This window comes from Ambystoma mexicanum, chromosome 2p, assembly GCF_040938575.1.
Source record: "Ambystoma mexicanum isolate Mex_15411 chromosome 2p, UKY_AmexF1_1, whole genome shotgun sequence".
NCBI classification, from domain to species: domain Eukaryota; kingdom Metazoa; phylum Chordata; class Amphibia; order Caudata; family Ambystomatidae; genus Ambystoma; species Ambystoma mexicanum.
The window spans coordinates 716,085,605-716,373,962 of NC_090923.1; the positions used below are offsets into that span (position 1 = coordinate 716,085,605).

A 288,358-nucleotide genomic window follows, 5' to 3' on the forward strand; every position below is an offset into this window, starting at 1 on the left:
CAAGAATGTCTAACGCCTTCACCCTGCTGGTGCCTAGATATAAAAAAAAGCACAGCTGGCGGCGCCAGCTTTCCAGTGACAGCGGCCCAAACCTGGAACAAACTCCCCTTAGAACTCAGAAAGGACCAACCTTAGCCAAGTTTCAGATGTAAGGTACTCTCAACGATACGATCTAAGGACATCTAATGTGATCCCCCTCTTTAACAGAACCACTCGTCCTTAGAGACAACCTCCTGACTATGCCCTGCTAACCTGTCTCCTAGAGACCCCGACCTCCACTGCTAGTATCCAGCTACAAAATGTGGTTGACTGCCGCTCAGCTCTTTCTTGCTTCCGACACCTGACAATCAACTGCACAAGTTCATTCAAACTGTAAACCTCATTGAACTGTACCACCCTCTATTTCTTTCTGCTTCCAACACCTGGCATTAACTGTATAACCACATGCAATCTATAATGTTGTTGAACTGTTCCTACCGCTTACTTTTGTGTGTGTCACTGTAACCAAGTTCTCAAGTATTCTTGTAATGTTTGCGCCCGGCTACCTGCGGGTTTGGTTTTGCGCTATATCAAACAAACACCACGTTGAAATATGGATATACTATGAACTCTTATAAACAATATATTTAGGTGTATACATAAAATTGCTGGTCTCATTAATGATTGTATAATCCATAGAGGCGCCTACACTTTGGGACTTCATAACGGTAGTTTATGCTCGACAGTGTATGACGTGGCAGCATTGTAGTGCTTGGTGAAGTGCACCATCATGACACTGGAGAGTCAATACATGACATATTGCATGATAAACTCTGAATGTCAAAATATGACTTAGTTGCGTTGAAAGACAACACCCGTCAGAAAATAACACAGTAAATTAGAGTTAAAACGTTAGCGCGTACACTTCAGTAAATTAGGAATTTCATAAGTGAAACTCATCAACACCTCCCGATTTTGTGTGGAGCAATTTACCTCCACATAAAAAGTATTAATTGGGGCATGTGGCATTTGGCCACTGTAGAGATCTGCTGTAGAGATATGTATGCGATATTGTGCATTCTATGCAATAATATCGCATTTCCCCAATCGAGGCCACTGTAATCCAAAACAGGCAAAAAGTGAAGGGTCTGCGTCATTCTGAATCATGCACCCCCGTCTTGCTAGTGCATGCTTCCCGCATGTAGTAATGGGAAAAAACGTTTGGCGGTATTACCGCGACCCATACTGTTAAATGCCATTGTTTTAATCTTTAACCTTCCACATGTCCCCAGGTACTGCATGCCAATGGCTGACAGTGTTAAATATTGTTAACGTGTACATGTTAACGTGTCACTAGAAGACATAAAGGGCATGTTGTTATATAACAGCCATTAATAATTCACGTCAATAAATGACAGGGCATTAAAAGTAAATGCACAAACCGTATGTCGATAAAAGGACATAACGCTAAGTGTGAATATTGAAATCACAATTAATAACGTGTCAGTAAAGCACACGTTATTAATTGTCAATGCGATAAAGTCAGAATGTCTTTAAATGACAGTGGTGTGTGTTAAATTGTAAGAGACAACACCAGATTGACATTCGAAATGAGGCGGGGGGAAAAGGTTAACGCCCGTGTTGACACTCAGACTTTATGAGCACAGCGTCAACTGGAAAAAGAGATAGGGCCTCATTACACGGAAGGCGGTGAGCCATGGCGCTATTAGCGCCATGGCTCATGCCGGTAAAATACAGGCACCGCCTTGGCGGAAAGGGGATTTACCGCCCCATTCCAAGGTTGGTGGGGCGGTAAATCCCCCTTCCGCCATTGCCCTTCCCCATTCCCATTTGTGCCCCATAGGGCTCTATGGGAATGGGGAAGGCGCTAATTACGGCACCGCAATTTTGCGGTGCCGTAATTAGCTCCGAGGTCCCTTAGCGGGTTGGTTTTTAACGCCTGCAAAAAGCAGGCGTTAAAGCACCAACCCGCTAAGGGACCTCGTAGTAAGGCGGTACTGGTTAACGGTCACCGTTACCATTAACGGTGGCCGTTAACCATTACCACCTTCCGTGTAATGAGGCCCATAGTAACAGAATTACTAAAACTGTTATCATTCCACCCAATTCCAAGTCTCCTAAATGTGGTCGAAATTCCTCCAGCGCCAATTCCAAAGGAGGAATTAGCGCCCGAGGAACCACCAGCAACAAATTTTGGTAATTCCTCCCGTGGAATTATCCCCCCAAAAAAAGCAAATTGCATTTCCAGAGTATTACAAGGTGAAATACTACAGAAATACTCCTAAAAAGATTGGAATATCCTCTAACAGTTCCCTGCACCAAAAAGGGGGAGGTAAACGCACCCATGTGCAGAAAATGAATGCACAGGTGCTGCCAATTGGTTCCCATGATGAGTTCGAGACTCTCAAACACATTTTCCAGCAAAAAGCAGCCCATACTAGATGTGGACTACCCCTTCGCCACGTGCTCCTGAGCATAGTCCTGCAGCAAAGGATCCCAGCGGAGGAAAGAGGAGACTCGTTGTGAGAAGGCTGGCCATTGCTTGCATCTGAACAACCCCCTCAAGCCCCCCCCCCCCCTGTCATTCACCGACGGGAAGTTGATTACCATCACCGGAACCGTGACAACATATCAGAACCACTGACCCAGATTCAGGCACACATACAGAGTGGGAGCAACATCAGGACAGCAACCCCTCCTCTCCTGAACATGTTGTCGGTTTTGCACGTCTGTGAAATGGGCATATTTCTGCATACTGTCAGCCTGCTGCATGGCAGGTCACCGCCAACAATCTCTGAAGTACTGCGTCAGGTGCCTGACACACTCAAAATGCATGCACACCATCGCTTTCCCTTGCCGTCCAGACGAGGTGAGGTGTACGAGACAAGAGTCGAATGGGCTCTCAGACTGCCAGGCAACGGTCGGTTTGCCAACCGATGACAGTGCATGATGCAGCCGGAGAGCCATCTGGAAATGGAAGCCTTCGAGAGAGCCTTCCCTTGGTTCACAGGTCCAAAGTTCAAACAGCTGTGATGTCGTCCGCAAACTCTTTGTTCGGTCCACGTAGGACTTCAGCGCTCTAGCTACATCCAGCGAGTGCAAAGTCCTCTCGGCCGGCGACGAAGGCGACGGGAAAAAGACTGGTAACACCAAGGGCTCGTTGAGATGGAAGTCCGACGGCACCATGGGCATGAAGGAGGGGTGCGTCCTCAGCACTACCTTCATATCGTAAACGGTCAGGTATGGGGGCTTGCAGGATAGTGCCTGGATCTCTCCCACACGTCCTGCAGAGGTGATGGCCACCAGGAACGCTGTTTTCCACGACAGAAACTTCAACGGGGCCGAATGCAATGGCTCGAATGGCAGACCCATGAGCCTGGTCCGCACCACATTGAGCTCCCACGCCGGGGTTGGCGCCTTCACCGGCGGGAATGATCGAAACAGTCCCTTCATAAATTCCTTTACCAGGCGATGAAACCACAGGGATGACTGCCCTGGAGTCCTGGTGTATCGGGAAATCGCTGCCAGGTGTATCTTGATTGAAGCATGAGATAGTCCAGCTTTGGCTAGCGACAGAAGGTACGGCAATACTTGAGGGGCCGTAATCCGCAGAGGGTTATTCTTCTGTGCACGGCACCAGATCGAGAACCTCTTCCACTTATGTCCGTAGCACTTGAGAGTTGAGGACGCCTTGGCCTTCACAAGAACCTCTCTGCAGTCGGCCGGGATATCGCATCCTCCAAACTCTAGTGCTGAAGGAGCCAGGCCTGCAAGTTCAGCGACTCTGGGTCGTGATGAAGGATTGCGCCTCCTTCTCTGGGGAGAAGATTTGCGTCCGTCCACAGCTTGACTGGTGGGGGCGCTGACAAGCCCAGAAGGTCCGGGAACCAGATCTGTCTCGGCCACGCCAGTGCAACGAGGATCATTCTGCACCGGGACCTCTTGAGCTGGTTGATGAGTCGGAGCAGCAACGGCAACGGAGGAAACGTATATAGGAACAGGCCATCCTAGGGGAATGAGAAAGCATCGCCCATGCTCCTCAGTTGGGGAAACCTGCTGGCGAACCTCTGGCACTTGGAGTTCGTCGCCGTCGCGAACAGGTCGATCTGGCGTTTGCCCCATCGCTGAAAGAGTCGGTTCACTTGATCCTGGCGTAGTTCCCACTCGTGGCACGAGCGCAGTTCTCTGCTGAGTGAGTCGGTGATAGTGTTTTTTATCCCTGCCAGATGAAACGGCACCAGAAACATCCCTTGAGCAACAGCCCAAATGCCACAGGTCCTGGGCTTCCTTGGATAGGGCCGGGGATCTGGTTCCGCCCTGCTTCCGGATGTACAACATCGTGGTGGTGTGGTCGGTGAAGATCCTCACCACCTTGCCCTTGAGGGACGGGTGAAAGGACCCGAGGGCCCAGAACACTGCCCGGAGCTCCAGGATGTTGATGTGGAGCGGCTTCTCCTCCGGGAGCCAAAGGCCTCTCACGTAAAGATCTCTGGTGTGCGCTCCCCACCCCTCCAGGGAGGCATCCGTCATCACCGTCGCCTGGTGGGCCGGGATCTGAAAGTCTGTCCCCACCGCTAGATGAGCGCAGGTGCCCCACCACCGGATCGCTTGTCGGAAGGTCTCGTTGAGAGGGATCCTGTCCTCGAAGCTGCCCGTCGCTTGAATCCAGCGGGCGTCGAGGAACTCCTGTAGAGGGCGCATATGAAGCCTGCACAGGCACACGAGATAAATGCAAGAGGACATCATCCCGAGAAGGGACTTGATGGACCTCACTCTGGCCATGTCCGTGGCCAGCAGACGCTGCACCTTGCCTAGGATGGCCTTTGTCCTTTGATCCGACGGCGAGGCCATACGCACCACTGTGTCGAGCTTGGCTCCCAAAAACAGTGCGACTTGAGAGGGGACCAGGTGGGACTTGGGGAAGTTGATTGAGAACCCCAGTTCCGTGAGCAGCTGGACGGTTTTCGCTGTGTGTTCTACAGCGAGCTCCCTTGTCCTTGCGTGGATGAGCCAATCGTCCAGGTAGGGGTAGACATGGATCCCCTGCAGGCGCAGCCGTGCCGCCACTGGAGCGAGGCACTTGGTGAAAACCCTGGGTGCCGACTTCAATCCGAACGGGAGGGCCTTGAACTGGTAGTGCTGCCCTTGGACCACGAACCTGAGGAACTTCCGGTGTCCTTTAAGAATGGGAATGTGAAAGTATGCATCCTCCAAATCCAATGACGACAGGAAATCGCCCTCCTCCAGCTGTCCCAGCACGTGCTGGAGGGCGACCATCCGAAACTTCTGTGCCTTGATGTACTTGTTCAGTCGTCGCAGGTCTAGGATCGTTCACCACCCTCCGGTCTTCTTTTTCACAAGGAAGTACCTTGAGTATACTCCGGAGCCCCGGAGCCTCTTTGGGACGAGCTTGATGGCACCTTTGAGCATCGCCCTTACCTCCAACAGTAGTTGAGGGACGTGGTTTTCTTTCCTGGCCACAGGAGGAATGCGGGGGCACTTTTTTGGAAATCGAGGGCATGTGCCTGGGCCAGGGCCTCCAACACCCAACTGTCGGTGGAGATGGACTCCCAAAACTTCACCAGCCAGCCTCCCACCGGGGTGCTTTGGTGGGGGCCCGACGCCACGGTCGGTTCAATCTTGCTTGGAGGATACCTTGCCGCCTTGGCCCCCCCTGGCGACAACAGCGGGATCCGCCCGACTTGCCTCGTCTTCTATAGGCTTCCTGCGACGAGGAGCGGGCCGCTTGGTGGTACATAGCGGAGCCACCGCCGAATCCCTTGGAGGCACCCTGCTGCCTCCGGAGCTCCGAAAGGACGGCCTTCGTTTCTGGCAAACTCCTAGGGCCTTAGCTGTCTCTGTGTCCGCCTTGATGGCTTGGAGGGACTCATCCACTGTTTTCCCAAACAGGTTGTTCCCGTCGAACGGCATGTCCAAAGCCTTGGCTTGTACGTCCTGGCGGAAATCCGTCGCTTTGAGCCACCATCGTCGTCTGAGGCAAACGCCGTTGGCTAGCTGGCAGAAACCGGTGTCGGCAATGTCTGTTGCCACCGTTATGGCGTGGTCCGATGCCACCTCACCTTCCTGCAAGATCTCCAGGGCCTCAGCCCTCTTGTCGTCCGGTAGGAAGTCCAACAGGGGGGCGATCTTGTACCATAACTCCTTGTCCGCCTTAATCGTTGTTGCCACCGACGAGATAACTCATCGTCCCATTGCATCCAGCTTCTTTCCTTCGCTGTCCGGCGGGGAAGTTGACGTTGAGGCCGATGCCCCACCCCCCCGCTTTCTTCTTGGCTGCCACTGAGACGACCGAGTCAGGGGTGGGTTGCGCCCTAAGGCACAAAGGTGCGGCATCGGGGACCCGGTACTACTTCTCGTACCGATTCCTCTTGGCCGGTGTCGTAGACGGGTTCTTGAGAAGGGTGAGACGCTCGTCCCAGATGTCATCCAGCAGAGGCACGGCGAGGACCGTCTTCCTCTTGGCCTCGCGCCGTTGATAAAGGAAACCTTCCTTCTTCTCTTCGGGGCCGAGCTGAAAAACCTCAGATGCCCTGGCGATCATGCGTGGAAAGACCCAATCTCGTCGGGTGGGGAGGCCCGGGCTGGAGGCAATGGGAGCTCCGTCCTGTCGTCACCGCCGTCATCATCCGTACCCGTCGTGGCCGTGTCCGTTCCCGTGTCATCCTCAGGTACGGGGGACGTGGGCAAAAAGCTGAGCAGCCCTTGAGGGCTGAAAAGGCGGGGCTGGATGGGTCTGTCTTCTCTTGTTTGGGGGACTTCCCGACGGGCCTGGCTCTGGCTCCTCCGTCGGGCCTGGTTCCAGCTCCTCTGTCGGTGGTAGGGGCAATCTCGTCCTTATCTCCAAACATAATGATTGTATTGCCTACAAAATGGCCACCGATTTGTCCTGCGGCTCCGGAAGCGACAGGCGCGACGGTTGACTAGGAACGTCACCGGCGCAACCGTCGCTTTCATCATCACCTTCGTCGGGATCCCTCCAGTGGGGCCGGTCCTCTTCGACGCCCTCGTCGAGGCCCTCCAAGACTTCTACCAGTTCCTCCTCGGAGGCTGTGTCCGTGTCCACAATGGCCACCGGCTCCCCTCCCTCTTTTTCCGCCCGGGTCTTCACGGGGGTCTTCTCTTTGGGCTGAAAGAGGCTTCCCTCCGTGGTGGCAGGGAAACTCTGGGCCCTGAGGTTGCCTCCACTGGTGTAGCCTCCTCACGCTGCGCCAGGGCCGCCGCGACTTCCTCGATAGAGGCCTTGGCCGGGTGAATCAAGGCCTTCACCACCTTCTGCGGGCCTGTGGCCTTCACCTTGGGGGGAGATCACCGCCTCGGTCCCCCTCAGCTGGATCCTTCAAGATCGACCGGGGCCTCTCCAGAAACTACACCGGATTCTCGGCCTTCCTCTTTCCTGAGCTAGAGCGTTGGCTCGTGGTTGATGGCGCTGGAGAGGATGCGCCCTGCCTCGCAGCCGAGGAGCCTGACCGTTCAGCGCTCCCGGTGCCCGCGGACTCGCAGTGCTTTGTCTTCTGTTGGGCCCCCGTCGCCGGGGCACCCTCACAGGACTTAGAAGACCGCTCTGACTTCTTTCTTCTTCTGCTCACCTGACGGGCTCTTTCCTTCCAGCCAGTTGGAGAGATGAAGGTGTCGGTCCTTGATGGTCCGTTCCGACATGTTCCCGCAAAATGCACAGTCCGTCTCCACGTGCGTTTTGTCCTTATGAAGGCAGTAGAGACATTGAGTGCTCGTCCTCCTTGAACACATTCTGCAGCTGGCATCCAGGGCAATCCCTGAACAGCTTTCCGGGCGTCGAGCTTCCTTTCTCCTGGGCCATGTCTGGGTAGGCCGCAGAAACTTCTGGACTCCTCCAAGAAGCGTAACTCGACGAAACATCACCCTTGAGGGGCGTAGAAAATCAGAAACGGGTTCCCATTGATCGGATGTAGACACGGTGGAGCTTGAGGCTATATTTGACTGAAAAATGAGAAAATCTTTGAAAAAGCGCGTAAACGCAGCAAAAAGCTCAAGAGTTTAACACGAGGACTCCCAACACTTGAGCATGCGGTACAAATCTGAGGATGGCTGTCAGAGCCGGGGTTTAGGGAGAGGAAAGTCATTGGCTGGGGGCAGTATGACCCAGAGACCAGTGATTGGTTACTACTAAGAAAGACAGATCAGAAATGAAACTGATACTGATTTTGTCTTTACCGAGGATTCCCGGCCTGACGGGGAATAATCATGAGCATGTGAATCCATGCCAGACCCCATGCTGGAGAAGCAATATAATGTGGTCAACATCCAGATGGCCTGCAATCTAGACCTGACTGAGCCACTGCTGTGCTCGATCCCCTGGGTCAACTCACGATGCCATGGCACTTCAAACCAGCACCTTGGCCTTGTTTCTTAGATTAAATAAAGATGCAGGCAGAACATCTAGTATTTTATACGCAATGAGTTCCCATTGACTCTGCCAGATGATAGCCTGCGCAAATAGGTACCATAAGCCATAGAACAATGTATGAAAATACATGCTGCCGATAAAAACCAGAAAGAACCAGAAAATGGAGGAATAATGAGGAAACATGCCTCGTCTGTGTCGTGCAGGTACGGGGACACCGAATTGCACAAATATTTTGCAGTGAAAGAACAGAACGCCTCGAGTGTTTAGCCACACCCCTCTCCCCCAAGGAAAGGAACAGAGGAATACATTTGGCACATGTATCGGCAGCAGAGACTGGGACAATAGATACAGAGGAGTTTATGATATCTCGATTCTCATCACCTGAATGCACTAGGGATACATTCCCGGTTATCCATCCTCTCTGACTTATTCCAGCCCCAGAATTTATGCTAGCCCTTATTTGATGTCAACAGCTTGCAAGCACTTTGAAACAACTCCAGTGTTGGTCCCCCTGTGAGAACAGCATGGGGTGGAGAGGATACATGCCACATTTAGGCTGTAGACGCACCGTGGTGCATGCATCAATAACAGGAACTTCAATTTGGTAACCAGTAGAACTAGAATTCAGCATCTAGGACAGACTATACCAGATTAGGTCTGGATGAGGCCTTCGAAAATCTGTTTTAGGTCGAGAGGATTCGCCAGATTGTTGGGATGAAATTGTCCAGGAAATACTAATTGCCTGGTTGTGGGAATTGTACAAATGATCATGCATGCATCACAGGCTTCGATTTCCTACCGATGTCTGGGCTAGGCATGCCTAAAGATTCTGCAAACCTGTGATTCCAAAAATGGAGGATCACCATGGGAACCAGTTGGGAGACTAGAAAGAAAGCAAATGGTGTTCAAAGAGTGGGTGGTTCGAGACCTAGCACTCAAGTCATTTATACTGCATCAGCTACCAGTGTCGTGGTCGCCCAGCACTAGGCTTGCCCAGAGTGCATATCAGGCTTATGATCCAGAACTGGGTATATGGGCATGATAACAAAAGCAAATGGAAGAGGGTTCAGGTAGTGCCAAGTGAGTATATTGGAAAAGATAAGGGAGGTGGTGCAAAGTGTGGTTCTGCTTGAAAGTGCGGGCTCTTGTAGATTAATGACAAAGTGAGGTCAGCTCTCAAGAACTGAGATGGGCACAAGCATACTGTATGAAGTGGATTGTGAAGAGCACAAACAGGAGCCGGGGCAGAACCGAGAAGCCAGTGGACGGAGGCAGAGAAACAAAGATTAAGGAAATAATACATTGGTTTAAAAGATGTCAAGTGCCCAACCCCTACCACCCAAATGACATGAGTGATGTTTTCAGTCAATCCCAGTATTGCACATTGCATGGTGGGACTTATTTGTTTTGTCATTTATGCAACACACAGACCCGGGGGTATCACAGCATTATTGAGTACAGGCATGAAGAGGTAGCATACCAAGTCACAGTCATACAATACAGGAAACATCGTGGTGTACTGAGTGGACAAAGTAGTAGGATGCGTGGCAGAGTTAAGTGTACAAAATTACTGATTTATCGGACAGCCAGTTCTTCACAAGTTCTTTGAAAATGGGTAGTGGGTGCTCATTTCTGATGTGGGTATGAAGGGCATTCCAAAGCGAGGGTCCCATGACGCAGAAGCCAATTCCGGCGGCTCGAATGCTCTTAAAGCGGGGGTGAACAATGAGGTGTAGGAGCTCGGTATTTGAGCCCGTACTGGGACAATGGGTGAGATACTGTTGTTAAGATAGAGGGTGGGCATCCATGTGAATGCAGCAGTGAGGAATGGTTAGAGTTGTGAACTCTACATGAGCTTTGATGGGGAGCCAATGGGCTTCCTGTCTTGTGGTAGAAATATAGTCAGAGCGGTTAAGTCCAAGGGCAGCACATAGATCTTTGTTCTGGAGCAGTTGGGAGTTTAGCCCTGTTCGTGTTCGAGGTGCCCATCAGTAGGGCATTACAATAGTCCAGTTTAGACAGGATTAGGGCACGTGCAAGTGTGAGGCAGTTGGTGGGTGAAAGGAACTGCCTACTCCGTAAAATCAACCTTGCTGTATATGCGGTGGATGAGGCTAAAGCATTTATATGCCTGGTCATGGATTTTGAATGATGCTGTAAATTGCATCGATTGAGAGTGTGTCGCTGGTGTGGCCACCTGATATAGGGATGAGAATGTGCATGTCATCAGCAAAGTTAGTCTAAATGACCTCACAGAAATCGAGATCGAAGATGGGTTTATCATATGTATTCTACAGGTTGGGGTAGAGGCAGGACCCTTGTGGTACAACAAAATGGAATCAGCTGCATGGTCACCATTAAAGGCTCGGGCGGTACGACCACTGAGAAAGGAATTAATCCACTCAGTGGCTTCCCAAGAGAAGTGGAGTGCAGGGTAAGGCTGTTGTGGTCGAACGCCGCCGAGAGGTCCAACAGGAGTAGGATAGTAAGTTTGCCAGAATCCATTTGAATTTTGAGGTCCAAGAGAGCAGTTTCTGTGCTGTGCTTGAGACGAAAGCTATATTGCCTTATGCCAAGGTGTTTGAGCTTCAGGAATGATTGAACTTGGGAGTAGGCAAGGCGATCCAGGATTTTGAGGAGGAAGGGGACTGTGGTGATGGGTCGATAGTGGAAATGTTTTTTTCTTGGTTTTTTTGGAGGGGTGTGATCCCCGCTGCATTGATATTGAGGGGTACTATATTAGTGGAGAAAGAAGCATCCACGAGTTCCGTGATAGGTGTGAGCAAAGCAGCACAGAGTTTTACAATGTGGGCAGGACAAGCGTCTCCTTACAGTTGGATGGTTTGAGGGCTCTAATGGCGGTTGCTACTTGCTCAGGATTGACGGGACTAAATAAGAAAGTGGGAAATGCGTGGTGTGGGCTCGGTCAGTGTGAGCCTCAGGGGCCGGTATGGACATTTTGTTCGCAAGCACAGACTTTAGTGCTGATTTTGTTTGTTTATTATTTATAATGCGCGCCTCACCCAGAGGTATCTGGGCGCATTACAAGAATATTCATATTCATGGTTACAGACATTGAGAAGGGTTTCAATTTTTTGGGAGAGGGCATATTGAATCGCGGTACACCAGACTTTGTCAGCACTTATGCTTGAGATGGTAGCGGAATGGACGGAGTTTCCAACTCTGCCTAGCGCAATTAGCACTCTGGAATTGGCGCTGGCGATTCTGTCATAACTGTTGGATCTGCTGGTGATGACCACTTTTTTGTAGGAGCAGGCCACTGGTGAACACCAGACAGATATTAGCAGTGGAATGTTTTTAGCAGAGATGTTCAAGGGCTTTTTTTCTCTGTTATTGGAAGACTTCTTCTGAGAACAAGGGTTTCTTGGGCTTGGGAATTTTTTTAATGGAAGCATGCAAATCGAGGCTCTGGAGCAGGCAGTCATGGAATTGGTTGGCAAGGTCCTGGACTGAGCCGACTTGATCTCGGGCAGAAGTATTGAGCGACAAAAGAAATGAGGGCATAAGAGCCTCATGAGTCAGGTTGCGTGTATTGTGGACCTGTATAGGACTTAGGGTACTGCTGGGGCTTTGTGGAGTTTCGACAAGGAGATTTTGAAGGAGCATGAGAAAGTGGTTGGACCACGGAACTGGGTTAATGAAAGATGTTGACAGTAACGTAAGTTGTGAGTAACCAATCAAGAGTGCGCCCTTTGGAATGGGAAGGGGCAGTGATAAGTTGCAAGAAGTTCCTATCTGTGAGGTTGGAGGTTAATGCAGAGGCTTTGCCATCAGAGGTGTCGTTAAAGCCCACATTGAGATCTCCTAGGATGTGATGTTATGTTAGGATGATGCATTTAGTTGAGGGTTTCATGATAGGTGTAAGGAGGAGTGGGAGGTCAATATCGAGACAACCAAGACCATTGGGTTGCCTCTAGAGATAAGTTAAGTGTGGTTTGTGGGTCGTTGGTCAGTTTAAGTAACAGGATTTCATAGCCTAGGTTGGAGGGGAGAAGTCAAGCACAGATTTGCAAGGTGGATTTAGCAATGAGGGCTACTCCACATCCTGCTGCATCTATACGGTCGATTCTAAAGATGGAGTAGTCCGGAGGATGGCCAAGGAGAGCTGGGGGCCAGATGCAGTATGAAGCCAGGATTCTCTGGTTGCTAGGATGTGTAGTTGATGATCCGGGATGAGATCATGGATGTCAATAGCATGCACCCCTAATGATCAAACATTGATAAAAGCACCATTCAGGGGTTCAGTAAGTTGTGCGGGCATGGGAGGCTTGCAGGGGATTCATGAGTCTCCAGATATTTGGGCATACATGCTCTAGTGTACAATGTGTAAAACCTGGACTGTGTGGGGGTGTCACGCATGGCACAGCAGCTCTGGGTGACTGGAAGCTAATCAAGGGACATCAAACCGAAATCGGCAGATCTATGAAGGGAGCCAATTTATTGAATGAATACATGCCTGCGCAAAGAAACCTCTGGTACAGTGTCCTGCCGCTAGAACATTTCATGTGGTAAGATGAAGGGGGGGCTCATTGCTTAAATACATATCACTTTCGTACATTGCTAATTAATTTTGCCGGATTCAGTCAGGGCTGTATCAGTGGTTGTGATTAGTGCTCTCCCAATAATACAATTGAGCAACTCAGACGTTCGCCTTCTCGCCTACTGCCTAAAACTGGACAGCATTCTAAGCAATGTCTTGTGAATGGACTGCCAGATACAGTAATTTCTTTTATTTTATTTTTTCAGAAACCAGGGAGAGGGCAACTTCAGTCAGAAGGAAAGGCATTCTGCACATGAAGATTCTGCTACTAACCTTCATTAATCCAGGTCAGTGGGCCTCAATACATTCAACTCTCTCTTCCTAAATATCTTCTTTCTCGAGCTCTTCGCTCATCCGCCTCCAACTCCCTCAGGGTCAGTCGCTTCTCCAAGCAACAAGTTGGTGGCATATTTCTTTCTTCGGCTGGGGCCTCCCTCTGGAACAGCCTCCCTAAAACTTGAGGAGAACCATCTCTGGGTCCGGAAGCACCTTAAAACCTTCCTCTTTGCTTCTGCTTTCTCTCCCCCTCTCCCCTGCTGAATTCCTGGCTGAAACTGAAATTGCCCTGGTTACCTGGCCACCCTTCTGATCTCGGGCCCATACCCCGCCAGTTGCTGGCTGTATTTTTTTTTATGTATCTTATTTATTTTATTATCCCCATGTACTGCACTGTCCCCTCCCCCTATGCACTTTCCCCCTTGGCCCTTCCATGCACTTGCGATCTGTATGACACCTTGCCTAGTAAGATCGCTGTCTGTCTTCCCTCTGTTCCCCCTACCTTGCCTAGTTGCGCCTTGAAACACTCGAGTATAGGCGCGTTATAAATGTCATATCATATCAGTGAGATGATACGCTAACATAAATTAGGCCCTGGGGAAAAGAAGGTCTTGGAACACGAATGCAGTTTTTGAAAGACAGTTTAGCAAGGAGACTGAGAATGACAAAGGTGTTTGAATGTCTACTTTTATTATAATTATAACATTTCCAACAGGCTTTAGAAAACAAATAAGTGTCCGAGGCTGCAAACCAGTCCATAGATCTACAAAGGCACGTCTCAGCCTTGTGAGAAACAGCCGTAGGAAGTGGTGTGTAAACACGGAAGGATGGGAGGTCAGGCGTATCACTCTCTCCTGTCCACTCCGCACATGAGTTAATTTAAAAAGTAGGCGTTTGGCTTCTCCGCTAAACACACCAGCTACTGATGTCTCAAGTGACACTGGTGAAGCAGGGAAGAGGACCGGCAAGATTCCTCCAGTTGGTACTTCCATCCGACACCCCTTTGCTCCAGGTCACAGGTTGGGGGTGGTGTTTGCTATACTGAGTCCAAAGAAAGGAGACCATCCATGTTTTCTTGAACCAAGATATGGAGGTTGGCACCTAAACGAATACAATGTTTGTATAAATCAATATGAAGACCTCCTGGTCCATATTGAGCCTACACTATGTGATTGGAAAATCCATTAAAAAAGAAAAGTTACTTAGTGGAAAAATGGGGTGCGCAGAAGCGCAGATACATAGCCCGCCAAAAGTGAAGATGCAAAGCAGTAGTTGCAAGTGGCTTCTTTCAGGGTAAGAACTAGTCAGGACTCGACAGCAAAGGCAGCTCCCTTCCTTTGGGTCCTCTCCTTAGGAGTACATGGTCAGCTGCAGCCACTGCAAAGACAGAGATCGAGTTTAAGGATACAAACAAGGCCTGACACGAAATAATATGATTGCAAGAGTTGATGTATACAGAAGGCAACAGGAAACCCAAAATGATAAAATACATTCAAGACAATTACGATTCCCTTAGGTCTTGCTCTCCCCTTGACAGCCTTGTTGGGAATTACCTGCATGGCAGTAAGCAACTCTAAAATGACAGCTGTCCCTTTAAGAGTTTTTGCAATGTGGTGACATGTAAAACGGATCATTGCCAGGTATGACAACTTCTTCCATAAGCGATTTGTCCTTTACCAATAAGGTTGCAGCATAGTATATGCTCAGGGATGGTTGGGGTTGACTTTTCTGCTTTCCTGCCTGGTGAAAGACCATTACGAACAGTGCTCCAGATAAGTATTTTAAGTGGGAGTATTTTACTCCCTATTGTTCAAAGTTTAGAGTAAAAGTGATTTTTTTAGGGAGTAAAAATGTAAGTCCCATTATTAATGCGAGTATTTTCTAAGCAAGTAAAATTCTGTTTTAACTGTAAAAAAGAAATATTTCTTTGCACGTTCAAAGATACATTTTCAGATCAGGAAGTAATAAACAAAAAGTAGTTTCTTCCTGTGGTACAGCGTGTACTACTATTCCAAACATATCCACGGTGCTCTGTGGGTGAAAGCAAGGGCACAGGCACATTTTTTGTGTTTGCTATTTTTTGGGGGAATATTTATACTCCCAATTTTTCTTTTGTGGGAGAATTTGCCTATTTTTAGGGAGTAAAAAATGGGTTATATAACCCTTATATGTAGGGCTGACTGCGAATGACAAAAAGGGTACCCGTAGCTCCAAAAAGGTGGAATCCTTTCGAGGTTGAATGTCAATGCTGTAAATCCATCACAACTATGAAAAGTTCTCAGCTAACGAATCCTGAGGTCTAGGCTGAAAGACTGGAAGGACTAGCTTGTGCTCGAGATTCAAGTTGGAAAGGATTTTATGGATACAGGATGGCAGTATCGCTTTGTCCCTGGGAAGTAAAGTAAGGCTGTGGTTCACCAATTCTTCTCATCAATGTTAGAGATCACAGGAAGCTAATGCTTGAATGATTTGCCATTACGGGAAGATGGCACTGAACTCAAATCTCATCGTAAAGGCCGCTCACTAAAACAGAGGATAACAACGAAGGCCACATTAGGTACCCCCAGTAGTGACACTTTAAGGAAACACGTGGGAGGATTTCAACTCTCATTTGGGGCAGTCCTGAAGAATGTACGGTTTCAGAAACGTAGCTACCCCAAAGCTCCCTTACCCATCCCACCAATGCCACTTTCCTAAATGACTTGGTGCCAACGCTGTGGCCCCCTTCTGCTGTACTTTTGTACCACTACCAGTGGGTTCCTAGTCTGAGAACATTCCCTTTAACTATTACCCTGCTAGGGTGGCTGAAAGTTCCAAAATGCATGTGTTGATATTCACATCAAGAACAAAAAAAAGACACTACAGGCTTCAGTACTGTGTCCGGCCGTGAACATCCCGCTCCGCCCCCCCCAGCTCCCCATTCCAACCTCTCTCAGCCCCCCTCCAATGTCCGACAACTTTCAGTAATCAACAAGATTCGGCTCTCGTCCAGTTTGGGGACCTGTGCACATCAGCTGGAGTCACGCTCTTAAGGACCTCAGCGTTTCCAGTTGGTAAAACATGCAAGTAATCCCCCAGAAGGAAGGCCCCGAGACACCTTGTGCAGGCCCGGTGTGGGTAAGCATGACAAATGTTTGCAACAACCAATGTGTTCAAGCTTGTCGTATGGTTTATAGCAAGGGAGTTGATGGATAAACGGACACTCTTTTTTTTATAACCAACTGAAAAAGAAAAAAAGCCACTCTCCTAGACAGATCAAATGAAGGCAGAACAAATAGGGAAGGCAGTGACAAAAATAGCTGCGTTGACACACACATGGGCTTAACAAAAAAACAGTTATCAGGATGTGGCTGCATTTATACAGTATTCGAAGGGCCACAGCACACTCGGCCTCAATCCAAGTCTTTGAAATGCAGCCATCTTTTCATAAATGCTTCCTGGGCCTGCCTTCTATGCTGGAAATTCACATTCAGGTTCAGGAGGGGGGAGAGAGCAGAATGACAAAGGCAAAACAGGCTTCTTGCGCTGCAAGGTCACCATATCTAGTGCTATCCGCTCTGAGGGTGTATGGACCTTGAAGCATTCTCGCTCTTGTTGAAAAGGTAAGAAAGCCAGAAAGAAGAGAAAGCAGTAGACATCCAGTTCCATCACCTACCTCTTGCAAGGTGACTTTCACTTTACCATCACCGTCTTTATCCAGGGCTTTGAAGGAACCTGCAGAGAGGGAGACAAACGACAGGGGATCATCAGGAGAGACGCTGGTTATCTGCATGATGGACATGAACTAAGGAATAGTTCCCAGAACTACGAGTCTGCAACGATCACTCAAATATATAATCAGACTGACGTGGTGGCTTAGCGGATGGTGAGCAGACCCATATGTTCCGCCTCCAAGTAACTGTGGACCAATGATCACTTTGGAGGGGAGACTGAGGCAACTGAGGTACTGCTGCACAGTCAAGCTTATTGCTTCTTTAGTTAAAAGCAACAACGTTGCCCTTTATCGTGGAATGACCAAAATACAAAATTGCAAAAGCCAAGGAAGTGCATGTGTTACTTAAGCATAAGAGGGTGGAGGGGAGGGTCTGTCTGAACAAAACTTGCTTACAAATCAAATGGCTATAAAAAAAAAAAAGGAAAAAAAAAGAAAAGTAATACGCACGGAACATAGAGTCAAGTCGCACAAGGCAACCAATATAGTTGTCGAAGTCCATGTTTCCGTTTTCATCGGAATATCTCCTAATGATCATTTTGTAGAGCTGCTCATTCAAGCGAAACCCTGAAACAGAAAGCGGCACCAGAATGAGACAGGAAGGAATACAAAGAGGTGTTTTGCGAAAATAATGGAAAGAAAGGGCAGACCAGGAGAAAAAAAGCAAAGAAGAAAGTACAACATGAAGGCTCAAATTCCCATTTCTAAAATGGTCGTGGATGAAGACTATACCCAATTCCAAAAACTTGGCATTTTCTTATCACAGCTTCGTAACCATTTCAACCCCAATAATGGTTTCACCAACACAGATTTTCCCCACTCACATACAAGGAATGGAATGCACTGCAAAGAAAACTAGGAAGGCGGTTACTGTACAATGTGCTCAAGTGCCATGACCCCTGCACCCCCCTCCCCATCTCAAGAACGCCTTACATCCAAATCCCAAACAGCCTCCAGCACAACCCATTTTTTTTTCTTTAGCAAAAAAATAAACGATAATTCCAGCAAAATACTTGGCCCACACCGGGTTTATCGTTGTACATTCCTTTCAAGCTTCGTCAAGTGTATGCAGTGTGAAATGTCCGTCTATTTGGGATGCGTATTATTGTAACTGACCTGCAGCTTCAAAGGCACCTGGTAGCTCATTCGGCCCAATGGTTCCAGATCGATCAGCATCGAATCGTTTGTAAGTGCACTGGAAATAGAAACGAACATTGGAAACCAACATATAGTCATGGCTAAATTAGATTTCCCCTATGGCAATCTGTGCTCCTACAGCACCAGGAATCTGGGGGTTTGCTCTTGGATACTTGTTAAACACTGTGCCAAACTACACACTGGCACTACTACAGGGTGGAGAGTGACTACAGTCTTTCCAAGCATGAAACTACTACTTTGGATGAAAAAGGAAACCGATTGAATCCTATCCCCTGCAGCTTCTTAAAATCAGCTGTGCAAGTGGGCCTGGGCAAAGTAAGCCATCCTTGGATTGAATCCTCCTGTCAAAATGTAGATTGTTGCAAGTCGGTTAAGACATCAGGAGGTTGTTCAATGAACCTTAGAATAATACAATAATTAACAGAATGCGTGTTTTAAAACGTTTGCTCTTTTCATTTTTCCTAAAAAAAAATATTAGGGTAGCCAGGGGTGGGCAGGGAACCAAAAGAGGCTCTGGAAATAATTTTCAGAGTGGCCCAATATTATACATTTGCAGCAAGCCCAACCCTTTTCCTGTGGGAAATTTGGGAATACCACACAACAGAGGCCCAGGGTGAAGAGGCCCAGGGTGAAGAGGCCCAGGGTGAAGAGGCCCGCCGGGAGTTGCCTGTAGGCCAGTCCACCCCTGAGGTAGCACACATGTCGTTCCATCACATTGAAAGGTTCATTCGTTTGGCTAGATGAAGCCGTTTTAAAGGTATCCGATGACGCCGGAGCTTTCAACTCTGCTGAGTCGCTCATCTGACCATGCTCTGCATGCATCAATTGAAATAAAAGTAGGGGGAAGTCGCCATCTGGGGCGATGAGAACGTACAAGCGTCGTAGAGAAACTACTGGAAGAGATGAAACTCTTGACTTGCAAAGTTTGCATTATATAAATCTTCAAATACAGGCTCAGGAAAACAAAGTATTATCAGTTGCATTAAGCCTAGCATAACGTGGTATCTGTTATGCTCCCTGGTGCCTTCATGATCATTCATCAATTAAGGGTGTGCACAACGCCTGTCCTCTAGGGGGCGCACACGGGTCTGATTAGGATATTATTCAACATGAACATTATAAGGTAAATCTGCATCCACCAATCCAGTTTATTTAGAGTTTACATACACAGCAATTGTGCTAAAAACAATAAATCGGTACTTAGGTCTGAGGCCAAAGTTGTGCGTCACCGCAATGCGTGATGAACAGCAAGAACGCGCTTCCACTGTTCTGTCCTGTTCTAATTTACAAAATTGGGAAAAATTGGATACAGACCTACTATTCTGAGGTTTAACAGAGGTATTTGCCTTTTGACCTTCGTAAAGGAGAACCTTTCATGCATGGTTTGCAAATACACAAAGATCTGACAACTGTGGAAATTGGTAGGATTGCCTGGCTGCACAGTAACAAAAAAAAAAATAATCCTGGGTAGTGTTCTGGACCTCGTCTCTGATGGCAAGACACTTTCTGCTCATTCAACAGATGCACATGAGCAAGGTCCCAAGGCAGGAAAAACCATTGGAATTAGCACAGACCTACATTTTTTATTTTTTTTTATAACGCGCCTAATACCAGAGTTTGGTTTCCAAGCACTGATCCGGGATTCGATCCTCTGTTGCTCCGTGTGGTCTTGCTTCCCAAGACCAGCGCGTTGCCCCTGTGCTATCCTCCATTCACGAGGGCATGTCTGCTCCTCATTTCATCAAGGAACTTTCAGTCATGTTAAGCAGCACTGGTTCGCCACATCACAAGACCTCCAGTTGGAGGCTCCTCCGGTGGCTACAGGACTAAAGCTTGAGCAGCTTTTCCTGTGACAATACGGATTGGCCTGGAAGAAGGCAATCCTTCATGGGTGTAAGCCATGCCTGCAGGCCCCATAAGGTGGGGGCAGATGTAAAAGCATAGACCATGTTACAGTGGCTCCACTGGATGGCTTGGGCGTACCTTAGGCAAAGTGCCCACGGGGCATAGTCACGGGGCATAGTCACAGACCGTGCCCGGTATGATAACAGATAGCATTAAAGACATGAAAGGGATGTCTTGTTTTATTTACAGTGATTTAAGAGGCTGGGGCTTTGCGAATGGACTTACCAGACCAGATTTCTTCCCAGTAGTGATTAAAATAAAAAGATGAGTAACACTACGGATCTCCACCAGTAGCCGTCACCATCACCCATGTTTAGAATCACATCGACATTGGGAAATCAAACAAGTTTGATTTATGCAATACATTCTATTGTCATTACATTGATTTTAATTCATTAGTATCACAGATTTTTTTCCAAAGGAACTGTGGGATTCCATGGTGACCAGACCTATTTTTATTTGATGTTCCAGATTTGAATATATTAATTTTGGTCAATATGCTTAAAAGACATTAAATAAATTAAATGTGCTCTAAAGTGGAATGTACTCCCTTTATTTGCATGCATGGAAACTCGATTGGGTCTTTGAGGCCAATCCTTTAATTACATAGGTCCTACCTCTTTTAACGCATTAAAAGACATGGGGTTGGAGGCTGCACTGGACCCTTTTTAAGTCCGACCCCAAAATTATTGCATCACGACAGAGCCTTAACCCTGATTTCATATCCCACGTAAAGCACAACATTTAGCTTACAAAAACCTTCGAAATTCAGTGAAAGAAAAAAGGTTTGGTTGAAGGGATATCAAGGTTGCAGTTCAGAACAACGAAAAGACACAACTTCTCCAGTTAAGGTTCGTAAAATAACCATAACTCCATGACCGCCAGGCATGTTTCATGATATAATTAATCTTTCATAACACACTTAATGCCAGAGAACAGTCTGGGACCGGTATTCGAACCTGTGTTGCTCAGTGATGGCTTACTTCCAAGACAAACTTGTTGTCCCCGAGCTGTACTCCCGGCCCGATACATGCCATGCACCTAACAATTCCTACAGGGGATGACAAACCAAGAACGCCAAGAAAAAAACAGTAGTACCTAGACTGCTTGTTTATTTCGAATCTGAATTGTGAGAACGCAAAAAGTCGAAATTGACCAAGGGTTATAATCTAGAGCGTGTTGTGAATTCGCACATCATGAGACATGAGCGGCACCAAGGGAAGTCGGAGTTCAAGTTGCTTTAGGAACAATAACGTGAGAATGTGTGGCCTTTTCTGTTTCGTCGTTGAACATATTGTACATCTAGATGCACACCCCCACGAGAAAGAGAAAAGGATCATTCTGTCAGCATGCCAATGCTCTGATGTTTATGACCGTGGTCTGCGTACCTGCCATTTCTTGATGTTGTCCCACAAATATTTGAATTCAGAAAATCCCAGTTTACCCGTGCTGTCACTCTGATCACTTGATTAAGGAGCATCAAAAGGCAGATTTAGCAAAATATTCAGCAATCAGGCAAACTACACCCACTTCTTAAAACCCCGCCATACCAACCCTCTAGTCACTTCATGACTCGTTCCGTCCAACCATCTGCAGAGTACAGCTTGGACATTTTCCACATTTGAAATTTTCTGATGCCCATTAGAAGGTTGAGTGGTAATCGTATTGCAATGATATGCTAAAAAGCAAAAATGGTATCCTGTTGCTCTTTTACGCTGCTTCATACTGTTGAGTTCTTCAAATACCTTCCAATTGGGGACGAACTACACAGATGGGTCTGCATGAAGGCCAGGCTGTTTTGCATGCTCAGAAACCCTTGAACGTTCCAATTATCAAAGAATCGAGCTGAATCCCTAACGTACCATAATTTTAAAAAAGCTAGCGAATCCAAGAGCAGCGCAGTTTAAAACGAGAGCAACTTTCAAGGGCACTGCATTCTCCACAAGCCATGCACTGATCTCCTCCAAGGCAAGCCTACACACTACCAACCCATCAGAAACCTTAGATCTGGCTCTGCACTCCTTGTGACCCCCCCCCCTTTTCAATTCCAACAGATTTGGAAGATCCTCCTTCTCTGTCCAAGCTACCACACTCTAGAACTCCCTTCCACTCAACATCCGTCGCAACGAGGACTTACTCTCCTTCAGGAAGCCCCTCAAAAACTGGTTATTCCCTCCAGCAACCTACCAAACCTTTCCCATTTCACGCTTACCTTCATGATATATGATTCATTTATAGACCTCCTGGCCCAATCACAACTTTTGTTGAAGACATATCAGCCCTTCTCACAACCAACACCAAACCCAACTCCCAAATCATTCTACTTGGCAACCAAAATTTAGGCTATCAAGATCCCAATGACTCAGGAGCCCATGATCTAGCCAACTCGTTAACAGATTCAGGATTCACCCAACATATTCAGGTTCCTATGCCCACCAAAGGAAGAACACTGGATTGGCTCCTTGACCTAAATTGCTCCTAAATTGCTCCATCAATCTTGGTTCTGTCACACCATGCACTTGGACTGACCACTATAAAATAACCTTTACCATTAAAGCGAACCCCAATAGCCCTAAACCCAACTCTGCACCCTCGGTTCACACCAGAAATAAGAAGGACATCTCTAAGGAGAAACTCCTCCCTCTAATCTTGCCCCTTCGCCATAAAGCCTCAGTGTCCGACTCTAATCCCACTGCATTAGTTGAGACGTATAACCAAACTATTCTGAAGGCAATAGATGCCATTGCCCCTCTCAAATTGAGGAAATCCAAACTCCGAGCCCATCTCAACTCCTGGTTCACCCCACAGCCAATAGACCCACGCAAAGCCAAGCGAAACGCTGAAACACGTTGGAAAGGCCATCCTACAGACTACCAAAATCACCCTAAATATGGCTTCAACTACTTACAAAGATGCTGTATTCTTAGCCAAAAAAGAAACCTACAATAAGCACATTCTTCAGGCTGAATCTAACACCAAAGAGCTATTCAAGATCTTCAAAGAACTTGAATCGTCAATAGCCCCGATAGACAACTGTATTACTGATAACACATGGTGTTCCAAACATCCAAAACGCGCTCCTTGAGAGAATCTCTACATTAAAAACTAAAATCAACACCAAAAAAAAGACAGCCTTCCCACAGACCACCTTCTCAACCCCCTCCTCAACAACCCCCCCCCTCTCATTCACACACGACCAAACCCTTCAACTTCTGCCCACCTTCTACCTGGGAAGTGGAAAATATCATCAGAAAAATCAAACCCACTAACTGATGATTGGGGCTGGGCAGACATCGCCTTGGCAAAGAGGCCGCACACGAACTAGCCCCCTTCATCACCTCATTTATTAATGCCTCCTTCAAATCAGGGTCGGTCCCTGATAACCTCAAGGACGCCTGGGTTATCCCCCTAATCAAAAAACCCTCCCTTGACTCCAACAACCCCGCTAATTACAGACCTATCACAATGGTACCTTTCTTTTTGAAAATCCTGGACCTTGCAGCCGAACTTCAAATACAGGCTTACCTAGAAGCCAATAATCTCCAAGGTCTCCGCCAATCTGGTTTCCGACCTAGACATGGAACAGAAACCACTAATTGATTTAAAAACACAAATCGAGGACTTAAAAGATAACGGCAAACTGGCTCTAATACTCTTACTCGACCTATCAGCAGCTTTTGATTTGGTGGACCACCAAATACTATGCCACCATCTCAAAACTGCTGCCCATTTCTCACATGCAGCTACCTCTTGGATTGAATCCTTCCTGGCTAACAGAACCATGAGGGTCTTCTCACCTACCGCATCGGCAGAACCATTACCTGTACTCTGTGGGGTTCCGCAAGGATGCTGCGTTTCACCCACTCTGTACAACGTATTTACTAAGCCACTCTTCGATACCCTTGACTATCTGGGTGTCACATATACAAATTAAGCGGGTGACATCCAATACTCATCCCTATCACAGTTGACTATGTAGCTGACTCAAAAGCTCTCAACAAAATCTATGCGATCATTCAAGCCTAGATGGCCCACAATGGGCTTTGCTTGAATGACGAAGAGAGCTCCTCATTCTAGGCTCCCGCGTCAGACTGAACAAACTAAAACCAACCTTCAAGGCATTTAAGATCAATGGGAACACGATTAACGTATCCAACGACACTAAAACCTTTGGCATATACCTTGATTCCACCTTGTCATTCAACGGACAAACCAATGCCGTGGCCTCAGCAGCAGCCTACACCTGCAAGCTTATAACAGCCAGTAGGCCTTTTCTCTCTACCTCCAACTGCATCACCCTTGCCAGAACCCTCAATGTCGAAGATAGAGCGCTTTGCAATAGTCTATCTTGGTACTAGCGCTAGGAACATCAATAAACTACTGATAACCCAAAATAACGCCATCGGGGCTGCCCTCAACATACCTAGGAAATCTCACATCTCAGACACCAGACGCAACCTTCGCTGGCTACCCATCAAACAATAGCGCTGAAAACACTCACCCTAACACACAAGTGGCAAACTAATTGTGCACCCGATTACTTATCAAATCGCTTCCTTGCGCACACCTTCTCTATACGACCTATACGGTCTTCTCAAACACATTCTCTGCGCATACCTAGATTTAAGCTACAAAAAGCTGGGGGGGCAGTTTCCCAGTCCTGGCAGCCAAATTATGGAACACCATACCCTCCCTAACACACTAAGAACTGTCCCTGCCTTTAACTCATTCAAGCACAAAGTCAAGAAAGCTCTTTGACACGGACAATTCCCGGTTTTAATGCTAACACCAACATAATGTCCCCTGAATGCATTAGCATACTAGTAACTTTGTATAGTACTCTACACTTCTGTTACTGAATAAACTTCTCTTGTATATACTATATACTACAACCTGCTATAACCTGTATATATGCCCTGTTAAGATTACTTGTACTGTATGTAACCATTATATCTGCTTTATGTGCCCAGTTGCCCTCAGGCCCGGATGCACTTTATAAATAAAATAAATATATACATACATGATATCTAGGCATTGACAGTCAGTGCCTCCCCAGTATATTCGCCAGAGCAAGGGAAGATATAATTTCAGAGCAGACCACCCGCACGTATTCGCCTCCATGCACCAGACTAAAACACAAAGCACAACATCTCTGCCATCATAATGCAACTACGTCCTATGACAAAACTGGTCTAGCTGGACACAAGTCTCTCATACTAGAGGCACTCTCCTGACGACCGCTCTGCACCCAAACACATGCCAGACAATCTTGGGTAGTTTACTGAGGTTCGGCCATCCCACTCAACTCTCTATTTTAGCCAAATGCACACATGCATTCTAATCCTTCAGACAATTGTCCCATACTTTGGACTTCAGTCCCCAAGGTGAGCTCCCCCACAAGCGTGTGGAGGCCATACTAATGATAAGTTATTTATATAGTGCCTTTATCCAATACTAATGGGATAAAGGCGCTATATAAATGACAAACTACTACTTGTTAAACTGACCTATATTGGCACAGCCAGTCTGGATGTACTTTCTTTGGCATGGCATTTGTTAACTGGCTTGAAGTGCTTATATGGCAAGTCTGATTATATATATATTGGTGCAGTCTGCATACACATGTATAGCCAATATTCATCTATTGATTTTCTTCATGTGCTACCATACAAAGAGAAAAAAGCCCTCTTCCCAAACGCCACCCCCTTCCCCAACTGTTTGAGCGCACTTGCTGCGCTCGGTCACTCCGGCATATGAAGTCCAAACATTTATGCCCCTCGCCAGCCACCACCGCCTGTCAAGGCTTTAAAATGGCAAACGCTGTCGGAATTTGTGGGAAACCCCCTTCAGCAGGTCTGCAGACTTGACACCTCCAAGTGCCATGAGCACAACATCAAGGGAGTGATGTGCAGGCCAGAACCTGAATACCTCTGTGAAAGGCTTGGCCAAAAGCCAGCCAGCCAATCACAAAAAGGTTTTGGGCAGAGAGTCAGATGGATAACTATATTGGTTGGTCAATGGGACTGCATCACTGCCAAAGCCACCAGTTAGGACCAGTAGGGAGGCTGCCATGATTGACTCCCGAAGAAACCACATGGTTAGGACAGCCATTTATTTTGACCAGACCTCATGGTCACATAGACCAAGGGAAGCCCTAGAAAACAAAATGGTGGGAGCAGGATTAAAAAAAAAAAACAACATTGGGGTACCAATGGCTACCAAAAAGGTGCATTGGACTACCAATGTGGTAAAATCAAACTGAATTACTAACCGTCATTCTAGAGCAGAACTGTAGTGCCTGAAAGGGACCTCTGGGACTGGGACACCTTAGGGGTGGCCCAATACCATATACTAGGTAAAAAGGTGACAATGGCAGGGTGACTTCGGAAGAAGTCCCCTCTGGCCAAGAAAAAATCAATAAATAAAAGAACAGGAAAAAGCAAAACGTGGAGGGGCCCCAGGCAGTGGCCCTAGATGCGCCAAAATAGGAACTCTGACTTAACACAGTATGGCATCCTGTAGGAATGCATCTATAATAGGGGCATAGAGTATATCTCAGATCATCCATTTCCAGTCAATATCCACAATTTGTCATTTTGCTCTACTTTAGCAACTTCTATGACACTGGACTAGATGGCAGGGGAATATGATCAGACAATTGCTCCCCTGGAATTCCAATTGAAATACATTTCTATCGGTGTCCGGTCAAATGTTCGAATGCATTTGATCGCATGACAAAATGCTCGAGTCAATTTGACCGAAAACAAAAAGGTCGAATATTTTTTTTAAAGTATATATATTCTAGTGTAGGTAAAAAAAAGTGTTTTAACACCGAAAACGGAACACTAAGGAGCACTACAATGTGTAAATGCATAGGAAAGAAGAGCCTTGAGGAAAATGGGGTTTGAAATTTGTGGGAGCTGGGAGCTAATTAACACCTGCTTATAGCCTAGAGGATATTTCTTAGCTTCGTATCAACAGCATCCTAGCGTCCAAACTGCGTGTCTAAGTAGCATAAGGACACACAGAAGAGATATGAAGCATAATGGGTCATATTTAACAAATATCAATGTATATAAAGTCAGATTTGTGTAAAACGACTAGTTTCTAGCTACTGCTTGCTTGGACATGCCCAATACCCAAGATCTGATTTTAGCCTCTGCTATAAACTATTCCCATCCATGGTAAAAATATGTAACACCCAGAAAATAGTCGCAAGAGGTCCAGAATCATTAAACAGCAAAGGCCAAGTAGCGAGAGCTCGGCTGCAAGGAGGGTTACAGAACTGGCAAGAAGAGGGTGATGAAATCTGAACTCTTACATATAATCCAAACTCCGGAGTGTACATTGACAAGGTTCTGATTGGCCACCTCTTAGCCAGTAATATACCTCCATCGCACCCCTCCATTTGACTGTGCACTTTGCATTCAAGAAAAGGATACATCCATTACTGCCACCATACTACGACACGAGTCAATGCTGAATCCGTCCGTCTTGAGGTCCTGATCTATAAGGATGAGAAAATTAAGAATTAGAAAACCTGCAGGGGAAGCGCCAGCCAACTAGGAATGTGGGCTTGATTAGCCGGTAAATGCCTGCATTCTATGCCTGCTGCCGGCGCCCCCACCTTCTCAATAGTCTGCCCGGTTGGCGGCAACAAGAATCCCAGACCATCCCCTCCCCCATCACTGAAATCTCTCGTCTGCAATGCTTCGGACATCACCAAACCCTTCACTGGATGCAACACCATGGAAACACGGAGCTCGGACTCTGCACACTCATTATACCAATCACATGCATGGTGGCCATGTTTTTGTAGTTTTCTGGACACGAAAGTAATTGCTCGCTCTGCACTTGCCTTTCTTTCGACAAAACAGATCCCTTTTTCTCGTCACATCTGGGATGCTAATTGTGTTAAACGCCTTTTGCTTTGGGACTAGAATAACTTAACTTGGGGAAGTGGGCCACTGCCACCATGGTGAGCCCCTACCATACCCCTCATGGGACATTAATGCCTCATTAATACTAAGTGAAAGGAAACACCTGCCAAATTACAAGGCATAATGGAAAAATGTCCAAATGATGAGGGTTCAGTGCATCATGGTAAAAAGCACTTCATATGCATTTGGTCATAGGCAAGCGTGAAAGCGTGCAACACTCTGAAAAGACCGCAATTCAGAGATTAAGGCATCCAAGAAGGGACAACCCTTTCCAATTATAGCACGTTTTCTGCTGGCAGCACTGCAACACAACATGGAAAAAGAAATCCCTCTTCCTACTTACGTCTGGTGACAACCTTGTTTAGGATTCCCATCAGCTCGGAGGGACTCACTTCCATATCCTGCAAAACACAAGAGGGGAGAAATGTGATATGCAATACTGTGTAAAACGGGCCTGGGTCAGGACAAGGTTTTTAGGCCTTCAACGGCAAGCATGTCAATTATGGGGCAGAAAGCGGAAGGTGAATATACAGTTACCAGGGATGTGAACTGCTGCGGCGATTTGGCTTTTAGGTGTAGCCTAGAAGAACCTGGTTAGCATGACGCCATTAGGTGCCACAAGCTACCTTTGACTCCCTAGGTCAAGTGGTGCCATAGAAGCATATCCATGCAATGGATTTTTAGCTCCCTTTCATCACAGCCTTATTTTGATTCCTGTGGATTTTTAGCTCCCTTTCATCACAGCCTTATTTTGATTCCTGTGGTTGCATGAAGTGCTTCATTTTTAGTGTAAAAGACAGGGGAAGCGCTATGCTGGGGTGCAAGATGCAGACCAAGAATCCCATCAGCAGAGCAAAAGCTGGGCCCAAAGGAGGAGGTTGAAGGGGGCAACAGTGATGACTGCTATTCCAGTGTGTGGAAAAGAGGGAGGGGACCTAAACTAAACCCGTACCACTCGCCCCTTGTAAATAAATGTTTTTTAAAAAAAAAGATAATCTCATTTTGGGAAGAATGCTCTCTTTGGATAAGCATTCAGTTTGTGACAACAGCAAAAGGTTTGGAAGTATACTGGAGGGCAGTCAGAAAATGACCAAGTTTGCATTAAGTGACAAAAGAATAGAAGGGAAAAAGAAAAACCAAAAACGCTCCTTTGTGGACATTCTTGGAAAAGTTGTTATTTTGGGGCTAGCTTCCCCAACTAATACCGAAATCAACCATAAATCTCAAACAAATCATTACAAAAATAAAACGTTGAAAACAGATCTAAACCAGTTTTTCTGTTCCAATGCCAGTCCCCCTCTATACGCTGTGGCGAACCAGAAGAAGTCAGACTAGAGATGAACATTTCAAGGGTGTTTATTTGAAAAGATAAAATGCCTTCCTGACCCTATTACTGCCTAACAACTAAACTAAGGGTGCCAACCAACTGTTCAATTCAAACCAGCCCACTGTCCGAAACCTAACCTCTGTCTGGCCCTACCACTTTTAGAAAAACTTCACATAAAAAGTAGCCAGAGTAGTAGGCCTTTCCACTCAGGTTTCTTCTGGCCAAATCTACTTGGGTTGCTCCAAAGTACTGTCCATCAGTCTAACATAGTTTTTTCCACATGTTATCAAAGTAAAGTTTTCTGTCCTCTCTAAGGTTGCTTACAACAAGCTAAAGCCAATCCAATGGTTAAATGATTCTCGTAGTACAATTCTACCAACTTGGACATGTCCTTCAAATTGTTCTCGATTTAGAATGGAGTAATTGAAACCTTCAGGTTCCCTGTTTTCAAAGTGTTGAAAAAGGTTCCTCATTACTCTGGGGCTCCCCAATGTCTTCTGGCCCTCAGATTGGTTCAACTCACCAATGTCTCTTGAGCATTTGCCCATGTCCAGAAATCTGGTTTCTCTGGCTCCCGTAACCCTTTCGGCTTCTCCAGCTTCTTGTTTCACTCTCTTTAAGTTAAGCCTCTTTTGCTTTTGGATTTCCTGATCAACTCAAGGACGTAACATTCGGTCCCGCTCCCTGGCTTTACCTTCCCGGGAGTACTTGCTTCCCTCTGCCGGCCCGGCTCAGCAGTCGTTACACTTCTCGCAGAGAGACTAGGGATTTGGTTTCCCCATTGTAGTCTGTCTCTGCGTACCTTAACGGGTCCCAGGCCCACCATGGCTGCTGTGTGGTCATGCCACCAGGCGGGACGGTCACTCTCTCGTCCCAAGCTGTCTCTGTTTTGGCATGGTTGCCCTTCAGAATGCTAGCCTTTCAGCATCTTTCTCTTGTTCTGCTCTCCCTCCAGCTTCCTGGTCCCTTTATTCTCGTCAGCGTATTCCCACGGGGAGTCAGCTGTTAACTTCATGAGGATCCCAGCACTGCCTTCAGCCAACTATCTGGAAGTGATGTTACTATATTGGGTATGCCAAACCACAGCAATAATATCAGTCTTTTCTATTCTCAAAGGCAGATACAGTTCCCTTTGTAGGGCATTCTGGGTAGGAATGGGAGTTCTTGTCCCCTAGAGGCCAGTGAGGTCCCACTTTCCCAGACCCCTAGGGAGGGTTTTGCTTAGGGGGCTCACATCCATTAAACTGAGAGGGTGTGGTTCCTCTCCTGGGAAGAAGGGACGAATTGCGCAGATTAGTCACAAAGTCCAGTGATAGGCAAGTGCTTCCACTGCCGATCACTCCCCTCAGACTTGCCTCTTACAAGTATTGCCCTATGGATTCCAGATTTGCAACGACCTGTTAAAGTGCCTCTTCTCCATGCATGGTTACTTTCTCGCTGCATATCTACCGATCACCACCTCTTCCAGAAAATGCCTAGTCGCATAACTTCCTTCCGAAAGGAGTCTGATACCTTATCCCAAACAGGATAACAACGATTTATCCTTTGAAGAACTCTTACATCCCATCCCCTGTCTTCTAAACCACTGGGATGTCGTCCCCACAACAGGGATTGCCCTGGAGCACTCTTCCCCCACTCGGCTACCAGTCACCTTCTCCACATGGTCAGGTAAGGAGCACACTCTTTCAGCTGCCCCCTCTTGACTACAAACATTTTTTGTATCAGTCTCCTGCCACTTAGGTATTTTATTGTGCTAGTCTGCCTCTATGCTCAGTTCTTGGGGCCTTACTACCTACCACAATTTCGACAAGGTTTTTTTTTTTCGATGGCAGGCGCAACACCGCACGTCTGCCCTCTTCAGACCCACAGTAGGCGCGCCCTCTTTGCAACACATGCTCTCTCAGGCCACTCATGTCCAGACTTCTGCTGGGAGGAACTTTTCCAGCAGCCAGTCCCACAATGATTTCAAGACTTTGTACGAGGTGAGACACAGATGCTTTACAACCACGCACCCTCCACCATGGCTAGCCTGGAAGACAGGCTCCAATGACTATGCAGGATTGCACATTGTCCACTACCAGCTAAGTTAAAGGATCTTCGGTGACTATGTTGGCTCGGTCAGTTACTAGACCTAAAGTTCCCAGGGCCTCAAGAGCCACCGCCCTAGCCAAACCCAGTTGAGTGCTGTTGTGCCTCCAGGAGGGACCTACAAAGCAGAGTTGGTACACCTCATGCAGGGGATTACCATATCAAACTCATGCACGCTGGTAGTTCCAAAAAAGGTGATGAAAAGTTCATCCACGGAGGATCCTTCTTTGCAGCTGAAGCAGTTGGATGCCTTGGGGAGTATGCCAAGTACACACTAACATGGACATGTATGCACACTCTGCAGAGAACTTTGCAGAGGGGACTCAACTGAGGAAGTGCCTGCATCAAATTTTTCTTCACAGACTGCTGCAGGAGAAGCAGGCCGAGCTTTCCGATCCAGGACTGGCTGGCTTAGACTGCACTGGTAGAGTGGTCAGCACAGATGCTACCACATATGGGGTTTTACCCCACAGCTTATAGGACCATAAAGTACAGGCTCCCTGAAACCATCTGAATACCTCTGATGTAGTGCTTACCCCCCGTGACCTATCCCCTCTACCCCTTGAGCTGCAAATTGTTTCTTTGATTTATTGAAAGCCTGAATATTGTTCCACTTCCTTGTGCAGTGCTAGAGTGTTGGAGGATTTATAAACTCCAACACTGGAAACTAGCCTTCACGTGGTTTTGACATTTTTTTGTAGCCTTCCCAGCTCGTTGCATTCTGCTTCAGTGGGAAGCCTTATTGAGACTTCATCTGCCAGTGACCTACCTTCCGCTCACGGCATGCTCCAGCTGCTATATTGCAACTACCGGACTGCTGGTGAACTAAATCTCCCAGCAGCCCGGCAACCGCATATAGAGAAACGTCAGGCACTTCAGCGCTGGCACTTATGCGGGAAACCGGTCTGCGCCGGATAACGGCGTTCGGTGCAGAACTCTGTTCACAGTGACCACCAGCACTCTGACTCTGCAGGTAACCAGGCATGGAATATCTGGAAACATGCAAACATCTGGCTCAAACAAAGCAGCTGCATCAAATAGCATTGGTAAAAAAAATATTGAAGCCAAATATGATTCCATGCAGACATCAAATCCAGGTCTCACGCTGCACACCTATGACACAGGTCACACCCGCAACCCCTCCCCCCACCCAATGAAACTCTTTGTGCCATTCCATTCACCCTCCCCACCCCACAACCTGATACAACTATCAATCCGGCCCACACACCATCAGCAATTACACCTGCACCTAACGCTGCAAAACTCCAGGACATCAAAATAGGACTCCTAAACACAAGGTCCATGTACAATAATGCACAAGACATCCATGATTACATCACTCACGATTAACTTGATATACTATGCATGACGGAAACCTGGCTACAAGAGCCGGCAGTACCCACAATTGATGTTGCAGTCCCAAAAGGATATAACATTGACCACAAAAATAGGGAAGTTGGCAGAGGAGGGGGGAGGGAACAAGTTACTTACCTGTAACTGTTGTTCTCAAGCATGGGTCTGGCATGGATTCACATGCTCATGAATATTCCCCGTCGTCAGGCCAGGAATCCTCGGTAAAGAAAAAAAAAATCAGTATCAGTTTTTTATTTCTGATCTGTCTTTCTCAGTAACCAATCACTGGTCTCTGGGTCATACTACCCCCAGCCAATGACTGCCCTCTCCCTAAACCCCGCCTCTGGCAGCCATCTTCAGATTTGGCAGCAGGCAAAGTGGCAGTAGGACCAAGTGAAGAGCCGCAGAGGGGTAGGAGGGAGGGTTCACGTGTGAATCTATGCAAGACCCATGCTGGAGAACAACAGTTACAGGTAAGTAACTTGTTCCTTCTCCAGCATGGGGTCTGGCATGGATTCACATGCTCATGAATATAAGAATACATAGCAGTACACACATGCACAACCAATGGGAGGTGGCAAAGGCTCAACATTTAGCATTACATCAAAAACTCAACATTAAGCAATTCTTACCTCCTCACCAGGCTCACCTTAGGCGAACAGGTTGCGCAGCACTGCTTGGCCAACCCAGGACTCCTCCCTGGAATCCCGGTCGACGCAGTAGAATCTCGTGAAGGTGCGCGTCAACCTCCACGTAGCAGCCCTGCAGATGTCCAGCAGGGGCACACCAGACAAGAACGCCGTGGTAGCAGCGATAGCTCTGGTCGAATGGGCTCTCGGACGGCCAGGCAACGGTCGGTTTGCCAACCGGTGACAGTGCATGATGCAGCCGGAGAGCCATCTGGAAATGGAAGCCTTCGAGAGAGCCTTCCCTTGGTTCACAGGTCCAAGTTCAAAAATAGCTGTGATGTCTTCCGAAAACTCTTCGTGCGCTCCATGTAGAACTTCAGCGCTCTAGCCACATCCAGCGAGTGTAAAGTCCTCTCGGCCGGTGATTAAGGCGACGGGAAGAAAACAGGTAGACACCAAGAGCTCGTTGAGGTGGAAGTCCGACGGCACCTTGGGCATAAAGGAGGGGTGCGTCCTTAGCACCACCCTCGTGTCGTGAAAAGTCAAGTATGGAGGCTCGTAGGATAGGGCCTGGATCTCTCCCACTCGTCGTGCAGAGGTGATGGCCACAAGAAACGCAGTCTTCAACGACAGGAACTTCAACAGTGCCGAATGCAGGGGCTCGAATGGCACCCCCATGAGCCTGGTCAGCACCACGTTGAGCTCCCACGCGGGGGCAGGGGCCTTCACCGGCGGGAACGATCGGAGTCCCTTTATAAATTCCTTCACCAGGCGATGGGACCACAAGGACGCCCGTCCTGTGGTTCTGGTGTATTGGGAGATCGCAGCCAGATGTATCTTGATGGAGGCGTGAGCCAGTCCAGCCTTGGCCAGCGACAGTAGGTCCGGCAGCACTTGAGGGGCCGTAATCCGTAGAGGGTTAATCTTCTGTGCACGGCACCAGACAGAGAACCTCTTCTACTTATGTCCGTAGCACTTGAGAGTTGAGGGCGCCCTGGCCTTTGCAAGGACCTCTCTGCAGTCAGCCGGGATATCGTACCCTCCAAACTCTAGTGCTGCAGGAGCCAGGCCTGCAAGTTCAGCGACCCCGGGTCGTGATGAAGTATGGCATCTCCTTCACTGGAGAGAAGATCCGCGTCCGTCGGCAGCTTGACTGGTGGGGACGCTGACAGGTCGAGAAGGTCCGGGAACCAGATCTGCCTCGGCCACACCGGTGCGACGAGGATCATCCTGCACCGGGACCTCTTGAGCTGGTTGAGCAGCAACGTAGGGAACGCATATAGGAACAGGCCGTCCGAGGGGAACGGGAAAGCATCGCCCATGCTCCTCGGCTGGGGAAACCTGCTGGCGAACCTCTGGCACTTAGAGTTCGTCGCCGTTGCGAACAGTTCGATCTGCGGTTTTCCCCCCATCGTCGGAAGAGTCGATCCACTTGATCCTGACGTAGTTCCTACTCGTGGCACGAGCGCAGCTCCCTGCTGAGTGAGTCGGCGATGGTGTTCTTTATCCCTGCCAGATGAAAGGGCACCAGAAACATCCCTTGGGCGACGGCCCAATGCAACAGATCCTAGGCTTCCTTGGAGAGGGCTGGGGATCTGGTTCCTCCCTGCTTCCGGATGTAGAACATCGTGGTGGTGTTGTCGGTGAAGATTCTCACCACCTTGCCCTTGAGGGACGGGAGAAAGGACCCGAGGGCCCAGAACACTGCACAGAGCTCCAGGATGTTGATGTGGAGCGTCTTCTCCTCTGGGAGCCAAAGGCCTCGCGCGTGAAGTTCTTCAGTGTGCGCTCCCCACCCTTCCAGGGAGGCATCTGTTGTCATCGTTATCTGGTGGGATGGGGTCTGAAAGTCTGTGCCCGCCGTCAGATGAGCGCGGGTGCCCCACCACCGGATCGCTCGTCGGAGGTTCTCATTGAGCGGAATCCTGTCCTCGAAACTGCCCGTTGCTTGGATCCAGCGGGCGTCGAGGAACTCTTGCAGAAGGCGCATCCGAAGCCTGAACAGGCGCACGAGATATATGCAGGAGGACATCATCCCGATGAGGGACTTGATGGACATCCCCCTGGCCACGTCTGTGGCCAGCAGACGCTGCACCTTGACCAGGATGGCCTTCGTCCTTTCCTCCGACGGCGAGGCCAGACGCGCCACTGTGTCGAGCTTGGCTCCCAGAAACGGTGCGACTTGCGTCGGGACCAGGTGGGATTTGGGAAAGTTGATGGAGAATCCCAGGTCCATGAGCAGCTGGACGGTCTTCGCTGTGTGATCTACGGCGAGCTCCCTTGTCCTTGCTCGGATGAGCCAGTCGTCCAGGTAGGGGTAGACGTGGATCCCCTGCAGGCGCAGCCGCGCCGCCACCGGTGCGAGGCACTTAGTGAACACCCTGGGTGCCGACTTCAATCCGAACGGGAGGGCCTTGAACTGGTAGTGCCGTCCTTGGAACACGAACCTGAGGAACTTTCGGTGTCCTTTTAGAATGGGGATGTGGAAGTATGCATCCTCCAAATCCAACGACGACAGGAAATCACCCTCCTCCAGCTGTCCCAGCACGTGCTGGAGGAGGACCATCCGGAACTTCTGTGCCTTGATGTAATTGTTCAGTCATCGCAGGTCCAGGATGGGGCGCCATCCTCCTGTCTTCCTTTTCACGAGGAAGTACCTTGAGTATACTCCGGAGCCTCTTCGGGACGAGCATGATGGCACCTTTTTTGAGCATCGCCCTTACCTCCAGTAGCAGTTGAGGGACGCGATTTTCCTTCCTGGCCACGGGTGGAATGCGGAGGCACTTTTTTAGAAATTCAACGGTGTGCCCCTGGGCCAGGGCGTCCAGCACCCAACCGTCAGTGGAGATGGACTCCCACACGCTGACGAACTTCGCCAGCCGGCCTCCCACCGGTGTGCTTCAGTGGGGGCCCGACACCACTGTCGGTTCAATCTTGCTTGGAGGACCCCTTGCCGCCTTGGCCTCCCTGGCGACGACAGCGGGGTCCACCCGACTTGCCTCGTTCTCTATAGGTTTCCTGCAACGAGGAGCAGGCCGCTTGGCAGTACGTAGAGGAGCCACCGCCGAATCCCTTGGAGGCACCCTGCTTGCCTCCGGTGCTCCGAAAGGACAGCCTTCGTTGCCGGAGAATGCCTAGGACCTTAGCTGTCTCTGTGTCCGCCTTGATTGCTTGGAGGGATTCATTCACTGTTTTACCAAAACAGATTGTTCCCGTCGAACGGCATGTCCACAACCTTGGCTTGTACGTCTTGGCGGAATTCCGTCGCCTTGAGCCACCCTCGTCGTCTAAGGCAAACGCTGTTGCCTAGCTGGCGGAAACCAGTGTTGGCAATGTCCGTTGCCACCGTAATGGCGTGGTCCAACACCACTTCGCCTTCTTGCAAGATCTCCAGGGCCTTGGCCCTCTTGTCATCTGGTAGGAAGTCCAACAGGGGGGCGATCTTGTACCATAACTACCTGTCGTAGCGGACCACGATTGCGAGGGCGTTGGCCGCCTTAATCGTTCTTCCCGCCGACGAGATAATTCGTCATCCCATTGCGTCCAGCTTCTTTCCTTCGCTGTCCGGCGGGAAGTTGAGGCCGAAGCCCCCCCCTCCTGCTTTCTTCTTGGCCGCCACTGAGACGACCGAGTCAGGGGTCGGTTGTGCACTAAGGCACAAAGGGGCCACGTTGCGGACCCGGTACTTCTTCTCGTACTGATCCCTCTTGGCAAGCGTCGTAGACTGGTTCTTGAGAAGGGTGAGACCCTCGTCCCAGATGTCATCCAGCAGAGGAACGGCTAGGACCGTCTTCCTCTTGGCCTTGCGCCGTTGGTAAAGGAAACCTTCCTTCTTCTCTTCGGGGCAGAGCTGAAAAAGCTCAGATGCCCTGGCGATCATTGCATGGAAAGATCCGATCTCGTCGGGCAGGTAAGCCCGGGCTGGGGGCGATGGGAGCTCCGTCCCGTCGCCACCGCTGTCATCGTCGGAAACCGCCGTGTCCGTTCCCGTGTAATCCCCAGGGACGGGGGACGTGGGTTAAGGCTGAGCAGGCCGTGAGGGCTGAAAAGGCGGGGCTGGATGGATCAGTCTTCTCTTGTTTGGGGGAGGGCTTCCCGCCGGGCCTGGCTCTGGCTCCTCCGTCGAGCCTGGTTCCGGATCCTCCGTCGGTGGGAAGGGCAATCTCATCCTTATCACCGAACATAAGGATTGTATCGCCAACAAAATGGCCGCCGAGTTATCCTGCCACTCCGGAAGCGATGGGTGACTAGGACCCTCGCCGGTGCCGCCGTCACTCTCGTCATCACCTTCGTCGGGATCCCTCCCGTGGGGATGGGCCTCTTCGACACCCTCGTCGAGGCCCTCTAAGACTTCTACCAGCTCCTCCTCAGATGCTGTGTCTGTGTCCACAATGGCCACCGCCCCCCCTCTTTTTCCGCCGGGGTCTTCACAGAGGTCTTTTCGATGGGTCTGAAAGAGGCTTCCCTCCGCAGAGGGAGGGAGACTCTGGGCCCGAGGTCGCCTCCACTGGTGTAGCCTCCACAGGCTGCGCCAGGGCCGCCGCCACTTCCTCGATAGAGGCCTTGGCCGGGTGAATCAAGGCCTTTTCCACCTTGTGTGGGCCTGTGGCCTTCACCTTGGGGGGGGAGGGTCACCGCCTCGCTCCCTCTCGCCCGGATCCTTCGAGTTTGACTGGGGCCTCTCCAGAAGCTTCGCCGGGTTCTCGGCCTTCCTCTTCCCTGAGCCAGAGCGTTGGCTCGTGGTTGATGGCGCTGGAGAGGGTGCGCCATGCCTGGCAGCTGAGGAGCTGACCGTTCGGCGCTCCCGGTGCCCGCAGACTCACAGTGCTTTGCCTTCTGTTGGGCCCCCGTCGCCGGGGCGCCCTCACAGGACTTAGAAGACCGCTCTGACTTCTTCTCACCGGACGGGCTCTTTCCTTCCAGCCAGTTGGAGAGACAAAGGTGTCGGTTCCTGATGGTCCGTTCCGACATGTTCCTGCAAAACGCACAGTCCTTCTCCATGTGCGTTTTGTCCTCATGAAGGCAGTAGAGACATTTCGAGTGTTCGTCCTCCTTGAACACATTCTGCAGCTGGCATCCAGGGCAAACACTGAACAGCTTTCCGGGCGTCGAGCTTCCTTTCTCCTGGGCCATGTTCGGGTAGGCCGCAGAAACTTCTGGAATCCTCCAAGAAGCATAACTCGACAAAATCTTCACCCTTGAGGGGCATAAAAAAATCCGACACGGATCCCCGTTAATCGGATGTAGAGACGGTGGAGCTTGAGGCTCTATTTGACTGAAAAATGAGAAATTCTCCTTTAAAAAGTGGGAAAACGCAGCAAAAGCTTGAGAGCTAAACACGAAGACTCCCAACACATGAGCGTGCGATAAAAATCTGAAGATGGCTGCCAGAGGCGGGGCTTAGGGAGAGGGCAGTCATTGGCTGGGGGGCAGTATGACCCAGAGACCAGTGATTGGTTACTACTGAGAAAGACAGATCAGAAACGAAACCGATACTGATTTTTTCTTTACCGAGGATTCCCGGCCTGACGACGGGGAATATTCATGAGCATGTGAATCCATGCCAGACCTCAAGCCGGAGAATGGCTATTACAGGCAATCAGAACTTGAACCTTTTTCCCCCCCTCACCCACACACTGTAATGGATGTGAGATCATTATGTTGAAAATAGCAACCTCGAAAAATAGCAGTAGTAACCTCATAGTTCACTACAGACCACCGTCCTTAATGTCAGATTTTAACGACAAGCTAGTCCACATACTGAACATCCTTAAGGGACCCAACACAGGCACACTGTTATTGGGAGACCTCAATAGGTGGAAAGGAAATCCCCAAGATAAAGACGCAATTTCTCTTGAAAAGGAGCCAATTACTATTGACTATCATGTTCTGAACTCCAAACCCACCTGTATTAGCGGAAACCAACTCAATTGGATCATTTGACAATATCAATACCACTAAACTTGACACATCCCTGTATATGGTCCGACCACCACAAAATCAAACCTTTTTTTAAAAAGATTACCCCCAGTCCACCTTGAGCAAGGTATCACTTATATACTAAATTCCACAAAGGAAGATGATTCATGTGAAAAAATAGCCACCTACAATGACCATTTCACAAAAATTCTCAACCAATACGCCCCCCCTAAAACAAAAACTAGTAAGGCCCAACAAAAATCAGCAGCATTGGTTTAATACTGAAACCAATTGCCTTAAAACAGCGAAGAGAAAAGCCGAAAGGAAATGGTCTAAAGACCCCTCGGTTAGTAAAAAAGAAAATTGCAAATTGCTATCATCAGGCATTCAGAGAAAAACTGACGTTAGCAAAAAAAAAAAAGCTACTATAATGACCAAATCAACTCAGCAGCCAACTCAACAGGCAAACTTTTCCAAATCCTCTAATCAGTTGACAAACCTTCTACCCTGTCTCCTCCATTTCAGCTGTCTCAAGGAGACTGTGAAATGGTACAAACAGCGTTTCATAACAAAGTCATGAATGCCAGGGAGAAAATCCAAACATGTACCACATCAAATCAATCCTTAATTCAACCCAACCACAAAACAAACCAAGACTATCCACTCAAAATTGATCTTGCATCCACTAAGTGCACCTCCTGTACTGAAAACATAATTCCCGATTCTCGACAACATCAGGTTTTTTGCCCCATTTCTGTGCAGAATGGTTAAATCTTCCTTTAGAGACCGCAAGGTACCCACATCCATCAAACCGCAAAAGTGACACCACTTGTGAAAAAACCCGGCCTAGACCAACGTGACCCAGTCAATCTTCAACCCATCACGAATTGCAGCTTTCTCCTTAACATTCTAGATAAGGTTACAACAGGCCAGCTGCAAAAATATATCGACCAGAATAATCTATTACATCCTCAACAGTCAGGATTCAGAGAGGCCCATGGCACGGAATCGGCCCTACTGAACCTTCAGACCAAAATGCTGGGTATAATGGATAGGGGCTAATCAGGACTACTAATCCTGCTGGACCTCTCAGCAGCTTTTGATCTGCTAGATCACCAGAAGCACCGAGAGGCCCTAGAGAAGTCAGGCAACTGTTCTCCGGATGCCATTGAATGGATAACTTCTTTCCTGGGAAATAGGAGCTCCAGAATCCAATGGGGCAACCACACATTGGCCTCTAAGCAGCTAGATTGTGGAGTCCCTCAAGGAGACAGTTTTTCACCGCTTCTATTTAACATCTATATGCTTTGTCTCTGCACCCTTCTGACCAACTTGGGCATTTTCTTCACAAACTTCGCAGATGATACGCAATTGGTATTATAACAGGCTGCCACACCACAGACAATGATCGGCTCAATTCGGTCTACAACTTCAATGAGGCCTGGAGGAAATCCAACTGATGTGCCTCAATGGAGGGAAAACTGAACTCCTGGTATTCGGATCCCCTCAAGCAAGAGCAAAACTAGATCCAGCGTATGCAACCTTTAACATTAAAGACTCACCAGCGAGGGTCTCAGAAAAAGTGAAGACTCGGTGTATACCTGTAGGCTTCTCTGGTAGCAGAAGCACAGGTGGCATACCTTAAAAGGACATGTCAATACCACCAAAGACTGTTAAAACAAATAAATCCCCACCTGAGTCAACAAATTAGCTCCAATATCGCTACAGCCATTATATTATCCAAACTAGATCATGGAAACTCCCTAATGCTAGGTGCCAAAAGTGCCTTAAGCAATGCCAGGTCATCTAAAAGAATGCTAGAGCAACAATCACTGGCAAATCTAAAAGAGACCACATCACTGAAGAAAGAAAAGCTCTCCACTGGCTCTCCATCGAGGACCGAATCCCTTTCAAGTCCATGTCCATGTCTCTTTACCACCATTGTCTCTATGGCTCCGCCCCGGACTATCTCAAAACACAAATCAAACCTTAAGTACCCAACCGGACGTTAAGATCAGGAAATAAATGGTTGATCAAAACTGGACAAGTAAATAAAACCAATGGCTTGGGCAGAGCCTTCCCCAGCCTAGCCACGATTAAATGGAACAGACCCCCACTTGATCTCAGACTCAAGCCCAAATATCTGATATTCAGAAAAAACCTGAAAACGGCACGGTTTAAGTAAACACCCCTACCTAGCTCCGTCCCACTATCTGACCAATCTGTTGCGCATGTCCTGTCGTCCTATGTTGTCCTGCATCTCCTTGTTAGCGCCCTGATGCCCACGGGCTGCAGGGCGTTATAAATACATAAATAAGCAAGCCACACGAGCCACAGAAATGAAGTTCTTTTTCTAGAAATTCATGCCTATTACAAACATGAATAAAGTGTTTTACTCGGACATTGTGAAAGACATGCTCCCACAAACACCTCCAGTCATACCCCAGTCTCCACTGGCTGCGCCACCAGCTTTCACAACACGTTTGGGCCCTTCAACTCCTCAAGGACCTCCGGTCACTATTCTACCTTCGTATCTATGTCATACTTCTCGATCCTTTGGGGAAAAGAGAAGGCACTGGAGAATAATGGCAAGGAGTATGCACCCTCCCACCCCACAAAAGCTACTCCATCTTCACCAGGCAAAGGCGGAATTCTTTTCAGGCATTGCAGAGGCCAAGGGCGCGACAGACCTGTTGGAAGCTGATGCAAACCACATGCCCATGAATCCAAAAGGTATGTGCATTACAACCGACATGAAAAGACAGACATGGTTGAAGAGCAAGCTCTTCAAAGATGCTTAGGAGAAGGTACGCAGCCCCCCCCCCTTCTCCTTAGCGGTTCCATGCCATAACAGATGAGGTTTTGACCAAAAAGAAAGCAGACCTGCTTACAGTCAACACCTTAACCACATTTTCAAAACGAGAATGGAAACCTCTGCCTCCTCAGTTAGAAATTCAGGGCTTTAGGTGGTCCCAGGAGAGCATGGTGGGACTGGTCTTCTGGGGATCCAGTCAATAGGAATTCCAGGACAAAGGGGGTTACCCCTGCCCTATGGCAACATACCCCAAAGCTAAGAAACTCAAAGCTATTGCAAATAACTCCTCTCACTCACAAAGGTCAGGAGACTCGCACCAGGATCAATGGAGGCCGTCAACCTGGGAATCATTAATTCACTCACTCTGTAATTGCTGGGCAGGAGGGAGACCTCCCCCTTCCACTCCACCAATCTAACTTTGGTGTCAAATTCAAGCTACTGTATATAGGGCTGCAGAACGGGGTGGGTGGGGGACAGAGGAGGGATCTCCAGCTCAGAGAAAGGCATTGGATTCTATTCCCAAATCTCTGTATTGACAAAGACCAGGATAGATGCAGGCTATCTGCCTCCCAGCCTGCTTCCCCCACCCGATTGGTCACACTTTCCCATTCCCTCATACCCCCTGCCCCATAATATTCAAGATGATCACCCCCATGCAGACTCTGGATTCCCTACAGAAGGGGGAACTGGCTCTGTGTAGTGGACATTCAGGAAGCCTACATGCATAGCACCAATTGGCCTCATCACACAATTTTAGAGGTTTTCCATGAAGTCCCCTCACCTAACTAAATCAAGAGTTTTTCTTTTTTGCCTCAGCACAGCCTTCGGATTTTTCAAAGTTGGTGGATTCTATTACAGACAATACGGAAGGAAAGCAAACACAAATGACCTTGCTTGGATGACGGACTGGTGAGAACTCCCTCCCAGGAATCAAGGGCTATGGCGAGGTTTGCCAATTAATTGGAGAATGTCCAGTATTAAGGTCTGGGATTTCTCAGATGCACAACAGATTCAGGAATGCTCATTCCTCATGGTGCTAGTGTGCCAGAGACTCCCGAGCCTCATCTCATGCGTTCTAGTGGTGTCCCAATGCCAGACTAAACTTCCCAATCACTGGAAGCAGGATGTCTTGCCGCAGTCCATCTTCGTACCAGTCTCACTGGAAATGCAGGAGAACCTCAACTGAGGTTTAAGGAATCATATCTTTTAGTGGGAACCTTTTGTACATCCTGGTCCCCTCTATCAGTCATATTGGATGCATCTTGGGGTTGGGGTACCAACTTGGGGCATCTGCAAATCCACAGCCATCAGAACAAAGGCCCCATATTATGCTCAAACCGAAGGAGATATGGCATGCTCTTCTAGCTTTCCTAGAGGGACAATGTTTTGGTCCTGAGAGAACATGAAAACAATGCACTACTTGAACAAGCAGGTGGGTTTGGTGGGGGCTGGGGGGGGGGAGAAGAAGGGGGGATTTCGCTCCTCCATGCAAACTAGCAATCTGGCCTTGGTACTTGGTCATCCGACATTACATTACCCCCCCAAACATGCCAGCCACCTGGATGGATCTCTCAATGTGCAAGTGATGCCCTTATGCACCTATAGGACTGGCGTTAACAGAGACATGTTGTCCCAGATCTTTCAATCACATGGTTCTATTCATATGGACCTTTTATTGGTGGCACAGAAAGCAAAACCTCTGCAATAGTCATCTCTATGACGCTGCAGCCCCTCGAACACTTCAAGACAGCTTTCTTCTTACAATAGATTTACCACCAATCCCCTCTTGGGCAAAGTAATTCACAAAATCAGGAAAGCCCAGAAATGCAGGATGCTATTAGTAGCCCTTTAATGGCCCAAGAGATGCTGGTTTTCAGAGCTACTGTAATTGGCAGTGTATCCTCCTCAGATTCTTCATCTCATCAGCAGGAGGGTCAGGTTTTCTAGCTCTCCATTCAATCAATTTACCTTATCTCTCTGGTACCCAATGACCTAGTCTACTGGCACATGGGACTCTCAGAAGAGAACATGTTCATTCTTCAGGCTGCATGCAAGACTCCAAGAGAAGGCAATATTACAGTAGGTGAACAAGGTTTTACCGTGGCTTGCCTGGTAGGGTTGCCTCAAATACACTGCAGGTGTATCAGTTCGACATCCCGGCATGTATCTCAAGGCTGGCCACATCAGTGCTGAAGCTGGACTCTTGATGTACCTAGTTAAACCACTGTTGGCGCTTATCCCCAAATAGCTATGTGTGGGTTTCACCAGAATCTATCCACCAGTTAGACGGCCTATACCCCAGTGGAACCTTAACCTGATCCTTGTTGCCCTCATGCATAAGCTGCTTGAACCTATGGTTTCCACAGACTTAATATTGGTCAAGTAGAAGACAGCTTTTTTAGTGGTCCTCCCATATGCATCAGGGAGCTGCAAGCTCTATCTTCAAAGCACCCTTTATTCAGTTTTACAAGCAGGTGATGCTGCACACCTAGCCTTCATCTGTTCCTAAGGTAGTGAGTGACTGAATTCCACCTTAACCAGGAAATATTTCCATATTTTTTCTCAAGAGTCAGAAAGAGCTTTCCAGAATGGTGACTTTGCAAGTTCGCACAAATATTACTTTGAACATAAACAGTCCATCAGAACTTTTGGTGGATTTTGTAACACTTATGTCGAGCTTCCACTGGTACCCTAGCACCAAAAGCATCTACTACTAGGTGGGTGGCGTTGTGCATTCTGGAAGAATAAAAGGATTAGTGGCACCCATCTACCTGCACCAACACAGAGTGCCTTTGCATGCATTTAGTGAGAGCCAAAGCAGTGTAAATATTCTAAAGAGGTACAGGCCTCTGGAATGCCATCTGCAGGGCTGTCACCTGGTCCACGCCTTAAGTGTTTTGTAAGCACTAAGCCCTCGATACAAGCTCTCTAGCAAACGCACGCTTCGGCCAGGTGGTTTATGGGACCTTTTTGGTTGGCAGTCTTCCATTTGTGAAAAAAAATGGTTATATATCTGCAGTCTTCAGTAGTCATCCATCCGAGGGTTGAGTTTTTAAATTGGGTAACACCACCACTTATTTTTACAGCAGGAGGGATCCAGCATGAATAGTTATGTCGAACAGGACTGGCAATCTGGGACAACAAATGTTTCTCATCCTCCTTGCATATTTGTACTATCTAGGTCAGTTTGTGTGGTTTTTAAAGTTTAAAAATAAAGCACCAGAAGGCCTTAGTGTCTCGTGCGAACACCATCAAGTATTCTTCAACTCTGGTGTATAGACTGCAGCAGACTCCAATAGAGGCAGTGCTGACCAAGCCTTTTATTTTTCCCAACTCGATAAGAGTACCACTGTTAAATTCAGTAATCGTCTCATCCATTAATGGAGGGAGCAAGCGGTAGATCAAATAAGTTCTAAAAAACGATGTTCAACAGCAACAGACATCTGCACCCATAAAGTGACTGCATATTGTGGTTAGACTTCAAAAAAAGAATATTGCTGTCAATACAGAAGTTGCAAGGCCATCCTAGAAAGTGCTTGGGGCAGATATTCTTGCATCATCAGGAAGCATGATACTGATATTACAGGAGAGATTAGAGTTACAGATTAACCAGACTGCAGAGTAAATGGAGATTAGCAGAATTTGACATTCAAGGAGAGCGGAGACAGCAATCTATACTGGACGCAAGGGTCTGCTTTTTCAGGAAAAGAGAGCAAGAAATCCCTTCGACATTAGAGAGGACTTAACATACTAGTCAGAAGTCAGAGATAGTGGAGATAAAGATCAAAGACAGATATTGGAAAAGGGTCTAATTCACCAGGTAAGAAGATTGAAACACTATATTAACATGACCCCACACTGGGGGCAGGATTGGGGGGGTAAGGGGCTCAAGCATGAACTGTCAAAGCATTCAAAAGGATTCTTCAAAATCATACAAGGCTGAAGATACTTTAATAAAGGGGATGCTTTTCAAATACTCACATCACCAGCAAGTTGTGCGAAAAGACGCCGAAACTGCCGGGTCTCTTCACTTTCACTGGCCTCAACAACAGAAGCATGGCTACGAGGTGGCTGGAAAAAGCAAAATGGTATATAATAACTACAGGCTCACAAAATAATCAATAGTTCTGAATATGGTAAATAGAGAGGTTTATAAACCCCATTCTGGGGAGGGGATACATGGTGCCCAATTCTATCCATACCAAATAAAGGAACGTACACATAAAGCATACTGCAATCTGTTCTGCTTCGAATGTCCACAAACACAAATAAGTGAGAGAAATGCAATCAATGGCTGCTAACTCCTGCCCCTCGACCGCATGCCCTCACTGTGTTGTGTAGGGCATAAGCACGGCACAACTATAGTCTAGCAGCCCCAATGCTGGGAAGCCTTGTTAACAAGCCCAGGACTTTAAAAGAAGAAAAAAGAAAAACACACCACCAAACATCTACTTCGAAAGGGAGCTAACGCATTTAGAAATTACTGAAGATGCGGAACACTTACTGTTGGCTCTGGGTTATACTGGGCAGCAGCCTCGCTGGAACAGAAAAAAAAATACATATAAATACAAAAACAGAAAAAAGGTGCCGAATTATCAGGTGGCATTTTTTGATTATATTTAATGTAGCACCCTTCTCAATTAGCATTGCTACGATAAACAGTTTGAAACGGTTCAAATACAACAACAGGTAAGAGAAAACTTCATCTAGCACACACCAAGCTGACCGCCACTGAAATACTTCAGATTTAGTGAGCAGTGAGTTATGCAAGGCGCTTTAAGCATCTCAGTCCATGCACAGCCAATTGTTAACTCCATTAAAAAAAAAATAGAATTTTCTTGTTTGGTTATATTTCCACTGCGTAACTTCACAGTTGTAGTCCATCTTTACAAGACTTCATCCTTTAGGTCAAACCCTTGCTTGTTCAAAGCAAATGGAGACTGGTCTGCAATATGAACTTGGAGAAAAAAAAAGGTCTAAAATGTTGCTTTAGGTGGAGAAAACCACTCCCTTCAAATAACAGACCATTGACTTGAGGACACGGATGACAGAAGTTATGTAAATAGTGGATTTCCTGTGGGTTGGGCGTTTTATGGGTCATAGATGACAGTATCCCCGTAAGGTTTAGCAAGAAAGGTGGCCTAGATCCCGAAAGGCGAGTCAACTGGTTAAGTCTCCTGGAGTGAGATGTTTTGCACACGAGGCGACGCAGCGGGTACAGTTTGATTACAAGAGAATATTGGTATACTCTGCCTGGAGGCGGGAAGAGAGCTGTGGGGTTTGTGTTGGGGTTTTGTGCATTTTGGGATTAACAGGTTGTAGCATTGTTCACGCAGTATTGGATTATGTGGTATTTGATTTCTCACCACTACACAGTTAATAACTTTGTGACGTCACTCATATGTTTGTGCATAGGACACAAGAGCACGAGACGGTGAGGAGCTAGCATTGGAAACTTGGATTGGCAGAGTAGGTGAACGAAGGCGCACACGCAAGATTCTGAGTGTGCCTGAGGAGGCAGCGATTGTGGAGAGTCCAGTCCGGAGTACGCCAGGTAAGGTGTGGGGCCAGAGAAGTTTGTAGTAAAGTAATAACATCGTGATTGCATTGTTTTCGAAACCTCGATTTGAGGTCAGGTAAACCTAAGAACAATGCATCATAGGAAGTGTGGAGCGGACACACCCCTCCAGCACCTTTGTAAAACACTCCCCCCCCCAACCCCCCTTATCGGGAGAAAATATGCAAATATAGCATAGAATGGCCTAAAGCTAATGAGGGGAATCGCAGAGAAAGGAAGAGCGAGAAACGAGATCAGCGGTACAGAAGCATAAGGGAAGTAGAAGAGATTGAGCGACAGAGGGCGATAGAGCAGGAAAAGCACTTGAGGGACCAAAGGAAGTTGCAGGTGGACAGATTGGTAGGGGAACGCGCATGCAAGGAGGCAGACGAGCAAGCAATAAGGGTGGTAAGGACACAAGGGACAGCGGAGAGGGGACGCGACAGCCTTCAGTCAGGGGGCAGACGAGCAGAGCCAGACAGCACAAACTCACAGGACAGGAATACAATGGACCGGGACAGAACAGGCGTAAGGGCCTGGTGGGGAGGCAGCAGATACGACTTGCGAGAAGTAGAGATTGACTTGAAACCTAGCACAGACACGACTACTATGAGACTGAGCTTCATAGAAGCTTTTGTAGTAACATGGACTCAGGGTCTGATAATGAAGGACGAAACAGTAGGGATTAGAGGGGGACGAAACAGTAGGGATTCGAGGGTGGAGCAGAGTAAGCCTCAATCAACGGGGACTAGCACAGACAAGCGAGTGACATGGGAAACAGACAGATGGAGAGGGGGGGGAAAAGGAGGGGGCAAGGACAAGCACACTCCACGATCAGTGGACGAGCTATGTAACATCAATGACCTTGGACCAAAAGTAGACAGGCTTAGGGACCTCCCAGTATGAAGGAAGGGGGTGAAAGCTATGGTGTGCTCAAGGGAAAGGATCCCGGAAGGACACAGATGACATCAGACTACCCATAACGGAAACCAAACCACGTGTACACTGACATTAGGAACGCGGACATAGACGTTAGACTGACCAGAAGTGTGAATGGGGAGGTAGGGTTCACACAGATGCCCGTTAGAAAAGGGAGTGGGGCTACCACAGTATATACCATGGAAACATGGACAAGGAAAATGTGAGGTGCAGGCTACCGTCGCTGAGCATGGGAGCGGGAAAGTGGATTTACGAGATGGAAAAAATGACAGCAGGACAGAGGTTAGCAGTGGGAGACGTAAAGGGACTGCTAGTGGCGATGCTCGGAGATGCTGCTGATGACGTATGGAAGAGGGCAGGGTTCCCAGGAGTGACAACCCAAAACATGGCGCATGATGGTTTAGCCGTTTGCAAACTGCAGAGCAGCCATATGGCGAGCACTGAGGACAATACCCAGAGTCATCTGACATTAGGCGATTATGTCCCGGAATATGAAGTGGGACGAAGACCCAGTAGAGTACGTTCAGGTGATCCAAGAGCTTTGGTACCTTGAAACTCGTAAACCGTGGGATTAAACAGTAGCAGTGTTCTACCATATACTATGACAACGACTGGCAGAAGTTAATCAGCATGGAAGCAAAAGCTTAGCCAGAAATATAGCTTACAATCGTTCACCGCTGTAGGCTGTTGCAAGAAAGTCTTAAGAAAAAGGAGGACCGAAAGATAGACGAGACGAAGTTAGTGCAAAAAAGATCCAAGTATGCAATAGAAGGGGCAGTACCGACGAGCGCAAGCAGCAACACACAGAGCCGCCCATTGGGGGCGGAGGGTTCATGGGGTGGGGTCACATACAGCAAGGATTTAGAGGAACAGTGGGGCCCCCCCATCGAGAGGCCGTGGGTACGGACCGCAGACCCATCGCAACCAACAGGGTTTTCCAAAAGGGTTTCGAGGGTATGCACTGCAGGGCCCATGGGATTACGGGGGTGGTTTCCAAAGCCAAGGGATGGAACCACCAAAGTGTTGGTCATGTGGGCAGCTGGGACACATTTCAAAGGGTTGCAGGAACAGGGAGATGCAGCAAAATTGTGGAGGACCATATCAGCAGATGCATCGGGGGGGGTGATCAGGGTGATTACTATTTGCAGGACCAGCCACTGATACAGCAAGGGCAGACACAGAGGGTGCCCCAGCAGGCACACCAACCTATGACACGGACACAAGCACCCGTACCACAGTATTTCAAGCACCACAGATTTGAGGAGGCACACAGCAGATGCCACAAATACAGGACAGCATACAGCAAAACGACGGCACGGGCCCACTCGTGAACCTCATGGGCACTGTACCCATTAGGAAACTGGAAGGGGTCACCAGGATAGGGAACAACCCATTTACGGGAAACAAGCTGTCCATGTATCCTCAAACGGAAACCCACAGACAGACTTGATGTGCTCCATCCTGTCCATCACACCCAACCCTGCAGAGGAACCTTGCATAGGAGTGGTGATTAGTAACAACACTTTTTCCTTTCTTTGTGACACAGGAGCAACTAGGTCCTGCATTCAAGAGGGGACATTTAAATTGTCAGGCGATGCCATGTGTTATGTACCTCTTTCATACCTTGAATAATACCCAAGACGGTTTACACATCGGTCCTTCTTTATTGATCCATATTAACTGCCTGCCTTTCTCTCCTTTTCCTTCCATTCCCATTCCAGTACTATTCTCACTGCATTCCACATTCTATAAGACACAACATCCCCCCCTTGCTTTTCATGTAAGTTCACCCTCCATATGTCCAGCAGGATCACCTCTACATCTGCTCAATCAGACGAAGGTTTACGAATAGTTCTTTGAGGCCGAACATTGGCTGCCCCTCGAACTCCCTCACCAATCAAACAAGGTGGAGAATGTCCACAGTCTTTGAGTGACATGAGATCAACAGGTTCTCCAATTCCACACTCCTTGTGCAATTCTTCATTCCGTCTCTCCTCATATACTTCTCCCCCAATTGAATCATCTTGCAACATTGAATGAAAGAACGAGGAATCCCCAGTCACTTCACTACCATCCCTCTTGGCATGGACCATAGGCTTTTTAGTGTCCATCCCAATTAGGGGCTCTGACTCATCACTAGGGTCCATCTTCCTTCACTGCCTCTGCCCCACTAGCAAACTCATCTCCTGGCATCTGATGTTCTTTATGTTCAACTCTCCTCTTGCGAGTTGTCCAAACTTTGTCCCTCTTTCTCACTTCCCTTTTATTTTCACCACTCCCTTCTCCATTTATGCAGTTATAACCTTTATGCCCTGGGCTGTGATCCTTCAGCTGATATTTGACCATTCTTTGAAAAGCAGCACATACTGAAACGTTATGGGGAATCTCTCGATGACTTATTAGGATTTGTGAGTTGTCCTGCAGCTCTTCCCAAGACAGCCACCTTCTCCTAATCATTAGTCCTTGATCCGGTGTGGCCACATTATTCTGTTCATTTTGACTTCTCACCAGACTCTTTACATTCGGCTCACCTCCCCTTGCTCAGAATGTCTCACCACTATGCATGGTCTCCCATTCATTATTGACTGGGCATTAGATCCACAGGTTGACAATAAAGTTGCTCTCTCTTTGCACATGAGCCAAAAGTGACCTCTCCGACCACATGCCACACATATTCTACCAATAGCTGGACACCAACCTTTGTGCGGAAATCTAGATCCACATCTATAACACGATCTTCTCAATCTACTTTTGTCGATACCATTCCATGTGCCTTGACAGAGTAGCATGTTTGAGTGTTGGAACTGTTTCTGTACATTACTTCTGATGCCATCTAGTGTCTCTTGCTCCCCTCTGTTTTCCATGTTATCCACTCGTTTATCAATTCTCTCATACATTGTTGCTAGTTCCAGAATATCTTTAAATGGGAGGGGCGCTCTTAGAAGATGTCTCTGAAACTCCACTGATGTGCAGCTCTCAATTATTCTCAACCTTATTGCTTCTTCATCATCAAATTTTGCAACCTCACAATACATTTCCTTCTCCTGAAGCCGCAACACAAATTGTGCAATTGTCTCCTGTGGCCCCTGTATGGACTGGTTAAATGCATACCTTTCATAGTCTCTGTTCGGAGCCACTATTAACCGTTCACTTATAGCAGCAATAAGGGCTTGATATGATGTTCTCTCTTCAGTCGTCGTTAATGCCCTTATGACACTTCATTTCTCGCCCTACCAGATTCATAAATATGCCCAACTTATTTGGAAGGCTCTCATTTCCTACTGCTCTTAGAAATGTTTCAAATTCATTGACCCATTCTTGCCAGCGCCTTCCTCGATTATCATGCGGCTCAAGATCAAATGATGCTGGACGGTGCAGATAATTCACTAAATTCGTGGATATAGGGATTCCTGCCATGTCTTGAGCTGGGTTAAGATCTCCTCTTATGTTGTCGGACAACATTTTGAATTGTCAACTTCTTTTCACCTTGGTGTTTTGCGGTTTTGTGTATACACAGTTAACTGTTCCCCTGCACTGAAACAGCTGTGTTGTGCAAATACTGGTGCAGCAACTTTTCTGCATCACTCTTCTATGATGCACCTGCTGCACTTGCATGTTTCTTTTCCATTATACTATGTAGGAAAAAAAAATAAAGTCTATTTTCTACTGCTGTCACATTGGCTGATGCAAAGCCCTTATCTTTCCTCTTTATGTACTTTTCATTCCGTGAAGCTTGCTTGTAACCTGTGAAGTCTCTCTTTGATGATTAACTTTCTTTATCCTTCATGGGTTTCGTAAGTCATACAGATGTCGAGCTGTCAAATCACTGCCACCTTTCACCATTAGTATAATGTGCACTTTTGGAACGTTACGCCGCAATACTGAAAGTTACTTTTGATTGTGGGCGTTCATTTGTTGTTTCAAAAGCAGTTATTTTACTCTTAAGGTTGTATTACTCATATCATAGAAGCATGATTATTCATTTGTATTTCTTGTCTAAACTTTGTTTATTTATACCTTTGCCAGCTTTGGATGCACTCGCAGCCGTATCCGCAACATTTCATTTTCTCACTGTCACATTGTAGCTATGGCAATGATTCATTGTATGTAACATTGTCACTTAAGCCAAAATGGCCGCACGTTTTACACGCACGAGGGGCCCTTTCTTTAATGTTTTCTTTCTTGCGCGCTACATCACACGCTCCCGTTCCGGCAACGTCAATCCTAGAATTTCCAGGCTCAGCACTCTGGTAAATGGTGCACGCGTGCATGCATTTTTTTTTAAAAAAAATCTTTGTAGATGGCAGCTATTTAAAAAATGCTTTCCACTTATCACTGTCAATCCTTACTCACAATTACCATAAAACTGTTATAAAATGTTCTGCGCACCTTACCACTTTTGTCAATTGCCACTTGCACCTCCTCCTCAGATCATTTACATATTTGTTTTCCAGTTTTGTGCTTTTAACTTCTTTCTTCAGTTATGCTACAGAAGCAGCTTTGTCTGGTTTTCCAAAAGATTCACTTGTTGCTTTTCTAATGTTCCACTCTTGATATGAGACTTGCTACACTCTTCTTACTGTCTTAGCTGGTTCCTTTGGTATCCTCTGTATATTGTCTTTTTTTGTATTAGCCACCTCCACAGGCTGTGTTTCATCAGTCTTCTTCCCAGGCCGCCAATGTTCCTTTATCCTTCGAGTTAATTTTCGCAGGTTACTTCTTCTCGTCGCCAAAGGTTATGTACCTCTTTCATACCTTGAATAATACCCAAGACGGTTTACATATCGGTCCTTTATTGATACATATTAACTGCCTGCCTTTCTCACCTTTTCCTTCCATTCCCATTCCAGTTCTATTCTCACTGCATTCCACATTCTACAAGCCACAACACCATGTATAGTCAAAGATTCTCTGGGGCTCGGGAAGTGGTTCCTTTTACAGACAAGGTCTCCCTCCCTTTCTATAGCGGAGTATGATTCGTCTCTGCCATTACTTTACTCTCAGACATCCGTAAAAATACTGGGACGAGACATTATGAGCAGACTGAACATGACGATCTCATTCGCGGACAAGGGGATAGTGTGTTCCACACCAGGAATACACATTCTAAATGTAAGAGATAGTTCAAGTCATATGTGGACGGATGGTACAAAGGGACGAATGGTACAAAGGGGGGCACCAGTGGACAAGGAGCTGTTACAGTATGGAACGGACATGGCAATTACATGGCTCCCAGAAATTGCAGGAAAGATGTGGCGGATGCCAAATGAGTACTTGTTCAGACCACAGATCCCTATGGATGAGAAGGAAGGGACAATTGTGCCAATAGAAATCGAAGCAGTAATTCTGAGGGACAAGTGGATAGCAAAACATGGGATGGATGATACAGGTCAGTCATGGCGAGCAGTGATCGAGGTGGCAGAAGGGTGCAGGTTAACCACAGTGACAGACTAAGAATTATTTAGAGACGAACGATCAGAACACCAGATGGTGTTTGAGATGAGTGTGACATACTGGCTGAGGATACACTACAGGTAGGTACCACATAGGATGGCAATGGCGCTGGAGGCACCCTCATCCTTCTGCGAGGAGGATCTCCCCAAGGTACCCAGCATCCTATGGACCACAAGTCTCTATGATGTGGGGCTTCCGAAAGGAATAGGGGGAGTGAAGCTAAAGTTGAAACCAGGAGCAATTCTACACAGAGTAAAACAATATCCCTTACAAAGGAGGCAGATGAGGGAATCTAGAGGACGATTGCAGCACTAGTAGAGCAGGGCATCCTAGTACTATCAGAGTCCCCATGCAACACGGCTGTGTACCCTGTCAAGAAAGCAAGGGGGTGGGGGTTCGGGTCACAGCATTTCATCCAGGACTACGCCCCCTAAACCACAGGGTCAGAGTATCCTTTGGTCCCAAACCCAGCAACAATTTTGTACAGCATTCTAGCGGAAGCCACCTGCTTCATCGTCAGACTTGAAAAATGTATTTTTCTCAGTGCCATTAAACCCAGACTCACAAGACTTGACTTCCTTCACATATAGAAACCAGAAGTGGAAACACACAAGGCTCCTACAGGGGTACTGCGAGTCACGCTCTATATTCAACATAGTCCTCCGGCTGGACATAGGCAATGTGCAGATGGAAAGCACGGTCTTGCAGTACGTAGATGATATTTTGATTTGCTGCACGATAGAAGACATGTAGAAATTACTCAGTGCTCATGCTGACAGTGTTAGTACACAAGGGGTACAAGGTAGACAAGGCCAAACTACAGTACTGTCAGAAATAATACTATACATTGGACAGACAATTTCCCAAAATGGCCGACAGATCATGCCGGAGAGGGCGGAGACAATATGCAGGACAGCCAAACCCACGATTTAAGAGAAAGGCAGCAGTTCTTAGGGTTGTGCATTTACTGCAGAGCATGAGTATTCGACTGCAGTACATACACACAGCCATTACTGGGTGCTCTGAAAGAAGCACAGAAGGGACACAAGACAATGAAATGGACGGATGAGATGACTGAGGCATTCAATACACTAAAAAGCAACACACCCAGCTCCAGTGTTAGGGATCCCAGACTACAAAAAGGGATTTTTTTCTGTTCGCACACATTGATGGGATAGTGATGAAGGCAGTACTGACACAGAGGGCAAGTTTGGGGCACAAGCCCATAGTTTACGACAGTGGGAAACTTGACAATAATGAGAGGACACTATCAGTGCGAACAAGCTTTGGCTGCTGCCGCGTTTGCAGTGGAGACATCAACAGGGACTACCATGGGGTGCACTACCATGCTTTACATAGAGCATGCACTTTTCGCGATACTGCAGAAGTAAAAGAGCACCCTGACGTTAGAGCATCAATATACGAGGTGATACTATCAAACACCTCACTTAAGATGGTGAGGTGCAGACTTGTCAATCTAGCAACTTTTCTCGCAGACGTGTACAGCAAACATACAGATGTTCAGCGACACCTGTAAAGTTCATGAGGACGCACTTGAGGGGGGGGGAGGGGTTGGGGTGGAGAGGAGGTTGTACATGGATGGGTCTTCAACAATTGACCAAACAGATGGGTTCAGACATAGGGACAGCAGTGGTGAGATCGAGGGAGTGTGGAACAAGTGAGGCAGCAGCAAGTGCCGCGATTACCACCACATTATTCAGCACAAGCTGCAGGATTAATGGCATTAATACTAGCATTAGAAAACTGCAGGGGAACCGAAGCGACAGTAAACTCTAACTCCATGTACGTGATGTCAACAGTACATTCAAGACTGTCAGGATGGATCAGGAGAGGATTCAGGGGGGCAGATTGGACACCAGTAAAGCATGCACTTTTATTGGGCAAACTGATCAAAGTGATTGATTATCTTGCACAGTTGGCAATAGCGAAGTGCCAGGCACACACACGATGGGAAGACACGACTTCAAGAGGAAATGAAGCAGCAGACTCAGAAGCAAAGCATGCAGCATATTGTGGAGAGTTGCTAGCATTGGCGGCAGCATCAAATGTCCGTAATACAAGGACAATGATACTAAAGGAAGGGGACAGTGTGGTACATGGGATAAAAGACAATAAGTAAAAGTATGGCCAGAAGGTGGCAAGTGCAGACATCAGGTGTGCTGGTAGTGGGACTGTAGGCAAACAGAAACCCCAAGTGCGTGGGTTGCCAGGAAGGCAGTGCAGGTGTGCGACTGGTGGGGGAGGGGACCTGGGCCCGAACTCAGAGGGTGGCCAGGTAACCAGTGCAATATCAGCCAGGAAGTCAGCAGGGGAGAAGAGGGGAAAAAGCAGAAGGGGAGAGGAGGGGGGGGGGAGCAGAAGCAAAGAGAAAGGTTTTGAGGTGCTTCCAGAACCGGAGAGGATTCTCCTCAAGTTTCAGGGAGGCAGGGAGGCTGTTCCAGAGGGAGGTCCCAGCCAAAGAAAGATCTACCACCAACTCGTTGCTTGGAGAAGCGACTGACCCTGAGGGATTTGGAGGCGGATGAGCGAAGAGCTTGAGAAGGAAGATATTTAGGCAGAGAGAGTTGAAGGTATTGAGGCCCCCGGGCCCCAGAAGGCCTTGTGGACAATGCATAGGGTTTTGAACTTAATCCTCACAACCACTGGGAGCCAGTGCAGAGGTTTCCGTCCTAGAGAGATACGATCCCTGGGCTTGAGGCCAAGGACAAGTCTCACAGTACTGTTCTGGATGAGTTGCAGAGGGAGCAGAGTAGAAGCAGGCAGATTTAGAAAGAGGCTGTTGCAATAGTCCAGCCTACAGAGAACCAGAGCTGTGGAGACACTGAGCTTCTGGGGGAAGAAGAGGAAAGAAAGAATACCTCTGAGGTGGTGCAGCTGATAGTGTGACTTCACAGAGACGTCAGAAATGTGAGGCGAGAAGGAGAGTGTGGAGTCGAAGATGACCCCAAGGTTTTTAGCCACACAGGTGGGAGCAGGAAGAGGGCCAAGAGAGGCCGGCCAAAGAGTGACAGGAAAGGAGGGAGCGGGTGAGCCGATGAGGAGAATTCCGGTCTTACTGGCATTAAGGCACAGATCATTGGCAGAACACCACTTCTGGATGGCGGACAGACAGAGATGAGAGAGGGAGAAGAGGTGGCTGACGGTAGTCCGAAAACGAGCTGAGTGTCATCCGCATAGCACTGGAAGTTGGGGCAGAGCGCAGCAATGCGGTGGGCAAGAAGGGCCAGATATTGGTTTAACAGCCAAGGAGAGAGATTAGACACCTGGGAACACCACAGTTAGAGATAGAGGAGAGAAAGGACCCAAGTTGAACCTGGGAGGGTCGATCAGAGAGTAAAGAAGTTAGCCACGCCAGGGCCGGACTGGTGATCCCCCAGGAGTTGCAGGGAGCTCCAACCAGGGAAGAAAAGGACATACGGACGAAATGAGGATGTACAGTATTTCCAACAGACACCCTATGGTGGCAAAATAACACAGGGAAGGTGGCGATGCCTCTGGCACTATTGAATATAGCATTGACATATTTGCACTATCCCACGCACACAGGGAAAGGGGTCCTTGTCGCCCATATTGGAGAAACATGGTTCTGTCCTAATTTGGCAGACCACATGGCTGAGTTTGTGAACAAGTGTCTAGTATGCAAACAGTACACTGCAGGACATACATTGAGAGGTTAGAGGAGCCATGCCATGTCCAGCAGGTCCATTCCAGCATCTACATGTTGACTACGTTGACATGATCCAAGTGTGCCAAGGGTATGATAGTGGTTGTATGCTCATTCTCTCGATGGATTGAGGCAGGCCCCTTGTCTCATGCTGATGCCCTCAGGGAAGCCAAGTTTCTGATCAGGGAAGAATTCCCGCAATGGGGTGCCTGTGGTCTGCTAACGGCCCTCACTTCCCCAATGAGATGTTCAAGCACATCACCACGTTGCTGGGCATTCAACACAAGTTGTCCTGTGCTTATCACCCGCAAGCAAACTGGGTGTGTGAACGCTTGAACAGCCTCCTGAAAGAGTCAATAGCTAAGGCAGAGCACAGAGAAGTATTGGCTGCACTGCCTACCACTCGCATTGTTTGCATTGCCCAGCAAGCCTTGGTCCGAACACCATTTCACACTCCATGAGGTGGTGACAGGATGGCGCATGCAACTCCCACTGGCTCCGCCCAGTAGTTCTTTGAAAGTTGCTGATAGTAGCGCAGATGTGTTAGGTCAGGCGATGTACAATTATATTGCTTCCTTGATTGTTGGTGCCTCTGATCTCTCACCAGATATAGCGGTACCGGACAGGACCAGAAGACAGAGAAAGCAACTGAGACTGAACAAAAAGACAGGTTAACATTGGATACTCAGTGCTGCTACGCAATTTTATCAGAAAGTGGGATGCACCAAGATTTACAGGCCCCCACACCATTGCACCAGTAGCAGATAAGGCTGTCTGACTGGAAAGAAAGACAGTCTGGCACCACTTGTCTGCCATCAAGCCCTACAAAGCAGCAGCCTCGCCTGGCAACAAGTTCAACAGGGCCAACGGCCAGCAGCAAGACAACTCTGAACTTGCAATGCCGAGTGGAGGACACCCAGTGGTTACTCGCTCAAGGGCAGTAGAGATAGGAAATGGACTGCTCATTGACTTAGAGTGAGGATACACTGTTATTTTATTCTCTACATACATTTGTCGAGAAAGCAGACTGAAATAATTGATGTTTCTTCATTTTACCCGCTGTATCACACAGATACTTTTTCAGACCAGTTTGTCCAAGGTATGAGAAGATCCTGCAGATTTCAGGCCAACTCCCCCAGAGTCCATTTTCTTGCATTTGTGGAATATTTGGATGAGGAATACCCACATCTGGAACAAGGTAACACTTCAGTTATCAGAACTCTGAGAACCTGTAATCAGAGAGGTGTGGCAGCATACATTCCTTTTTGCTGTTAACGATCATTTGATCTACAGGGCTTGAAAACTAAAAAGACACTAACCCAATAACGTCTACTCTTGCGCATTTCAAGCTTACAACTATATCTTCAAGCTGCACGGATCAGGCAGCACAGATAAAGATTGGTGAAATAACAAAGAAGTGATTATATTGCTGTGTCTCTATTACAAGTGGAGTTTTTGCTTTTATATTTGGCGGCTTTCGCTTGTTGCTAGTGCTACAGCTGTATCCTCTACTAACATTCCCCCGGACCTCAGCAGGTTGAACGACCATGTCCGGTGGACAGGAGAGCACTGCAAGCACAGTAAGGAAAATTAAGTGTAGTGCTGACACAGGCATGAAAGGGGTAAACCTCTCTCACTGACAATGCTAGAGTACAACATGTGGTACAAACGCATGACAAAAGTAGGTAAGGAAACCCCGGGGGAAATCAGTTATGTCTGCTCATTAATGCCCTATGCCACGAGTGCCTCCAGAACGTTTATAGCAACTGAAATACCAGCTGCAAGAGCTCAATGCCTGATGTACCTGTCAATGGTAACAACTCGAAGATTTCAGGGGAAAACAGCAACACTGAGATGGATGTCTCGAGGAACATTCCCATACAAAGACAATTATACATGAAAAATGACTGGCAGTTAGATGAAGCAATACAATACATGACTGATGGGCCTGAGAAAGGAGACATAAAGACAGTAACACGTGATGGAACTAACATGGACAGGAGTGAAAGAGACAGGAGGAGAACCTGGGTGCTGGGAGTGATCACACATACTTGCATATGGTCAAGTGTACACAGAAGACAGATGGAAGGATGGGGTGGTGGGAAGCAAGGCACTGACACTAGCGCAATCCCCGGTGAAAAAAGTATGAGAAGAAAATGACAAGTGACTGAAGGAATAAGACGCAAGTGGGAAGTTGCTCACATGGGTGGAAAATGAAGCTGGGCCAATGGCAATAATACCCTTGAAGACACCTGCACTATGTTACCAAAATGATGGTGAAGTTGAAGTGGGAGAAAACATAGGCTGTCCAAGCATAGAAAATCATACAACGATGAAGAAAGGCACTGCAGTTCTAATGGATCACTACTGGGAGTGCGGCTCAAAAGCATATGGGAAGCTGCCACCCAAATGAGGAGGAGTTTGCTCATTGGTGCCTATCAACATGCCATCATTGGTTGTGCCGCGAAAGGATGTGAAGCTCGATGAGTTTCCAAAAATGGACACTAACAGAAGGAAGAAGAGGTCTATAGAAGAGGAACAGATATGCAAGAGTGAAAAACCAGCAGAATTGGAAAGTAAAGAGATGAAGTAATTACTTCTCAGAAGCTTCAGAAACAGCACTGGATGAAGTACCGGCCGAACACCGGCTGTTCAGACCACCGCCGATATTCTTCGCATCATTTATCCCATCTGTAGCGACTCATACGAATGCGAAAGGGCTGCAGATTACCCGTTGGGAGCTGGTGGTGACTATCAACTCCACAGTGAATGGGTTCAACGCAATAAAGGAAGAGCTCCGAGCAGTATGGTTGGTGGCGCTCCAGAACCGATATGTTATGGATATTTACTAACAGCAATGGAAGTAACCACTTCCTCCAGCACTATCTGAAATGTCGCCAAGCCTAGTATGTTAAGTCGGTTGTTTTGTTCCTCCCCTCCCTTTCTGCACCCCTCTCCGGCTCTACAAGAAATGTTGTCAGGCCTAGTACAGTAGTCGCCTGTCTATTTCCATTTCCTTCCCACTCTCCCCCTCCCTTCCTTATCTATGTTTTAGCTCTTGCACTATCTGAAATGTCGTCAGGCCGAGTACGATAGTTAATTTCACATCCTTACTGTTCATGGCCTGTAAGAATGTGGTTGTATTTTCCCTTGTTCCCTCCCTTGCACATTGTGTATAGGCGCTATATAAATAAATCATATCAAGGAGGAGTTTGCGCAAAAATTGGGAGTTTCTCTTGCACATTCGTACTTGCCAATGACGAAGATAACCGCACATTGACGGAAGCGGTAAATCAGCTATCACAGATGCATGCATAACCGCAGGAAGCAGCCAAGGGGACTGGAAAGGATCAGAGTTGGATAGCATGCATACGGTCATGGATGCCGTCATAGCCATCAGATGGACTGAAGGTGATTTTGGGAGAGCTAATATTGGGGAGGAGTGACGTGTGTGGTGAAGATTTTCCTCACTCAATGCCGAAAGAGAGTAGAAGAAACTATTGACTCAAATGTGGAAGAAAGACAGGCTAAGAGAGCGTATAGTGAACTGTCAGACCCACATGAGGCAATGAAGCTAGACAACCCGCTCGATGTGAAGTACAATGCATAAAAATGGGTGTGGAGCAGCCCGGAAGGAGTGGGCAGTTATATCGACGATCATGTGAATTACAATGGACACCTTGGAGGGATTACGAAGATATGGCAACCAAGAGCAAAAGGATTAATTTATAAAGATGTGGTCGACAGGTCAACCAGAGGGGGGACTGAAGAGGGAGTACCAAGGCCACCCCTACGTACATTTAAGTTCTTGTTAGGACGAAGAGCTAGAAACACTTAAGTTGAACGAATCCAGAGTGCACCAATGATCGACAAGTACACTGAAAGATATCCTCTCAGCCAGCCATGCAGACCGAATACAAAGCAAGTCTTCCTGTGTGTGGGAGAAGAGCCAGTGATCATGGACAGAGACACCTATATATGGACAGCCTCGACTAAGCACCAAGAAGCCATGGTACTGACGTCATTAGTGACACCACGACATAGCAGCGTTCGACATGAAGCACATGTGCAGTCTGCACTGGACCACATAAATGCACCCTTGCAAACATGAAGACCATGAGCGCACAGTTCCATAGCTAGAGCCAGATACATATACATACTGTCGAGGCTTTTATTATTGGGTCATTAGCCAAATGCATTAACTCAGAACCACAAAGCACAAGAGATCCTGAGCAAGCTTGCTGATGCATAAAGCCAATAGTCATGTGGACATACAGGAGTGTATATATAGAACCTGATCGAACCACGTATAGCTAACCCATATGGAACGTAGTATAACATGGACAATGTAGAAACCGCACTATAAGGTTTAGGAAAATTAGTGCAGGCTGCAAGCCACTGAGCAGGAGACAAGCAGAGCGGACTGGACTAAGGGCTGCACAGAGAGTCAGACGTTTGAGACAGGCCCACAGCCAAGTTCAGAGATTTGAAGACACATTCCAATAGCCAAAAGACAAAAGGGACCAGCTGCAGAGAAACAGAATATAGCCTCATAATTGTGAGCTGCAGAGCTCAAATGTGTGGTCTCTAAACATCTACAGCCACATATTCGCCCTTAAAGAGGTGCACAGCAAGCCGAGAACTCGATCAAGTCCCAGGCCTGGGGGCATCAGCTCGAACCAATCACAGTTTGGTATTCCAGGGGTGGATGGCAAAACGCAGGAGCCAATGGTAAACCCAATACTCTGCACAATGTAATAGATTGTGCCTTGGGGATGGGACAGGCCAGCCACCTGACATGCGAGGACTGGTGGAATAACACCTATAGGGTCCACTATAGGTGGTAGAGACCACTCAGTGATCGTTTTTTACGGGAAGGGCCAGAATGATGACATAATTGTGCTAGAAAACCAGCCTGCACGTGTGGAGCCTCGAGCTATACCTGACCCTTGCTGTGTTTGTGTACGGATCCCCGGTTGGTTTTATTTGCAATAAACTGCAGTTTTTACTTGCCGTCTGACTGAGTCCTCAGTTTATTCTGGAGAGGGTGTTGGGCCCCCAGCATAGCTCTGGCATACCTGGGAGTCCTACCTAACAAAGACTGATAGCAGGACTATTGTGAAGCCCAAAATAGAGAAATGACCAACAAAAGCAACATACCCTAGAGCGCACCAAGCCCTGCAGCGTCACCCACGAAGAGTGAAGGTACCAGGGTGAACTGGAGAAGGGGAGGCCATGGGGGAAACCGTTTATAAACAAAGGAAGCTGTGAAAACCATTACGTTGATATTGGGACAGTGAATCAGCATAAGTATGCATCTCACAAACTACTAAGGAATGTCAAGTACAAGATTGATAATGAGACTGAGAAAGTTGGAATGTCCTGGAAAGGATGAAGAAAGCCACAAGAGATAATTATTGAAGAGTGGGGAGACCACCTAATGAGACTGTGAAAAGTGTTGCGAGTTAAGATTTCAGAGCAACCCAAGTAACCAGAGTATGAGCCCAGTAGAGAGGCACCAGAAGTGGTGTGTCCCACCCCTGAAGTTATAACAAACTCCAGAAGGGGTGGAAAGAATGTAAAAGATGCAAAGTTAAAGGAAGGAATATCTCGAGGAGAACAGTGACAAGTGCCACACCGTCTAGAATAGAAGACCCATGAACAATTGGGAGGAGCAGCAAAAACGCATGAATAAAACCCTGTGAACCAAAAGAGATCTTCACATTAAGGATAGATGTGAATTAAGAACACCTCGACACAAAGCCTCAAGATAGATGGCCAAAGGGAAGCACCCAGTAGAGAGACATTTGTTTGGCAAACCTCAGTTAGTATTAGTGGTAGGGTCAGAGAGATGATTTGGACATACAGGGATGATCAACACCTCTAGTTCATTTAGTAGGGTAGGTAACACCTGTATAGCAATAGGACAAGGTAGGCCTTTTCTTTATTGTTTTACTAAAAGATCAAAGAAATGTCCTAAACGTGCCTGGCTCCTTGCGACCCCCCACAAGACGCATCCATTTTTTTGTAATCTATGGTAAACAATGGGGAGATTTATGATGCCAGCAACAGAAAACCCTCTCTCCCATTCCAACTTTGTGAGCACTTGGTTTTTGCTGTTGTGCAGATTTTAAATGTATGGGGTGGTGTAGTGAATGAACCCAGGAATACAGAACTGAGGTCTAACCCTCAATAAAGTGGCAATACATCCATACTACAGCACCAAACACACATCCGAGATGCTTATGAAACAACCCTTGGGCCATTTTGATTGCAATGGAGTGAGTGCCTGGCTTCAAACTTCAATACCAGCCAATGCGGTTAGCACTGAAGACTAGAAGGAAAATATCATGTATACAACGATGCCTCCCAAGTGATGGCAGTATCTAGGCATGAAGGCGCAAACAGGCCATAAGGTGGCAACAGCTTGAAAATACTGTGATTACACGGCTGTATGCTGGCAGTTTCTTGTATGTGACCACTGAATGCTTATGCAAATGTGATACTGTGGACTTTGCCAAAGCCATTTTCTATGATCATCCCGCTGCCCATTTACTGGCCCACTTATTACTGGTACATATGGTAAACACATATATAGAACAAGGTTTTCAAATGCCAGTTGCTTAAAATGCTGCATTTGCATTGTGTCAATTATGTTAAGTTCTTAAGTGGTCCTGGTTTCAGCCCAATGCCATGGCAACTTTAGCAAGATGTTTTGTTTCAGCTTTGACTCAGCCTAGACCTTCCTCCACTTCACTTTTATGTTCTGCTTTAATTTTCCATCCCTCCTCCCCCCCTCCCCCCCGGCACTCACATGACTAAGTGCGCAAGAAGGTCATATGCACCCGACGATTTACAGATTGTGTCGCTTCCCTTTGAGCGCATATAGCAGTAGGGCTGTGGGTACATGTTATCGACTGCGCCCACGTCATGGTGGTCTAAATAGTTTAGTGGAATGTTAGCCACATGACTCAGCCCAGCAAAAATATTCCAGCAACTGTTGGGCTGAGTGTGGGGATGTGTAGTGTAAGACCTCCCAAGTTCACATTAATCCCCCCAATATATTGAGAGTGTAAGCCTCATTATTTGAAGTGGGGGAAAATATATATATCCCACTGCCAGAGTGGACATGGAGACCATTTTATAAAAGGAGTGGGGGGGGGGGAAGCTCCTTTATTATGTATAAGTAGCTGAGGCAGGTCTGTAGCAGTCAGGTGGCCTATAGAGGGGCCAAGGGAAATTGCCTAGAGTAGATCTTTAAATCACCCGACATGGCACAAACAACTTTTTTGGTGCATCCAGCCCTACGGAGTGTATCAGCCACTTTTACTCCATAAAAACAGGCAAATACTGCCAAAAAATACAAATAGTTAGTAAACTTAGTAAAAATAGGAAACGGACACGTGGGGCCTTGTGCCCCTGCTTAAACCCACTCAGCTCCATGTCTATGTTTGGAACAGTAGTGCACATAGTACCAAAAGGAAGAAACTTCCATTATTACTGCCCGATCAAAAGAAGTAAACCTGTAACCTTTAATTTGTATGAATAAGTATGTGCAAAGGCATCATTATTACAAAAACATTTTGGATCTCCAGTTAAAACATGTTTTCTCGCTTATAAAATACTCCCATTGGGAATTGGACTTGCATGTTTACACCGTAAAAAAAACATTTTACGCCCAACTTTATAAAATAGGCATTAAAATACTCCCACCATATATGGAGCACTGGGTGCATCGGATTCCTGCTACACAGGTAAAACTGCATTGGTGGCAAAAGCAGACTCTGCTGGTCGTTTGCCCAAAGCTCTGGGTCTCTTTCGTCTGTAGTTTTACTATCGCTGGTTAATCACCTTCTGGTGATCCACTAAGCAGAATGAAAGTATGAGATGTGTAGGACGTCTGAGGCTGCGAAGGGGGACCTCCTCCTCTTCTCAGTGAGCATGATGGGGTCTAGGTCACAAAGGAGCATACAAGAGATAATCTAGGGACTATAACTCACATCAGCCCTAAGCAGCATAGTCAATGACAAGGGATCATGGGAGCTGTAGTCCAAAACACCTGGAGAGCCACAGGTTGCAGACCCCTGAATTCTAGACGATAAACGGGAAGCAGTGACCATCATATTGGGGAGCGTTTGAGGGGCATAATGACCAAGATCGAGAAGTGGTATTTGAACAGATACCAGGATCAATACAGTGAACAAATTTAGGACAAGTAAGGGTCACCATTTGAATGCAAGGAGGCAGTCGAGCCATCCGAGCATGAGCTGCGGCCTCAAAACATTAAGTGCTAGTGTGGTGGGGAAAAGAGGGAAGAGTCTGGTTAGCGGTGAAGGAATTTGCTAGTAGCAAGGCTGGAGGGGAGTCAAGAGGAACGCTCCGAAGCGAGGAGGCGAGCTTTCAATTAGCTTTTGAATACATCGGAGTGGACTGTTTCAAAATGCAGAGGGGAGGGAGTTCCATGTAAGCGGTGCAAGAAGAGTGAAAGGGCGCAAGTGACCAATCACACAGAGGGAAGCCCATACTTGGAGCTCAGGCTGCACTATGTGGTGGAATGAACCCATGTGGTTTTCCCCACAGCCATGCCCGCAGATGTATTATTTATTTGCCTCAACTGCCCCTGTATCGGAAGAGCCAGGGAGAGGGAGTAGGATTGCCCCACATACACCATATATTGTACTCCCATTTCCATCTGCATATACCTCTGCTCCCAGTTTCTGCCTTTTTTCTTCCTGAGCGAGATGCCCTTTTGGATTTTAAGTACTTTTTTTCACATTTTCTAGAACGGGTTTTGAGAAAGACCCGCAAAATCACCTGTTCTGTACGAATGGTACAAAGTAGTGGCAGGTACAAACTGAGCACACCTTACTGCTTGCACTCAAATATGTAAATGGCTCAGTTACTACATAGCTAAACCTGCTGGCATTGGCTCACAACACAACCACAGCGGAGGGCGAATAGTGAGGAAGCCAGCATGAAGTGGCAGTACCGATTGATAAGGCACACTCTTTGGGGAAAGACATCGTCATTTTTTTATTTGCCCGAATGGCAGTGGGGCACCGATTTGGCAGCTGCCGTCGGGTATATGCAGAGGGCGGAAGTGATCACCAAGTGCAGCATTCCATGATGTGTGCATCTATCTGTATGCAAAGTGATGAAGTGGAAATTGATAAAAAGATCATGGAATGTTGTGAAGGTACCAGATCATTTTACCACAGTTGATATATTCTTGCCACTTAGTGGCACAGCATTCTCAATGCAGCCACAGAGCCAAGAGGATGAGCCACAAAATGAGTGCAGAGAAAAGCAAAGGCAAAGAGTTTAGCCCCTCTAACACCATGGTGCTGATTGTTTTCTACATTGCCAGTGGAGTCATGGCATTTACAATCTCCAGTCATCAAGTGGTGATAGTTTGAATTCCGCAGCCAAGTGACTTTGCGTCAAGTCAAACCTATGCCTTTTAGGTCTGGCTGAAGAAAGTGCTTTGGCACGCCAAACAGCAGTCGAAGGGAGGTACATCAGTTAGAAGTGGTTGATTCAAGTGCATCCACCAGTTCTGGCCCCATAACATGGGCAACTCGTTCAACTTCAGTCCATGTGGCCAAAGCGCAAGCTTCAAATTTGAAAAAAGGCCCTCGCCCTCTCTTTGCCCACAGATCAGCCAGTCGCCGTCCTCTTGCTAGTAGTATGTGCATCTCAGACAGTGCCTTTCCATACTGCTTGTGCTAAGATCTCTGCCTCCGTGGCCCTTATTGAGTCCCACTTAGACTACTCCAATTCTCTTTATTTGGCATTCCTGCTCCCAGTCACCCTCAAACCTGCAAATCGCTCATCCTCTTTTGTGCTTCACAAATCTTCTCCTTTACTAAACTTCACTGGTTCCCTATTAAAACAGAGAAACAATTTGAAACCCTTTTTGTCCATCGCCGATTGCACAATACAAGACATTTGGCTTCATTACGAGTATGGCGGTGTGGGATATTTCGGTGATAAAACAGCAGTAATTCGTTACCACTGCATTCCCATACTAAGACTTTGGCGAGAGGTGGAGGATTTTACATATACTAGAAGCCCATGTAATTTCAGATGCAGATAATTTAGACGAAGAATCCTTCATAAACCTTGTCCTCTACAAGATAAAAATACTGCATCTCCAGCAATGCTGCAAGACCTGGACACAAATGTAGTTATCACTTCAACCCCCATAATTGAAAACCTGGATCCAGAATCCGTAATTTACAGAATTACTTCCATCACACCATGGGGGTGCACTGTAAGACCTGGAACACTATGCTTTAGTTCTACATTCACCACAGTGCTGCTTTACTTGGGAGCTTTGAAATAGGAATCTTCACTTTCCAGCATTAGAGATATTGATCCTGGATACAATGCATTTAACCTGTCGACTTTATAGCATGGAGCCTAAATGCAGGAATGGGGGAATGGGAGGAGGTACATAACCACTTAAAATAACCTTCAAATGTTTGTCTCAGGGGGCTCAACAGCAGCAAGCTAGGCTTTTAGGCACTTTGCTGCAGTTCAAAACTGTCGGGCTGGGTCAAGTAAATTTGCAACAAGGCCTCCCGAGGGGCGAGCCTGCACTCGAGACAGCGGTCAAGGCACGCAGTCAGTTGCTTCCACAGGACGGAGCCAGCCGTCGGCTTTAATGGGTCGAATCGGCATAGAGGAGGCTTGAAGACCGTGCCAAAGGCAGCACTGCACAAGTTCTTAGTGAGACTAGCCAAGTCGAGCTGGTTCAAAACGAGTCTTGAGGTGGGAAACAGGCTTTGGGCTGCTTCGGAGTTGCTGGTAGACCCTGAGAAAGGTTAAGTCGTTTCTTCTGCATGTTCCCAACTAGGATTATTTGTAGAGAGCACTTGCACGATTTGGTCACTTCTAGTGATCAGGGTCCTGAGCACCAATTGTCTCGGTCACATTGGGTCTTATCAAGCCAGCAGTCACTCCAAATATTCCCTAGGAATTGTAAGTGAGAAGAGGATGATTCTTCCTTGGCATTATTCGAGCAGCCAGTACTCCCAACCATCTTCCAGATGAATCCTTGTTCAATAGTCCGATCGGGGGTCGGGTGGGGGGGGTTGTGGGGGGATGAGTCTCCCCCCCCCTCCCACAGCTCCACTTATATAGGCAAACTGCTACAGTGGATTGTTCCCTTATATCTAGGGTCACGTCCAGGTAGCTGAGCAGTTTCATATTCTTCTGCCCAGTCATGTCGTACCAAGAGATCTTGGTGTGCAGGATGTGGGGCTGGGATACAGGAGGTTTAGGAGCCCCAAGAATCCCAAAGACTGTGGAAGATTTCTCTTACCAGGCTGTTCTTCCCTGACCTACTCTACTCCGCCATCTCTTACCATCTGCCTTCACCGAAGGGTCTCTTTTCGGTAACACCCCGGAATGACATCTTGGTTTGGCCTGGCAGAATCTGTCTTTTGAAGCACTGGAGTACTAGCTGCCACTTGGGAGGTGACCGCTCTTTACTGGGGAAGACCAAATGCTTTTGCTGTGACCCAGACAAAATGGTTTGTTTTAGGCAAAACTATGTTCGTCACTGAAGGAACTGGGGCACCAGACCAGAAAAGGCCACTAGCATAGCAAACAAGCTGATAAAAAAAAAAAAAATAAAAGTACATCAAATGCTTGTGGCTGTATAATTATGTAATACCAATACCCATAGCCACCACATTGAAACCGGACATGGCTTATACTCATCAAAAACTGCCACCCGACATCTAGGGGCACACAACTATAATATTTGGAGTCAGGGGTGCTCACGGGTAATAGACACCCATGTCAGTCGAAACGTAGGGTGTCAGCAGCTGTGTTTAGAAATGCAAAGGTGACCTTTGAACTGGTCATGTTGCGACAACAAGATAATGTCAGACAGTCCCAGCAGAGGCACATGTGTGCATTATACTTTTTGGTATAGCATTATAAAGTGAGCTTGATAACCCACAGCTCACTTTCAGAGGGAGAATTACTATCATTTTAACAGAAAAATGTTTTTTAAAAGTCCACCCTCACATATCACATTCTATCCCTGGTGGGCACTTGGGGGGTGGAGGGGAGGGGAGCAGGGGGGAAGCAACGGCGTGCAATGTGTGCAAAGGGCTGCATCACACGATGTTTTCTTGCAAGAAGTGGGTATGGAGCCAATGAATGGCCCTGTACGTGACAAAGACATTAAAACGGAATGTTGTCACATTTGAGTAATTGTCGCATAATGGGAATATCATGGATTAGTACCCGGCGAGAGTCAACCATGTAAGAAACATTCTGATTGGCTCTCACCGGGGCATTACCCGGCGGGGGCATGGCAGCCCCTCAGCCAATGAGGACTACCCCCGCTCCGAGCCTCCACACAGCTGAGAGGCTGCCATTGTCCCCCGCCGGGGATGCAGGTATGTGTTCCCCCCCCCCGCCCTCCCAACCCCACTTAACCTTCCGATTTCTCCTTTTTCAGGAGCGAACGCGCCGGGAACACTTCTGTTCCCAGCACGTCCCAAGTCCGCTCCCGAAGGCCACCATGGAAAGGGTAAACAGACTCAGTTTTCCCCTTCCCTGCAGCCATTTCCTTGTACATTTTTTTTGTTTCTTTTCTGATCCGAAGAAGAGAATGCTATTAGTACCCTGGTCTTGCAGGCCAGGGTACTAATAGCAATATGCCTCTCGCTGCGGGGGCATTACAGAGGCAGGTAATGCCCGAGGCCTATGTTAAGGCCTGAGCGAAGCACTACTGGAGCACTGCCTGGTAGTATGCTTAAATGGACAAACTGGTGTGCAATGTATTAATGAGCAGGGGAGCATCAATTTACAGGTAGATAGGCTGGGTGTTTTACAAAAGCCATACGAGTGGACAACAGCCAATCCAATTCTAGCCACGAACACCAGGGCAAAAAGCCTCGAAGATCATCACCCAGGTTTATTCCATGGTCATGGAGAATAAAGTGGAGGAGAACTCACGGAATCAGTTGAAGTCGAGGACTACGATAAGGTTGTGTGCAAGCTCCCCTCCAGGTCTGTGTTTATATCAACAAGATTGAGGAACTAGTCACACACAACCCCAACACCCCCCTCAAAGATGGGTAACGAATGGTTCCCAGCGCTGTTCTTTGCCCACAGGGAAAGTTTCCAGGCACCCCGGTCTCAAGCTTGATAACAAATTGAATACGATTTTATTGGCTGCAAACCTAACCCGGTTGCCATGACGCTGATGGACCCAAAGGAAAATTCTAACCTTAAGGCGCAAAATCCCAACTGCTCCCTTACCATCACTACCATCTGGTGCTGAAAAGCAAGGGCCCAACAACCACAAAAGACTATCAGGGGATGCATATATTATTAGTGAAATACACCAATTTCTTGGCTCTATAATTGTCCCTACAAGCCTGGACCCTTGAGCGGGCAATGAAAAGGTACTGGCCACCGGAGCCAAAAAGATGACCCAGGCACCAGCAGTAATGTTATAAATCATGAAAAAGGGAGTGTTGCTGTGCCATGGGTTTTAAAGCAAACGGGTTAATACAATTTGGTAACCTCTTCTCCCCAACCCTCCATTTAGCAGTAAATAAATTAGTGCGCGTCACATCTATTCCTTTGAAAAAGAAAAGAAAAACACCAGAGAGACAGAAAAAAAATACTAAAATGATTCTGCATTTGGCTGCACAAAAGAGTAGAATAACTATTAAATGGTGATATTCAAACAAAACATACAATACAGACAACCAGCATATAAGTAGTGTAAATAAATACAGAGAACAAAAATTATATTATTGGCAATTGGTTTGTAAATACATTTTTTTTTAAAAAAACAGCTATATATTCATGTTCAATGATCACAAAGATGTAGGTTTTAACCAAGGAACTGGAAAAGGAAAGGAAGGGGAAATAAACGGAGAGGCAATGGAAAAAGTAGCAAAGGTGTGGAAAGACACAAAGTGATAGTAGCAAAGAAGGGACAGGGTTATTCCTGTCCTAACATGATACTAAGAGCAGATCGTTGAGCTGAACGGTACTTATACAGCTCATGTTTTGAATTATCACTTTGTCAATCCCAATTTGAATCTAGAGATGAATTCAAAAGATGCAAACAAAGAAATGGTGGTACATCTCGGGAATAGCTTCGTTTTCCGAGGTTAGGTCAGCAGTAATGGTAGCGATGCAGTTACCAGCAGCACTCATCGGCTTGCAGACCACTTAGCTGAGTCTGTAGCCAGTCCTCCAAAGTCAGTTTAATAGAACCCCCCACACTCCCCCCCCCCCCATCCGAGCCAGATGGACACGGTCCAAGAATCCCCATGGATCATAGCACCGACATCTTCACGCCACCTGCTCCCTTGATCCCCAATCATTGTAGGCTGGTCAACGTCAACACTCTAGGCACCCATGAAGCACCCATGAAGTCAACGCAATCAGTGGGGGGAGAAACCTTTGAATTAAGACTGTATAGCCCCCATACACCAATGCAAAGTAGCAAACTGCAGGGTGGGGCATGGATTGGGGGATGGGGTAGTGACAAAATGGCAGATATGTTGGTGCTGATGCAGGCCGCACCAATGGGGGCCCACAGTGACTCCCCCCTCGGCCCAGTGGAATTAGTCAACCCTGTCCCGTCTGGTGTGGGAGGACACACAGGGGCTCATTCGTGTAAACGTAGCTTAGCCCGATTCGAGTTGGAGGTTATAAAGAACCTACTTCTACAGCTGATGGAAGAATACGGGAAAGAAGGGAACAAGGAGGACCTATCAAACGAACTGGAGGGCAAAAAAAAAGACCAATGTTCGGGTTATAACGGCGCCTGCTAATCCCACCACCTGTTTAAGTAATCTCAATGCTCATCAGGATAAGATGGGAGGCACTCGTGGAAACAGAGCCCTCAATCAGAAAGCACCCTATGTGAGCAACTGACCCTAGCCCCAACAGAATCATGTGGCTGCGAACATACTTCGATCTCACATAAGCCCAAACCACGTCCATCTTTGCATACCACTACATGGCAGGCAGACAGCACTCCTGGGGTTAATGTTCCCACTGTAAAGCCACGCGATGGACCCACTTGTGTGACATTCATCCCTATGGCCCAAATCAACAAGACTGCAGGGGGGTAGGGGGGGGCAGTGGTCCAGCTAGGATTTTGAAGTGATATTTTACTCCCTCTTATTTAAAGTTGGGAATAAAAGGATTTTTAGGGAGTAAAAATGTAAATCGAATTTGCATATTTTATAAGCGAGTAAAAATAGATTTTAACTGGTAAACGGAAATGTTTTAATAATGATTTATTTACACCTAGTTATTCATGCACATTAAAAGATAGGTTTACTTCTTCCAATCAGGCAGGTATAATAGTAGTTTCTTCCTATGGTACTAGGTGCACTACAGGTAAAAATATATCCATGGAGCTGCGTGGCTGAAAAAAGGGGCACATGGTTTTACATGTCTTGTTTTTTTATTTTTTGTAGGGAGTATTTTTACGGCCTTTTATTTTATTTCTTGGGAGTATTTGCCTATTTTTAGGGAGTACAAGTGGCCGAAACACCCTTTATCTATAAGGCTGACGGGGGCATCAATATTTTTGTACAAGGTTCCTAAATTGGCCCTGAAATACAGTGAAATTAGGGAAGGACTTGCGAACAAATGCACCCATTGGATTTGGGCCATACAGGGTTTCTTATTTGTGAAACGGGAGAAGATTTTAAGATGCACCAGGCTGTCCCAACAGGGCGAAAGACCCCATGACACTGTCTGTATTGACTTTAGGGAGCCACAATGGTAAAAAAGCAAACTGGGCTTTGTCAGGAGATGCTATCCCCCAGCCAACAGTGCAATTGAAGTTAGAGCCACCCCTGTGGAGAATATCAACTCTCACCTGGGAAATAGGCCCATTGGTTTGGGCGTTCGGGTGAAAATACACTCCCGCTGGGGAAAGGTACATGGTTCAACACCTCCCAGGATAAACTACAGTCCCAAGTGAAGCAAGAAGTTAGTGCCCCTGCCCACGAGAAGAAATGTTGCGGTCCTGTTAGCCACCACACCAATGGACTTAAAACACAATTTAGCTGTCTTTAGTAAGAGTTGTAAAGAGCTGTGTATTGAACTAAATGAAGAGAAAACCAAGACAATGGGCTCATAAGTTTGCCGGTCTGGTAGTAACGGAGCCGGTAGTTTACCGGCACTGTTACTACCGGACCGGCAAACTATGAGTTCTGCTCGCGGGGCCTTTTCAACTGCCAGGTTTGACCTGGCGGCCGTACAGCACCCGCGAGCAGAGCATGTCGGATGTACTAGCACCATTCACGAATGGTGCCGGTGCATCCAGCTTCCCCATTCCAATTGAGCATTGAGGAAAAGAATATTTTCCGGCACCCGCGATTTGGCAATTACCGGGTCCGGCAAGGCCGCAATGACCCAGTAATTGCCCATTTGCGGGTGCCGGCACGGCTACTGCCAGTATCATAATGAGGCCCAGTGTTTTTTTAGACATAGGTTGGCAAAGAGCACAAAACAGACCATTGATAGCGCCATTCTGGAGCAGGTGCCCAACTATGCCTATCTAGGCACCAGATTCTCAGAGAATTGCTTATGGACCCATCAAATAACTAAAGCAGCTGTAACTCTAGAAAAACACAGTGGTGGGCTAAGAATACTTCATGCAGTGCATGGGGGGGCTACAATGCCTGCACTTCACCCATATACACAGCAAGCCCGCCTCGCAGCCATATATGGTGCCGAGATATTGGGGCACACAAACACCCACGCATTAATATTTGTCGAGAACCAATTTCTTAAGCAACTACTTTTGCATTAATCTGTGCTCCCTCGGAAACCCTGCAAATGGAATGGTTCCTTTGACCAATTTTAGATTTTATGGGACCAAACCCTTTGCTTGTTTGGGCGAGAATATGGTCTTCCCCCCACCCCATCTAAATATATAGGAGTTTTAGCCCACTTAATGCCCCTCAAGGGTTCACGATCACTTCCATGGCTTAAGCCCGTGCGGCTAGAGCCATCAAAGCTGAATTTGGTTCATCTATGGGAGCGACCGGAGAGCATGACAGGGGCAGCAAAAGAATGGATTAAAAAAAAAGCCACCAGATTGTAGATGGTTGCCAAGCGTTATGAACAGACCGACAATATCTAATAACCATGACCATCTATGGCTAAGAAATATACCTAGATATCAGAAGTCCATGCTATACGCTAGCACTTAATTTTGGAACGCCACATTAAAACTGGCAACCTTCACAAGGAACTGGCATAAATGGCCGCCATCTTTGTTTGTCGATAGGTTGCTTAGCAACAACCTTGCAGCTGATTGGACCGAAGCCGATAATTTTCTGGGCCAGCCCGGCTCGAAGGCGCAAGCCAGCTCTCCCATCGAAGGCACCCATTTAAGGCACTTGCCTCTCTGTGCCTGTCCGAGCTGACCGTGCCGCCGGCCTGTTACGCTGCCTCCCTGGACCGTGACCTGTGCTCCGCTCTCCTCTTCTCCGCCCCCCACAGAACTGCGAGTAATCTCAAGCTTAACTGCAGCAGTTGACGAATATTTGCTGACATTTTACCCCCATACTGCGGTCCATGACTGTCCATTTAGGTAGTGGATCATAGTCGCTAGTGCAATATAATCTCACCTATTGGAATTAACAGCTTATGCTCCACTAATATAACATGAACGCGTGCGGAATGTAACATGTCTATTTCAATTCTACTTACTGTAATGTGTACACACCCCTACGGCGTAAGCCTCTAGCCCACTCAAGTTTTCCTATTCTGACAAGTGACCCATATATAGCTCTGTTCATTGCCCTACCGATGACACAATGCTTTGATGTTCTCACCCTATACAGCATTGTATTGTCTCCCCCTTGCCTCTCCCTTCATTGTTCACTCCGTTTGATGTTCCCCGCAATGCCCGGCCGCCTATAAAGTGATGCCACTGCTGGATTCTCGCATCTGGACGCCCTGTTCTCCCGACCACCTGGTCAGTCACCATGCTTCCTACCATTGCTGAACGTAGCTCTGTAACAGTGTTTGACTACCCATTGTTAACCTCATGCGATGTCACGGCATCCCTCGCAACACATGAGAGCGCCTCCCTCAGTTATACCTGTACTGTGCAACCAGAAACTATTCTTGCCTTGTAATTATGTAATACTCGTGCTATGTATCCAAGGAAGTATCTCGGTAATGGAGCTATGAAAGTATTCTTGTGTGGTATCTATACGTATTCTTGTCTTGTGATTAGGAAGTATTCATACATAAAAAGTGTTCTTGTGATAATGTAGCTATGAGAGTAGTCCTGTGATGAAACTAAAACTATTCATGGGATAAGGTAACTAAGAAATTATTCCAGTGATGAAACTTAAAAAATATTCTTGTGATGCAACTGAGAAAGTATTCATGCAACAGCGCCACGATGTTAAAAATAATAATAATAATAATAAAAAAACCTACTACTGGTTCAGAGTGCAGGCTCTGCGGGGCGCCAGAAGAGTCAACTACCCCTTTCCTATTATTCTATCCTGCCTCAGGTCTTTATACCCTGATGTACCTCCTGCAGTTATTCAGACTTGAGAACACTGCAAATGCACAACTGACCTAACAGTCTCTTCTGTTGCTAGATTCCTGCATGGAGCAGGACTAAGAAGGAATTGGATAGCAAGACCAAGGTTGTAAATGGTCTGGACCTATAATGCCAACAGTATGAAAACTTTTGAGTCGTGTAAAGGCGTGCGCTCTGCTTAACCTGCTTTCAATCACGTTAGGCACTTTTTTTTTATTTCCCCCTTGACCTAAAACTGTTTTTATATTCTGGTGGCCCTGGATGTCGCATGGGATTAGGCCCAATCACCAGCTAACTTTTTATTGATCATTCCTGCTCATGTTTTGAATTTTGTAGCTGCTATCATGGCTCCCAGAAGGAAATAATCCAATGGTGTTTTGCACCAGTACCTCAACTTTCTCTTATGATTGTTATACTTAGTATGATATGATAGGTTATAATGCGCTTAATACCCAGAGGTTTCTAAGCGCGGAATCGGGGATCGAACCTGTGCTGCTCTGTGTCATCTTGCTTCCAAGGCGAGCAAGTTGCCCCTGAGCTATGCTCCAGAGTACGCTTTTAAATGTTTTATCCTGGCGCTTAATGTATAATGAAATATTTATTGTGCATAATGTTTTATGAAATTGTTCTAGATGTGCTTTTATGGCTTAACACTGAATAAAGTATAAAGTTGAGGATTGTGCCATCTTTGGAGCATAGCCCAAATGAGCAGTCTCTATCTTATGGCTCCCACCAGGTTGCTCCCCCTTGGTTTTTACATCCCCACACTTACACGAGGGATATACAAACCTGTGGCTTTTTTGATTAACACACCCCTTATTGGATCAATAGTGAAATGACTATTCAGAAGGCAATATTAGAATTGCCAGGAGGGTAATGTGGGTTGTCCTTAGTAAGAAAACCATGCAAATCTGGTTTTGACGCTTGTTGTTGCCAACTATTTTGGCATTTTGAGAAGTAATTGAGGGAGAACTTCGAATATTGCCTTACATCACCCACATTTTTCTACACCCTAATTGACCATAGAACACGCGATTGTACACAAACCCAGGATGTTGGTTGGCAATAGCCCAAGTCAGGGATCCCCAAGACAAGGGCCTGCAACCTTCGGCTCACTGGATGTTTTGGACTGCAACTCCCATGATCCCTCACCACCTAGTATGCTGGCTAGGGTTGATGGGAGTGGTCATCCAAAACTTCTGGGGAGCCAAAGCTTGTAGACCCCTGGATGAAGCAGTTTCTCAGGGCTTCTTCGTATTAAATCATTCTGATGCGCTTTCCTTCTTTGGACCAGAATGATCGACCATACAGCCCCTCCAATATAGGTGTCTTAGTAAGGCCACTTAGTCCCTGCTCAAATATTGAGGTAGTTCAGGGGAAAATTAATCATAGGGACTCCCAAGAAGTTACCAAGACTCACTAGAATAGAGGTTATGTGTAGGCCAGGGAGCAAACATTCAAGTTACAAGCTACTAGCCAGCCATAAAGAAAAATCACTTGCCACCTCAATGCTATACATACACAGCACACCATTTCATGCTTGCCAAGAGTCAAATCTCACTTGGTAATGGCTATTGGTGAATGCAGATTTTCGGGTTCTATGATATATGATATGATATGGCATTTGTAACGCGCCTATACACAAGTGTTTCAAGGCGTGACGAGGCAGGAGGGGGACAAGGGGAGACAGACAACGATCCTACTAGGCCAGGTGTCATTCAGATCGCGCAAGTGCAAGGGAAGAGGGGACTGGGAAAAAGTGCAAGGAGAAGGGGAAAGTGCTGTACATGGTTAGTAGAATACAAGATAAATAATAGGGCCAGCTGGTGGCAAGTGCAAGGTAAGTGCCGGGAGAAGGGGCTGTAGGATACAGAGACAGTCCCGTAGTGCAGTCCAGGTTCAGTGTTTTTAGCAGGGGAGAGAGGGAGAGAAAGCAGAGACAAAGAGGAAGGTTTTGAGGTGCTTCCTGAACCGGAGATGGTTCTCCTCAAGTTTCAGGGAGGCAGGAAGGCTGTTCCAGAGGGAGGCCCCTGCTGCAGAGAGAGATCTACCCCCAGCTCGTTGCTTGGAGAAGCGGCTGACCCTGAGGTAGCTGGAGGTGGATGAGCGAGGAGCTCGAGAAGGAAGATATTTCGGAAGAGAGAGTTGAAGGTATTTTGGCCCAAGGCTCCAGAAGGCCTTGTGGATAATGTAGAGGGTTTTGAACTTAATCCTCGCAGCCACTGGGAGCCAGTGTAGTGATTTCAGTCCTGGAGAGATACGGTCCTTGGGCTTGAGGCCAAGGACAAGTCTTGCAGTCCTGATCTGGATAAGTTGCAAAGGGCGGAGAGTAGAGGCAGGAAGATTTAGATAGAGGCTGTTACAGTAGTCCAGCCTCGAGAGAACCATGTGAAAAGACCTCACGTTAAAGCTCTACAGAGAAAAGGACCGATTTTCTCTTGATCGCAAAACCAGCATTGTCAACAGTCTTTCACTGGAGAGCTTTAAAAGCAGTTTAATAAAAAAATAAAAAAGTATATATATTCAGGGGGTTAACACTGAGCCCCCATTGCTCTTCCCTGCCACACACCCACCCACTGTATTCCCACCAAATGGTGGGTTTTGCAGCCCAAACCCCATCCCTATCCCCCAGCCCCCGCCTTCACCCTCCCCACCCAAGACTCCCCCAAGCCGATAACTCACCACACACCACACAGTGCACTTCTGGGTCTCAGTGTGCCGGTCAGCCCCTGAGCGCACTCGCATGCGGCAGGGGTGTGACAGTTCAATTTAGTCACGAAGCAATCTTTCTAAATAGATTGTTTTTTATCTCGTTCTTTTGAAGACAAGAATTTCACTTAGGACCGATTTTCACCCTGGTGCAGCCCATTACTATTTAAATTACAGAGGGCCCATCATGAGTTTAAAAAGAAAGCAGTCCCATCAAGAATGGTTTCACCATAAGATCTAGATCCAGGAAAGGGATCCATCTGTTGGATACAATTAAGTAGAGGAATGGGGTGCAATGCCTCACCTGGAATACAGTGGGGTTGCAAAAAGAGAACGGTAGTAGATTGGGTCCGTAAAGCCTGCCTTCTGGCAAAGAGGATTGAAGAGTATTTAAAGTTTAAGAAATGTGCTTGAAGAAATCGGAGCTGACGTCCGTCAGAAGGATTGGTCACCTGGTTTACCATTCATTTGGATTGGTCGGCGATTATTATTATTTTTTTTTTTTTTTAAATCAGTTTCCTATTCTTTCTCAGTGTGAAAGGAAAGAAAAACTGCCTGGTGAGCTGTACTGGTTGGTAGTGCATTATTAAAACAAAGCAGTTCCTGCACAGATTTAAGAAGAACGAGAGAATTACATATACTTTAGGAAAATAGGGATGAAATGTAACTTGGGTTGGCCACCAGGCTTTTTCGTAATGCACCACTGCAATGCCAAGCTGAAAATAAATTCAGCCAAAGTACCTCGTTTTAGAGGATGGGGATTGGGGTATTCAGACATTATTCACGTTGGAGAAATCAGACAAGCACTTATGGGAACTACTGCCTAGCACACCATTGAGAGCAATTAGTCAATCAAAAGTGCTAATAAAGATAGGGCCCATGTCTCCCTAATAAGAGCTCAATTCCTCCTCTCGATCATTATAAACCAGAGGATTCAGTGACCATGATCCGAGTGTACGAGACCAAAAGGTATGCAGCATTTGTAGGTAGTAACCTTTACATTAACAGCTTGCTTTTTTCACTTTATATAAAAATCATATCGCACAATTAGAGGGCTAGTAACATCTGTAAGCCGCAAACTACGGGGAATGTGTTCCTTTATAGATCAGTTTGTGCGGTGAAAGAAGATTATCATGCTTTTTGGCAATACATTGTCTGTTTAATTAACAAGTTTCTTTTTTTGTACTCACTCCTCAAATACAGTTTGCCTTTTCCTTTGAATGAATGCCGATAGCCTCCTCAGCCCTGCAAGCCAGGCCCAAACCCAGCTTTTCCAGACTTCCATGCTGCTTACATGATGTTCCGATTAAAGAAAGGAGTGCACCCTTATCGCAAGAGGGGAAGGAAATGTTTCAGATGTGGTGGATGGGGGGCTGCCCGCTTGCTAAGCAGCAGGAGAAATTTGCAAACCAAGTTCACCTGTAAAGATCGCTCATTTGCTTACGAGACGGTAAGGACAAGCTTTGAATATTCACTAGGAAACAGGTACTCTGTGATAGTAGGTAATTTGACGTTTTTTGCAATGCAAATCAAACAAGAAAACAGATTATGATGGAAGCAAGGGCAATGGAGGCACAAGCAAGGGTGTAAAGACATGCGTTTGTCAGAAGAATCACACCAGCAAAATAAATAGGGCTGACCCCATACATTGATACATGTACATCAGGAGTCGCAGATGCCGAAAAGGAAGGCGGACACCACCAGTCTTTTCTGCTTTACTCTATGTGATCAGGCAAATACAATAAACTAAATGGCAAGTTTTGTCTTTTGTGTAGGCATAGACTAGGCATTTGCCAGACACTGCCCCAATGGAATGCAACCAAGAGACTGGAACACCTGTCAATTGATTCGAGTACCTAGACATATTATTGTGGTGCCTGTCAAATGGCCCAAACTATTAGGATTGTCAAAGCATGTCCTTAAAATTATTTCACTGAAAAGGAACAAATACGAGTACACCCATATTTCTTAAAAATCAAGGGGCTGGGGCAAATTTAGCGAAAACATTACTACACTAAAAGCTCATTTACAACTGCGATTAAACAATTGATTTTCAGAAGAATGCTTCGACATAGCAACAGCAGCCTCTTAAAAGCCCACAGCTTGAAGTTACTATAGGATAGAGCTAGCTCAAAGGAGACCCCATGAGGCGGTTTTTGGCGCACGTGTGCCGTTAGTGGGTGTGAATGTCCATAGGATGAATGGTCGAGGTGTCAGCCAAGACAACATTAACGAGAACTAAAACAGCTGTACACCAATTACTGCAGCCTGCAATGCTGTATTGATCAGAGGGGTCAGCACACATGGCACAGAGGATCTCGAATATTATGTTATCTGATCGAGGAGGACATACATTCAATATTTAAAAATCACACACGCCCCCAAAAGTGATGGTGGGTTTAAAAAGGTTTGGTATGTAGTAGTTGTCCTGGAAGCCTTTGAAATGTCGGTTTTGGGTTGATTAAGCCATGCATAAAGTAGCACTGCGCTCTTAGGTTTGCATTTGAGCTAATTTGCATACCCACAATGCCCTGCTGTTGTGGATCAGAACTGGAGGTGAACTTCCAGCGATGGCTACTAGGTGGTGTTGTGGAATGTGTGACTTGGCTCAAATGGATAGAAATTATATATATATATATATATATATATATATATATATATATAATATATATATATAACAAAAAGTATGTTACAACAAAAATAGCAATTTTTAAAACTAAAATCCTCACTCAACTTTCAAAAGTAAGGCAATAAAACACTTGCACCTCTCAATCTTCTTCAGAGCTCTGAGGACACGGGCATACATTTTGCAAGTGAAGACCAGACAGCAAGGGTCCACAGAGCAGGTTAGATCAGACTCACAATATGGTAAAATCGCAGTGTCAATAAGGACTGACATGGCCTTACATAGTCGGGGACTAAGGATTGGCATTGCTCTAGGCATCACGCAGTTCTTCTGCTAAACCAATGATCAAGTTATCTAGAGCTAGGACCGCAGCATTGTGGCGAAGGGCTAAAACAGTTTAACACCAGCTGAAGGTCAGCTGCTTACCGTATGAGCAGAAAGAAACAGGATATGTATTTTGAATTACGGGATGAAAAAAATTCAATTAATTTTTAAAAAAAACAAACTAAAAGAAGTGCTGAAGTTTGTCCTGGAGCTGGCTGCGGCAGATGGATGCCACCAGCTAGAACACTCTGAGCCAGACCTAAACAGGACTCCCACCCCCCTGCCCCCCATATGCAAAGGGTTGGAGAGGTAGACTTCCCGTCTTCCCCCAGCCCTCGCCCCAACCAGCTCAGGCACTACTAGAAAGAAGGCAACTATAAAAGGCAAAGACATGTGAGATAAATCCAAACGGGAATCAAAGGTTTATAGTAGATGACTTGATCCAGACTGGACTGGGGATACACCGTATTTAAAGTAAGCGAAGTGAAAAAGTCCACTACTCCAATGAAATGTTGCTATTTTATCCTAACAAAAAGGATATCATCATCTGGCTACGTGACAACTTAACATTATTCACTTGCCCCGACCCGTCTAAAAGCATGGCATTGAACAAGAACAGGGCTTATTTACAATCAGCCCTGAATTTCCTATGAAATGGAAGCGAGAAGCATGTAAGGCAGGCTGAATTATGAAACGCTCTTAAAAAAGGTGAACCAGAGCATTCAGAGGCATGAAATATTGGTCCCCATATCGCTGCTCAACGTAATCGTTGCCCTGAAGGATCCCATACCAGATTGGACATGTGTTCCACTAGGCTGAAAAGTAATTTCAGGAGATGTGGTCCCTCACTATTCAGAAATAGTCTGACCGCTTTAAGTGACCCTCTGGACCGACAGCAAATGGATACTAGGATCAGCGACAAAGAGAGCTGCCCTCCAAGAGTTACCCACCACTCAAAAGCTGAAAGACCTTAAGCAGGATGTGCAAGAACACGAAGTGTAAGGCAAAGAGCAAAAGAACTGTTTCAGAATGAACATAAAGATGAAGAACCTGCAAGGAGGACCAAAGAACACGACATCACTGCATCTATGCAGAGGCTATTCTGAGAAATCTTGGGGCCCGTATTCGCACTTCAAACTGAAAATGAAAGAGCCAACTGGGTTCAACAACCTGAGGCAGATAAGTCTACTTTGCGTGAACACAAGCATATCAGAGCTATAAAACAAGCTGTGCTCTGCATCTTGGGATCAGGAGTCCATCTATGGAGGATAGAACACCCTCTACCGAAGAGAAGGAGTCGTCAAGACATCCAAGTCACCCTTCCCGATTATCTCTCACCAACACCAGAGTAGATGTCCTACTCTGAATTTGTTCCAGGTTAATCTACTACTTCAATCCCCCACACCCATATCACCCCCAGTACACGTGCCAACTATGCACTGCTTGCCAATCCTTTGTAAGGCACCATGGGTCTGCCATGCCGAGTGTTCATCAGTATACAAGCTTTTCAGATTGGCATATTTATTAAGGAGGGCATATGCAGCAAACAAAAAGAAAACAACCAATGGGTTAGATATAAATGGCCCTTTCGTTCTGGCCTACAATTTCAACCAGTCTGTTGAAATTGCAGTATCTCCACAAGTGCTGCATCCGAGGAGTGAGCACAACTAACATAAAAGAAGAGGCAAGGACAGCAGAGAATCCAAAACCTCATTGACACTAGAAATGACCAGCCAAAGACAGACCAAGTACAGGTGTTCCAATCAGAGGAGTCAGATTGTGGTTCTAGGAACTAGCTCCTTAAGAACCGGATCCAAGTGACTAATGAGACATAGGACCTGCCACAGTGGATCAAGGGATGGGTCTTTGCTACAAAGGATAGGCAGTACGATGACCATTTGCAGTCCCTCCTTTCACCATGTGTCTGTCCGGCGAGGTCTAAATAGACTAGCAAGGAGGGAATGGAAGGAGGCAGCTAAGGGGTGGATGAGAGACATTGAAGGGAATGTGCTGGTTCAAAATAAGAAGGGAGCCTCTAACTGCAATGCTGGCAGGGAAGGGGTTTGATCGTGCGCAGTCTTTCAGGCCATGAGAAAAGGTTCTCCATTGTTCATGCCCACTAGTTGGATTCAGGGGTTTGATTTGCATAAAAGGCTGCCTCCGATTCAAAAGACGCATACTTACAAAAAGGAACCAACTTCCTTTAGATACAATGGAATATGAACCGGATGACATTTAACTTATCAACGTTAGCTGCTTATACACGCCGAATCATATGATTTATGCCAGGTAGCTATTGAGTGGATTTTACTTAAGGCATCGAAAGAAATCATTTTGCTTCACTTAGTATATATTTCCCAGAATTCGTACTTTCATTACGTAAAAAGGTTTTCTACAGCCATCAGACAAAACCATGTAAGCAACTATGGTGCCTGCATACGCAAACTGTTTTATGTACAAATTCGAAAGCGATCATGTAAGTCACCCTGAATGGCATTAAGTGCATCAAGTATTAGGGTTGATGCACCCACAAAAGAAATTCCGTTTGGCATGGTCCGTTGACACCGCTTGACTTTATACCATACATTACCACTTACAATGTGTACAATTCACTGCTGAGGTACACTTTCTAGATCTTAAAATCATGGTAGTGCAAGGTAAATTGTCCACAACCCTTTTCCAGGAACCCAACGACAGGAACAATTTGCTTCACCATTTGAACGTCCCTTCTCCTGGGACTATTCAGGGTGTGCCATTTAGTCAATTACTTCATGTAAAGAGGATTGTCAGCGATGAGTTATGCCGGGGAATTTGGATCTAGAACATCCCTCTTCTAGGACAATATAACTTCTAGGACACAACCAACCCCCTTCAGTTTATGTCTCTACATTCTCAATACACAGGCATTGTGAAAGATTTGAGAAGGATGCTAGGACTAAATGCTTATTCAACACCTCCTATTTTTGCTTGCAGGAGGGGCAACAACTTGCGTAACCTTTTGGTAAAGTCTGTCACATCAAGTATAAATGGAGACACGCAGAGGAACATATCCATGCTTACACGGCATCACTTGTAAAAATGTTGTAAAGGGTAAAATCGTGCTCCACTGCATGACAGGGGAAAAGATACAGCTTAGACACTGCAACACGTGACAGAGAATATAGTTTCTCCAGCATGGGGTCTGGCATGGATTCACATGCTCATGAATATTCCCCGTCGTCAGGCTGGGAATCCTCGGTAAAGAAAAAACCAGTATCAGTTTCGTTTCTGATCTGTCTTTCGTAGCAATAACCAATCACTGGTCTCTGCGTCATACTGACCACAGCCAATGACTGCCCTCTACCTAAGCACCGCCTCTGGCAGCCATCTTCAGATTTTTACCGCACGTTCATGTGTTGGGATCCTCGTGCTATTGCTCTCGAGCGTTAGTGCTATTTTTTCACGTTTTTTTCTCAAAAACTTCGTTTTTTCGGTCAAAAGAGCCTCAAGCTCCACCGACTCACTATCCGATCAACGGGGACCCGTGTCGGATTCGTCTGCGCCCCTCAAGGGTGAAGATTCGTCGAGCTACGCTTTTGGAGGACTCCAGAAGTTTCTCAGGCCCGGTCATGGCCCAGGAGAAGGGAAGCTCGACGCCCGGAAAGCTGTTCAGGGTCTGCCCTGGATGCCAGCTGCAGAACGTCTTCAAGGAGGACGAACACTCCTTTTGTCTCTACTGCCTACATGAGGACAAGACGCACGTGGAGAAGGACTGTGCGTTTTGCGGCAACATGTCGGAGCGGACCATGAAGGACCGCCATCAACGTCTCGCCAACTGGCTAGAAGGGAAGAGCCCGTCCGGCGAGAAGAAGAAGAAGAAATCTGAGCGGTCTTCTAAGTCCTTTGAGGACGCCCCGGCGACGGGGGTCCAACATAAGGCCAAGCACCGCGAGTCCGCTGGCACCGGGAGCGCCGAACGGTCGGGCTCTACGGTCGCCAGGCAGGGCGCACCCTCCCCGGCACCATCAACCACGAGCCAACGCTCTGGGTCGGGTAAGAGGAAGGCCGAGCACCCGGCGAAGCTCCTGGAGAGGCCCCGGTCGAGCTCGAAGGCCCCATCGGAGGGGGAGCGAGGCGGTGTCCCCCCCCTCAAGGATAAGGCGGTGAGCGCACCTAAGGTGGTGAAGGCCTTAATCCATCCGGCCAAGCCCTCTATCGAAACTGTCGCGGCGGCCCTGGCTCAGCCTGGGCAGGCTACACCAGTGGTGGCGACCTCGGGGCTCAGAGTCTCCCTGCCACCTCGGAGGGAGTCATCTTTTGTGCCCATCGATAGGACCCCCGTGAAATCCCCCGTGGGGAAGAAAAAGGGGGGGCAGGGCGTCGTCGTAGATTCGGCCTCAACCTCGGAGGAGGAGCTGGTCGAAGTCTTAAGCCACGGCCTCGGCGTGGAAGAAGACCGACCCGTCGGGATGGATCCCGACGCAGGTGACGACATCATCGAGGGTACCGACGGGGTCCCTGATCGCCCGTCGGATTCCCCTCTGCCAGCGCCGCGAGACAACTCGGCGGCCATTTTGTTGGCTATACAGTCCTTATGCTCAGAGATAAGGACGAGACTACCGTTGCCGACGGAACCTCTCCCGTCGGGGGACCCAGAACCGGGACCTTCTGGTGTTCCCCCTACCAAGAAAAGAAGGATCCACCCTCCGCCTCCTTTTCAGCCGTCGCGCCCCTTCCAGCCCTCCTCCCCGTCCACCCGAGGGGATGATACGGGGACTGACACGGCAGCGACGGGTACGGACGACGAGGTATACGACGAGGATGTACCGTCGTCGCCTCCCACCAGGGCTTCTCCGCCCGACGAGATTGGATCGTTCCACTCCATGATCTCCAGGGCATCCGAGCTTTTTCAACTCTGCCCTGAGGAGAAGAAGAAGGAAGGTTTCCTTTATCAGCGGCGCGAGGCCAAGAGGAAGACGGTCCTCTCAGTGCCTCTATTGGACGACATTTGGGATGAGGGCCTCACCCTCCTCAAGAACCCTTCCACGACACCAGCTAGAAGAGACCGGTACGAGAAGAAGTACCAGGTCCCGGACACGGCCCCCCTGTGCCTCCGGGCGCAGCCTACCCCGGACTCCGTCGTCTCCGCGGCGGCCAGGAAGAAAGCGGGGGGGGTGCGGCCTCCACATCGACTTCCCCACCGGACGGTGAGGGAAAGAAATTGGACGCTATGGGACGCAGAGTCATCTCGTCGGCAGCGACGACGATTAAAGCGGCCAACGCCTTGGCTATCGTGGCCCGCTACGACAGGGAGCTCTGGTACAAACTGGCTCCCCTGCTGGACTTCCTGCCGGACGACAAGAGGACAGAGGCCCTGGAGATCCTGCAGGAAGGTGAGGTGGCTTCGGACCACGCCATTACCGTTGCGACGGACATCGCCGACACTGGGTTCCGCCAGTTGGGCAACGGCGTTTGCCTTAGGCGGCGTGGATGGCTCAAGGCTACGGACTTCCGCCAAGACGTTCAGACCAGAGTCCTGGACATGCCCTTCGATGGGAACAACCTGTTTGGCAAAACAGTGGACGATTCCCTTCAGGCCATTAAAGCGGACACTGAGACGGCCCGGGCCCTGGGAGTTCTGCAGCAACGACGGACGCCCTTTCGGAGCAGCGGAGGCAAGGGCGCCTCCAAAGGTTCCGGCGGCGGTTTCTCCACCTACCGTCAAGCGGCCCGCTCGTCGTCTCAGGAGGCCTACAGAGGACGAGGCAAGTCTGGCGGACTCCGCCGTCGTCGCCAAGGAGGTCGAGGCGGCAAAGCCTCGTCCAAGCAGGATTGAACCGACCGTGGGGTCGGGCCCCCACCGAAGCACCCCGGTGGGAGGCCGGCTGGCGAGCTTAGTCAGCGTGTGGGAGTCCATCTCCACCGACCGTTGGGTGCTGGACGCCTTGGCCCGGGGCCACGCGCTCGAGTTTCAAAGAAGGTGTCCACGCGTCCCCCCCGTGGCCAGGAAAGAACTTCACGTCCCTCAACTTCTCCTGGAGGTAAAGGCGATGCTCAGGAAGGGCGCCATCGAACTCGTCCCAAAGAGGCTTCGGGGCTCCGGAGTGTACTCGAGATACTTCCTCGTGAAGAAGAAGACGGGGGGATGGCGCCCCATCCTGGACCTGCGACGTCTGAACAAGTTCATCAAGGCGCAAAAGTTTCGGATGGTCACCCTCCAGCACGTCCTGGGTCAGCTGGAGGAAGGAGACTTCCTGTCGTCGTTGGATTTGGAGGATGCCTACTTCCATATTCCCATCCTAAAAGGGCACCGAAAATTCCTCAGGTTTGTGGTCCAAGGGCGTCATTACCAGTTCAAAGCCCTCCCCTTCGGTCTACGGTCGGCACCCAGGGTGTTCACCAAGTGCCTCGCACCGGTGGCGGCGCAGCTGCGCCGCGAGGGGATCCACGTCTACCCCTACCTGGACGACTGGCTCATCCGAGCCAAGACGAGGGAGCTCGCCGTGGTTCACACGGCAAGGACCGTCCAACTTCTCACGGACCTGGGATTCTCCATGAACTACGCCAAATCCCACCTGGTACCCGCGCAAGACGCTCTGTTTCTGGGAGCGAGGCTCAACACAGTGTCCCTTCTGGCCTCCCCGTCGGAGGAGAGGACCAGGACCATCCTGGGCAAGGTGCAACGGATGTTGGTGGCCGACGCGGCCAAGGTGAGGTCCATCAAGTCCCTCCTCGGAATGATGTCTTCCTGCATCTACCTCATTCCCATGTGCAGGCTCCGGATGCGCCCGTTGCAGGAGTTCCTGGACGCGCGCTGGATCCAAACGACGGGCAGCTTCGAGGAAAGGATCACACTCGACGAGAGTTTCCGACGAGCGATCCGGTGGTGGGACACCCGCGCGCATCTGACGGCGGGCATGGACTTCCAGACCCCAGCCCACCAGGAGACAGTGACCACGGATGCCTCCCTGGAAGGGTGGGGAGCGCACACCGAAAATCTACACGCAAGGGGCCTTTGGCTCCCGACGGAGAAATCTTTACATATCAACGTCCTGGAGCTCCGTGCAGTGTTTTGGGCCCTCAGGTCCTTCCTTCCGTCCCTCAAGGGCAAGGTGGTGAGGATCTTCACCGACAACACCACCACCATGTTTTACATCAGAAAACAGGGCGGAACCAGGTCCCCAGCACTGTCCAAGGAGGCGCAGGACCTGTGGCATTGGGCAGTCGCCCAAGGGATGTTTCTGGTGCCGTTTCATCTGGCAGGGATAAAAAACACCATCGCCGACTCACTCAGCAGGGAGCTGCGCTCGTGCCACGAGTGGGAACTACGGCAGGATCTAGTGGATCGCCTCTTCCGACGGTGGGGCACTCCCCAGATCGACCTGTTCGCGACGGCTACGAACTCCAAGTGCCGGAGGTGCGCCAGCAGGTTTCCCCAGGCGAGGAGCATGGGCGATGCTTTCTCGTTCCCCTGGGAGGGCCTGTTCCTCTACGCGTTCCCTCCTTTGCCACTGCTAATCCGGCTCGTCAACCAGCTCAAGAGGTCACGGTGCAGGATGATCCTCGTCGCACCTGCGTGGCCGAGGCAGATATGGTTCCCGGACCTTCTGGATTTGTCAGCGTCCCCGCCAATCAAGCTGCCGGTGGACGCGGATCTGCTCTCCAGGGAAGGAGGCGCCATCCTCCACCAGGACCCGAAATCGCTGAACTTGCAGGCCTGGCTCCTGCAGCGCTAGAGTTTGGAGGATACGACATACCGGCCGACTGCAGAGAGGTTCTTGCAAAGGCCAGGGCGTCCTCGACTCTTAAATGCTACGGACACAAATGGAAGAGGTTCTCTGTCTGGTGCCACGCACAGAAGATTAACCCTCTACGGATTACGGCTCCCCAAGTTCTGCCGTACCTGCTGACGCTGGCCAAAGCTGGACTGGCACACGCGTCCATCAAGATTCATCTGGCTGCGATCTCCCGATACACCAGGACCACGGGACGGACGTCCTTGTGGTCTCATCGTCTGGTGAAAGAGTTCATGAAGGGACTGTTCAGATCGTTCCCGCCGGTGAAGGCTCCGGCCCCGGCGTGGGAGCTCAACGTGGTGCTGACCAAGCTCATGGGACCTCCGTTCGAGCCTCTGCACTCGGCCCCGTTGAAGTTTCTGTCGTGGAAGACAGCGTTTCTTGTGGCCAACACCTCCGCACGACGGGTGGGAGAGATCCAGGCCCTTTCCTGCAAGGCCCCGTACTTGACGTTTCACGACACGAGGGTGGTGCTCAGGACGCACCCCTCCTTCATGCCCAAGGTACCGTCGGACTTCCATCTCAACGAACCCTTGGTGTTGCCTGTATTCTTCCCGTCGCCTTCGTCGCCGGCTGAGAGGACTTTGCACTCGCTGGATGTGGCTAGAGCGCTGAAGTTCTACGTGGACCGCACGAAGTGTTTTCGGAAGACGTCACAACTCTTTGTGAACTTTGGACCTGTCAATCAGGGGAAGGCTCTCTCGAAGGCTTCCATTTCCAGATGGCTCTCCGGCTGTATCATGTACTGTCATCGGTTGGCAAACCGACCGCTGCCCGGCCGTCCGAGAGCCCATTCCACCAGAGCGATCGCAGCTACCACGGCGTTCCTTTCTGGTGTGCCCCTGCTGGACATATGCAGGGCTGCTACGTGGAGGTCGACGCACACCTTCACGAAGTTCTACTGCGTCGATCGGGATTCCAGGGAGGAGTCCAGGGTCGGCCAAGCAGTGCTCCGCAACCTGTTCGCCTGAGGTGAGCCTGGTGAGGAGGTAAGATGCTTAATGTTGAGTTTGATGCAATGCTTAATGTTGAGCCTTTGCCACCTCCCGTGGTTGTGCATGTGTGTACTGCTATGTATTCTTTATTCATGAGCATGTGAATCCATGCCAGACCCCATGCTGGAGAAGGAACAAGTTACTTACCTTTAACTGTTGTTCTCCAGCATGGGTCTGGCATGGATTCACATGCGAACCCTCCCGCCTACCCCTCTGCGGCTCTTCACTTGGTCATACTGCCACTTCACGTGCTTCCAAATCTGAAGATGGCTGCCAGAGGCGGTGCTTAGGTAGAGGGCAGTCATTGGCTGTGGTCAGTATGACGCAGAGACCAGTGATTGGTTATTGCTACGAAAGACAGATCAGAAACGAAACTGATACTGGTTTTTTCTTTACCCAGGATTCCCAGCCTGACGACGGGGAATATTCATGAGCATGTGAATCCATGCTGGAGAACAACAGTTACAGGTAAGTAACTTGTTCCTTATGCCTCTGTTGTGAGACTGCTCAACGAACATGAACACACCATTACACAATTGTGCTTCCAGATTCTAGAAGCAGTTAACGGACATGGCTTTTCAGGAGATATTAGGAATAAGTTTGAACAGAAGGAAGCTTTTGGATTCACAAGCCTAATTCACTTATTCCTCGTGGCATGACTAAAAAAGATGAACCTGCATTGCTTTTTGTAATTGTACATTACCACTCCATGATGGTTGACAGTACAGTAGTGCACACAATGTTGTATTTTCATGTATAGTAGGGTATGCAAGTGGTGTGTTCCACATCCCCCTCTCCCATCCGTGGTGATTTACTGGGTACATGGATTCTTTTCCTCCACTAAGGTTTTGGTAGGTTTAAAAAAAAAATGGACTTGAAAAAAGCCTTTTCACCAGACATGTGAAAGTAGAATATAGCCAATTACGCAAGGCCACCTAATAGCCATCGCTGGAAGTTCACCTCCAGTCTGAGCCACATCAGCAAGGGATTGTGGCTATGCAAATTAACCCAAATGCAAATACTCGGGTCTGTCTTGGGATGATTAAGCCATGTATAAAGTAGCAGTGCCCTCTAAGACAAAGACAATTTCCTGGACAAACAGATTTGCCTTTGGGCTAATTTGCATACCCACAATCCCTTGGTAACGTGGCTCAGAACTGGAGGTGAACTTCCAGCGATGGCTACTAGGTGCCATTGTGGAATCTGTGGTTTGGCTCAATTCTACACATGTATTGGGGGAAACGAATGACAAAATGATATTTGTTTAAGGGATTGTGGCAAGGCGGTGGTTCAAAGCCAGACAGTGTGCAAGAGAAAAAAATAAAATTAAAATAAAAATAAAAAACACTTGAACAAAATGATGGACAATTGCATCAACTACAAACTACACAGTGAATAATCCATGCTATAAGAATGGATGCCTTTTAGGATGCAACTGTACACACTTAATCGTTTCTATGAAGAAGGGATGCAACAGATTGATTTGGGATTTGTACCCTCACTTCCAGGTCCACCCCTGCTCTGTACTTTAGTGGCCGGGTGGGTTGGCTGGGGTTCTTCACAGGTTCACTATGTCACCGATCACATAAGAAAGGGTCTATAGAGCAGGGATTACAGCAAATAAGGATCCTGAAGAAATGGAGGCGAGTAAGCAATCAATCCATGCAGGGCCACTGGCTTTTACTCACATTTGAAAAAAGAATGGATAACCCTATTTTTTTTACCGCATGTTTTGTACACCTTATGTATGCCCCCGCTTACACATACACAATCCTAGTGGACTTCACTGAAGGCCAATTTTTGCTTGTAAAGGAGTGTCATTTTCATTTTATTCAAACAAGCACGTTATCATAACACACTGCGTTCGGCCATGCTAGAGTGTAGATCTTTTTTTTATATTTTATTTGAAATCTCATGTCGCTGGTGCAAGGCCAAGGGCTGTGAAGCAGACATCGCAATCCACAGCCCACCAAATAATGAAACGATATATAGGTTAGCGACACTCCGTTCAGGAAAAGGACCATATTGCCCATTGTAGACCTGTTTTCGCATTCACGCTCCTTTCTCCCTCTATTAGCTTCACGCACACTCGACCCCAAGCACAAATTTGTCCAACCAATACCTCATTCACACACTCTTCCAGCAATCCTCCTCTGCATGGTCCTTCCTCGGTTTTGTCTTTTATAGCTCTCCTCCTCCCTTGAATGTATCCAAATATTGCATACTTTCCCCGTTTCGTGTGTCCCTTTCTCCATTGGCGTTCTCCCTCACCTGGTTCACAGGCCAACAGCTGCCTCTCCTTTCTCGAGGGCACCAGTGAGCAAACTCACAATGGCGGTTTTTAACCCCTACCCCTTTCTCAAACACAGGTCTGCACGCCTTTGGTATAGGTGGCCAACTAATCTGCAACTCTTCTGAACCCAAGCTTACCCTGCGGTCCTCTATTAACAGCACGATGTAGTCCAGGTTGAGTAGGGTAGGCAAAGCTGAATCAGATGAACTCCCAGAAGAGCACAGTCTCAGGGCAGGAGGTATCCAAATTCCCACATTACCATTACTACCCCCCTACCCCCATCCGCCAGCATCCAGAATTTCCAGGCAGCACAATTCAAGGCCTTGCTTGCAGTGGACCCACAGGCCAAACTCAATCCTCAATTATGGGTGCACTTAATTCCTCCCAGTTTCCAGTCTACAGAACCCGGCCAATCGGAGGCCCAAGGAATTTAGTGTCAATAGGGTGTATTAGCCTGCTCCTTTGAACATCTTTTGAATATACCTAGCCAGGGCAGGATTTGGTCACCGCCATTAACACTCACACATTACTGATTCTAAATGCATACCGCATCATTCTAAATAATGTTTTGCAAAGATATCTTAATTCCTGGAATCCTTCTCCAGATTCTTGCTTTAACCCTTTCCACAAACCTTTTAAACATAAGCCACACATTTTGGACTAAATCATCCTTGGCAATAACTGCTCTAAAATTATAAAGGTCATGGTCTATGCCAAATAGTGACCCAGTCAATTACACTTTGGATAGGAAGAGCACTTCGAGCCCCTTATGCATCCATACAATACAACTGGATGTCATTATTACATCCTTGCTATTCACATGTTCACACACTTCCAAGCTTCCTTCCATTTCCATGTTCCTCCCTCCCCATCCGTTCTATCCCATCTTCCTCCTTTTATTTTCATTTTCCTCCAGCAAACAAAGGTCTGGTGTTCCCAGGGCGGGCACATCATATGCCCAAAAGATCAGACGTGGATAGGATTGTGCAACCACTACGGTGGTGACTCAATACATTCTAAACGCTAAATTAACTGGACTTATGATCGAGACACTGCACAAGAGAAAAGGTAATATTCTTTAAAAAAAGAACTTGAGAGAATAGGACTCATTCTCGACCACCTTTAAGGACTTTAAGGTTCGGGGAAATGCAGCACACAATAGTACAGCGTGTGTAGTACACACAATAGTACACAGTATGTAGTACACACAATAGTATACAGTATGTAGTACACATAATAGTACAGAGTGTAATGTTCAATTTTTCCGGTCGTCTCCTACTTGTGCAAGACCATTTTATAAAAGCACACTGTATTGCAACAGTGGCTAAAACAGTTCTGCTCACTAATCGCAGAATGAAACCTTGTCTCAAATAGCTGTTTGACTCGTTTTAAATAAAATATTTAAAAAAAAAAAAAACAAGGCGTCAAAGAGGAGTAAGAGCAGCGGACTGGAAACGGCATGTAGAACCAAGAACGAGATATAGATCCAAAAAACTAAATCAGAAGATTCACGAGAGAGGAATGACAAAACAAACAAATAAATAAATAAATAAATAAATAGAAATGGGAGCAAGATAACCAATAATAGAGCCAGAACACATGCCATGCTACTTTAGAGCAACCCCTCGTTCTGTCCCAACATCTCCATGTCATACCTGGTTATTGTATCTCCCCTTACATAACATTTTGAATTATAAAAGTTGTATCCACTTTCTGGGAATGTCCAGTCAGCTGTACGTGCTTCTCCCCATTCCAATAAATACAGACACCTGAAGTACCCATCCATCGACACAAGACGCCAGATGTACACAAGAAACGAGCACTTACCTGATCATGCCAAAGATGCTTCCCATGACACCAGCTGCTCCACCACCACCGCCACCGCCACCTCCGGAAAACCCGGGGATGCCCCCACCTGCAAGCTGTTTGATTAGGAACATCGTAGCAACTCAAGCAGCAAGTTTGAAGAGAAAGCTGAAAAATAAAAATATATAAAAGCTTCCATTAATGACAAATCCTTGATGAAAAAAACTGCAAGGGTGCAACTCTCCAAAAAGGAAGTGTAAACATGCATACATGCGGCCAAACCCAGATGCAGCATCCCATCTCCCACTAAAACCCATATTAGGACCTGGTCTTTATTGTTGACTTATAAAATGTGATATACGCATATGCAGTGGCTTCATAGAACCCCAACGAGATAAGGAAGGAAAGTGGGTTGGTGGGCTGGGGAGGTGTCTGATCATTCACAACCTTTGACCATTCCAGATCATTTGAGCGCTGGAGGAGTAGAAGGAAGGGGTGCGTGCCTGTGGGCAGGTAATCTTTTATAACGCACTTAATTCCAGAGTACAGTCTCTAAGCGTGGGACAAGGATTCAAACCCGTGCTGCTCTGAATGGTCTTCTTCCAAGACAAACGCGTTGCCCTCAAGCATCCTCCCGGCCTAGCAAAGGGAAATTCAGTACATGTAGAAGCATTTTGAGAGGTAAGTGCAAAAGCCAGGAGTAAGCAGTGCGCAGCAGGAATGAAGCGAACGACCTGGGATAATTAGAATGGCAACATGCATCATCAAGACATGCAGTCCCTAAATCAGGATAACCAGGTAGGATTCAGAAATCCTAAGGTGGATATCCTTCTCCTCCCCCATTCCAACCACCAAGGGATACCGGCAAGACATTCCATAACCATACCCCCGTGCTGTTCAAAGGTTTGCCTCCCAGGTTCTTTTTAAACGAAATGTTTTAAAGGTGACAAAGTGGGTGGTGTTATCCTTGAAGATCTTAGAAATCTGGTAGTTTGTTTCAGAGGCCCAAAAAGCACTGTGGGGAATACAAAGTGACTTGAACATAAAACTGGCATCAACTGGTAGCCATTGGAGGGCATCCAGCAGACAATTACCCAATTTTGCTTATGTGAGGCATGTTGCGGGAGTTGGGAGTCTGAAAGTGTTCCTCCCAATGTGAAAGTGATGTGTGGTCTGTGTAGGTTTGGCATGAGAAAGAAGCTATTGCCCCAAAGGAGGTTTTAGAGAAGTATGAAAAGGAGAAAGGATAGCGCTAAGGCGTATAACCCTCCCCATCCCTGCCCCCGCCCCGTCCCCCAACTGCAGGCCAGGTATGGCCCCCAACGTAATGCCAGGCAATTCTATCATTTGATATTCCCAGTGCAGGCTTATGTTGAAAATAGCAAACATGCCAGGCGACTCCTCTGAAGACACAGGAAGACTGCACATCAGATGGAAGAGCTCCTATTCACACCTGGGGAAGGGCCACTGGCCAATCAGGTGGCTGGAACAGCAGGCGAGAATATACACATTCTCTGCCTGCTGTTCTAGCCATCCAAGGCCCTTCCCCGGGTGAGGCAATTTTTTTTTTTTTTTATGTGGGGTGGCTCCACCACACCCTTGCTCCGTTCACACTTATCTGTGGGAATGGAGCTTTGAGCTCCAGTCAGCTGCACCTCCTGCTCTGGCCACCACCATAGAAATGGAAAAGGGACCAAGTCCGTTTTGCCTATGGTGGCGGCCATCTTTTTACCTTCCTCCCCCGTGGACTGGCTGAGCAAGCAGCAGCTCGAATCTCCCAGAGGGGGAATAATAAAAGGCCATTTGCACCCCGGATGAACCCTGGGGTGCAAATGGCTTTCACATCCTTGGAGGGGGGGGGGGGGCGAAGAGAGCTGGGCATGTCCGGCAACAGCCCACAGACGAGAAGATGCCCTTGCTTGGCTCTGGCCTTCCATGGCTCAGGCTGATGGCCAGTTACCGGCCACATCCGCCACACCCAGCCCCACAGAGCTATAATGCCATATTAAGACCACATAATGAGGCTGCTCTCCCAGTATTTATCCCTCCTGGTTCCAACCCAGATGAGGAGGCTCAGGTGAAGGAGGTAAAATAAAAAAAAAGTTCTTAAAACTGCAGCTGATTCCAGGAACTTCGTGCCACTTCCTGGTGACATCTATCAACAAGATATGGAAGAATTCCCTCCTAAAGCCCTCCCTTCATTTCTTCCCCTCTGGCACTGGCTGTTAGGAAAGATTCCCATGTATGTGTACATTTCCCTCCAGTTGTGAACCCCTCAACTTTTTGCTGATGTTTAACACCATAGTCTGACTTTACCAGGAGAGCCCAGCCTTCTGCTGCGATCCTCTGGGTTTTTCGCTCACTTCTTATGGGGAAACCAACATGCCCTTAAAACAGTCAGTACTGGGAGACTTTGTTTCCCTTAGTCCTTTCCAATGTTGCAACTTTTCTGCAACATGTAACAAGTTTACAATGTACCTTCCAGTACAGTACACTTGGGTCTATTAGCCATTTCCAAAGGCCTTAGATACTCTCGAAGGATTTTTTAGGAGAAGCGCTGATGTGCCTTGGACAGGGCTGGTGGCAGCTTATCATTTCGTATATTTTTAACCCTTTCCTGACAGGTAAACCGATTACCGCGTTTAGCACGAATAGGTGGCCTGGCTCCAAAAAGCTAAAGACTCTGGGTAAGGCTCTTGTAACCAGGACTAATGTCTGGCAGAGAGTCTCCCAGGACCCCCCTTTGTTATTTGCATATTTCAAGTAGCTTTGGGTCTCACCCTAAGTTACTAGGGGAATCCAGACGTGGACCCCTTGTTCACTATTCTTAGAGAGGCACAGCTACACCCTACCGATGAGGTTCAACCAGACCGAAACACGTGTCTGGGGTTGCTGTTGGTACTCTTGTTCAGAAAAGAATTGCCTAGCATTTCGGTGCTGGACTGCCCCAGGGCAGGACAAAGACTGATATGTTTAGGATATTTCTCCTCTGTGAAAGACAGTGAGCTAAAGACTCTGGGTAAGGCTCTTGTAACCAGGTCTCATGTCTGGCAGAGAGTCTCCCAGGACCCCGCCTTGTTATCTGGCTCCAAAATGGCCATGTCACAAGGTTCTTTGTCCTGTCCTTTGGCCATCTTGCCCCTTCACCCACTTCACCTTCCCCAGGTCGAGCCGACCCAGCTCCGTCCTTATTTGCGCATGCATTCTCCTGCGAAACGCCAAGCTTTCGCAAGCTTCTGCATGCCTTGTGTGTGCCTCCAGGATGTGGGCTGAACATCTGGTTCCAATACACATCCTGGGTGCCAGAGCATCTGGAGTGCTGTGAATGCCTGGGAACTCTGGTCTGTTATTGGTCCACATAGGTTTCCAGGCATTACATCGAATACATAGTATCGAATGCAAAAGTATCAAAAAAAATGCTATTTTTTTGTAGGTAAAGTTTTTTTATTACTATAAAGGGTTTTAAGGGGTAAAAAAACGGGATCGGGGGAGCCACCCCATTAAAAAAAAGAATGCATTCTTTGATGCATTTTTTTCCGATGGTTTTGCATTTGATGCTTTTGCATTCGATGCAATCACTAGGAACCGTCCACGTATGGTATGCCTGTATGTGAGCAGATCTCCTCCCTTTGGGTCCTCTTCGTTCTGGCGCAGAGGAGATTCTGGATAAGAGAAGGCCCCAAACACCCATACCATGTCGATCTCTGGAGTTCTCACTGAACGAAGGATAGGATCCAAGTATCCTGAAACTAAGAAGCCGAGTCGAGGAACCTCTGGTGACCCGCTGGAAGGTTTGGCACCCTGAGCCGCTGTCGTCATGTGGGACCCCTCTGCATCTCGTCATCCTACAAGGTCTGCGAAGATGCTTCGACTCATTGGAATAGTGGGACCAACTATTCTCGGCACCTTCATCAAAACCTGCAAGTAAGCCTTCTCGGAAGTGTCCCTGGGCCAACCAGTGGACTGACCAGCTTACGCAAACTCTTTGCCCCGATACCACCGCCATTTTGAGGAGGCCCTCGAAACGTGGCATATCGCTAGCTCTGTGTTCACGGCACCCTCACACCGAATTTCATACACTTGGCATTCCCAGGTCTGAAGCGAGACGAGTGTGCCAGAAGCGGAGCATACGCGGTTACCGTGTCGCCCAGCCGTTGTGACGAACTTTGCAGGTGCCCTGCATTTGTGGCCCTCTTGCCCCTGAAGCCTGCTGCAGTGAAACTGGCCTGATCCATCCACCAGGAGCAGAGAAATCGCTACTGTCCAGTTTGGGAATCATCACTGTATCTTCGCTGCTGAAAGCCGCAGAGCCGTCAAATTGCCGCACTTGAACCTGCAACCAAAGTGGACTCTACTGCCGAAGTTTGGTCCAGAGTGCGCCGGGGGTCGGTGAGTATTCACAAACCTAACCGGTGGCCCCTAGCACCTCCATCAATTTTTACACACGAGTTGCCCCTCGGGCCGCTCTCCTTTCCACTGCTAGTGCGAACTAGCAAACTATTCCCAACTCTTGGAATCAACTCTGCCCCCAAGTGGAGACCCTCCTCGAATAGTGGGAACCTATTCTTCATCGCATCACCCACCTTCCTGAGTTGCTAAAGACCCTTGAAGAGACCCCATTTTGCCCATTTGAACTATCGCGTGGCTGGCATTGCATGTACATTTGAGCATTAAGCTCCACTCTTCTTAGGGATTGGACTGCCTCTTAGGAGTGTGTTGGATGCAGAAGGGACTAAAGACTATTTGCACTGCCCATTTCCTTCCCCTTTTAGGTTGTGGACCCATTTTGTGCATTAACCCTTCAGACCCTAATGGTCTTGTATATATGTATTTAGATAGGATTGTGTTGGCTTAATAGTATTACTGTGATTTGATTTGTATGTTGAAACTCAAAGGCCTTGAAATAAATATGTTTTTTTAATATATCTACACCTGACTGGGAGCGATTTGTAAGTGTCCTTTACGTCTTTCAGTCACCCTCACACCTCATGACACCTAGTCTTGACCGACGCCAAGCTACCTTGATTGGTCTGGCTTGTCCAGAAAATGACCCTTTTCCAGGAAACGAGGCTGGTCTCCTGAACCTCTGCCCGCCAGGTCAGAGTTCAGAAATCCATCTCAACACTGCCCAGTAAAGATTGTGATGGGGCAAGCCAAGTGAGGGTGAAAGGTTGCACAAAGAAGAGCCACAAGGGGCTAGAACAATATGGAATCCATTTGAGATGGAAAGAAAAATAAAAGTAGAGTTAAAAAATTAAATATGGAAAGAAAGGATGCAGGTTAAGCAAGTAAAGGCTGGCCCCTGTTTCTGGGTCAAAGGTTCCACAGGTTTGGTCCTGATGAAGATAAATTTCTGAGAGTTTCCAACAAATCCGACGGCAATGTTAAGTCCTCAGCCCTGCATCAGCAATTCCCTCTCTTGCCTCTCTTTGGTCACATTCATTACTATCCATCAACACATTCTTTCTAGAAGTCATACTTCACCACACCCTAAACAAAACCGTGCCCCTTCTTAAAAGGTGGTGGTAAGCAAAATAGGTTGCTTGCGATTTACCTTTTAATGAAGGACCACGTTTTCTGTTTTTCCAACTACAGACGAAAATCACCCTTTCCTTTCCGTATTTATTTGTAAAAAAATACAAATGGAAATGCATTTCACTTGGTTGGGTCTTTGAGTTGTCAATCATGCATTGCAGGTAAACGGCTCTGTAAAATAAGAGCATGAAAAAGGAAAGCAAGTTGTTTAAATGGCTGCACATATACAGCCATTGACTTGTTGAGCAAGAACGCAATTCTTGGAACTTCCCACTATAGGCATCCAAGTGCTGATGTGTTTTTGACATGTGGAAAAATACAAATAAAATGAGACCAAGAAAATATGGTTAAAAGAGGGAAATGGTGCAAAAAGAAATGCCATAAAACCAAGAGCATGTATATATTATATGGTGGCAGTTGCCAGCCTATAGTTAAGGTGCATCGACTCCCATAGGAACCTTGGAACAATGAATTGCTAATATCTTTTTACTCTTTGCCAAAAATGTGTAGTCAATTAGGGATGCGCAACGGCAGCCCCAACCGCATCCCCCCCACCCCCGCCTGCAGAGTTTGGTAAAGATTGGTTAAAAAGTTGCAGCCTACTTCCCGTTCATTTCAATTTTTGCCGAACCACACAACCCAAACCGCTGGACGGATTTGAACCAGATCCGAAACAAATTGGGCACAAAGCGCTGACCAGAGGCCTTTTTGTGGTTCGGGGTTATTCCACGTTGTAGTTTTAGAAAAAAATATTTGACATAGAAGGGGGTGCACCCTTCTCCAAAATAGATAGTTATATCTCGTAAATTGGCAGAACCAGGTTGAAACAGCTGCCATCTTCGTTTTTGCTCAATGAAAGGATGGCCATGGCTATAGCCGAGAATATTGGAAAATGAAAACGCAGGGAAAAAAGCCATTTGCAGGTAAACAAACATGCAAATGCCATCAGTCTAGAGGTGAGGGCAAGAGGACGGCAAGTTAAATTTGGGAAATGGAGGGGGTTCAGGGACTGAGTTTGCAACACAAAGCTTTTCTGTAGCCTCAGCTATGTACAGAATAGCCGACATTAGAAAGAAAACGGTCACGTAAACAGTGTGTGCTCTGGGGGGAAATGGAAGAGGGCAAGGCAGGGAAGGAAGCTATCATGGGTGTATGGGAAGCAGGCAGAGTGGAGGGAGACACATGGTGAGGGGCTGGGAGGCAGCAAAGCATTTTTTGGCAGTTTTTCCGATCTTCACGGCTATAATGTGACTACAGATAGCAAGGGTATCTGTAGTTCTGTACCCGGAGCAATAGAAAACGTTTTTTTTTTTTAATAGATACACCTACAGTAACATTGGGGTTAAAACTATTTATTTTTTTAAATCACTGCCCATGTCCCGAAGGCATTGGCCAGTGACACGATAGCCATCCAGCTCTCCCATCCATGCAGACCGACCCTTCTGAACTTCAAAGCGAGGAAGGGGCCAGCCTCCTCAGGCCAGGATGTCTAATAAATGAGCCCAGGTTACAAAACCACTTAGAGCAATATGGTCCCTTCCTCGCTTTGAAGCTCAGCAGGGTCAGTCCTGGTTACTGATTGATGGGAGACAGTCCACAATCCCAGATGCCATGCATTTTCTTCGTTTTAAATATCTCATAACACACTGAGAAAACACACAGCATCTGTATTATTTTTTTAAACCGTGCTAGTGTCAGTCCTTGAAGGTTTTGCACTCAGACCATTTTTTTTCCTTTTCCTGAATGGTTCTTATAGTCTCCTAGTCAAAACGGGGGGCGGGGAGATAATGCCACAATTGTATACTTTTTGCCCAACATAGTTCTATAAGGATTTATATATTTGAGTGGCACTGTGGTATGTGTACCTTTCAAGTTATCTTTATAAAGCAGAGTATTGTTGAAAGCCAGACATGGAGGTTGGGGGGGAGGTGGGGGAGGGGGACAATGAAGAGTACAAGTATAATGAGTATTTTCCCCATGATGTGGCAAGAGTTTGCAATCCTGGACACTGGTGCAGTTATTTGGCCCCAATTGTGGCTACTTTTCAGGGCACATGTATAAGGACACATGTGGGTGCACAGCGTAACTTTATCCCCCCCCCCCAGAGGGGGGATGCAACACCTTGTTATTTATTTTTTTAGGTTGACAAGCTTGCTCAAGTGTTTGGCTACCAGAATTTTACTGAGGTTGCCATGTTCCCAGTGCAGACGCTTACCCACAAGACCACAAGTACTTTTTTGGTATTGAGATTATGTTTCACAAGGAATATTTCACAACAGATTGCAGGGTTTAAAAAGTGAGCACCTTTTATACTTTGCCAGGATATTTATTGGAACATTCCCTCTTGTGTTCTTTTTCTGGTGTTCATTTTTTTGTTTTGTTAAGTCCAATGCTATTTTGTCTTACGCACTTTCTTCTAAGGGGAAGGTCAACTGAACTACAAATGTATATGTTCACTTAGTCGGTGTATATTCATGGGTGCCAGCTTTTGATTTTCACTATGGGGTAAAAGCAACCGACATGTGTTATTCTTGCAGATGGTCATTCTTTTCCCCCCCTTTGCCGTACTGCTTAAATGCAGATAGTTCGGGTTGTGCGATGTATCACAACAGTTACAGAGAGACCGGCTATAAAACAATGGGCTTGTATCATGCTGCTTAACCAAAGTGTGTGATACTTGGCAAATAATGTTCTCACTGCACGTTGCCTAAAAACATTTTGAGTTCTCAAAACCTGTGATCTTTTATACATAACAATACCACTGTCAAAACAGGTCAATTGATGAACATCTTTGAGCAAGGGTTTTAAAATATAGAGTGGTTGTGCACACCCCCATGGCCAAACGCCATGGCTAGTGGTCTGGTAGTGTTCTACAATGGACAGTGGCCACAGCCGATGAAGGTTTTTGTGCAAGGAAGACGGTAGGGCATTATGGGGCTAGTTAGCCATTTATATATGGTTGCAATGGATGGGTTCCACACTGCCGATGACAACATCAACATTGCCATACCTGCCCCCTCTAGTATTCCACAAGCAATTGTGTGCTGAGTTTTGAACATAGGAAGTGTCTTTTTTTTGGGGCGGGGGGATTTGGGGGCAGGGTAAGCCAAGTTCAAGCAGAAGCATAATAGATGAGCGAGTAGGGCGACGCTCAGTTACCCGGTGGGCAGAGTGGGAACAAACATTCAGAAGAAGGGAGGATTTATGAGGGGGAGTGGCAAAGGGCACACACTCTCTGTAAGGCTGGGCGTATAAGCCACTTTTACTCCCAAAAAAAAGGGAAATACAATGCACAGACACGTAAAACCTCATGTTCCTGCTTTCACCCACAAAGCTCCATGGATATGTTTGGACCAGTAGTGCACATAGTACTACAGGAAGGAACTATTATTACTGCCCAATTGGAATTGAAAAACCTTTATATATCTTTTAATGTGTATGAATAACTATGTGCAAAGGAATAATTATTACAAAAACATTTCCGTTTTCCAGGTAAAACATTTTTTTTCCTCACTTAAAAATACCCCAATTGGGAAAGGGACTTCATTTTACTCGCAACTTAAAAAAAAAAAAAAAAAAGTGTAAAATACTCACACTTCCAAATCTTAATTGGAGCACTGTATTACCTGCCAGTGATTCAGGAATAATCAGACATTGTGAGTCCAGGTTACTAGGGGAGGGCAAGCTTAAACCAAGATCAGCGACGGTGAGCCGAGGGACTAATGAGAAGTTAATGAAAGTGGTTAGCAGCAGGACCTATTTTTCCACAGCTCTGCTTTCGATTATATAGTTAGTCTCTGTTATTTAGCAGTAGATACACAGAAGCTTCCCACCATTTTACTTCAGTATTTGTCCACGAGTAGATGGTTCTCAGATTAGTTTCATTCGACTTTAACATGTATATGTTTTATGAATTGGTCTTCCTTCAAGTTTTGTTGCATTTGCTAGCATCCTACGTTAAGTTAAACTGGATGCTATTGCATCATTATTCGTATATGTTTTCTGATGAAGTTCTGATTAAATCCTTATGCATATACTGATGTAAATAAAATAGCATTAGCTAAGTCTAACATCTGTTATTCCAGGATTGTTTTTCTCACTTAGTTTATAGTTAATATTGAACAATACAGGCTTGCAACCTCGTAACCTCCCTCCGGAGCTACAGGAAACAGTCTTCCATTAGTGTAGAAATACAACTTGAATAATAATTCCGAGTGGGCACATTTATTTTGTGTTTATCAGTTTTGGACTGGTACACTATTTCTCCAGCATTGGATCTTTCATGGATTCACATGCTTAGAATATTCCCCGTCGTCAGGCTGGGAATCCCCGGTACATTATATAGACCCTTTCCCGTAGGAAAACTTTTTCGACGCTATACGTCCTATCCACCTCGTTTTGTATCATGCGTGCCCGCGCCGTCAGGACGCCATGATATAAATACAGGACCCGCCCCCGCGCTCCCTCAGATTTCAACCGTCTTTCAAAGTAGTGGGATCCTCGCGGTTACTGCTAGTCGAAATTAGGTTGTATTTTCGCTTCGGCGACGTTACACTCTGGAAAAAATATGTCCGGAAAAGCTTTATTTCATCCTTGTGCGACATGTGGACTCAAAAAAGTCTATGAAGGTGATGCCCACATGGATTGTATCTACTGTCTCCACCCGCACCACACGGCGGACACATGTGAGATATGCCAGGGTTTCTCCCAAAAAACCCTTAAAGACCGAAAAAGGAGGCTGGTCGACTGGCTTAACGACGGAGCGGGTGCCTATCCGGCATCAGAAGTTGGCTCCACGGCCTCCAGGAGCAAGTCGGAACCTCCCTCGAAGAAGGTGCGGCCTGTCGAAAAACGCCCTGCGGACAAGCAGACGGAGAAGCATGCTGGGTCTTCCTCATCACACAAAAAGTCCTCCTCCTCCTCATCCTCTAAAACGGAGAGGCAAGCGGCATCAAAATCCTCCTCAGGGGACCGTCCTAGGTCTTCCGTGAGTCGAGACTCTTCAGCAGGGAAGTCGGCAACGAAATCAGCTACGAAGTCTAAAGGCTCGGTGCCGGCTACTTGCTCGTCGACCCCGGTGTCGCTGACGATGCCTATTACTATTCAGGCAGCAGCGGTGGGGATTCCTTCGTCGACGGTGACTCAATCTATGGCCTGGCAGCTAGAGGTCTGTGACCCGGCCCCCCCTGAGGTCCTACTGCAGCCAGACACGGCCTTGTCGGTGTCGTCGGTGGACGGAGAATGCATGGTTATGCAGCCGCCGGACTTGGGCTTACGGCCTTCCAATACGTCGACGATGAGTGCGAGCGGGGGTGTGGCCCCTCTATCCTCGACGTTGCTGACCCCCCAGACGGTTTGGTCTCTGGATGTGCTTAATACACTTCAGAAGCTCCTGCAGCGTCTGGATACGCAGATCCCTCAGCCTGGCACTTCATCGTTGATGTTTTCTGCACCTTCCGTCGACGAACAAGCTCAAGCAGCTCGCTCGACGACCAGAAGCCCGTCGGCCTCCCAGGCGGTGAAGGATCGTCCTCGAGCGCAGGAGGAGGGTGAGCTATCGGATTCCGATTCTATACGAGGTGACTCGGGGTCGGACATTTCCCTGTCACCGTCGAGAGACCCAACATGGAATTCGGATGTAGAGGTAGATTCTACGAGGAGCCAGGCACAACCATCTCCTCCGGATGACGTGGGAGCCTTCCATGCAATGATGGGAAAGGCGTGTTCCGAGTTCGGCCTAATTCCTGAGGAGCAAAAGAAAGACTGTTTTCTTTTTGATCACATGGGTCAAAGGAGGAAATCGGTATTTGCCATCCCAATCCTGGACCACGTGTGGCAAGAAGGCCTCAAGACGATGCGTCATCCGTTCTCGGAACCGGCTATTAAGGGGCGTACTGAGAAAAAGTTTAAAGCTCCGGAGTCCACTCCAAAATGTCTGACATCACAGCCTCTGTCAGACTCTGTGGTATCGGCGGCAGCGGCTAGGAAGGCCAGAGTACAGCAAAAATGTTCAACCCCACCAGAAAGCGAGGCCAGGAGGCAGGACGCCTTTGGAAAAAAGGTGCTCTCAGTCGGCGCCACGACGGTAAGAGCAGCCAACTCCTTGGCGATTGTATCACGATACGATGAGGAAGATGTGGCATAAAATAGCCCCTATCCTAGAACATTTGCCGGAAGAACATCGAAAAGCAGCCATGTTGCTAGTACGAGATGGTGAGGAGTCCTCGAACCACGCTATTAATATTGCGGTGGACCTAGCAGAGGCTGGTTTCAAACAAATCAATCATGGCGTAGTACTGCGTCGACAAGCGTGGCTCAAATGTACTACTTTCAGACCTGAAGTCCAGTACAAAGTCCTAGACATGCCATGCGAAGGAGAACATCTGTTTGGAGACAAGGTAGATGAAGCCTTGAAGGGGATGAAAGAAGACACGGATACCGCTAGGTCTCTCGGCGCCCTCCAGACAGGTAGAAGTTTTCGCTCTTTTCGCCCCTTCAGGGGTGCTTCCGGAAACTCCCGCTTTGGAGCCTCTAGGGACCGTGGATTTAACAGGCCCTCATACTCCTCACAAGGTTACAGACGTGCATCCCAGTCGGCACGTAGAGGCAGAGATTATCAAGCCTCCAGACGACGCGGCTCGGGTCCCTCGTCGACGAAGGGCAAGCAAACCAGCAACCAATGACGGCCTTCGGAACGTCCTGGGGGGTCGAGTCTCTCATCATATCGACCAATGGAAATACATCACCACAGATCGATGGGTTCTGGACACGATTCGCATGGGTCATGCGCTGCAATTCAAAAACAAGCCTCCAAGTCTGCCGCCGGTGTTTTCGGCCCAGCCCCACCTTCGAGTTCTAATACAAGAGGTGGCGCTTATGCTACAAAAAGGAGCGGTAGAACGGGTTCCTGTGGCACAGGAAGGACAAGGGGTTTATTCCCGGTTCTTCGTTGTCAAGAAGCCAAATGGAAAATGGAGGCCCATTCTCGACCTGAGGGTACTCAACAAATGGCTAAAGAGCTTAAAATTCAAAATGCTAAAGCTCCAGGAGGTGATCAGGTCAGTGCAACCCATGGATTATCTGTCGTCGCTAGACCTTCAGGATGCACATTTTCATATCCCAATACGTCCACGACACAGGAGATATTTAAGATTCGTCGTCGGGCGAAAGCATTTTCAGTTCAAGGTCCTCCCGTTCGGTCTCAAGTCCTCCCCCAGGACGTTCACCAAGTGTTTGGCCCCTATAGCGGCCCATTTAAGGAAGGACGGTCACCATGTCTACCCTTATCTAGACGACTGGCTGGTCAGAGGTTCGTCCATGGAACAAACACGAAACAGTCTGGGGGCCACGATGTCCCTCTTACAGGAACTGGGCTTCGCGATAAACTTCAGCAAGTCCTCCGTAGAGCCTTCGAGGACCTTGGTCTTTCTAGGAGCGGAGTTTCATACGCACACAAGCCTTGTAAGACCATCCAGCGAAAGGATACAGAAGCTACAAAGCAAGGCGTCGGAATGGAGATGCGGTACCAGGGTGTCGGTGCGCAAATACATGTCCCTGCTAGGGACCATGTCATCCTGCATTCCGTTGATAAACAACTGCCGTCTGTTTATGAGGCCTTGCCAGGAATTTCTAGCGGACCGTTGGGCGCAGAGCCAAGGTCGCTGGTCCGACAGACTGATCATCGACGAACAACTGGTACAAGCACTCTGTTGGTGGAGAGCTTCTACTCATTTAACTAAAGGAATGCCTCTGGTGGAACCGGAGTTCCAGAAGACGGTGGTGACGGATGCATCGCTGAGCGGATGGGGAGCTCATCTGGATACGTTACAGGTACAAGGCCGGTGGTCGTTACAAGAGTCCTCCCTGCATATCAACCTGCTAGAACTGAGAGTAGTGCGGTGGGCTCTAAAATCTTTTCTTCCTCAATTGAGAGACTCCGTGGTGCGTGTCATGACGGACAACACGACTACAATGTTTTACCTACGGAAACAAGGAGGAACACGTTCCAGGTCCCTGTCGATGGAGGCACAGAAAATCTGGCATTGGGCCCTGCAACACAACATGCAAATCTTGGCGTTCCACCTGCCAGGTGTGAGAAATGTGGAGGCCGATGCCCTCAGCAGGGAAATGAACGAAGTTCACGAATGGGTGCTGAACGACCAGCAACTACAACATGTATTCAAGAAGTGGGGACATCCTTCCATCGATCTGTTCGCGATGAAGGACAACAGGAAATGCCCGCAGTATGCAAGCAGGTGGCCTCAGCAGGGCTCACTGGGGGATGCGTTCTCCTTCCCATGGACGAACAAATTCCTGTACGCATTCCCTCCATTTCCTCTTATCCGCAGGACTTTGCAATGGATCCTCAAATACCCATGTCGGATGATTCTGGTGGCCCCGTATTGGGCCAGACAGGTGTGGTTTTCAGACCTGCTACACATGGCGGCGGCGGAGCCAATGAGGTTCAGGAAGATCCACAACCTTCTGTCTCGACAGGAGGGTATTGTTTGGCATCACGACCCGGACAGCCTCAAGTTGACGGCCTGGCTCCTGACTTTGCCGAATTTGGTCAGCTAACGATTCCGGAGGAGTGTCGTCGTATTCTGCAAGCGGCAAGAGCACCTTCCACAAACACTTCATACTCGTACAAATGGAGGAGTTTCTGTCAGTGGTGTGGGGGATCACCCAGGTCTGGTTCCGCAGTCGATTACGCCGGAACAGCTCCTTCCATACTTACTGTTCTTAGCTCAAAAGGGCTTATCGGTGTCGTCGATAAAAGTACACCTGGCCGCCATCTCCAGGTTTACACGTCAACGACATTCTGCACCATTATTCAGCGACCGCCTGATTAAGCACTTCCTTAAGGGTCTGTTTAGGAGTTTCCCTCCCGAGAAGAGATTTCCTCCGGTGTGGAGCCTCAATCTGGTGTTAGCGTCTCTTATGAAACCTCCTTTTGAACCAATGTCATCATCGTCTCTAAAGTTTTTGTCGTGGAAATTGGCCTTCCTGGTGGCCATCACTTCAGCCCGACGTATTTCGGAAATCCAAGCTCTAATGGTAGACCCACCATACTTAATATTTTTCAAGAACAAGGTGGTCCTTGCCACTAACCCACAGTTCATACCGAAAGCTCCTTCAGTGTTCCATAAACATTCTTCTATTGTCTTACCTACGTTTTTTCCAGAGCCATGCTCGGGAGCGGAGCGCACGTTACACACATTAGACGTGAAAAGGGCTCTCAAGTTATCTGCATCGCACGCAACCTTTCAGGACAACGAGGCAATTGTTCGTGGCCTATGGTTTGGGTGCTAAAGGCAAAGATATTTCAAAGCAAGGACTGTCGAGATGGGTATCGTCTACCATTTCGTACTGCCATTTCAAGGCTGGTAAGCCTCTTCTGCGACGCCCAAGAGCTCATTCAACTAGAGCGGCGGCATCGTCGACGGCGCTGTGGTCTGGAGTCCCTCTGGGGGACATCTGCATGGCGGCTACCTGGGCGGCTACACACACTTTTACCCGCCATTACTGCCTGCCACAACAACATGCCGAAGATACTCGGATGGGACAGGCGGTGCTTCGACACCTATTCCAATAAGGTACGCCCCGGTTGAGGGGTTAGATCTTGTTGCAATTATGATTGAATATTGTTCGTTTTTCTATGTTAACTATTGCTGATGGGTACACGACCATAGGGAACGGACATTGTGAGGAAAGTATGTGAGTTTGCATGCACGCCTCCTCTTTTCGGGGTGGTACTGCTATGTAATCTATTCTAAGCATGTGAATCCATGAAAGATCCAATGCTGGAGAAGGGAGTAGTTTCTTACCTGTAACTCCATTTCTCCAGCATTGGTATCTTTCATGGATTCACATGCGCCCGCCTGCCTCCCCTGAGCATGCAAACTGGTTCCCCCACTACTTTGGGGGCCGAAATCTGAGGGAGCGCGGGGGCAGGTCCTGTATTTATATCATGGCGTCCTGACGGCGCGGGCACGCATGATACAAAACGAGGTGGATAGGACGTATAGCGTCGAAAAAGTTTTCCTACGGGAAAGGGTCTATATAATGTACCTGGGATTCCCAGCCTGACGACGGGGAATATTCTAAGCATGTGAATCCATGAAAGATACCAATGCTGGAGAAATGGAGTTACAGGTGAGAAACTACTCCCTTCCCCGACTTGGGTTACTCCCGAAACAAGGTGGTAGGGGATTTTAGGTCGATTTCTCCAATTGGTCATGACTGTGAAGGACTACAATGGCCACAGTACAGACGATGATTTCAGGGGGTTGCAAGATGGTGGATCAGGCAGCGGTGCTGGTATGGTAGTGCACGACTGAGGGGATTCGATGGCGAAACCTAATAGAGTCCGTTTTTCGATTCCTGAACACGCACCCATGTTTGTTGGGAATGCAGTTTAAAAAGGGAAAGATCTGTGTTGACCAGTTTATACCACTAGATAGGTTTGGTTTCTATCCAGTACATACTTCAGCATTTTAACACTATTCTTCAACAGGAAGTTTGCTTCAGGAAATGGCCAGGCCAGCTATTAACTCAAATAGTTGGCTTTCTCCTTTGTGGGTAGGGGGACCGTAAGGGAGGGGAGTGTGGGGATCTTAAAGGATTCGTAATGGTGTGTTGCTGTTCGTGGATGAGAAGACTAACCCTCTTGGGGTTAAAAAAAAACATCTGGAAACCTGGCTATTTAACCAAAACTAATATCATAGCCTCAAAACAGCATGTAAATATTTCTGCTCCTAGGTATATATTTCTGTGCTGTGAACATTTGTCCTTTGTATTTTTATTATGTATTGTTTGACAATATAACTTTGCATACCTGTTAATGTATCTTCAAGCTGTCTGTAACCTCGCCGTGATACCCAAGGGTCTGGGCGAGTAACAAATGTAATTTAAAGAAATAATAATAAAGGTCTGAGCAAGCGGTTAGCTTTTTAAAGAGCTGGATTAGACCAAAAAATAAAACACAAATCTCAACGTGACTGCGGGAGAAGATGCAAATGCGTAGGGCTGCTGAATGCAGCTGCAAAGAAGATGGAGCAGAGGGACGTAAAGGTTGCTGGGCCATTTGAATTTTGCAAAGTGGTGGGAGCACCCTTTTGTAGAATGTTAGCAGAGGCAATGAACGCCACAAGATTAAGATTATAGGTTCAGTGAGAGGATTTCAAGGTATGGTTGACTTTCTTGCACAACTACAATGGGGTGCCTGGTTTGCGCTGGAAGGAATAGAATGTTATCATAAGGACGTGTGCCATAATTGGATAGTAGATGGCAGGTATGTTTCAGGGCGTCAGATAATGTGGTCTGGCAACTGGTGCGGATGCAGACAACGTGCAGTTGGCCCAATTATTCTCTCAAAAGAGCCTCTCCCCACCAAAGCGGGGAGGGGGGGGGTTGAGGTAGCTCCACCTGAAAGGGTTCCAAAAACGTCCCAGATTCCCAGGAATAAATTCGAATAGTTTAGAGTGCCAGCCTACAATATTAAGCGGAAAAGGAGCAACTTACCCTGAGCTTGTTTTTGTATACACTTCAGAAAGAAAAACATTTTAAAGTTTGGCTGCAATGCCCCCCCGAAAAACACAGACTCTCCCAGCACTAGTTATTGGGTGCCCTCAGATTAAGGGAGTCGTGCTTTGCACTGGAGTCAGTGGCAAATCACAAAAGGCCTGCCGGAATTTTGCAAGCAGTACTTCACACTGTTGCACCAGGCGATAAGGATAGAAGTACTAGAAGGACGGCATGGTAAGGTTTCTGTCGACCCTGATGGAAAAGCTTGCGGGGACTTTATTTTACAGAAACTTTTTCTGGGAGTTTGGCCCTCGGCTGGGCAGTGGGAAAGAAGGCCGGAGGGCCCCAGTGACTATACAGTTGCTCAGTAAGTGGGTGTTGCGATTGCTCAGTAAGTGGGTGTTGCGATTGCTGAGGAGGACAATATGTTCCTTGAAGTCAGAATGAGGTCTATTAGGGGCCACGTTTTATTCACTTATTTTAAAAATTGGTCGATATGGAGTGGGCCAGATACAATGAGTTACAGTAGTCTATCAGTGATAAAGCCATGGCTGCCACCAGGGGAGGGTGCAATGGGGTTGTAGTACCTTCCTTAAAATTGTCAGCTGGAAATGGCCAGCCTGACATACGGCAGTGATCTGTTGGCCCATGGACAGTGATGCAGATAACACCACACCCAGCTTTTTCACTTTCTTAACCGGGATCGGCAGAGGTCCCAGGGAAGAGGGCCAGAAGGAGGACACCTGGAGAGGAGGATTAGGGAGGATAGCCCACCACCATTACCTCAGTCTTGTCACCATTCAGTTTGAGCCAATTGTGTTTCATCCAGTCTCCAATAGCAGTCAGGCACCTCTGCAGGCTAGACGACACCTCAGACTGATCAAGATCTAGTCGGATCAGTATCTGGGTGTCGTTGGCGTATGAGTAGCAGCTGATGCCGAAGGAGCGGATGAGACACACAAGGGCCCAAATGTAGATGTTAAACAAGATAGGCGACGGGGAGGAGCCCTGCGGCACTCCATAGCTGAGGTGACAAGGAGCAGGGAGAAAAGGAGGCATTGACAGGGTCTGTGTGTGATCTGCAAGGAACAACCTGAACCAGACTAGTACCTGCTCCGATATACCAAACTGGGCAAGACGGGATAGCAGGATGGAGCGGTCGGCCGTATTGAAGACCGCTGACATCTAATAGCATAAGGGCCCCCAATCTACCTGCATCAACCAGCCTTGTCATGTCGTCCAAAACGGCGACAAGAACGCTCTCCGTGCCTCGACCAGGACGGAACCCAGACTGAACCGGGTCCAGAAGATTGGTAAATTCCAAAAAAGTAGAAAGTAAGGGAGACACGAGTGACTCTAGAAGTTTAGCCAGAAAGGGGAGGAGAGAAATAGGGTGAAAGTTAGATGGGGAAATCGCAGGATCCAAGGTAGGTTTCTTCAATAGGGGAATCACCCTGACTGACTTCCAATTCCCGTGGGGTAGATCCCATTAGAAAAGAATCATTAAAAGCACTATAGCAACTTCGGAGAAATATCTTTCATAACCCATAAAGGGATAGCATCCGAGGTGGAGCAAGAATTAATCTTTTCAATAGCCATCAGGACAGTTTCCTCAGTAAAAGTCGGAAAGGTGGACCAGGTGTTAACTGTAGTAGGAACAGCAGTAGCAACAGAAGAGACAATTTTATCTATAGGTGCAGCCCCTGTCACTATAGAGGAGATGTTTTGCCTAATAGTATCAATTTTCAAAATAAGAAAAATGGGATAGAGCATTACAGAGTTCTTGTGTAGGCAAGACAGTGGGGCGAGTCTCTCAACTGAGGCGAGATCCTTAATAGCAGAGAGCAAAGCCCTCGGCTGAGAGAAAGAGGACTCGATATTGGTGGTGAAGTATACCCTTTTAGCAGCTTTGATTTTGGCAGAGTAGGTAGCCGAATGTATTTTATATTGCGCTTTAAGAATGGGGTGATATGTTCTACGCCACTTGCGTTCCGACTGACGCAGTTTAAGGCATTCCTCTTTCAAGAGATCGGTAAACCACGGTTCAGGTGACAGTCTGCATGGTTGGATCAGTCGAAGGGGGGACAACAGTATTTGCGGCCTCGAGCAATGCCTTGGACAAGGAGGCCAATGACACTGACTCATTGCAGCATTTGGCTTGGATCGAGGTGGCCAGTCTTGAAGTATCCACAGCATGCCAGGAGGGCTGCCAGATTTTCTCTGTTGGAATTTCAGCAGGCTTGCCTACATCTTCCAGCCTACAGGAGACCAAAATGTGGTCAGACCACAGAATGGGTTCAATTGACTGTAGTGTAAGGAGTCACTCATTCAGGCGCCAACCAAAGGCAAGAGGATAGGTTTGTAGGAAGGAGATTTTAAAATATCAGAGAGCTATGAGCCTGGTTGCACACAAAGTAAATCTACATGAGATTGGAGGAAGTAGGAACAAAAAAAAGATACAGGGCACCTACCCCCTTTTATCCTCTATTTTCTGCTCATCCGTGTTTATTTTCAATTCTACAGCTGGTGCTACAATGATGGAAAAGGAAGTACGGAAAGCTGCGCACTCCATGGAGTCACACAGAGAAGGCTGGGGGGTTGGGGGGGGCACAGTCACGGAGACTGCATGCTAAGGGTAGGGGAGGGGCTGTTGGAGCAGTTTGTCAATGTTGGTGCACATGTAGGAAGGGCACCCTGCGACAGCAAAGACATCGATTTAGGAGGAAACAAATTGGCATGTGGGCCCAAATGTGGGACTTTAAAGAACGAAAATGGATTTGATGCAACGAAAGATAAATTGGCCCTACAGGTAAAATTGATCAAATTGCTGCCAATCAGGGTACATCTTGGAGCGCACATGGTGGAAGCAGATGAGCAGGCAAGGAGAATGGGGGGGTGGCCATGTCTGAGCAGGATGTCATTAATGTCTGCACGATGGGGAATCAATTCTATATTTTAAAATGGGCTGTGGTCATTATTTTGTGCAGCTGTCGCAGCAAGGAAGGGGGCAGGAAGTAACTTCGGGGATGGTTTTATCGAGTGGCAGGTGGTACAGGGATTTGGTCGAATGGTTTTATAGCAGCTTTGGTATGAAAAGGTTTGGTTATAATTAGCGACGGGTTGGTTAGATCTAGCCCGGTTTATGTAAAGGAGAGGGGGCGAGGGAAGGTTGAGTGATTGGGTCATATTGGCAGGAGCATAGTTAGTAAACCATTTCGAGTTTGGAAATGGGTTTTTAAAAAATGGACACTATGAATTGGGTTTGGGGTGGGGTTGTGCATGGGGGGGGAGAAAGAGTACAAGAAGGGTCACTGTATTCTCCGGATTCCCCCTCACATGAGGCTGCTGAGATGGTGTTTTCAAGCATCCTGATTTAGACTTTGCAAAATAGGCGGCCAGGAACATAATTTGCCAAATCCAAGTGAAATGGCACACCCCAAGTAATCTGCTATGGAGTTCATCCTTAAAGTCACCCTCTAACTGGCAAGCTGCAAGGGTGCATGCGACCAAGAAGGTTGGGTGAGGCCCAATTCTATTGCATAAACTTCCTCAAGTTGAAAGAAAGCGGTTGTCCATCTATACTAGTTTCCTACTAGTACAGATGGACAACACACCCAGTATAAAATGATTCAGGCATGGGGAGGGGGTTTGGCTGGCAGGGTGGAATTGCCACATACTCAACATACTTGAGGAGTTTTAAAACTATGGAGATTTGCAGCGTCCTTGTTCCACAATATGATGCACTTGCGTCAGAAACTCCCGAGTGTGCACCACGGAAAGGGAAGCTCCCCAGGATAGTCCTCAAATATAGGTGTGCAATGAGAAACGCAAAAAGAAATCTGGATTCCTACAAGCTTTTCTCCGAAATCCCTTGCGCAAACATCAGAATCGGTAGCGGCCAGGCCATTATACCTTGGTGGCCCCAATATGGGCCAAGAAGGTCGCCATTACTATCAAACACATCTCTTGCCTGTTACAGCTTCCTCTCCAAGCCAGATCGACAGCTCAGGGGTGGACCACAACCTACAATGTCTGCACTTCCTATCTTGGCTTCCCACATCCTCATGGAAATCTTAAGACAGGGATGCTTTCAACCAGAAAGTGCTCTGCATGAAAATGTGGGGTGGAGTGGAGGGGTCGTGGGAGGGGGGGGGGGATACTGCTCATGGTGCCAACAGCTCAGGCACAATCGTTTAACCTGACAAAAGGAGGCACTGACCCAACATCCAGCACGTCTAGCCACAGCTTGCCTGAAATATACTTATGCGGGTATAATTCAGTATTATTTCAGTAGGCAGGTCACAAGAATCCACATGACGAGCATTATTTTTCAAGGTGCAGGTTATTCACGATTTTCTGCGAGGTCTAAAAATACAGGTTCGACCAGCTAGAGCACCTCCAGCGACTTAGGAGTGGAATGTGGCATTGTTAAAGTTTGGGGAGCTGCACCTTTTAGCCTACGGCCAAATCAGACCTTGGCGTGGACAGTAGCTTTTCAGGCCGACAACACCAGAGGCAGGAGGATAAGTGAAATACAAGCACTTGCAAAGGAACACACTCTTCTTTGTGTTTTAAGTGATTTTAGTGTTTAACATTAATCATACTATTAAAAGGGGACCGTTTTCACAAAAAAATGTTTTGTGGTTTACCATTAATGTTTTACCATAGGCAAATCTACCAAACTAACAGTTCCTGGCATAACATACGCCATTCCAGCAGATCTTAAAGGTCATTATTGATCAGTAATTCATAGTATCACTTCTGTCCCCCTTATTAAATATTGGAATTGCCACGGATCACTTCCAGGAAGTGGGTGTAGGTCCCTGTGACTTATTAATGGTCATTACAAAGGCTAAACGTATCAGATGGAATGAGGGGTATGCACACTATAGGAACAATATGTACGTTCCAGCGATCATGCGGGCCTCTATGATGTGTCTTTGTAGACGCAGAAATGCCAGCCTTGTTCCATTGCAGATTCCCTGTGATGGCATAAAATTACGTAGTAGCAAAATGACAGCACCTACTTTCAGTTTTAACTTGCAAGAAGGCATTTGTCCTACAGTGTTTCGCTCTTATAGACTGAAACGATAAACCAGAAAAGAACTGTTCATTGACACTAGAACCGCTGTGCCCTGTGTGAAGAGAAGTGGGGGTGAAAAGAATGTACTTCCGAATGTTTGCGATAGTGGAAGGTGAAGGTGACCGCATAGAACCGTGATCATTCGGCTTGTTGAAAAGGTAGCTGTTGTTGAAGTGTGTGCACTTTGCCATTTGGACAGCAGAGGGCAACCCAACACTGATAAATTGCATCAGCCGAGTAGGAAACATACCCAGCCGTTTTATAGCTATATAGCTTTTTACTTTCAATATTAAGTGACCGACTCAAATCCATGGCTTTATCATCAGTATGAGGATGAGGTTTTGCTGGGGAAAACAATTCCAAGCTTAAGCTGGGATCAGGAGAGATAAGAGAAACAGTACCTTGCACCCCTTTCCCCAGCCCAGTACAGACAGCAACTAAAGAAAACTGGGATTTCTTTGTTGTGGGTGCAACTAAGTGCAGTTTGCAACTGCAGCTGGCTGCCAGGGCTTGCAGTCTGGCAATTATTTTGTTTCCGATTGAAAATAAAAGCGGTCAGGAGAAAAAATGCTGTCTGGAATTGGGCATGCCACATTTCCCCCCCCCCCCCCCAGGCTGCAACCCCTGAGCCAAAGTCAGGTAGGGGCTCCGATTGGCCATGATGATGGGCAGCAGCAAGCAATGCTATGGTATGGTACGCAGGTGCAGGATAGGTACCAGAATCCCCACGCTCAGTGGCTGCATCACCGACGGACAGACCTACCATTTCAGCTGTAAAGGCCACTGTTCTATTCATCACTCGGTCCACAGTGACCATGATGACGCCATAACAAAATCTCACAGGGTCCTCGGACTGCGTGTGGCCACAATTTTCCTCACCAAAGCACTTCCACATCAGCTAGAACCCGGCAAAGTGGAACCTTCTTGATGCTTCAAGGGTCTCGATTCGTTTTACAACTAAATGTAGTGGTATTTTCTTTACATAAACTACAGGCTTTACACATGTTGCCCAATTTATTTGTTTCCACTTTTGTGCCCTGGGCAAGAACTACATGCGTCAGAAAATAAATGAAGTTTTAGTTCCATATTTCTAAATCCCCATTATCTGTCGGAGCGAGAAAATGTGTGTGCGCACGCGCGCCCCATGTTTAGCCATGGTAGAAAATGTTTCAACTAAATTGTACTTTACTGTTTCAACTAAATTTAGATTTACTGAACAAGTTCACATATCTAGTACTTCTGCTTCGCTAGTAGCAATAATTTAGTAATACAACCAGTAATGTAAGTAAGAGTACGACTGCTAGAAGTATTATTACCAATTGTGAAAGCATTGCTACTGCCATCAGTACCATTACTGGTACTACTGTTATTTGCAGTAGGAGTTCTACTGGCGATACTGTCAGTAGCACCAAAACTACTTCTGGAACTATTACTAGCACCACAGGTGATATTACCAGCCGAGGTACTCCCCAGCTACTAGCAGCTGCTAGTAGGATTCATTAGTACAACCCGCGCTACTATTGGTAGCAATGCATCTCCAACACGTAGGTATTAAAACCAAGGCTACTGGCGGGGGGAGGGGGGAATAGCATTAAAACCAAGGCTACTGGTGGGGGAGAAAAGCATTAAAACCAAGGCTACTGGTGGGGGAGAACAGCATTAAAACCAAGGCTACTGGTGGGGGAGAATAGCATTAAAACCAAGGCTACTGGTGGGGGAGAATAGCATTAAAACCAAGGCTACTGGTGGGGGAGAATAGCATTAAAACCAGGGCTACTTGTGGGGCTAGGCTTACTAGAGAAATACCAGTTGTTGGAGTAAAGTAAAAAAAGGTTTTACTTTGCATCTTTGCTCATACACTGGATTTGCAGGCAGCATTTCCCCCAAATGTCACTTCTCGTTTCATGGATTGAACCCATTTCACAAAATAGCAGGAAAAAAAAATAAAAAAGGGGAAAAAAGTGTAAGAAACGCTTACAAACATTGTAATACTACACGAGTTTGTGCTGGAAAGGGGAAAAACATTGATCCATTTGTCCGCTTCAATCATCCTATATGGTAATTTAAAAATCAGAACTAGCCCTGAATACAATGGATGTGAAAATCATGCTAAAATGTATTACTTATACAGAAATAAATAAAAAAAAAATGTAAAAGTGTCTAGGTAGATGAAAGAACTTCTTAATATGGACAAAATATATTTGGGAAGACGGTCTACACGGGTGACTGGTGGGTTGTATCATGCATCGTAATACGCGATGAAAAGAAAGAAACTAAATCAGACCATGCCAGAGTACACCAGCCAGCCGCAGCGCAATATTCCACTAAACCAACAAGCTAGCTTTCAACATGAGAGTCCCACCCAGTATTATTACCCGATTATAATGTTGAGCAAACATCTTTAGGAAGTATTTTTGCTCGGGTCAGCCTGTGCACCCTCCTTCCGCTGGCATCATTGCTAAACACTGCATTCACAAGATTGTGAATCTTGGCGCAGTGGGAGGTCTAGGGGGCGTCGCTGGTTTCCTTGGTAAAAGTCACTCACTTGTAACAGTTCTTCAGCAAATGTACCCACCTTAAACATATAAGCATCATTCCCTTTACACGGTGATACAGAAGTCCATCTAAGTAATACAACTTTTACAGACCACCTGCACACTAGCCAGCAGCCTGGGGCCCTGAAAATATAATGCAGCAGAGTGGCTTTGTTGTCACGAAGACTACTGTATCCATTTTCCTTTTTCATTACTGCTTCTTTAAAAAGAACTTCGGTGTTGATAATATTAAGAACGTGTGTTGGGGTACAGCCAAATAGTGCAGAATAAACTACAAAATGAGTAGAGGTTAACCTCGCTGGAGAACTATTGTTACAGGTCCAACTTTTCCTTACAGAGATGACCTGAATGTCTACCACCATGGATGTCAAGCAGCCTGGCCTGTATTCGAGGGCATATTTACACCTACTTTTGTGGAGCACTGCTGCAGTGCATTTGCAGTCGCCCCGACACTATGAAGGGAGATGCAATCTTACTTCTAAGGCACCCCTTCCCATTACGAAACAAAGTAACAGTTGTGGCTTTTGAGTAGACATGGGACAGGCACTTGCCAGGTACAGCCATAGTGGCATTAGCTGACCATTGATGGTGGCAGGAGCAAAATGGTGCAAGTACCTGGACATATAATAGCAGTGCCTGGCAAATGCCTGATACTTATACACAACCCAAAACTGTTGGCTTTGCCAATACTTGGTTTTAATAGGACTTCAGTGAAAAACACCCATACTACTTCTAAATCAAGTGGCTGAAGGCAGGCCTGGTTAAAACATTTGTATTACACCAGTAGCACCTTTACAGCTCTGTCAGAAGACTGCTTTATCGTAAGTCTTGATAAACCTAGCTAAAAGTGATCGTAGGAGGATGCGTTTTGGGCAAGGAACGGGACATGGGTGGGAACGACCATAGGTATTAATTAACATGGCCATCGAAAGTCAATTGGTGGGCAAATAACCAAACAAAACCTACAAGCTACATATCCATCATCGTGTGCCATTTCTCCCTAGTTGTACTCTAATGCAATAGTTTTGGCTTATGGATGGTGCTGAAGCGACACCCAATATGCCTTCCCCGAGCTCTCAAAACAAATAGCACGTGCGCTTCTACTTTTAACCAGCGTGTCTGGGAACCCAGAAAGACACCAAAATTAGACACATAAAAGCTGGCAGCAGCAGTCAACTGAGCCATAGTTTTCGGAGGCCCCAAACCACAGCATGCAGCAGTGGCCCACACGTGTAGCTTGTGGCGGGATTGGAATGGTGTGCATTGTGCACGCAGTAGCACCACAAGGTTCAACGTGATCCAACCAGGTGAACCCGATGCCTTTTTAAGAAAATAAGTACGCGCGCAAGGCTGGACCGAGGCAAAAAACACAGACCTAGGCACAAAAACAACGCAGCCATATTTGGTCTGCGGCTTGTGATAAACTGTTGTCAGCAGTTACTTTAAACCCTCCTCGATAAGAGCCCTAGTGGAGATTTTGTGAGAGGCATGCTGCATCCCGATTGGTCAGTGCCCGTGTCAAACACTGCAGCTAGCCTCAGAAACTGCATGGTTGACACATTTGTCAATTACACTACACGGACTACACTATGCATCAGTAGGCGCGAATGCCCGTGCACCAAAGGGCCGGGGCATTCTTAGGGTCAGGGAGGGTGGCTGGAGTATAAAACGAAGAGCAATGTAGCTCTCGTTGGGGGGGGGGGGGGGTTGGGGTGGAGGCGGCGGGGTAAAAGGAGGCTGCTGTATATTACCACGTTACAGGCACACTGCATAAGCAGAGGAAGAGCAATGTCGAGAGTATGCACGACGAGTCACAAGGAGTATTGATTAACCAAATACGAGCCATCAGCACGATTGTAACTTGCCACTGTATATGTGTATATTACTAGGAGATCGGGTTACTTGTAAAATAGAGTTGGTCCAGTCGACAAAAATGCGAGTAGGACGTTCCGGAAGCCAGTACGGACGTTATTTTATTATCCCAACATGCACTGTCATCCATTCTGTTTCTCTCGCTTAATAATGGCTATGTTTGAGCAGATGTATTCCCTTAAAAGGGTGCACAGAAAAGGGTCCGCGCCTTTTCGTATGTCGAAATGAAGTGGGGCGGGGGTTATTTATTGTTGGAGCAGTCCTTGCGTCAACAAATCACAATAGGGGCATTTGGTAAATTAAGACTCTGAGAAGCATTTAAATGTTTGGCAAATATGTATTTTTGGCTCTATGGGGCACGGGGACGACATATAATTCAGGAAACTGTTCACGCGCGCGGCTCTCCGCTATGCAGTCGCACGAGAGGGAGGCCTCTCCCAGCACCGCAGGGACCGACTTCCGGCCATAGAGACGGGGGTTTTGGCCAGCTGCCTTCACAGCAATGTTTCCGAGCTGCGCAGCTGCGGTGTATTCAGTCAGACTCTTCTTAATGCAGCTTCTTCAGCGTATGCTGACCATTTCTCGTGCATCATTCCACTTAAAAATTAATTGCCATACAAGGAGCTTTAAAAAAGTTAATGGAACATCAAACTCTAAATTGGAAAATATCGGCAAGTAGCTGCTTGCACAAGCGGGTCGATGGCGGATGATTGACAGGGCGCTTGTTCAGGCCGATTGTGGACACGGAGTAAGTACATGGGCACGATTCAATACACAAAATGCTTGGGCACCTGGCAGTCCCCGTAAGAATATCAATCATCAAGGGGAAAAAAATGTTTTTAAAAAATCGGGGTGGGACACGCCCCGCAAGTACCCACCAAACTTGCCTCTGTAGAGTAAAAAAAAACACACCTCAAACAATGAACCCCCTCCCCTTCAGCAATTACGTATCCGTAAACGCTTGAAGTGGTATTAAAAGTCTGTCTTGTGGTGTTCCATTTACTGTTTTAGGTTCCTGCCCCACTATGAGGGTCGAGTTATAATATATCAGCTACAGTAGGCCCCTGCAAACTGACTGCTCCAGCCATCAATATAGCCTTTACCCTGAGCTCCTTTAGCAAACACTTTTCATTTTCAATAAATAATTCTTATGTTCGCAGAGGCCCTTTTTACTGTACGCCCCACGTTTTAATTTACTTGAGAAGGTTATCAAGCATTACTGGGATACATTCTTGGAGTTCCATTAGTTGCAGAGCACCTTGTCCTGGTTTCCAAACGTAATGGTTAATGTATCCCAAGGTAGACAAATAACGATTTACCAAATATTGCAGATGCATGATCCCTGGGAATCCATTGTCACTCTTGGCAAGAAAGGACCGAACAGGCTTCACAATAACTGATCTAGAAAAAATGGACCCTCAAAAACTAAAAAGGGGAGATAAAGTGTTTAAATGGCTAGCTGGGTGTCCTTGAGGGACGGCAGGCCACCAAAATCCCCATCGCCTTCTCTCTGGAGAAGGATGTCCCAATTCTTAAAAGGCATTTAAGGATGGTTGAGAGGACATGGGCGAAAGGTGGGTTAAGGAAAATACTGAAATGGTTCACGGGTCAGATTTAACCTTTCCTGCAGTCCCACCTATTCTCCAGCATGGGGTCTGGCATGGATTCACATGCTCATGAATATTCCCCGTCGTCAGGCTGGGAATCCTCGGTAAAGAAAAAACCAGTATCAGTTTCGTTTCTGATCTGTCTTTCGTAGCAATAACCAATCACTGGTCTCTGCGTCATACTGACCACAGCCAATGACTGCCCTCTACCTAAGCCCCGCCTCTGGCAGCCATCTTCAGATTTTTACCGCACGTTCATGTGTTGGGATCCTCGTGCTATTGCTCTCGAGCGTTAGTGCTATTTTTTTCACGTTTTTTCTCAAAAACTTCGTTTTTTCGGTCAAAAGAGCCTCAAGCTCCACCGACTCACTATCCGATCAACGGGGACCCGTGTCGGATTCGTCTGCGCCCCTCAAGGGTGAAGATTCGTCGAGCTACGCTTTTGGAGGACTCCAGAAGTTTCTCAGGCCCGGTCATGGCCCAGGAGAAGGGAAGCTCGACGCCCGGAAAGCTGTTCAGGGTCTGCCCTGGATGCCAGCTGCAGAACGTCTTCAAGGAGGACGAACACTCCTTTTGTCTCTACTGCCTACATGAGGACAAGACGCACGTGGAGAAGGACTGTGCGTTTTGCGGCAACATGTCGGAGCGGACCATGAAGGACCGCCATCAACGTCTCGCCAACTGGCTAGAAGGGAAAAGCCCGTCCGGCGAGAAGAAGAAATCTGAGCGGTCTTCTAAGTCCTTTGAGGACGCCCCGGCGACGGGGGTCCAACATAAGGCCAAGCACCGCGAGTCCGCTGGCACCGGGAGCGCCGAACGGTCGGGCTCTACGGGCGCCAGGCAGGGCGCACCCTCCCCGGCACCATCAACCACGAGCCAACGCTCTGGGTCGGGTAAGAGGAAGGCCGAGCACCCGGCGAAGCTCCTGGAGAGGCCCCGGTCGAGCTCGAAGGTCCCATCGGAGGGGGAGCGAGGCGCTGTCCCCCCCCCTCAAGGATAAGGCGGTGAGCGCACCTAAGGTGGTGAAGGCCTTAATCCATCCGGCCAAGCCCTCTATCGAAACTGTCGCGGCGGCCCTGGCTCAGCCTGTGCAGGCTACTCCAGTGGTGGCGACCTCGGGGCTCAGAGTCTCCCTGCCACCTCGGAGGGAGTCATCTTTTGTGCCCATCGATAGGACCCCCGTGAAATCCCCCGTGGGGAAGAAAAGGGGGGGGCAGGGCGTCGTCGTAGATTCGGCCTCAACCTCGGAGGAGGAACTGGTCGAAGTCTTAAGCCACGGCCTCGGCGTGGAAGAAGACCGACCCGTCGGGATGGATCCCGACGCAGGTGACGACGACATCGTCGAGGGTACCGACGGGGCCCCTGATCGCCCGTCTGATTCCCCTCTGCCAGCGCCGCGAGACAACTCGTCGGCCATTTTGTTGGCTATACAGTCCTTATGCTCAGAGATAAGGACGAGACTACCGTTGCCGACGGAACCTCTCCCGTCGGGGAACCCAGAACCGGGACCTTCTGGTGTTCCCCCTACCAAGAAAAGAAGGATCCACCCTCCGCCTCCTTTTCAGCCGTCGCGCCCCTTCCAGCCCTCCTCCCCGTCCACCCGAGGGGATGATACGGGGACTGACACGGCAGCGACGGGTACGGACGACGAGGTATACGACGAGGATGTACCGTCGTCGCCTCCCACCAGGGCTTCTCCGCCCGACGAGATTGGATCGTTCCACTCCATGATCTCCAGGGCATCCGAGCTTTTTCAACTCTGCCCTGAGGAGAAGAAGAAGGAAGGTTTCCTTTATCAGCGGCGCAAGGCCAAGAGGAAGACGGTCCTCTCAGTGCCTCTATTGGACGACATTTGGGATGAGGGACTCACCCTCCTCAAGAACCCTTCCACGACGCCAGCTAGAAGAGACCGGTACGAGAAGAAGTACCGGGTCCCGGACACGGCCCCCCTGTGCCTCCGGGCGCAGCCTACCCCGGACTCCGTCGTCTCCGCGGCGGCCAGGAAGAAAGCGGGGGGGGGTGCGGCCTCCACATCGACTTCCCCACCGGACGGTGAGGGAAAGAAATTGGACGCTATGGGACGCAGAGTCATCTCGTCGGCAGCGACGACGATTAAAGCGGCCAATGCCTTGGCTATCGTGGCCCGCTACGACAGGGAGCTCTGGTACAAACTGGCTCCCCTGCTGGACTTCCTGCCGGACGACAAGAGGACAGAGGCCCTGGAGATCCTGCAGGAAGGTGAGGTGGCTTCGGACCACGCCATTACCGTTGCGACGGACATCGCCGACACTGGGTTCCGCCAGTTGGGCAACGGCTTTTGCCTTAGGCGGCGTGGATGGCTCAAGGCTACGGACTTCCGTCAAGACGTTCAGACCAGAGTCCTGGACATGCCCTTCGATGGGAACAACCTGTTTGGCAAAACAGTGGACGATTCCCTTCAGGCCATTAAAGCGGACACTGAGATGGCCCGGGCCCTGGGAGTTCTGCAGCAACGACGGACGCCCTTTCGGAGCAGCGGAGGCAAGGGCGCCTCCAAAGGTTCCGGCGGCGGTTTCTCCACCTACCGTCAAGCGGCCCGCTCGTCGTCTCAGGAGGCCTACAGAGGACGAGGCAAGTCTGGCGGACTCCGCCGTCGTCGCCAAGGAGGTCAAGGCGGCAAAGCCTCGTCCAAGCAGGATTGAACCGACCGTGGGGTCGGGCCCCCACCGAAGCACCCCGGTGGGAGGCCGGCTGGCGAGCTTCGTCAGCGTGTGGGAGTCCATCTCCACCGACCGTTGGGTGCTGGACGCCTTGGCCCGGGGCCACGCGCTCGAGTTTCAAAGAAGGTGTCCACGCGTCCCCCCCGTGGCCAGGAAAGAACTTCACGTCCCTCAACTTCTCCTGGAGGTAAAGGCGATGCTCAGGAAGGGCGCCATCGAACTCGTCCCAAAGAGGCTTCGGGGCTCCGGAGTGTACTCAAGATACTTCCTCGTGAAGAAGAAGACGGGGGGATGGCGCCCCATCCTGGACCTGCGACGTCTGAACAAGTTCATCAAGGCGCAAAAGTTCCGGATGGTCACCCTCCAGCACGTCCTGGGTCAGCTGGAGGAAGGAGACTTCCTGTCGTCGTTGGATTTGGAGGATGCCTACTTCCATATTCCCATCCTAAAGGGGCACCGAAAATTCCTCAGGTTTGTGGTCCAAGGGCGTCATTACCAGTTCAAAGCCCTCCCCTTCGGTCTACGGTCGGCACCCAGGGTGTTCACCAAGTGCCTCGCACCGGTGGCGGCGCAGCTGCGCCGCGAGGGGATCCACGTCTACCCCTACCTGGACGACTGGCTCATCCGAGCCAAGACGAGGGAGCTCGCCGTGGTTCACACGGCAAGGACCGTCCAACTTCTCACGGACCTGGGATTCTCCGTGAACTACGCCAAATCCCACCTGGTACCCGCGCAAGACGCTCTGTTTCTGGGAGCGAGGCTCAACACAGTGTCCCTTCTGGCCTCCCCGTCGGAGGAGAGGACCAGGACCATCCTGGGCAAGGTGCAACGGATGTTGGTGGCCGACGCGGCCAAGGTGAGGTCCATCAAGTCCCTCCTCGGAATGATGTCTTCTTGCGTCTACCTCATTCCCATGTGGAGGCTCCGGATGCGCCCGTTGCAGGAGTTCCTGGACGCGCGCTGGATCCAAACGACGGGCAGCTTCGAGGAAAGGATCACACTCGACGAGAGTTTCCGACGAGCGATCCGGTGGTGGGACACCCGCGCGCATCTGACGGCGGGCATGGACTTCCAGACCCCAGCCCACCAGGAGACAGTGACCACGGATGCCTCCCTGGAAGGGTGGGGAGCGCACACCGAAAATCTGCACGCAAGGGGACTTTGGCTCCCGACGGAGAAGTCCCTACATATCAACGTCCTGGAGCTCCGTGCAGTGTTTTGGGCCCTCAGGTCCTTCCTCCCGTCCCTCAAGGGCAAGGTGGTGAGGATCTTCACCGACAACACCACCACCATGTTTTACATCAGGAAACAGGGCGGAACCAGGTCCCCAGCACTGTCCAAGGAGGCGCAGGACCTGTGGCATTGGGCCGTCGCCCAAGGGATATTTCTGGTGCCGTTTCATCTGGCAGGGATAAAAAACACCATCGCCGACTCACTCAGCAGGGAGCTGCGCTCGTGCCACGAGTGGGAACTACGGCAGGATCTAGTGGATCGCCTCTTCCGACGGTGGGGCACACCCCAGATCGACCTGTTCGCGACGGCGACGAACACCAAGTGCCGGAGGTTCGCCAGCAGGTTTCCCCAGGCGAGGAGCATGGGCGATGCTTTCTCGTTCCCCTGGGAGGGCCTGTTCCTCTACGCGTTCCCTCCCTTGCCTCTGCTAATCCGGCTCGTCAACCAGCTCAAGAGGTCACGGTGCAGGATGATCCTCGTCGCACCTGCGTGGCCGAGGCAGATATGGTTCCCGGACCTTCTGGACTTGTCAGCGTCCCCGCCAATCAAGCTGCCGGTGGACGCGGATCTACTCTCCAGGGAAGGAGGCGCCATCCTCCACCACGACCCGAAGTCGCTGAACTTGCAGGCCTGGCTCCTGCAGCGCTAGAGTTTGGAGGATACGACATACCGGCCGACTGCAGAGAGGTTCTTGCAAAGGCCAGGGCGTCCTCGACTCTTAAATGCTACGGACACAAATGGAAGAGGTTCTCTGTCTGGTGCCACGCACAGAAGATTAACCCTCTACGGATTACGGCTCCCCAAGTACTGCCGTACCTGCTGACGCTGGCCAAGGCTGGACTGGCACATGCGTCCATCAAGATTCATCTTGCTGCGATCTCCCGATACACCAGAACCACGGGGCAGACGTCCTTGTGGTCTCATCGTCTGGTGAAAGAGTTCATGAAGGGACTATTCAGATCGTTCCCGCCGGTGAAGGCTCCGGCCCCGGCCCCGGCGTGGGAGCTCAACGTGGTGCTGACCAAGCTCATGGGACCTCCGTTCGAGCCTCTACACTCGGCCCCGTTGAAGTTTCTGTCGTGGAAAACAGCGTTTCTCGTGGCCATCACCTCCGCACGACGGGTGGGAGAGATCCAGGCCCTTTCCTGCAAGGCCCCGTACTTGACTTTTCACGACACGAGGGTAGTGCTCAGGACGCACCCCTCCTTCATGCCCAAGGTACCGTCGGACTTCCATCTCAACGAACCCTTGGTGTTACCTGTGTTCTTCCCGTCGCCTTCGTCGCCGGCTGAGAGGACTTTGCACTCGCTGGATGTGGCTAGAGCGCTGAAGTTCTAAGTGGACCGCACGAAGTGTTTTCGGAAGACGTCACAACTCTTTGTAAACTTTGGGCCTGTCAATCAGGGGAAGGCTCTCTCGAAGGCTTCCATTTCCAGATGGCTCTCTGGCTGTATCATGTACTGTCACCGGTTGGCAAACCGACCGCTGCCTGGCCGTCCGAGAGCCCATTCCACCAGAGCGATCGCAGCTACCACGGCGTTCCTATCTGGTGTGCCCCTGCTGGACATATGCAGGGCTGCTACGTGGAGGTCGACGCACACCTTCACGAAATTCTACTGCGTCGATCGGGATTCCAGGGAGGAGTCCAGGGTCGGCCAAGCAGTGCTGCGCAACCTGTTCGCCTGAGGTGAGCCTGGTGAGGAGGTAAGATGCTTAATGTTGAGTTTGATGTAATGCTTAATGTTGAGCCTTTGCCACCTCCCGTGGTTGTGCATGTGTGTACTGCTATGTATTCTTTATCCATGAGCATGTGAATCCATGCCAGACCCCATGCTGGAGAAGGAACAAGTTACTTACCTGTAACTGTTGTTCTCCAGCATGGGTCTGGCATGGATTCACATGCGAACCCTCCCGCCTACCCCTCTGCGGCTCTTCACTTGGTCATACTGCCACTTCACGTGCTTCCAAATCTGAAGATGGCTGCCAGAGGCGGGGCTTAGGTAGAGGGCAGTCATTGGCTGTGGTCAGTATGACGCAGAGACCAGTGATTGGTTATTGCTACGAAAGACAGATCAGAAACGAAACTGATACTGGTTTTTTCTTTACCGAGGATTCCCAGCCTGACGACGGGGAATATTCATGAGCATGTGAATCCATGCCAGACCCATGCTGGAGAACAACAGTTACAGGTAAGTAACTTGTTCCTTATTGTGCCCTTATAGAGATTTCGGTAGCCACTTGAGTGTTTGGCGGAAACCCTCTTAGCCACCAGAATGGAAATCCTATCTGCGAGTGGAAGGGTCTTCCTGCATCAAACCTGGCTTGATTTCACTTCCACAGACACTGTGCACAGTGCATGCCACAAACCACCAGCACACACTTCCCTGGGCATTTACACTCCTCTAGCTAAGGCGTATACAGTGATCCTCATGTAACAGAGCAACTATTACAGTTCTATAAAAAACACATACAACCATGTTCAGTGCACCTGCGATACCCCCCCCCCCCACCTCAACTGCACTTCCTCAGGGCTAACAGATGCTATGCTAGTTAACGTCTGTATGCTAAGCAATTCCTACTTATTTTAGGAGATGTAGCAGGTCACATTGCTGTGTCTTGTTATGCACCAACGCCTTCGCCCCTCTCCGTATTGCCACTCAATTCTTACTGAGGGGTATCTGATGCCACGACATGCATTTTCTCCAGTATGCCCAGGATACTTCTCATTTAACCCCCCGGAAGTGAAAAGGCCCTCCCACTCGGTACACTTCCCGTTTCTTTGGACAGCACATAATCCGGACTGGGCCAGTGTATTGTGCTGTACCCGTATAGTAGAAGGGCCACAGCGGTGTCGGGCAGGGGCAGAACAGAGGAAAAAAAAATACACACACGCACACCCCCCCCCCCCCCCCCCGAAACGAGACAAGGCCACCACTACAGCTCTGACCTTTCTAGAAATGAGACTATCAACAGGGGCAGCACTATTAAATGACCCAGCCGATGCACAACATTGGAAATAAGGTGGGCATTACAGGAAGGGCAGGTATGGTTCTGACTTTGAAAGCAAGGCGCCATTCATGGAAGGAGTGCCTTTGGACCACAAACAGGTGCAGGGCACGGCAGGTCTGATGCTCCTCTTTAAAATGTTTTCTCCTCTTTTAAAGGTATTCTGGTGAAAGCTCCTGAAAGTCTCAGTCTGAGGAATTATCCTTTCTCCTGCTACCTTTTCTCATATTCTTGCATGCCCTTTCTTCTGCCACCTCCTCCGAGGGGCGGCAAGCACATGGGTGCTGAGGGCCTGGGCACCTTCTACCCTCCAGGGAAAAGCGCTTTGTGCTAAGTGTCCAGATTGTTTCAATACAACTTCCCTAAAAATGGGGACTCCTGGACCCCTAAGGAAATTAAAAATGTGCCGCCCCAGCTTCTGTACTTCCCAGAGACTTTCATTACAGTTTTAGAGGTGGTTTTTGGGGATGGTCTACCAACTCGGGGAACGTTTGAATTGCCCGACGTCAGCAGCCCTCTCCCCAAGTGTCTAACAAATTAACCGGTTTCCCGATCAAGGAATATCAAGGCAGTTATCTGTAAATATGAAAGATGGGGGGGGGCATGGAAAGGATATAAGGGAGACACATTAGGTCTGACCCAGGGATCGAAATAAATATTTGATTAGCAGAAGCTAAAAGCAGCTCCTAGGTCCGGCACCACCAGCTCCTGGGTACAGCAGGCCGCGCATTTAACGCCCACATGACGTACACTATTATACATTCTATTAGACTCCTGGTAGCCGTTGGTGCAAAGCCAGCAAGGACTCCTAGGCTATAACCAGGAGCTAAATAACTCCCAACTATTTTGAACCCTGCTAACCAAACAATCCTTGCTTCTAGAAGCCACCGGGCTCTGCGACCCTCCTTGCAGCACCCTTTGCCTCATGTAAAGCAAGGGGCCTCAGCCTTCCACTTGGGCTCACACCGTGGGGCCATCAATGTGAGAGAGGCGACTTATCATTGAGATTCTACAGATTATAGGGTTCAGTCCATTAGGTTATGGATTTGGGGCGATTTTTTGGGCTGAACTTCCCTGGTCGGTCGGAGTTAAGTTTTCAGGGCACCCCAGACTGGGGTTCCCACCACTAACCTGATCTTCAGGGGCAAAGACTTTTCCCGGAGTACCCACACACTCATTTGCCCCTGCCTAGCGCAGTCACATGAGCTCCAGGAGGAAGACACTTCAATATGCAGCGCTGGCTCAAGGTGCACTCAGAGGGTGTGGCCGCACAAGAATTCCCCTGTCCCCACAAATAAAGGGCGCTTTGCCTCCAGCTCAGTGTCATGTAAACGTAAGTATTGGCCACGAGATGCCACCGGGCGCGACCTTTAAAACACACTTTCCAAGAACGGGGGGGGGGTCGACAGCCAGTGCTTCAAGAGGGCTGAGGCGAAGCCCTGGCAGTTTCCCAAAAGTGGAGCTGAGCCCAGGACCTGTCGGGCCTCTCTCCCTGCCCCTCCCAGTCCCACCACATTGGTGGGACACATTATCCCGCTGCAGCTGCGACGGGAGATGCGCACGCCATTAAGTCAGGCAAGCTGACACAAGTGCCAGGCAGCCACAGACTGGCACTTCTGTCAGTCACTGTAAATTCCACTGGTGACCGCTCGCGCGAGGGGTCATCAGGGGCAGTTGCTGTCCTTTGTTTCCCACCCACTTATTTCTGTGTTTATAAAAGATGGCTTGAATGTGTACTAGTCAAGCCATCTTTTATAAACATAGAAATGTTTTTAAAAAAAGATGGCCTGACAAGTACACAAATCATAGTAAGGTGCGCACTTAAATGCTTTCATTTATATACTTGTTTGCGTGCCTTATTATGGTTTGTGTACTTCAAGATGTGCAAACCATAAAAAAGGTACACACACAAATGTATAAAATGTTATATATTTATGTGCGTACCTTACTATGGTTTGTGGACTACGCAAGCCATCTTTTAAAAACCTAGAATTATTTCTAGGTTTATAAAAAAGATGGCTTGCGTAGTACACAAACCATAGTAAGGTACGCACACAAATATATAAATGCATTTATATATTTGTGTATTTGTTTAGGCCACGACCATCCCGCAAGCCACGCCCCCAAAATGAGGGCCCCTCCTCGAATTCTTACCCCACTTAAAGCCCTGGGGTCAGCCCTGTTCAGCAGCTAATGCTTGATGGTCATTATTGAGTGGGTTGGCGCAATTACACAGGACTGCTTGCTGAGGGGTTCCTGCAGCGTCACTAATCGCGGCAAAAAAGCAGTGAAAAGATCATCCTGCGAGGCATAATTCGCCCCAAAAGAAACTGAACATTTTTCCCTAACTATGTAATACCTCATTTTACTGCGATTCCTTCCAAATCCTGATTTTCAAAAGTCCATGCTATTTGTGCACGTTTATAAATGTCATGTGTTTTTTAAAGCGCCTATTTGGCGGCTAACCCATTTTTGAGCACTTCGACTTTTCCATTTTAGTAAACCGAGGGACAGGGAGGTAAAGTTTCCTACGTTTGTGTGTTTTATTCTGATCATTAGCACATCGAGAAGTTACTTTTTCGGGTACTTGGAATGCTTCCCGGCCCTTTTAATTCATTTAATCGATTAATGAACGTATTCATTGATTGATCTTTTCTACAATCAGGGATTTTGGAGCTCCAGGAGCGGGAGAGGCACCGAAAGATCTCACACAGGGTGCAGACAGACCTGGACCCGGCTCTGCCAATACGTAATGAATGTGACAAGGAGGAGGTGTAGCACTCCGAGGAATGAAGATGACCATGTGTAATCAAGGCGCTACTATATGCCATCTTTTGAGATGTGACCTTATCATTTGATACAGTCGGAGATGTGTGCAGTTGTTGTGGTGGACATTGTGTACCAATATGTGTACACTATAATTGGTTACGCACCCTCTATAAACTGCATCAGACAGCCCAAAGTCGATGCCAGTGACAAAAGCAGTTATCCTCCTGTCCACGAGGCCACATTAAATAAAATAGATCAGTGCCATAAATGATCTAAAAGCAGGTTGCATGCGGCCAAGCTGAGGTGATGACCACCGCCTAAAAAGGACCCAGAGCCATACTTTTCTGCAACTTGGGTTTTACGCAATAACTGTAAAATATACATTTCTACTTTTGGGCAAACTAAAATATATATTATTAAAGTCTGGACCCTGATTTTCCTAAAGTTTATTCCATTTTCAACGAGCACTATAGAGAAGTCACCCGCTGAAATGAAACATTGGCTGCATACGTGCACAGTGCAAAACAACTGTTTCATAACAGCGCAAATAGCATTGCTTTGTATTCGGGAAACTGGCTTCCCATTCTCCCGTTCGCATTAAAATTACACTATTCAAATAATGTACACATGCCACAAGGTAACAAAAAGTATACAAAAGGGAAAGTTGTGGCGTATGCAAAATACAATGAAACTTAACATGGCCCTCCCGTACAGATCATTCATTATACAAAACAATGCTCTAGGCCTGGGTCCCAGTCAAGAAGCCAAGTTCTCTCCTTCTCCTGCGCGGTGCTCCCTCAGTGCCTACTATTGCCTGCAGCACGCCCTTCCTGTAAACCACGTAACACTCCCTCCCCCGCCTCTTACTGTACAGCTCGCAGGATCCTCTCACTGCCCCCGATCGCGTGCTTCCGAGTACTGCTGCCACCACAAGAACCGGTCCCCTTCCTGACTCCTGCAGTTCCACAAGGCTCCCCGCTGCCGCTCCAGTCCACGCAATCTTCTTACACCGCCACTAGGGTTCTCGTCCGTGCTGGCTTTACCCCACCTCCCCCGCAGCAAGCACCCTTACTCCATGCCTCCGCTCCAACGGGTCAAGAGAAGAGCCCGCTTCAAGCAAGCGCTCCTTTTGGACATACTGCATATTTTCCGGCTTGCACCACACAACCCCTTGTGCCTTTTACAGTTTACACTCCTGCCTGACTAACGCGCACACCGCCTCCCACTGGGCCTAAAACATGCACACTTCCTCGCGAGTCGCGACCCTCGCCCTACAATCTCTCACAGCCGAACTTCCTGGGATCACTACCCCTACTTCGGGCCCCAGTTCCTCTTCAGTAGCCCTCACAGGGAGAACCCCACGTCTGGGTCCTCAATATAAACTCTTCTGCCGCAACCTCCACTGTAACCAAATCACAACTCATTATTTCATGTAGCCACTGGAAGACCTCCTCTCTTCACCCCCGGAGAGGATCCCTCCCCCACAAGTAACACATCATGATTGTCATCTCCAAGAACCCGCAGCCCCTTACTCACCAGCGGGGTTCGAGGTAGCAGCAGCGAAGAGCAGTCGGGTGGATTGCAGCCGCTGCTTCTGCTGAGCTCAGAATGAGACTGGGGAATCTCCGGACACACCCGCCACAGCCTCCTCCCTGGGCTGCGTACGAGGCCGTGAAAACTGAAAAAGGACTATGAAGCACCAGCAAGTACTGACACAATCTGTCAAAAATAAAAAGAAATAAATAACACTGTAGCACCGCCCCAATGCCTGAGAGGCACCATTTTAAAGAGGCTTCCTTTGGCAAATAGAAAGTCTGTGCATGCGGAAATGAGTGGAATGTTTTTCAAATTAATGTTTCATTTCTCTCCTTGCCAACCCTACAGATTTAGGCAGTAGGCTACTGTTAAATAGTCCTACTGCCTGCAGATGTAGTATCAGGCCCTACTGCTTTGTTTTACGTAAACACAAGGACAACTCAGAAGTGGTTACATTTATTTTTTAAATAGGCTGTGGATAAATGGTTTGTGGAGTGCTTCTGCCATTGGTGCCAAAATGTTTTTCTTTATTTAGTTCTTGTCTTCATTTTTGACATTTTTGTGAGGTCTAGTACTGCTAAGTGGCTTAAACCGTGATAATCACAATCCAGGGGACACAGATTCAAATCTCGATTGAAACCCTTGAGCAAATTGTCTTATTCTGGTCAAATTAGATTTTTGAGGATGCAATCCGTGAAACGCCTCTTTCCCTAAAAGGTTGACAAAAAGTACCTGTTTATGCATTATAATAACATGTTTTCTGCAAATTTCTTTATAAAGAGACATTGGGCCTCATTCAAAGTGTGCCGGTCCGGAAACAACGGTGCTGGTAAGCCTACCGGCACCGTTGTTTCCAGACGGGCACACTACGGGTTTGTCTGCCGGAGCTGCTGTGCCCAACAGGGCAGACCCTACCAGACACAGCGGCCACGATAAGCAAGCCGTAACAGAAGCACCGGGACCTTATTAACAGTGCAGGTGCTTCCATATTTTCCATTCCTATGGGACTCAATGGGAGTGGGGAACTACAATTTACCGGTGCCTGACTTTCCAGAACGCCGGGGTTGTAATCCCCCAGTGGTACCGGCAAGCCAGGTGGCGGTAAATCTTACAAGTCCGATGGCAACCTGCCGGAATCACCAGCAAGGTTACCACCAGAGTTGTAATGAGGCCAATTACCTAAAACCTTTTTTTTAACCACCCAGCACTAGCGACCGTCCTACGGGAGTTCCACCTGACCCTCATTTAACTCTTAGTTTTTGTTAAGGAGTACTCAGAGCCTCCCTAGAATAAGGCCCACACACAGTGTTAACGTTACTGGGACTGGCACCCGTGCCTGGGCGGGTCCCAGCTGTGAGGAATTCGACCATCCACACAGTGGGTGTGCCTGGGCATTTTTGAAATTTGAAATTCAATTGAATTATGGTAGATCAACCTCCAGAAAATGTGTGGGGCTAATCCGCACACATTTTCCTATGCTCACCGTACGACATACGCATAGACCTGTGTACTCTGGGTGGACACAGCCTACAGACGCAGTCCCCCATCATATTTAGTTGGGATCTGACAGGTGGATTACATGATGCATCTCCAGAAGCGGGAGGGCCAAACCTCCCCCTGCCATGGCCTGCCTAATTAACTAAAAAAGGCTCCATAGATCCACCATGTCCTTTTGTCGAGCCTTGTAGCTGGTGGCAGCATTTGTATAATAATCAGTGTTTAATTCAAACAGGTCCACATGGGGCCTGGCTGCACAGGCTAACAAAGGAGACAGGAAACCCCAACAAGCTTTCATATGCACTGTGTCAACCTGAAGCCAGCTCTCGCCCTCAGTATCGATTGACAGCTAAATGACATGTCTGGGACTGTGTGTATTATAGTAGTCATCCCTGCAGGGGGACCCCATTCAGAAGGAATGAGAATGTGGGAGCAGGACAGTCTGGTCTCGCCACAGCTTCAAGGGGGACCTGCCGCTTTAATCAGGAACCACAGAAAGCTCCATTAACCAGAGAGACCTGTTAAGGGCTTGCGGATGGGGCCTCACAGCATTTGTCCAGATACCTTGCAGAGGAACCTGGGCCCATCAAAGACTCCCCACCACAAGTACGAAAGACTCAGCCATGGGGCAAAATATACTGGCCCTCATTACTACCCTGGCGGTAAGTAACGTACATTGCTGCCATGGCGTAATTAACATTTCCGTGCTGGGTCGAAGCCGTAAAAAGCTGGACATTACGACCCATCGGGCACGAGCATTGCGTCATGGCGGTAATGTAAACTGCGCCATGGCGTAAATGCCCCCAAAACGGCACCTACCGGCATCGCATGCCGTGTAAGGTGCACTACCGCCATCCCGGCCACCGATCTTAGCACTGACCGTAATTAGCGGTCACCGTAATTAGCGGTGACCGCCAGTAAGCGGAACCAGAAGTAGCATCATCGTGGCGGAACGGGAAAGAGCACGGGGCCATCTTTAAAAACACAATCCATTGTAATCCTCCACTACCACTGCACATCTGACCCCGAGACCTTGCAGAAAGGTACAGCCACATCCACGCATCCCCACAATGCCAAAAGTTGTTAAAAAAGCCTGCGATCGGCAGCGGCAGGACCGCTTCAGCAGGGAGGAACTAACAATGTTGGCTGAAACACTACAGGAAAAGGCGGACATCGTCTTCTCCGCAGAAATGACAAGACCAGCCATAGCCCGCAAAAAGGCCATATGGGAACTCATAGCACAACGGGTCAGCGCTGTAGGAACCACCCCACGCACCTCAAAACAGTGCCGCAAAAGGTGGGATGACCTCCGGCTCCGAGTAAGAAGCATACTGTCGGCCAACCGCAACATGGCCATGGCAACTGGCGGAGGAGCAGACTCCCCAATTAAGATGCAGCCATGGGAGGAGACATGTGCCTCGACGATCGGCATGGAGAGCATCGAGGGGGTCGGTGGAATGGAGAGAGGAGCCCCGACATCAGGAGACACAGGTAGGTGCCTCTAATTTAGCCATGCGAAACCCCCTGAATTCCACTTACATGTGCATCACAATGTTGCCCTATAGGGTTAATGCACCACATCAGCAGAAGACCTACACCCTGCACACATGCAACATGCACACTCCACAGCAGGCACCCACATTCCTGCATGTTCAACCCACCCAAAAGGGAGACAACCTGTATGTCACAGCCTACAAAGTGCACCATCTATCCATCAAATTCATGGCAGTCAACACAATGCCTGCTCAATGTCTGCTGACCCATCAATAACACATTCCCTCCTCTGCTCCACCACAGGCTCCCAATCGGACACCGGCAGGGACGAGAGTGGCACCACACCTGCCAAGAAGGCCAGGCCAGAGGCAAGAGCCCACCAACCATCCACCTCTGCTGGACCCAAAGACCAACCACAGCAGGCAAAATTGCCTGTCGCAAAACAGCCCAGGGCAGCAATGATCCCCGAGGCAAGCAGCATGTGTCATGGTGCCTACCCCCAAAGAGCCAGACCGGGCCCAGCAACCCCAGAGGCAGACATCATGTTCCTGATGGAAGTCCTAGCGGCCCCAGGTAGAGGCCCTTTGGACTCAGTCCTGGCGCCTTTGGCGCCAGGCTCATGTTGGACAACAGTCCAGGCGCCATAGGCGTCAGGCTCATAAAGGATGACTTTGAGTTAAGAAGTGCTTGGTGTGAACTTACCTGATGCAGACCGTGCTGCAACATCCAGGCCACCTAGAGGCCTGAATGGGACAATTTTATCTATGGGACTACTTTACCACACGGGTGTGGCCGGAGGAAGAATACATACCTTAGAGGAAGAATACATACCTGGAACTACTTTGAAGGCTATTTAAGCCACGCCCAAGCAGCAACTCACGCTTTGCGTTGTTCTGCACCTAGCAGCTGGACGCTCACCGTGTCTGCTCCTGCATCCGGACTCCAGCCACGCCCGACAGCATCCTGGAACACCTGTAAAGGGAGAAGAGAGGAGAACAGGAGAAAGAAGAGACATTACCTGCTTAATCCGCATTCCAGAGTCATCTCGCCGACGATCCTAAAGGGAAGACATTCATTTTTAAAAGCACATCGCATAGCTCGCTGCAGCGCAGCATTCCACTCACCTTTACTAGGCGCCTTCTTGCCCATCAGCGACCATCTGGATCTTCCGCCGCATTTCAGCGCCTAAAGGAGAAAAAGACAAGAACAAAGGTGAGCTAGGAAGAGAATAAGAAAGGCTTAATTCCCACCATAAGACTTACCTGTTGGGTCAATCCCTCTTCACTTCGGGTCGGCGCCGTTTCTTCGGCATTTCCAAACCCCGGCCCCTAAGGGGAAAAAGACATTAGCATTATTGAGCGAATGCAAGGACATTAGCGGAACGCTCACCAAAGACTTACCTGATATTTACTGGGACACACCTTCTCACTTCGGGTCGGCGCCGTATCTTCGGCATTTCCGAACCCCGGCCCCTAAGGGGAAAAAGACACAAGCATTAATGCATTAATGCAAGAACACAAGAGGAACCACTCATCAAAAACTCACCAGAAGTTTCCTTCGACGGTTCCATTCCCTAACTCGGAATCTTCATTCAGCACCTGAAATAGAGAAAACAGATAATGGTTATTTAAAGCTTGAACTTGCAACAGAATTCTTACAATACCTTACCGGAAAAGTCAAGCGAACTTGAACTCTCACCAATCCGAGATCCAGTGAAGTAACTGGATAACAACGCCCCCCTGCATCAGAAGCAGGATGGAGAGCTCGTCCTTTCAGACCCTAAGGTGAGACTTCACGGGGAATCGCAGAAGGGTTTCGTGGAGGGTGAGAAGGGGAGTGGGAGGCCTACGCATTATCCCGCAGAATGTTAATACTCCCTTTTCACACACAGAAGGATATTTCTACGAGCCAGACAAGCCAGATTTGGGGGTCCGGCCATTCCATCTTCCGAGTCCTGCGCATCACCCTAGAAGAGGCCACAGCAATCCAAACCAGGCCAGCGCCTCCGTGGGAGTCAGGTGAGCGTTACAGAACGCGAAGCCTACCTACAATTTCCTACCCGGGCGCTATGGATACTTCCGAGACAGACCAGCTGGCCCAACTTTTGGGGGAATTACGGGCAGAAGTACATTCCGCCCGCCAGGAGACTAACGCTCTCAGGAGAGAACTGATCCTATCCAAGGAACAAACTGATGACCTGGCCAAACAGCTGTTGCAAGGTCAGGCAGGACAAACTCTGTTACCTGGTTCCGGGGGTAATCCCACTCCTGTGGTTTCGAATAACCCGGTACAAATCAATCTACCTGGAAATATGCCACTGGCCCCGCCTGAACGTTTTGCTGGGGACCCCAAGAAATATGCCGTTTTCATGAACCAATGTTGCTTACACTTTCTATGCAGACCTGGGGCCTTCCCTAATGACCAAACCAAGGTAGCTTTTGTATTATCTTATCTCAGCGGCTGTGCTGCCGATTGGTCAGTTCCTTTGGTAAGTCAAGATGACCCAATTCTCCAGGATTTTCAAGGCTTCCAGGCAAGCATGGAAAGATTATTCGCTCGACACTCCCAGGGACAGGCCCTGGACAACGAACTGCTATCCTTACGACAAGGTAACCAGGATCTCTTATCCTACATTGATTGTGGAAACAGGGTGGCCAGAAAATAAAAGGATCACATTATTTCATCGAGGCCTGCGCGGAAAACTTAAAGACGTTCTAGCTCAAATTGTAAATCCGCCCCAAGCCTGCGCGGAATACATAGACTTAGTGGTCCAACTTGATCACAGACTTCAGAATAGAAAAGCAGATCGGTCTAAGTTTGAAACCCGAGTATTGATCGAAACTCACGCTAACCCCAAGGGTACCGACGTTTCAGAACCTATGCAAATCGGTGGAGTTAAAGGACCGTTAACTCAGAAGGAACGAGAAAGAAGGCGGCAGAAGCAATTATGTCTTTATTGCGGGGCTTCTGGCCACTTTTTACAAAATTGTCCGGTAAAACCACCCAAGAAGGTGGTTGGAGCCATTGACAACAATCTAACGGAACCTGATTCGGGAAACGACCAAGCCCGACAAGCATAGAGGTCCGCTTGCCGAGCTTGAAAACAAACTCTTTGACCTCGCATTTCATCATGCCAATGGTCCTCGTGGATCCGAGACAGCCTCGGCGGTTGCATGCTATAAAGGCATACATCGACAGTGGAGCTATCGGAAACTATGTTGATCGTGAATTGGCCTCCAGGATTAATCTCCCTCTCCGTCTGAAAACCAACAAGGATGTCATTACCACAGTTGATGGAACCGAAATTGCCTCAGGGCCGGTAACACATTGTACGACAGAAATTACACTAGTGGGTCAGGATGGACATCGGGAAGCTATTGTGTATGACGTAATCAAGGCCCTACAGTTTCACGTAATTCTAGGAATTCCTTGGTTAGAAACACATAATCCTCGAATTGACTGGCGAGCAAAGAGAATAACCTTTCCTGATTGTACACAAACTTACTATCCAAGAAATCCAAACATGGGCCTGGCCATAGTAACCTCCGCCACAATACAACTACCGCCTGAGTACCAAGAATTCCAAGACGTTTTCCAAAAAGAACAGGCCAACACGTTACCTCCCCACCGGTCGTACGATTGTCAAATCGATCTGGTACCTAATGCTCAACTGCCTTGTAGTAGGATCTATGCCCTTACTGAACCTGAGAATCTTCATTTGCGACAGTATTTAGATCAGTACCTTGCCAATGGTTTTATTCGTCCGTCAAAGTCTCCTGTTTCCTCAGCTCTGTTCTTCGTGCCGAAAAAAGAAGGCGACCTTAGAACTTGTATTGACTACCGCGCCCTAAATCAAATAACGATTAAGAATCGTTATCCTCTGCCCCTGATCCCTGAACTTCTCGACCAGGTAAAAGATGCTTGTATATACACCAAGTTAGATCTTCGGGGAGCTTATCACCTGGTGCGTGTAAAAGAAGGCGACGAATGGAAGACTGCTTTCCGCACCATATATGAACTCTTCGAATACCAGGTGATGCCTTTCGGATTGTGCAACGCACCTGCTGCCTTTCAATACTTAATGAATAATGTTCTTTGGGAACTTATCGATGTTTGTGTCATCGTATATATCGACATTCTGGTGTACTCCTCTTCGGAATCCGATCTCAGAAAACATGTCAAGGCAGTTCTTAAGAAATTGCGCCAGCACAAACTGTTTGCAAAACTCGAAAAATGTGTTTTTCATGCCACAGAAGTCGAGTTTCTTGGATTCATCCTGACACCAAAGGGAGTCCGAAAGGACTCACGAAAAGTGGACGCCATCCTCAAATGGCCATCTCCTAGCTCTGTGAAGGGTGTTCAGAGCATGCTTGGTTTTGCCAATTTTTATCGAAGATTTATCCCGGAATTTTCTCGGGTGGTTCAACCCATCACTGCACTCTTACGGAAAAATAAATGCTTCAAATGGACTAATGAGGCAGAACTGGCCTTTCAAGAACTAAAAACTAAATTCACCTCTGCACCTGTACTGAAACATCCGCGCCCAGATCTCCCTTACATTGTTGAAACCGACGCATCCAGCTTAGCCATGGGAGCTGTCCTCTCTCAAAGGGATCCTGTAACTAACCAATTGCACCCTGTAGCCTTTTGGTCCAGAAAATTCTCGGCTCCTGAAGTTAATTATGCAATCACCGACAAGGAGTTATTAGCTATTAAGTCCGCCTTCAAGGCTTTGCGTCATTACCTTCTCGGCGCAAGACACACCATCACAGTGATTACAGATCACAGAAATGTGCAATATTTAAAAACGGCCAAAGCTCAATCATCACGTCAACTCCGATGGGCTTTATTCTTTGCGGAGTTTGATTTTGTAATCACATACCGCCCTGGCTGCAAGAATGGCAAAGCGGATGCTTTATCCCGGATTGGGGTGGGAGAAACAAATTCAAGCTTAGAACCAGTACCGATTATACCTGAACAGATAATTTTGGGGTTGACCTCTTTACAAACTATTGAGGACATTCAAACTAGAGTTAAACAACTTTTAGACCCTACAGCCTTGCAAGAATGGAGTCAAAAGGGTTCACACTTTTCCGTCAATAATGATCTACTGATGATCTACTCGGAATCTTCATTCAGCACCTGAAATAGAGAAAACAGACAATGGTTATTTAAAGCTTGAACTTGCAACAGAATTCTTACGATACCTTACCGGAAAAGTCAAGCGATCTTGAACTCTCACCAATCCGAGATCCAGTGAAGTAACTGGATAACAACGCGCCCCTGCATCAGAAGCAGGATGGAGAGCTCGTCCTTTCAGACCCTAAGGTGAGACTTCACGGGGAATCGCAGAAGGGTTTCGTGGAGGGTGAGAAGGGGAGTGGGAGGCCTACGCATTATCCCGCAGAATGTTAATACTCCCTTTTCACACACAGAAGGATATTTCTACGAGCCAGACAAGCCAGATTTGGGGGTCCGGCCATTCCATCTTCCGAGTCCTGCGCATCACCCTAGAAGAGGCCACAGCAATCCAAACCAGGCCAGCGCCTCCGTGGGAGTCAGGTGAGCGTTACAGAACGCGAAGCCTACCTACAATTTCCTACCCGGGCGCTATGGATACTTCCGAGACAGACCAGCTGGCCCAACTTTTGGGGGAATTACGGGCAGAAGTACATTGCGCCCGCCATGAGACTAACGCTCTCAGGAGAGAACTGATCCTATCCAAGGAACAAACTGATGACCTGGCCAAACAGCTGTTGCAAGGTCAGGCAGGACAAACTCCGTTACCTGGTTCCGGGGGTAATCCCACTCCTGTGGTTTCGAATAACCCGGTACAAATCAATCTACCTGGAAATATGCCACTGGCCCCGCCTGAACGTTTTGCTGGGGACCCCAAGAAATATGCCGTTTTCATGAACCAATGTTGCTTACACTTTCTATGCAGACCTGGGGCCTTCCCTAATGACCAAACCAAGGTAGCTTTTGTATTATCTTATCTCAGCGGCTGTGCTGCCGATTGGTCAGTTCCTTTGGTAAGTCAAGATGACCCAATTCTCCAGGATTTTCAAGGCTTCCAGGCAAGCATGGAAAGATTATTCGCTCGACACTCCCAGGGACAGGCCCTGGACAACGAACTGCTATCCTTACGACAAGGTAACCAGGATCTCTTATCCTACATCGCCACCTTTAATAGGTTGATTGTGGAAACAGGGTGGCCAGAAAATAAAAGGATCACATTATTTCATCGAGGCCTGCGCGGAAAACTTAAAGACGTTCTAGCTCAAATTGTAAATCCGCCCCAAGCCTGCACGGAATACATAGACTTAGTGGTCCAACTTGATCACAGACTTGAGAATAGAAAAGCAGATCGGTCTAAGTTTGAAACCCGAGTATTGATCGAAACTCACGCTAACCCCAAGGGTACCGACGTTTCAGAACCTATGCAAATCGGTGGAGTTAAAGGACCGTTAACTCAGAAGGAACGAGAAAGAAGGCGGCAGAAGCAATTATGTCTTTATTGCGGGGCTTCTGGCCACTTTTTACGAGATTGTCCGGTAAAACCACCCAAGAAGGTGGTTGGAGCCATTGACAACAATCTAACGGAACCTGATTCGGGAAACGACCAAGCCCGACAAGCATAGAGGTCCGCTTGCCGAGCTTGAAAACAAACTCTTTGACCTCGCATTTCATCATGCCAATGGTCCTCGTGGATCCGAGACAGCCTCGGCGGTTGCATGCTATAATGGCATACATCGACAGTGGAGCTATCGGAAACTATGTTGATCGTGAATTGGCCTCCAGGATTAATCTCCCTCTCCGTCTGAAAACCAACAAGGATGTCATTACCACAGTTGATGGAACCGAAATTGCCTCAGGGCCGGTAACACATTGTACTACAGAAATTACACTAGTAGGTCAGGATGGACATCGGGAAGCTATTGTGTTTGACGTAATCAAGGCCCTACAGTTTCACGTAATTCTAGGAATTCCTTGGTTAGAAACACATAATCCTCGAATTGACTGGCGAGCAAAGAGAATAACCTTTCCTGATTGTACACAAACTTACTATCCAAGAAATCCAAACATGGGCCTGGCCATAGTAACCTCCGCCACAATACAACTACCGCCTGAGTACCAAGAATTCCAAGACATTTTCCAAAAAGAACAGGCCAACACGTTACCTCCCCACCGGTCGTACGATTGTCAAATCGATCTGGTACCTAATGCTCAACTGCCTTGTAGTAGGATCTATGCCCTTACTGAACCTGAGAATCTTCATTTGCGACAGTATTTAGATCAGTACCTTGCCAATGGTTTTATTCGTCCGTCAAAGTCTCCTGTTTCCTCAGCTCTGTTCTTCGTGCCGAAAAAAGAAGGCGACCTTAGAACTTGTATTGACTACCGCGCCCTAAATCAAATAACGATTAAGAATCGTTATCCTCTGCCCCTGATCCCTGAACCTCTCGACCAGGTAAAAGATGCTTGTATATACACCAAGTTAGATCTTCGGGGAGCTTATCACCTGGTGCGTGTAAAAGAAGGCGACGAATGGAAGACTGCTTTCCGCACCATATATGAACTCTTCGAATACCAGGTGATGCCTTTCGGATTGTGCAACGCACCTGCTGCCTTTCAATACTTAATGAATGATGTTCTTTGGGAACTTATCGATGTTTGTGTCATCATATATATCGACATTCTGGTGTACTCCTCTTCGGAATCCGGTCTCAGAAAACATGTCAAGGCAGTTCTTGAGAAATTGCGACAGCACAAACTGTTTGCAAAACTCGAAAAATGTGTTTTTCATGCCACAGAAGTCGAGTTTCTTGGATTCATCCTGACACCAAAGGGAGTCCGAAAGGACTCACGAAAAGTGGACGCCATCCTCAAATGGCCATCACCTAGCTCTGTGAAGGGTGTTCAGAGCATGCTTGGTTTTGCCAATTTTTATCGAAGATTTATCCCGGAATTTTCTCGGGTGGTTCAACCCATCACTGCACTCTTACGGAAAAATAAACGCTTCAAATGGACTAATGAGGCAGAACTGGCCTTTCAAGAACTAAAAACTAAATTCACCTCTGCACCTGTACTGAAACATCCGCGCCCAGATCTCCCTTACATTGTTGAAACCGACGCATCCAGCTTAGCCATGGGAGCTGTCCTCTCTCAAAGGGATCCTGTAACTAACCAATTGCACCCTGTAGCCTTTTGGTCCAGAAAATTCTCGGCTCCTGAAGTTAATTATGCAATCACCGACAAGGAGTTATTAGCTATTAAGTCCGCCTTCAAGGCTTTGCGTCATTACCTTCTCGGCGCAAGACACACCATCACAGTGATTACAGATCACAGAAATTTGCAATATTTAAAAACGGCCAAAGCTCAATCATCACGTCAACTCCGATGGGCTTTATTCTTTGCGGAGTTTGATTTTGTAATCACATACCGCCCTGGCTGCAAGAATGGCAAAGCGGATGCTTTATCCCGGATTGGGGTGGGAGAAACAAATTCAAGCTTAGAACCAGTACCGATTATACCTGAACAGATAATTTTGGGGTTGACCTCTTTACAAACTATTGAGGACATTCAAACTAGAGTTAAACAACTTTTAGACCCTACAGCCTTGCAAGAATGGAGTCAAAAGGGTTCACACTTTTCCGTCAATAATGATCTACTGATGATCTACTCGGAATCTTCATTCAGCACCTGAAATAGAGAAAACAGACAATGGTTATTTAAAGCTTGAACTTGCAACAGAATTCTTACGATACCTTACCGGAAAAGTCAAGCGACCTTGCATCAGAAGCAGGATGGAGAGCTCGTCCTTTCAGACCCTAAGGTGAGACTTCACGGGGAATCGCAGAAGGGTTTCGTGGAGGGTGAGAAGGGGAGTGGGAGGCCTACGCATTATCCCGCAGAATGTTAATACTCCCTTTTCACACACAGAAGGATATTTCTACGAGCCAGACAAGCCAGATTTGGGGGTCCGGCCAATCCATCTTCCGAGTCCTGCGCATCACCCTAGAAGAGGCCACAGCAATCCAAACCAGACCAGCGCCTCCGTGGGAGTCAGGTGAGCGTTACAGCATGGCACCACCCACAGGAGACACACAACAACTGCTGCCCACTGAGGGGAATGTATCTGCGGGGAGCAGTACAATTGGGGAGACTGCTGCCATCGCAGCCTGCTCTGACAGCGATGTGGGGAATGAGGAGGATGACACAGAAGGTCCCCCCACTGGCCACCTTCATTCCCCCCACCTGTCCCTAAGTAGCCTGCACGGAGACGGCACACAGGGGCTATCCCCTGAAGAGTCATGGCCAGCCACTCCCAGCCCAGTGGGAGGAGGGGAGTAGCCCAATTACCCCGGCAATTGCAACATCCAATGCCCCAGATTTCCAACAGTCGCTGGACCAAATAATGACGAGGCAACAACAACTGTCCTCACTACTCACGCAGCATGTGGCTGATTGTGGAGGTGCCAGTGCACACATGGAAAGATGTGCTGAGACTGTCAAGGCAGCCATCCAATCCGCAAGCAAAGACATATGTGCGGAACTAGCCGCGGTGCGGAATGTGCTCGGTGAGCTTGTACAGACAATAAGGGACACGCGGCGTACCGAGCAGCCCAGTACCTCCTCCGCTGCCAGTTCTGCCGCAACCAGCCCCGTCTGCAGGTCAGCCAGGAACCTGCGGGATACAGGCAGGGGGGCCCCAGGGGCTGGGAGAGGGGGCTGCCAATAGTAGCCGCCCAGTGGACGAATGGAACATTACCCACTTCATCAAGGGCACCGTCACACCTTTGCAGGGAGTTCTGGGTGGAGCGAGGAGCGGGGATTGGGTGTGTTGGGGAGTTCAGGGGGGAGGGGGGATTGGGTGTGTTGGGGAGTTCAGGGGGGAGGATAGAGGGGGGATTGGGTGCGTTGGTGAGTTCAGGGGGAGGGGGATTGGGTGTGTTGGGGAGTTCAGGGGGGGGATTGGGTGTGTTGGGGAGTTCAGGGGGGAGGGCGGAGGGGGGATTGGGTGTGTCAAACCTATTCACATTCATAATACACTTTTTCCTTTTGCACAAATCAAATGTGTGGACATTGCTCATTTCGTATGTGTGCTTTATTGGTGTACAGTCCACAGTGTGTATGTCCCAGACACACACAGTGCCCCAAGTGCCGTCTCCATGTTACACACACCAGCCGTGTGTGCTAGAAGCATTGGTCAATGATATTTTGACGCATTTCACGCCCCTCCTGTGCATTGCTGCCTCCATGAGGTGCTGCCCCATCCACACCCTCCTCATCCTCATCGTCAGGTGGTTGCAGTTCAGCGTCAGGGGGCAGGGCCACATTTCGTCTGACGCACATATTGTGTGGCATGACACATGCCATGACGATCTTTGCCACCTTCTCATGGCGGAACAGGAGTGCCCCACCAGACCTGCTGTGGCAGCGAAACCGTGCCTTCAATAGGCCAAATGCCTGCTCAATCACCACACGGGTACGTGTATGTGCACGGTTGAAGTCCTCCTCGTGCTGGTTCTGTGGGTTCTGGACTGGTGTAAGTAGCCACCTCTTCAGGGGATAGCCTGCATCACCTGTATGTGGGCGAGAATGTATGTGTCAGTCATGACGTCAAACTCAAAACTTGACGTGCCACCATGGCTTGCATCCAACTGTTACTTCGGACCACTTTGAAATGCACTAATTGATTCACACTATGCGACAGGAATATGCTCATGGCTCTTATGGACTGTTGTGCATGCCATCAACCAATGTATGCAGGGGGGTCATGTGCCTCCTTCGTGTGCAGTTATGGGGGACAGGCCTTTCAGTTGATGGTGTTTGGTGACGTGCATGTAGGTGCATTTTGTTGAAGTCATTGTGGTCTGAATTGGTTCAATGCACTTGCAGATGGTTGTGTTATGGTTGGGACACACCTTCATTCACATGGTAGGGCTGCATACATCAGGCCTTAGGTTTACTGGTGTCAGCTGAGGTTTGTGATGCATTAGGTTATGATCTGGCTCTGTTGTCTTTGCTACTCACAGCCAGGTGGAGTATGCATTGGTACGTCGTTCGTCTACCCACTTCGCAATTCCATGGTCATGACATTAGACTCACCGAGTAGACAGGATCTTGGGCTTGCATGTCGCTCCATGTGGCGTGCTATTGTGGAGTTCCTTAGGACCCTTGAATCATGGGTTGCTCCGGGGAATCGGGTACAACAATGTGTGAAGATCCTGTTGGAGTCACAGACCATTTGCACGTTGATTGAGTGAAATAGTTTACAGTTGCGGTACGGTGCCTCCATGGCATGTGGGACCACCAATTCCACATGGATGCAGTCGATGGCACCAATGCAACCAGGTATGCCGGCTAGTACATGGAAACCCACTTTGGAGTTTGCAATCTCCTGGGCAGTCCGTGGTAATGAGATGTGGTCGTCTGTGTGCTTGAGGAGGGCATCAAGCACTTGGATCAGCGTACGAGAGAATAATGGTTGTGAAATGCCATGCAAGTGCCCCACTGTCTGCTGGTAGGTGCCTGTGGCCAGGAAGTGGACTACAGACACTACCTTCAGTAGGGGTGGGATGGCGGTTGGTGTTTCTATCATGCTGACAATGTCGTTGTGTGTCATGTCTACGATGGCGGTGATGGTGTCCCGGTCCAAACGGTACAGGATGTGGATCTACTCAGCGGTGAGGTTGAATGGACTGGCTCTGATGCGTGGGATTGTGGGCTGCCTGCGTGGTGCCACTGGCTGTGCTGGTGGGGCTTGCTGGCCCTGCCTTGCCCTCCTTCTCCTCCTGCGTCTCCTCTGTGCAGCCTGTTGTTGTAGCACTTGCATTGCTATCAGGTCCTCCAGCCCCAACATTGCTAGTCCTATTGGTATCATTGTGGAGTGTGACTGGGTGTGGGAAGGGATGGGGTGTGCTCTTTTCGTACTTGCTGAGTCTGTATTGCCTCCACCTGTGCTGATTCTGTGCACCTGTGGCAGCTGGATTCACTGCACATGGCCATTTACGGTTGGTTCGCGATTTCGTAATTAGCACCATGGCAGTAAGGTACTTAACGGGCTTAGTGATGGCGCTAGGTGCTGTCCGCTTGGGTCGTGATCCGCGCAGCTTTGCGCCATGCCGGTATTTACGGGGTGGCGGGTCGCGTGCGCGCGACCTTGTTGCAGTTAGCGGCAGCGTTAACTACGATGCCGCTAATGGCATCGTAGTTAACAGTCACGGGTCATGATCGGACCTAGCGGAAAACGATGCCGGTAATCATTTACCGCCATCGTTTTTCGCTTACCGCCAGGGTCGTAATGAGGGCCACTGTCTTTATTATTCAACACAGACAGGGATCATACAGAACAAACAATTCTACAGCATTCTCAGCTACTGAACCTGTGTCACATGGTTTTCTGCACCGGTGATGTCACAAAAATCGTGTCCACACCGAAAACCTTCGGGGTGTCCTCATAGGTCAGTTTGGGATGACTATGTATATAAAAATTATACATTAGTCTGTTTATTGGTCCCCCATATCAGGTGGCTCTGCCTGAGACTACCCCTAAAAGTTACAAACAACACTGTTGCAGGTTCGCAGGGAGACCATTGGCCCATGCAACATTTTATACCACGGCACAAACGGAGCTTCTGGATTGGCTAGAGCGGGTACTCCTAGGCCTGGAACCCTTTCTGGTCACAGAGTTCAGTGTACCTTTTCAAGGTGATGGGAAGGAATATGGAGGGCTGTGTGTTCTATATTGTGGCCACTGGTCTGATAACCTAGCTCGAGAGAGTGCCTGCAGGTAGCAGTTTTGGTGGGCAACACTTGTATCATTCCACACTGTCTCGCTGGGAACAGCTTCTCTTACGACCACAAGTAAATAAGCATTGTCATGTTCTGCTGGGTCACGTGTGCGAGGACCACAAAGTGAAGCCCTTCTGCCTACAATTATTATGATTTCATTCTGAATTCTTGCAGGTGGCGTGCTGCCTCGGGACCCAGGAATTTTCCACCCGCCCTTGTCCTTGGCTGTGAACACCAGCTCTGCGAACACCAGCTCTGCGCAACGTGCTGCAGGGATCGTGTCTCCCCTTCCATGTATCTGAGGGCTGTCTTTCCAACCTGATTCACTTCAGTCGCCCTATAGGTTCCCTATGTGTATTTATGGCTTCTTATGGTTAGTTGCAATAAAGCATATGCAAGCTTGGTCCACGTTTATTCTGCATCTTGTTGTTTCGCTTTGGCAAAAGAAAGGAAAGGTTCTTAGCATTATGTAAATGTATCCACCCTCTACCTACAGGAGTCATAATCATGTTTTTCATGTCTACAAGCAATAAACTAGTGCATGTCTGTGTAGCTTCATGAATGGATGCATATTAGCTTCATGGCTAACGCAGCTATGTCGTGATGTCTCCAATGACACCATCAATATCCTGGCTTTGTTGTCAGTGGAACTGGTCCATTGATGGGACCTCTGTCTCCTTGAAACCATCAACTGGATACGGTTTAAGTGGCAGTTTGTCACGATCCTACCCACCTGCCACCCAGCACTGCTACATGTGTACATACCTAGACTCTGTTTATGGCAAACCTGCAAAGTTAAAACCTACAAACTGCTTTTGCATTTGTTTACTTGTTTTATCGCTGCAGTTTTGGACCAATCTAATTTCATTTTACATTCTGGGTTTTGGATTAAACCAGCAGGTGCATTCTGGTACATGTTTGCTGTCCAAGAGGCAAAGGGCTCGAGTCGGCATACTAAGTACATTTGTTTGCAGCAAGCTACTAAGAGCTGGACGAGGCATACTAAGTGCATTTGTTTTCGACATGTTAAGAGCTGGAGAGGCCCTGGTTGCATTCCCCTGTTCCACGCTACTGCAGTTTAGGCTTCTGAGAACTGGAGAACCCTTAATTACAATCCACTGCTGCAGGCTACTGAAGCCAGGTCTGGGCTTAATTGAACACAGCTGCATGAAACTGCAATCGGCTCCACCTTGTTGGGCTGTTGGCTGGGAGGACTTTCATAAGCTCACTTTGAAAAGAAGCAATTCTATGGCACGACAAGGAGGCTCATATTATGCTTTCAATTTTTACTACTGACAACCTAGCAGCAAAGAAAAATTTTGTTTAAACATTAACCTTTTTTTAATAACAGAAAAGAAACACATAGTCCATAAGAACACAATGTAGGAACCCAGTCCAAGATGGGGGCTAGGAAGCAGCCCATCAACCAATCAGGATGAACCCACCCCCACAAATGTCCTTTACTCTAACAGCAACTCCTCTTTCTTTGCTGCTGACGCACAAGATAAGTCCTTTCGTATACACGCTCGTCTTTTCTGTGAGGAGAGTGTTTATTGATGCATTGTTTCTGTGCTTTTATGAATAGATAGTGTAACTTTACATTACGTTCGCTCATTCGAACTTTGGGAATTATCTTTGTTGTTGGGACCGCTCGGCGTGAGGCGTTTTCCTCGCCTCAGTCACGCCCCGAGTTGGCCTCCTTTTTCTGTTCCTCCCCGCCCTCCTCCACCCTCGAGAATTATCATTCGCCTGCTCGGCGAACAGTGTTATTTGTAGCAGCGCTGCTCGCGCCTCCCTCCCCTGACTTTCAGCTCGCCTGCTCGGCGTGGATGCGCAATTAATTATTTATAAAATACAACGGCTCCCCTGGTGTGGAGCGGCATGAGCGCGTTGCACTCCGACACACATTTCATTACTAAAGAGTTTCCTTTGTTTTCACTTTGCCTGCTCGGCGTGGTTAATGAATATCTGCCTCAGGCAGTATTATTGTGTTTTAAACTTGCGTTGCTCAAGCAAGTTTGGGGGATAATATTCCCTAATTTAGTGGCTGTGTGTGTTTCTCCCTGTTGGTCCTGGGTTCTACCTGGGCTAGTTTATTTACTTATATATATTTTTAGAAAAATATATGTATACATGCAATTCCACAGAGTTTAGGTGAGATTTATTTTGTTAGGCCTGGTTGGTCCTCTGTTGGGTTGGTGCCACTTCTGTTTTTTCCTGTTTCATTCCATTGTCATTGCTGTTTAAAATGCAGTCAAATAAAGGTATAGAGGGGGTTCCCTCGGTAAATGGCAGTACCCAGGTTAGGGCGGCTTCGAAGAAAAGTGATAGACCCAGTGAGGATTCAGGAATGAGGTGGTTAGGGGAGGCTTCCCTGGTCCTACCCCCTTCGGTCTCCAGGGCCATAAAGGATTCCATGGATTTGGCGCTGTTGAATCTAAATTCAATCTTAGCCTCAGCTTTTGATCGGCTAATTAATAAAATCGCCGACTTCCATCCTAGTCCTGTTCAAGGACCTACTACAGCACCCAGAAAGTGCACAACTAAAACAAAGCATTTGCAAGGGCAACTCAGCCCATTTCAGAGTTCTCCCTCTTACCCTGATTCCCCTATTAGAGCGTTAAAACGTAAGTTTGGTGAGGGAGTTGCTCAAGGTTCAGCCCCAATTAGGGTGGCCTCTACACCTTTGTCATCCCCTGATTCCTCTGAAAATTCAGATTCCCCACCCAAGAGAAGGAAAATAAAGGTTTCATCTGTGGGGGTGTCCCAGACTCCTAAGGAGCAATTGTTAGATGACAGTGGGGTCCCGTTTTTTGATCCCTCACTCATTCAGCACCCTAGATCTGCTGAATGGCGCCCGTCTGAGGCAGTCTCCTCTTCCCTTCACCATTGGGTTAGGAAGGCTCTTCCTACTGAGGACAGGAATAAACTACGTTCAGAATGTCTACGTCCTGTTATTCCTGACAAGGTGGCAATTACTCCCACTATTGATCAGTCCATGGTGGGTTTTTTGTCTCAGAGGGGTAAAGACCCAAAGAAGGGAGTTAATGGGGCACTTAAGAGTTGTCAAGATAAGCCTTTGGACATGCTGGGGCCCTTGACCCAAATTTTTGAATTGGCAGAAGAAGCGGCCATGAATGAGTCACAAATAGATGTAGAAGCGCTCAGGGGCTGGGTACAGCGTTCTGTTTGCCTGCTAGTCAATGCTAATTCCAGTATTTCGAAGGAGAGACACAAAGCGCTCCTTAGACGCATAGATCCCAAGCTACAGGATATGGCAGATGGAGAGGCTGGTCCCAAAGCTCAAGGAAATCTTTTTGGGGATAAGTTCATCAAGGACCTCTATGCTTATGTCCACACCTTTACGGCATTGGACAAGGCCCAGACAAACATTAGAAAGGTTTTTGCACCTAGAATTTTTGATAAGGCCGGACGAGGAAGAGCCCGCTGTTCTGGCCGCTCCTATTTCAGGGGCTCTACCCGACCACAACAATATGCCTTTAGAGGGGCCCATCATTCTTCCTCTGCTCGAGGAGCGCGGACAACCTTCTATCCCCAGAGAGGAACTCAATGGAGAGGTTGGAATGGCAGAGGTGCAAGTAGAGAGAGATCCGCTCCAGGTATTGTCTCGTCTCGTAAATGTTTCTTCCCGCAAAGGTTTGGGGTGCAGGTTGGTAAGATTTCTTCATCAATGGGAAAGGCTCACTTCAGATCCATGAGTGTTACAGACTGTTCGGGGATTTCAGATAGAATTCTACTCGCCTCCATGTCAACTCTCACCGCCTCCACCTCTTGTGTTCAATCAAGAGAAGCAGAATCTGGTGGACGCAGAGATTCAAGAGCTTGTTTTCAAAGGTGCGGTAGTCCCGGCCACATACAAGGCTTCTCAATTCCTCAGCATGATCTTTCTGGTTCCGAAACCCGAAGAAGGGTTTCGACCCGTGATAAATCTCAGAGCCCTCAACTCATTTGTAGTTTACCATCATTTCAAAATGGAGGGCATTCATCTTCTGAGGGATACGCTGCTTCCAGGGGATTGGATGGACAAGTCAGATCTCAAAAATGCTTATCTGGTAGTCCCTGTTTTCCCCCTCATCAGGAGTTTCTTCAGTTCCTTTGGGGGGGGGTCGCCTTTGGCAGTTTGCTTCTCTCCCATTCACCCTCTGGTGTTTCACCAAACTAATGAAGCCAGTGATGGCTTTTCTCAGGTCAAAGGGGATCAGGAGTATAATTTAACTGGACGACATTCTTCTCCTAGCCCAAGATCTCCTGATTCTACAGGTTCAATTGGATCTGACAGTCTCCCTTTTGCAGGATCTAGGATTTGTTCTAAATGCCAAAAAGTCCATATTTTGTCCTACTCAATGTATCCAATTTCTTGGCTTCAATATTGATTCAAAGCAGTGCATCCTTCTTCTCCCAGACTCCAGGCTCTTAAAGATTCGGAAAGAAATTCGCCTCATTTTAAGGCTGGAGATTGTGTCCCTTCGGCAGTTAGTGAGGGTAGTGGGAATGTTGTCCGCCTCCATTCAAGCTATACTCCGGCGCCTCTTCATTACAGGGCTCTTTAGCGTCTCAAAGGAAGACATTTGCGCAAGAGTCTGTTTTATGCTCAAAAGCTGAAGCTGGATCCAGAGGCCCGATTGGAGCTTCTTTGGTGGCTCAAAGATATGAATGCCTGGAATGGCAGAGCGATCTATGGGCCCTCTCCGGATGTAGTTCTAGGGTCAGATGCCAGCAGAGCAGGTTGGGGGGCCAGGATAGGTCAGATTTCCACGGGAGGGAAATGGTCAGATCAGGAGAGACTGCTTGTAATTCTAGGCATAAATTTCCTAGAATTACTCGCAGGCTCCTTTGCGGTCAAGAGCCTTCTCAAAGATCAGGGGAATTGCTGCATTTTCCTTCGGATGGACAATGTTTCAGCGGTTCGATATATCAATCACCTGGGGGGTCCCGCTCGAAGGCGCTAGCAGACTTGGCAAGGGAATTCTGGCATTTTTTGCCTGGACAGAAACATTCTGCTTCAAGCAGAGTATCTTCCGGGGATAAGCAATTCAGTGGCAGACTGGAATTCCCGTTACCTTAAGGCCAGCAGCGATTGGATGCTGGACAGGAATATATTCGCATTGATTCAGTCTCTTTGGGGTCCCATTCACATAGACCTTTTTGCCTCTCGTCTCAATTGCCAGGTTCCTCGGTTTTACAGTTGGAGTGTCAAGTCTAAGAAGGGATCAAAGGGTTTCAACCCCCTCTCCTGAACCACTGAAGCTGAATAGATCGACCCTCCCACTGTGGTTGACACAGGCGTCTGAGAGTAAAAACACAGATAACCACGTGGCAGCCAATGGGGGGAAGACGGAGTTAGGGAAAGGGGGTGGAATGACAAAGGGAAGGTAGGGAATAGAGAACATGCGCATATATATATATATATATATATATATATATATATATATATATATATATATATATATATATATATATATATATATATATATATATATAAAAAACAGAATACTAAATACTGAAACCCCTGTATACCTGTCTACTGCCTGAATGTACGAAAGTAGGGACTTGGGTTCTTGATTGCCCTACACCATACCCCTGACCATACCCATGACTCTGACCATGGAGATATCACATATAGCAGACATAAAGCAACATCAACTGCATGGTACACACAAGGGAATACTCCCTACATGAATTCAACATGACACATGGCCCTGTGGGCTGACATTTAACATAAGCAAACAGAAGCAAAGCACATAAATCGTGACATTCCTGTCATAATAGGACTGGACCACCTTGCCCCTTCCCATTGATAGAGAATCTTCTCTGCACTGAGAGTATTGCCTCATACTCCCGGTGTAACCCGTGTAACTTGCACTGGTTTACATTAACTCATAAGTCTCTCAAACGTAGCACACCATATAGTGTTCTTAAGATTCACATGAATACTAGGACGTACTTATCTTAGCGTCCGGGTGCCTCGCAAGAACACCCGGACATCAGGAACTGTCGCTGTGAAGTGCCGTAGCCTCAGCGTGCTACATGCCGCGCATAGTCTACAGGCAGCGATAGGAATGAAGTCACCGCCGCGGCCGCTGTAGAAAACGAACTTGCAGGAGGCTGCTGCGGGACTCACGTGAACACTAGAGTCAGACCGCAAGGGTCCGCGAGTGCGAACCGGCAACGCTCACTCTCCCTGTCGTGTTGCCTTCCATGAACGCTTCTTCCCCGCTCGCCATCAGCTCGTCCAAGGCTCCTCAAACGCTGTCATGATCGCCCGTGCTGCATAACTTTAATTGTCGGCACCTGTGGCCGGGCGGTCAACGGCTAAATACTCTCTTAATGGCTCAGCTGTTCAATGGCACGAAGTGCATAGACTACAACTCGTCCCTTAAGCATGCTGGGAATCGTAGTTTCTTCCTCATTTTCTCGTATACTGTCTCCTGAGCTTGCCCCAGACCCTACTCCTGACATGGAGACCGGATCCCCAAGCTCTGGCAACCGATGCATTCCTCCAGGACTGGTCAGATCCTCTCCCCTATGCTTTTCCTCCATTCTCCATGATAGCAAGGGCTCTGGTACAGCTGCGCAGACAGTGCACTACCTTGATAATAGTGACCCCGTTCTGGCCTTCTCAGGTTTGGTTTCCCGCTCTCCTACAGTTGGCCGTGGACGTTCCTCGCCTTCTTCCTTTTGATCCCCAGCTCCTGATGGACCCGTCGGGTCGCCCTCACAGCCTGGTTCTTCAAGGACATCTTTCCCTTATGGGTTGGAAGATTTCAGCTCTTCTTGGTGCTTCTGAGGCCTTTCGCAGGACTCTATTAGTGTCATCAAGGATTCCTGGGCCACATCCACCAAGACAGGATATTCATCAGCATGGGGCTGCTGGGTTAGCTGGTGTTTGGTTAGACACCTCAATCCCATTTTTGCTCCACCAGTAGACATAGTAAACTTTCTAGTGGAATTGTTTAAAGAAGGCAAAGCTTATCGAACAATTAATGGGTTTAGATCGGCGATATCAGCTGGCCATGTTCTGGTTAAAGGGGAGCCGGTGGGTAAACATTTCCTGGTCAGAAAGGCTCTGAAGTCAATTAGAGTTAAGGTGCCTCCTGAAACCAGGTATTCAGTTCTGTGGGATGTTAATAACGTTTTGAATTTATTTATAGCATGGCCTCATAATCAGGAGTTAGCCCTGCAACATCTTTTTTCAAAGTTAGCAATGCTGCTATGTCTTGTCTCCATTAAAAGAGTATCTGATATTAAAGCTCATGATGTGGACAACAAGATTTTCTCTCCTCAGGGAGTTACCTTCTTTGTGACTAAAATAACTAAATGTATGATTTCTTCTGTTTCTTATCCGGCGTTTTCTGAAAATAGTAAATTGTGTGTGGTTCAATGTTTGAAATGTTTTGAAGATAGAACTGTGGATGTTCGTCCCCCAGGTACCTCTCAGCTGCTTATTTCATACCATAAACCTTACAAGGCAGTGTCCTCCGCTACTCTGGCTAGGTGGGTTAAATGGGTGATGGAAGAAGCTGGTATTGACATTTCCTCCTTTGGAGCAAACTCAGCTAGAGGTGCCATGGCATCAAAAGCAGCTCTCCTTGGGGGAGGGTTGGAGCAGATCCCAAAAGCAGCTGATTGGTCCAGGGAATCCACTTTTAAGACGTATTATCATAAACGGATTGATCATGTGGTTTTCAATGTGATGCAAGGGCTTTAAACTTGCATAATATGGGCCTCCTTGTCGTGCCATAGAATACCTAATCCCCCGCACTATTGTGAGTGGGGGTTTAGATTCTATTAAAGACAAGGAGGCGAATATTAGCCTGCCCACCCACCCAGTACTAACATCTGTCTCCTTTTTCAGCTTCGGGTTGATCACCTTGGGAAACTGGATCAGCGTAATGTCTTCAGAGTCTGCGCCTGGATGTGTTGCCTGGAATGTTCTTTAGTTGGACTATGGACCTTGTATGTTTTGCTGTTTAAGGCATCATTTGCAGCTTCAGAAGAGGTGTTGTTGTTAGAGTAAAGGACATTTATGGGGGTGGGTTCATCCTGATTGGTTAATGGGCTGCTTCCTAGCCCCCATCTTGGACTGGGTTCCTACATTGTGTTCTTATGGACTATGTGTTTTTTTCTGTTATTAAGAAAAAGTTAATGTTTAAACGAAATTTTTCTTTGCTGCTAGTTTGTCAGTAGTAAAGATTGGAAGCATAATACTCACTACCTGGTCTTTTCTTATGGACTATGTGTTTTTTTCTGTTATTAAGAAAAAGTTAATGTTTAAACGAAATGTTTCTTTGCTGCTAGTTTGTCAGTAGTAAAGATTGAAAGCATAATACTTGCCACCTTGTCTTAAATAGAATCTAAACCCCCACTCACGATAGTGCAGGGGATTAGGTATTGTTCAGTGAACTGTTTCCACTGGGAGTTTGTGCTTTTTAACCTTTTTCTGAGTATACTGATTTTTGGCTTTTGAATCGTGTTTTTTGTTGCTGCTTTGCAGCACCCTTTCCAATCTGCTTTTGCAGCCTGCTTGTTTTTGAACCTCTCCTTGATTTCCAGTTTTTGACTTCTGAAACCTTGTCCTGTTTTGCTGTTAAAGTCATTCAGTTCTTTGCTGATATCTTTTCTCCCTTTCTGTAAACATCCTGTTTTGTGTAGACATTTCTGCTTCACAGACATGTACTGTTTCTGCTCAGCTTTTCTCTCTGCAATCCCAGTCTCTTGAAGTTTTCCTGTTTGTTCCTTGCCTGCAATATTATCAGACTTCAGTCCATAGTTCTAGTGCCTGTTCCTAAGTACACTGAGTTTCCTGAATCCCTCTTATTCGCTGTTTTGTCAGCGAGATGTCTTGTTTGAGTCATTTGCCTTGTGTATCCTGATATTCCAGTCTCTGCTTTGTACTTTGTTTCTCTATCCTGTCCTGTACCTGGTTATTTCTTTAAATGCTACTTTCTGCCTGCATTACATCCTGGTCCACTGCTGTGCATCCGCTTTGATTCCGATTACAGTGTGACTCCTCCGTTCTGATCAGATAAGAGAAATACTTCTGTTGCAAGTCTTACCTGCCTCAGTATATGATCTCCAGTTTTACCCTTGCACTGAGTACAACAGTCTCTTCGGCAAGTCTTACTCTTGATGCTGCTGTATGACAGTGTTCTGGAGGAGAGGAATTCGCTGACGGGCCCATTGGTCAGCACTCACCCTCTAGAACTTGTAAGACAAGATAGCTGCACCATGTGAGGACAGGGGGTGCAGGATTCACTAACTCCAACATGACTCAATAACGAGGACTCAATAGGTTGGCAAAGGGAAGTCTGTTTAATGACAAATACATCAAACAGGGAAACAAACGGGAATCAGCTGTAGTGCGATCACCTGTCTCGCTCCGACTTCCTCGAACTTCAGTCGGACAGCACTTCTTATAGTCAAAAATCTTCATTACTGACGTCTAATTTCTATAAAAAATCATCATGCAATATAATTGGTTAGGAAAGGTAACTTAAGTATAGGTGTTATATCTGTATATGATAATAGGGCATGCGGATTGGATAACTCTTATCGGGTGGGCATCTACGCCCATCCCTCTACATCACGCGTGTTAGACGTCACTACAACTATGACATCCTATTGGTTACAATATCTATAGGACTCCAGATAACTTGGTCCATTGTGATTGGGCAGGTTACACCCCTAGACATAAATTTCCACTTTTAATTAGCAGCATGCAGAATGGACACCCCTGTGCCTGGTGTCCCAAGTTTCACCCTGCCTCCCTTCCATCAATCAGTGTTTTAGGGCGACGTGTCAATTAGTTGGCTAAGGATGGCCTCGAACCTGTAGTCTCATATTGGGAAAAGTTATGGCATCCTCGGTTCCTGGATGACATCAGGCCATGGTACTTCTTTGCGCCTGGCTGGTCACGTGTAAATTCACCATGAATCTGCTTCAGTTTCCAGCTTTTAGTGCATTTAATTCTGTGTCCGCTTAGCCACCTGCATGGGCCCTCCTTATCTTGACCTTCATGAGGCAGGCTGGTATGCTCTGAAGTTGGAGTCTTGTGAGCTGACGCTCTCCTCCCCTTCTCTGGTTGACCTCGATTTCCTAGGCATGAGCCGCTCTTTGTTGAGTTTCGATTCTGCTCGTTTTCTTGCCTTTGGCTGGGTTTCGAAACTTGGCCTGTCAGGCCTCTGGCCACCTGGGTACCTTTCTGCTTTTACAAAATGGAGTCGCACTTGTATAATGTGCTTTATTGAGGTAGATATATGGTTGGCGCTTGCCACTCTATCTCTACTAAGCATTGCAAGCAGTATCGATTTCTTAGCATCTTCCGTTTCAAGCCTATTTACACACGTTTAACAGGACGGTTGCTTCCATCTTGTCTTGTAACACTGTTTCTTCATGTTGCAACATTGTCTCCTCTCTGTGCCTATTCCATTCAATTTCGTAGTTACTCGCACTGGCGTGTTATCTTCGATAGCTGCTTTTGTTCATTCACGGATCTGTTCAGGCCCTTGTGTCATTTCCACTGGCCTTCCATTAAGGCTTTTGGGGTCTCTTCGTGGACCGTGTGTAGGTACTCCTCATTTCGTATCTGTGGCTGGTATGGCTGTCTGATAGGGTACTGTGCTGCCCAGGGTTGTCTGGTTATGGGTGCTTCAACCGGTATGGATCTTATGATGTATAATGGGCAGAGTCCCAGTGCAGCTCTTTGTAGGTTCATTTGCTCTTCATACGTCACATACCCTGGCGAGCACGCTCCTGGTACCTCGAAATGAGGGGAAGGGGTGCAGGCCATGTCTGGGACCTCCTCTACACTCCCCCCTCTGGTCGGTTCATCGACCACTTCTGCAATCACCTTTGCATTAATTTCTTTTGCTTCTTCAGTGTCATGCTCATCGTCCTCTGCGTTGGTACATGATGGTGTGAATGTGTGAGCCTTTGGAGTCCATATTTTTATCACTCCCTTCAAACTCCCTGCTGTCTTCACATGTTCGTCTTTGTTCCATGTCATTAGCTGACATTGTCCATTTGGGCTGTAGTAGATCCATTTTCCTTCATACCTTCTTCGTTTCTTAGGGTATGTGAACTTTGATCCCTCTGGCGCAAATTTGCTGGCTTTCACAAAGTCTCTTATTTCTTCATCAGTCAGGTCTCTGGGCTTCCATCCTGGTTCGACATCAATCATTATTTTCATCCCTGTGGCTTTCTTTGCAGTTTTCTGGCACTGTGTAATGATTATCTTGATAACACAGAATCCTAGCAATACCATTGCTAGTAGAGCTCCCAGAAACTTGAATATATCTGCCATCCATTGTGGGACCCACGAGAATAGGTCTCCAAGCCAGCTGTCATTGTCTACTTAGTCACTTTCATCGATCATCTGGTTTTCCAGGCTTGTCAGCATGCTTATGGCCTCTGTTAGGGTTCAGTTGTCTTCATCGTGTGATGGTACAAATGTGCAACATGATTCTCTGATTTTTTCACAAACACCTCCATCCATTGCAGTGATCATGTCAAGCACATATCTGTTTTGGAGGGTCATCAGTCTGATTGCTCTCAGCTCTTCTTTGATCACGTTGAATCCTTTTAATAGTGGTATTGATGGTCTGCAATAACTCCCATCTGGTTATCTGCAACCATTTAGTATTCACTCCAACTTGGATGTGGGGCAGGAGTAGTGTTGTGAATACTGTTGAGGTGAGGCTGAACAGCCTGTGTGCATACGGGATTGCATGGAATGCCTCTTGTGATTTGGGAGAAAACTAATTTTCCCTCTTCTTCCTGGATACTAGTTCCACAGATCTTCTTCTTCTTAGATGAGCATCTGCTTTCGGAAAACTGTCCAACTTTAGGTCATTCTTAGGGATCACTAGTGCGGGAATGTGGAAGTTCACTAGTGTGCATATGCCTCCCCAGTTTTTCGGCAGCCTTATATATGCCTTGGATCCACACGCCCAGTAATGGTCCATAATAACTGCGGTTCCTTGTGTCATTCCCGGAGCTTCAAAGATTCATCCGCAGTTTCGATTCTCTCCCATCTTCCTTGTGCCATTGTTTCTGAAGCATAGTTTCGGGCTCTCCAGTGGCACTATCTGTAGGGGTCCCCCTCTATCTTCGACCCATGTTCGCAACTTTACTAGCTTTTGCCACCAAGGTTTGCATAACCTCTGCGAATTCTCTTTTGCTTCCTTGCAGGCTCCAAGGACCATCCACGCTCGGCAGATTACTACTCCCTCTTCCCATCCATCTTGGGAGACCAATGACCCCCAGATCTGCATTTGGCCTCTGTTCTTCGGGATTTGAGCCTCCTCTGCAGTTTTTCCTTGAACGTTCAGTCTTGGGTTTATTTCCCATCTTATCCCTGATCCTTTGACGCCAGGGTTCTCGTACCTGATCACATGATTTCTGGTGTGCACTCGGTCTCTTGTTTTAATGTCCTGGACGTAGCCATCTTCATCCGGGTAATCCGTTTCGTTGGCCCATATCAACGAGGCGTCTCTTCCCATAAATTGTCCTCTGATGTTGCACATTGCTACATGTGACATACAGTGTGCTGTAGGGACATCAATTTCTACAGCCACGAAGATCTTGGATTTTCCCATGCTGTATGGTAGGAGTGCACAGACAAAGAATTCTCCTTCTGACTGCCTTCGTCCTACTTCCTTCATGTGTTGTTACCATATGTTGTTTCCGAGATGGGCTGTGCTGTCCAGGTAATCATTAAGTTCATTGTTACCTTCATGAGGGCTTCTCTTGATTCTCAGCGTTCTTCTGTAGTTTGCTATGACTACGTCTCCGAATTCATCTGTGCTGCTTTTCCACTTCGGGTATCTCGATGGAGCAGGCTGCCTCGACTGCATCGCTGTGGTAGGAGGAGGATTTGTGCTTCCTTTCCTTCCCTTTTGTAGTCTGCCATAAACTTCCTGTAATCACCATTGGTTTGCCAACCTCCCAACTCGTGGCTGTGTTGTAGGCCTGCGGCTTGTTCCTTGCGTTGGAGCAGGTGTGCTTGCTGTTATAGTTTCTATAGTTCTGTTTTTCAGCTCCTCGTGCAGTTTCTTTGCTTGGACTATGAATGGGAACAAATAATCTATTAGCATGTGGGTCGTCTCTGTGAGTTCTTTCGTGGCCACTTCTGTTCTTTTGAGGAATTTTGCTATTTCCTCCATCTTTGGTAATTCACTTGGCTTTTCTTGGTTATCTCCACTATTCTCTGGAATTTAATGTTCGTCAGGCAGTCTCCCCTTCTCTGCTGCCTTCGTTGTAGCCATTGACACTTGCCCTTGTCTGTGTGCATCCATTGTGTGGGTACGTGCAGTGGTCAGTGCAACGTTTTCATTCATTCCGTGCTGACCCTGTCTCCAGCTTTTTTCCCCATTCATTACCTCAAGTGTATACGTATTACTGCTAATTACATTCAATTTTAAATCATTTGCTTCATCATTAGCTTTTCTTGGAAGTGGAATCACTATGTAGGGTCTGGGTGCTTTTGTAGGATTTGTATGTTCATTATCTGGTAGGTGCACTGAAATTGGGGCGCTTCGTGCACCAATGGAGAGAGCAGTTCTGATAGTCAATAACAGAAAGACAATGATGACCACCAAGCATATACACATGATAGATTTGTAAGACATCTGGCAGCATTTTCTCCCAGGAAAGCGGGGCCGCCCTTCTGTTGGGGGTAAAACCAAGTTACTGTTCTGGGCCCCCATTTCGAATGAGTTCATAGTCAGTTATTTATTCCTTCTTTTGCTCTGGTCTCGTATTTCGAGAGTTTGTTACTATTAGAGGGACGAGTGCTTCTCCAAATGTCCCCCCTCACGTGAGTGACGATGGTAGTCTCTGGGTCCTCAGTACAGTTCCTGTGCTAGACTAAGGAAAAGGGTTAGGCTAGCAGTTCTGAGACATCACATTTATTTATGCGTATCTAAAGTAGGTGAGGTCCCAGTGGATGCCTCGAATTTGCCTTGGTCCTGAGGACATGCTGGTAACAGTTCAATGCGAAAGAAGAAACTGAAAGGACTGCTACAAATTACACAAAAATAGAATGCTTGAAAAATAAAAATGAAAATAAAAGTGAATGTGTGGCAAAATAGGAAAAATGAGCTAATCTTACAAAAATAGAGTTGAAAAAATAGGAACAAAATAAAATAAAAATGAGAATATGGAAAAAATAGAAAACAAGTCAAAATCGCAAAAATAAGATGTTGTACAAACAGGAACAAAATAAAAGCAGAAGTCAATATATGAAAAAATAGAAAAAATGAAAAGGATGCAGAAAAGGAAAAATAAGATGGCGAAGTTCTTGTGTCTGCTCCTTTCGTTCGGTCTCTCGGCGACAAGTTGAAGAACAGTGTCTCTTTTCTCTATCTGCTCCATGGTGAAATGATGACGACAAAGTTCTATTTTGGATTTCCTCCTTCTAAGGCTCTTTTCAGCAGTGGATGTCCATAATTGCTTCTTAGTTGCGCTATGATAGCCCTCAGGAGCCTGTTTAATTGCACGTTTTTTGCTGGATCTCAGACGAATGTGGGTATGTCAACATTGCTGGGTCTACCCACTAGTTCTGGAAAGTTTTCAATGAGGTGGAAGAAAACACGGTATTCATATTGGCTGTCTTCTGGTGTTAATGACATTTGCTCTGATTTTCTAGCCTCTAGATCACAGGCCTTTCTTGCAGTGTGAACAGTCTTTGTCTCCTCGATCTGTCCCTCCGCTAAAGGTCTCACTGGAATCTCATTAGGAATTCTCACTGGAAGTTGGACAGTTCCACTTGGAGTATTATGCTATGGAGAAGTGTGCCCATGTATGGGGCGCTGGCCGGATCTCTAAGGAAGGTGATGACGTCAACATCTGCAGGCCTTCCTACCATTTCAGGATAGTCTGTGACTAGTCTGAGCATGCCATTGTGGGCTAGCTGGGTATCTGCGGGAGTCAGGGACATCTGCCTTGTTTGCTGGGTCCTGATCACAATCCTTTCTTTTGACGTGAACAGTTTTCACACTTTCCTGCTGCGTGGATTGCAACCACGTAATTTAATTTGTACCACACTTGGTTTAGGAATTCATTGTTTCTTGGATCTCTGATGAAGGTTAGGGTGTCTCTGGTTCTCTCGATGAGTCCTGGGCATTCCTCTATGATGCGGAAAAATAGGGTATATGTAAGTTCATCAATGATCACTTGTGGTGGAAGGATCTGTACCCTTATCACCGTACTCTGATAGTACAATGAAGGCTTCCGTGATGACAGTCAGTAGTTGCCAGATTATTTTCTTGTTGGCTGGATCTTGGATAAAGTCTTTGACACTGGCTCCTCTCCCTATGAGTGATGGGTATGATAGCACCACGAGTTGGAAATAGGTTAGCACATCCCACTTGAGACCTCTGCCGGAGGTCCCATAAATTCTGTGAACAAAGTCTCAACACTGATTGCTTCAGGATACTGTTTTACACTCTCAGGCAATGTCTTATTTGCAGTCTATCAGAATCTTGATTCTTTGTACTAATTGAGTATGTCGTGCTTTCGAACGCTCATTTTATCAATGTTGTTGTTAATTAGGATGTGCTTCTCTTTACCCTGCAACTGGGATGTACAGAGTGTTTGTTAAGTCTTTATTTCCCCTAGCTTGGGGAAGCTGTCCTGTTTTATGCCACACCTTGCTCGGTGTCTGCTTCAGCACTTCCTGCTGTGTTTTGTGCTGCGCCACCCCCTCTTCGCCGTCGCTGCAGCTGGTCTGAAATGACAGAGGCACTGGATGTCAAACAGTTTAGGTAATTTTGCATCTCTGTTCCCAGAACCTCCCTAGTCGGCTGGGCATCACAACTAGCTCTATCTCTGGGGGTAAGAGGGGTCTTCATCCTTCTGCCTGTAACTATCTCGTGCGGCGTGAGGTGATGGTCGGAGCCTAGTTGGTTCCGAAGTGCATACAATGCCAATGGTAGACAGTGCAGCCATCCCTTCTTTAATGTGAGCTTCAACTTGGCTATCCTCTCCTTAAGCAAGCCGTTGATCCGTTCACATATCCCATTCCCCTCTGGATGATACGCCGACAAGAACTTGTGCATTATACCAAGCAATGAACTAATCTGTTCGAACACTGAATTTGCAAAGTGGGCCCCATTATCTGATCTCATTACCTCGCACACCCCTATCTAGGGAACACTTGTCTCACCAGGAACCTAGCAGCACAGGCAGCATTGGGGTGTGTACAGGGACCTGCTTCTATCCATCTAGAGAATGGACACACCATCACAATTAAATACCTGTACCCATTGGACACTTGAATCATGTCGACGTAGTTGATATGTAAGTGCTGGAATGGTCCGTTTAATCTGGGAATAATTCCTCTCACTACTTTTAATGTGTGCCCAGCGGTGAATTGCTGGCAGATAATACAGTTCACCATGAAAAATGCAACATGCTCTGCCAAATTCGGTGTGAACCAGTCTTCTGCGAGCGTTGCAGCAAGATTTTCTTTTGTCAAGTGGATGGGGTAGTGCAGTTGTTCTAGTGCTACCTTTAGGAGGGCGACAGGCATTACTGGTTTACCAGTGCTGTCTTGCCTCCACAACCCGTCAGAGGGGTTTAAGGAACACCCTCGACGCTTCCATAAATTCTTCTCCTCCTGTGGTGCCTCCCCGTGGAGCTCCATTAGCTGAGTCTGCCCCATATTACTATAGGCTTCCGGTGTGGCACGCGCTACCATCATTCGCTCATGGGTGCGTGCCACCTCCACGTCCATGATTGTTTCATTATTGGATGCCATGCGCTTGGCTTCAATGTCTGCTTCATGATTTCGACGAGACAAGAAATCTGTCCTCTTGGTACGAGCGGCGCATCTCACGACCGCTATGCCCACTGGGAGCTGTAGTGCTTTTATTAGCCTGTCCAATAAGGCTGCGTGTTGCACTGGCATGCCGTCTGCTCAGAGGTAGCCCCTCCTTTTCCAGCGCGCTAGACCTGCATGCACTGTGGACGTCACATAGGCAGAATCACTGTACACATTACTTCCTGGTCTGCATGATTCTCAATGGCGAGTATCAATGCCAATAGTTCTGCAGCCTGTGCCAAATAGTGAGATGGTATTCGTGCACTAACGAGTACTCAAAACTCCCCGTTCGCTAGGTGCTTTACCACAGCCAGGCCTGTATACCTTTGTCCGTCTTCTTGGTCAATTCTCGAAGACCCGTCAATAAAGACGATCTCTCCACCTGCCAGGGCATTTTCTTTTACCTTGGGGATTTCATCATAGAATTCCTCATAGTTTGCACAGTCGTGTATAGGTTCTGCCTCTGTGACTGGCTCGGCTATGAACGTAGGAGGGTTTACAGTCTTACATCGCACTATTTTGATCGATGGATTAGAGATAATCACCTCATAGGCAGATGCTCTTTGAGATGTCAGTGTGCCCTTTGGCTTCTCTAATATGAGGAGCAGCGAGTGCTCAACATACAATGTCATGGAGCACCCCATCACAATGGATGACACCTTCTTGATGGCGAATGCGGCAGTAGCTAGGTTTTGTTCGCATGGGAAGTGGCCCTTCATGACCGGGTCCAGACTCCCGCAGTAATATGCTAGGGGCTTGTACCCCAGCGAGGTTCGCTGTGCGAGCACTGCCGTCATAAAATTGCCATCAGTATGTGAGAACAAGTAGAATTCCTCTGCGTAATTAGGAATCCCGAGAACTGGGGCCCTACAACTTGCCCCCTTGAGTTCTGTAAACCCTTTCTCCATTGCTTCATTCCATTTAATTTCTCCTTTTGTTGCCTGGACCTTTTTAAGGGCCTGTATCAAGGGCTTGGTATACGAGCTGTAGTACCCATGCTCTGACATAATTGCACAAGCCTAAGAAGCTTTGCATGTGTCTTATCGTGCATGGCTTGGCCGTGTTCATGATAGCTTCAGCCCTTTCTGGGGTTACCTTCTTCCCCTCATGTGAGATCAGTTGCCCTATGTACAACACCTGCTGTTAGCAGTACTGCAACTTATCCTTGTCTACTTTGTATCCCTTCTCACCCAGTATAGTCAATAGCTGGACAGAGTCGCACCTGCATTGCTCTTCAGTGGTGCTGTAGATCAGAATGTCATCTACATACTGCAAAACAACACTGTCCACCGCAATATTGCTTAGGTCCATCTGCAGGACTCTGTTGAAAATGGATGGAGACTCACAGCACCCCTGTGGCAACCTCATACTTTTCAGGCGCATTTGTCTGAAAGTAAATGACGTCAGGTCTTGAGAGTCACGGTGCAACGGGATTGAGAAGAACGCATTTTTCAAATCAATCACCGAGAAATATTTTGCCTCAGTGGGTATGTTGCACAGAATTGTGGATGGATTAGGGACTAGAGGGAATTCGGCTTCAACTATATCGTTTAATGCTCGTAAATCTTGGATTAAATGCCAAGACCCTCCCTTTGATTTTTTTGACAGGGTAAATCACTGTGTTGCAGATGGCCGCGCCCAGGGAGCCGGGAGCCCGGACCGCGGTACGCCGAAGAGAAAGGCGCCAACGCGGATACAATCTCCAGGAGGGAGACCGCCGTAGCTGAGGACCCCGACCCCCAGAACAGGCGAGTGGCGCGCGCCGCGTGACACCATACCCCCTCCCGGACAACCCCGGGGCACCAGGTTGCCAGGGATAGCGACGGAAGAAGTCCCGAACTAAGCGCGGGGCATGCACAAAGGAGCAAGGCTCCCAAGTGCGGTCACAAGCCGGATAGCCTTTCCAACTGACCAAATACTGAAGCACCCCACGCCTAATCCGCGAATCACAAATCTCCTCTACCTCAAACTCAGGGACCCCCTGGACCAACACCGGGGCAGGACGGGAACATGGACGGCCAAGAACATCGGGCACACAGGGTTTCAAAAGGGAGACATGAAAAACAGGATGAATCCGCCAAGAGTGAGGCAAAGACAAACGAAAGGCAACAGGGGAAATGCGTTGAAGGACGCGAAAGGGCCCAAAAAAGCGGGGAGCCAATTTCACGGGCAAATTGCGAGCAGGCAGATTCTTGGAAGATAGCCAAACCATATCGCCAACCTGAAGGTCGGGCTCAGGACTCCGCCGTTTATCGGCCTGAACCTTCATACGTGCTTGTGCCACTGCCAAGGTACTGGCCGCCAGGCGATGTTGATCGCGGATGAGAGCCACCATGGCATCAGCCGACGGAACGGCACTAGGAGGCATCGGACGAAGAGGCAGCAGCTTGGGGTGCAGACCAACAGAACAAACGAAGGGACTGAGTCCGGTAGCAGAATGAACAGCATTGTTGTAAGCCACCTCCGCGGTGTCTAACCAATCTGACCAGTTGTCCTGAGTGGCATTGGCGTAACATCGCAGGTACTGTTCTAGGGATTGATTAGTACGCTCGGTTTGCCCATTGGTTTGGGGATGGTAACCGGAACTCAGAGCGCGCTGAATGTCCAAATGACGACACAGTTGATTCCAGAAAGAAGAAACAAACTGCGAACCACGATCCGACAGAATCTTCTCAGGAAGGCCGTGAAGACGATACACCTCATGTAAGAAACGTCGAGCCATCTGGGAGGCAGTGGGCAGCTTCGGAAAAGGTATGAAGTGAGCCAACTTGGAAAAACAATCCACCACCACCATGATACACGTATTCCCACCAGAGGGTGGTAATTCAACAATGAAGTCCGTGGCAATAGTATGCCATGGGTACGGTGGCGTAGACGTAGGTCGCAGTAGACCAAGGGGTTTCTTGCGTGGAACCTTCACTTGAGCACAAACAGGGCAAGAATCCACATATTGCTTAACTTGTTTGGCCCATCCTGGCCACCAGAATTGTCGTGCAACCAATTCCTGGGTGGTATTGACCCCACGATGACCACAGACAACGGAATCATGACAATTCTGTAGGACAGTCCTTCGAAGATTCAGAGTGGGGACGTACAGGCGATCCTTGAAGAAAAGCAATTCGTCGCGTTCACAGATGTCGTAATGTCGCAACACCAGGGATCTGGAGGGATCCGCCCGAGTCGCATCCAAGAATTGCTGAAGCTGAGGAGTCAACATCGATAGGAAATGCTTTGAAGCAATCAAGGGTTCCTTGGTCTTGGCTCTGTCTATGTCGTCCTCCAAGGATCGGGACAGGGCATCGGCCTTTATGTTCTGAGAGCAAGGTATGTAAGTCACCACGAAATCGAACTGAGAAAAGAAAAAGGCCCAACGTGCATGCCGTGAGGTTCTGCATTGCAAGGAACGTAAAAATTGAAGGTTACGGTGGTCTGTGCGCACTTCCACTGGATATTTACCACCCAGCAAGTGATGTCGCCACTCTTCGAAGGCTGCTTTTATGGCCAAAAGTTCCTTCTCGATCACAGCGTAGTTTCTTTCGCTGGGTGACAGCTTCCGCGAATAGTAGGCCACATGATGTTCTATTTCTGTAACTGGATCACGCTGCAACAGGACTGCACCAACTGCATAGTCCGAGGCATCCGTTTCAACTAAGAATGGTTCTTTGTCATCCGGATGTTTCAAAATAGGAGCTGACATAAAGGCTTTTTTTAATTCCTGAAATGCCACTTCGGCCTGAGAATCCCAAAAGAAAGGAATCTTGTTGCTGGTCAGACGAGTCAACATGGCAGTTAAGTGAGAAAATTGTGGAATGAAACGTCGGTAGAAATTAGCGAAGCCCAAGAACCGTTGCAGTGACTTAACATCATGGGGCTGTTTCCATTCCCGTATGGCTTGCAGTTTCGTGGGGTCCATCCGAACTCCTGTGCTGCTGATTACATAGCCTAGGAATTCCACACTTTCCAGATGAAATTGGCATTTCTCAGCTTTGGCATATAAATGATTGGCAGATAATCTACGGAGGACTTCCTGAACATGTTCAACATGAGCCATGCGAGTAGAAGAAAAAATCAAGATGTCGTCCAGATATACCCATACTGACACTCCTACAAGATCTGAAAAGACAACATCCATGAACCGTTGGAAGACGGCCGGGGCATTGCAGAGTCCAAACGGCATTACCCTATACTCGTAATGCCCAAAAGGTGTTTTGAAGGCCGTCTTCCACTCATCACCATCCTTAATCCGCACTAAGTGGTAGGCTCCTCTTAAATCCAACTTGGTGAAGATCCGAGCAGAATTCAAGGATTCAATGATGTCCCGGATGAGTGGCAGGGGGTATCGGTCCTTGCACGTGATTTCATTCAACCGGCGATAATCAATACATGGGCGCAAAGTACCCTCTTTCTTGTTGACGAAGAAAAGCGGAAATCCCGCAGGGGATTTAGATGGTACAATGTAGCCCTTATCAAGGCAATCCTCGATGTACTCCTGCAGGACACCCTTTTCTAATTGCGTCAAAGAATAAACCTTGCCATGAGGAATGACTGCATCAGGCAGAATATCAATGGAGCAGTCGAACTGTCTGTGAGGAGGCAATGGAATGTCTTCTGGTTTGGAAAATACCTTGAGAAATTCAGCATATTCCTGAGGTATGGACTGAGTAACACATAGGCGGACAGAGGTGTTTCCTGGAGTGGGTAGCCCCAAACCAGATTTTGCCGGAAGGGTATCACGAAGACGACATTCCTGAGAACAACGTGCAGAAGAAAAGACCATGGTTCGGGAAGTCCAATTGACCTGTGGATTGTGGTAAAGCAGCCAAGGCAAGCCGAGCACTACCGGGAAGGAGGGAGACTTGATCACATCCAACGAAATCCGTTCAAGATGTTCTTCCACTGATAGCCATAACTGACCGGAATGTTGGCACACAGGACCCGAAGACAAAGGTGTACCATCGATTACCTCAACCACTGCTGAATGTTCCTTGCGATACAGGCGGATCCCATTGGAAACCGCAAACGAGGCATCAATGTAATTGCCCGATGCTCCACAGTCCAGAAGAGCCCTGGTCGTAATGCATTTCCCTTGCCATGCAATACCGACTTCCAAGACCAATAAGGGCACCGAGTGCATGGGAGGAAGGTCTGAATCAGAAAAACGGCCCACCGCTGCCTTCTCACCACACAGCGGGCCCGTTAGTTTTCCGATTTCTTCAAGGGACGTAGAGGACAGGTACCTAGATAATGTCCAGTCCCTCCACAATACAGACATAGGTTTTGTTGACGTCTTCTCTTCTTCTCAGCCTCAGATAATGGTCCGCGAATAGCTCCCAGTTGCATGGGCTCAGGACCCGCGTCAGTTGGGGTTGTAGATCCCGAAGGGTGTACTGAGAGTCCCGGATGGTATCTTTCCGTTCGACGACGTTCACTTCTCCTTTCAGCCAGTCGGTGGTCGATACGGAGGACCTGATCCAACAATGCGGGTAGGGTTTCTGGTTCAGGAATATGCAGCAATTCATCCTTGTATTCGTCTCGTAACCCACGACGGAATAAAGTCTTCTGAGTGATTTCGGGCCATTGGGAATCGGTTGCAAGCTGCCGAAACCGACTAATGTAGTTAACGATGTCACCAGATCCCTGTTTGATTTCCATCAGCTGGTTCTGGGCCACGGCAGCCAGGTTGGGTGGTTTGAAGATATCCAGAAAGGCCTTTTCAAAAGCAGCAAAATCACTCAACAAGGGACTATCAGCGGAAACCAGGGGAGCAGCCCAAGCTAGAGCGTTGCCGGTCAAGTTACCAAGGATGTACCCTATCTTGGCTTTGTCTTGGTTGAAATGGCTAGATCGAAACTGAAAATGAATCCGGCAATGGGTACAAAACTCCGCCACTCGACGTGGATCACCATCGAACTTCATAGGAGTTGTGTGGGCCATAGAATTCTCAGGTAGTGGAGCAATATTCAATCCTCGACCCATTGCTTGCCGAAGAGTGTCATTCTCCTGGCGAAGGGTGGTCATCTCGAGACGCAGGGCTCGTACTTCCTCACGTAGTTCTTGCATGTCTGCCATGTCGGAGCTGGAGGAAAGGCGTCTCAATCTGTTATAAGAGGCGTCACGAGATCGCTGGTTACCTTTTCTTCCTGGGGAGCGAGGGGATGAGGCTGCCAGTCTGTCGATGGATCTTCGCAAAGATGAAAGAGCAACGCGGGGAACCGACCCAACACCCTCCTGACAATAAATGACAGGATCGAGCTGAACCAGCTCCCAACGTCACGGGTAGCACTTCTCTGTATTTGCGTGACGTCAGGACAGTGTAAACACTGACAGAGAAGGCCAGGTGAAGTCCGCTTCGGTACCAGCAGTTCGAGGGACAGATCTTCGGTAATTCCTCGGTGGTAGTAATGGCACAGATACCGGCAGGGCACAAGACCAGCAGAAAGGAAATGGGGAGGCAACCATTCAAGGAGGAAAGGAAGAGCAGGGGAAGAGAACGAACACCCCAGGACCGGACCCCTTCCCAACCAAGGAATGGTGCAGGGCTAGAGAGGAACCCAGGCAGGGACCTACCTTACCCCAAAGACCAAGTACCAGACTGGAACCCAAAAGGGCAACTAACAAGGCAGGGCAGGGCAAAAGGAACAAGGCAAGGATAAGGAGCACTGGGCTAGCACGAGGTAGAAACAGGAACAGGACAGGAGCAGTACAGAGATTCAGGCTAGTAGGGCTCCTGGAGCGCAAACACGGAACAAACCGCGTTGAGACGCGTTGTTTCCGGGTCTGCAACGGCTATTTATAGCCTGGGACCAAAGTGAGGCTTGGAACGCAAGCCGCTGTCACTGCGCATGCGCGAAACGTCGGATACTGACGTTCCGCGCATGCGCAGGACATTCAAGATGGCCGCGCCCAGGGAGCCGGGAGCCCGGACCGCGGTACGCCGAAGAGAAAGGCGCCAACGCGGATACAATCTCCAGGAGGGAGACCGCCGTAGCTGAGGACCCCGACCCCCAGAACAGGCGAGTGGCGCGCGCCGCGTGACAGTTGCAAGGTGATTCTGATGTCACTAGGATGCCCTGCTCCATCATGGCGGAGATTGTCTTCGCGATTCCTTCATCTGCCTCTCTGGACATGGGATATTGTCACGCTTATGGTAAAATTGCTCCTGGTTTCAGTTTGATTTTCACTTCACCCGCCCCTTTCAGGAGACCTACATCATAGGGCCCTGTAGTCCATATTGCGGCAGGCACTTGGGCCATGTCGTCCTCAAAGTATTCTGGGCATACCAGTGCCAACATCATTCTCTGTGGCACCTCTCGTTTGATCTCGGTGACGTCAGTCACTCGGTGCTCTTCTTCAATGGCAATAATCTCACACCATTGTCTGCCTTCATCGTCATATCCTTCAACCAATACCACTTTTCCTTGCACTGCGGCAGATTGTATTACCAAGGGAAATACTTGTCTCTCCTCTTCGTGCATGGGTATTCTTGGTCTGAATAGAAACTCATCAGGGGTTCTCAAAGTTTTTTCTGCGAGGCCTGGCAATCCCGCCATGAGCACCCGCACCCCATATGCAAGGACTTCCGGTTCTAACGGTATAGCTCTCATAGCTATACGTCCTGAGTATGGTCTGATCATTTCACACACGTTAGAATAATGCATTCCTTGGTTGGAGCATACTACACCATCCCCGGTAAACGAGACGGTCATGTTTAATTTAGTCATCAGGTCCCGACCCAGAATATTTACTGAGGTCTGGGGTGAATATAATAGAGGTGCATTCATTTCGCACTCTCCCACTGAGACTGGGAGTGCATCTGTAAAGGGAACTCTACTATGAGCTCCAGTGAAACTCTGGGTATCTATGGCCTCGCCGGACAAGGAAAATTTGCCTTCTCGTATGCACAAACGCGTTGCACCCGTGTCAACTAGGAAGGAATATTCTTTACCCCCTATGGTGACATTCACCCTAGGTTCCCTATTAGGGTCTGGTGTCACTAATAGGATAGAACACATCAGAGTCTCACGTGAGCTGTCCTATTTTATATATAGGTTCGGTCCACTGTACACTTGTGGGTCTCCCCCATTTCCAGGGTTATTTCCCCCTCCGGGATTATTGCCCTGAGCCATCTGCGGCGGTGCCTGCTGGGGTTGTCATTGCGGCAAGTTCCCCATGTTCGGTGGTTGAACCACTTGCTGTGCACCTTGCTGCAAGCCTGCCGCCTGCTGCTGCACGGTGTAATTTTGTGCACCGCCCTGGTGCGGGATGGCAGGTTGATTCACCATGCCTGCCCCCATCCCCTGGTTATTTTGCCACATGCCATGACTTCTGCACATGCGTGCCACGTGTCCAGTCATTCCACACAGCCAACATACTGGCGGTGGTTGGGCCATCTGTCCATCTGGCGTAGTTGGATTGCCCATCTGTGCATTCTGGAAGCCACCTTGAACATTCTGAAAACCTTCTTGGTTACCTCGAAACCCTCCCTGATTATTTTGCCAACCTCTTCTCCAAAACCTCTTCCTCTTGGGTAAAATCCTGTGTTACCCTGATTATTCTGTGATGAGTTAGTCACGTGTTGTGCACTTGGCTCGGCTGGGCTGGTGAGCATGGCTCCCTCGAGAGCATACTTCGAGAGTTTCCTTTGCACTAGCTTCGCCTCCTCTCCCATACGAGTTGCCTCCTTTTTCCGATTCTTTTCTTGCAACAATCTACAATAGTGTGCAATTGTTAACTGTATTTCGGCCCATGGTTTAGCTTCGATTCCTACCAATTTCTTGAGCTGTTTTTGCATCGGTTCTGGTAACCCTTGGCACAATATATGGTAGAATACAGGGATGGATTTCGTCCAAGATTCATGCGTTTCGGGGACCCACGTGTCTTGAAAATTCTGGATATAAAGCAACGGATCCTCTGACTCTTTCATTTTTCGAGTCATTATAGCTCCCATATCAGATGTGTCTGGATATAGCGTACGCAGCGCTTTCCACACTGCTGCTCTACAGTTATTAAATGGCGCTCCGTCATGGGAGGTGTCAGTTATGGTTACCCTAGGTTAGCCCGCCCTTTTCCACACGTCGTCTGCTCTTTCATCAAGTATAGCAATTAGGAGCCCCTTAAGGTCCCCTATGGCTAGGGTGACACCCCCCTCATTTTCTCTAATTCTTGTATCCACTTTCTGGCTCCCGAGGTCAGCATTGGAAGCTTATTTTTAAGGTTCTCTCGGTCCATGTGTGGCCATGGAATATATTGCGGTCTTGTTCCCCCCTTTTCTAGAAATGGGAATTGGAATGCACAGTCCACTTTCTCCTTCCCCATACCTCTCCGGTCTTTCACCGGGGTGGCGTTCCTGCCTTGCCGTCTACCTGGCAATGCCCTTAACCTGTCCGCATAGGCAGGTGCTGACGCCCCCCTCTGACCGTGGGGTGTTTCTTCATGTCGGCTGGACTGTCCAGCAGACTCCGGTGTCCTACTTGTGGACCCGCTAGCATCTGACCATCGTACCTCTCGGTCCCTTGGGAGCCGTTTTTTGCACCGTCTCCCTTCATCATATGCCACTTCCTCTGTTTCCCCACCGGATTCAGACTCTGAATACTCCCAGTTTACGCAACTTCTTGCATCTTATTCGTTCTGCCCAATCTCTAGCCTGTCTAGGGACAGTCGCCTGGTCCCACTACTTCGGGTGACATCCTCAGTGTCATATAGCTGAGTGCTCTCTAAGCGCTCATCCTCTCTTCCCCCTTGGGAAATTAGTTCCAGCCCCATTTCGTCATAGATTTTATCAATCGTTTCCTCGATGCTTCTGGTGTCGAAGTCATCTTCAATATTTGTCCCACTTGTACCAGGTACCACATCGCTTGCAGGAAAGAATTCTTCTATGTCTTCCCATTCTACAACAGGATTGGGTTTTTTAACTTCCCGTTGCAAATATTCTAAATCATGTGCCCTCTGTCTGCACTTACGTTCTGCTTCCTCATCTATTTCTTTTTGCTTCTTCGCTTCTTCTCTAGCCTTATCTACTTCCCTCATCCGTTCATTTCTACGTTCTTATGCCCTTCTACTTTCCTTGTCTTCCCGCTTCTTTACTTTCCTTTCTTGCACTCTCCTTTCTTCCTCTAACTTTAGCATGTTCTGCCTGTACTTTTCGTAGGCAGAGTATTGTGTGCAACTGAGCGGTATTCCTTGCTCTTCGCGATATAGTTGTTCTCCCCTCAACCTATCCTTCTTTCTTACCCTCTCGTCTCTCATGTCCTTTTCTTTCTCTTTTTCCTTTCTCTGCGCCCCATCGGACCGTTCACTCGGCCTTACGTCATCACTTCCTTTTCCATCTAATTTCAAAAGTATCTGTCCTCCCATCCATTCGTCCTTTTCGAATGTAAACTCATCATCCCCTTTCCGCTTTTTTCCCTCTCTCTTTTTCTCGAGATATGTTCTATTCTGTGCCTGATCCTTTCCTTCATCGCTGCGTCTCTCCTTGTCCCTCGGGACTACTGAGGCAAGATTACTTTCCTGCTCCTTTTCTTTGATGTCGTCACTACTGTATGTAGGCGACTCATATGCCGGGTTGCTGTACCCCGTGGCTGCCTAAAGTTCTCTTAATGGGTAAATACCCTCTGACTTACTCCCTTCAATTACTGGCTCAGGCAGGGCAGGTGGCGCGTAGGCGTCTCGCCCCCCTCTGTACATACATTTAATATGCAATCTGCGGGTGGTTCTTCCACCTTCGTTTCTTCAAACATTTTCCACAACTCAAGAACAGCAAGACGTTTCTCTAGCTTCTTCCCTGTATATGTAGCGTGTAGGAAGGTGGTCATGTGCTGTAAAACAGCCTTAGAAAGTGACCCGTTCTGGGCCCATGGCATAAACATCTTATTAGCTGTACCCTTAACCCACTCCTGGCTATATTTCTTCAGTTTTATTGCATGCTTGAGCAGTCGCTTGGATAAATGTGCAAGCGGGGTAACTTCCTCCATTCCTTCTTACGTCACCACAGTGATTATACAATTCTATGACCCTTCAATAGTATGAGCGAGCACCAAATACGCAAGCTCCAATCCAATCTTTTCCCGCCAAATTTTGTACCAACAATTTACTCAAAACTCATCAATTCAGTGGCGATTCCCTCTTAGTTATGAAATCGCGTAAAGCCAAAATGCATTTCAATGAAATCATGAATACAGTAATTTCACATTTAACATACACAGGACATATATGACAGACGCTTGACAGACTAGACGGACGCCAGCTGGTCACACATATACCTGCCTTCTAATCAATACCCCACCATGGGATGTGAACGAACCCCTTTGTGACGTCTTTAATCGTCACCGTAGCCTAAATTGTCCCCCCATTGTGGGCTCTGGGTTCACGTTCCTTCTGACCACTCTTTCAAGTTCAGGAACAAGGTGAATCTTTACGTTTTTGCTCAGGTGCCCCCCTGGTATTCCTTACGTTTTATTCTTCTCGGGTGCCCCCCGGTATTCCTTACGTTTTACTTCAGGTGCCCCCTGATATTCCTTATGTTTTATTTCAGGTGCCCCCCTGATATTCCTTATGTTTTTATTTCAGGTGCCCCCCTGATATTCCTTATGTTTTTATTTCAGGTGCCCCCCTGATATTCTTTACATTTTATTTCTTATTCTCGAGTCATTACCCCCTATATATATACAGTCTTCTCTACTTCTAACTATTTTATTCTTTCTCCACCACCCTACATTACCTTTCCCTGACTTACTCTAATGCATACACGACATTTGCCAAAGTAACAAGTCTGTTGTTTTACTCACCAATCGCATCTTTTCCTCTCCGGAGCTTCGGGATCACCGCCCCTTCCTCTTCCTGCTTTTAAGATTTTCGTCCGATCCGCTGCCCGTGGGAATCAGAAGGGTTATGCTTGAAAAGGCGGATTCCTTCAGACCCACTGCAGATTTTTGAATTATTACTCTATCATTGTCCATGGGGAGCTTCTCAGTCTACTCAGCCGGAATGGCGAAAGGACTCGTGATTTTACCAAAGGCTTGGAGTTACTTTGTGCCGACGGTTTAAAGGTGTCTTATAACTATCAATTGATAATCAATAATCGATGGCCGAAACCATCCTCACGCTACCAAGTGATCTGGAGGAGAGGAATTTGCTGACAGGCCCATTGGTCAGCACTCACCCTCTAGAACCTGTAAGACAAGATAGCTGCACCATGTGAGGGCAGGGGGTGCAGGATTCACTTACTCCAACATGACTCAATAATGAGGACTCAATAGGTTGGCAAAGGGAAGTCCGTTTAATGACAAGTACATCAAACAGGGAAACAAACGGGAATCAGCTGTAGTGCGATCACCTGTCTCGCTCCGACTTCCTCGAACTTCAGTCGGACAGCACTTCTTATAGGCACAAATCGTCATTACTGACGTCTAATTTCTATAAAAAATCACCATGCAATATAATTGGTTAGGAAAGGTAACTTAAGTATAGGTGTTATATCTGTATATGATAATAGGGCATGCGGATTGGATAACTCTTATCGGGTGGGCGCCTACGCCCATCCCTCTACATCACGCGTGATAGACGTCACTACAACTACGACGTCCTATTGGTTACAATATCTAAAGGACTCCAGATAACTTGGTCCATTGTGATTGGGCAGGTTACACCCTTAGACATACATTTCCACTTTTAATTAGCAGCATGCAGAATGGACACCCCTGTGCCTGGTGTCCCAAGTTTCACCCTGCCTCCCTTTCATCAATCAGTGTTTTAGGGCGACGTGTCAATTAGTTGGCTAAGGATGGCCTCGAAACTGTAGTCTCTTATTGAGAAAAGTTATGGCATCCTCGGGTCCTGGATGACATCAGGCGATGGTACTTCTTCGCGTCTGGCTGATCACGTGTTAGTTCACCTTGAATCTGCTTCAGTTTCCAGCTTTTAGTGCATTTAATTCTGTGTCGGCCTAGCCACCTCCATGGGCCTCCCTTATCTTGACATTCATGAGGCAGGCTGGTATGCTCTGATGTTGGAGTCTTGTGAGCTGATGCTCTCCTCCCCTTCTCTGGTTGACCTCGATTTCCTAGGCATGAGCCGCTCTTTGTTGAGTTTCGATTCCGCTCCTTTTCTTGCCTTTGGCTGAGTTTCGAAACTTGGCCTGTCAGGCCTCTGGCCGCCTGGGTACCTTTTTGCTTTTACAAAATGGAGTTGCACTTGTATGATGTGCCTTATTGAGGTAGATATATGGTTGGCGCTTGCCACTCTATCTTCTACTAAGCATTGCAAGCAGTATAGATTTCTTAGCATCTTGCGTTTGAAGCCTATTTACACACGTTTAACAGGAGGGTTGCTTCCATCTTGTCTCGTAACACTGTTTCCTCACGTTGTAACATTGTCTCCTCTCTGTGCCTATTCCATTCAATTTCGTAGTTACTCGCACTGGCGTGTTATCTTCGATAGCTGCTTTTGTTCATTCACGGATCTGTTCAGGCCCTTGTGTCATTTCCACTGGCCTTCCATTAAGGCTTTTGGGGTCTCTTCGTGGACCGTGTGTAGGTACTCCTCATTTCGTATCTGCGGCTGGTATGGCTGTCTGATGGGATACTGTGCTGCCCAGGGTTGTCTGGTGATGGGTGCTTCAACCGGTATGGATCTTCTGATGTATACTGGGCAGAGTCCCAGTGCAGCTCTTTGTAGGTTCATTTGCTCTTCATACATCACATACCTTGGCGAACACGCTCTTGGTACCTCGAAATGAGGGGAAGGGGTGCAGGCCATGTCTGGGACCTCCTCTACAACAGTTGTTGAAACTGCCAGTACAGATCGCTATGGGCTTTCCCTAATCCCTGCAGACCCCTTATCATATTCCAGCACACCCTTTATTCTGATCAATTCATGTTGCCCGGTATATCTGCTTGTATTTTCCTTCTCTCTGACTCTTTGCTTATAGCCAGCTTCTGCCCCTGCAGTTCCTGTGAATACCTGTTTCAACTCAGATCAGCTTGGTATGTACTTTGTTTCTGTTATATGCTAGCATAGCCTTAGGAATGTCCCCTAATCTACAGTGCATACTGTGAGATATTGCCTTTGCCCTGTGCTCTCCAGCCAGACTCCTGACATTGTCTGAGAGAATATCTCTTGTCATATCTGTGATACATTGGTGCAGTCGGTGTCACGCTCACCTGGTCTCCACGGGGGCGTAGCACATAGCCGTACAAATGATGTCTGCACTGGCATAGCTCTGGTGGTATGATGATGTCCTCTCCCCTGTTACCACCCCAGGAGGCGTTTGTCTGCAATGTTGAAACAAGATATTAGCTTTTGAGTGGGGGCTGGATTGGTCCCACCTCCTTCAACCTCCTGATGTTCAACTCCTCTTCTGGCTCACCTTTGAGTTTTGTGAGGTTGGCTCTCTGTCCTGCTTGACTTTCAGCAGGGGCGCAGTAAGCTCAGTCTTTCCACGGACACAGTTACTTCACTGGTCCAGAGTGGCTGTTGCTGTATCTGGAATATCTGGATTAAGCAGGTAAGTCTCTATGCCAATGGATGCTTGGTATATGTGCTCAATGTCTTTATTTCCCAAGGTTTAAACATGTTTTGTCTATCTTGCAGGTGCGGATTCGTACGGAGGTTTGGATAAAGATTTGACTCTCCTAGGATGCTGGGCAGGTTATCTCCAGGTGAGTATTAGCGCGGGTGAGTGGCGCTGGATGGCTGAATAATTGTTCGTTTTTGTTTTGTGTGCGACTAACCTGCTGTTTTCTGTTCTTTCTATGCAGGCGCGGCGCGGCCCCAGGATGATGGATGGAAGAACTACTCCGACGTATTCCGGAGGAAGGCAGATGCGCGGGTGAGTATTGGAGGCCTGTGCGGATGCCCTCTTCCCAACAAGGACGGCGATCCGAAGATCAGCTGAAGGCGAGACCGGTGGATGAGAATTGCAGGTAAGGCCTTTGTTGCTGTAATAACACCTGTTCTTCTCTCTTTCTTCTTTCAGGCACCGATGGATGGAAATCTCAGAACAGGTGTGGCTGTAGAAGCTCGAGGACAGAGCAGACATAGTGAGCGTTACGCTGCAGGAGTGCAGAATAACGCAAAGCGTGTTCTGCCTGCAGGGTGTGGCATAAATAGCCTTGCAAGCATTTTCAGGCAAATAGTCCCATTACCACACCCTGTCTTTCAGGTCAAGTAGTCCCTCGGTCACGCCCTGGATATGCAGAAAGGCTCAGCCTCATTAGGCAGAGTAAGTAGTCCATATGGTTGAACCCATCTTATGAGCCTGGCGCCAACGGCGCCAGGACTGAGTCCAGGAGGTTCTGGGACGCTCCTTTGGGGCTTGATAAGCCCTATTGGGTGTCAATGAATGGGGTGGGCCCATCAGTTCCTGTCAACAATCTCGATGTCAATATCTCTGCTTCCCTCTTCAACCTCCTCACCTGTTGAATCAGAGTCCTCTTCAATAGATCTGAGAGTTCGATGCGCTCTGTAGTCCTTTTCTTTTTTTCTTTGTTGCGGATATCTCCCACGAGAATAAGCCACAGTGAGAACGATAGGAACGCCCTGACCGTGACCCCCTCCCGGGAGAGACCTGGAAAGGGGAAAAAGCCAAGTGAAGGTAAAAACCCCAAGAAATCACAACGGCAGGTGGGAATACTGATGGAGGTTGTAGCAGTTGAAATCAACGGAAATCAGCACTAGTCAGTAATAGAAATCGAGGAAGGAGTAACAGGAAACAGGAAGTGTAGGAAATGCAATAACTCCCACAACAAGTAAAACGGAAAAAATAGAAAGCAAAAGAGGATGGATTAATGACCCAAAGAAATAAGAAGAAAAATAGAGAGAGAACGGTCCTGAGAATCGGAACCTGAAAGGACGAGGAGGAGTAGAGAGAGGAAAGCTCAGCGGAGCAGAACACAGCGTACAGCAAACCGCGGCAGCAAAAGAATGCAAAGCTGACCGGAAGGGTTGCAACGCACAGAAGGAAGATAGGGTGTGGCTTAAATAACGCCACGTTCGCTAAACGGAGAAAGACTAGACCGTCAAGTGGACGTGACGTGAATCACGTGACAGGAATTAGGAAGTGTGTAATCGGAATCGGGGCCACAGACGCCAGGTAGGAATGCGTCACATGACAGTATGCCCCCTTCCAAGACACAGACCTCCCGGTTTACCAGGATGCAATCGATGAAACTTTCTTAGAAGTATTGGGGCATGAATATGTGAACGAGGTTCCCAAGAGTCCTCCGTATGAGAAAAACCTTTCCAATGGACCAGGTATTCCAGGCGCCCTTTGCGATACCTAGAATCCAACAACTGGGAAACCTCGTATTCAGATGAATCAGAGGAGTGAGAAGAAATAGGTAAGGATCGAGCCTTGTGAGACTGATCGACATTCTTAAGAAGTGAAGCATGAAACACCGGGTGGATCCGTCTCAATGCATGTGGTAATTTTAGACAGAATGCCACTGGATTGATTTTCTCAGTGATAAGATAAGGTCCAATGAACCGAGGGGAGAGTTTAGACGGACAAGACCATCTTGGGAGGTATTTAGTGGATAACCACACTTTAGATCCCACTTTCCAATCAGAAACCACCTGTCGGTGTCGATCTGCTTGTTTCTTATAGACTTGTAAACTGTCATTCAGGTTTACCTATGCTTTTTCTTGGGTATCTTTTAACCTGGACAGTGTTTCAGCAACCGCCGGAAGGGTAGGTTGAAAGGTCGAGAGAGGAATAATGGCTCAGGGATGAAAACCATATGAACAGTAGAAAGGAGACATCCCACTTGCTGAATGTCTGGCATTGCTATAGGCGAATTCCGCCGTAGGCAAAAGTTCCACCCAGTTGTCTTTTTCCAAGTTCGTGTAACTGCGTAAGTATTGTTCCAAGGTGGCATTCAAGCGTTCTGTCTGGCCATTCGTGTGGGGATGAAATCCAGACGATAAAGCACGCTGAATGTTAAGAGCAGCACAAAGCGATTTCCAGAATTTAGAGACATATTGTAACGCTCACCTGATTCCCGTAGAGGCGCCGGTCTTGACTGGGTGTATACCGTATCTTCAAAGGTGATGTGTAACACACGGCTGGCTCTTTGGGCTGGACCTCTGTGCACTGTATGTCTGGCTCGAAGGGTAAGATGTCTTAGGTAAGTGAACGCCGAGCTCTCCATCTGCCTCGAGGCAGGGTGCTGTAACCAGTTTCTTCACTGGTTAAGGGGAGCAGGCCTCTTGACTTCAGAGGACTGCTGTCCGTCGTTTACTGCACGAACGGTAAGTTTCGAGTAATTCTAATGTCTTTAAAGTCTTTAGTAATGATGTCTCTTGTTTTGCAGGGTTCCGGCGATGGCGGATTGCGGGCTGAAGTGAGTTGAAGATGGAGCCCGTGTGAGGAATAGAAGCGCCTGGAAGCACGTAAGTAAGCGCTTGTTGCCTGCTTCACGACCCGCTCTAACTGTCTTTTTATTTTGCAGGTACAAGTTCGGGGCGGCTGCAGGGTGCCGGAATACCCACTGGGTTAGATGTGGAAAGGAGTAATGGCACGTGAGTATTAAAGTTTCCCAATGTCTTTAAACGCACCTTGTTTTGTCTTTCAGATGCGGGATGCAGCGCCGAAGGCCTCCGGAGCGTGCGAAGAGTTGGTAAGCTTTTGTCTTTCAGATGCCGGAATGCAGTGTGAAGACCTCCGGAGCGCACGAAGAGTAGGTAAGCCTTTGTCTTTCAGATGCCGGAATGCAGCGCGAGGCGTTGGTGACAGCCGATGGACCAGGTAAGTGAAGAGCTGTCACTGAAGACCATAATGCTAACCTGTTCTTTCTTGTCTTTATAGGTGTTGCTGAAGACTGGATTCAGAATGGTAAGCCTTTTTCCTTAGGCCCAGGATCAGATGCAGAAGACACGATGAGCGTTCTGCTGCTGAGGATGCAGAATAACGCAAAGCAAGATTCATCCATTGGGTGTGGTTTAAATAGCCCCCTGTAGGGCTTAGGTGTCTCCTTCCACAGCCACGCATAGGTAAGAAAAGAGTTCCTGCTTTCCAGAAGAGTTCCAGTGTTCTGAATCTAGGGAGTGGCTCCTGCCCCACCCAACAGGAAAAGTAGTTCCAAACAGAAGAGGATCAGAGACTCAACTGGCAGGCAAGTAAGCAGCATGGTCTGCTGCAGGTAAGTCCACCCAAGCATTATGAGCCCGGCGCTTCCAGCGCTGGGACTGGGCATATTTATGAGCCTGGTGCCACTGGCGCCAGGACTGGGTCCAAAAGGTCCCAATTGGGACTGGTTGGCACTCGGAACCTGGGTTATGGATCTGCTTCCAAGGGAGTTGGGAAAACCCTGACCTTTTGGAAGCAGAGATCATGACAGTACCCCCCCTCAAGGCCCCTCCCAAACCGGGCTTCTCCGGGGGTTTTGGCTTGTCAGGAAATGTTCGGTGAAATCTTTTGATTAGGCGAGGAGCGTGGACATATTCAGCAGGTTCCCAGGATCTCTCTTGGGGGCCGTAGCCTTTCCAGTCAATTAGGTAGAATAGTTTAGATTTGGAGATCTTGGAGTCCAGAATGCTTTTGACTTCAAACTCGAGTTCTCCATCAACTAGGATAGGTTTTGGAGATTTGGTTAGTCGGGTTTGAGGTTGCACGGGTTTTAATAGAGAGACGTGGAAGACCGGATGTATCTTCATGTACGGGGGCAAGTCCAACTTGACCGCTACTGGGTTTACTATGGTAGTGATGGAATAGGGACCAAGGTATCTTGGGTTGAATGTGCGTGGCCCTTTTAGAGGTAGATATTTGGTGGATAACCAGACTTGATCCCCTACTTGATATTGAGGGGCTTCCTTCCGATGTTGATCTGCTCCTTTCTTGTATTGTTCTTTAGCCCTTTGAAGGTGAGAAACAGCTTCCTTAAAGGCTTGGGTGATTGTAGAATGCAGGTAGTCTACTGCTGGTGTTTCAAGATCTTGGAGGGGATCCAACTCCGAGGTTGGAGGGTGACTGCCGTACAAAAGAAAAAACAGGGTTTTCCCAGTTCCCGAATGGACAGAGTTATTGTAGGCATATTCGGCTATCCAAAGGATGTCTTTCCAAGTTTTTTCAGTTTGTTGCAGCATGCAGCGTAAATACTGTTCCAGAGTTTGATTGGTCCTCTCGGTTTGTCCGTCGGTCTGAGGGTGGTGACTGGTCGATAGTCTCACATCAATTTGAGCCGACCGACAGCAACTTCGCCAAAAATGAGAAATAAATTGACTACCTCGATCCGAAATTAGAACCGAAGGACCGAAGGAAAACCGTGCAGTCGGACGATGTTTTCGAGAAATTCTCGGGCCAGAGTTGCTGCTGTTGGCAAGCCTTTGAGCGGAATGAAATGCGCCATCTTGGAGAATAAGTCCACGATTACTAGAATCGTATTGTATCCGGAGCATGGAGGTAGATCGGTGATGAAGTCCATAGAAAGCGTATGCCAAGGGCGAGGTGGGATGTCAATAGGGCGTAAGAGGCCTGCTGGTCTTTCCTTTTGACTCTTGTTTTGGGCGCATACTCCACAGGACATTATAAAGTCTCTGATATCTTTTTTCCAAGACGGCCACCAGAAGTAGCGCTTGATCTTTTCTGAGGTCTTGGCCATACCGGGATGTCCTTCCATTAAAGAATCGTGATAACAAGAGATTACTTTTTTCTGTAAATCTGTGCTGGGTAGGTATAATCGTTCTTGGAAATACAATAAGTTGTCCTTTACTGCAAAGTCCTTTCCCTGCATATGCCAATTCTGTATGTCTGCTGGAGTTACAAGTTTCCTCTATGGATTCTGTGGCGATTACACCCACAATTCTTTGTTCGGGAATGATTGGTACAGGTTTAGGGTTGATCAAGTGTTCTTCCACTCCCATCCGAGAAAGGGCATCAGCTTTACCGTTTTTTGTACCAGGTCGATAGGTAATTATGAAGTCAAACTCGGCAAAGAATAATGCCCAACGGAGTTGTCTAGAGGATTGGGCTTTTGCGGTTTTCAAATATTGCAGGTTTCGGTGATCCGTAATCACAGTAACGGTGTGTCGGGCCCCCAGCAGATAATGCCACCAAGCCTTAAAGGCAGACTTGATAGCCAGAAGTTCCTTGTCAGTAATCGTGTAATTGATTTCAGGAGGCGAGAATTTGCGGGACCAAAATGATTGGTTACCGGGTCCTTTTGTGATAGAACTGCCCCCATGGCAAGGCTTGAAGCATCAGTTTCCACGATGTAGGGGAGTTCGGGGCGAGGGTGTTTTAAGATTGGTGCAGAGATAAATTTAGTCTTCAAATCCTGGAAAGCTTGTTCCGCCTCGGTAGACCATTCAAAACGTTTGTTTTTCTTTAACAAGGCAGTGATGGGCTGGACTATTCGAGAGAATTCGGGGATAAACCTGCGGTAAAAGTTAGCGAAGCCTAACATGCTTTGCACACCTTTTACGGAGGATGGTGATGGCCATTTGAGAACTGCATCGACCTTCTTTGAATCCATACGCACTCCGCCAGGTGATAATATGAATCCCAAGAATTCAACTTCAGTCACGTTGAAAACACATTTTTCCAACTTAGCGAAAAGTTTGTGTTGACGCAATCTTTCGAGGACCATTTTCACGTGTTTCCGATGAAGAATAAACGAGGATGTCGTCAATGTAAACAACAACACACACATCTATGAGCTCTCTGAGGACATCGTTCATAAAATATTGAAAGGCGGCCGGGGCATTACAAAGTCCGAAGGGCATGACCTGATATTCAAATAGCCCATACTTGGTGCGGAAGGCCGTCTTCCATTCATCGCCCTCTTTTACTCGTACCAAGTGGTAAGCTCCTCTAAGATCCAGCTTTGTATATATGCATGCTTTTCTGACTTGGTCCAGGAGTTCAGGGATCAAAGGTAACGGATATCTATTCTTAACGGTGATCTGGTTCAGGGAGCGATAATCTATACAAGTTCTAAGGTCTCCTTCCTTTTTTGGAACGAAGAACAAAGCTGAAGAAGCAGGGGACTTGGAAGGACGAATAAACCCATTTGCCAGGTATTGATCCAGGTATTGTCGAAGGTGAAGGTTCTCAGGCTCGGTGAGGGCATAAATTCTACTACAAGGAGGACTAGATCCAGGTATCAGATCGATCTGGCAGTCATAAGACCTATGAGGAGGTAGAGAGTTAGCCTGATCCTTCCGGAAAACATCTTGGTATTCTAGGTATTCGGGAGGTAACTGGGGAGTCTCTGAAGAAATTGCTGCCAGTGCAACACCAGGTGGAGGGTGACAAGTAGAGACACATTCTGGAAACTGGACCGTTCTTGCTCGCCAATCGATCAGAGGATTGTGTTTCTCTAACCAAGGTATTCCTAGAATAATCTGAAACTGAGGGGCCTTGATCACATCGAACACGATCTTCTCATGGTGTCCATCTTGACTTACTAGCGTTACTTCTTGAGTGGTATGCGTTACTGGCCCGGAGGCTATCTCCGTACCATCCACCGTAGTAATGACGTCCTTTACAGCCTTGGGACAAAGAGTTAGATTCATCCTCAAAACCATTTCATGATCCACATAATTGCCGATGGCACCGCTGTCGACGTAAGCTTCAATTGCATGTAATCGATCCGGATTATCAGGGCTAATGAGGACCATAGGTATCACGAAATGCGAGGTCACGGAACTGGTTTTCACGCTCGGCAAGAGGACCTCTATTCTTGTCGGGCGAGGTCGTTTCCCTGCTCAGAGTTTGTAACTTTGGTAACTGCAGCTCCTACTGCCTTCTTGGCAGGTTTCACCGGACAGTCTCGAAGAAAGTGCCCTGAGTTTCTGCAATAGAGGCATAATTGCAACTGTTTTCTCCTTTCCCGCTCCTTTTGTGTTAGAGGACCTTTCAGACCCCCTATTTGCATGGGTTCCCCGGAGTCTACTCCTTTGGAAGGAGTTGGCGGTTTGGAAAATACTCGAGCATCAAACTTGGAACGATCGGCCTTCCTGTTCTGCAGTCTGTGATCTATTTGAACGACTAAGTCTATATAGTCCGAACAATCTTGTGGGGGATTCACTACTTGGGCTAACACATCTTTGAGCTCTCCGCGTAGACCTCTATAAAACAGCGTAATCCTTTTGTCCTCAGGCCAGTGAGTTTCCACTATCAGTCTGTTGAAAGACGCAATATAAGCCAAAAGGTCTTGATTACCTTGTCGCAACGAAAGAAGCTCATTGTCCAAGGCCTGCCCCTGTGAATGTCTTGCGAACAGTTTTTCCATACTGAGCTGAAAAGCTTGAAAATCATGGAGGACCGGATCATCTTGATTTACTAGAGGGATCGACCAGTCTGCCGCATTGCCACTAAGGTACGAAAGCACGAAAGCTACTTTAGCTTGATCAGTTGGAAAGGCTGCTGGCCGGCATAAGAAATGCAACCGGCACTGATTGATAAATACTGCAAACCTCTTTGGGTCACCAGAAAATCGTTCGGGCGGAGCCAGAGGTACATTCCCAGGTAGGTTGATCTGCACTGGATTCATAGAGGATGTAGAAGGAAGATTTACCCCAGATGCGGGTAACGGGGTCTGTCCGGCTTGTGACTGTAGCAATTGTCTAGCGAGATCATCTGTTCGCTCCTTGGAAATGATCAGTTCCCTTCTTAGAGCGTTCGTTTCCTGACGGGCTGCATGCACTTCTGCCCTTAGTTCCCCAAGTAACTGGGCTAGCTGGTCGGTATCCGAGGCTTCCATAGCGCCTGGACGGGAGTTTTGTGAGTGGCTTTGCGTTCTGTACGCTCACCTGATTCCCGTAGAGGCGCCGGTCTAGACTGGGCGTATACCGTATCTTCAAAGGTGATGTGTAACACACGGCTGGCTCTTTGGGCTGGACCTCTGTGCACTGTATGTCTGGCTCGAAGGGTAAGATGTGTTAGGTAAGTGAACGCCGAGCTCTCCATCTGCCTCGAGGCAGGGTGCTGTAACCAGTTTCTTCACTGGTTAAGGGGAGCAGGCCTCTTGACTTCAGAGGACTGCTGTCCGTCGTTTACTGCACGAACGGTAAGTTTCGAGTAATTCTAATGTCTTTAAAGTCTTTAGTAATGATGTCTCTTGTTTTGCAGGGTTCCGGCGATGGCTGATGGCGGGCTGAAGTGAGTTGAAGATGGAGCCCGTGTGATGAATAGAAGCGCCTGGAAGCACGTAAGTAAGCGCTTGTTGCCTGCTTCACGATCCGCTCTAACTGTCTTTTTATTTTGCAGGTACAAGTTCGGGGCGGCTGCAGGGTGCCGGAATACCCACTGGGTTAGATGTGGAAAGGAGTAATGGCACGTGAGTATTAAAGTTCCCCAATGTCTTTAAACGCACCTTGTTTTGTCTTTCAGATGCGGGATGCAGCGCCGAAGGCCTCCGGAGCGTGCGAAGAGTTGGTAAGCTTTTGTCTTTCAGATGCCGGAATGCAGTGTGAAGACCTCCGGAGCGCACGAAGAGTAGGTAAGCCTTTGTCTTTCAGATGCCGGAATGCAGCGCGAGGCGTTGGTGACAGCCGATGGACCAGGTAAGTGAAGAGCCGTCACTGAAGACCGTAATGCTAACCTGTTCTTTCTTGTCTTTATAGGTGTTGCTGAAGACTGGATTCAGAATGGTAAGCCTTTTTCCTTAGGCCCAGGATCAGATGCAGAAGACACGATGAGCGTTCTGCTGCTGAGGATGCAGAATAACGCAAAGCAAGATTCATCCATTGGGTGTGGTTTAAATAGGTGTCTCCTTCCACAGCCACGCCTAGGTAAGAAAAGAGTTCCTGCTTTCCAGAAGAGTTCCAGTGTTCTGAATCTAGGGAGTGGCTCCTGCCCCACCCAACAGGAAAAGTAGTTCCAAACAAAAGAGGATCAGAGACTCAACTGGCAGGCAAGTAAGAAGCATGGTCTGCTGCAGGTAAGTCCACCCAAGCATTATGAGCCCGGCGCTTCCAGCGCTGGGACTGGGCATATTTATGAGCCTGGTGCCACTGGCGCCAGGACTGGGTCCAAAAGGTCCCAATTGGGACTGGTTGGCACTCGGAACCTGGGTTATGGATCTGCTTCCAAGGGAGTTGGGAAAACCCTGATCTTTTGGAAGCAGAGATCATGACACATATTGACTCCCCCGGTCTGATATTATTTTGTCTGGGAGACCATGGAGTCTAAAAATGTCTTTTATGAAAACCAATGCCATGCTGTCAGCCGTTGGAAGACCTGGTAGCGGAGAAAAATGGGCCATCTTGGTGAGAGAATCGATAGTCACCATTATACATGTGCGTCCCTGTGAGGGTGGTAAATCCACAATGATATCTGTGGATATATGACTCCACGGGCGATCAGGAATGGTGTCTTGTTGCAACAATCCAAGGGGCCTCGTAGTACTGTTTTTTGCTCTGACAACAGATTTTGCAGGTCCTGACATATCGTCTAACATCCTCAGGCAAACCCTGCCAATAGAATGTTCTTCTTATCAAGTCTAAAGTACTAGCTTGCCCTCTATGGCCTGCTGTTTTGTGATCATGGCACCAAGACAAGATGTCTTTCTGGAGGGTCTTGGATGGTACCCATATCTTTTTGTCTTTGAAGAACAGGCCATCACGTTCAGTCATGCCATGGGGCTCCGGTTGAGAGGAAGCAGCTTCTCTAATCTGTTGAAAAAATTAGGTGATGGTAGCCACTATTCGATTCCTTGGGAACAGTCTTTCAGGGTAGGAAGAGACTGACTGGGAGGCAAGTGTCTATCTGGATAGAGCATCAGCCAAGGTATTCTGACTTTGGGGAATGTAAGTAATCTGGAAATCGTATTGTGAAAAAGAATGTGCCCATCTTGCTTGTCTGGAGTTGATGCAATCCATTGACTGTAACACCTGTAAATTTTTGTGATCAGTTCGAATTGTGAAGGGGTGGCAACTCCCTTGTAGAAGATGTCTCCAAACTTCGCAAGCCTTTTTCATAGCTAAGAGTTCTCTTTCAATAACAGAATAATTCCGTTGGCTTGTTGTAAGAGTCTTAGACAAATAGGCTATTGGATGTTCTGTATTGTCGTGTTCCTGTAACAAAACCGCTCCTATGGCTGCAGCTGAAGCATCGGTCTCGAGGATAAAAGGTTTCCTTTGATCTGGCTGACGTAGGATGGGAGCACTACAGAAACATTTCTTCAAGAGTTGAAAGCTGTCTTCAGCCTGAGTGTCCCAGAAAAAAGGCATGGCTGACTTCTTAAGTAGACTGATGATGGGTAGAACGATGTTCGAGAACCCTGGTATAAATGCCCTGTAAAAAGTTGCCAAGCCCAGGAATCGCTGTATATCCTTAACAGATGAAGGAGCTGGCCATTGTAGAATGGCATCGAACTTCTTTTGGTCCATTTGAATTCCTTGAGATGAAAGAATAAATCCCAAGTAGGGTACAGAAGAAACACCAAATACACACTTTTCCCTTTTGGCTAGTAGTTTATGCCTTTTGAGTCGTTCCAGTACTTCTTTGAGATGTATTAGATGTTCTGGCATGGTATGAGAGAAAACCAGTATGTCGTCAAGGTAAACGACAACAGACACAAATAACAAATCTGAGAAGATACGGTCGATAAACCTTTGAAAAATCGTGGGAGACTTCACTAATCGGAAGGGCATCCCGTAGTATTCATATAGGCCAAATGGTGTTCTGAACGCAGTCTTCCATTCATCTCCGGAACGTACTCTGAGTAAATGATAAGCGTTACGCAGATCCAACTTTGAGAAAACAGTTGCTCCTTGTACGGATTCTAAGATGTCTGGGATCAGCGGCATGGGGTATCTGTCCTTGAGAGTTACTTTGTTAAGTCCCCTATAATCAATGCATTGCTGAGGTCTTTGGAATCCCGTTTGGGGATAAAGAACAAAGGAGCACCTGCCGGGGACTTTGAAGGTCTAATGAGACCATTACACAGGTTATCGTCCAAGTATTTCTCTAGTACTTCCTTTTCAGTTTTTGATAACGCAAACATCCTGCCAAAGGGTACGAGAGCGTTGGGAGCCAGGTCAATGGCGCAGTCCTCAGGTCTGTGAGGAAGTAAAGACATGGGAGCAGCTTCTGCAAATACTGATTGGTAATCCTCCAAAACTTTGTCCAGAGAGTGTACTCAAATGGTCGTCTGAAGAGTGGTGGGATGGATCTTTACCTTCTGATAAGGTGTGTCCTTGAAACAATGTGCTTGACAAAAATTAGTGTTGAAATGCAAACTGTTGGATTTCCAGTCGATGTTGGGATCATGTTGACGTAACCAGAAATCCCCAAGATCAGAGGAAAATGAGCTGCCCTGATAATGTTGAATGTGATGAATTCTGAATGCTGAAAAATGGTGAGAGACAGAGGTTCAGTTGTTTGCACAATGAGTCCAGAACTCAATGGTGTACCGTCTACCCCCTCAACCTTTTGGCCGTGTCTGCGATCAACTCGCTTTGCTCCAACTTTGTCCACCCAGAGTGTATCAGAAAAATTTCCTGCCGCACCACAATCGAAAAGTGCCAGAGTCTCCAGTTGATTGCCATGAATGGTAACTTTTACTGTCAATACCATAAGCCGTGAATCTTCTGAGGGATCTGAAGAATCAATTGACATAGTCACATAGGGACTGGAAGATTGCCCTCGATAACCCGTCCCGTTTAGGTACGAGGGTTTGCGTTTTCCGCCGGTTTCTGAGGCAATTTTGTACAATTATGTACTGAATGACGATCTGAAGCACAATAAGCACATAGGCCAAGTTCCCTTCTCCTTTTCCTTTCTTCAGAGGTCAGGGACCGACGAGTAGCACCGATTTGCATGGGTTCGTCACTAAGTTTGAGTGAAGCTGAAGCAGGTGCGGAGGTTCTTGTAAAAGAGGGGCGTGTCTTGCATCTCTCTTGCCGCCTTTCTTGCATCCTGAATTCCATCTGAAGCGCGGCAGTCATCAGATCCGGTAACGAGGTAGGACGAAGAAAATGAGCCAATTCGTCTTTAAGTTCCTCTCTGAGGCCTCGGCGAAATAATATAAATTGAGATTGCTCTGACCAACCAGTCTCCAATGCCAATTTTTTGAAAGAGGAAATGTAAGACAACACATCAGCTTGGCCCTGACGAATGTCTAGCAGGTCTTCCCCTGCTGCCATAGATATTTCTGGTCTCTCGAATGTGCGTTTTACTAAATCCACAAAGGTATCGAAATTTTGAAGAATTGGGTCGGTTCCTGTGACTAGAGGGGTAGCCCAAGCAAGAGCATTCCCTGTCATGTTTGATATTAGAAACCCGACTTTGGCATGATCAGAAGCATAAGTACGGGTTCTAAATGAAAAATACACCCTGCAAGCATCAAGGAATTCTTTTAGGGTCTTAGGAGACCCATCGTACTTCCCAGAGGACAAAGACATAGGAGGTAGATCTGTTGTGGGTGGTTTGCGTGCCGACACCATTTGTTTCAAAAGGTTATTTTCAGCTTTCATGTTTTGCATTTCGAGAGAAAGATTTTGCACCGCAGCTATTAACTCTTGCACTTGCTCAGGAGTAGCCATTCCTGATGTTTGGTGGCGTTGCAAACTATCAACAATCTCGATGTCAATATCCCCGCTTCCCTCTTCAACCTCCTCACCTGTTGAATCAGAGTCCTCTTCAATAGATCTGAAGTTAGATGCGCTCTGTAGTCCTTTTCTTTTTTTCTTTGTTGCCGATATCTCCCACGAGATGAAGCCACAGTGAGAACGATAAGAACGCCCTGACCGTGACCCCCTCCCGGGAGACACCGGAAAGGGGGGAAAAAAGCCAAGTGAAGGCAAAAACCCCAAGAAATCACAACGGCAGGTGGGAATCCTGATGGAGGTTGTAGCAGTTGAAATCAACGGAAATCAGCAATACTTAGTAATAGAAAGCGAGGAAGGAATACCAGGAAACAGGAAGTGTAGGAAATGCAGTAACTCCCACAACAAGTAAAATGGAAAAAATAGCAAGCAAAAGAGGATGGATTAATGACCCAAAGAAATAAGGAGAAAAATAGAGAGAGAACGGTCCCGAGAATCGGAACCTGAAAGGACGAGGAGGAGTAGAGAGAGGAAAGCTCAGCGGAGCAGAACACAGCATATAGCAAACCGTGGCAGCAAAAGGAAGCAAAGCTGACAGGAAGGGTTGCAACGCACAGAAGGAAGATAGGGTGTGGCTTAAATAACGCCACGTTCGCTAAACGGAGAAAGACTAGACCGTCAAATGGACGTGACGTGAATCACGTGATAGGAATTAGGAAGTGCATAATCGGGGTCACAGACGCCAGGTAGGAATGCGTCGCATGACAGTTCCAGGGGATTTGGAGCACACACCATGACAGCACTCCCCCCACAAGGCCCCCCTAACGACGCGTTCTTCCATTGGTCCCGGTTGGTTCAGGTATTTATGATGAAACCTTTTCAGAAATCGTGGTGCATGAATATGATCACTAGGTTCCCATGATCTTTCATGTGGTCCATATCCTTTCCAGTCTATTAGATAAAATAGTTTTGATTTGATGATTTGTGAGTCCAGAATGTCCTTAACTTCATATTCATGGTTCTCCGTCGACCATGATCGGTCTTGGTGGTTTCAGTACTCGGGTTCCTGGTTGCACTGGCTTCAAAAGTGAGACATGAAACACGGGATGAATCCTCATGTGTGGATGTAAATCGAGTTTCATAGCTACCGGATTAACAGTATGCCCCCTTCCAAGACACAGACCTCCCGGTTTACCAGGATACAATCGATGAAACTTTCTTAGAAGTATTGGGGCATGAATATGTGAACGAGGTTCCCAAGAGTCCTCCGTATGAGAAAAACCTTTCCAATGGACCAGGTATTCCAGGCGCCCTTTGCGATACCTAGAATCCAACAACTGGGAAACCTCGTATTCAGATGAATCAGAGGAGTGAGAAGAAATAGGTAAGGATCAAGCCTTGTGAGACTGATCGGCATTCTTAAGAAGTGAAGCATGAAACACCGGGTGGATCCGTCTCAATGCATGTGGTAATTTTAGACAGAATGCCACTGGATTGATTTTCTCAGTGATAAGATAAGGTCCAATGAACCGAGGGGAGAGTTTAGACGGACGAGACCATTTTGGGAGGTATTTAGTGGATAACCACACTTTAGATCCCACTTTCCAATCAGAAACCACCTGTCGGTGTCGATCTGCTTGTTTCTTATAGACTTGTAAACTGTCATTCAGGTTTACCTTTGCTTTTTCTTGGGTTTCTTTTAACCTGGACAGTGTTTCAGCAACCGCCGGAAGGGTAGGTTGAAAGGTCGAGAGAGGAATAATGGCTCAGGGATGAAAACCATATGAACAGTAGAAAGGAGACATCCCACTTGCTGAATGTCTGGCATTGCTATAGGCGAATTCCGCCGTAGGCAAAAGTTCCACCCAGTTGTCTTTTTCCAAGTTCGTGTAACTGCGTAAGTATTGTTCCAGGGCGGCATTCAAGCGTTCTGTCTGGCCATTCGTGTGGGGATGAAATCCAGACGATAAAGCATGCTGAATGTTAAGAGCAGCACAAAGCGATTTCCAGAATTTAGAGACATATTGACTCCCCCGGTCTGATATTATTTTGTCTGGGAGACCATGGAGTCTAAAAATGTCTTTTATGAAAACCAATGCCATGCTGTCAGCCGTTGGAAGACCTGGTAGCGGAGAAGAATGGGCCATCTTGGTGAGAGAATCGATAGTCACCATTATACATGTGTGTCCCTGTGAGGGTGGTAAATCCACAATGAAATCTGTGGATATATGACTCCACGGGCGATCAGGAATGGTGTCTTGTTGCAACAATCCAAGGGGTCTTGTAGTACTGTTTTTGCTCTGACAACAGATTTTGCAGTTGCAGGTCCTGACATATCGTTTAACATCCTCAGGCAAACCCTGCCAATAGAAAGTTCTTCTTATCGAGTCTGAGGTACTGGCTTGCCCTCTATGGCCTGCTGTTTTGTGATCATGGCACCAAGACAAGATGTCTTTCTGGAGGGTCTTGGATGGTCCCCATATCTTTATGTCTTTGAAGAACAGGCCATCACGTTCAGTCATGCCATGGGGCTCCGGTTGAGAGGAAGCAGCTTCTCTAATCTGTTGAAAAAAATAGGTGATGGTAGCCACTGTACGATTCCTTGGGAACAGTCTTTCAGGGTAGGAAGAGACTGACTGGGAGGCAAGTGTCTATCTGGATAGAGCATCAGACAAGGTATTCTGACTTTGGGGAATGTAAGTAATCTGGAAATCGTATTGTGAAAAAGAATGTGCCCATCTTGCTTGTCTGGAGTTGATGCAATCCATTGACTGTAACACCTGTACATTTTTGTGATCAGTTCGAATTGTGAAGGGGTGGCAACTCCCTTGTAGAAGATGTCTCCAAACTTTGCAAGCCTTTTTCATAGCTAAGAGTTCTCTTTCAATAACAGAATAATTCTGTTGGCTTGTTGTAAGAGTCTTAGACAAATAGGCTATTGGATGTTCTGTATTGTCGTGTTCCTGTAACAAAACCGCTCCTATGGCTGCAGCTGAAGCATCGGTCTCGAGGATAAAAGGTTTCCTTTGATCTGGCTGACGTAGGATGGGAGCACTACAGAAACATTTCTTCAAGAGTTGAAAGCTGTCTTCAGCCTGAGTGTCCCAGAAAAAAGGCATGGCTGACTTCTTAAGTAGACTGATGATGGGTAGAACGATGTTCGAGAACCCTGGTATAAATGCCCTGTAAAAATTTGCCAAGCCCAGGAATCGCTGTATATCCTTAACAGATGAAGGAGCTGGCCATTGTAGAATGGCATCAAACTTCTTTTGGTCCATTTGAATTCCTTGAGATGAAAGAATAAATCCCAAGTAGGGTACAGAAGAAACACCAAATACACACTTTTCCCTTTTGGCTAGTAGTTTATACCTTTTGAGTCGTTCCAGTACTTCTTTGAGATGTATTAGATGTTCTGGCATTGTCTGAGAGAAAACCAGTATGTCGTCAAGGTAAACGACAACAGACACAAATAACAAATCTGAGAAGATACGGTCGATAAACCTTTGAAAAATCGTGGGAGACTTCACTAATCCGAAGGGCATCCCGTAGTATTCATATAGGCCAAATGGTGTTCTGAACGCAGTCTTCCATTCATCTCCGGAACGTACTCTGAGTAAATGATAAGCGTTACGCAGATCCAACTTTGAGAAAACCGTTGCTCCTTGTACGGATTCTAAGATGTCTGGGATCAGCGGCATGGGGTATCTGTCCTTGAGAGTTACTTTGTTAAGTCCCCTATAATCAATGCATGGCTGAGGTCTTTGGAATCCCGTTTGGGGATCAAGAACAAAGGAGCACCTGCCGGGGACTTTGAAGGTCTAATGAGACCATTACACAGGTTATCGTCCAAGTATTTCCGTAGTACTTCCTTTTCAGTTTTTGATAACGCAAACATCCTGCCAAAGGGTACGAGAGCGTTGGGAGCCAGGTCAATGGCGCAGTCCTCAGGTCTGTGAGGAAGTAAAGACATGGGAGCAGCTTCTGCAAATACTGATTGGTAATCCTCCAAAACTTTGTCCAGAGAGTGTACTCCAATGGTCATCTGAAGAGTGGTGGGATGGATCTTTACCTTCTGATAAGGTAATGCAAACTGTTGGATTTCCAGTCGATGTTGGGATTATGTTGACGTAACCAGAAATCCCCAAGATCAGAGGAAAATTAGCTGCCCTGATAATGTTGAATGTGATGAATTCTGAATGCTGAAAAATGGTGAGAGGCAGAGGTTCAGTTGTTTGCACAATGAGTCCAGAACTCAATGGTGTACCGTCTACCCCCTCAACCTTTTGGCCGTGTCTGCGATCAACTCGCTTTGCTCCAACTTTGTCCACCCAGAGGGTATCAGAAAAATTTCCTGCCGCACCACAATCTAAAAGTGCCAGAGTCTCCAGTTGATTGCCATGAATGGTAACTTTTACTGTCAATACCATAAGCCGTGAATCTTCTGAGGGATCTGAAGAATCAATTGACATAGTCACATAGGGACTGGAAGATTGCCCTCGATAACCCGTCCCTTTTAGGTACGAGGGTTTGCGTTTTCCGCCGGTTTCTGAGGCAATTCTTTACAATTATGTACTGAATGACGATCTGAAGCACAATAAGCACATAGGCCAAGTTCCCTTCTCCTTTTCCTTTCTTCAGAGGTCAGGGACCGACGAGTAGCACCGATTTGCATGGGTTCGTCACTAAGTTTGAGTGAAGCTGAAGCAGGTGCGGAGGTTCTTGTAAAAGAGGGGCGTGTCTTGCATCTCTCTTGCCGCCTTTCTTGCATCCTGAATTCCATCTGAAGCGCGGCAGTCATCAGATCCGGTAACGAGGTAGGACGAAGAAAATGAGCCAATTCGTCTTTAAGTTCCTCTCTGAGGCCTCGGCGAAATAATATAAATTGAGATTGCTCTGACCAACCAGTCTCCAATGCCAGTTTTTTGAAAGAGGAAATGTAAGACAACACATCAGCTTGGCCCTGACGAATGTCTAGCAGGTCTTCCCCTGCTGCCATAGATATTTCTGGTCTCTCGAATGTGCGTTTTACTAAATCCACAAAGGTATCGAAATTTTGAAGAATTGGGTCGGTTCCTGTGACTAGAGGGGTAGCCAAAGCAAGAGCATTCCCTGTCATGTTTGATATTAGAAACCCGACTTTGGCATGATCAGAAGCATAAGTACGGGTTCTAAATGAAAAATACACCCTGCAAGCATCAAGGAATTCTTTTAGGGTCTTAGGAGACCCATCGTACTTCCCAGAGGACAAAGACATAGGAGGTAGATCTGTTGTGGGTGGTTTGCGTGCCGACACCATTTGTTTCAAAAGGTTATTTTCAGCTTTCATGTTTTGCATTTCGAGAGAAAGATTTTGCACCGCAGCTATTAACTCTTGCACTTGCTCAGGAGTAGCCATTCTTGATGTTTGGTGGCGTTGCAAACTGTCAACAATCTCGATGTCAATATCCCCGCTTCCCTCTTCAACCTCCTCACCTGTTGAATCAGAGTCCTCTTCAATAGATCTGAAGTTAGATGCGCTCTGTAGTCCTTTTCTTTTTTTCTTTGTTGCGGATATCTCCCACGAGATGAAGCCACAGTGAGAACGATAAGAACGCCCTGACCGTGACCCCCTCCCGGGAGACACCGGAAAGGGGGGAAAAAAGCCAAGTGAAGGCAAAAACCCCAAGAAATCACAACGGCAGGTGGGAATCCTGATGGAGGTTGTAGCAGTTGAAATCAACGGAAATCAGCAATACTTAGTAATAGAAAGCGAGGAAGGAATACCAGGAAACAGGAAGTGTAGGAAATGCAGTAACTCCCACAACAAGTAAAATGGAAAAAATAGCAAGCAAAAGAGGATGGATTAATGACCCAAAGAAATAAGGAGAAAAATAGAGAGAGAACGGTCCTGAGAATCGGAACCTGAAAGGACGAGGAGGAGTAGAGAGAGGAAAGCTCAGCGGAGCAGAACACAGCATATAGCAAACCGTGGCAGCAAAAGGAAGCAAAGCTGACCGGAAGGGTTGCAACGCACAGAAGGAAGATAGGGTGTGGCTTAAATAACGCCACGTTCGCTAAACGGAGAAAGACTAGACCGTCAAGTGGACGTGACGTGAATCACGTGACAGGAATTAGGAAGTGCATAATCGGGGTCACAGACGCCAGGTAGGAATGCGTCGCATGACAGTTCCAGGGGATTTGGAGCACACACCATGACAGCACTCCCCCCACAAGGCCCCCCTAACGACGCGTTCTCCCATTGGTCCCGGTTGGTTCAGGTATTTATGATGAAACCTTTTCAGAAATCGTGGTGCATGAATATGATCACTAGGTTCCCATGATCTTTCATGTGGTCCATATCCTTTCCAGTCTATTAGATAAAATAGTTTTGATTTGATGATTTGTGAGTCCAGAATGTCCTTAACTTCATATTCATGGTTCTCCGTCGACCATGATCGGTCTTGGTGGTTTCAGTACTCGGGTTCCTGGTTGCACTGGCTTCAAAAGTGAGACATGAAACACGGGATGAATCCTCATGTGTGGATGTAAATCGAGTTTCATAGCTACCGGATTAACAGTATGCCCCCTTCCAAGACACAGACCTCCCGGTTTACCAGGATGCAATCGATGAAACTTTCTTAGAAGTATTGGGGCATGAATATGTGAACGAGGTTCCCAAGAGTCCTCCGTATGAGAAAAACCTTTCCAATGGACCAGGTATTCCAGGCGCCCTTTGCGATACCTAGAATCCAACAACTGGGAAACCTCGTATTCAGATGAATCAGAGGAGTGAGAAGAAATAGGTAAGGATCGAGCCTTGTGAGACTGATCGGCATTCTTAAGAAGTGAAGCATGAAACACCGGGTGGATCCGTCTCAATGCATGTGGTAATTTTAGACAGAATGCCACTGGATTGATTTTCTCAGTGATAAGATAAGGTCCAATGAACCGAGGGGAGAGTTTAGACGGACGAGACCATCTTGGGAGGTATTTAGTGGATAACCACACTTTAGATCCCACTTTCCATTCAGAAACCACCTGTCGGTGTCGATCTGCTTGTTTCTTATAGACTTGTAAACTGTCATTCAGGTTTACCTTTGCTTTTTCTTGGGTTTCTTTTAACCTAGACAGTGTTTCAGCAACCGCCGGAAGGGTAGGTTGAAAGGTCGAGAGAGGAATAATGGCTCAGGGATGAAAACCATATGAACAGTAGAAAGGAGACATCCCACTTGCTGAATGTCTGGCATTGCTATAGGCGAATTCCGCCGTAGGCAAAAGTTCCACCCAGTTGTCTTTTTCCAAGTTCGTGTAACTGCGTAAGTATTGTTCCAAGGTGGCATTCAAGCGTTCTGTCTGGCCATTCGTGTGGGGATGAAATCCAGACGATAAAGCATGCTGAATGTTAAGAGCAGCACAAAGCGATTTCCAGAATTTAGAGACATATTGACTCCCCCGGTCTGATATTATTTTGTCTGGGAGACCATGGAGTCTAAAAATGTCTTTTATGAAAACCAATGCCATGCTGTCAGCCGTTGGAAGACCTGGTAGCGGAGAAAAATGGGCCATCTTGGTGAGAGAATCGATAGTCACAATTATACATGTGTGTCCCTGTGAGGGTGGTAAATCCACAATGAAATCTGTGGATATATGACTCCACGGGCGATCAGGAATGGTGTCTTGTTGCAACAATCCAAGGGGCCTTGTAGTACTGTTTTTGCTCTGACAACAGATTTTGCAGGTCCTGACATATCGTTTAACATCCTCAGGCAAACCCTGCCAATAGAAAGTTCTTCTTATCGAGTCTAAAGTACTGGCTTGCCCTCTATGGCCTGCTGTTTTGTGATCATGGCACCAAGACAAGATGTCTTTCTGGAGGGTCTTGGATGGTACCCATATCTTTTTGTCTTTGAAGAACAGGCCATCACGTTCAGTCATGCCATGGGGCTCCGGTTGAGAGGAAGCAGCTTCTCTAATCTGTTGAAAAAATTAGGTGATGGTAGCCACTATTCGATTCCTTGGGAACAGTCTTTCAGGGTAGGAAGAGACTGACTGGGAGGCAAGTGTCTATCTGGATAGAGCATCAGCCAAGGTATTCTGACTTTGGGGAATGTAAGTAATCTGGAAATCGTATTGTGAAAAAGAATGTGCCCATCTTGCTTGTCTGGAGTTGATGCAATCCATTGACTGTAACACCTGTACATTTTTGTGATCAGTTTGAATTGTGAAGGGGTGGCAACTCCCTTGTAGAAGATGTCTCCAAACTTCGCAAGCCTTTTTCATAGCTAAGAGTTCTCTTTCAATAACAGAATAATTCCGTTGGCTTGTTGTAAGAGTCTTAGACAAATAGGCTATTGGATGTTCTGTATTGTCGTGTTCCTGTTACAAAACCGCCCCTATGGCTGCAGCTAAAGCATCGGTCTCGAGGATAAAAGGTTTCCTTTGATCTGGCTGACGTAGGATGGGAGCACTACAGAAACATTTCTTCAAGAGTTGAAAGCTGTCTTCAGCCTGAGTGTCCCAGAAAGAAGGCATGGCTGACTTCTTAAGTAGACTGATGATGGGTAGAACGATGTTCGAGAACCCTGGTATAAATCGCCTGTAAAAATTTGCCAAGCCCAGGAATCGCTGTATATCCTTAACAGATGAAGGAGCTGGCCATTGTAGAATGGCATCAAACTTCTTTTGGTCCATTTGAATTCCTTGAGATGAAAGAATAAATCCCAAGTAGGGTACAGAAGAAACACCAAATACACACTTTTCCCTTTTGGCTAGTAGTTTATGCCTTTTGAGTCGTTCCAGTACTTCTTTGAGATGTATTAGATGTTCTGGCATGGTCTGAGAGAAAACCAGTATGTCGTCAAGGTAAACGACAACAGACACAAATAACAAATCTGAGAAGATACGGTCGATAAACCTTTGAAAAATCGTAGGAGACTTCACTAATCCGAAGGGCATCCCGTAGTATTCATATAGGCCAAATGGTGTTCTGAACGCAGTCTTCCATTCATCTCCGGAACATACTCTGAGTAAATGATAAGCGTTACGCAGATCCAACTTTGAGAAAACCGTTGCTCCTTGTACGGATTCTAAGATGTCTGGGATCAGCGGCATGGGGTATCTGTCCTTGAGAGTTACTTTGTTAAGTCCCCTATAATCAATGCATGGCTGAGGCCTTTGGAATCCCGTTTGGGGATAAAGAACAAAGGAGCACCTGCCGGGGACTTTGAAGGTCTAATGAGACCATTACACAGGTTATCGTCCAAGTATTTCCGTAGTACTTCCTTTTCAGTTTTTGATAACGCAAACATCCTGCAAAAGGGTACGAGAGCGTTGGGAGCCAGGTCAATGGCGCAGTCCTCAGGTCTGTGAGGAAGTAAAGACATGGGAGCAGCTTCTGCAAATACTGATTGGTAATCCTCCAAAACTTTGTCCAGAGAATGTACTCCAATGGTCGTCTGAAGAGTGGTGGGATGGATCTTTACCTTCTGATAAGGTGTGTCCTTGAAACAATGTGCTTGACAAAAATAAGAGTTGAAATGCAAACTGTTGGATTTCCAGTCGATGTTGGGATTATGTTGACGTAACCAGAAATCCCCAAGATCAGAGGAAAATGAGCTGCCCTGATAATGTTGAATGTGATGAATTCTGAATGCTGAAAAATGGTGAGAGGCAGAGGTTCAGTTGTTTGCACAATGAGTCCAGAACTCAATGGTGTACCGTCTACCCCCTCAACCTTTTGGCCGTGTCTGCGATCAACTCGCTTTGCTCCAACTTTGTCCACCCAGAGTGTATCAGAAAAATGTCCTGCCGCACCACAATCTAAAAGTGCCAGAGTCTCCAGTTGATTGCCATGAATGGTAACTTTTACTGTCAATACCATAAGCCGTGAATCTTCTGAGGGATCTGAAGAATCAATTGACATAGTCACATAGGGACTGGAAGATTGCCCTCGATAACCCGTCCCTTTTAGGTACGAGGGTTTGCGTTTTCCGCCGGTTTCTGAGGCAATTCTGTACAATTATGTACTGAATGACGATCTGAAGCACAATAAGCACATAGGCCAAGTTCCCTTCTCCTTTTCCTTTCTTCAGAGGTCAGGGACCGACGAGTAGCACCGATTTGCATGGGTTCGTCACTAAGTTTGAGTGAAGCTGAAGCAGGTGAGGAGGTTCTTGTAAAAGAGGGGCGTGTCTTGCATCTCTCTTGCCGCCTTTCTTGCATCCTGAATTCCATCTGAAGCGCGGCAGTCATCAGATCCGGTAACGAGGTAGGACGAAGAAAATGAGCCAATTCGTCTTTAAGTTCCTCTCTGAGGCCTCGGCGAAATAATATAAATTGAGATTGCTCTGACCAACCAGTCTCCAATGCCAGTTTTTTGAAAGAGGAAATGTAAGACAACACATCAGCTTGGCCCTGACGAATGTCTAGCAGGTCTTCCCCTGCTGCCATAGATATTTCTGGTCTCTCGAATGTGCGTTTTACTAAATCCACAAAGGTATCGAAATTTTGAAGAATTGGGTCGGTTCCTGTGACTAGAGGGGTAGCCCAAGCAAGAGCATTCCCTGTCATGTTTGATATTAGAAACCCGACTTTGGCATGATCAGAAGCATAAGTACGGGTTCTAAATGAAAAATACACCCTGCAAGCATCAAGGAATTCTTTTAGGGTCTTAGGAGACCCATCGTACTTCCCAGAGGACAAAGACATAGGAGGTAGATCTGTTGTGGGTGGTTTGCGTGCCGACACCATTTGTTTCAAAAGGTTATTTTCAGCTTTCATGTTTTGCATTTCGAGAGAAAGATTTTGCACCGCAGCTATTAACTCTTGCACTTGCTCAGGAGTAGCCATTCTTGATGTTTGGTGGCGTTGCAAACTGTCAACAATCTCGATGTCAATATCCCCGCTTCCCTCTTCAACCTCCTCACCTGTTGAATCAGAGTCCTCTTCAATAGATCTGAAGTTAGATGCGCTCTGTAGTCCTTTTCTTTTTTTCTTTGTTGCGGATATCTCCCACGAGATGAAGCCACAGTGAGAACGATAAGAACGCCCTGACCGTGACCCCCTCCCGGGAGACACCGGAAAGGGGGGAAAAAAGCCAAGTGAAGGCAAAAACCCCAAGAAATCACAACGGCAGGTGGGAATCCTGATGGAGGTTGTAGCAGTTGAAATCAACGGAAATCAGCAATACTTAGTAATAGAAAGCGAGGAAGGAATACCAGGAAACAGGAAGTGTAGGAAATGCAGTAACTCCCACAACAAGTAAAATGGAAAAAATAGCAAGCAAAAGAGGATGGATTAATGACCCAAAGAAATAAGGAGAAAAATAGAGAGAGAACGGTCCTGAGAATCGGAACCTGAAAGGACGAGGAGGAGTAGAGAGAGGAAAGCTCAGCGGAGCAGAACACAGCATATAGCAAACCGTGGCAGCAAAAGGAAGCAAAGCTGACCGGAAGGGTTGCAACGCACAGAAGGAAGATAGGGTGTGGCTTAAATAACGCCACGTTCGCTAAACGGAGAAAGACTAGACCGTCAAGTGGACGTGACGTGAATCACGTGACAGGAATTAGGAAGTGCATAATCGGGGTCACAGACGCCAGGTAGGAATGCGTCGCATGACAGTTCCAGGGGATTTGGAGCACACACCATGACAGCACTCCCCCCACAAGGCCCCCCTAACGACGCGTTCTCCCATTGGTCCCGGTTGGTTCAGGTATTTATGATGAAACCTTTTCAGAAATCGTGGTGCATGAATATGATCACTAGGTTCCCATGATCTTTCATGTGGTCCATATCCTTTCCAGTCTATTAGATAAAATAGTTTTGATTTGATGATTTGTGAGTCCAGAATGTCCTTAACTTCATATTCATGGTTCTCCGTCGACCATGATCGGTCTTGGTGGTTTCAGTACTCGGGTTCCTGGTTGCACTGGCTTCAAAAGTGAGACATGAAACACGGGATGAATCCTCATGTGTGGATGTAAATCGAGTTTCATAGCTACCGGATTAACAGTATGCCCCCTTCCAAGACACAGACCTCCCGGTTTACCAGGATGCAATCGATGAAACTTTCTTAGAAGTATTGGGGCATGAATATGTGAACGAGGTTCCCAAGAGTCCTCCGTATGAGAAAAACCTTTCCAATGGACCAGGTATTCCAGGCGCCCTTTGCGATACCTAGAATCCAACAACTGGGAAACCTCGTATTCAGATGAATCAGAGGAGTGAGAAGAAATAGGTAAGGATCGAGCCTTGTGAGACTGATCGGCATTCTTAAGAAGTGAAGCATGAAACACCGGGTGGATCCGTCTCAATGCATGTGGTAATTTTAGACAGAATGCCACTGGATTGATTTTCTCAGTGATAAGATAAGGTCCAATGAACCGAGGGGAGAGTTTAGACGGACGAGACCATCTTGGGAGGTATTTAGTGGATAACCACACTTTAGATCCCACTTTCCATTCAGAAACCACCTGTCGGTGTCGATCTGCTTGTTTCTTATAGACTTGTAAACTGTCATTCAGGTTTACCTTTGCTTTTTCTTGGGTTTCTTTTAACCTAGACAGTGTTTCAGCAACCGCCGGAAGGGTAGGTTGAAAGGTCGAGAGAGGAATAATGGCTCAGGGATGAAAACCATATGAACAGTAGAAAGGAGACATCCCACTTGCTGAATGTCTGGCATTGCTATAGGCGAATTCCGCCGTAGGCAAAAGTTCCACCCAGTTGTCTTTTTCCAAGTTCGTGTAACTGCGTAAGTATTGTTCCAAGGTGGCATTCAAGCGTTCTGTCTGGCCATTCGTGTGGGGATGAAATCCAGACGATAAAGCATGCTGAATGTTAAGAGCAGCACAAAGCGATTTCCAGAATTTAGAGACATATTGACTCCCCCGGTCTGATATTATTTTGTCTGGGAGACCATGGAGTCTAAAAATGTCTTTTATGAAAACCAATGCCATGCTGTCAGCCGTTGGAAGACCTGGTAGCGGAGAAAAATGGGCCATCTTGGTGAGAGAATCGATAGTCACAATTATACATGTGTGTCCCTGTGAGGGTGGTAAATCCACAATGAAATCTGTGGATATATGACTCCACGGGCGATCAGGAATGGTGTCTTGTTGCAACAATCCAAGGGGCCTTGTAGTACTGTTTTTGCTCTGACAACAGATTTTGCAGGTCCTGACATATCGCTTAACATCCTCAGGCAAACCCTGCCAATAGAAAGTTCTTCTTATCGAGTCTAAAGTACTGGCTTGCCCTCTATGGCCTGCTGTTTTGTGATCATGGCACCAAGACAAGATGTCTTTCTGGAGGGTCTTGGATGGTACCCATATCTTTTTGTCTTTGAAGAACAGGCCATCACGCTCAGTCATGCCATGGGGCTCCGGTTGAGAGGAAGCAGCTTCTCTAATCTGTTGAAAAAATTAGGTGATGGTAGCCACTATTCGATTCCTTGGGAACAGTCTTTCAGGGTAGGAAGAGACTGACTGGGAGGCAAGTGTCTATCTGGATAGAGCATCAGCCAAGGTATTCTGACTTTGGGGAATGTAAGTAATCTGGAAATCGTATTGTGAAAAAGAATGTGCCCATCTTGCTTGTCTGGAGTTGATGCAATCCATTGACTGTAACACCTGTACATTTTTGTGATCAGTTTGAATTGTGAAGGGGTGGCAACTCCCTTGTAGAAGATGTCTCCAAACTTCGCAAGCCTTTTTCATAGCTAAGAGTTCTCTTTCAATAACAGAATAATTCCGTTGGCTTGTTGTAAGAGTCTTAGACAAATAGGCTATTGGATGTTCTGTATTGTCGTGTTCCTGTTACAAAACCGTCCCTATGGCTGCAGCTAAAGCATAGGTCTCGAGGATAAAAGGTTTCCTTTGATCTGGCTGACGTAGGATGGGAGCACTACAGAAACATTTCTTCAAGAGTTGAAAGCTGTCTTCAGCCTGAGTGTCCCAGAAAGAAGGCATGGCTGACTTCTTAAGTAGACTGATGATGGGTAGAACGATGTTCGAGAACCCTGGTATAAATCGCCTGTAAAAATTTGCCAAGCCCAGGAATCGCTGTATATCCTTAACAGATGAAGGAGCTGGCCATTGTAGAATGGCATCAAACTTCTTTTGGTCCATTTGAATTCCTTGAGATGAAAGAATAAATCCCAAGTAGGGTACAGAAGAAACACCAAATACACACTTTTCCCTTTTGGCTAGTAGTTTATGCTTTTTGAGTCGTTCCAGTACTTCTTTGAGATGTATTAGATGTTCTGGCATGGTCTGAGAGAAAACCAGTATGTCGTCAAGGTAAACGACAACAGACACAAATAACAAATCTGAGAAGATACGGTCGATAAACCTTTGAAAAATCGTAGGAGACTTCACTAATCCGAAGGGCATCCCGTAGTATTCATATAGGCCAAATGGTGTTCTGAACGCAGTCTTCCATTCATCTCCGGAACATACTCTGAGTAAATGATAAGCGTTACGCAGATCCAACTTTGAGAAAACCGTTGCTCCTTGTACGGATTCTAAGATGTCTGGGATCAGCGGCATGGGGTATCTGTCCTTGAGAGTTACTTTGTTAAGTCCCCTATAATCAATGCATGGCTGAGGCCTTTGGAATCCCGTTTGGGGATAAAGAACAAAGGAGCACCTGCCGGGGACTTTGAAGGTCTAATGAGACCATTACACAGGTTATCGTCCAAGTATTTCCGTAGTACTTCCTTTTCAGTTTTTGATAACGCAAACATCCTGCAAAAGGGTACGAGAGCGTTGGGAGCCAGGTCAATGGCGCAGTCCTCAGGTCTGTGAGGAAGTAAAGACATGGGAGCAGCTTCTGCAAATACTGATTGGTAATCCTCCAAAACTTTGTCCAGAGAATGTACTCCAATGGTCGTCTGAAGAGTGGTGGGATGGATCTTTACCTTCTGATAAGGTGTGTCCTTGAAACAATGTGCTTGACAAAAATAAGAGTTGAAATGCAAACTGTTGGATTTCCAGTCGATGTTGGGATTATGTTGACGTAACCAGAAATCCCCAAGATCAGAGGAAAATGAGCTGCCCTGATAATGTTGAATGTGATGAATTCTGAATGCTGAAAAATGGTGAGAGGCAGAGGTTCAGTTGTTTGCACAATGAGTCCAGAACTCAATGGTGTACCGTCTACCCCCTCAACCTTTTGGCCGTGTCTGCGATCAACTCGCTTTGCTCCAACTTTGTCCACCCAGAGTGTATCAGAAAAATTTCCTGCCGCACCACAATCTAAAAGTGCCAGAGTCTCCAGTTGATTGCCATGAATGGTAACTTTTACTGTCAATACCATAAGCCGTGAATCTTCTGAGCGATCTGAAGAATCAATTGACATAGTCACATAGGGACTGGAAGATTGCCCTCGATAACCCGTCCCTTTTAGGTACGAGGGTTTGCGTTTTCCGCCGGTTTCTGAGGCAATTCTGTACAATTATGTACTGAATGACGATCTGAAGCACAATAAGCACATAGGCCAAGTTCCCTTCTCCTTTTCCTTTCTTCAGAGGTCAGGGACCGACGAGTAGCACCGATTTGCATGGGTTCGTCACTAAGTTTGAGTGAAGCTGAAGCAGGTGAGGAGGTTCTTGTAAAAGAGGGGCGTGTCTTGCATCTCTCTTGCCGCCTTTCTTGCATCCTGAATTCCATCTGAAGCGCGGCAGTCATCAGATCCGGTAACGAGGTAGGACGAAGAAAATGAGCCAATTCGTCTTTAAGTTCCTCTCTGAGGCCTCGGCGAAATAATATAAATTGAGATTGCTCTGACCAACCAGTCTCCAATGCCAGTTTTTTGAAAGAGGAAATGTAAGACAACACATCAGCTTGGCCCTGACGAATGTCTAGCAGGTCTTCCCCTGCTGCCATAGATATTTCTGGTCTCTCGAATGTGCGTTTTACTAAATCCACAAAGGTATCGAAATTTTGAAGAATTGGGTCGGTTCCTGTGACTAGAGGGGTAGCCCAAGCAAGAGCATTCCCTGTCATGTTTGATATTAGAAACCCGACTTTGGCATGATCAGAAGCATAAGTACGGGTTCTAAATGAAAAATACACCCTGCAAGCATCAAGGAATTCTTTTAGGGTCTTAGGAGACCCATCGTACTTCCCAGAGGACAAAGACATAGGAGGTAGATCTGTTGTGGGTGGTTTGCGTGCCGACACCATTTGTTTCAAAAGGTTATTTTCAGCTTTCATGTTTTGCATTTCGAGAGAAAGATTTTGCACCGCAGCTATTAACTCTTGCACTTGCTCAGGAGTAGCCATTCTTGATGTTTGGTGGCGTTGCAAACTGTCAACAATCTCGATGTCAATATCCCCGCTTCCCTCTTCAACCTCCTCACCTGTTGAATCAGAGTCCTCTTCAATAGATCTGAAGTTAGATGCGCTCTGTAGTCCTTTTCTTTTTTTCTTTGTTGCGGATATCTCCCACGAGATGAAGCCACAGTGAGAACGATAAGAACGCCCTGACCGTGACCCCCTCCCGGGAGACACCGGAAAGGGGGGAAAAAAGCCAAGTGAAGGCAAAAACCCCAAGAAATCACAACGGCAGGTGGGAATCCTGATGGAGGTTGTAGCAGTTGAAATCAACGGAAATCAGCAATACTTAGTAATAGAAAGCGAGGAAGGAATACCAGGAAACAGGAAGTGTAGGAAATGCAGTAACTCCCACAACAAGTAAAATGGAAAAAATAGCAAGCAAAAGAGGATGGATTAATGACCCAAAGAAATAAGGAGAAAAATAGAGAGAGAACGGTCCTGAGAATCGGAACCTGAAAGGACGAGGAGGAGTAGAGAGAGGAAAGCTCAGCGGAGCAGAACACAGCATATAGCAAACCGTGGCAGCAAAAGGAAGCAAAGCTGACCGGAAGGGTTGCAACGCACAGAAGGAAGATAGGGTGTGGCTTAAATAACGCCACGTTCGCTAAACGGAGAAAGACTAGACCGTCAAGTGGACGTGACGTGAATCACGTGACAGGAATTAGGAAGTGCATAATCGGGGTCACAGACGCCAGGTAGGAATGCGTCGCATGACAGTTCCAGGGGATTTGGAGCACACACCATGACAGCACTCCCCCCACAAGGCCCCCCTAACGACGCGTTCTCCCATTGGTCCCGGTTGGTTCAGGTATTTATGATGAAACCTTTTCAGAAATCGTGGTGCATGAATATGATCACTAGGTTCCCATGATCTTTCATGTGGTCCATATCCTTTCCAGTCTATTAGATAAAATAGTTTTGATTTGATGATTTGTGAGTCCAGAATGTCCTTAACTTCATATTCATGGTTCTCCGTCGACCATGATCGGTCTTGGTGGTTTCAGTACTCGGGTTCCTGGTTGCACTGGCTTCAAAAGTGAGACATGAAACACGGGATGAATCCTCATGTGTGGATGTAAATCGAGTTTCATAGCTACCGGATTAACAGTATGCCCCCTTCCAAGACACAGACCTCCCGGTTTACCAGGATGCAATCGATGAAACTTTCTTAGAAGTATTGGGGCATGAATATGTGAACGAGGTTCCCAAGAGTCCTCCGTATGAGAAAAACCTTTCCAATGGACCAGGTATTCCAGGCGCCCTTTGCGATACCTAGAATCCAACAACTGGGAAACCTCGTATTCAGATGAATCAGAGGAGTGAGAAGAAATAGGTAAGGATCGAGCCTTGTGAGACTGATCGGCATTCTTAAGAAGTGAAGCATGAAACACCGGGTGGATCCGTCTCAATGCATGTGGTAATTTTAGACAGAATGCCACTGGATTGATTTTCTCAGTGATAAGATAAGGTCCAATGAACCGAGGGGAGAGTTTAGACGGACGAGACCATCTTGGGAGGTATTTAGTGGATAACCACACTTTAGATCCCACTTTCCATTCAGAAACCACCTGTCGGTGTCGATCTGCTTGTTTCTTATAGACTTGTAAACTGTCATTCAGGTTTACCTTTGCTTTTTCTTGGGTTTCTTTTAACCTAGACAGTGTTTCAGCAACCGCCGGAAGGGTAGGTTGAAAGGTCGAGAGAGGAATAATGGCTCAGGGATGAAAACCATATGAACAGTAGAAAGGAGACATCCCACTTGCTGAATGTCTGGCATTGCTATAGGCGAATTCCGCCGTAGGCAAAAGTTCCACCCAGTTGTCTTTTTCCAAGTTCGTGTAACTGCGTAAGTATTGTTCCAAGGTGGCATTCAAGCGTTCTGTCTGGCCATTCGTGTGGGGATGAAATCCAGACGATAAAGCATGCTGAATGTTAAGAGCAGCACAAAGCGATTTCCAGAATTTAGAGACATATTGACTCCCCCGGTCTGATATTATTTTGTCTGGGAGACCATGGAGTCTAAAAATGTCTTTTATGAAAACCAATGCCATGCTGTCAGCCGTTGGAAGACCTGGTAGCGGAGAAAAATGGGCCATCTTGGTGAGAGAATCGATAGTCACAATTATACATGTGTGTCCCTGTGAGGGTGGTAAATCCACAATGAAATCTGTGGATATATGACTCCACGGGCGATCAGGAATGGTGTCTTGTTGCAACAATCCAAGGGGCCTTGTAGTACTGTTTTTGCTCTGACAACAGATTTTGCAGGTCCTGACATATCGTTTAACATCCTCAGGCAAACCCTGCCAATAGAAAGTTCTTCTTATCGAGTCTAAAGTACTGGCTTGCCCTCTATGGCCTGCTGTTTTGTGATCATGGCACCAAGACAAGATGTCTTTCTGGAGGGTCTTGGATGGTACCCATATCTTTTTGTCTTTGAAGAACAGGCCATCACGCTCAGTCATGCCATGGGGCTCCGGTTGAGAGGAAGCAGCTTCTCTAATCTGTTGAAAAAATTAGGTGATGGTAGCCACTATTCGATTCCTTGGGAACAGTCTTTCAGGGTAGGAAGAGACTGACTGGGAGGCAAGTGTCTATCTGGATAGAGCATCAGCCAAGGTATTCTGACTTTGGGGAATGTAAGTAATCTGGAAATCGTATTGTGAAAAAGAATGTGCCCATCTTGCTTGTCTGGAGTTGATGCAATCCATTGACTGTAACACCTGTACATTTTTGTGATCAGTTTGAATTGTGAAGGGGTGGCAACTCCCTTGTAGAAGATGTCTCCAAACTTCGCAAGCCTTTTTCATAGCTAAGAGTTCTCTTTCAATAACAGAATAATTCCGTTGGCTTGTTGTAAGAGTCTTAGACAAATAGGCTATTGGATGTTCTGTATTGTCGTGTTCCTGTTACAAAACCGCCCCTATGGCTGCAGCTAAAGCATAGGTCTCGAGGATAAAAGGTTTCCTTTGATCTGGCTGACGTAGGATGGGAGCACTACAGAAACATTTCTTCAAGAGTTGAAAGCTGTCTTCAGCCTGAGTGTCCCAGAAAGAAGGCATGGCTGACTTCTTAAGTAGACTGATGATGGGTAGAACGATGTTCGAGAACCCTGGTATAAATCGCCTGTAAAAATTTGCCAAGCCCAGGAATCGCTGTATATCCTTAACAGATGAAGGAGCTGGCCATTGTAGAATGGCATCAAACTTCTTTTGGTCCATTTGAATTCCTTGAGATGAAAGAATAAATCCCAAGTAGGGTACAGAAGAAACACCAAATACACACTTTTCCCTTTTGGCTAGTAGTTTATGCCTTTTGAGTCGTTCCAGTACTTCTTTGAGATGTATTAGATGTTCTGGCATGGTCTGAGAGAAAACCAGTATGTCGTCAAGGTAAACGACAACAGACACAAATAACAAATCTGAGAAGATACGGTCGATAAACCTTTGAAAAATCGTAGGAGACTTCACTAATCCGAAGGGCATCCCGTAGTATTCATATAGGCCAAATGGTGTTCTGAACGCAGTCTTCCATTCATCTCCGGAACATACTCTGAGTAAATGATAAGCGTTACGCAGATCCAACTTTGAGAAAACCGTTGCTCCTTGTACGGATTCTAAGATGTCTGGGATCAGCGGCATGGGGTATCTGTCCTTGAGAGTTACTTTGTTAAGTCCCCTATAATCAATGCATGGCTGAGGCCTTTGGAATCCCGTTTGGGGATAAAGAACAAAGGAGCACCTGCCGGGGACTTTGAAGGTCTAATGAGACCATTACACAGGTTATCGTCCAAGTATTTCCGTAGTACTTCCTTTTCAGTTTTTGATAACGCAAACATCCTGCAAAAGGGTACGAGAGCGTTGGGAGCCAGGTCAATGGCGCAGTCCTCAGGTCTGTGAGGAAGTAAAGACATGGGAGCAGCTTCTGCAAATACTGATTGGTAATCCTCCAAAACTTTGTCCAGAGAATGTACTCCAATGGTCGTCTGAAGAGTGGTTGGATGGATCTTTACCTTCTGATAAGGTGTGTCCTTGAAACAATGTGCTTGACAAAAATAAGAGTTGAAATGCAAACTGTTGGATTTCCAGTCGATGTTGGGATTATGTTGACGTAACCAGAAATCCCCAAGATCAGAGGAAAATGAGCTGCCCTGATAATGTTGAATGTGATGAATTCTGAATGCTGAAAAATGGTGAGAGGCAGAGGTTCAGTTGTTTGCACAATGAGTCCAGAACTCAATGGTGTACCGTCTACCCCCTCAACCTTTTGGCCGTGTCTGCGATCAACTCGCTTTGCTCCAACTTTGTCCACCCAGAGTGTATCAGAAAAATTTCCTGCCGCACCACAATCTAAAAGTGCCAGAGTCTCCAGTTGATTGCCATGAATGGTAACTTTTACTGTCAATACCATAAGCCGTGAATCTTCTGAGGGATCTGAAGAATCAATTGACATAGTCACATAGGGACTGGAAGATTGCCCTCGATAACCCGTCCCTTTTAGGTACGAGGGTTTGCGTTTTCCGCCGGTTTCTGAGGCAATTCTGTACAATTATGTACTGAATGACGATCTGAAGCACAATAAGCACATAGGCCAAGTTCCCTTCTCCTTTTCCTTTCTTCAGAGGTCAGGGACCGACGAGTAGCACCGATTTGCATGGGTTCGTCACTAAGTTTGAGTGAAGCTGAAGCAGGTGAGGAGGTTCTTGTAAAAGAGGGGCGTGTCTTGCATCTCTCTTGCCGCCTTTCTTGCATCCTGAATTCCATCTGAAGCGCGGCAGTCATCAGATCCGGTAACGAGGTAGGACGAAGAAAATGAGCCAATTCGTCTTTAAGTTCCTCTCTGAGGCCTCGGCGAAATAATATAAATTGAGATTGCTCTGACCAACCAGTCTCCAATGCCAGTTTTTTGAAAGAGGAAATGTAAGACAACACATCAGCTTGGCCCTGACGAATGTCTAGCAGGTCTTCCCCTGCTGCCATAGATATTTCTGGTCTCTCGAATGTGCGTTTTACTAAATCCACAAAGGTATCGAAATTTTGAAGAATTGGGTCGGTTCCTGTGACTAGAGGGGTAGCCAAAGCAAGAGCATTCCCTGTCATGTTTGATATTAGAAACCCGACTTTGGCATGATCAGAAGCATAAGTACCGGTTCTAAATGAAAAATACACCCTGCAAGCATCAAGGAATTCTTTTAGGGTCTTAGGAGACCCATCGTACTTCCCAGAGGACAAAGACATAGGAGGTAGATCTGTTGTGGGTGGTTTGCGTGCCGACACCATTTGTTTCAAAAGGTTATTTTCAGCTTTCATGTTTTGCATTTCGAGAGAAAGATTTTGCACCGCAGCTATTAACTCTTGCACTTGCTCAGGAGTAGCCATTCTTGATGTTTGGTGGCGTTGCAAACTGTCAACAATCTCGATGTCAATATCCCCGCTTCCCTCTTCAACCTCCTCACCTGTTGAATCAGAGTCCTCTTCAATAGATCTGAAGTTAGATGCGCTCTGTAGTCCTTTTCTTTTTTTCTTTGTTGCGGATATCTCCCACGAGATGAAGCCACAGTGAGAACGATAAGAACGCCCTGACCGTGACCCCCTCCCGGGAGACACCGGAAAGGGGGGAAAAAAGCCAAGTGAAGGCAAAAACCCCAAGAAATCACAACGGCAGGTGGGAATCCTGATGGAGGTTGTAGCAGTTGAAATCAACGGAAATCAGCAATACTTAGTAATAGAAAGCGAGGAAGGAATACCAGGAAACAGGAAGTGTAGGAAATGCAGTAACTCCCACAACAAGTAAAATGGAAAAAATAGCAAGCAAAAGAGGATGGATTAATGACCCAAAGAAATAAGGAGAAAAATAGAGGGAGAACGGTCCTGAGAATCGGAACCTGAAAGGACGAGGAGGAGTAGAGAGAGGAAAGCTCAGCGGAGCAGAACACAGCATATAGCAAACCGTGGCAGCAAAAGGAAGCAAAGCTGACCGGAAGGGTTGCAACGCACAGAAGGAAGATAGGGTGTGGCTTAAATAACGCCACGTTCGCTAAACGGAGAAAGACTAGACCGTCAAGTGGACGTGACGTGAATCACGTGACAGGAATTAGGAAGTGCATAATCGGGGTCACAGACGCCAGGTAGGAATGCGTCGCATGACAGTTCCAGGGGATTTGGAGCACACACCATGACAGCACTCCCCCCACAAGGCCCCCCTAACGACGCGTTCTCCCATTGGTCCCGGTTGGTTCAGGTATTTATGATGAAACCTTTTCAGAAATCGTGGTGCATGAATATGATCACTAGGTTCCCATGATCTTTCATGTGGTCCATATCCTTTCCAGTCTATTAGATAAAATAGTTTTGATTTGATGATTTGTGAGTCCAGAATGTCCTTAACTTCATATTCATGGTTCTCCGTCGACCATGATCGGTCTTGGTGGTTTCAGTACTCGGGTTCCTGGTTGCACTGGCTTCAAAAGTGAGACATGAAACACGGGATGAATCCTCATGTGTGGATGTAAATCGAGTTTCATAGCTACCGGATTAACAGTATGCCCCCTTCCAAGACACAGACCTCCCGGTTTACCAGGATGCAATCGATGAAACTTTCTTAGAAGTATTGGGGCATGAATATGTGAACGAGGTTCCCAAGAGTCCTCCGTATGAGAAAAACCTTTCCAATGGACCAGGTATTCCAGGCGCCCTTTGCGATACCTAGAATCCAACAACTGGGAAACCTCGTATTCAGATGAATCAGAGGAGTGAGAAGAAATAGGTAAGGATCGAGCCTTGTGAGACTGATCGGCATTCTTAAGAAGTGAAGCATGAAACACCGGGTGGATCCGTCTCAATGCATGTGGTAATTTTAGACAGAATGCCACTGGATTGATTTTCTCAGTGATAAGATAAGGTCCAATGAACCGAGGGGAGAGTTTAGACGGACGAGACCATCTTGGGAGGTATTTAGTGGATAACCACACTTTAGATCCCACTTTCCATTCAGAAACCACCTGTCGGTGTCGATCTGCTTGTTTCTTATAGACTTGTAAACTGTCATTCAGGTTTACCTTTGCTTTTTCTTGGGTTTCTTTTAACCTAGACAGTGTTTCAGCAACCGCCGGAAGGGTAGGTTGAAAGGTCGAGAGAGGAATAATGGCTCAGGGATGAAAACCATATGAACAGTAGAAAGGAGACATCCCACTTGCTGAATGTCTGGCATTGCTATAGGCGAATTCCGCCGTAGGCAAAAGTTCCACCCAGTTGTCTTTTTCCAAGTTCGTGTAACTGCGTAAGTATTGTTCCAAGGTGGCATTCAAGCGTTCTGTCTGGCCATTCGTGTGGGGATGAAATCCAGACGATAAAGCATGCTGAATGTTAAGAGCAGCACAAAGCGATTTCCAGAATTTAGAGACATATTGACTCCCCCGGTCTGATATTATTTTGTCTGGGAGACCATCATGGAGTCTAAAAATGTCTTTTATGAAAACCAATGCCATGCTGTCAGCCGTTGGAAGACCTGGTAGCGGAGAAAAATGGGCCATCTTGGTGAGAGAATCGATAGTCACAATTATACATGTGTGTCCCTGTGAGGGTGGTAAATCCACAATGAAATCTGTGGATATATGACTCCACGGGCGATCAGGAATGGTGTCTTGTTGCAACAATCCAAGGGGCCTTGTAGTACTGTTTTTGCTCTGACAACAGATTTTGCAGGTCCTGACATATCGTTTAACATCCTCAGGCAAACCCTGCCAATAGAAAGTTCTTCTTATCGAGTCTAAAGTACTGGCTTGCCCTCTATGGCCTGCTGTTTTGTGATCATGGCACCAAGACAAGATGTCTTTCTGGAGGGTCTTGGATGGTACCCATATCTTTTTGTCTTTGAAGAACAGGCCATCACGTTCAGTCATGCCATGGGGCTCCGGTTGAGAGGAAGCAGCTTCTCTAATCTGTTGAAAAAATTAGGTGATGGTAGCCACTATTCGATTCCTTGGGAACAGTCTTTCAGGGTAGGAAGAGACTGACTGGGAGGCAAGTGTCTATCTGGATAGAGCATCAGCCAAGGTATTCTGACTTTGGGGAATGTAAGTAATCTGGAAATCGTATTGTGAAAAAGAATGTGCCCATCTTGCTTGTCTGGAGTTGATGCAATCCATTGACTGTAACACCTGTACATTTTTGTGATCAGTTTGAATTGTGAAGGGGTGGCAACTCCCTTGTAGAAGATGTCTCCAAACTTCGCAAGCCTTTTTCATAGCTAAGAGTTCTCTTTCAATAACAGAATAATTCCGTTGGCTTGTTGTAAGAGTCTTAGACAAATAGGCTATTGGATGTTCTGTATTGTCGTGTTCCTGTTACAAAACCGCCCCTATGGCTGCAGCTAAAGCATCGGTCTCGAGGATAAAAGGTTTCGTTTGATCTGGCTGACGTAGGATGGGAGCACTACAGAAACATTTCTTCAAGAGTTGAAAGCTGTCTTCAGCCTGAGTGTCCCAGAAAGAAGGCATGGCTGACTTCTTAAGTAGACTGATGATGGGTAGAACGATGTTCGAGAACCCTGGTATAAATCGCCTGTAAAAATTTGCCAAGCCCAGGAATCGCTGTATATCCTTAACAGATGAAGGAGCTGGCCATTGTAGAATGGCATCAAACTTCTTTTGGTCCATTTGAATTCCTTGAGATGAAAGAATAAATCCCAAGTAGGGTACAGAAGAAACACCAAATACACACTTTTCCCTTTTGGCTAGTAGTTTATGCCTTTTGAGTCGTTCCAGTACTTCTTTGAGATGTATTAGATGTTCTGGCATGGTCTGAGAGAAAACCAGTATGTCGTCAAGGTAAACGACAACAGACACAAATAACAAATCTGAGAAGATACGGTCGATAAACCTTTGAAAAATCGTAGGAGACTTCACTAATCCGAAGGGCATCCCGTAGTATTCATATAGGCCAAATGGTGTTCTGAACGCAGTCTTCCATTCATCTCCGGAACATACTCTGAGTAAATGATAAGCGTTACGCAGATCCAACTTTGAGAAAACCGTTGCTCCTTGTACGGATTCTAAGATGTCTGGGATCAGCGGCATGGGGTATCTGTCCTTGAGAGTTACTTTGTTAAGTCCCCTATAATCAATGCATGGCTGAGGCCTTTGGAATCCCGTTTGGGGATAAAGAACAAAGGAGCACCTGCCGGGGACTTTGAAGGTCTAATGAGACCATTACACAGGTTATCGTCCAAGTATTTCCGTAGTACTTCCTTTTCAGTTTTTGATAACGCAAACATCCTGCAAAAGGGTACGAGAGCGTTGGGAGCCAGGTCAATGGCGCAGTCCTCAGGTCTGTGAGGAAGTAAAGACATGGGAGCAGCTTCTGCAAATACTGATTGGTAATCCTCCAAAACTTTGTCCAGAGAATGTACTCCAATGGTCGTCTGAAGAGTGGTTGGATGGATCTTTACCTTCTGATAAGGTGTGTCCTTGAAACAATGTGCTTGACAAAAATAAGAGTTGAAATGCAAACTGTTGGATTTCCAGTCGATGTTGGGATTATGTTGACGTAACCAGAAATCCCCAAGATCAGAGGAAAATGAGCTGCCCTGATAATGTTGAATGTGATGAATTCTGAATGCTGAAAAATGGTGAGAGGCAGAGGTTCAGTTGTTTGCACAATGAGTCCAGAACTCAATGGTGTACCGTCTACCCCCTCAACCTTTTGGCCGTGTCTGCGATCAACTCGCTTTGCTCCAACTTTGTCCACCCAGAGTGTATCAGAAAAATTTCCTGCCGCACCACAATCTAAAAGTGCCAGAGTCTCCAGTTGATTGCCATGAATGGTAACTTTTACTGTCAATACCATAAGCCGTGAATCTTCTGAGGGATCTGAAGAATCAATTGACATAGTCACATAGGGACTGGAAGATTGCCCTCGATAACCCGTCCCTTTTAGGTACGAGGGTTTGCGTTTTCCGCCGGTTTCTGAGGCAATTCTGTACAATTATGTACTGAATGACGATCTGAAGCACAATAAGCACATAGGCCAAGTTCCCTTCTCCTTTTCCTTTCTTCAGAGGTCAGGGACCGACGAGTAGCACCGATTTGCATGGGTTCGTCACTAAGTTTGAGTGAAGCTGAAGCAGGTGAGGAGGTTCTTGTAAAAGAGGGGCGTGTCTTGCATCTCTCTTGCCGCCTTTCTTGCATCCTGAATTCCATCTGAAGCGCGGCAGTCATCAGATCCGGTAACGAGGTAGGACGAAGAAAATGAGCCAATTCGTCTTTAAGTTCCTCTCTGAGGCCTCGGCGAAATAATATAAATTGAGATTGCTCTGACCAACCAGTCTCCAATGCCAGTTTTTTGAAAGAGGAAATGTAAGACAACACATCAGCTTGGCCCTGACGAATGTCTAGCAGGTCTTCCCCTGCTGCCATAGATATTTCTGGTCTCTCGAATGTGCGTTTTACTAAATCCACAAAGGTATCGAAATTTTGAAGAATTGGGTCGGTTCCTGTGACTAGAGGGGTAGCCAAAGCAAGAGCATTCCCTGTCATGTTTGATATTAGAAACCCGACTTTGGCATGATCAGAAGCATAAGTACCGGTTCTAAATGAAAAATACACCCTGCAAGCATCAAGGAATTCTTTTAGGGTCTTAGGAGACCCATCGTACTTCCCAGAGGACAAAGACATAGGAGGTAGATCTGTTGTGGGTGGTTTGCGTGCCGACACCATTTGTTTCAAAAGGTTATTTTCAGCTTTCATGTTTTGCATTTCGAGAGAAAGATTTTGCACCGCAGCTATTAACTCTTGCACTTGCTCAGGAGTAGCCATTCTTGATGTTTGGTGGCGTTGCAAACTGTCAACAATCTCGATGTCAATATCCCCGCTTCCCTCTTCAACCTCCTCACCTGTTGAATCAGAGTCCTCTTCAATAGATCTGAAGTTAGATGCGCTCTGTAGTCCTTTTCTTTTTTTCTTTGTTGCGGATATCTCCCACGAGATGAAGCCACAGTGAGAACGATAAGAACGCCCTGACCGTGACCCCCTCCCGGGAGACACCGGAAAGGGGGGAAAAAAGCCAAGTGAAGGCAAAAACCCCAAGAAATCACAACGGCAGGTGGGAATCCTGATGGAGGTTGTAGCAGTTGAAATCAACGGAAATCAGCAATACTTAGTAATAGAAAGCGAGGAAGGAATACCAGGAAACAGGAAGTGTAGGAAATGCAGTAACTCCCACAACAAGTAAAATGGAAAAAATAGCAAGCAAAAGAGGATGGATTAATGACCCAAAGAAATAAGGAGAAAAATAGAGGGAGAACGGTCCTGAGAATCGGAACCTGAAAGGACGAGGAGGAGTAGAGAGAGGAAAGCTCAGCGGAGCAGAACACAGCATATAGCAAACCGTGGCAGCAAAAGGAAGCAAAGCTGACCGGAAGGGTTGCAACGCACAGAAGGAAGATAGGGTGTGGCTTAAATAACGCCACGTTCGCTAAACGGAGAAAGACTAGACCGTCAAGTGGACGTGACGTGAATCACGTGACAGGAATTAGGAAGTGCATAATCGGGGTCACAGACGCCAGGTAGGAATGCGTCGCATGACAGTTCCAGGGGATTTGGAGCACACACCATGACAGCACTCCCCCCACAAGGCCCCCCTAACGACGCGTTCTCCCATTGGTCCCGGTTGGTTCAGGTATTTATGATGAAACCTTTTCAGAAATCGTGGTGCATGAATATGATCACTAGGTTCCCATGATCTTTCATGTGGTCCATATCCTTTCCAGTCTATTAGATAAAATAGTTTTGATTTGATGATTTGTGAGTCCAGAATGTCCTTAACTTCATATTCATGGTTCTCCGTCGACCATGATCGGTCTTGGTGGTTTCAGTACTCGGGTTCCTGGTTGCACTGGCTTCAAAAGTGAGACATGAAACACGGGATGAATCCTCATGTGTGGATGTAAATCGAGTTTCATAGCTACCGGATTAACAGTATGCCCCCTTCCAAGACACAGACCTCCCGGTTTACCAGGATGCAATCGATGAAACTTTCTTAGAAGTATTGGGGCATGAATATGTGAACGAGGTTCCCAAGAGTCCTCCGTATGAGAAAAACCTTTCCAATGGACCAGGTATTCCAGGCGCCCTTTGCGATACCTAGAATCCAACAACTGGGAAACCTCGTATTCAGATGAATCAGAGGAGTGAGAAGAAATAGGTAAGGATCGAGCCTTGTGAGACTGATCGGCATTCTTAAGAAGTGAAGCATGAAACACCGGGTGGATCCGTCTCAATGCATGTGGTAATTTTAGACAGAATGCCACTGGATTGATTTTCTCAGTGATAAGATAAGGTCCAATGAACCGAGGGGAGAGTTTAGACGGACGAGACCATCTTGGGAGGTATTTAGTGGATAACCACACTTTAGATCCCACTTTCCATTCAGAAACCACCTGTCGGTGTCGATCTGCTTGTTTCTTATAGACTTGTAAACTGTCATTCAGGTTTACCTTTGCTTTTTCTTGGGTTTCTTTTAACCTAGACAGTGTTTCAGCAACCGCCGGAAGGGTAGGTTGAAAGGTCGAGAGAGGAATAATGGCTCAGGGATGAAAACCATATGAACAGTAGAAAGGAGACATCCCACTTGCTGAATGTCTGGCATTGCTATAGGCGAATTCCGCCGTAGGCAAAAGTTCCACCCAGTTGTCTTTTTCCAAGTTCGTGTAACTGCGTAAGTATTGTTCCAAGGTGGCATTCAAGCGTTCTGTCTGGCCATTCGTGTGGGGATGAAATCCAGACGATAAAGCATGCTGAATGTTAAGAGCAGCACAAAGCGATTTCCAGAATTTAGAGACATATTGACTCCCCCGGTCTGATATTATTTTGTCTGGGAGACCATCATGGAGTCTAAAAATGTCTTTTATGAAAACCAATGCCATGCTGTCAGCCGTTGGAAGACCTGGTAGCGGAGAAAAATGGGCCATCTTGGTGAGAGAATCGATAGTCACAATTATACATGTGTGTCCCTGTGAGGGTGGTAAATCCACAATGAAATCTGTGGATATATGACTCCACGGGCGATCAGGAATGGTGTCTTGTTGCAACAATCCAAGGGGCCTTGTAGTACTGTTTTTGCTCTGACAACAGATTTTGCAGGTCCTGACATATCGTTTAACATCCTCAGGCAAACCCTGCCAATAGAAAGTTCTTCTTATCGAGTCTAAAGTACTGGCTTGCCCTCTATGGCCTGCTGTTTTGTGATCATGGCACCAAGACAAGATGTCTTTCTGGAGGGTCTTGGATGGTACCCATATCTTTTTGTCTTTGAAGAACAGGCCATCACGTTCAGTCATGCCATGGGGCTCCGGTTGAGAGGAAGCAGCTTCTCTAATCTGTTGAAAAAATTAGGTGATGGTAGCCACTATTCGATTCCTTGGGAACAGTCTTTCAGGGTAGGAAGAGACTGACTGGGAGGCAAGTGTCTATCTGGATAGAGCATCAGCCAAGGTATTCTGACTTTGGGGAATGTAAGTAATCTGGAAATCGTATTGTGAAAAAGAATGTGCCCATCTTGCTTGTCTGGAGTTGATGCAATCCATTGACTGTAACACCTGTACATTTTTGTGATCAGTTTGAATTGTGAAGGGGTGGCAACTCCCTTGTAGAAGATGTCTCCAAACTTCGCAAGCCTTTTTCATAGCTAAGAGTTCTCTTTCAATAACAGAATAATTCCGTTGGCTTGTTGTAAGAGTCTTAGACAAATAGGCTATTGGATGTTCTGTATTGTCGTGTTCCTGTTACAAAACCGCCCCTATGGCTGCAGCTAAAGCATCGGTCTCGAGGATAAAAGGTTTCGTTTGATCTGGCTGACGTAGGATGGGAGCACTACAGAAACATTTCTTCAAGAGTTGAAAGCTGTCTTCAGCCTGAGTGTCCCAGAAAGAAGGCATGGCTGACTTCTTAAGTAGACTGATGATGGGTAGAACGATGTTCGAGAACCCTGGTATAAATCGCCTGTAAAAATTTGCCAAGCCCAGGAATCGCTGTATATCCTTAACAGATGAAGGAGCTGGCCATTGTAGAATGGCATCAAACTTCTTTTGGTCCATTTGAATTCCTTGAGATGAAAGAATAAATCCCAAGTAGGGTACAGAAGAAACACCAAATACACACTTTTCCCTTTTGGCTAGTAGTTTATGCCTTTTGAGTCGTTCCAGTACTTCTTTGAGATGTATTAGATGTTCTGGCATGGTCTGAGAGAAAACCAGTATGTCGTCAAGGTAAACGACAACAGACACAAATAACAAATCTGAGAAGATACGGTCGATAAACCTTTGAAAAATCGTAGGAGACTTCACTAATCCGAAGGGCATCCCGTAGTATTCATATAGGCCAAATGGTGTTCTGAACGCAGTCTTCCATTCATCTCCGGAACATACTCTGAGTAAATGATAAGCGTTACGCAGATCCAACTTTGAGAAAACCGTTGCTCCTTGTACGGATTCTAAGATGTCTGGGATCAGCGGCATGGGGTATCTGTCCTTGAGAGTTACTTTGTTAAGTCCCCTATAATCAATGCATGGCTGAGGCCTTTGGAATCCCGTTTGGGGATAAAGAACAAAGGAGCACCTGCCGGGGACTTTGAAGGTCTAATGAGACCATTACACAGGTTATCGTCCAAGTATTTCCGTAGTACTTCCTTTCAGTTTTTGATAACGCAAACATCCTGCAAAAGGGTACGAGAGCGTTGGGAGCCAGGTCAATGGCGCAGTCCTCAGGTCTGTGAGGAAGTAAAGACATGGGAGCAGCTTCTGCAAATACTGATTGGTAATCCTCCAAAACTTTGTCCAGAGAATGTACTCCAATGGTCGTCTGAAGAGTGGTTGGATGGATCTTTACCTTCTGATAAGGTGTGTCCTTGAAACAATGTGCTTGACAAAAATAAGAGTTGAAATGCAAACTGTTGGATTTCCAGTCGATGTTGGGATTATGTTGACGTAACCAGAAATCCCCAAGATCAGAGGAAAATGAGCTGCCCTGATAATGTTGAATGTGATGAATTCTGAATGCTGAAAAATGGTGAGAGGCAGAGGTTCAGTTGTTTGCACAATGAGTCCAGAACTCAATGGTGTACCGTCTACCCCCTCAACCTTTTGGCCGTGTCTGCGATCAACTCGCTTTGCTCCAACTTTGTCCACCCAGAGTGTATCAGAAAAATTTCCTGCCGCACCACAATCTAAAAGTGCCAGAGTCTCCAGTTGATTGCCATGAATGGTAACTTTTACTGTCAATACCATAAGCCGTGAATCTTCTGAGGGATCTGAAGAATCAATTGACATAGTCACATAGGGACTGGAAGATTGCCCTCGATAACCCGTCCCTTTTAGGTACGAGGGTTTGCGTTTTCCGCCGGTTTCTGAGGCAATTCTGTACAATTATGTACTGAATGACGATCTGAAGCACAATAAGCACATAGGCCAAGTTCCCTTCTCCTTTTCCTTTCTTCAGAGGTCAGGGACCGACGAGTAGCACCGATTTGCATGGGTTCGTCACTAAGTTTGAGTGAAGCTGAAGCAGGTGAGGAGGTTCTTGTAAAAGAGGGGCGTGTCTTGCATCTCTCTTGCCGCCTTTCTTGCATCCTGAATTCCATCTGAAGCGCGGCAGTCATCAGATCCGGTAACGAGGTAGGACGAAGAAAATGAGCCAATTCGTCTTTAAGTTCCTCTCTGAGGCCTCGGCGAAATAATATAAATTGAGATTGCTCTGACCAACCAGTCTCCAATGCCAGTTTTTTGAAAGAGGAAATGTAAGACAACACATCAGCTTGGCCCTGACGAATGTCTAGCAGGTCTTCCCCTGCTGCCATAGATATTTCTGGTCTCTCGAATGTGCGTTTTACTAAATCCACAAAGGTATCGAAATTTTGAAGAATTGGGTCGGTTCCTGTGACTAGAGGGGTAGCCAAAGCAAGAGCATTCCCTGTCATGTTTGATATTAGAAACCCGACTTTGGCATGATCAGAAGCATAAGTACGGGTTCTAAATGAAAAATACACCCTGCAAGCATCAAGGAATTCTTTTAGGGTCTTAGGAGACCCATCGTACTTCCCAGAGGACAAAGACATAGGAGGTAGATCTGTTGTGGGTGGTTTGCGTGCCGACACCATTTGTTTCAAAAGGTTATTTTCAGCTTTCATGTTTTGCATTTCGAGAGAAAGATTTTGCACCGCAGCTATTAACTCTTGCACTTGCTCAGGAGTAGCCATTCTTGATGTTTGGTGGCGTTGCAAACTGTCAACAATCTCGATGTCAATATCCCCGCTTCCCTCTTCAACCTCCTCACCTGTTGAATCAGAGTCCTCTTCAATAGATCTGAAGTTAGATGCGCTCTGTAGTCCTTTTCTTTTTTTCTTTGTTGCGGATATCTCCCACGAGATGAAGCCACAGTGAGAACGATAAGAACGCCCTGACCGTGACCCCCTCCCGGGAGACACCGGAAAGGGGGGAAAAAAGCCAAGTGAAGGCAAAAACCCCAAGAAATCACAACGGCAGGTGGGAATCCTGATGGAGGTTGTAGCAGTTGAAATCAACGGAAATCAGCAATACTTAGTAATAGAAAGCGAGGAAGGAATACCAGGAAACAGGAAGTGTAGGAAATGCAGTAACTCCCACAACAAGTAAAATGGAAAAAATAGCAAGCAAAAGAGGATGGATTAATGACCCAAAGAAATAAGGAGAAAAATAGAGAGAGAACGGTCCTGAGAATCGGAACCTGAAAGGACGAGGAGGAGTAGAGAGAGGAAAGCTCAGCGGAGCAGAACACAGCATATAGCAAACCGTGGCAGCAAAAGGAAGCAAAGCTGACCGGAAGGGTTGCAACGCACAGAAGGAAGATAGGGTGTGGCTTAAATAACGCCACGTTCGCTAAACGGAGAAAGACTAGACCGTCAAGTGGACGTGACGTGAATCACGTGACAGGAATTAGGAAGTGCATAATCGGGGTCACAGACGCCAGGTAGGAATGCGTCGCATGACAGTTCCAGGGGATTTGGAGCACACACCATGACAGCACTCCCCCCACAAGGCCCCCCTAACGACGCGTTCTCCCATTGGTCCCGGTTGGTTCAGGTATTTATGATGAAACCTTTTCAGAAATCGTGGTGCATGAATATGATCACTAGGTTCCCATGATCTTTCATGTGGTCCATATCCTTTCCAGTCTATTAGATAAAATAGTTTTGATTTGATGATTTGTGAGTCCAGAATGTCCTTAACTTCATATTCATGGTTCTCCGTCGACCATGATCGGTCTTGGTGGTTTCAGTACTCGGGTTCCTGGTTGCACTGGCTTCAAAAGTGAGACATGAAACACGGGATGAATCCTCATGTGTGGATGTAAATCGAGTTTCATAGCTACCGGATTAACAGTATGCCCCCTTCCAAGACACAGACCTCCCGGTTTACCAGGATGCAATCGATGAAACTTTCTTAGAAGTATTGGGGCATGAATATGTGAACGAGGTTCCCAAGAGTCCTCCGTATGAGAAAAACCTTTCCAATGGACCAGGTATTCCAGGCGCCCTTTGCGATACCTAGAATCCAACAACTGGGAAACCTCGTATTCAGATGAATCAGAGGAGTGAGAAGAAATAGGTAAGGATCGAGCCTTGTGAGACTGATCGGCATTCTTAAGAAGTGAAGCATGAAACACCGGGTGGATCCGTCTCAATGCATGTGGTAATTTTAGACAGAATGCCACTGGATTGATTTTCTCAGTGATAAGATAAGGTCCAATGAACCGAGGGGAGAGTTTAGACGGACGAGACCATCTTGGGAGGTATTTAGTGGATAACCACACTTTAGATCCCACTTTCCATTCAGAAACCACCTGTCGGTGTCGATCTGCTTGTTTCTTATAGACTTGTAAACTGTCATTCAGGTTTACCTTTGCTTTTTCTTGGGTTTCTTTTAACCTAGACAGTGTTTCAGCAACCGCCGGAAGGGTAGGTTGAAAGGTCGAGAGAGGAATAATGGCTCAGGGATGAAAACCATATGAACAGTAGAAAGGAGACATCCCACTTGCTGAATGTCTGGCATTGCTATAGGCGAATTCCGCCGTAGGCAAAAGTTCCACCCAGTTGTCTTTTTCCAAGTTCGTGTAACTGCGTAAGTATTGTTCCAAGGTGGCATTCAAGCGTTCTGTCTGGCCATTCGTGTGGGGATGAAATCCAGACGATAAAGCATGCTGAATGTTAAGAGCAGCACAAAGCGATTTCCAGAATTTAGAGACATATTGACTCCCCCGGTCTGATATTATTTTGTCTGGGAGACCATGGAGTCTAAAAATGTCTTTTATGAAAACCAATGCCATGCTGTCAGCCGTTGGAAGACCTGGTAGCGGAGAAAAATGGGCCATCTTGGTGAGAGAATCGATAGTCACAATTATACATGTGTGTCCCTGTGAGGGTGGTAAATCCACAATGAAATCTGTGGATATATGACTCCACGGGCGATCAGGAATGGTGTCTTGTTGCAACAATCCAAGGGGCCTTGTAGTACTGTTTTTGCTCTGACAACAGATTTTGCAGGTCCTGACATATCGTTTAACATCCTCAGGCAAACCCTGCCAATAGAAAGTTCTTCTTATCGAGTCTAAAGTACTGGCTTGCCCTCTATGGCCTGCTGTTTTGTGATCATGGCACCAAGACAAGATGTCTTTCTGGAGGGTCTTGGATGGTACCAATATCTTTTTGTCTTTGAAGAACAGGCCATCACGTTCAGTCATGCCATGGGGCTCCGGTTGAGAGGAAGCAGCTTCTCTAATCTGTTGAAAAAATTAGGTGATGGTAGCCACTATTCGATTCCTTGGGAACAGTCTTTCAGGGTAGGAAGAGACTGACTGGGAGGCAAGTGTCTATCTGGATAAAGCATCAGCCAAGGTATTCTGACTTTGGGGAATGTAAGTAATCTGGAAATCGTATTGTGAAAAAGAATGTGCCCATCTTGCTTGTCTGGAGTTGATGCAATCCATTGACTGTAACACCTGTACATTTTTGTGATCAGTTTGAATTGTGAAGGGGTGGCAACTCCCTTGTAGAAGATGTCTCCAAACTTCGCAAGCCTTTTTCATAGCTAAGAGTTCTCTTTCAATAACAGAATAATTCCGTTGGCTTGTTGTAAGAGTCTTAGACAAATAGGCTATTGGATGTTCTGTATTGTCGTGTTCCTGTTACAAAACCGCCCCTATGGCTGCAGCTAAAGCATCGGTCTCGAGGATAAAAGGTTTCCTTTGATCTGGCTGACGTAGGATGGGAGCACTACAGAAACATTTCTTCAAGAGTTGAAAGCTGTCTTCAGCCTGAGTGTCCCAGAAAGAAGGCATGGCTGACTTCTTAAGTAGACTGATGATGGGTAGAACGATGTTCGAGAACCCTGGTATAAATCGCCTGTAAAAATTTGCCAAGCCCAGGAATCGCTGTATATCCTTAACAGATGAAGGAGCTGGCCATTGTAGAATGGCATCAAACTTCTTTTGGTCCATTTTAATTCCTTGAGATGAAAGAATAAATCCCAAGTAGGGTACAGAAGAAACACCAAATACACACTTTTCCCTTTTGGCTAGTAGTTTATGCCTTTTGAGTCGTTCCAGTACTTCTTTGAGATGTATTAGATGTTCTGGCATGGTCTGAGAGAAAACCAGTATGTCGTCAAGGTAAACGACAACAGACACAAATAACAAATCTGAGAAGATACGGTCGATAAACCTTTGAAAAATCGTAGGAGACTTCACTAATCCGAAGGGCATCCCGTAGTATTCATATAGGCCAAATGGTGTTCTGAACGCAGTCTTCCATTCATCTCCGGAACATACTCTGAGTAAATGATAAGCGTTACGCAGATCCAACTTTGAGAAAACCGTTGCTCCTTGTACGGATTCTAAGATGTCTGGGATCAGCGGCATGGGGTATCTGTCCTTGAGAGTTACTTTGTTAAGTCCCCTATAATCAATGCATGGCTGAGGCCTTTGGAATCCCGTTTGGGGATAAAGAACAAAGGAGCACCTGCCGGGGACTTTGAAGGTCTAATGAGACCATTACACAGGTTATCGTCCAAGTATTTCCGTAGTACTTCCTTTTCAGTTTTTGATAACGCAAACATCCTGCAAAAGGGTACGAGAGCGTTGGGAGCCAGGTCAATGGCGCAGTCCTCAGGTCTGTGAGGAAGTAAAGACATGGGAGCAGCTTCTGCAAATACTGATTGGTAATCCTCCAAAACTTTGTCCAGAGAATGTACTCCAATGGTCGTCTGAAGAGTGGTGGGATGGATCTTTACCTTCTGATAAGGTGTGTCCTTGAAACAATGTGCTTGACAAAAATAAGAGTTGAAATGCAAACTGTTGGATTTCCAGTCGATGTTGGGATTATGTTGACGTAACCAGAAATCCCCAAGATCAGAGGAAAATGAGCTGCCCTGATAATGTTGAATGTGATGAATTCTGAATGCTGAAAAATGGTGAGAGGCAGAGGTTCAGTTGTTTGCACAATAAGTCCAGAACTCAATGGTGTACCGTCTACCCCCTCAACCTTTTGGCCGTGTCTGCGATCAACTCGCTTTGCTCCAACTTTGTCCACCCAGAGTGTATCAGAAAAATTTCCTGCCGCACCACAATCTAAAAGTGCCAGAGTCTCCAGTTGATTGCCATGAATGGTAACTTTTACTGTCAATACCATAAGCCGTGAATCTTCTGAGGGATCTGAAGAATCAATTGACATAGTCACATAGGGACTGGAAGATTGCCCTTGATAACCCGTCCCTTTTAGGTACGAGGGTTTGCGTTTTCCGCCGGTTTCTGAGGCAATTCTGTACAATTATGTACTGAATGACGATCTGAAGCACAATAAGCACATAGGCCAAGTTCCCTTCTCCTTTTCCTTTCTTCAGAGGTCAGGGACCGACGAGTAGCACCGATTTGCATGGGTTCGTCACTAAGTTTGAGTGAAGCTGAAGCAGGTGAGGAGGTTCTTGTAAAAGAGGGGCGTGTCTTGCATCTCTCTTGCCGCCTTTCTTGCATCCTGAATTCCATCTGAAGCGCGGCAGTCATCAGATCCGGTAACGAGGTAGGACGAAGAAAATGAGCCAATTCGTCTTTAAGTTCCTCTCTGAGGCCTCGGCGAAATAATATAAATTGAGATTGCTCTGACCAACCAGTCTCCAATGCCAGTTTTTTGAAAGAGGAAATGTAAGACAACACATCAGCTTGGCCCTGACGAATGTCTAGCAGGTCTTCCCCTGCTGCCATAGATATTTCTGGTCTCTCGAATGTGCGTTTTACTAAATCCACAAAGGTATCGAAATTTTGAAGAATTGGGTCGGTTCCTGTGACTAGAGGGGTAGCCCAAGCAAGAGCATTCCCTGTCATGTTTGATATTAGAAACCCGACTTTGGCATGATCAGAAGCATAAGTACGGGTTCTAAATGAAAAATACACCCTGCAAGCATCAAGGAATTCTTTTAGGGTCTTAGGAGACCCATCGTACTTCCCAGAGGACAAAGACATAGGAGGTAGATCTGTTGTGGGTGGTTTGCGTGCCGACACCATTTGTTTCAAAAGGTTATTTTCAGCTTTCATGTTTTGCATTTCGAGAGAAAGATTTTGCACCGCAGCTATTAACTCTTGCACTTGCTCAGGAGTAGCCATTCTTGATGTTTGGTGGCGTTGCAAACTGTCAACAATCTCGATGTCAATATCCCCGCTTCCCTCTTCAACCTCCTCACCTGTTGAATCAGAGTCCTCTTCAATAGATCTGAAGTTAGATGCGCTCTGTAGTCCTTTTCTTTTTTTCTTTGTTGCGGATATCTCCCACGAGATGAAGCCACAGTGAGAACGATAAGAACGCCCTGACCGTGACCCCCTCCCGGGAGACACCGGAAAGGGGGGAAAAAAGCCAAGTGAAGGCAAAAACCCCAAGAAATCACAACGGCAGGTGGGAATCCTGATGGAGGTTGTAGCAGTTGAAATCAACGGAAATCAGCAATACTTAGTAATAGAAAGCGAGGAAGGAATACCAGGAAACAGGAAGTGTAGGAAATGCAGTAACTCCCACAACAAGTAAAATGGAAAAAATAGCAAGCAAAAGAGGATGGATTAATGACCCAAAGAAATAAGGAGAAAAATAGAGAGAGAACGGTCCTGAGAATCGGAACCTGAAAGGACGAGGAGGAGTAGAGAGAGGAAAGCTCAGCGGAGCAGAACACAGCATATAGCAAACCGTGGCAGCAAAAGGAAGCAAAGCTGACCGGAAGGGTTGCAACGCACAGAAGGAAGATAGGGTGTGGCTTAAATAACGCCACGTTCGCTAAACGGAGAAAGACTAGACCGTCAAGTGGACGTGACGTGAATCACGTGACAGGAATTAGGAAGTGCATAATCGGGGTCACAGACGCCAGGTAGGAATGCGTCGCATGACAGTTCCAGGGGATTTGGAGCACACACCATGACAGCACTCCCCCCACAAGGCCCCCCTAACGACGCGTTCTCCCATTGGTCCCGGTTGGTTCAGGTATTTATGATGAAACCTTTTCAGAAATCGTGGTGCATGAATATGATCACTAGGTTCCCATGATCTTTCATGTGGTCCATATCCTTTCCAGTCTATTAGATAAAATAGTTTTGATTTGATGATTTGTGAGTCCAGAATGTCCTTAACTTCATATTCATGGTTCTCCGTCGACCATGATCGGTCTTGGTGGTTTCAGTACTCGGGTTCCTGGTTGCACTGGCTTCAAAAGTGAGACATGAAACACGGGATGAATCCTCATGTGTGGATGTAAATCGAGTTTCATAGCTACCGGATTAACAGTATGCCCCCTTCCAAGACACAGACCTCCCGGTTTACCAGGATGCAATCGATGAAACTTTCTTAGAAGTATTGGGGCATGAATATGTGAACGAGGTTCCCAAGAGTCCTCCGTATGAGAAAAACCTTTCCAATGGACCAGGTATTCCAGGCGCCCTTTGCGATACCTAGAATCCAACAACTGGGAAACCTCGTATTCAGATGAATCAGAGGAGTGAGAAGAAATAGGTAAGGATCGAGCCTTGTGAGACTGATCGGCATTCTTAAGAAGTGAAGCATGAAACACCGGGTGGATCCGTCTCAATGCATGTGGTAATTTTAGACAGAATGCCACTGGATTGATTTTCTCAGTGATAAGATAAGGTCCAATGAACCGAGGGGAGAGTTTAGACGGACGAGACCATCTTGGGAGGTATTTAGTGGATAACCACACTTTAGATCCCACTTTCCATTCAGAAACCACCTGTCGGTGTCGATCTGCTTGTTTCTTATAGACTTGTAAACTGTCATTCAGGTTTACCTTTGCTTTTTCTTGGGTTTCTTTTAACCTAGACAGTGTTTCAGCAACCGCCGGAAGGGTAGGTTGAAAGGTCGAGAGAGGAATAATGGCTCAGGGATGAAAACCATATGAACAGTAGAAAGGAGACATCCCACTTGCTGAATGTCTGGCATTGCTATAGGCGAATTCCGCCGTAGGCAAAAGTTCCACCCAGTTGTCTTTTTCCAAGTTCGTGTAACTGCGTAAGTATTGTTCCAAGGTGGCATTCAAGCGTTCTGTCTGGCCATTCGTGTGGGGATGAAATCCAGACGATAAAGCATGCTGAATGTTAAGAGCAGCACAAAGCGATTTCCAGAATTTAGAGACATATTGACTCCCCCGGTCTGATATTATTTTGTCTGGGAGACCATGGAGTCTAAAAATGTCTTTTATGAAAACCAATGCCATGCTGTCAGCCGTTGGAAGACCTGGTAGCGGAGAAAAATGGGCCATCTTGGTGAGAGAATCGATAGTCACAATTATACATGTGTGTCCCTGTGAGGGTGGTAAATCCACAATGAAATCTGTGGATATATGACTCCACGGGCGATCAGGAATGGTGTCTTGTTGCAACAATCCAAGGGGCCTTGTAGTACTGTTTTTGCTCTGACAACAGATTTTGCAGGTCCTGACATATCGTTTAACATCCTCAGGCAAACCCTGCCAATAGAAAGTTCTTCTTATCGAGTCTAAAGTACTGGCTTGCCCTCTATGGCCTGCTGTTTTGTGATCATGGCACCAAGACAAGATGTCTTTCTGGAGGGTCTTGGATGGTACCCATATCTTTTTGTCTTTGAAGAACAGGCCATCACGTTCAGTCATGCCATGGGGCTCCGGTTGAGAGGAAGCAGCTTCTCTAATCTGTTGAAAAAATTAGGTGATGGTAGCCACTATTCGATTCCTTGGGAACAGTCTTTCAGGGTAGGAAGAGACTGACTGGGAGGCAAGTGTCTATCTGGATAGAGCATCAGCCAAGGTATTCTGACTTTGGGGAATGTAAGTAATCTGGAAATCGTATTGTGAAAAAGAATGTGCCCATCTTGCTTGTCTGGAGTTGATGCAATCCATTGACTGTAACACCTGTACATTTTTGTGATCAGTTTGAATTGTGAAGGGGTGGCAACTCCCTTGTAGAAGATGTCTCCAAACTTCGCAAGCCTTTTTCATAGCTAAGAGTTCTCTTTCAATAACAGAATAATTCCGTTGGCTTGTTGTAAGAGTCTTAGACAAATAGGCTATTGGATGTTCTGTATTGTCGTGTTCCTGTTACAAAACCGCCCCTATGGCTGCAGCTAAAGCATCGGTCTCGAGGATAAAAGGTTTCCTTTGATCTGGCTGACGTAGGATGGGAGCACTACAGAAACATTTCTTCAAGAGTTGAAAGCTGTCTTCAGCCTGAGTGTCCCAGAAAGAAGGCATGGCTGACTTCTTAAGTAGACTGATGATGGGTAGAACGATGTTCGAGAACCCTGGTATAAATCGCCTGTAAAAATTTGCCAAGCCCAGGAATCGCGGTATATCCTTAACAGATGAAGGAGCTGGCCATTGTAGAATGGCATCAAACTTCTTTTGGTCCATTTGAATTCCTTGAGATGAAAGAATAAATCCCAAGTAGGGTACAGAAGAAACACCAAATACACACTTTTCCCTTTTGGCTAGTAGTTTATGCCTTTTGAGTCGTTCCAGTACTTCTTTGAGATGTATTAGATGTTCTGGCATGGTCTGAGAGAAAACCAGTATGTCGTCAAGGTAAACGACAACAGACACAAATAACAAATCTGAGAAGATACGGTCGATAAACCTTTGAAAAATCGTAGGAGACTTCACTAATCCGAAGGGCATCCCGTAGTATTCATATAGGCCAAATGGTGTTCTGAACGCAGTCTTCCATTCATCTCCGGAACATACTCTGAGTAAATGATAAGCGTTACGCAGATCCAACTTTGAGAAAACCGTTGCTCCTTGTACGGATTCTAAGATGTCTGGGATCAGCGGCATGGGGTATCTGTCCTTGAGAGTTACTTTGTTAAGTCCCCTATAATCAATGCATGGCTGAGGCCTTTGGAATCCCGTTTGGGGATAAAGAACAAAGGAGCACCTGCCGGGGACTTTGAAGGTCTAATGAGACCATTACACAGGTTATCGTCCAAGTATTTCCGTAGTACTTCCTTTTCAGTTTTTGATAACGCAAACATCCTGCAAAAGGGTACGAGAGCGTTGGGAGCCAGGTCAATGGCGCAGTCCTCAGGTCTGTGAGGAAGTAAAGACATGGGAGCAGCTTCTGCAAATACTGATTGGTAATCCTCCAAAACTTTGTCCAGAGAATGTACTCCAATGGTCGTCTGAAGAGTGGTGGGATGGATCTTTACCTTCTGATAAGGTGTGTCCTTGAAACAATGTGCTTGACAAAAATAAGAGTTGAAATGCAAACTGTTGGATTTCCAGTCGATGTTGGGATTATGTTGACGTAACCAGAAATCCCCAAGATCAGAGGAAAATGAGCTGCCCTGATAATGTTGAATGTGATGAATTCTGAATGCTGAAAAATGGTGAGAGGCAGAGGTTCAGTTGTTTGCACAATGAGTCCAGAACTCAATGGTGTACCGTCTACCCCCTCAACCTTTTGGCCGTGTCTGCGATCAACTCGCTTTGCTCCAACTTTGTCCACCCAGAGTGTATCAGAAAAATTTCCTGCCGCACCACAATCTAAAAGTGCCAGAGTCTCCAGTTGATTGCCATGAATGGTAACTTTTACTGTCAATACCATAAGCCGTGAATCTTCTGAGGGATCTGAAGAATCAATTGACATAGTCACATAGGGACTGGAAGATTGCCCTCGATAACCCGTCCCTTTTAGGTACGAGGGTTTGCGTTTTCCGCCGGTTTCTGAGGCAATTCTGTACAATTATGTACTGAATGACGATCTGAAGCACAATAAGCACATAGGCCAAGTTCCCTTCTCCTTTTCCTTTCTTCAGAGGTCAGGGACCGACGAGTAGCACCGATTTGCATGGGTTCGTCACTAAGTTTGAGTGAAGCTGAAGCAGGTGAGGAGGTTCTTGTAAAAGAGGGGCGTGTCTTGCATCTCTCTTGCCGCCTTTCTTGCATCCTGAATTCCATCTGAAGCGCGGCAGTCATCAGATCCGGTAACGAGGTAGGACGAAGAAAATGAGCCAATTCGTCTTTAAGTTCCTCTCTGAGGCCTCGGCGAAATAATATAAATTGAGATTGCTCTGACCAACCAGTCTCCAATGCCAGTTTTTTGAAAGAGGAAATGTAAGACAACACATCAGCTTGGCCCTGACGAATGTCTAGCAGGTCTTCCCCTGCTGCCATAGATATTTCTGGTCTCTCGAATGTGCGTTTTACTAAATCCACAAAGGTATCGAAATTCTGAAGAATTGGGTCGGTTCCTGTGACTAGAGGGGTAGCCCAAGCAAGAGCATTCCCTGTCATGTTTGATATTAGAAACCCGACTTTGGCATGATCAGAAGCATAAGTACGGGTTCTAAATGAAAAATACACCCTGCAAGCATCAAGGAATTCTTTTAGGGTCTTAGGAGACCCATCGTACTTCCCAGAGGACAAAGACATAGGAGGTAGATCTGTTGTGGGTGGTTTGCGTGCCGACACCATTTGTTTCAAAAGGTTATTTTCAGCTTTCATGTTTTGCATTTCGAGAGAAAGATTTTGCACCGCAGCTATTAACTCTTGCACTTGCTCAGGAGTAGCCATTCTTGATGTTTGGTGGCGTTGCAAACTGTCAACAATCTCGATGTCAATATCCCCGCTTCCCTCTTCAACCTCCTCACCTGTTGAATCAGAGTCCTCTTCAATAGATCTGAAGTTAGATGCGCTCTGTAGTCCTTTTCTTTTTTTCTTTGTTGCGGATATCTCCCACGAGATGAAGCCACAGTGAGAACGATAAGAACGCCCTGACCGTGACCCCCTCCCGGGAGACACCGGAAAGGGGGGAAAAAAGCCAAGTGAAGGCAAAAACCCCAAGAAATCACAACGGCAGGTGGGAATCCTGATGGAGGTTGTAGCAGTTGAAATCAACGGAAATCAGCAATACTTAGTAATAGAAAGCGAGGAAGGAATACCAGGAAACAGGAAGTGTAGGAAATGCAATAACTCCCACAACAAGTAAAATGGAAAAAATAGCAAGCAAAAGAGGATGGATTAATGACCCAAAGAAATAAGGAGAAAAATAGAGAGAGAACGGTCCCGAGAATCGGAACTTGAAAGGACGAGGAGGAGTAGAGAGAGGAAAGCTCAGCGGAGCAGAACACAGCATATAGCAAACCGTGGCAGCAAAAGGAAGCAAAGCTGACCGGAAGGGTTGCAACGCACAGAAGGAAGATAGGGTGTGGCTTAAATAACGCCACGTTCGCTAAACGGAGAAAGACTAGACCGTCAAGTGGACGTGACGTGAATCACGTGACAGGAATTAGGAAGTGCATAATCGGGGTCACAGACGCCAGGTAGGAATGCGTCGCATGACAGTTCCAGGGGATTTGGAGCACACACCATGACAGCACTCCCCCCACAAGGCCCCCCTAACGATGCGTTCTCCCATTGGTCCCGGTTGGTTCAGGTATTTATGATGAAACCTTTTCAGAAATCGTGGTGCATGAATATGATCACTAGGTTCCCATGATCTTTCATGTGGTCCATATCCTTTCCAGTCTATTAGATAAAATAGTTTTGATTTGATGATTTGTGAGTCCAGAATGTCCTTAACTTCATATTAATGGTTCTCCGTCGACCATGATCGGTCTCGGTGGTTTCAGTACTCGGGTTCCTGGTTGCACTGGCTTCAAAAGTGAGACATGAAACACGGGATGAATCCTCATGTGTGGATGTAAATCGAGTTTCATAACTACCGGATTAACAGTATGCCCCCTTCCAAGACACAGACCTCCCGGTTTACCAGGATGCAATCGATGAAACTTTCTTAGAAGTATTGGGGCATGAATATGTGAACGAGGTTCCCAAGAGTCCTCCGTATGAGAAAAACCTTTCCAATGGACCAGGTATTCCAGGCGCCCTTTGCGATACCTAGAATCCAACAACTGGGAAACCTCGTATTCAGATGAATCAGAGGAGTGAGAAGAAATAGGTAAGGATCGAGCCTTGTGAGACTGATCGGCATTCTTAAGAAGTGAAGCATGAAACACCGGGTGGATCCGTCTCAATGCATGTGGTAATTTTAGACAGAATGCCACTGGATTGATTTTCTCAGTGATAAGATAAGGTCAAATGAACCGAGGGGAGAGTTTAGACGGACGAGACCATCTTGGGAGGTATTTAGTGGATAACCACACTTTAGATCCCACTTTCCAATCAGAAACCACCTGTCGGTGTCGATCTGCTTGTTTCTTATAGACTTGTAAACTGTCATTCAGGTTTACCTTTGCTTTTTCTTGGGTTTCTTTTAACCTAGACAGTGTTTCAGCAACCGCCGGAAGGGTAGGTTGAAAGGTCGAGAGAGGAATAATGGCTCAGGGATGAAAACCATATGAACAGTAGAAAGGAGACATCCCACTTGCTGAATGTCTGGCATTGCTATAGGCGAATTCCGCCGTAGGCAAAAGTTCCACCCAGTTGTCTTTTTCCAAGTTCGTGTAACTGCGTAAGTATTGTTCCAAGGTGGCATTCAAGCGTTCTGTCTGGCCATTCGTGTGGGGATGAAATCCAGACGATAAAGCACGCTGAATGTTAAGAGCAGCACAAAGCGATTTCCAGAATTTAGAGACATATTGACTCCCCCGGTCTGATATATTTTGTCTGGGAGACCATGGAGTCTAAAAATGTCTTTTATGAAAACCAATGCCATGCTGTCAGCCGTTGGAAGACCTGGTAGCGCAGTAGAATGGGCCATCTTGGTGAGAGAATCGATAGTCACCATTATACATGTGTGTCCCTGTGATGGTGGTAAATCCACAATGAAATCTGTGGATATATGACTCCACGGGCGATCAGGAATGGTGTCTTGTTGCAACAATCCAAGGGGCCTTGTAGTACTGTTTTTGCTCTGACAACAGATTTTGCAGGTCCTGACATATCGTTTAACATCCTCAGGCAAACCCTGCCAATAGAAAGTTCTTCTTATCGAGTCTAAAGTACTGGCTTATCCTCTATGGCCTGCTGTTTTGTGATCATGGCACCAAGACAAGATGTCTTTCTGGAGGGTCTTGGATGGTACCCATATCTTTTTGTGTTTGAAGAACAGGCCATCACGTTCAGTCATGCCATGGGGCTCCGGTTGAGAGGAAGCAGCTTCTCTAATCTGTTGAAAAAATTAGGTGATGGTAGCCACTATTCGATTCCTTGGGAACAGTCTTTCAGGGTAGGAAGAGACTGACTGGGAGGCAAGTGTCTATCTGGATAGAGCATCAGCCAAGGTATTCTGACTTTGGGGAATGTAAGTAATCTGGAAATCGTATTGTGAAAAAGAATGTGCCCATCTTGCTTGTCTGGAGTTGATGCAATCCATTGACTGTAACACCTGTACATTTTTGTGATCAGTTCGAATTGTGAAGGGGTGGCAACTCCCTTGTAGAAGATGTCTCCAAACTTCGCAAGCCTTTTTCATAGCTAAGAGTTCTCTTTCAATAACAGAATAATTCCGTTGGCTTGTTGTAAGAGTCTTAGACAAATAGGCTATTGGATGTTCTGTATTGTCGTGTTCCTGTAACAAAACCGCTCCTATGGCTGCAGCTGAAGCATCGGTCTCGAGGATAAAAGGTTTCCTTTGATCTGGCTGACGTAGGATGGGAGCACTACAGAAACATTTCTTCAAGAGTTGAAAGCTGTCTTCAGCCTGAGTGTCCCAGAAAAAAGGCATGGCTGACTTCTTAAGTAGACTGATGATGGGTAGAACGATGTTCGAGAACCCTGGTATAAATCGCCTGTAAAAATTTGCCAAGCCCAGATGAAGGAGCTGGCCATTGTAGAATGGCATCAAACTTCTTTTGGTCCATTTGAATTCCTTGAGATGAAAGAATAAATCCCAAGTAGGGTACAGAAGAAACACCAAATACACACTTTTCCCTTTTGGCTAGTAGTTTATGCCTTTTGAGTCGTTCCAGTACTTCTTTGAGATGTATGAGATGTTCTGGCATGGTCTGAGAGAAAACCAGTATGTCGTCAAGGTAAACGACAACAGACACAAATAACAAATCTGAGAAGATATGGTCGATAAACCTTTAAAAAATCGTGGGAGACTTCACTAATCCGAAGGGCATCCCGTAGTATTCATATAGGCCAAATGGTGTTCTGAACGCAGTCTTCCATTCATCTCCGGAACGTACTCTGAGTAAATGATAAGCGTTACGCAGATCCAACTTTGAGAAAACCGTTGCTCCTTGTACGGATTCTAAGATGTCTGGGATCAGCGGCATGGGGTATCTGTCCTTGAGAGTTACTTTGTTAAGTCCCCTATAATCAATGCATGGCTGAGGTCTTTGGAATCCCGTTTGGGGATAAAGAACAAAGGAGCACCTGCCGGGGACTTTGAAGGTCTAATGAGACCATTACACAGGTTATCGTCCAAGTATTTCCGTAGTACTTCCTTTTCAGTTTTTGATAACGCAAACATCCTGCCAAAGGGTACGAGAGCGTTGGGAGCCAGGTCAATGGCGCAGTCCTCAGGTCTGTGAGGAAGTAAAGACATGGGAGCAGCTTCTGCAAATACTGATTGGTAATCCTCCAAAACTTTGTCCAGAGAGTGTACTCCAATGGTCGTCTGAAGAGTGGTGGGATGGATCTTTACCTTCTGATAAGGTGTGTCCTTGAAACAATGTGCTTGACAAAAATTAGAGTTGAAATGCAAACTGTTGGATTTCCAGTCGATGTTGGGATTATGTTGACGTAACCAGAAATCCCCAAGATCAGGGAAAATGAGCTGCCCTGATAATGTTGAATGTGATGAATTCTGAATGCTGAAAAATGGTGAGAGGCAGAGGTTCAGTTGTTTGCACAATGAGTCCAGAACTCAATGGTGTACCGTCTACCCCCTCAACCTTTTGGCCGTGTCTGCGATCAACTCGCTTTGCTCCAACTTTGTCCACCCAGAGTGTATCAGAAAAATCTCCTGCCGCACCACAATCTAAAAGTGCCAGAGTCTCCAGTTGATTGCCATGAATGGTAACTTTTACTGTCAATACCATAAGCCGTGAATCTTCTGAGGGATCTGAAGAATCAATTGACATAGTCACATAGGGACTGGAAGATTGCCCTCGATAACCCGTCCCTTTTAGGTACGAGGGTTTGCGTTTTCCGCCGGTTTCTGAGGCAATTCTGTACAATTATGTACTGAATGACGATCTGAAGCACAATAAGCACAAAGGCCAAGTTCCCTTCTCCTTTTCCTTTCTTCAGAGGTCAGGGACCGACGAGTAGCACCGATTTGCATGGGTTGGTCACTAAGTTTGAGTGAAGCTGAAGCAGGTGAGGAGGTTCTTGTAAAAGAGGGGCGTGTCTTGCATCTCTCTTGCCGCCTTTCTTGCATCCTGAATTCCATCTGAAGCGCAGCAGTCATCAGATCCGGTAACGAGGTAGGACGAAGAAAATGAGCCAATTCGTCTTTAAGTTCCTCTCTGAGGCCTCGGCGAAATAATATAAATTGAGATTGCTCTGACCAACCAGTCTCCAATGCCAGCTTTTTGAAAGAGGAAATGTAAGACAACACATCAGCTTGGCCCTGACGAATGTCTAGCAGGTCTTCCCCTGCTGCCATAGATATTTCTGGTCTCTCGAATGTGCGTTTTACTAAATCCACAAAGGCATCGAAATTTTGAAGAATTGGGTCGGTTCCTGTGACTAGAGGTGTAGCCCAAGCAAGAGCATTCCCTGTCATGTTTGATATTAGAAACCCGACTTTGGCATGATCAGAAGCATAAGTACGGGTTCTAAATGAAAAATACACCCTGCAAGCATCAAGGAATTCTTTTAGGGTCTTAGGAGACCCATCGTACTTCCCAGAGGACAAAGACATAGGAGGTAGATCTGTTGTGGGTGGTTTGCGTGCCGACACCATTTGTTTCAAAAGGTTATTTTCAGCTTTCATGTTTTGCATTTCGAGAGAAAGATTTTGCACCGCAGCTATTAACTCTTGCACTTGCTCAGGAGTAGCCATTCTTGATGTTTGGTGGCGTTGCAAACTGTCAACAATCTCGATGTCAATATCCCTGCTTCCCTCTTCAACCTCCTCACCTGTTGAATCAGAGTCCTCTTCAATAGATCTGAAGTTAGATGCGCTCTGTAGTCCTTTTCTTTTTTTCTTTGTTGCGGATATCTCCCACGAGATGAAGCCACAGTGAGAACGATAAGAACGCCCTGACCGTGACCCCCTCCCGGGAGACACCGGAAAGGGGGGAAAAAAGCCAAGTGAAGGCAAAAACCCCAAGAAATCACAACGGCAGGTGGGAATCCTGATGGAGGTTGTAGCAGTTGAAATCAACGGAAATCAGCAATACTTAGTAATAGAAAGCGAGGAGGGAATACCAGGAAACAGGAAGTGTAGGAAATGCAATAACTCCCACAACAAGTAAAATGGAAAAAATAGCAAGCAAAAGAGGATGGATTAATGACCCAAAGAAATAAGAAGAAAAATAGAGAGAGAACGGTCCCGAGAATCGGAACCTGAAAGGACGAGGAGGAGTAGAGAGAGGAAAGCTCAGCGGAGCAGAACACAGCATATAGCAAACCGTGGCAGCAAAAGGAAGCAAAGCTGACCGGAAGGGTTGCAACGCACAGAAGGAAGATAGGGTGTGGCTTAAATAACGCCACGTTCGCTAAACGGAGAAAGACTAGACCGTCAAATGGACGTGACGTGAATCACGTGATAGGAATTAGGAAGTGCATAATCGGGGTCACAGACGCCAGGTAGGAATGCGTCGCATGACAGTTCCAGGGGATTTGGAGCACACACCATGACAGCACTCCCCCCACAAGGCCCCCCTAACGACGCGTTCTTCCATTGGTCCCGGTTGGTTCAGGTATTTATGATGAAACCTTTTCAGAAATCGTGGTGCATGAATATGATCACTAGGTTCCCATGATCTTTCATGTGGTCCATATCCTTTCCAGTCTATTAGATAAAATAGTTTTGATTTGATGATTTGTGAGTCCAGAATGTCCTTAACTTCATATTCATGGTTCTCCGTCGACCATGATCGGTCTTGGTGGTTTCAGTACTCGGGTTCCTGGTTGCACTGGCTTCAAAAGTGAGACATGAAACACGGGATGAATCCTCATGTGTGGATGTAAATCGAGTTTCATAGCTACCGGATTAATGATGGCCTTAATGGTGTATGGACCTACATATCTGGGATTGAATGTATGGGTTCCTTTCATTGGTATGTGCTTTGCCGTCAGCCAGACTTCATCTCCAACTTGATACTTTGGAGCTTCACTTCATGTATGTTTCGTTAGCTTGTCTCAGCTGATCAGTTTCTTGTTTGAAGGCTTGAGTAATAGTAGCGTGAAAACTTCTTACTGCTGGCATTTCCAGGAGTTGAGGGGGGCCAAGATAAGAGGTTCGTGGATGTAGCCCGTAGATGGTATAGAAAGGGCTCTGTCCAATGCTGGAGTGCAGAGAATTGTTGAAGGCGTATTCGGCTATCCATAAAATGTCCTTCCAAGTGCTTTCCATTTGGTGTAACATACATCTGAAGTATTGTTCTAAAGTCTGGTTGGTCCTCTCAGTCTGACCGTCAGTCTGGGGATGGTGGCTGGTGGAGAGTCTTATGTCGATTTGCGGTAGCTTGCAGCATTTTTTCCAAAAATGTGAGATAAATTGGCTGTCACCATCTGAAATCAGGATGGACGGGAATCCATGAATTCTGACTATTTGTTCTAAGAATTCTTTAGCCAGGACTGAAGCTGAGGGTAACCCCTTTAGTGGGATGAAATGAGCCATTTTAGAAAACAAGTCCACGACCACCAAAATTGTGTTGAACCCATTACAAGGGGGAAGGTCAGTTATAAAGTCAAGAGATAGTGTATGCCAAGGCGTAGGTGGAATATCCAGTGGTTGCAGTTGACCTGGCGATTTCTTCTTTAGGGCCTTGTTTTGTGCACAAACTCCACAGAATAATACAAATTGCTTGATGTCCCTATGCCAAGGTGACCACCATCAGTGTTGCTTGATCTTAGCTTCGGTCTTCGCTATCCCCGGATGACCTTCCATCAGTGATTCGTGGTAGTTAGAGATGACCCTTTCCTGAAGTTTTCTACTGGGTAGGTAGAGACATCCCTGAAAATATGGTTTGAGACTGAATGGTGAACACTTTTGGTAGGCCAATCTCTCAAAGTGTGAGTATCTATGAGATGTGTGATTTCTTCGTGGATGTCATCTAAGGTTAGAGACGTTGTTATTCCTAAGATTTTTGGGTTGGTGGATTCCTCTTCTACCCCAATGCGAGATAGAGCATCTGCCTTGCCATTTCAACAACCAGGTCTGTAAGTAATCACAAAGTCGAATTCAGCAAAAAATAATGCCCATCGGAGTTGGCGGGATGATTGAGCCTTTGACACCTTCAAGTATTGTAGATTGCGGTGATCAGTGATTACTGTAATAGTATGTCTTGCTCCTACAAGGTAATGCCGCCAAGCCTTGAAGGCCACCTTAATGGCCAGAAGTTCCTTGTCCGTAATGGCATAATTCAATTCTGGTGCCGTGAATTTCCGTGACCAGAAGGCCACTGGGTGGAGTTGACCCATTTCAGGATCTTTTTTTGCGAGAGGACCGCTCCCATTGCCGAACTGGAAGCGTCGGTCTCAACCACATACGGTAGGTCTGGACGTGGGTGTTTCAGGATCAGGGCTGAGATAAATTTTTGTTTTAAATCCTGAAAGGCTTTCTCGGCCTCCTCTGACCATATAAAACGTTTGTTCTTTCGCAGTAGAGAGGTGATGGGATGTACTAGCTGCGAGAAGCCTGGAATGAAGTGGCGATAGAAGTTCGCAAATCCGAGCATACTCTGAACTCCTTAAATTGAGGTTAGAGAAGGCCAGTTGAGAATGGCGTCAACCTTCCGCGAATCCATGCGTACACCATGTGGGGTTAGGACAAACCCAAGGAACTCGACCTTCGTAACATGGAAGAAGCATTTTTCCAGTTTTGCAAATAGTACACGGATGTGTTTCACATGTTCCTGTTCAGACGATGAATATACCAGAATGTCGTCTATGTATACTACGACACACACATCAATCAATTCTCGCAGGACGTCATTCATGAAATACTGGAACGCCGCGGGGGCGTTACAAAGGCCAAAGGGCATCACTTGGTATTCGAATAGCCCATATTTGGTGCAGAAGGCGGTCTTCCATTCGTCCCCTTTCTTGATTTGTACCAGATGATATGCTCCTCGAAGATCAAGCTTGGTATAAATTCGGGCATCTTTAACTTGGTCCAATAGTTCAGGAATTAGTGGCAAGGGGTAACGGTTTTTAACTGTGTCAAGGTTCAATGCGCGGTAATCGATGCAAGTCCTAAGGTCTCCTTCCTTTTTAGGCATGAAGAATAAGGGCGAGGCTGCCAGGGACATAGATGGGCGGATAAAGCCGTTAGCCAGGTACTGGTCCAGATACTTTTTTAGATGCAGATTATCAGGTTCCGTGAGTGCATGGATTCGCCCAACTGGAATCTGTGCGCCAGGTATAAGGTCGATCTGACAGTAGTACAATCTATGGGGAGGAAGAGTATTAGCTTGATCCTTCTGGAAAACATCCTGATAGTCTTGGTATACCAGAGGTAGCGGATGAGTCAGACATGATTGTTGTCGCTTCCTTAACCAAAGGTTCCTTTGATAACAGGTACGAGCACATTCGAATGAGAAGTTCAGCCTCTTAGCACGCCAGTTGATGCAAGGATTGTGTGATTCTAGCCATGGCATTCCCAGAATTATTTGAAATTGTGGAGCCTTGATTAGATCGAACACAATGTCTTCCCGATGTCCGTCTTGGCACAAAAGTGTCATCTCTGTTGTTGAGTGCGTTACTGGACCCGAATCAATCTCAGTTCCGTCGACAATGGTGACTAAATCTGTTGTTGCCTTTTTGCACAGAGGAAGATTCATCCTTGTAGCTAATTCTTGATCCATATAATTTCCAATGGCTCCGCTATCGATATATTCTCTGACTGCATGCATTCAGGACGGCTGTTGGTGATTTATGAGGATCATTGGCAAGACTAGGTGCGAGGTCTGAGAGTCCTTCTTTTTGCTCGACAAGCAGACCTCTACGCTTGTCGGGCGAGGAAGTTTTCCGACTCCGGCTCCGTTTCCACTTTGCCAGCAACCCTGACTGCCTTTTTGGGTGGTTTTACAAGGCAGTCTCGGAGGAAATGGCCGGCTGAGCCACAATACAAACACAGCTGTTGTTGTCTTCTTCTATCTCTTTCAGCCTGTAACGCTCACCTGATTCCCGTAGAGGCGCCGGTCTTGACTGGGCGTATACCGTATCTTCAAAGGTGATGTGTAACACACGGCTGGCTATTTGGGCTGGACCTCTGTGCACTGTATGTCTGGCTCGAAGGGTAAGATGTCTGCAGATAGAAAATGTGGGATTAATGAACTGGGTTATTGAATGTCTCTCTCTTCTTCCCTTTCTCTTCTCCTGTAGAACCCCAAAGGTTAACGCTCTCACCTTAGGTAAGTGAACGCAGTGCTCTCCATCTGCCTCGAGGCAGGGTGCTGTAACCAGTTTCTTCACTGGATAAGGGGAGCAGGCCTCTTGACTTCAGAGGACTGCTGTCCGTCGTTTACTGCACGAACGGTAAGTTTCGAGTAATTCTAATGTCTTTAAAGTCTTTAGTAATGATGTCTCTTGTTTTGCAGGGTTCCGGCGATGGCGGATGGCGGGCTGAAGTGAGTTGAAGATGGAGCCCGTGTGATGAATAGAAGCGCCTGGAAGCACGTAAGTAAGCGCTTGTTGCCTGCTTCACGATGCGCTCTAACTGTCTTTTTATTTTGCAGGTACAAGTTCGGGGCGGCTGCAGGGTGCCGGAATACCCACTGGGTTAGATGTGGAAAGGGGTAATGGCACGTGAGTATTAAAGTTCCCCAATGTCTTTAAACGCACCTTGTTTTGTCTTTCAGATGCGGGATGCAGCGCCGAAGGCCTCCGGAGCGTGCAAAGAGTTGGTAAGCTTTTGTCTTTCAGATGCCGGAATGCAGTGTGAAGACCTCCGGAGCGCTCAAAGAGTAGGTAAGCCTTTGTCTTTCAGATGCCGGAATGCAGCGCGAGGCGTTGGTGACAGCCGATGGACCAGGTAAGTGAAGAGCTGTCACTGAAGACCGTAATGCTAACCTGTTCTTTCTTGTCTTTATAGGTGTTGCTGAAGACTGGATTCAGAATGGTAAGCCTTTTTCCTTAGGCCCAGGATCAGATGCAGAAGACACGATGAGCGTTCTGCTGCTGAGGATGCAGAATAACGCAAAGCAAGATTCATCCATCGGGTGTGGTTTAAATAGCCTCCTGTAGTGCTTAGGTGTCTCCTCCCACAGCCATGCCTAGGTAAGAAAAGAGTTTCTGCTTTCCAGAAGAGTTCCAGTGTTCTGAATCTAGGGAGTGGCTCCTGCCCCACCCAACAGGAAAAGTAGTTCCAAACAGAAGAGGATCAGAGACTCAACTGGCAGGCAAGTAAGCAGCATGGTCTGCTGCAGGTAAGTCCACCCAAGCATTATGAGCCCGGCGCTTCCAGCGCTGGGACTGGGCATATTTATGAGCCTGGTGCCACTGGCGCCAGGACTGGGTCCAAAAGGTCCCAATAGGGACTGGTTGGCACTCGGAACCTGGGTTATGGATCTGCTTCCAAGGGAGTTGGGAAAACCCTGACCTTTTGGAAGCAGAGATCATGACAGTACCCCCCCTCAAGGCCCCTCCCAAACCGGGCTTCTCCGGGGGTTTTGGCTTGTCAGGAAATGTTCGGTGAAATCTTTTGATTAGGCGAGGAGCGTGGACATATTCAGCAGGTTCCCAGGATCTCTCTTGGGGGCCGTAGCCTTTCCAGTCAATTAGGTAGAATAGTTTAGATTTGGAGATCTTGGAGTCCAGAATGCTTTTGACTTCAAACTCGAGTTCTCCATCAACTAGGATAGGTTTTGGAGATTTGGTTAGTCGGGTTTGAGGTTGCACGGGTTTTAATAGAGAGACGTGGAAGACCGGATGTATCTTCATGTGCGGGGGCAAGTCCAACTTGACCGCTACTGGGTTTACTATGGTAGTGATGGAATAGGGACCAAGGTATCTTGGGTTGAATGTGCGTGGCCCTTTTAGAGGTAGATATTTGGTGGATAACCAGACTTGATCCCCTACTTGATATTGAGGGGCTTCCTTCCGATGTTGATCTGCTCCTTTCTTGTATTGTTCTTTAGCCCTTTGAAGGTGAGAAACAGCTTCCTTAAAGGCTTGGGTGATTGTAGAATGCAGGTAGTCTACTACTGGTGTTTCAAGATCTTGGAGGGGATCCAACTCCGAGGTTCGAGGGTGACTGCCGTATAAAAGAAAAAATGGGGTTTTCCCAGTTCCCGAATGGACAGAGTTATTGTAGGCATATTCGGCTATCCAAAGGATGTCTTTCCAAGTTTTTTCAGTTTGTTGCAGCATGCAGCGTAAATACTGTTCCAGAGTTTGATTGGTCCTCTCGGTTTGTCCGTCGGTCTGAGGGTGGTGACTGGTCGATAGTCTCACATCAATTTGAGCCGACCGACAGCAACTTCGCCAAAAATGAGAAATAAATTGGCTACCTCGATCCGAAATTAGAACCGAAGGAAAACCGTGCAGTCGGACGATGTTTTCGAGAAATTCTCGGGCCAGAGTTGCTGCTGTTGGCAAGCCTTTGAGCGGAATGAAATGCGCCATCTTGGAGAATAAGTCCACGATTACTAGAATCGTATTGTATCCGGAGCATGGAGGTAGATCGGTGATGAAGTCCATAGAAAGCATATGCCAAGGGCGAGGTGGGATGTCAATAGGGCGTAAGAGGCCTGCTGGTCTTTCCTTTTGACTCTTGTTTTGGGCGCATACTCCACAGGACATTATAAAGTCTCTGATATCTTTTTTCCAAGACGGCCACCAGAAGTAGCGCTTGATCTTTTCTGAGGTCTTGGCCATACCGGGATGTCCTTCCATTCGTGATAACAAGAGATTACTTTTTTCTGTAAATCTGTGCTGGGTAGGTATAATCGTTCTTGGAAATACAATAAGTTGTCCTTTACTGCAAAGTCCTTTCCCTGCAGATGCCAATTCTGTATGTCTGCTGGAGTTACAAGTTGCCTGGCTTTATCCTTAACTTCCTCTATGGATTCTGTGGCGATTACACCCAGAATTCTTTGTTCGGGAATGATTGGTACAGGTTTAGGGTTGATCAAGTGTTCTTCCACTCCCATCCGAGAAAGGGCATCAGCTTTACCGTTTTTTGTACCAGGTCGATAGGTAATTATGAAGTCAAACTCGGCAAAGAATAATGCCCAACGGAGTTGTCTAGAGGATTGGGCTTTTGCGGTTTTCAAATATTGCAGGTTTCGGTGATCCGTAATCACAGTAACGGTGTGTCGGGCCCCCAGCAGATAATGCCGCCAAGCCTTAAAGGCAGACTTGATAGCCAGAAGTTCCTTGTCAGTAATCGTGTAATTGATTTCAGGAGGCGAGAATTTGCGGGACCAAAATGCCACGGGATGCAACTGATTGGTTACCGGGTCCTTTTGTGATAGAACTGCCCCCATGGCAAGGCTTGAAGCATCAGTTTCCACGATGTAGGGGAGTTCGGGGCGAGGGTGTTTTAAGATTGGTGCAGAGATAAATTTAGTCTTCAAATCCTGGAAAGCTTGTTCCGCCTCGGTAGACCATTCAAAACGTTTGTTTTTCTTTAACAAGGCAGTGATGGGCTGGACTATTCGAGAGAATTCGGGGATAAACCTGCGGTAAAAGTTAGCGAAGCCTAACATGCTTTGCACACCTTTTACGGAGGATGGTGATGGCCATTTGAGAACTGCATCGACCTTCTTTGAATCCATACGCACTCCGCCAGGTGATAATATGAATCCCAAGAATTCAACTTCAGTCACGTTGAAAACACATTTTTCCAACTTAGCGAAAAGTTTGTGTTGACGCAATCTTTCGAGGACCATTTTCACGTCTTTCCGATGTTCAGATTCCGATGAAGAATAAACGAGGATGTCGTCAATGTAAACAACAACACACACATCTATGAGCTCTCTGAGGACATCGTTCATAAAATATTGAAAGGCGGCCGGGGCATTACAAAGTCCGAAAGGGCATGACCTGATATTCAAATAGCCCATACTTGGTGCGGAAGGCCGTCTTCCATTCATCGCCCTCTTTTACTCGTACCAAGTGGTAAGCTCCTCTAAGATCCAGCTTTGTATATATGCATGCTTTTCTGACTTGGTCCAGGAGTTCAGGGATCAAAGGTAATGGATATCTATTCTTAACGGTGATCTGGTTCAGGGAGCGATAATCTATACAAGTTCTAAGGTCTCCTTCCTTTTTTGGAACGAAGAACAAAGCTGAAGAAGCAGGGGACTTGGAAGGACGAATAAACCCATTTGCCAGGTATTGATCCAGGTGTTGTCGAAGGTGAAGGTTCTCAGGCTCGGTGAGGGCATAAATTCTACTACAAGGAGGAGTAGATCCAGGTATCAGGTCGATCTGGCAGTCATAAAACCTATCAGGAGGTAGAGAGCTAGCCTGATCCTTCCAGAAAACATCTTGGTATTCTAGGTATTCGGGAGGTAACTGGGGAGTCTCTGAAGAAATTGCTGCCAGTGCAACACCAGGTGGAGGGTGACAAGTAGAGACACATTCTGGAAACTGGACCGTTCTTGCTCGCCAATCGATCAGAGGATTGTGTTTCTCTAACCAAGGTATTCCTAGAATAATCTGAAACTGAGGGGCCTTGATCACATCGAACACGATCTTCTCATGGTGTCCATCTTGACTTACTAGCGTCACTTCTTGAGTGGTATGCGTTACTGGCCCGGAGGCTATCTCCGTACCATCCACCGTAGTAATGACGTCCTTTACAGCCTTGGGACAAAGAGTTAGATTCATCCTCAAAACCATTTCATGATCCACATAATTGCCGATGGCACCGCTGTCGACGTAAGCTTCAATTGCATGTAATCGATCCGGATTATCAGGGCTAATGAGGACCATAGGTATCACGAAATGCGAGGTCACGGAACTGGTTTTCACGCTCGGCAAGAGGACCTCTATTCTTGTCGGGCGAGGTCGTTTCCCTGCTCAGAGTGTGTAACTTTGGTAACTGCAGCTCCTACTGCCTTCTTGGCAGGTTTCACCGTACAGTCTCGAAGAAAGTGCCCTGAGTTTCCGCAATAGAGGCATAATTGCAACTGTTTTCTCCTTTCCCGCTCCTTTTGTGTTAGAGGACCTTTCAGACCCCCTATTTGCATGGGTTCCCCGGAGTCTACTCCTTTGGAAGGAGTTGGCGGTTTGGAAAATACTCGAGCATCAAACTTGGAACGATTGGCCTTCCTGTTCTGCAGTCTGTGATCTATTTGAACGACTAAGTCTATATAGTCCGAACAATCTTGTGGGGGATTCACTACTTGGGCTAACACATCTTTGAGCTCTCCGCGTAGACCTCTATAAAACAGCGTAATCCTTTTGTCCTCAGGCCAGTGAGTTTCCACTATCAGTCTGTTGAAAGACACAATATAAGCCAAAAGGTCTTGATTACCTTGTCGCAACGAAAGAAGCTCATTGTCCAAGGCCTGCCCCTGTGAATGTCTTGCGAACAGTTTTTCCATACTGAGCTGAAAAGCTTGAAAATCATGGAGGACTGGATCATCTTGATTTACTAGAGGGATCGACCAGTCTGCCGCTTGCCACTAAGGTACGAAAGCACGAAAGCTACTTTAGCTTGATCAGTTGGAAAGGCTGCTGGCCGGCATAAGAAATGCAACCGGCACTGATTGATAAATACTGCAAACCTCTTTGGGTCACCAGAAAATCGTTCGGGCGGAGCCAGAGGTACATTCCCAGGTAGGTTGATCTGCACTGGATTCATAGAGGATGTAGAAGGAAGATTTCCCCCAGATGTGGGTAACGGGGTCTGTCCGGCTTGTGACTGTAGCAATTGTCTAGCGAGATCATCTGTTCGCTCCTTGGAAATAATCAGTTCCCTTCTTAGAGCGTTCGTTTCCTGACGGGCTGCATGCACTTCTGCCCTTAGTTCCCCAAGTAACTGGGCTAGCTGGTCGGTATCCGAGGTTTCCATAGCGCCTGGACGGGAGTTTTGTGGTAGGCTTTGCGTTCTGTAACGCTCACCTGATTCCCGTAGAGGCGCCGGTCTTGACTGGGCGTATACCGTATCTTCAAAGGTGATGTGTAACACACGGCTGGCTATTTGGGCTGGACCTCTGTGCACTGTATGTCTGGCTCGAAGGGTAAGATGTCTGCAGATAGAAAATGTGGGATTAATGAACTGGGTTATTGAATGTCTCTCTCTTCTTCCTTTTCTCTTCTCCTGTAGAACCCCAAAGGTTAACGCTCTCACCTTAGGTAAGTGAACGCCGTGCTCTCCATCTGCCTCGAGGCAGGGTGCTGTAACCAGTTTCTTCACTGGATAAGGGGAGCAGGCCTCTTGACTTCAGAGGACTGCTGTCCGTCGTTTACTGCACGAACGGTAAGTTTCGAGTAATTCTAATGTCTTTAAAGTCTTTAGTAATGATGTCTCTTGTTTTGCAGGGTTCCGGCGATGGCGGATGGCGGGCTGAAGTGAGTTGAAGATGGAGCCCGTGTGATGAATAGAAGCGCCTGGAAGCACGTAAGTAAGCGCTTGTTGCCTGCTTCACGATGCGCTCTAACAGTCTTTTTATTTTGCAGGTACAAGTTCGGGGCGGCTGCAGGGTGCCGGAATACCCACTGGGTTAGATGTGGAAAGGGGTAATGGCACGTGAGTATTAAAGTTCCCCAATGTCTTTAAACGCACCTTGTTTTGTCTTTCAGATGCGGGATGCAGCGCCGAAGGCCTCCGGAGCGTGCGAAGAGTTGGTAAGCTTTTGTCTTTCAGATGCCGGAATGCAGTGTGAAGACCTCCGGAGCGCTCATAGAGTAGGTAAGCCTTTGTCTTTCAGATGCCGGAATGCAGCGCGAGGCGGTGGTGACAGCCGATGGACCAGGTAAGTGAAGAGCGGTCACTGAAGACCGTAATGCTAACCTGTTCTTTCTTGTCTTTATAGGTGTTGCTGAAGACTGGATTCAGAATGGTAAGCCTTTTTCCTTAGGCCCAGGATCAGATGCAGAAGGCACGATGAGCGTTCTGCTGCTGAGGATGCAGAATAACGCAAAGCAAGATTCATCCATCGGGTGTGGTTTAAATAGCCTCCTGTAGTGCTTAGGTGTCTCCTTCCACAGCCACGCCTAGGTAAGAAAAGAGTTCCTGCTTTCCAGAAGAGTTCCAGTGTTCTGAATCTAGGGAGTGGCTCCTGCCCCACCCAACAGGAAAAGTAGTTCCAAACAGAAGAGGATCAGAGACTCAACTGGCAGGCAAGTAAGCAGCATGGTCTGCTGCAGGTAAGTCCACCCAAGCATTATGAGCCCGGCGCTTCCAGCGCTGGGACTGGGCATATTTATGAGCCTGGTGCCACTGGCGCCAGGACTGGGTCCAAAAGGTCCCAATAGGGACTGGTTGGCACTCGGAACCTGGGTTATGGATCTGCTTCCAAGGGAGTTGGGAAAACCCTGACCTTTTGGAAGCAGAGATCATGACACAGCCTTGGATAACGGTCCACGTACTCCTCCAATCTGCATAGGCTCGGCCAAGTCGGTGGTTTTGGATGCATTCTCCTTTGGGTGCACAAAAACCCGAGTGTCCATTCTAGCTCAATCTGCTTTACGGTTCTGTAGTCTATGATCAAGCTGAACCACCAAATCTATGTATTCCGCACAATCACTGGGAGGGTTGACCACTTGAGCTAAAACATCCTTTAACTCCCCTCTTAAACCACGGTAAAACAGAGTTGTTCTTTTGTCGTCTGGCCAATCGGTTTCCACTATCAGTCTATTAAAGGTTGCGATGTACGTCAACAGATCTTGGTTGCCTCGGCGTAGGGACAAGAGTTCATTATCCAATGCCTGACCCTGAGAGTGGCGGGCAAACAACTTCTCCATGTTCATTTGGAACCTCTGGAAGTCTTGCAAGATGGGATTGTCCCGATTGACTAGAGGTACCGACCAGGCCGCAGCACTGCCACTGAGATACGGCAATACAAAGGCTACCTTAGATTGGTTGTTTGGAAAGGCCCCTGGCCTACATAGGAAATCTAGTCGGCACTGGTTTATAAAGACTGCATACCTGGGGGGGCGTGGCTAACCGCCATGCAGAGCGGACGTGTCTCCTGAGAGCTCTGCGCTGATGTTCCATGATAAGCTGTCTTTAAGTGACTTTAAAGTGCTCCGGAACCCTACAAGTTGCACCATCCGCGGCAGAACCTCCTCGGCAACTTTTGCACCATCTCCCAAGCGAAGCAGAGACGGCTAACACCCCTATCCGGAAAGCGAAGAAAGTCACTGAGCGGATTCAAAATGGCGGCTCCCGCGCCCTGATCCCTTGAAAGGCCGGAGCGCACTACCATCGCTGGCGAAGCTGCCCGCTGGCGGTAGGAGAGGATCCTGAGCTGCCGACTTGCGCTGGACCCGGAGGAGGGGACCGAACAGCTACACTCATCGATCGAGAGGACCGATCTGGACGTCTTGACCGGACTGCGCCCTGCCTGCGGCGCGCGACCGGGCTTGGGTGTGCCCTGGACAGTCGAGAGGGCCCCCGGCGTGAGCGGTGGCCGACCGGTACTGCAGAGGTAAGCAGGGGCGGCGGAGGACCACCCCGGACACCTACATCGGAGGCAGGGTGAGGGGGGCCTATTCTACCCCCTGCGCCTGACTTTGCCGCTGGTGGCAACGCAAGAACTTGGGCTGGCCTCCTCGAGGTGTTGTGACCCCCGCTGTCTTCCTACCCCCCGCCTGCTGATCCTTCACCGGGGGGAGGTGTGGGCGAAAACACCTGACCCCTGCTTGCAGATTGACACTCCGGTGGCGGAGGGGGCCCACCACGTCTGCCTGATCCGAGATACCTTTGTTTCCCGAAACCGGCCTGCTACCCTGCTGCTTCTTAACATCGCCCTGTCGGCCCTGCGACAGGAACGAGACCTAGCGGCCTCTCGATTGCCCCCCCGGCATTTTCGGTGCGGGAAGGCCCTGTGTTGACGACATGTCCGGCAGGAACAGCAGGCCCAAGCAGCAGCGCCAGACCACGATGGACACCTTCGCAGCCTGTGAATCCCCGAATCCTGAGGGCACAAACAAAGCGGCCCCGGACGCTCAATCTAACTCAACGGCGGCCGCGGCTTCAGAGCCTAGTAACACCCAGATACTCAAAGCCATCAAGCTTTTCCAGGCAACAATGGAAAACAAAATAGATGCCGTTGTCACAGACCTGGGCCTCCTGCGTCAAGATGTCCGCTAAGTCCGGGAAAACACTGAATCCAAAACTCACCTTCTTCGAGACGTCGACAAGCTTCAGCAAAGGGTAAAAAACTTGGAGGACAGAGCCGAGGAGGCAGAAGGAAGGGCTCGCCGGAACAATATACGCCTTCTCGGTATGCCAGAGGGTTCCGAAGGCTCCGACCCCACTAACTTCATAGAGACCCTCCTGCTACAAGAGGTGGGAGCTGGCAAACTCTCCCAGGGCTTCACCATCGAGAGGGCCCACAGATCCCTGGCCAAGAAACCACCGCCGGGGGCCCCACCCAGGCCGGTGATAGCGAAAGTTCTCAACTACAGGGACCGTGAGGTCATTCTGGCCTTTTCCCGAGCTGGCGGCCAAATCCAACGGGACTCTGCTAAAATCGCCATATACCCTGATTACACCTTTCAGGTTCAAATGAACAGAGTGCAGTTCATACACACCAAGGCCAGATTGAAAGCCGCCGGGCTGTGTTATATGCTCCTGTATCCTTCCAGACTTAAAGTACTGCATAACAACAAGGCGCACTTATTCGACACCCTGGCCCAGGCCAGGGACTGGATGGACGGATTACAGATCCCTGATATTGAGGAAAGGAAACGGAGACCGAGATAACGATCCTCCTGTCATTCGGGGGGGGGGCCTATATTTGCTTGAACCGTTACACAGCAGAATGGATCCTCCCCGCAGAGACCCGGAGTCCTTGTTCACTCCACCTCCTGATTGTTTTCCCCCTTTTTTGGATACATATACCCGCCCGTAAGGCACCTGGAGACCGATGCACTATCCAACGGAGCAGAAACGGGACAGTCATAACGAGGGTAACCTCGCTGGGCCAGTTCTATGTTTGGAGTTTTTTTCACAGTTAAGTAGGGAGGGTGGGAATACGGGAGTTTTTGTACACGTTTTTGCACAAGTTGGGGACACGCACTGGGACATATCGAGACCACGGGAACAATTCACATGCAACGCAGCACCTCCTAGATCCCGAGCTCCACCCGCTACACAGAATAAACCACACCACGCCTATGGCTGACACAATAAGGGTCATTACCTGGAACGTCAGGGGCCTGAACAGCTTTGTTAAACAACGACGGGTCCATACTTACCTGAAAAGATGTAAGGTCGGAATCGCCATGCTGCAGGAAACTCACTTAATACCCAAGAAACTCGAAGCCCTGGCAAAAACTTGGCGGGGTACCCTAATAGGTTCGACTTACTCCTCCTACGCCAGGGGGGTCCTGATTTGGCTTGCCCCCACGGTTCCTATAAAACTCACTAGCACTAAAACAGACAACGAGGGTAGGATGGTGGTGGTGTGTGGCTCCATAGAGGGCAAAGAGGTTTGCTTGGTCAGTACTTACGCACCCAACCATGACGCGACTGCCTTCTTCCATTCCCTTCACGCGTGACTCAGCCCATATGTGGACAGAATTATGATATGGGGGGTGACCACAACTGCACCCTTGATCCTCTACTTGACAGATCTGATAACAAACATGACCGACCCTCCCCCCCAGCCAAAATACTTTCCAAACTAATCCAACAGTTGCAACTCAGTGACCTATGGAGGGTCCAGCACCCTGAGCAATGGGAGTACTCCTTCTACTCCCCACCCCATGCTGTACACACCAGGCTGGATTACATCTTTCTCAGCCTAACGCAACAGTCCATATTTGTTGATGCGCGCTACCTGCCTAGGGTGCTGTCGGATCACTCTCCCCTTCTGGTAACCTGGGAGGTGTTTCCGCCCACACCCCCCATACCCACATGGTAGCTGAGGTCTGAGGCCCTACTTGACTCTGCATTCAAGGAACGCATAAAAGATAGCACTGAAGAATATTGGCAAAATAATCTGCATAGAGTTAGACACTTGAGCACAACTTGGGAAGCATATAAGGTGGTCATGAGGGGCGAGATGATTGCAGCAGTTGGGGGAGCCCAGAGATCTCTTACATCCTCGCTTGAGCGTGCAGAAAGGGAACTGAGTACGCTCGAAGGTAGGGCTGACCCTGACCACTTACAAAAAATGGCCGAACTCAGACAAACCTGCCTAACTCATTGGGAATCCCTTGGTAAACTGAGTTATGCCAAGCACACAGAAAGAATCCATGCCCTGGGAGACAAGCCCGGGAAACTCTTAGCTTGGCTCTATAAAAAGGAGACCCCGAGGCCACCCACCTGCCACATACTCACCCCCGACAGCACAGCCGTACATACCCAACAAGAAATCAATTTGGTCTTTACTGACTTCTATCGTAACCTGTACTCTGAAGCCCTGTCCCCCTCTGGTACCAGGATCGAGGACGCCCTTGACGCCATCGACCTACCTAAACTAGACCTGCAATTGGCTGAGACCCTTGATGAGCCCGTCACCCCAGACGAGGCCAGGGTGGTAATCAGATCGCTACCAGCTGGGAAAACCCCGGGTTCGGATGGGCTCCTGGGGGAATTCTACAAGACCTATGAGGAAACTCTTGCCCCAATATTGGCCCAGGTCTTTAATGAGGCCTTTGAGCGTGGCATCCTGCCGGACTCCATGAATGAGGCAGTGATTATACCCTTGCTTAAACCGGGAAAGGACTGGGCAGATTGTGGTTCTTACATGCCCCTCTCTATGCTTAATGTTGACTGTAAGATCCTCACCGCCCTGCAGGCGAATAGACTGCGCAGAGTTATCCCTCTGTTGATCCATCAGGACCAAACGGGATACGTCCCAGGGCGCTCCATCACTGAGAACCTGCGCAGGCAGGCTGCATCATGTTATTTATAGCACTCAGGGAAGGCCGCAGAAACTTGCAGTGGCATCACTTGACGCCACCAAAGCTTTTGATTCGGTGAGGTGGGACTGGCTGTATGCCACCATGGCCAGAATGGGGATAGGCCCTGTGTTCCTTAAGTGGACCCGGCTGGTTTACGCCAGCCCCACTGCGAGGGTATGTACCAACAAAACCTATTCCGCTAAATGGTCCTTACACAGAGGCACCCGCCAGGGGTGCCCTCTGTCCCCCATGTTATACATCCTTGCTGCTGAACCAGTGGCGGCCTACCTGAGACAGGAATATGGAGAGGGTGGCATTAAGATAGACGGGGTGACCCACCTCATCTCTATGTACGCTGACGACACCCTATTGTACCTATGGGACCCTGAGCACATCCTTCCCTACATCTTGGAAATCCTGGACTGTTTCCACAAGCTCACCGGTATCCAGATCAATAGGAGCAAGTCTTAGCTTTATCCCCTCGCAGCACTCTTCACCGATGAATACAGGTCCCTCCCCCCTCTGGATCTCGAATGGCAGGCTACTTCCTTCCAATACTTGGGGATAACTATACTCCGCAACCCAGCCACCGAACACATCCTTAATACCGTAAGGGCCAAAGACTCTCTCACGAAATCTATGGAGTTCTGGGGCCGGCTCCTGCTTTCGATGGCCGGGAGGGCGGGGCTCCTCAAAATGGTCGCCCTTCCCCGCCTATTACATAACTTCACTAACGTCCCCTTCAACATCCCCCCTCTTTTTTCAAAGATCTCAACAAACTCTGTAGGTGCTTCCTTTGGCAGGGAGGCAGGCACTGGGTGGCATTAGAGACCCTCCAAAGACCGTACGAGAGGGGCGGACTTAAGATCCACAACTTTGAGCTGTACTTCCTCGCCAGCCAGCTGAGACATGTCACGCAGTAGATGGCGGACGAAAGCACGACAGACACTCGCCTCCTTCAGCCGGCCCTCCGCCATACTGTGGGCCGGGGAGCGTCCTACGAGTCACTGCCCTTACCTCGCCAAGCTCGGGATCCGGCTTTGGAAAAGGGCCTGCAAACTAGTCGGGTCAGACGACCCGTTCTCCCCACAGATCACTATCGCTGCACTCATGGTCAATCACTCTTGGGGGCATGTCGAAACACGTACACAATGGGAGCCCCTCGGGGTGGCCACGCTGGGGGACTTGATTCAAGAACAGGAAATACTAACTTTTTTGGAACTCTGTGAGACCACGGGCCTCCCACAAAGGACAGTTCCTGTTGCACAGGGTGGTTGTACAGGCATTCTGCAGAAGATGGCCGGTCGCAGCTGACCTGACTGAGGAGAACGAATGCATCGAAATGATATTGAACTCCACTGAGGGGGGCCGTGAAACCTCACGAATCTACGAAGCCCTGTTATGGGGTACGACCAGGGGAGACCTCAAATGTAGGAGTAGGTGGGAAACTGAACTGGGCCTCGCCTTCGAAGACAAAGATTGGGGTGACATAACCCACTATCATAAGAAGGTCTCCAGGAACGCCCGCTTACAGCTCATTCAACTGTTTATCACCAATAGAGCGTACCTCACACCGGACGCCATATCGAGATTCACGGGAGCTGGAACCCAGTCATGCCCCAAATGCAGTGAACCCAGAGCGGGAATGACTCACATGTTCTGGGGCTGCCCAGTAATCAGGGAGTTCTGGTCACAAGTGAAGGACAGAGTGGCTGGCGCAGACATCGTAGTTGAGGTGGACGAGCCTACGGCCTGCATCCTTGGCAAATACAGGCGAAACCGGAAGAACAAACCCCTATCTAAGCTCACTGACCTTATATACATTACAGCCAAAAGACGTATTGCCATGGGGTGGAAAAGCCCCAGAGGTCCACATATGCCCCTATGGTGGGGTGACCTCACGAAGTGGATCATAGCTGAAACCGCGGCATGCGAAACGGCTATTCATGTGCAAAGACTGGATTCCAGCGAGGAACTACACCGCTGGGTGGCCCTGACGGTGCCCTTGCTCCACCCTGAGGCGGATGATACGGAGCCGAGTGGAGAGAGTTGCCCGGATACGGGCACGAACTAGAGAGGAACAGTGAACTAACCATGGTCTTGGGGGTGTGGGGGATGGGGTTTTGGGTTGTTTTCTTAATATGCTTAACCAATCGCCATTGATGTTTTTCTGTACTCTTTGTTTATTTCTTGTTATGAAACCAATAAAAATATTAAACAAAAAAAAAAGACTGCATACCTTTTTGGGTCTCCTGCAAAGCGTTCTGGAGGTGCCAAAGTTACGGCTCCTGGAAGGACTACGTGAACTGGATTGCTGGGTGTAGTCGGAACCGTTGACCCCAATCCTGGTAACAGTGTTTGCCCCGCCTGGGATTGAGCAAAAACAAAGAGGTGATGGCTGGAAGGTTTAGAATGAATCTTAACCTCTGGCATTGCTCTGGGCAACCCTCCAGACCATCGTTCTTCGCCTGCCAAGCCATTACAGAAGGGGAAAGACCATATGCAAATCAGGCTTAGCCCCACCCCAAGAGGGGCAGTCCAGCCCGAACTGCTAGGTCACATCCCTTCTGCACGAGACCACAAGCATCCCCAAACATGTTTCGGCCTTGTTGGGCCTCATCAGTGAGGAGTAGCTTGAATCTCTAGGCCCAGCAGGCACGGGACCCACGTCTGGGCATACCCGTCCCACTCGGGGTGACATAGCAAAAACAAAGAGGTGATGGCTGGAAGGGTTAGAATGAATCTTAACCTCTGGCATTGCTCTGGGCAATCCTCCAGACCATCGTTCTTCGCCTGCCAAGCCATTACAGAAGGGGAAAGACCATATGCAAATCAGGCTTAGCCCCACCCCAAAAGGGGCAGTCCAGCCCGAACTGCTAGGTCACATCCCTTCTGCACGAGACCACAAGCATCCCCAAACATGTTTCGGCCTTGTTGGGCCTCATCAGTGAGGAGTAGCTTGGGTCTCTAGGCCCAGCAGGCACGGGACCCACGTCTGGGCATACCCGTCCCACTTGGGGTGACATAGCAAAAACAAAGAGGTGATGGCTGGAAGGTTTAGAATGAATCTTAACCTCTGGCATTGCTCTGGGCAACCCTCCAGACCATCGTTCTTCGCCTGCCAAGCCATTACAGAAGGGGAAAGACCATATGCAATTCAGGCTTAGCCCCACCCCAAAATGTCTGGGGATGCTTGTGGTCTCGTGCAGAAGGGAAGTGACCTAGCAGTTCGGTCTGGACTACCCCTTTGGGAGTGGGACCAAGCCTGATTTGCATATGGTTTTTTCCCCTTTTGTAATGGCTTGGCAGGCGAAGAACGATGGTCTGGAGGGTTGCCCAGAGCAATGCCAGAGGTCAAGATTTATTCTAAACCTTCCAGCCATCAACTCTTTTGTTTTGCTATTGTCACCCCGAGTGGGAAGGGTATGCCCAGACGTGGGTCCCTTGCCTGCTGGGCCTAGAGACCCTAGCTACTCCTCACTGATGACGCCCAACAAGGCTGAAACATGTCTGGGGATGCTTGTGGTCTCGTGCAGAAGGGAAGTGACCTAGCAGTTCGGGCTGGACTACCCCTTTGGGAGTGGGACCAAGCCTGATTTGCATATGGTTTTTTCCCCTTTTGTAATGGCTTGGCAGGCGAAGAACGATGGTCTGGAGGGTTGCCCAGAGCAATGCCAGAGGTCAAGATTTATTCTAAACCTTCCAGCCATCAACTCTTTTGTTTTGCTATTGTCACCCCGAGTGGGAAGGGTATGCCCAGACGTGGGTCCCTTGCCTGCTGGGCCTAGAGACCCAAGCTACTCCTCACTGATGACGCCCAACAAGGCTGAAACATGTCTGGGGATGCTTGTGGTCTCGTGCAGAAGGGAAGTGACCTAGCAGTTCGGGCTGGACTACCCCTTTGGGAGTGGGACCAAGCCTGATTTGCATATGGTTTTTTCCCCTTTTGTAATGGCTTGGCAGGCGAAGAACGATGGTCTGAGGGTTGCCCAGAGCAATGCCAGAGCTCAAGATTTATTCTAAACCTTCCAGCCATCAACTCTTTTGTTTTGCTATTGTCACCCCGAGTGGGAAGGGTATGCCCAGACGTGGGTCCCTTGCCCGCTGGGCCTAGAGACCCAAGCTACTCCTCACTGATGACGCCCAACAAGGCTGAAACATGTCTGGGGATGCTTTTGGTCTCGTGCAGAAGGGAAGTGACCTAGCAGTTCGGGCTGGACTACCCCTTTGGGAGTGGGACCAAGCCTGATTTGCATATGGTTTTTTCCCCTTTTGTAATGGCTTGGCAGGCGAAGAACGATGGTCTGGAGGGTTGCCCAGAGCAATGCCAGAGGTCAAGATTTATTCTAAACCTTCCAGCCATCAACTCTTTTGTTTTGCTATTGTCACCCCGAGTGGGAAGGGTATGCCCAGATGTGGGTCCCTTGCCTGCTGGGCCTAGAGACCCAAGCTACTCCTCACTGATGATGCCCAACAAGGCTGAAACATGTCTGGGGATGCTTGTGGTCTCGTGCAGAAGGGAAGTGACCTAGCAGTTCGGGCTGGACTACCCCTTTGGGAGTGGGACCAAGCCTGATTTGCATATGTTTTTTTCCCCTTTTGTAATGGCTTGGCAGGCGAAGAACGATGGTCTGGAGGGTTGCCCAGAGCAATGCCAGAGGTCAAGATTTATTCTAAACCTTCCAGCCATCAACTCTTTTGTTTTGTTATTGTCACCCCGAGTGGGAAGGTTATGCCCAGACGTGGGTCCCTTGCCTGCTGGGCCTAGAGACCCAAGCTACTCCTCACTGATGACGCCCAACAAGGCTGAAACATGTCTGGGGATGCTTGTGGTCTCGTGCAGAAGGGAAGTGACCTAGCAGTTCGGGCTGGACTACCCCTTTGGGAGTGGGACCAAGCCTGATTTGCATATGGTTTTTTCCCCTTTTGTAATGACTTGGCAGGCGAAGAACGATGGTCTGGAGGGTTGCCCAGAGCAATGCCAGAGGTCAAGATTTATTCTAAACCTTCCAGCCATCAACTCTTTTGTTTTGCTATTGTCACCCCGAGTGGGAAGGGTATGCCCAGACGTGGGTCCCTTGCCTGCTGGGCCTAGAGACCCAAGCTACTCCTCACTGATGATGCCCAACAAGGCTGAAACATGTCTGGGGATGCTTGTGGTCTCGTGCAGAAGGGAAGTGACCTAGCAGTTCGGGCTGGACTACCCCTTTGGGAGTGGGACCAAGCTTGATTTGCATATGGTTTTTTCCCCTTTTGTAATGACTTGGCAGGCGAAGAACGATGGTCTGGAGGGTTGCCCAGAGCAATGCCAGAGGTTAAGATTTATTCTAAACCTTCCAGCCATCAACTCTTTTGTTTTGCTATTGTCACCCCGAGTGGGAAGGGTATGCCCAGACGTGGGTCCCTTGCCTGCTGGGCCTAGAGACCCAAGCTACTCCTCACTGATGATGCCCAACAAGGCTGAAACATGTCTGGGGATGCTTGTGGTCTCGTGCAGAAGGGAAGTGACCTAGCAGTTCGGGCTGGACTACCCCTTTGGGAGTGGGACCAAGCCTGATTTGCATATGTTTTTTTCCCCTTTTGTAATGGCTTGGCAGGCGAAGAACGATGGTCTGGAGGGTTGCCCAGAGCAATGCCAGAGGTCAAGATTTATTCTAAACCTTCCAGCCATCAACTCTTTTGTTTTGTTATTGTCACCCCGAGTGGGAAGGGTATGCCCAGACGTGGGTCCCTTGCCTGCTGGGCCTAGAGACCCAAGCTACTCCTCACTGATGACGCCCAACAAGGCTGAAACATGCCTGGGGATGCTTGTGGTCTCGTGCAGAAGGGAAGTGACCTAGCAGTTCAGGCTGGACTACCCCTTTGGGAGTGGGACCAAGCCTGATTTGCATATGGTTTTTTTCCCTTTTGTAATGGCTTGGCAGGCGAAGAACGATGGTCTGGAGGGTTGCCCAGAGCAATGCCAGAGGTCAAGATTTATTCTAAACCTTCCAGCCATCAACTCTTTTGTTTTGCTATTGTCACCCCGAGTGGGAAGGGTATGCCCAGACGTGGGTCCCTTGCCTGCTGGGCCTAGAGACCCAAGCTACTCCTCACTGATGACGCCCAACAAGGCTGAAACATGTCTGGGGATGCTTGTGGTCTCGTGCAGAAGGGAAGTGACCTAGCAGTTTGGGCTGGACTGCCCCTTTGGGAGTGTGACCAAGCCTGATTTGCATATGGTTTTTTCCCCTTTTGTAATGACTCGGCAGGCGAAGAACGATGGTCTGGAGGGTTGCCCAGAGCAATGCCAGAGGTCAAGATTTATTCTAAACCTTCCAGCCATCAACTCTTTTGTTTTGCTATTGTCACCCCGAGTGGGAAGGGTATGCCCAGACGTGGGTCCCTTGCCTGCTGGGCCTAGAGACCCAAGCTACTCCTCACTGATGACGCCCAACAAGGCTGAAACATGTCTGGGGATGCTTGTGGTCTCGTGCAGAAGGGAAGTGACCTAGCAGTTCGGGCTGGACTACCCCTTTGGGAGTGGGACCAAGCCTGATTTGCATATGGTTTTTTCCCCTTTTGTAATGGCTTGGCAGGCGAAGAACGATGGTCTGGAGGGTTGCCCAGAGCAATGCCAGAGGTTAAGATTTATTCTAAACCTTCCAGCCATCAACTCTTTTGTTTTGCTATTGTCACCCCGAGTGGGAAGGGTATGCCCAGACGTGGGTCCCTTGCCTGCTGGGCCTAGAGACCCAAGCTACTCCTCACTGATGACGCCCAACAAGGCTGAAACATGTCTGGGGATGCTTGTGGTCTCGTGCAGAAGGGAAGTGACCTAGCAGTTCGGGCTGGACTACCCCTTTGGGAGTGGGACCAAGCCTGATTTGCATATGGTTTTTTCCCCTTTTGTAATGGCTTGGCAGGCGAAGAACGATGGTCTGGAGGGTTGCCCAGAGCAATGCCAGAGGTCAAGATTTATTCTAAACCTTCCAGCCATCAACTCTTTTGTTTTGCTATTGTCACCCCGAGTGGGAAGGGTATGCCCAGACGTGGGTCCCTTGCCTGCTGGGCCTAGAGACCCAAGCTACTCCTCACTGATGATGCCCAACAAGGCTGAAACATGTCTGGGGATGCTTGTGGTCTCGTGCAGAAGGGAAGTGACCTAGCAGTTCGGGCTGGACTACCCCTTTGGGAGTGGGACCAAGCCTGATTTGCATATGTTTTTTTTCCCCTTTTGTAATGGCTTGGCAGGCGAAGAACGATGGTCTGGAGGGTTGCCCAGAGCAATGCCAGAGGTCAAGATTTATTCTAAACCTTCCAGCCATCAACTCTTTTGTTTTGCTATTGTCACCCCGAGTGGGAAGGGTATGCCCAGACGTAGGTCCCTTGCCTGCTGGGCCTAGAGACCCAAGCTACTCCTCACTGATGACGCCCAACAAGGCTGAAACATGTCTGGGGATGCTTGTGGTCTCGTGCAGAAGGGAAGTGACCTAGCAGTTCGGGCTGGACTACCCCTTTGGGAGTGGGACCAAGCCTGATTTGCATATGGTTTTTTCCCCTTTTGTAATGGCTTGGCAGGCGAAGAACGATGGTCTGGAGGGTTGCCCAGAGCAATGCCAGAGGTCAAGATTTATTCTAAACCTTCCAGCCATCAACTCTTTTGTTTTGCTATTGTCACCCTGAGTGGGAAGGGTATGCACAGACGTGGGTCCCTTGCCTGCTGGGCCTAGAGACCCAAGCTACTCCTCACTGATGACGCCCAACAAGGCTGAAACATGTCTGGGGATGCTTGTGGTCTCGTGCAGAAGGGAAGTGACCTAGCAGTTCGGGCTGGACTACCCCTTTGGGAGTGGGACCAAGCCTGATTTGCATATGGTTTTTTCCCCTTTTGTAATGGCTTGGCAGGCGAAGAACGATGGTCTGAGGGTTACCCAGAGCAATGCCAGAGGTCAAGATTTATTCTAAACCTTCCAGCCATCAACTCTTTTGTTTTGCTATTGTCACCCCGAGTGGGAAGGGTATGCCCAGACGTGGGTCCCTTGCCTGCTGGGCCTAGAGACCCAAGCTACTCCTCACTGATGACGCCCAACAAGGCTGAAACATGTCTGGGGATGCTTGTGGTCTCGTGCACAAGGGAAGTGACCTAGCAGTTCGGGCTGGACTACCCCTTTGGGAGTGGGACCAAGCCTGATTTGCATATGGTTTTTTCCCCTTTTGTAATGGCTTGGCAGGCGAAGAACGATGGTCTGGAGGGTTGCCCAGAGCAATGCCAGGGGTCAAGATTTATTCTAAACCTTCCAGCCATCAACTCTTTTGTTTTCCTGCCGCCTGGGATTGAAGCAATTGTCTTGCAAGCTCATCGGTACGATCTTTGGCCACGATCAATTCTCTCCTTAAAGCATTGGCCTCCTGCCGGGCCGAATGTACCTCGGCCCTGAATTCCCGCAAAAGCTGGGCTAGTTGGTCTGTCTCCGCAGTTTCCACGACGCCCAGTTAGTGATTTTATAGAAGGCTTCGAGTTCTGTCACGCTCACCTGGTCTCCACGGGGGTGTAGCACGTAGCCGTATGCATGATGTCTGCACTGGCGTAGCTCAGGTGGTTTGATGATGTCCTCTTCCCCTGTTATCACCCCAGGAGGCGTTTGTCTGCAATGTTGAAACAAGATATTAGCTTTTGAGTGGGGGCTGGATTGGTCCCACCTCTCTCAACCTCCTGATGTCCAACTCCTCTTCTGGCTCACCTTTGAGTTTTGTGAGGTTGACTCTAAGTCCTGCTTGACTTTCAGCAGGGGCACAGTAAGCTCAGTCTTTCCCCAGACACAGTTACTTCACTGGTCCAGAGTGGCTGTTGCTGTGTCTGGAATATCTGGATTAAGCAGGTAAGTATCTATGCCAATGGATGCTTTGTGTAGGTGCTCAATGTCTTTATTTCCCAAGGTTTAAACGTGTTTTGTCTTTCTTGAAGGTGCGGATTCGTACGGAGGTTTGGATGAAGATTTGACTCTCCTAGGATGCTGGGCAGGTTATCTCCAGATGAGTATTAGCACGGGTGCGTGGCGCTGGATGGCTGAATAATTGTTTGTTTTTGTTTTGTGCGCGACTAACCTGCTGTTTTCTGTTCTTTCTATGCAGGCGCGGCGCCGCCCCCGGATGATGGATGGAAGAACCGCTCCGATGTATTCTGGAGGAATGCAGATGCGCGGGTGAGCATTGGAGGCCTGTCCGGATGCCCTCTTCCCAACAAGGACGGCGATCCGAAGATCAGCTGAAGGCGAGACCGGTGGATGAGAATTGCAGGTAAGGCCTTTGTCGCTATAATAACACCTGTTCTTCTCTCTTTCTTCTTTCAGGCACCGATGGATTGAAATCTCAGAACGGGCGTGGCTGTAGAAGCTTGAGAACAGAGCAGACACGGTGAGCGTTACGCTGCAGGAGAGCAGAATAACGCGAAGCATGTTCTGCCTGCAGGATGTGGCTTAAATAGCCTTGCATGTAGTTCCAGGCAAATAGTCCCTTTACCTTACCCTGCCTTTCAGGTAAAGTAGTCCCTCAGTCACACCCTGGATATGCAGAAAGGCTCAGCCTCATTAGGCTGAGTAAGTAGTCCATATGGTTCAACCCATTTTATGAGCCTGGCGCCAATGGCGCCAGGAGTGAGTCCAGGAGGTTCTGGGACGCTCCTTTGGGGCTTGATAAGCCCTATTGGGTGTCAATGAATGGGGTGGGCCCATCAGTTCCAGGGGTTTTGGAGCATGCACCATGACAGTCGGTGGCTGGCCAAACAGCGAGTTACTCCTTTAATTCTTCACTATACCTGTTGACCGTCGCATAGGGGTGATAAGAGCCATTCCCAGGACCCTCTCATCAATCCCCCCTCTGGTCAACTTGTTGACCACACCTTCAGCTTTATTCAGCTTCAGAAGCGAGATCTTTGTCACTCCCCTATGTGTCCATAGAATCTTGCATGATCATCCAAAATCCATGTCACGTAATTGCAGTCTCATCCAGGGTTGCACCAAACCCATTTTCCCCAATAGTCTTTGGTGTCATAGGGATATTTGAACAATATTCCAGCCGGATACAGAGGACAGTCTGTTCTCTGGGCTCTCAGTGCACCTCGAGCCTTTATTATCTTGTCACTGTCCACTTCCAAGTTTACTAACACTTTCACTGTTATACTCTTTTCAGTCATCTTTCGGCATTGCGTGATGCATATTCTGATAACACAGAAAGTCAGTAATACTAATGCTAGTACTGCTGCAAGTACCATAAGTCTGTTGGCCATCCATGTTGGTACCCATGAGAAAATATATGCCAGCCAACTTTCATCTTTTCCTGCAGAGTTAGTTTCTGCCTCCATTTTGGCATGCATCTTTGATAACCTGGTAACCACCTCAGTGAATGTTCCATTGTCTTCGTCATTTGCTGGAATTAATGTACAACAAGAAGCCTCGATCTTGGCACAGCCTCCTCCTTCCATTGCTGTTAGTAGATCTAACACATATCTATTCTATAGCGCCATTAACACAACTGGTAGGAGCTCTTCTTTGATTGTGTTGAACCCCTTGACGGTCAAAATGATTGTCTGCATCAGCTCCCATCTCGTAATCTGGAGCCATTTTGTGTTTCTGCTGGCCTGTACTGCTGGAATGATGGATGCAAAGAATATTTCAGTTCTGCTAAACCCTCTATGCTCTGGTGGTATTGCATCCAGGGACTCGTCCATTTTTAATGATGCAGTTTCCCTTCTTCACTCTTGTCAGATCTACAGACCTCTTCTTTCTCTTGCTACAGTCCATATTGGGGAATTCATCTACCTTGACATCCTTCCGGGTTACTATCAATGCTTGTGTATTCTGGTGCACCAATGAGCACACCCCTCCCCCCCAGTTGGGTGGTAGTTTCACGTATGCTTTTCATCCGCAGGCCCAATAGGGATCCATCAATGCTGCTGTTCCAACCTTCATCCCTCAAACCTTTACTGTCTGTTTGCATTTCTTGTTTTCTCCAAACTTTACTGGACCATCGTTCTCGAAGCATAATACTGCTCCTTTGATTGGTATTATGGGCATTGGCCCAGCTTCGTTCTCCCCCCATGTTAGTAACTTCGCACTTGCTTCCCATTCTTTCAGTCATTTTGTTTTCCTCTTGTACTATTTGAACTGGAACTGTTAGCAGTGCATGTGCCTTGCTCCCCACCACTCCTTCTTTCCAACCGTCAGCTGTGTATATTTGTCCACACACTAGCATTTGTGGTCTTTCCCAGCACCCTGCTTCTCCTCCTATCTCTACTGGTCCTATTTTGGGACATGGTAACTCTTTTTGTGTCATTACCCTTGTTTCTGCCTTTTTTTTTACCTTTGGTTATGTATTCTATGGCCTGATGTTTCTTCCAGTAATCATCCATCACTTCTAGAGTCTTTATATAGTTATCTTTATATGGAAAAGTCTTTTTGGACATCCATTTTAAGGTGGCTTTTTCCTTTGAAATCTTCCCCTTGTGGGGAACAACGATAAATGCATGAGGCATTGTGCCCTTGCTGCTGGGATTTCAGTTGCCACAAATGTTATGGAGGCACTCATGGCATAAGGGATGAGAGAGCAGACATAACAGCTTTCTCCAGTAGTTTGTTTACCTACTTTGATGATCATGTGCTTGTACCATATGTTATTAGATACACGGGCTGAATCAGTTAGATATTAATCAAACTGACCTAAATCTAGGTCTGCCCTGCGTCTACCCATCTTTACTGGTTTGACAGTGCTTGTCACCCAACCTGGTATGGTGGCCATGCCTGCCTGGATTGGGGTTACATTAGTAGGGGGTCACAGCTTGTGCATCTTCAAAAAATAATCATCGTACAAGGTTGAGGGTAAAGAGGTAGAGACAACAGAAGGCACAACATATCATAATTTATTTTATTGTTTTTTGTAATGCGCCTAATACCATACCTGAGTTTGGTTTCTAAGCGCAGATCCGGGATACGCACCTCTGTTGCTCTGCGTGGTCTTGTTTCCAAGCCCAGCGCATTGCCCCTGTGCTACCCTCCATTCACTTTTAATAATGGTACCCATACCTTACTCGTCTTCGGTATCTTGTATTGCTCCAAATGTGGAGAAGAACCAGCCTGAAATTCCTAAAAAATGCGTGATTATGTTGTTAATGTATGTTAGATCAAGCTGTATGGGTGTAGTACTGTGCGAGTGCGATGAGGAACAGTCATTCCCACACAATGTAGATTCTGAGGTCACTGAGCACGTCTATGACAGATGGATTTCCAGATGAAGTCGTGGATACACGTGGGCAAGATAAAGCAAAAAAGAATGAAAAAATAAACCCAGAGGCGCCCTTCTCTCTTGTTCAAACTGTATGATGAATTGAACAAAGTGATCCTGGAAAGTTAGGGGCCTCTGGGAAAGCATGGAACACAGAAATTAAAGTCACCACTTTCACGAGGAATAGCTATTTGTAAAAAAAAGACAGTGGGCCTCATTTTAAGTTTGCGGGTCCGGAAACAAGGGTGCTCACCGGCACCCTTGTTTCCGGACTGGCAAACTATGAGTCTGCCTGCCGGAGCCACTGTGCCTGACAGGTCAGAACCGGCTGGGCTCAGCAGTCACAGTAGGCAGACTGCTCACGGAAGCACTGGCACCGCTGGCAACGGTGCAGGTGCTTCTGTGTTCCCACTCCCATAGAGTCCCTTAGAACTCTATGGGAATGGGGATTAACAAATATACTGACGCCTGACTTCCCGGCTGCTGGACTCGTAATGAGCCGGTGGCACCGGGAGGTCAGGCACCAGTAAATTATTCCGAGTCTGGTGGCAACCAGCGGTAGCACCAGCAGGGTTACCGCCAGACTCGGAATGAAGCCCAGTGTGCCTAATCTAGATGTACGGGAAGTCTTTGCCCTAGTTCTCTTGCTCGAGAGCGTGTGAGTCTTGGCTGCAAGTCTTCTGCCTGTCTTTGTCTTAGTTTGGTATTTGTTCTTCCTCTTGCCTCGAATTGCCATCTTCTTCGCAGCTTGGAGAGGTATCTGCCAGACAGGGTTTCACATCTCCAATGTAGTTCCAGGCTCTCTTTCCTCACATTGTCACTGCTCTATCGGTTGTTACCTCCATGGTATAGGGGCCACTAAACCTGGGCTTTTACCAGGTCCAGGTAAAGTTCTGAAGCAGCACAGATTCCCCAGGGTAAAGTGGTGGCAGTGGCAAGTGAGTTTCATTGGCCTCTAGGATGTTGCCCTCCTCGCTCTTCTTTGACCTCTCCTGCCGTGCCTACAGTTGGTGAAAAATAAAAGATGCATTAGCCATCAAAGGAGCCACATACTCTTATGTCACTTTACCCAACACATCAGCAACAGAATTGGCATCTGTCAAAGCCCTAGTGGGAGAAGCCAGGGTAGTCGCTTGCAACATTGGTTACCACCTCATGTGTCGTTAAATGGTGGCCGGACCCAGGCTGGCTGCTCAATGCGAACAGGGCTAAGGGTAGACAATGCAGCCAACTCTTATTTAGAATTGGTTTTATTTTCGCAATTTCTTCTTTCAATAGGATGTTTAGGCATTTGAACACCCCATTCGCTTGTGGGTGATAAACACAGGAAAACCTATGCTGTATCCCCAGTAGAGTTGTTATGTGCTGGAATACTTCATTAGGAAATTGAGGACCATTGTCAGACCGCAGGACCTCACACACCCCACAGCGTGGGAAAACCTCTCTAACCAGGCACCTTGCAGCTATTAGAGCATCGGTGTGTGAACAGGGACTGGCCTCGAACCATCGGAAAATGGGCACACAATCACTATTAGATAGCGGTAGCCTTGACACACTTGGAGCATGTCTATATAATCTACATGAAGGTATTGAAAAGGACCTAGTGGATGTGGTATGGCCCCTCTCACTACCCTCAGAGTATGCACCGCAGTAAAACTCTTACAGGTAACACAATTGTCTACAAAGGCAGTCACATGTTCTGCTAAATTGGGACAAAACCACTCTTCCCCAATGTGAGCAGCAAATACATCCTTCCACATGTGGGTAGGATTGTGTAGCTGTGTGAGTGTAGTCTGTAATAATGACAATGGCATCACCAGCTTGCCTGTACTTTCTTGCCACCATAGGGCATCTGATGGAGATATAGAGCATCCCCTACTGACCCATACTTCTTTTTCCTCCCTGGGTGTACTTCCCTGTAACTACATTATCTGTGTCCCAGGTAACATGCTGTCCCCTCCTGTAACACCATTGTGTACAGACCAATATGTGTGTGGGAATGGAGTGTCAAAGTCTGAACTATCAACAAAATATGCTGCACACTTCTGCATGTGCTGCTTTGTTGCCCCTGGAGACGTGGTCCTGCCCGTTGTGTGGGCCTGGCACTTCAAGACCACTATGCCTACTGGGAGTTGATGCACATCTATGAGTCTGCCCAATAGGAGCGTGTGCTGCACTGGCGTGCCATCAGCATGTTGAAAGCCCCTCCTCTGCCACCGTGACAACACAGAGTGTACTGTAGACATCCCTGCTTTGCTCTAATGCCAATATAATAGCCACTAACTCTGCTGCTTGCGCTGAAAAATGTGATGGTGGCCGTGTGCTTGCTAGTACTTCAGTTGTCCCACCTGCCTTTATTTTCACTACCGCCATCCCAGTGTGTCTCTCCCCCGTGGTCTGATCTATCGTTGAAGAACCATCAATTTAAAGCACTTCTCCCCCGCAAGTGGCCTTTCTCCCACTCTTGGAAGGTCTTCATAATGCTCTTCATAATGCTCCAAATATGTGGTGCAATCAGGTATGTAGTGTCCCTCCTCGATTTGTTTGGCTACAAATGTCACCAGGTACACAGTCCTGCATCGAACTACCTTTATGGCTGGATTCAATAGTATTACCTCATACCCTGAAGCCCTCTGTGTTGTCAGAGTACTCTTGGGCCATTTGAGTATTGCAAAAATAGCATGCTCTACAAAAAGGGTAGTGTTACACCCCATTGTGATACTCGCAGACTTCTCTAAATGTAGCAGCAGCCAGTGCTTGCTCACAAGGGAAATGTACCCTTGTTACTGGATATCATTTCCCACTATAGTATGCCAATGGCTTGTGTCCTAAAGTATTCTGTGTGAGCACCGCGGTCATCGCTACTCCATTGAATACAATTTGTTTTGATAATCTTGGCTCCCTAACACGGGAGCTGTGCATATTGCTTTCTTCAGCTCCTCAAAGGCATCTGTCATCTCTTCTGAACATTGTCGTGTGCCCTCCCCTCTTTGTGCTTTTTTGAGTGCACTTAACAGAGGCCTTGTGTATGTGCTGTAGTCAAATACCCAAGCTCTGCAGTAATTACAGAGACCTAAAAACTGTTGCATCTGTCTCACTGTCATAGGTGTCGGCGTGCTACGTATTGCCTCCACACTTTCTGGTGTCACTCTCCTACCTTCCTGTGAGATAAGCTGGCCAATGTACAGCACCTCCTTCTGGCAATACTGTAATTTTGCCTTAACTACCTTGTACCCTTTCTCTACTAATACTGTCAACATGTGCACTGAGTCTTTTCTGCACTGCATTTCTGACTTGCTGCAGATCAAAATGTCGTCAGCTTACTGTATGCCGGTACTTTCCAATTGTACGTTGACTAGATCCATCTGGAGGACCCTATTGAATATGGAAGGTGGCTCACAGTACCCTCGTGGTAGTCTAGTGTGTTTCCACTTCCAGTTTCTATATAGGAAGGAAGTCAAGTCCTGTGACTCTATGTGAATTGGTATAGAGATTAAAGCATTTTTCAAATCTATTACCGTGAAGTGGGTAGCTTCTGTGGGAATGCTACATAGAATTTTTGCTGGGTTTGGTACTAAAGGAAATTCTGCCTAAACAATCTGAATCAAAGGACACAAGTCCTATTTAAAACACCATGACCACATGTTGCCTGTTTCACAGGGTTCTGTAGGAGAGGCATGGTATCACAAGTATGACACTGACACAATGGGTACAATTTGTAAAACCTTTATTGAAATGGTTGGGGTTGGAGAAACTCCTATTTCGCCCTATAACTAAAATGGGAGTAGTCTTGATCCTCAAATAATAAATAATACAGTTGTAGGGGAGTCTCAAATCAAAATGGCCGATGCTAACAAAACCTATTCCTGCCCTATCACTAATACAAAAACGTGTAAAAAGGAGACATGTATGCAAAAGGAAAAATCAGTGTTCAAATGAATAAATGCGGTTGAACCAGCTCTCCTCCCCACTTTAAACATCACAGGGTAAGGATGTCTCTGTAGGCAGGATGATGCACTCTGGCTCAGCTTTCAACACAATAAACAGCTCCAGAACTGCCTGTTTCACAGGGTTCTGTAGGAGAGGCATGGTATCACAAGTATGACACTGACACAATGGGTACAATTTGTAAAACCTTTATTGAAATGGTTGGGGTTGGAGAAACTCCTATTTCGCCCTATAACTAAAATGGGAGTAGTCTTGATCCTCAAATAATAAATAATACAGTTGTAGGGGAGTCTCAAATCAAAATGGCCGATGCTAACAAAACCTATTCCTGCCCTATCACTAATACAAAAACGTGTAAAAAGGAGACATGTATGCAAAAGGAAAAATCAGTGTTCAAATGAATAAATGCGGTTGAACCAGCTCTCCTCCCCACTTTAAACATCACAGGGTAAGGATGTCTCTGTAGGCAGGATGATGCACTCTGGCTCAGCTTTCAACACAATAAACAGCTCCAGAACTTGGAGCGAGGCCTGTCTTGCCTTCCATGTTTAAGTCTCTTTTCTTGACTTACAAAACAATGCTTCAACCAAAAAGTTAACAAAGGTCCCCTTATGTTGGGCTCAGACCTTTCACCACACAGTTCTCATAGCCCCCTCCCCTCTGCCAGGTTCAGACCTTTCACAATAAAGTTCAAGACAAACTTGCAAGGGGGGGCTCCCTGTCAGGGTTCCATTGTATGCCCCATCGGAGAATCAGAGGAGGAGTAACGTAATAACCAACTGTCTAGTAAACCCAGGAGATCTAACATTTTTGGGTCCAAATTGAGAGGGTCTGCTATGACTCAGACCCTTTCTCCCTTGTTTCTGGCACATCCTTTTGCAGAACGCTATGGGTTACTGTGAAAACACTGGCGGCCATGGTATTCGCGTAGACGCTCAGGTCTACGGCACCGTCCCGTGCGTAAGGTCAGGTGACCTGTATTTAAGCCGCGCCTCCATGCACGGCGGCGCTTCTGAATTTGTCTAAATTCCTAAAGCTCCTTACCTCGTATCTTGTTTTCTTGGCTTCTTGTATCCCCGGCCCTGTCTTGTTACCTGCATTACCTCCTCCTTGTCATTGCTACCAAGCCTTACCTGCTTGTACCCGACCCAGAACGGCCACGGACTGCTTTTGTCTGAATCCTCAAGTCTTACCTGCTTGTACCCGACCCGGAACGACCACGGACTGCTTTCGTCTGAATCCTCAAACTCTTACCTGCTTGTACCCGACCCAGAATGGCCACGGACTGCATTCGTCTGAATCCTCAAGTCTTACCTGTTCTTACCCGACAACAAAGCAGCACATGCAGAAGTGTGCATTCGTCTAAACCTCAAAGTCTTACCTGTTCATACTCGACCGGAATGGCCACGAACTGCATTCGTCTGAATCCTCAAGTCTTACCTGCTCATACCAGACCCGGAACGGCCACGGACTGCATTCGTCTAACCCTCCAAGTCTTACCTGCCCTTACCAAAACTGGAACCTCCACGAATTGCAACAACTTCATCCCATTATAGGCGTCCTCGTGCCGGTGGCTATAGGAAAACCAAAGACATTGTGTTTCCCGGACTACCAACTCTTTTCCCACATTTTCTGCAGCGACTATCCAGGACACTCATTTGGTAAGCACAAGACTATTATTTCTGCCTTCCTAGTTATTTCTTGTACTCTTGGTAATAGTCCCCTTTTGCTTTGAGGGTACCACCTATCTAACTTGGAACATTCGGTACCAGTCTGATTTTCTTGTTTGTGAGTATAAGTTCAGTATCTTGCTTTGGAGTTGTCATTACATTTAGCTTCATGTTAATGCCTGATTAATTCTCTTGCAGCCAGCTGTTGAAGTACCAGGGTGTACCTTATTTCGGGCAGTGCTCACCTCAAACTGTCCTTATGTACATTTGTGGGGTATATTGTCAGAAAGCCTAAATTGCATCACGACGTATAAAACCACCACTACTATATTGCGCTCCTGGATCCTGACATATTCAGAATCCTACAAAATGGAAGAGGCCATTGATCATTTGGCGGCTCTATCCAAAGTGGTGGAAGACCTGAGGGCTGACATGACAGCCGCTCATGATGCTACCCAATGTCGTATTAATGAATTACATGCTGGGCTGCAGTCAGGGGCTGGAGCAACTAGTCCAGGAGTGTGTTCAACTCCGGGAAAAGCTCAGTCAGGAAACGAGTCAAGTCCAGTCTATATGACTACGCAGTTTCCTCTAGCCCCACCAGAAAGGTTCTTAGGAGACCCTAAGACTTTTCGAACATTCATTAATCAGTGTCATTTACATTTCTTGTGTAGGCCTGCATCTTTTCCGGATGCTACTACTAAGGCAGCATTTGTTCTGTCTAACCTTGGGGACACTGCTGCAGTGTGGGCCAATCCCCTGCTGGAACAGAGTAGCCCGTTACTTTACGATTGTGAAGCCCTGGTTACGGCTATGACCCGTGTGTTTGATACCAGATATAAGTCACAGGCACTGGATTTGGAATTGCTTTCTCTACAACAGAACGACAAATCCTTTTTGGTGTATTTGGCAAAATTTTACGAGTTAGTTGCAGAAAATGATTGGCCTGACGTAAAGAAATCTGCACTGTTTTACAAAGGTCTTTCAGAAGGCTTAAAGGATGTTTTGGCAACAGTACCAGTGGTTCCTACTGGTTTCTCAGAACTGGTTGATCTGGTCTTACAAATCGATGCCCACCAGGCGGAACGTAAAGGAGAACAAAGAACCATCCTAACTGTTCCTATGCCAGTGACTCCTGTTTCAGCTTCAGAGCCAATGCAAATTGGTGCAATTCGAGGTCCGCTTACTCGCTCAGAAAGGGAGCTTCGAAAGCTCAACCATTTATGCTTCTATTGTGGTTCATCAGGTCATTTCCTGAAACTTTGTCCTAAGAAACCTAAGAAGGCGGGAAACTCCAAAGCTTGACAATAGAAGGGGTCCCTTTGTCGAGTCAAACTGTCATGGACCCCAGATCCTCGGTTCCTTTCTCAGTTTTGACTACTTTGGGCCTCATCACCAGTTGGGCTGTAGCCCTTAAATGCGGTGGTAACGGTATTACAGCCGCATTTAAGGGCTGGCCCTATCACGAGTTGGGCGCTAAATGGGCTGTTTTACCTCCAGCCTTTCTCTGGAGGTGAAAATCCCCTGTTTTCGGCTGTATTACCGCCGGCTGTATTAGCCCGCATAATTAGCGCTGAAAATACCCCATTGAATCTAATGGACCCAATGGGGAATGGGGATTTACCGTTAACACCCAACTCGTGATCCGGTGATAATACAGCCGGACCGGTCGGTGCTAGGGCTATTACAGTCGGCGGTATTACAGCCGGGAATACAGCCCAACTCGTGATGAGGTCCTTTGTGTTGTACTCCTGAGACTACTTGGTCTGTTGAACCTATGATTGATTCCGGTGCAACTAGAAACTATGTGGATGTACAATTTGTACGTGATCATTCCATTCCTCTAATTCCCAAGAAAACACCAGAATTAGTGAATGCAGTAGATGGTGCATCGCTGATTTCGGGGCTGGTAACAGAACAAACCATCGACCTAGTTTTGTCGATTTGTGACAGTCATTCGGAGAACATCCAGTTCAATGTCATTTCAGCTCCTCAACCTAAACTGATTTTGGGGTTACCATGGCTAGTGAAACACAACCCTTCCATTGATTGGAGGTCACGTGCGGTGGAGTTTACCCCAGACCAGGATTTTGTCATACAGATGTGGTTAAACTAGGAAGCCCTAGTGCAAGACTCCTAGATTCAGCCTTAACTATTGGGGCGGTTACCACAATGCTTCTTCCACATGAATATGATTCTTTTAAGGACGTGTTTGATAAGAAAGCGGTGGAAAAACTACCTCCTCATCGCCTTTATGATTGTCGAATAGAATTAATGGCTGATGCCTGTATTCCCTCTGAAAGAATCTATTCGCTTACACAAAAGGAGGATGTGATACTAAAAGAGTATTTAGATCAAGCACTCCGGACGGGTTCATCCGCTCCTCCAGGTCTCCAGCAGCATCACTGCTTTTCTTTGTACCTAAGAAAGAGGGAGACTTACGCCCCTGCATTGATTGTAGAGAGTTGAATGCTGTGACTGTACGGAATCAGTATCCAATTCCCTCAATATCTGTTCTGTTGGATCAACTAGGTTCTTCCAAGTTTTTCACCAAGCTTGATCTAAGGGGGCATATAATCTGGTGAGAATCAGAGAAGGCGACGAATGGAAGACAGCTTTCAAAACCAAGTATGGGTTGTTCGAGTATTTGGTTATGCCATTCGGCCTTTGCAATGCCCCAGCCACCTTCCAGTATTTCATCAACGATGTCCTCAAGGATTTACTGGAACGGTTCATGGTTGTTTATCTTGATGACATACTCATTTATTCTTCTACTTATAAGGAACACGTCAAACATGTAGCCACTGTTTTACAGAGATTGCGTGAAAACAACCTGTATGCTAAATTGGAAAAGTGTGTCTTTCATGTTGACCAGGTGGAATTCTTCGGCTACTATATTACCAGTGAGGGGGTGAAGATGAGCAAGAATAAAGTTAAAGCCATCTTGGACTGGCCTGTCCCAAAAGATGTAAAGTCCCTTCAGTCTTTTCTAGGGTTTGCAAACTTTTACAGGCGGTTCATACACTCTTTTTCGGCATCGCAGCACCCTTGACTGCATTGATCAGTGCTAAGAAACACTTTGTATGGTCTGATCAAGCCCAAACAGCCTTTGAAACACTAAAGTCCACGTTCACTTCTGCCCCGGTCCTACAACATCCAGATCAAAAGCGCTCATTTATTGTTGAGGCCGATACCTCGGATGTGGCTGTCGGAGCGGTGCTGTCCCAAAGATGTGAAGACACTGGTCTTCTACATCCTGTGGCATACCATTCCAGAAGGCTCACTAAGTACGAGATGAACTATACAATCACGGAACGTGAACTTTTGTCTATACGCGATGCGTTCTTGGTATGGAGACACCAACTATTGGGTACTATTACTCCTGTACAAGTCTTCACTGATCATCATAATATTCTTGCTCTTAAGTCTGTATGGTGTACCACCGCTCGCCATGCAAGGTGGCATGAATTCCTTTCCATGTATAATTTCCAGATCACGTATCGTCCCGGCAAGATGAATTCTAAGGCTGATGCATTATCAAGACTGAATGAAGACGATCTGACGCCTCACCGGGAAAGCACTGTGTTACAACCATCGTTTGTCATTTGTTCTTGTACCATAGATTCATCCTTGAAGGGTATGATTACATCTTGGATGGAGACAAACCCTCCTGAACTCCACAATCCTGAAATACATATTGTCAATTCCATGCCTTATGTACAAGAACAGTTGTATCTCCCTACCTCAGAAACACATATCTTGGCCCTGCCTGCATTGGTGTCATGATGCCTTGATGGCCGCACATCCAGAGAGACACAAAACGTTCGAATTGTTAAAACGTTGGGCGTTCTGGCCTTCTCTGGTTAATGATGTTTCGGATTACATCAAGAAATGCGAAGTTTGTGCTCAGTGTAAAGGTACGGTGTCTAAACCTATGGGTTTAATTCAGCCTATCCCTGTTCCTAAAAAATCCTGGCTGATGATCTCTATGGATTTTGTGGTGGAACTACCTCATGTTCAAGATTATGATACCATATGGGTGGTCATTGACTACTTTTCCAAGATGGCCTTGTTTGTACCATGCCAGGGTATACCTACAGCACCGGTTATAGCGGATATGTTCGTGCAGAATGTGTTCCGTCTTTTTGGACTCCCTGAGATCATCATTACCGATCGTGGCTCACAGTTTACCTCCCGTTTCTGGTGCCACCTGGTTACTGCATTGGGCATCGGTGCTTGCTACTCTACGGCTTATCATCCCGAAACGGATGGACAAACCGAAAGAGTTAATGCCACCATGGAACAATTCTTACGTTGTTTGATTACCCAGCATCAGGAAACATGGTTAAAGGTGCTTGGGGTGGCAGAATTTGCATACAACAACTCAGTACATTCATCTATTGGTACTTCTCCGTTCTTTGCTCTTTACGGTCTCCATCCTAAGTCATTTCCTGAGGATCTAATACCTACCACTGAAAATCCAGCAGCCCAGGCTTGCATTCATGATTTCATCTCCCTTAGGGAAACGGTCTTTGATCATTTAAAAACCACTCAACAGCAAGCCAAACTTTAAGCCGACAAACACCAGAGGCCGGCTCCTGATTATCAAACTGGAATGTTGGTCTGGTTATCCTCCAAGAACCTCCATTTGCCTGGTCGTAAATGTTTGGCACCTCGTTTTGTTGGACCTTTCCCTATTAAGGAAGTGATCCATCCTTTGGTGGTTCGTTTAGATCTACCTTCCCAATGGAAGATCCATCCGGTATTTCATGTATCCCTGCTAAAGCCATGTCCTGCAGGTACCCGTCTCCCCTCTCGTCCAGCTCCAGTGATAGTGGAAGGAGTAGAGGAGTACGTGGTTAAGGCCATTCTGGATACTAAGTTGGAGCGGGGAGTCCGTCATTTCCTTATTGATGGGAAGGTTATGGTCCGGAGGAGCATACCTGGAAACCTGAGTCTAATGTACATGCTCCATGTCTCTTGGCTGCACATTCCGGGGAGGCATATTTGGGGGAGGAAACTATCAGGGTTCCATTCTATGCGACTTCGGAGAATCGGAGGAGGAGTTCACGTAATAACCAAATGTCTAGTAAACCCAGGGGATCTAACGTTTTTGGGTCCAAATTGAGAGGGTCTGCTATGACTCAGACCTGTTCTCCCTTTTTTCTGGCACGTCCTTTTGCAGAACGCTATGGTTACCATGGAAACGCTGGCAGCGATGGTATTCGCATAGACGCTCAGGTCTACGGTGCAGCCCCATGCATAAGGCCAGGTGACCTGTATTTAAGCCGCGTCTCCGCGCATGGCAGCGCTTCTGAATTTGTCTAAATTCCTAAAGCTCCTTACCTTGTATCTTGTTTTCTTGGCTTCTTGTATCCCCGGCCCTGTCTTGTTACCTGCATTACCTCCTCCTTGTCATTGCTACCAAGTCTTACCTGCTTGTACCCGACCCGGAACGGCCACGGACTGCTTTCGTCTGAATCCTCAAGTATTACCTGCTTGTACCCGACCCGGAACGACCATGGACTGCTTTCATCTGAATCCTCAAGTCTTACCTGCTTGTACCCGAACCGGAACAACCACAGACTGCATTCGTCTGAATCCTCTAACTCTTACCTGCTTGTACCCGACCCGGAACGGCCACGGACTGCATTTGTCTGAATCCTCAAGTCTTACCTGCTCATACCAGACCCGGAACGGCCCCTGACTGCATTTGTCTAAACCTCAAAGTCTTACCTGTTCATACTCGACCCGGAATGGCCACGGACTGCATTCATCTGAATCCTCAAGTCTTACCTGCTCATACCAGACCCGGAATGGCCACGGACTGCATTTGTCTAAACCTCAAAGTCTTACCTGCTCATACTCGACCCGTAACGGCCACGGACTGCATTCGTCTAACCCTCCAAGTCTTACCTGCTCTTACCAAAACCGGAATGTCCACAAATTGCAACTTCTTCATCCCACAAGTCTTATCTGTGTTTAATCTTCTTTCTGGAACTGTCAAAAGACTTTTTTGGACATTCAGGATTACCGCGCATCGGCGCAAGGACCAAAGGACATTGGCGTATCGGCGCAGGATTTCAGGAACATCAGCGCAACAGCGCCAGGATCATTTAACTTTTTAGGCGTCCTCATGCCGGCGGGTATAGGAAAACCAAAGACATTGGGCCTCATTACGAGGTATGCCGGTAAGGCAAAAACGATGCCGGTATGCTAATACCGGCATCGTTTACCGTCCCATCGCATTCCGACCCTCAAACCCGGTATTAGCGACACACTAAACAACGGTGCCGGTAATAGCGGCATAGGCGCGTACACGCGCACCATCAGAGAGCAAATACCGGCATGCCGGTGATAGGGGGTAATTCCAACCCACGGATACATGCAAATACCGGCATCGCAAAGCCGGTAATCACGGGCTGCACGATGCCGGCCATATTGGCATCGTGGACCACCCGCAAACAGCAAGCAGGATACAAGGCAGCTGCCACAGGTGCACACAATCCCCACCGGTGGAGTCAATGGAGGCTGTGCCAGTATAAACTGAGCACACCCACACACCACAACCCCCGCCCCACAGGTGTAGGCAATGTTGAGTGGCCCAGAACAAAAGGAGCACACCTACACACCACCCCACTTCCTACACCAAAATGCTACCACTAGCAGTTGTAATCATGGCGCTGGAGGACATGCCTATACTGCTACAACTGCAGCAACAACAGCAACAACAACAACTACAGCAGCAACAACAGGCAGCACAGATGAGACGCAGGAGGAGAAGGAGGGTGAGACAGGACCAGCAATTACCACCAGCGCAGCCAACAATCCCTCGCACCAGACCCAGCCCATTCAACCAAACCCCTGAGCAGATCCACACCCTGTACCGGTTGGACCGTGACACCATCACCACCATAGTGGACATGATACAGAACGACATTCCCAGCCACATAGAAATACGCACTGCCATCCCCCCACTACTTAAGGTGGTGTATGTGCTACACTTCCTGGCCACAGGCACCTACCAACACACAGTGGGCCAGCTGCATGGCATTTCACAACCACCATTCTCACGCATGCTGGACCATGTGCCTGGCTGCTCGGTGAGTTGCACAACAGGCCCATGGCCATGCTATGGGGTACTGATGTGTGCGGATGCAGAAGGGGGGGCCTACTGTACCCGGGTGGGAAGGGGGGGGGAATAGTGCACCTGGGTGGCAATAGCCAGTGATTGGAGAATGCATGCAGATCTAAACACACCTCACCTGCACTAGCCAAACGGAACATGACACATTACTGGGCCACATATCCCAAATAATGGATATGGATGACTACAAGTAAGTGGCACAACCAGGGCACCATGGTGATGGCAAGCAATGCATGACTGATGGCAACTGTGGCAATGCGGCTAGTGTGACCATGCATAGTAAAGAATACACATCATGAATTGGAGGCTAAACATTGTTGCACTACCACTGCACATCTGCCAGAGCATGCATGATTAAACCCTGCATCATCTATTGAACCCCATCCAGTGTACCGCACCTCTTTACAGTATACATTGCATATAGGTGACTATTTTGTACACGTACTGGGACATGTGCATGCCCACACCAAATAGCTGCTGCCATGACTGTGCTCCCTGAAGGTGGCAGTTCAGAGTGACACACACCTATTTGTATCTGCTTGCAGGTGATGGAGGATATCCCTTGAGGCCGTGGCTACTTACCCCTGTGCGGAACCCGCAGAACAGCCATGAAGAGGAGTACAATCGTGTGCACACTCATACCCATGTTGTGAATGAGCAGACCTTTGGCCTGTTGAAGGCGCGGTTCCACTGTCTAGCAGGTCTGGTGGGGCACTCCTATATAGGCCTGAGAAGGTGGCAAAGATCACCATGGCCTGTGTCATGCTGCACAACATGTGCGTCCAAAGGAATGTACCACTGACACCTGACATTGACATGCATGGGCCGGGTGAGGATGAAGGGGATGGAGACGGAGGCGAAGGAGCCCCCCTGCCAGTACGTGATGCATGGGATGGCCCTGCTGTACGCCAAGCACTAATTGACGAATACTTTTGAAACGCAGGGACCATGAAAGTAATGTGCCTGTGAACCACTGGCTGCATGTGGACATGCACACTTGTTTTGTCAGAAGTGCCCCACTGCACACCATCACACATTAAATGTACATGCACAAAAAGAAGTATGTCCAGCCAATGATTTTCTTGCACACAACGGGTGTATTTTCCAGACACGTGATAATGTGAACATAATCCCCTCATAACTCCAGTGAACTCCCTCACCCATCCTACAAACCCCAAAAATACCCAAGTAAACTCCCTCACTCACCCTACAAACCCCCCAAATGTCCCCATATGTACAACAAACACTGGTCCCTTGACCAACGTACATTTTTCAAATGTCATTGTCTGCCCACTCTATTTCTTTGTTTTTTTGGGATCCAGGGGTGCCATGGTCAAGCGCCGTGCACTCCTCGGGGTCATCCGCACAGGGCTCGATTGGGCCGAGGTAGAAGGGGTTGGGGCAGTGGAGGTGTCGATGGTCAGTCCCATGCCTGCCCCAAGGTGTGGGCGCTGCATATGAGGCAGGTTTGAAAGCAGGGCCTGCGTAAGTGCCCCCAGACACTCCCTCATGGCACTTGTGGATGCCTCAACAGCAGCAGTGTTGGCTGCGATGGCTGTGGGAATGGCCCTCATGGAGTCATTTCCATCTGATATTTGTTGCCGCATCAGTTCAAGCATCGACTCCTGTTGTGCCTCAACCCTTGACAGGCGAGCCTCGAAGGAGTCGTTGGCTGCAGGAGTGCTGGTGACCGGAGTGGTGGTAGGCAGGGTGGTGGATGGCACTTGTGTGGTGCCCACGTACAGGGCACACACCTCCTCAAAGAGGCATATGTCTGACTCATCAAGGTCCGAGTCGTGGAGGCAGGGATCGTACATGCTCTCTGCCTCTGTAGGGGTAGGGATGCTGATAATGGGGTTTGGGGTGGGTGTGCCGGACATGATGTCACCCTCATTCTCCACCTCTGCATCCACAACGTCCGCGGTGGTTGGTGGAGCATGAATAGAAACGCATCCCACTGTTGTGGGTGGCTGCTTCTGGACAGTGGGTGCAGGTGTTTCCTGCAGGGTTACTGCCCGGTGGGCAGTTTCTTGGCCTGGGTGGTGGCGGTGTCCCTTGCCGTGCAGTGGATGAACTTGCACCCCTGTCCTGCATGCCATCTTCCTCATCGGTGCCTGGGGGATGGAAGAGATGCAGGTCATCAGTGATGGTGTCACATGGCAGAGATAATCCATTGCGCTGTGATATGTTCATACATTTATGCATGAAATTATTTTAGGGGTGTGGCAGTTGATGTTCTGAGGGGGCATGTGCACAATCAATGCATGGCTAGTGGCATGGCATTGGTATGGTGGATGTGTGGTGAGTTCCATGGGCACGGTTGGGTCATGTTGCACTTGTGTTGGGATTGGGATTGGCACTCAGCATGCGTGTGTATCAGGGTGTGGCACGCATTCTTGACTGGATATGTTGATGTGGGCCTGGGACATGCATTGCCTTGGCTAGTCTCACTTCCACGTCACTTGTGCCACATCATGGTTTAGCCTACACGGATGTGATGGGTCATTCACCTTCTTCTGTGGATGATGCGGCGCCCCCCTCCTGGTCTCTGATTCCCTCTATGGATTCAGGATCTATAAAGGTACTGGCTGTCTCCTCTGATGCCGTCTACTTCACTGGGGAGTGTGGGCCTCCGCCTGTCGCCATTGCGGCCCTCCTGTTCTCCGACAGGATCTTCCTCACCCTGAGGCGGAGGTCATCCCACTGCTTCGGACAGCCCCGCACACTCCTTGGGGTGGTTCCCACTGCCGACACCCTCTGTGCGACCTCCTGCCACACCTCCTTCTTTTTGGTCTGGGCCGCATGCTTTATGTCGGTGCTCCTGATGGTGTCCGCATGCTGGGCCAGGGTGTCAGCGAGCATACTTAGCTCAGCATCTTAAAAACGCTGTTTGCGCTTCCTGGGGGTCGCCTTCCTGGTAGCCTTGGACATCCTGCTTCTATTCTGCCACAGCACAACCATACCTCTCAACCATTTCTGTTGCAAAGGCGGGTGAAATCACCCGATTTTGTTTTTGGCGGGTGAGACGCCCATTGGAATTAATGGGCGTGCAGGAGGCTTGGCGGGTGAGTCAGCCCTTTACAGAGCGGGTGACACCCGCCAAAAGCGTGTGAGTTGAGAGCTATGGCACAACACAAAAGAACTGGTGGTTGGGGAGGATGGCAATGGATTGTGTTTTTAAAGATGGCCGCCGACCCATTTCCCGTTCCTGCGCGATGATGTAATTTCCGGGTCAGTTTTTTGTGAACACGGTATTACCATGCCGGTATTACCATGCCGGTATTTAGGAGTTGGTATGAGGCGGTACCGCTATGGGCTGGTCCCGCGATGCTGGTATATGGGGATTGGAGGGCCTTTAGCGGCATGCCGGTATTACCATTACCGGCATGGGGGCTCGCGCGTGCTCGCGCACTCGTAATCACCCGCTATTAGCGGGTTCATACAAGCACGGACCCGCTCTTACCGGCATGCCGGTAATGGACCCGTTTTTACGGCCAACTCCTAATGAGGCCCATTGTGTTTCCCGGACTACCAACTCTTTTCCCACATTTTCTGCAGTGACTATCCAGTATACTCATTTGGTAAGCACAAGACTATTATTTCTGCCTTCCTAGTTATTTCTTGTACTCTTGGTAACAGTGCCCTTTTGCTTTCAGGGAACTCACTGATCTAACTTGGAACATTCGGTCCCAGTCTGATTTTCTTGTTTGTGAGTATCAGTTCAGTATCTTGCTTTGGAGTTCTCATTACATTTAGCTTCATGTTAATGCCTGATTAATTCTCTTGCAGCCAGCTGTTGAAGTACCAGGGTGTACCTTATTTCAGGCAGTACTCACCTCAAACTGTCCTTATGTACACTTGAGGGGTATATTGTCAGAAAGCCTAAATTGCATCACAACGTGTCAAGCCACCACTACTATATTGCGCTCCTGGTTCCTGACACTCCCTTCCCCAAGCTTATTTCACTTCGGTCTCCCTCTGTCAGGCTTGGACCATTTA

The 288,358-nt window shown here is 47.5% G+C and overlaps 1 protein-coding gene across 1 annotated transcript; it reads right to left on the bottom strand.

Annotated features, from left to right (window-relative positions):
• Positions 1-13,912: 13,912 nt before the first annotated feature.
• On the bottom strand, positions 13,913-134,395 carry CAPNS1 (calpain small subunit 1). Its single transcript, XM_069644303.1, has 11 exons — positions 134,246-134,395; positions 94,846-94,992; positions 46,592-46,625; positions 46,069-46,158; positions 28,300-28,357; positions 27,459-27,523; positions 21,405-21,473; positions 18,070-18,148; positions 17,404-17,520; positions 16,897-16,955; positions 13,913-14,618 (listed from the first exon to the last, which is right to left on the bottom strand). Exons 2-11 carry the CDS (start codon positions 94,956-94,958, stop codon positions 14,592-14,594), a joined length of 711 nt encoding a protein of 236 aa, XP_069500404.1. The 5' UTR covers positions 94,959-94,992; positions 134,246-134,395; the 3' UTR covers positions 13,913-14,591.
• Between the last annotated feature and the right edge of the window lie 153,963 nt (positions 134,396-288,358).

Excerpts from the sequence above, each read along its gene's own strand:
- CAPNS1 (XM_069644303.1), bottom strand. The coding sequence starts at position 94,958 with ATGTTCCTAATCAAACAGCTTGCAGGTGGGGGCATCCCCGGGTTTTCC. Across the intron at positions 18,149-21,404 it reads ACAACATCAAGAAATGGCAG|TGCACTTACAAACGATTCGA; the intron begins GTACGCAGACCA and ends TTCTATTTCCAG. Across the intron at positions 17,521-18,069 it reads AGGTGCCTTTGAAGCTGCAG|GGTTTCGCTTGAATGAGCAG; the intron begins GTCAGTTACAAT and ends TTTCTGTTTCAG.